We start from the raw sequence: 255,501 nt of genomic DNA, 5'->3' as shown, positions 1-255,501 counted from the left end.
ACAAAACCAGATGCGTAGGTAGAAATAGTAGGTTGCCATGAGAACGCTGTGGTAGGTAGAAGTGGTATTCGAATATGAACGTCGCTGTGGTAGACCTGTAAGTCCAGATGTAACTGTGCTTTCAACATGATCATAGACTTACAAAATGGTGGAAGCAGCACACACACACACCCACTTATCTTTTTAGTCTTCTTTGTCCTCCTAGTGCCGCAACCATACCACCCCAGCGGATCCGGTTCTGGGCCGAGGATCGATCTCCTGGTCTGTCTCCGAACCCTGCGTTTCATCTGTGGGTTTAAGTCCAGAACTTGTCTCGTTAAACTCGGTGTCAAATTGCAATAAAATCAAATTGTCAACCGTACACTGCAGTCTATGCAAAAACTTATTAAATACATTTTTTACTAAACCAAGGATATCGGCCGGCAGCTCTTCCTTGCGATGTAAGTGTAGAAGCAGGACTGAAGTATCGTTGGAAGTCAGAGAAACATTGCAGTGTACTGCTGACGTCAAGCAATGTCTGTAAGACACAATAACAAACACGTTAATGCTTTGTACAAAGCCAGGATCGTGTTTTCACGAGCAAACCGTCGATGTCGCAGTTGAAGATGTGAAATATTTTCACGGGTGAGTCCCGTGCTGTGTCCTGGTGACCGTTAGCACGGACACCTCGTGTCGCGTAGTCACTGGGTCAGTGAAACTTATTCTCTCCCTTGTCTTGCTTGTGTCTTGCCGTCCACACAAAGTCCCCGACATTATGGGATAGCAATTGTCATGAACTGTGGAGGACCGGCCATCTTGTCACTTATTTCTTGTTGGTGTTCTTTGTAGGGTACTGTTGTCCATTTTCGATGTCCTCCATTGACTGGGCAGGCAACTCTGACCACGCGTACAATGATGTCTGGAGGGGAGAGAATCGGGTAGGTTGCCGTCTGTCACTCCGATCTTGTTCACTCCATTGAGTATGACGTGTGTGTTCCTGGCAGTTGGAGGTACCTAGGGGGACAGTAGCAGGGTGTTTGTGGTCCGTCGTGCACTAGTCATCTTCGTTAACAGCAGCCTCGTTGTCGATGACGTCACCGGTTCTGGGGCGTGTGCGTCTCGGTTCAGCGGATATGTTCATTGTTGTCAACGGCGAACTTGACTTTTTCACGAAGTTCAGACACGTTGTTTGCTAACGGCTGTATAGCCTGGTGGTGAAGAAGGAGGTCTGAAGACTGAAAGGTGGTGTGTTCAAATCTGACAGAGACAAATAAAAAGTGAGTGAGTGAGTGAGTGAGTGAGTGATACGGATGCAAAGGATTGCCTGAAAAGGATCATGCGGCGAATCTTGACCGACAAGGTTTTATAACTAAAGGCCAAAGACAAGAAAAGTGTGCATTCAAGGCTTTCAAAGGTGCAGACCATGATATGCAGTAAGTGATGATGCATAAATATTTGTAATTATTATTATAAAGTTACAGATAGAGGATTTGTTTTATATACATATTTTGAACCAAAAAGGAGAGGTGCTGATAGAAGTGCTTTTTTTTGTATAATATAAATTGACATTTTTCATCACTAGCTCCACAGTGTGGTGTGGGACTTCTTTTAGTCTGTTTTTAATCTGTAAACCTATTAACCTTCTTTAATTTACAAATCCCAATTCTCCCATTTTTATTATCTTCAGAAGCAGTACAGAAGAACAGTGGGTGCATGGAGGCTTCAGATAATATCATCGAAGAAAGCAGCAGCAGAAAGAGTCGGGGTAGAAAGCAGAGGAGAGAACGAAACTAAATGCTAGCATATTTCAAGGAAGTGACAACTGTGTTTCTGTGCCCTATGAATTTACTGGAATGTTATGGCAGAATTATGTAGCTACGTTTCCTCGTTGGGATTTGGCAAAAAGAGACTTCCAAGAAATTGAAAGTAAAAACTGTGACATCGTTATTATCCTCATCTTCAATTAAGGCCAGGCACCTGAGTTAAAAACTTTTTAAGTTATTTAAATATGGCAGATAGGCATCAAAATTAACTCTTTGATTATTTATTACTAGAATAGTAATACATGTATCTCAGAAAATAGAGAAGACCGAAGATTCATAAATAATACCTCTTTCCGACCGTACATAAGAAAACCTAACGCATTGATGACGATCACTTATAGGTCCTTACAAATGCATGAAAGGTCCTTACCTGGCACCATCCCTGATTCCTGGGAACCCTGGAGAAGTGCAGCACCAACACGATATCCCTATTCTTAGTTATCATAGGATAAACAGATCATGTTCTAAATAAATTTCTTAAAGCCTCTTTACAAGAAGTACTTGAACCTTGTTCAGCTTTGCTTTACAGAGTTTTGTAACACTAAAAAGCCTGGTTAATTGGAATATGTCTATTGTATAAGGATAGAGATTTGAATGTTGTTATCTACAGAGGGATAATAACCATATTTTGTGTATTTTGTGCATCATTCAAATGTACATTTGCATTTAACTCTTTTTTATAGTAAATCTAAAGTTCTATTTAATTTTAGTTTAATTATTCCTTGCGACTCCCAATGGAGCACGGGCCCCAACACCTCTCCTTTAATCATTTGAAATTGAAATATTTAAAAGTCTGTTCATTTAAGAAAATTCCTTTGCTTTCATTTATCACTGTTTAATTAATTCCTATACTTTTTTCTCTTTTTTTTTTTTTTTGAGTATCATTGATTCATTGTTATCACAAATGGTCCCATTTGTTGTACAAGTAAGATAAATTGTTATTGTATGATGTAAATGTTTCCTGGGTTTATACTCAATGACATTAAATATGTTTTCATGAAAAGGAAATGAAATCTGTGTATGTCATTCTTACCAGGTTTGAAGTGGAACTTCAGAGAGTATGTGTGGTTTAAAATTAAACGTTTTTAAAACCTAACTTTAATGGGCATATTAAACGTTTAAAATAACATTTTCTGCAAACATTATTGAAACATTTTGCTTAAAACATTTGTAAAACATTTTTCAAAAATACGTTTATAAAACTTTTAAAACTCGTTTCCAGAAGCTCTTAATTAAACGTTTTTAAAACGTAATTTTAATGGGCATAATTTACGTTTTATGAACATTTTGTGCAAACATTATTAAAACATAATGCGTAAACTTTTTATAAACATTTATAAAATGTTTCAATGCTATCTGGGGAGTGCGAACGCCGTTCACTGTCAGCAGGGAGTTTGCCCCCCCAACGCCGATTCTATATCACTGATTCACTGATTCTATATCTTATCGATGTATGGTCTAATGCAGCGGTATGACGTACGTTTTATATCTGATAGAAGTCCAGAGAAGTCCAGTTCTTCATCATTTTCAGGAAAGTCGTGGACCCTTAGTGGGGAAGTGAGTGAGTGTTTTTTTTTTATGTAATGTGCGAGTGCGAACGCCGTTCATTGTCAGCAGCAGGGAGTTTGCCCCCCCCCCCCCCCAACGCCGAACATCTTCCTACGCCACTGATTCTATATCTTATCGATGTATGGTCTAATGCAGCGGTATGACGTACGTTTTATATCTGATAGATAAATGCCTCACCTTCACCTGGATCGAGCTGCAAGAGCAGGTGTGAGGTAAAGAAATTCTGCAGGTCAAAGACATTCTAGAAATATACCTAAAATAATGGGCGATTGACTATCAAATAAAGATTAGCGTCGTTAGCAACATGTGATAATTTGCACCTTAATATTTATTTACATAGTTATGCAAAGCAGGGTTTGAATGATAGATGACGAAAAGCGATATTCTTATACTAATAAGGTCTGTATGCAATAAGGATAGTAATGATTTATTTAGTTTCTATTGCTGATATACATGTAAGTCTGCAGACGTCACTGGTTCAGTGAGCGTAATATAGCGGGCGTTAGCCAGCGAATAATAAATTATTTCAAGCATGCAGATCTCGAAGCAAGAAACATTGCGACGGGAGACAACTCCTTTTCGGGCAGACTACTCCAGTTAACCAAAATGTAAACAAGACTGGCGAAGCGGCGCAAAAGTGCAAGCGCTCTGACAAAAATTACTGTTGCTAGAAAGAAGTATAGTGTTTCACTTATACATTATTTATATAGAGGTTATAACCTCGTAATTATGGAAGGGGGGGGGGAGTCAGGATAACGTGACTTAAATCGTGTCACGAAGTGGGTCGAGTTTGGGTCACGCGCCTTATCTTAATGAGGTCGGCGATGTTTACAAAAATTCATGTTTGAAAACCTAATAGATCGTGCAGAATATGCGGTAATATTTTCTAATTTAGAACCCATTTTCAAAGCTTTAATTTGTATTTTTAAAGGATGTTCAGTTGAAACTGTGCAAGAATAATTATATGAAGGGGTATGGTTATTTAATTCAGTAAAATTGTATTGTCTACTTTAGTAATAAATAGAAATAGAACTCTTGACTTTACAGAGAGCTCCATACATGGTTAAAGTATAAAACTGGTAATAATAGCAACAAAACTTAATCAACCCTTAGCAGGAGGTAGTTATCCCTGCTTTTGCTTTTCTATATCAGTTGCAAATGGCATACATGGTCAAAGAAATCTTGCAAATATTTTCCTTTGTTTTTAAATTTTCTTTCAGTCTGGTTGTAAAACAATTACATTTATCTATCTGGGCAATTGTTGCCTTGTCTTGTTGATCATCATATGCAACTTGCTTAACACATTTATATTAAAGCTAAAGCATAATTTATTAGCTTTCTTTTGTTACTATTTCTGTTCAGATCAGAAATGACCATCAGGATAATGCATAGTCCATCTCTTTTACTGCTGATTATAATGCATATCATTTCTGGAGCTGTGACAAGTGCATCATTAAGACCTCACATTATCCTCATTGTTGCTGATGATCTGGTGAGTGAGTGCCAGCTGATGGTATTTTATTACATTTATGGTATTAAAAGCTTTTGTAACATTCTGCAGTACTTTAATTTTTTTGAAAAATTTTGCATGTTATACAATATCACCACATTTCACACTTTTGTTGTTGTTTTTCTGTTTAAAGTATCTCATTTGCCTCTCCATGTAAATTGAAGTAATTATGGAAATTCCTGTCAATCTTTGGAGTATATTATTTTCTCAGGATGTTTTAAATAAGCATGTTGCTGTTTTAATATTCACAAACAGACTGCATGAATTCATGTAAGCACATACATATATGAACAAACACACACCAATAGAATATTTACACAAATATACATGTCTGAGCACACATTCACAAAAAAAGCAAAATACAGTTGTATGCATGTGTATTTATTTGCTTGAGTTTAGACTAAAGGTGAGACAGGAAGTTGGGTGTATATTCTCAGTATGATAAAGCAGTGATTAGAGTACTTTGATCTCTTGTATCTTATAGTGCATTGCTATATTTGCAGTTTTTAAGATCTTATTTAATAATAATAATCATAACAGGGCTACAATGATGTCAGCTTCCATGGCTCAGATCAGATCCCTACACCAAATATTGACAGACTAGCATACACGGGTGTTCTGCTAAATAACTACTATGTATCCCCCATCTGCACTCCAACTCGCAGCGCCCTCATGACTGGCCGACACCCTATTCATACAGGTGAGTGACTGCATGGCTGTTTTTTCATCAAAATTATCATTTGGCCTGTCTTGTGACATGAAAGTGTTCATTTACATTATATAATCCCATGTTTTCTTGTTCTGTTGGTTGGTATTTTTTTTATTATTTAAAAAATACTAATGGTTGTTTAAAATGCATAAAGAACTCAAAGCATTTGAGTGCTGCAAAGAAACTGGCTAGATTTTTAAAATAAATACTGAGTACTACATAATTCTAAAAAGTTTGATGATATACCTTATCCTCAAACAGATTATTTTCATTAATAAAACTCAAGAGTTATACCAGTGAGTTACTGCTACATTTTTGTAAAAAAGTCAGATCTGAATGCAGCAAAATATAATACAGCATGTGCTTGATTACACTGAACTCTTATGTGTTTGATCAGGCATGCAAACAGGTGTGATATTTGGAGACCAGCCATATGGTCTGCCCCTCACAGAGAAGTTGATGCCACAGTTCTTAAACCAACTGGGCTACAGTTCACACATTGTAGGCAAGGTGAAACATCACACAAAAATATGTTTTTTAAAGAGTTAAAGATTCAGGTTTGTAGCATGATTTTGTGGAGACCAGCCCTATGGGCTTCCTTTTAGGAGAATTTCATTCAGTATTTAGCACCACTGGGTTACTATTGAGAGTGATGTCCCCTGGCCAACTGGCTGGAAGGGGAAGAGCTCTGTCGTCTTTTTTTTGTTTTATCTAACATCCTCCTGGTGTTGGACTTGTGCTTATGTATAATTTTTGATGGGCCTGCCATCGTGTGTGTAGAGTGTAGTGCCTCTTTGCTTTGATGACTGCAATTCGTCGTAATTCTTTGTCCACTTCAGCCTTGGCGATCGGCGGCGCGGTTCAGTGAGCTTCATGTCCGTTGGATCGGTGAACTTTTTGTGTGTGCTGGGTCATTCATCGTTCAATAGGACTGATGTCGTCTGTTGGATGTTTCTGTGCAGCTATGTTTGCTATAGAATGCATTCCAGCTTATATGACATGTTTGATTTTGGCCTGCGGACTGTGCTTGTATTGCATGTAGACGCTGACCTTTGCTGGAGGACCGTCATTTAGTTCTGACGTCACTTTATTTTACGTCATTTTGTCATGTGTCATTTTTTCTCTCCTTTATGAGAGTGTCCGGGGGTGTCTATGTAGAGGAAGCACCTTTGACTTTCCGGCAGCAGTGTCCCTTGGGACAGACGGGAGCACTGGTCCTCACATGGCAATCAACTCTCACAGCTGGCTCCAGGTCCTTAACCTGGCTACACCCCGGTAACCGCTTCTGCTGGCGGCCAAACGCTGTGAGGGGCTGACGTGTTATTATGCACGTCAATAAAATACTTGGAGAGGAGATGGGCGCCACCAAGTTCGCCAAAGCCCACTGAAAGGACTTATGTAGCAAACAGAATAGAAGCAACATGCCGGATCGGTCGAGGCCCGGATCACCAACGACCGCGCACCCTCTGGTGGTCTCCAGGGAGGGGCGACAAGTGTGATACTGGAACCAGTCTACACCCAAGTCTACAATTAAGCTGCCTACACAAGGGACACTAACTATCGGAACATGGAATGTTCGCACACTCTTTCAATGCGGCAAAGTGAAGAACTCACACACGAGTTACAGCGTTACCGCTGGACATAGTGGGACTTGCAGAAGTCCGATGGACTGGTTCGGGGAGTCAACTACAGATGAAGGCCACAAGCTCTGGTTCAGCGGAGACGAAATCAAGCATGAACGTGGTGTCGCTTTCATGTCAGGAAGGAGGTGGCTGGAACTGTCATCAGCTGCACTCCAGTCTCTAGCAGAACTTATCTCCATCCGAATCTCTGCTCGACCGCACAACATCACCATTATACAAGTGTACGCCCCAACATCAGAAACGAAGATGAAGAGGTTGAGGAATTCTACGAGGAGCTGGACAACATCATCAAGAAAACTCCGAGAAAGACATCTTGCTTGTCCTTGGCGACTGGAATGCTACGATCGGCCCTGACGCTTACCAACAATGGGCAGGAACAGTCGGCAAGTTTGGCCTAGGCAACACCAACGCAGAGGCCTACGGCTACTAGAATTCGCTCAGAGTCACCGTCTCACCATTGCCAATACCTCCACCCGCACAAGAAGTCAAGAACTGTAACGTGGCATTCGCCGGAGGTCTGGTCCATAACCAGATTGACTTCATCTTGCTGCCTCAGCGTTCAATCAAGCATCAACAAAGCACAAACGAGGTCCTTTCCTGGCGCTGACATAGGCAGCGACCACAACCTCGTCCTCACTAGCCTCAAGTTGAAACTGAAGTGAGACGTAGACAACAATAAGAGCCCTCGCATCCGATTCAACCTTGAGAAGCCTCAAAGATCCGGACACAGAAGAGGATCTTCCAGGCCCAGGTGGGGGGCAAATTGCAGCCCTGGCTACTATAGACTGCGACATAGACGCCCTTGCTGGAAGTATCAAAGAGGTGCTACTCTCTACTGCAGACGAAGTGCTGGGGAAGCAGAGGAAGCGCAACAACCCTGGGTGACAGACGACATCCTTGATCTTTGCGACGAAAGGAGAGCCTTGAAGAGAGGGAGAGGTCGAGACCCGACGTCAGCAGACAAGTACAGACTTGTCAACCAGCAGATCAGAACAAGGATGAAGGAGGCAAAAGAAGATTGGATCGAAGACCAGTGTTGCAGCGTGGAAATAGGCATGGCAAGCGGAGACAGCAAGAAGGCATATGAAACACTGAAGGCCCTCACCAAGACTCAGCAGCGACCAGCCACAGTCATCGAAGACAGCGCCGGACAGCTCCTTACGGAAAACGCTGCTGTACTAAGTCGTTGGACTGAATATTGCCAAGACTTGTACAACTACAAGATCGAGCCAGACACCAGCATTCTCCAGCATCACCAGACTGGACAAGAGAGGCTGAAGACCTGCCAGTCCTCACTGATGAGGTGAGAGAAGCTATGCACAGTCTGAAGGGAGGAAAGTCACCTGGTGTGGACAACGTACCTGCTGAGCTGCTGAAGCATGGAGGAGACGCAACAACCAAGGCCTTCACCACACTGTGTCAAAAGATATGGGAAGAAAAGAAATGGCCAAAAGAATGGGCTCAGTCTATCATCATCCCACTCCCTAAGAAAGGGAACCTGAGGCAGTGCCAGAACTACAGAACCATCAGTCTGATAAGTCACCCAAGCAAAGTAATGCTCAGAATCATCCTCCACCGCTTAAAACCTATTGCAGAGGAACTGCTGACAGAAGAACAGGCTGGCTTCAGGGCTGGAAGAAGCACGGTAGAACAGATCTTTAACTGCCGTGTTATGATAGAAAAACACCTGGAGCATCAACGTCAACTATACCATAACTTCATCGATTTCAAAAAAGCTTTTGATCGTGTCTGGCACGATGGACTCTGGCAGGTCATGAGATCATTCAACATAGAGGAGGGACTGATCCAGATGGTAGCAGCACTCTACCAAGAACGCCTCCAGCGCGGTGCTACTCAACAACCAACTAGGCGAGTTCTTCGCCGATGACGATCGGGGTCCGTCAAGGGTGCCTACTCTCTCCCATCCTTTTTAACATCTTCCTTGAAAAATCATGCAAGACACCCTCCACAACCACCTTACCTCAATCTCCATTGGTGGCAGACCCCTGTGCAACCTCCGCTTTGCAGATGACATTGACCTCATGGCAGGCAGTAACAACGAACTTCAGGATTTGACGGACAGACTCTCCAGGCGAGCGGGGGCCTATGGCATGGAAATAAGCTCAGAAAAAAGCAAAGTAATGATTATTTCCACCACCGACAGCAGCAGCAACATCGTCATGAACGGCCAGAAACTGGAGGAGGTCAACAGCTTCAAGTATTTGGGTGCCACCCTGACTAGAGATGGTTGCTGTACAGCAGAGATCCGTATCAGGATTGGTATGGCAACATCCGCAATGTCCAGGCTGGATAGGATCTGGCGAAGCAACTCAATCAGCTTCAGTACCAAGCACAGGCTGTACAAGTCCCTCGTAGTGTCAATCCTACTCTACGGCTGCGAGACTTGGACGCTGCTTGCCGCAACGGAAAAGAAGCTCCAGGCCTTTGAGAACAAGTGCTTGAGAAAGCTGCTCCGCATCTCGTACCGCGAACACAAGACCAACGCATACGTACGGAGCACCGTAACCTCCCTCGTGGGCCCACATGAGCCCCTTCTGACAACAGTGAAGCGGCGCAAGCTCGCCTGGTTCGGTCACGTCACCCGCCACAACACCCTGTCCAAGACGATCCTACAAGGAACCCTCGAAGGGAGCCGTCGTCGTGGTCGTCCGAGGAAAAGCTGGGTCACCAACATTAAAGAATGGACCGAACGCGAGATGCCAGACCTGCTCTCATCTGCTCAAGACAGGACCGGGTGGAAAATTCTGTCTGTTGCTGCTGCCGGACGGTCCCCCCTACGCCCGGACCGGGCATGGGACTGACCTGACCTGACCTGACCTGGGTTACTGCTTGCATATTGGTAACAAGCTGAGATTTCACTTTTATGTTGTATATTTTTACATGGATCTTTCAGAAAAAATGGTAGTCATTGTGATTGGATAATATTATTCTTAAAGTGCAGCTTCATTTGAATTTTGTTTCAGTGGCACCTGGGTATGTTTGCAAAGGAGTACACTCCACTTTACAGAGGGTTTGCGTCTCACTTTGGTTACTACCAAGGCAGAGAAGATTATTATGATCACACATATGAAGCTAATCTGGTGAGAAGATAAAAACACATTTTATTAGCAATTAGCACAAAGTTGTTTATCATTCTTCTCTTTAACACACATAAGGATCAGAGGCATACGAAGAGTTTGGAACAATAATCATCACTTTCAATCCAAGCTGATGTTTTACTGTTTGTCAGATAATAATTATCAGTTACTCTTGCAATAACATGATCTTACTCAGCAAGGAAGAAAAAGCCATTTTATAAACTTATGATGGTTTAGAGAAATGTAAGGTACTCTGTAATTAGATTTTGTGGTGGTGCAGGATCAGTGGGGCCTAGACTTCCGTCGCGACATGCAAGTTCTGTATAACTACACAGGCCTATACTCAACAGATCTTTTCACACAGGAGGCAGTCAGCATCATCAACAGACACAATAAATCTGAGGTGATTCTGAGAGTATGTGTGCATGTGTAGGTTTGGTATTTCTGTCCATCATTTCCAGCAGCTTATTTTTCTGTTACATATACAAGCTGTTTATCAGGGTAATATCTTTGTGCATTGTCGCTTTTTTTTTTCAGGATTTTAAACATTGATTTGTGCTTTATCAGTATCTTTTAATATGAATACAAAATCTTTCTTGATTTCATGAATACAAGAATCTTTTCTGACTTTGTTGCAGCCCCTTTTCTTATATCTGCCTTACCAATCAGTTCACAGTGGAAATGCTGACAGCCCTAATCCTCTGCAGGCACCACAAGCGTATATCAATCGCTTTCCATATATTGAAAACATGCAGCGCAGAATTTATGCAGGTAGCTATGTCAAAAATATCCTGCAAAGGCAGCTGAATGTGTAAGATTGTACATGTTTGTGAATGTATGCTTGCAAGTGTGTGGGTATCAGTCTATCAGAGATACTCTTAGCCTATACAGTACATACTTTTTTAGGCAATTTTCTTTTTCTTGTGGAACACGCATCTGTGTACAACATATATATTTATCCACACACATTCAGTCCTTTTATAAAGTATCTGTCATCAGAATTTTTACCCATTTACTCTTGAAATCTCTTAGCCATGGTGTCAGCACTTGATGACGCAGTCGGAGAAGTGTATAACACTTTGGAGGCCAACAATATGCTGAATAACTCGATCATTATCTTCACTACTGACAATGGGGGACCTGCTAATGGCTTTGACAACAATGCTGCCAACAACTTTCCCCTCAGGTGTGAAATTTGATTTTTCTGCAGTAAAATTGAAGATTGTTTCCCCATTAAATGTTAATGCTGAGTAGAAGCTGCTATAGCGAAAAATTCAAAGAATCAAAGAAAATTCTGTTTTTTAAACTTACATTTGATGTGTATTTCAGCTAAAAAGTTGTGAGTTATGATTCATTTTTTCAGGGGTGTGAAGACTACCTTGTGGGAAGGCGGTGTTCGGGGTGTGGGATTAATTCACAGCCCCCTTTTGCAAACATCAGGGTATGTTGCTCAGCAGTTGCTGCATGTGTGTGACTGGTTGCCTACATTGTATGAGGCTGCTGGAGGAAATGTCTCCCATATGGCAAATTTGGATGGAATCAGCGCATGGAAGATGTTAAATACAAATGGAGCTGCTGTGCGGTCAGAAATCCTTCACAACATTGATCCAGTAGGAAAATTTGCAGGCATTAGAGTAGGAGATTACAAGCTGGTAACCGGTGACATTGGACATGGTTATAATGACTGGTATCCACCATGGCAAGTAAAAGGTGATGAACATGACCTTCATGTCAAGATATTCCAATCTGATATGCATGCAGGTTCTATAGCTCCAACTGAAAGATCTCTGAAGAGTCTCTCGTACAGTAACCTTGAAGCCATGAATACGATGTCTGTAGTCAGAATGCAGCAGAAACCAGATGAACAGCAGCGAGTCATGGGGTATAATCCTGTGCAAGTGGAATGTGGGCCCAGACCAGTTAACACCAGTTCCAACTGTCAGCCTTCTGTCTCACCTTGTTTGTTTCACATTCCATCTGACCCATGTGAATACAACAACCTTGCCAGCACAGAACCATCTATTGTGGCTCAGCTTTATCAGCGTTTGTTGGAATATTCTTATGGCATGGTGCCCCCAGCTAACCAGCCTGCTGACCCCCAGGGCAATCCCCGGCTCCACAATGGTACCTGGGTTCCCTGGGTCATAATTTGAATTGTGCTTTATTTAATTTGGCACTGACATCAGCATTAGTGGAATGTTACAGGAGTTTTTACACTTGAGAGCAATTTTTTGAGGAAAATCATGACGTTACATGAAAAATTGTTTTACTAAATTATTTTTATGTACTGCAACTGCCCATCTTATTCAGATTACCAGGATTGTAGGGATTTGTTTTTGTTTTTTGTTATTTTACATTTGTGATATTTTCTATTGTGTACATTTGTTAACTATTTGCTGTAGACTTAAGTTAATAACTTTTAAAATCAAGCAATATATATGTTGCTAAAAGTCACAATATGAAGCTTTTTTGATGACTGGACCTTAGAAAATCACATTTTACATGTCTTTGGAGAAATACAGCAACTCATGACATCTTTAGCTTGTCCTGATCATTTGATTGTATTTATGGAGGAGTTCTTGTGGAAGAGGTTTATAGAACTTGTAAGCAAGTTTTTGGAAAAAAATAAACAAGTGAATATTTAAACAGTTTACAATGTATACTTGATTTATTGCATATGATACGGTGCAATGTATGAATGCAAGGTTGCACTTGTGCACATCCAGAAAAATACAGCACATTCTAAAATGTGGAAGTTGAGTAGAAGAAAAAATAAAACTCTAGCAATGAAAGTTATTTTGTTTGTTGTTGGGTTTTTTTGGTTATTGAAGTGACATTTTATCCGTGGGCAAATCTTTCATCATTACATAATGAGCGATATAACATGCTCTAGGTATGTTAGCTTTCATGTGTTTGGTATTCTTCACACTTTTAGCCTCCATTTTAAAGTGCACATTTAGTTAACCCTCCCCCTCAAAAAAAAAAAAAAATCAATTTCTATACCTTTGCAAGACGGGAAAAAAATTGGTGAACCATGAAATATATTGTTGTATAGATGTTATTAACACCTGAGAAGATATATAACATCTTTGTTTACACTGAGGACAAAACGTTGTGGATGCTCAAATTAAAGAAAGAAGAAACTGAAACCAATAAAAGATAAAAGTAAACTGATAACAGAAATTTCTCATCTATTCTGTATATAAGTTTATCCTCGATCTGATTTTCTTGTAACAAGAAATGTACACTCGATACGCAGAATAATTCCAAACAAGCACATCTTCAACAGAGTTATACAGAGACAGGCAGGCGAGGGGGTGATTGGTATTTTACGCAGAGCCAGCAACCAAGGCTATGTCACGGGAAGTATGAAGCGCTATAAACAGATGCCACCTGCGGAGAAAGAACAGCGAGCCCGAGAACACAGGACAGCCATCATTCACTGTATCAAAGACAGGCAGAAGGCAAAAACAAAGACCGACGATATGGTCCTGGGTCACGACAAAAAGGGCAATCGGCAACAACAAACAGCGATTGGTCAACATTGTAAGGGCGGCTACTCCAACAGCTCCAAATGTAAACAACTCTCTTGAAAATATACAAGAGCTTTTACAAAATGTTTGTAGCGAGAATGACCAAAGTGTGTGTCAGTTTTTATCTTATTTAGATATCTGTATTTGATGGTTCACAGTTTTACAGTGATGTGGGGAAGTTGGTAAAAGGCATTACAAACTAAACTTTGGACATAAACTTTAGGTCAAACCACGGACGTATATAGGATATTAGTTCTTTGTCAAAGTGGATCAATGTGCATGTGACTTGAGTGGTATGCCCTCATACATTGCACAGGACGAAAGGTAATATTTTATACTTTGTTACGATTAGTACAATATATGTATCACATACACTTTTCAAACTGTTAAAATGGAAACGTTCAACTAGTTTAATTTTGCCTTATAGGCAACCGAAACACTTTATTATCGTTATGACTTTAACAATCCTCGTTTTCTTTGCTGTAGCAAACGCTAATGGCGCAGAGAAAATCACACACATCTTGCAAAAACTTCGTATTAATGCACTAATTCCCCGGAGTTTAGACGCAATTAAGTCTTATAAAAGAAACACGTACGTCCTTATAGGTATCAATTATCGACAAAAGAAAATCGATATTGATTTTTTGAATGCAGAGTTTCGTTTAAATTCAGTGTAAATCCTGATCAAAATAGCCTGACCATTCTTATCATTATTTTAAAATAGAGCATAATGTATGAGTGTTATTGTATCTCTTTTACTTTTTGTCATTCTGTCAGAAATGAGTCATCAGGGTAGTGCCATGAATAGCCCAAGCCTTTTGCTATTGATTATTGCACATCTGATTATTGGAGTTGTGATAAGTGCATCACCACGACCCCATATTATCCTCATTGTTGCTGATGATCTGGTGAGTACTTGCTTATTGGTGTGTGGGTTTTTCATTCTTTTTTCTGTTGTTAGTTGTTTGTGATTATTATTTGTATATATATATCAATACAAAAATGTTGAGATGAGATATATCTGGCAATCTGCAAAAACTTTATAATGTATTACTCTGCAGAATATTTTAAGTAGTTTGCTGTTTAAATATTTCTAACATTTTAGACATAAATGCTTCACAAACACTCTCTAAAACACATGCACACACAAAACAAACTGTACATTTACGTATTAAAGCACGAAATACATCTTTGCATTGTGCAGTTATATGGATGCATTTGATTTTTAGTGTTGAGGCAGAAGTTGGATTAATTCTTCTGGTGCCATCGAGAATATACATTTAATTTCTTGCATAGTAAAATTCTTCTTTCATTCACTTCCATATTGCTTTTTAAAATCATATTTAATGGGATTAATAACAGGGCTACAATGATGTCAGCTTCCATGGCTCAGATCAGATCCCAACACCAAATATTGACAGACTAGCATACACAGGTGTTCTGCTAAATAACTACTATGTATCTCCATCTGCACTCCAACTCGCAGCGCCCTCATGACTGGCCGACACCCCATACATACAGGTTAGTGGCCAGGTGTTTTATCAAATTAGTGTTTGGTCTACACTCAGCCACAAACAAAGCTTTCTTTATTATAGGAATTATGATTACAGCTCTCTAGTTTTCTGTTTATGATTCAATTTTTTTTGTGGAAAAAGAGAATAGTCCATTTGGTAACTTTGAAATAACACAAGAGCATTCGGCTTTAAATGCTGCCAAAAAAATAAATAAATATAAGCCAAGCATTTCTTTCTAGTTGGGTTTTGTCTCTGTGTATGGATATGTGTTTTCTTATTTTAATAGAACACCAAGAATTCTTTAAGGTTTGCCGCAAGCTCTAGTGTGTTAATTTTTCTAAAGCAGGTTCTGGAATGTTTATCTCATGCCAGTGTTTACTAGTGAGTTTATGCTTCCACACTATCAAACTACTCAGTCTAGGGAAATGTGCATTTTCTGTTTAACACATGCTTTTAGGTTTATGATCAGGCATGCAAACTGGTGTGATAGTTGGAGACCAACCTTATGGTTTGCCCCTCACAGAGAAGTTGATGCCACAACACCTAAATCCCCTGGGCTACCGTTCACACATTGTAGGCAAGGTGAGAAAAAGCAAAAAGAATGACACATCTTTTAGCATTTTGTATAGCACCTTTCTGTGTTTGCAATCCAGGCTTACAGCATGATGTTATTTGTGGAGATCAGCCTTATGGGCTTCCTCTTCAGGAGATGTTGATGCCACAGTATTTAGCACCACTGGGTTACCATTCACATATTGTGGGGAAGGTGAGATTTCATTTAAATATTATATTTTTCTGCAAGGTGGTGTTGTGGCCTGTTTATTCAGTTCAGTTTGATCTTACTCAGAACCTAGCCTACTATTCCTTCATGTGTTTTTGCAAGGTGAGTAAGGAAAAGTAGAAAGAAATAGTTATATTATTCATGGTCTTCAAAGCACTTTTTTGTTAGGCGCCTAAGATTACTGGCAAAGACAAAGTTATTTCTTTTCCTGCAAACATTGGTAATATAAGATGTAATAATGACTATCACTTAGAGCTGTATTTTGACAGCATATATTTACTCGAGCCCTCCAGAAAATGTGGCATCTGTGTGCAAAACAAAGTGAAGTTGCTGTTGGTGTTTGTTATTCTTATACTGTTATACTGCAGCTTTATTTGTATTTGTTTCAGTGGCATCTAGGCATGTTTGCCAAAGAGTACACTCCACTTTACAGAGGGTTTGAGTCCCACTTTGGTTACTACCAAGGCTGTGAAGATTATTATGACCACACTTATGAGGCTAACCCAGTAAGAAATTATTTCCTTCTTGTCTGTCAGTGTACATGTTGTTTATCAGTCTTAACAACATATTTAAGAGGGATTAGTTAAAGGTTTAAGACATGAAGAGCATTCAATACATTAACTCTCATTTTCTGTTTGCCATGACTGTACTATTCATAAGAACTTAATAACCAGTAAATTATGAAATAATATGTAGAGAAAAAGATCATTTTAAAAGTTTGACTGTGTAGAGAAAAGTAGGGTAACTTGTAATGAAGTTTTCGTGATGTGCAGGATCAGTGGGGCTTAGACTTCCGACGTGACATGCAAGTTCTGTATAACTACACAGGCCTATACTCAACAGATCTTTTCACACAGGAGGCAGTCAGCATCATCAACAGACACAATAAATCTGAGGTAAGTGTGTAACTGCGTGAGGGCTTGTGCATGCTTGTATATGTGTAGGTGGGTTGGTAATGGTGTGTGTGCGTGTGCATGCATGCATGCACACTTTGTTTTTCAGCAGCTTGTATATCTTTTACATATCCCCATCTGTTAGTCAGGTAGTATCCTTGTGCACTGTCTGCTGTACTGGATGTCTTTTGTCCCAAGGCTATGTACCTGACAGGAAACAGTACTACAGCATGCCCCTCAAAAACTGCATAATTAAATCTGAATTCTGAGCTTAAACATTAAATTATTAGCTGCCTTGTTTTTGACTTTGTTGCAGCCCCTTTTCTTATACCTGCCTTACAATCAGTTCACAGTGGAAATTCTGACAGCCCAAACCCTTTGCAAGCACCACAAAATATATTGATCGCTTTCCTAACATAGAGAACATACAACGAAGAACATATGCAGGTAAGTATTTAGAAAATTTTCTGCGTAGAATATAGACAATGGGTTGGGCTATGCATGACTCTGTGTGTGTGTGTGTGTGATGTGTATGAAGTGTGGCGACATGTTTGTGAATGTGAGTGCGAGATTGCATGCTTTCATTAATAATGTAGGGGGTTGTTTCCTCCTTTTTCTTCATGTAGGTGTTATCAGAGTCATATTATCCAGCCACAACTCATGTGCATCATTCAAGCAAACATTCATAGATGATAGCATGCCACACAGTAGATTCTTCTGGAATATTTGTCATCAGAGATTCCACAGACTTTACCAGTGTCTTGAAAATCCTTTTATAGCCATGGTATCAGCGCTTGATGATGAATATCCAGTTGGAGAAGTGTATAACACGTTGGAGGCCAACAGTATGTTGAATAACTCGATCATTGTCTTCACTACTGACAATGGGGACCTGCTAATGGTTTTGACTACAATGCTGCCAACAACTTTCCCCTCAGTTTGGATTTCAATAATTTTTTGCTTCGAATTCGTAGACACTTTCCTTTTTAAAATATTGTAAATTCATTGTTAAGGTACATTTCCACAAAATGAGTGATCTGAAAGTTTTCATTTGCAACAGAAAAAAGCAAAACAAGTATCTATGAGTTCTATAATACTAGAAACTTGTCATAAATCATCATATTTAGAACAATCCACGAAAAGTGTTCCTTGTCTTCACTATTTTGCACAGAATAAACACATTTTGTTGATTTGTTTAATTACTGTTGAACTTATTTGCATTTAGATCATTTAAGCCCAACCATTACTTTATAATACATTTCAGAACTTTAAGTAATATTAACAAGTATTTTTCTGCCTGCAACTTAAGTGGTATTTGAGAAACAAATTGCTGCTATTCAGTTACTGTATAAGTCCTCTTTTAACAATCACCATTCTTTGAAGATTTCAAAAGACTTTCATTTCCCACCCTCCCTTTACCCAGATTTCAGAGAAGCTACTAAGATCACAACAGTTTTATGTGATATATGGTTATTTTTCAGAGGTCGTGAAGGCACCTTGTGGGAGGGTGGCGTGCGAGGGGTAGGATTAATTCACAGCCCCTTTTGCAAACATCAGGCTATGTTGCTCAGCAGTTGCTGCATGTGTGTGACTGGTTGCCTACTGTATGAGGCTGCTGGAAAATGTCTCCCATATGGCAAATTTGGATGGAACCAGCGCATGGAAGATGTTAAATACAAATGGAGCTGCTGTGCGTCAGAAATCCTTCACAACATTGATCCAGTGGGAAAATTTGCAGGCATTAGAGTAGGAGATTACAAGCTGGTAACTGGTGACATTGGAAATGGTTATAATGACTGGTATCCACCATGGCAAGTAAAAGGTGATGAACATGACCTGCATGTCAAGATATTCCAATCTGATATGCATTCAGGTTCCATAGCTCCAACTGAAAGATCTCTGAAGAGTCTCTCGTACAGTAACCTTGAAGCCATGAATATGATGTCTGTAGTCAGAATGCAGCAGAAACAAGATAAACAGCAGCGAGGCATGGGGTATAATCCTGTGCAAGTGGAATGTGGGCCCAGACCAGTTAACGCCAGTACCAACTGTCTGCCTGCTGTCTCACCTTGTTTGTTTCACATTCCATCTGACCCATGTGAATACAACAACCTTGCCAGCACAGAACCAGCCATCGTGGCTCAGCTTTATCAGCGGTTGTTGGAATATTCTTATGGCATGGTGCCCCCAGCTAACCAGCCCTTTGACCCTCGTGGCAACCCACAACTACATAATGGCACATGGGTGCCTTGGGTTGTTATTTGATTTCTGCCATATTCATTAATACCATAGTCAGCCAAATCTGTATGCTGTCTATTCTAGATGATCAGCTTAATTACTGCACTAACAGAAACTATTTGCTCAGGTCACCTTTTTTGATAAAAATGTAAAGTGTGTACTTTTTAAGTGATAAAGTCTTAAAAAAATTAAATTTTACATACATCAGATTAAGAAAAATGATATTTTTTGACATATCATTTAGCATGTATGGAAGAATTCTTGTTTCTTATTGACAAACATGGCTCATTCTCAGGGTGGCAAATGAATAAAATTGTAAATATTTTAGTACTATCAAGCCATGACATCATAAATAATACGTTGTTTTATCATGTCTTGTGAGTAATCTTAATATTTACAACTGTGCTGGTGAATGGGAAAATCCATCTATTTGATTTCAACACCATTTTGAGATGGACAATAGATGATACAACCAAAGAATGTTTTAAGATTGTTTGTAATTTGCTAATTATCATGCTAAAATCAGAAGGTGAACCTTTTGCTTGTGCTGAAAATTAAGCAGACAGGCCTTTCATTGTCAGCATAAAAGTGTATTCACAACTGACACATTTTTTTAATATTATGCAAAAGAGATTTTTTTGTTAGATGTTTCAATATCGCCTTTACTTTTCAGTGCAATATTATCTAGTAATGCTTGTGTTTACATTCCATTTAATTTGTTGAATATATATCCTTGAAATAAAAACTTATTTGAATGTTCATTGTTCTTTATTTCCTAAAATACAGGTATCGCCTCTGCAAAATAAATGTGATCTTTGTTAGTGATCTTCAAGTGACGTATATGGCACAATTTTATTCAAAGTTAAAACTTGAATGCATTCTTGATTTTTTTAAACATTTTACATGACAGCTAACCTTGAACAAAACCTATAGCTGAATCTGTATGTTAATCATACTTCAAAATTTATCAGAACAATTTTTCTTTATTTCTAAATTCTTGATTTGCTTTGATAAAAATCTCGCTTTTTCTTTTCTTTCTTACTTACGCCCTTTAGTGATTCGAGTATTGTACAATGCCGCAATTCACTATCTCGGCATTATTACAGCAGTTTGTGCGATTTTTTTTGATTTTTTTTATTTTGGTAAGGTGAAAGGCAAAAATCTCACATTTAACCCTCTGTTTCTGACATGCCCCGACCCTGAGCTGTTTTAGAACTGACTTGATTGCCATCGATATGATAAATCATCTTGGTGGTGTTTTTGTGAAGCTGGAAATTTATATTAAAGCACTTAAAAAAAAGACGTAAATCACTTTAGCCCGATTGATAATCGGCTTGTACAGGATGCGGCAGAGGGTCACTATGCCTGAAGACAAGATTTGCCAGACTAGACCATGCTGCAACACATCAGTTCCGGATGGCTACGTAGGGGTGGACTAGTCGTACAAGAACACAAGATGGAATTGCCGCATAACTAAAGATGAGGAACATTAACGAGATGTGTTTATGCATCTCAGTTGGTCTCATTTGTCGATAGGTAATCATGAAGTAAATTCCAGTCAGGATTTGCCTTTTGTTAATAGGAAGCACAGGCAATGGGCTGTTTCCCTTGGTCTTTGGAAAGGGAGAGAGATGGAGATGGAAACGGACACACAAAGAAACATGCTCTTACAGCCGCACGTACAGACACCCAACACACACACTTTCTAGATTGATTGATTAAATGCATTCCAGAATTTCAAACATTAACGCACCAAACAAGAAATGATAGATGGTGGTGCCATATAAAATTTATTCAAAAAATTAAACTCCATTCTTTCTGTTATTAGTAAAAATAAACATCAGCAAAGCAACATATTGACAAAGGAAAACCATGTTATAGGTACAAATAACGGAATTTTTTTTTCAGTCTCAAAACAGAAAAAAGGAAAAAAAATAGCCAAACATCCTTTTGCATAAACTTGTAAAGAGGTCTCATGTTGAGTATTGTTACTAACTACCAAGGAATTGCTATCGATAAAATTGATAAATCGGAATTTACATGCGATCTGCTGGTGATTCTAGTCGAATCTGGTGATTCTGATGTCAAACGACGATGAGACTAAAACTTGAAACCCAAACTTACTCCCACGTTAGGGGTAGGACCCCCTTGGCCCAGGTGACACCTCCATTAACACCAGCGGAAACCCGTCCGTTCGAGCTTGTCCAGCCGAGGTTGCCATTTACGCTTGCTGAACACCGCCTGGACCCCAAGCGACACCTCCACCAACGCCACCAGAAAACCCTCCGTTTGGATTTGACCAGCCCAGGTTGCCATTTACATTGCCCGATCCTGTGCCTCCCGATCCAGTGAGGCTGCCACTCCACTGAGGCGAGCGCCGCTGCACGTGACTCGGTCTATGCGAGGGGATTGGCGGCCTGAAGGGACCGACGTGAAACGTGTGCCAGCCAGTCGTATCCCGCCACCAGCCCACGTGATTGATGACGTCAAAACCGCGCGCCAATTGCCGGGCCACATCTCGTCTGCTCCTTTTTACATCTTTGACAAGAGTCAGCTTCTCTCGTATTGCTGCATCTGTCCAGAACAAACTTTCCAGTAACTGATTGGGGAAGAAGGTACATTATTTGAAATTTGTAAACAAGTAATTAGGCTTACGCACTCTTTGTTCGGAACAGCTATAAAAATATTTTGACACAAGAACTTCATAAGAACTCATCTTGACGATAGACCACAGGAAAGTGGGGATAGCTGGGGCACAACATTCTGTTCATTGTATTTTCTCTTTGATCTTTATTGTTCTTTACCTCAAATTAAAAAAAATATTGTAACGATCGAAGACTATTTCTGGTAGGAAATCATAAAATAATATTTAATCATGCTGTTTGGTAAAACTGCTAATAAAGTCGGAATGTCAACAAACTAAAGTGTAAAAAGTAAAGGTACAGCGTTTCCCAAAAGTTTCGGATGGTCGACAACTGATCTGCAGCCCAAGACCTACCGGCAGTTTTGATGATGTTGGCTGTGGTGTTGATACCGAAGATCATGGCGTACAGTTCTGGGCCCACGTCAGACGACCGCGACACCTTGTCTGGTGACACATCATAACCTTTCTCTTGTTTGATGTACACACGTCATCAAATATACATTTTTGACATTTTTTTTTCCAAGAAGAAATGAATGCAGCGAGAGTAAAGATAGAAAGAGTTTAGGAAAGTGCTAGTGAGAGAGAGAGAGTAAGTGTGGTGCTTATCCAAGTGAGAGTCTAAACTACGATCTGATTTATGGTATTTGTAAATTCTGTTGCTACCTGTGTATATATGTCCAACAATTAGTATTCTATTATTTCTCCAGATGATGCTGTTTTGCTTCCAATTCTGTTAATTTTTTGTATGTATTATGTCAAATCTCATGATTGTGATAATGATGTCGACGATGATGAAAATTATCGTATTTATAGTAGATTTTACTCACCTTCCAGTAACTGCGCCACTTGGTCATCAAAGGATAATGCCAACCCTATACGTCTGCTTAGTATTTCCATTTCACCTGTCAAGTAAAATATGCAGACTCTCAGCTTGAATAGAAACTGAACATTGACTCAGGCTATTTTAAATCTGATCACCATTGCCCCCACACTTTTATGTTTTAAGTTATATGTATTAAAGAAAATCCCGAGACCTCAAATTATTTTACCCTTTTTAGTGCACTTCAACGAAAAGTTTTTTATTTTTATTTTTTAAAGATTATTTTATTTTGTAACTGTCGGCATCTGAACAGAGCTTTTTCGTTTTGTTTTTTTTTCTCTAGAGTAATAAAGGTCAGGTTAGTTACCCTCAGCCAGCAAGGCACCCATCACCTCATGGATGCCGACTCCCGCCGCCGCCAACTTGATGACAGTCTGTGTCTCACACTCTGAAACTGTAACAGGTTGTGAACTTCAGTCATTTTGCGACTTCATCTTGTAATCTTTTCCCAGTTTTTAAAGTATTATTATGTATGTACCAATTTAACAATAAAGAAGTCGCATAAATTCTTAATTTTCTTATAGTTTTGTAATGATTTTATTATCTACGGATAGTACTCACTTTCACTGGTTGGCAGACGAGAAATAAGATTGAGAGTGACATTCTGCAAGTTATCCAGGTCCTGAAATATGGCTTCTAGAGAAGAACCTGATAAACATGAATAAATTTAATGTATTTACCGGAAAAATCTGAATATAATGTTAACAGGTATTTTACATGTTAGGAATCATGGCAAACATGTGATATATGTGTATAAATGAACATTGCAGATAATCATGGATATTCGTAACCGCTATCCTTTTGAAAACTAGAAGTGTATCTTAAATATTTAGAGACCAGCACCTGAGAAACGAGGTCAGACTGACCTTCTTTTGCGTTTGTGATGACTTCACGGACAGATTTCACGAGTGTCCTGACATCGCTCTTGATCGACTGAGTCTGAGAGAAAAAAGTATACAATATACACAACTAAGCACGCGCGCACACGCACACACGCAAACAAGCAAGCACGCTCAAATGAGATCGATCATAGCACATCCCTTGTACTGCTCCACCTTGCTGCAAGGTAATTTGAAGGGTGGTCGACGCCGGGGAGGCCGGAGGAAGAACTGGCCTACCTACATCAAAATCTAGACTGGTCGTCCTGTACAGGACCTGCTGACTATCGTCCAAAACAAATGAGGGTGGCTGGCCTTGTCAGCTACCGCCTGCTCCCTCCAACGACAGGTACTAGTCAAGGGACGAATGACTGAATGACTGAGTGACAGTCAATATGAATTACAGTTGCATGTTGATAATGATAGTTACATATTAGTAGATGAGAATTACCTACCTACCTGTAGCTAATGGTAACCTGTACTTACACCTGTTAAAAGACTGTTTAGCACGTACCTGTCCATGGAGCGGGGTGATGAAGAAGAGAAGTCCCGTAGCAACGGTCAAGACACCTGTTGCCATCGTTGTGACGTCAGTACCTCTTACTCTATGCAGAGCTCTCCTAGTCGAGCTTCAGCAGCAAACGACAGGTGTGTCTCCTTTGGCTGTCAAACAGGTCACTACAGTTGTAATGACCAGCAAGTGTTGTTCCCAGGTATATCGCCTGCCTGAGGTCTTATATACAACTCAATTTCCTGTTTGGAATGTTCTTGTGTGCATTTACATACTGTTTACGTTTTTAATAATTAGATATCCTTGGCCATACCAAAAACAAAGTTAAAAAATTCAGTGGGTGTTGCCGGGGTGATGTATTGTAGGTAAAAACCCACAAACAATTTTAGGTTCCGGCTTCCTCTTTAGGGCCAAAGCAGCTTTTTTCTTCCCGGAAGAAAGAACGATAGAAACGAGGCAGGTCAAGACTGAGCAAAATACACAAACAAGATGAAGATGAAATGGGTCAGAAAGAAAGCTAAGAGTAGGGCAAAACATCCTGTTTTAACGGGTTAAGATTCCCGTTCCGTAGTGATTGTAGTGACAGTGAATATTCGTGGTTCACCGTGTCTACGTCAGTGTCCTAAGACGAAGTGTCTTTCCATCTCTGTCAATTTACGTCTTATACAAATAACTATGACTGCTGGGTGGCCAGAGGACAGACTTTAATCACAGGCTGGTATAGCGGGTTTGGAACCTTCAACCTTCTACTTCCCAGTCGACCAGCAAGCACAGGGCTATATAAAAACATGACAGCTGACCCGTTGTTTTCTCTTGTGAGCTCTTTCTTTCCATTCTTAAACATAAACAGGACCACATCCTGGTATTCTTGCCACTACTACGTCTTCACGTTTGTTTGTGTCTGTTGGGCTCAACCAATCAAAACCAACCACCTTTTTCACAGCAAGACTACCCTTGTTATTTGTTAGTTATAATACGCCTTAATCAATTTCACTAAAACTCAGATAAAATAGTTTTAATCCTCCATCTTCATATGATTTACAAGTCATTGTATTTTTATAATTTTTCGCGCTTTCCATTCCAAACAAAAAAGCATAGTCTTGTCAGGAAGATTAATCAACTGGCGAACTATCTTGGATAATGCAAGTCTTCAACACTGTTATTTTCCCAAGTGGTGTTAAATGTCTCTTTTTCCAACTTTTCAAATATTTTTACTTATACTTTGTTTTGAAAGTTTAGGTTAACAATTACATCCACATTAAGTGAGAATTTAATATCAAGAATTAAAAAAAATTTTGGATCCCATTGGACATTCCTGTCTCTCAAGTATCAAGTGTGGCTATTTTTCTTCCTATCTTTCCAGACCACCTTAATATCCAAGAATGTTGAGCTTTGCTAGAACTTTCAAACTGGGCTTGTCACAGGAAAAAAAGCCTACAGTTGAAGACACTGTCATCAAGTTTGCTGCGGCTGCGATTGGCAGCCATGAGGTGCTGGGTGTACTGCTGGCTGGGAGTAAGTAAACTAATCACGAACTTAATACACGTCCATGATAGGATCGAGCTTGGCCTTCCTTCGTTCTGTAGCGCAGCTGCTGGACAGTGCGAAATGAAAGCAAATACGACAGACGATGGTCTTTTATCACTTTATCATCTTGCAGACAAAAAGAAGTAATCTAGATGGTTGTTTTTCTGAGTAGTCTCATGACACTGTCCGCAATTTATTGCAATTTTGTTCTCGCTAAGCATTTAAATTGGATCTACTGTCTACACACACTTTGTACTTTCGATATTTTCGATTTGTAGTCACCTGACATGTAAAATTTTGGGTAAAGCCTGCATTTGGCTGAATACTTCTCCGGCCCCAGGAGACAAAAGTATATTTAAACACAGCATATGTGATGTATCGTTGATGTAGTCACATACAGTCTTCAACCAAATGAACAATTATAACACTTCAATGAAATACAATCTTTATTCTCTAAAGAATGAAAAAGCAAGAAAATAAAAGAAATAAAAACTATGACGGTTTCTGGAAAGTTGTTTCGCTTGTTACTAAAGTCCATCGGTACAGTAATTTCATTACCCTACGTTTGTCCTCGCTATATCTTTTCAGATGTACCTGGGGTAAATTCTAGAAGAAGTGTGAATCGGAGTCGTCATACGGACTAAAACTTAAATCCGATAGTAAAGCCCCCGCCGGGCCGAGGACCGCCTGGGCCCCAGCCGATATTCCCATTGAGACCAGCCGTGAACCGTCCGTTGGAACTTGTATAACGCACTTCGCCATTCGCTGTGCCTGATCTGAAGTCTCCCGTTGCACCGACGTTTCCACTCCAATTAGGTGAGCGCCGCTGCAGGTGTTTCAACCCATGCGGTAACACTGGAGGTTCAAAGGGACCGACGTGAAACGTGTGGAAGCCAGTCGTATCGCGCCACCAGACCACGTGATTAGTCATGTCAAATCCGTGGGCCAGATGCGTGGTCGCTTCTCGTCTGTTTCGGTTTCCTTGTCTCAGGAGAATGAGCTTCTCCTTTATTGTCTCAGCTGTTCAATTAAAAAAATTTGGTCAGTTATGGGGTAAAGAAATTTTAGCCTCTCATACGATTAAGTAACCTTGCTTTCAAGTCTGTCCATTAGAAAAATGTTAAAAATTATTACACATATGAACTTCATAGCTAATTCTTTTGACAACAAAACAAAGAGCAAAAATAAATAAATAAAATAAAATAAAAATAAAAAACCTAACAAAAAAAAAAAAAAAACCAACAACAACAAAAAACAAACACAGCGGAAATGTGCGGTATTCTCGGTGCATTGTATTTCAATTTTTGTTGTTATTTTTTTAGGTAGGAGATCAAAAAATAATTATTAATGCTGTTAGGTTGAGTTGCCAATAACCGGAATATGAGAACACTACAGTGCAGAGGAAAGATATGGTTGATTGTAGTACTCTCTCAGAGCCGACAACGGATCTGGACTTCTCTACATACCGGCAGTGTTGATAATGACGGCTGTGCTGTTGATGCCAAAAGCGATGGCGGTCAGCTCGGGGCCAACATCAGACGACCTCGTCAGCTTGTCTGTAAAACACAGGTCATCAGATGTGATCTACATCTTGTCTGAATAAAACAGGTTCTCTGATATATACAGCTTGTCTGCAAAAATCAGACTATCAGCTGTGGTCTAAATGTTGTGGGATTTACTGAGGTCATCAGACATGATCTACACCTCTGCTGGAAATTATTCTGGCGTAGTACTGTAAAGATATGCCTAAAATAGGCGGCGGCACAATAACTAAACCTGGGACTATGCACAAAGTAGCTTGTCACTAATGGAAAACTGTGTTGTTTGAAATGGGTCTTGTCATGTCTTCTTCCTTCTTGGACATCTTCAACAGGAATGGTTTCGTCTGCTTTATGTCTTACAGTTCTCCGTTAGGGTCCTTGTATTATTATTATTATTATTATTATTATTATTATTATTATTATTATTATTATTATTATTATTATTAATTCTTCATAGTCCCGAAGTTGTTCATTGAACCTTGAGTCCAGTTATCCAATGCTTTTAAGAAGTTTATTTTTTTAACTTTTTAAACGTTGAAGAGGGTAAGCCCGTAGCTGTTATCGGAACTCGTTTTATTTCATATCTTTATTCGGAGAAGGCATTTTGTATCTTTAAATAGATAATGACCATTGTTTGGCCTTCGCATTCATGACTGAATAACGTGAGTATATATACATATATCCATTACGCGGTACACTGTCAGCTATCATGCCATTCATGGGTTGTACTATAAGTACCACACTATCAGATATCTATCATGCCATACATGGGATGGACTGTATCACCTACGATCATGCTATTCCATGTAACATCTTTTGTCAGTACTTACCGTCCAGCTGTTGTGCCACCCGGTTCACGAAGGTGAGGGCCATTCCAATACGAGCGCTCACGACACCTAGATCGTCTGATGGTCAACAAAGCAAGTGAATATATAAGGCTACATAGTCCTTTGTGTTCTCAAGATCAATGTCGTGCTAGTCAAAGGGTAGCTCAAAATGTTCCAGAAACCCAGTTTCGTTACGTATACAAAGAAACACAGAAATATTGTAAATTTAGAATTGTCTGTAGTCTCCTACTGATAAGACAATAACAATGATGATGATGATACATTAAAAAAACTTATTCACGCTTTCCATCTGCTTAACCCAAATGGCAGGCAATGCTATCTGTAAAGGGGGGCTATTTGAGGACACACGCCTTATCTCCCATTTGTCAGGACAAGACGAACAGTTTATTTTGATGTCCTCTGTGTGTACGGATCTCAGGCCAACTTCAAGAAGCTAATGTAAGGATCATATGGTCGAGTTGTCCGAATGACAAAGGGACAAGTCATTATCACAACTTTACTATGTGACGATTGTTGTCTTTAAATATTGATCTTTATATTTTATGTTTTTGTTTCGACTTAGCTTGTGAACACGATTCACTTGCTTACCTTCAGCTAGCAGCACATCCAGCACCTCATGGCTGCCAATTCCAGCTGCAGCCAACTTGATGACAGTCTGTGTCTCGCACTCTGAAACTGTCACAGGATGTCAACTTGAGGCAGTTTATGTGCCACGACTACCCGCTTATCGCGTGTCAAAGTTCTCTTTTTATTGTTTGATTGCAATTTTTCTCGAGACCAAAACGACAACAGTTCCATAGTTATGCACACACCCCAAAAACTGTTTAGCCATCGTTAGGTAAAGCTAGTAAAAGAGAGACTGGGATTCATACCACAGAGGGCATCTAAAACCAGTTGTACAATGAAGACATTAAAGATCTACCAAACATATTTGAGAAGGAATTTTTTTCTCTGATTTATTTTGATTTTAGTGCACATCGTATTGACCTGATTTTTCATTGTGCTGAGCTGTTTGTTTGCTCCTGGTCATTTGTTTGAAATATGAAATATAAGGCTTTGAACTTTACCGCCAAATGCCGGCTAACGCCCTAACGGTTTCTTCGCTTGTACAAAAAGTCGTTACTGCGATGGATCTTACATCAGCATCAGTCATGTGCTTCAGCATTTTAAGAAAATGTAGTTATAAATTTTATTAGGTTCCTTAGAACTTCTTACTAAACAGATACATGTATTGGATACTTATGTGACCGAGATTTTTCAGCAAAATTAAGGAACAATTTACATTTACTTATTTGAATGGCTTACGCACATAGGTGTAGGGGAAGTCATCTTCAGTATAAAATATATTTTCGGTAGGGACGAACAATTAGACTATAAATTTAAAAAAGATATCCTTTTAATATATTTCAGACAACCGCAACCAGGCACACTCACTTTGGTTGGATGGCAGGCGAGCAATAATATTGACGACGACTCTCTGCAAGTCAAGTATGTTCTGTAGAATAGTTTTCAGAGGAGAACCTACGAGTAACAGACATCACAGAGTTTTCTGCATGAACTTCACTTTACGAGCCTGGTGATCAAGTGATATACGTATACTGTACAAGAAAAAAAAATTACAAAACATATGAAAATAATGAATGTAAGCAACTATTGACAATAATGATGTTTTTAAAAATAAAAGTATCACATGCTGTTCTTTAGCTAATTAAAATTCTGCTCAATGTGAACTGCTTTGAATCTACAGACATCAATCTCACACATGAAACGCTATAAAAAGGTATTGTATTTTCATCCACTTCATTATCTTTAATTTATAAAGGACCTTTTCTAGTAGCAGAAAGTAAGACTGACCTTCTTTAGTCCTCGCGACCAAGTCACGGACGTTCGTCACGACAGCCTTAGCCTCGTTATGGACATTGAGCGACTCGGTCTGGAAGGAATTACTTTTTTAATACAGTAAGTATCGTACACACATACACATATTGTCTTGTGTTACATTAGCCATAAACCTATAAACAGCTTTAGTATCTATTCCTACGCGCTAAAGGTAATGTAAAAAAAATATATCACCACCACCCAAAATGAAAACCAAAATAAAAAAACCAACTAAGCTAAACAAAATCTAACAACAAAAATATAACTATATAATAACACACATAAATATAAAACTACAGTAAAATAATCATATAAATATTAAAAAGCACAAATCTGTACCATCTTTGTAAATGTATTTCAAGTCTCTGCTCAGGTAGGTAGCAAGTCAAGAACACCACAACGATAGGCAGTTACAATAAAATTTTAACGATAGGCAGTTAAAATAAAATATTAACGATTGGCAGGTAAAATAAAATTTTAACGATAGGCAGTTAAAATAAAAGTTTAAAAGATAAATGTAGGTCTGTAAACGTAGTCCCGTAACCTTGGTGTAGCTACGGTGTCGCCGACGGTCCCTTTTTAAGTACCTACCTGTGCATGAAGCGGGGTGGTGACAAGTAGGAGAGCTGTACCCAATGTCAAGAAACCAGCTGCAGCCATTGCTGTGACGTCAGGGCCTCAGTCCTTGTGACGTTGTCGTGGTCAAACTTGCACTAAGAACTGTTGGCGGTCCTCAGCGGTCTTGTCCAGATGCATCTCGCAATCCCTCTTATATATACATGCTGCAAAATCATTGAGTTCCTGGTTGAAATGTACAGAGCTTGTGTGACTTCCTGGCTAACTGATGAACAGCCGGATCTCTTGATATATTCACAAAAAGCACCTCATTAATTAAAAAAATTAATTACTTCATAGCTGTGAGGTGTGAGGGGAAGACAGGAGCTGGAGAGGGGTTTAAAGTCGGCGACGTCTGTCTTTATGTTGACTCAAATTATTAATTAGCTGGTTATTCGCATTAAGAACAAAAAAATCCTGAACAGAAAAATACTTTTAGAGAAGCCATTCAACTGCAACAATAATTACTCAGGATGTTACAGAATCTGTGAGCTGGCATGTGTTGAAGAAGCCTGGGCGTTTCTGCTCTTGTGGTCAAAACACGACAAATAATTCTGACAGTAATGCTGTTAATGGGTGTGTGTCTCTCTATCTCAAATACAAGCAGGTTTACATACACAAGGTTGATCTCACAAATGCGCGCGCGCACATTTATATATATTTTCTTGACGTCAGTAAATATAACGCTGATAAACAGAAAATGTGTTACTGTCCTTGTAAAGAATAATCAAAATAATTCAATTCTTGGTTTGATAGAATTGCTTAAATACACTTGATATAAGATTGTGAAAGTCGCGCCGTCCAAATATTTTGTGCACTTCTTTTACTCCATAAAATAAACTTCGAGCCCATTTTGCCTATGGCTAAATCACACAACTATTTTTAGTGTGTGATAGCACTAAGGTGTGCAAACACTAAATAAAAATTCCATAAAACAGTGAATATTTAAATATTAAATAGTTTAACCTTCAACCTTTTTTGTATGTCAAAAACAATATGGCTTCAGGTCGCACTTTCAGGTCGACTTTTAGACTTCGCGTTCTTTCTCTCTTTCTCCATCGTCTAAGACAGAGGGAACTAACTTAATAACCTCTTGTCTGTGTTTCATAGTTCTCAAGGGTGAATTTCAAGGATGTTTCTATTACATCCTGATAAAATCTACCCTTTTATTTAAAAAATAAAAGACAAATAAAATTAACACCTAAAACGCTACTCAAAAAAAAAAAAAAAAAAAAAAAAAAATCAGAGCAAACGCCTGCAGCAAGATAATGCTGAGATATTTTACTGTCATCCTGAATGTTTTTATATGCATAAGAATTTCTTCTTCATAATTACAGCAGCAATGCCAGCACCACACCACCCCAACCCCAGCAATAAACTTCCAAAGAATCTGGTTCATTGCTGACAGCAAAATTTGTCGCTCCACGTGACAGAACCTGGCAGGCATGTGCGTCATGGTCTGACCCTATAAGAATAATATATTTGGCATGTAATGAATGTATAAAACTAAAAGTACATGTACTATATAAATGTGTTTATTCATCCCGTGTTAATACTGTTTATAAAGGAAATTTTCCTTAAATTCAGATTAACGTTCGATTTCTGTGATACAGGGTGCTCTTCGTCTGAGGGTATTACTACTAAATACAGTCAAATCTCGCTACTATGCCACCTACCGGGACCGAGCAAAAGTGGCATAGTAGCGAGAGTGGCATAGTAGAGAGGGTTCGTAAAAACGGCTTTATTTGCTCAGGTTACCCGTCAGTCCAAAGCAGGGGTGGGCAATTAATTTTCCCAAGGGGCCGCATGAGAAATTGGGATGGTTTTAGAGGGCCGGACTAATATAGTTAACTCAGTTTTACCTAATACTGTATGTATAGTATATATACTGGTGGGCGGGCCGGTCAGAGACAGGAGGCCTTTGCCCAGGTCTGGTCCAAAGCTCTCAAGAATCGTCGGCTTCGCTAGCTGTCTCCTCTCATTCTCCCCCTCACCTCTTCATCCTCCACCCCTCCCAACCACATCCGCGCACCTGCATCCTGTCGCTAGTCGACCCCCTCACACCTTCCCTCTGTCACGTGGCTGTCACCCGGCCAGCGACCACCACCCCCCACATTGCCAGCCTCCACCCTCCCTGTGTGCGTGCTATGTTACATTCCCACTAACAGCGATGTCCCACACTACCGTACAGTATAGTAATCGAGCACTGCGTGGAATTTCACAACTTGTGCCTTTTAACAGTCACAAAAAAGTGGCATAGTAGGGAGAGTCTGGGGTGGCATAGTATTTTTTTTTTTACATTGAATTTATAGTCGGGACCGAGCAAAAGTGGCATAATACCGAGAGTGGCATAGTATCGGGGTGGCATAGTAGGGAGATTTGACTGTATATATGAATTATTCCGTAGGCAGGGCCGTGCTTAGGGGCAGGCGGACGAGGCATCTGCCTAGGGCCCCGCGCTTCAAGGGGCCCCGCGCTTTTGATTGATATGTGACTTTAGATCCCAACTAAAACCGTGTGATCTTGGCGTGAGGGCCCCGCACATGCCCTTTGCCTCGGGCCCCGCGGGGGCTAAGAACTGGCCTGTCCGTAGGTACAGCTGAACATTCACTTTCTATAATAAATGTGTGTAATTATTATCAGTATTACTACTGTTTATATACAAAATATTCCGTAAGTACAGTTGGATATTCGCTGTTTGTAATAAATGAGTGTATTCTTGCTCAGTGTGTTACTGCTTATAATTAGAACGTTCGCTTCTAGTCTGCACTGACTCTCTCAATGCCCTTTTAATCAGATGGTTAGGGTTAAAGGTACATTTTATTTTTTTTTTTTCAGTTTGGTTTCAATACTGTCAGCGTTGTTCATGGTGACCCGAGGTACGGACCAAATAGTCAAGCAAATATTAAGAGCGTCAAACAGCAACCAAACTATGGAAATATTACAATACAAAGAAAAGGAATACTTTGGGATTATAGTTGCACCAGCAAATGTCGGACATGACCACTGTGAGAAGGCAAGGGGGCTTCTCGTGCAAAGCTGGAGATTGTGATGCCGGTCTTCCGCCCTTCTTAGAAGGTCCCACAGTGAACATCCGGTCCACTCCTTTGCGTTAGTCACTAAATTTTTTTTCTTCTGTTTGCCACAGCGTCGACCGCCTACTAGATAAATTAAGATCTCTCAGTTTTTAAAAGGTAACGAAGAACCTTATAATTTAATTTGTTTATGTCTACAAAGACCCAGAATGCGGAGTAATCATTATTAGTTCATATTCCTAGATTGTTGGATTTGCATTTGGTTGGACTTGTGTTTAAAAATACAGTTCGTGCTGAGCAATGGTGGCTCGTTTGTGCGATTCTAGTCGCTTGTTAGCGTTCGTGCGCCCATAAATTATATCCACTGGCAGACGAACTCCACGCAGAAGATACCGTTTTACAAATAAAACAAAATATGGTGATATGTGTATGCGTGTGGGTGGCGGTGGATGGATGAATTAGTGGACAGTGGTTGATGTGTTTCTGGTTGATAACTATGTACACTGAAATTCCACACGTTTGAGCGATCCCAACCAATTTTTTTTTCAGGAATATCCCTTTTATATCTGTGAATTTAATTATGTATATAAATTAATATGATGTTCTTGTATATCTATATGTAAAGCGCCTCGAGTCTGGCTGATGCTGGACAAAGGTGCTATACAAATGTGCTATTTGTTGTTGTTGTTGTTGTTGTTGTTGTTGTTGTTGTTGTTGCTGTTGTTGCTGTTGTTAAGGTCGAAGTTATGACTATTATAATCTGCCTCATAGCCTCTTAATTTTCGTGTTTTTTCTACCCATTGCAATAAGTTACCGGTGCTCCATAAAAAAGAAGACCAAATGTTGACATTCATATCATGAGACAGAAGCAACTGATACCCAGGTCGTGATCCCTGGCCAGACCTTCACTAGCACAGTTCTGCGTTGTTCCATTACCTTTAAACATTGACTATGGACCTTAAGAGGTAAGTGGATGAAGAATGTAGAGAGTACACACTTTCAGGAGAGAACAAAGGACTAGGGAGGAGGCAGGCCGTTAAAATATGATTTGGGGGGTCAAGATTTTAGTCTCAGTAAAAAAAAAAAAAAAAAAGAGGATGAAGACAGAAATGCTCTGGTTGAAGGTTGAAGTAAACTTTGCCTAAAACAAAGGGAAATAACTTAATTACCTATTGCCAGTGCTTCCTGTTTCTCAAGGGCAATTCAAGGTTAAATTTTACGTTTTTGTTACATCCTGATTAGTTCCCACTTTAATCAGGCTTGCTGATATGCAAAACATGTCAGTGTCATCCAACTTCAGGTCAGTTTTAAGGCACTTTAGAGTCGCTACCAGTTTGCTTCTTCAAACAAATGCCTCTCCATTTTGTTATCATAAAAGTACAAGACAAATAAAAAAAGACATCTAGAACATTATCCAAGACACCAGTTGTTGGGCAATCCCCCCCCCCAAAAAAAAAAAAACCAACTAAACAAACAAAAATTAATAGCAATAGACGCGAACAGGAGAGAAGAGTGAAGATTGTAATACTTTAGTAATACGGTAGTTATGGGTGTAAGCTGCTCATCTACATAATTACAGTAACAAAGCAAGACCAAGGCAAAACTTGACCGACTAACCTGCTTCATAACTCTCATAAAAATGTGTCAGTCTGTGTGACAGAACTTGGTAGACGTGTGGCGGGGTCTGACCTTCCTGCTTGCTTTGCTTACCTTGATGATCTTTATAATGTTGTTGCTATTTTCTTGAGTGCGTTTTTCTGTGACACGCAGAAGCACTCAAGCACGAACACACACACACACACTGCTGCTAGTGCTGCTTCTACTTTCCTGAAATACAAGAACAGGTGCCAGACAGAAATCTCGTTCAGTCAAGGAATTTCATAAATCCTCACAACCCTTATAATTAACACATTGATAGATTATACTGTGCGATAAAAACAGTTTGTCTCATGTAATGAATTATGAAGCTATTGATACGCCACTAGTGTGTTTTACAGTTTATAAACAAACAGTTTGCTTTCTATAACAAATATGTGTAATTATTCTCATTATTACTGTATGTGTGCTATTACTCTCATTGTATTGCTATTGTTTATGTACAAAATATTCAGTAGGTACTGATGAAAATTCACTTTCTATAGTTAATGTATGCAACCATTCTCAGTATTACTGTTGTTTATATGTAAAATATTGTGTATGTTCATTTGAACATTCGCATTTCTATAACAAATGTGTGCTCTCAGTATACTGCCTCTTGGAACAAAGAAGTGAGTTGACATTCTCTGTCAGGGTAGTGAGTTCACGTGCTGTCAACACAAGAAAGTTTCACCTCTTGCTTTTTTGTTTTTATTTTAAATTCTTTCCGCTAAAATTACAAAAGAACAGTTGATATTTCGTACATTTTCGAGGAGTCTCATAGTCCAGACCATTCAGTATCCTTTAATACGAACCAAGAAAGGTAGTTCTTAAAGTTTACCACCATTAAAAAATGATAGGCAAGATGAATGACATCATTTTTTTTAATCCCTAACCCTGACATCCTGGTCCGGATGACGTCACCTACCGGAGATGGTAATGATGGCTGCTGTGGTGTTGGCCCCGAAAGTGATGGCGGTCAGCTCTGGGCCCACGTCAGACGACAGTGACAGCTTGTCTGCACGACACATCACCAGATGTACATCCTTCTTATTTACATGTCACCTGATGGAACCCACACCTTGTCTGTTTTATATAGGTCATCAGATGACATCTACATAAGGTCCTCATAATCAAAAGCGGAAAAATACAGTAAAGAACAGTTGGTGTGGCTAACATTTTAATGTTGTCTAGCAGTTAAATGTTACCCAGGGTCAAATGTATGAAGAGAATGACAATAGCTATAGTCCTGGATTATATCAAACAGAACAGTGTCATTGATAGGCAACCGTGTGGTATGAAGTGGTCATCGTCGTATTTCCTCTTTTCTCGGACCTCGACAATAGGGAGAGCGTTGTGTCACTGGCTTGGTGTCTAACGGTTTTTCGTCAGTCACATTGTCAGTCACAAACTTGACCATTGTTTCTGTTCATGCGTTTGATTTCTGGTCTTTCCTGTGAATCGATCAGCCTATTTCTTTATTGATTTCAAAAAATAATATTTTTTAACGATCTTTCAGTTTTAAATCTTGCCAAAGTAGATTGATAATTAAGAAGAGGAAACCCGTCGTTTTTATTGGAACCCATCTATATTTCATCTTTGTCTATAAAAGCAGCCATTGTTTTTAAGTGACTTAAGTATAATGTGATACACTGACATATAGTAATGCCACACATGTAATGTATTATGTACACTGTCAATACCACCTAAGATCACGCCATCCACTAAACCGTCTTTGACACTACTCACCGTCCAGATGCTGTGCCAGTCGATTCAAAAAGGCGAGGGATAGCCTGATACGAGCGCCTAGCACACCTGTATCATCTGAATGAAAAAAGCAGGTAAACACGTAAAGTTACACAGAAGCGTTTTTCTCAGGTTTCATGCCGTACTAGTCATTATCGTTTTCCATAGGGTGGGTCAGATGTTTTAAAAAACGTCTTCATTGTGTTATTATTGTAACACTTATTGAACAAATAAAACATAAAAATCAGTGCTGTTTTATTTTTTAGCGCAACATTTTTGGAATAATTTTGCATAATTTCAATTAAAATTTACAATTCTAATTAACATGCACTCCGAGCTCCACCTAATTTAAGAAGCTGACGGTCAAGTTGTCTGAATGATGAAGGCACAGCTTTACTCTATCTCGTTCGTGTCTTCAAAGACTGATCTTCAGATTTTACTTCTTTGTTGGATCCTAGCTCGTCAGCATGAGCCACTTGCTTACCTTCAGCCAACAGGACATCCAGAACCTCGTGGCTGCCAATTCCAGCCGCAGCCAACTTAATGACAGTCTGCGTCTCGCACTCTGAAACTATCACAAGCATTTTATATATATATATATATATCCCAACTGTCATCATGACACCTGTCAAGGTTTGGAATCATTTATTTGGTCTTTTATGACATACTTGTGAGACAAAGAAAGCCCAGTATTGCAATTCTACGTTTTCTTCACAAAAATGCTTTGTCGTTATTCCTTCAGAGCAAACGTAGTGAGAGAAGTTAGTAAGCTTATTCATAATTCTCTGGAGAACATTTACAACAAATTGTACAATGGACAACAATGTCACGCCGACTGCCAGTCTGATCTCGCATTGATTACACGATCATCACACTGTTGTCGTCTTCACCTCGCCCCAGTACACCTGTCTGAATCGGTCTCATCGGTCTGCCTGTGTTGCCCTCCTCTCTGCGCCAAGCATCAGACGAGAAAAAATCGCCAGATGCTCTGTTTTTACCAGGTCCCACTGTTTGCAATATTCTTTCCCTTTCTCTTTTACAGTGTCTACGCCTTAAAGCCCGACCTCAAAGCCCATCTCTTTGAGAAATATCTTTCATAGTCAAGAACACTGTTTGCTGACGCTTATGTTTATTGTATGGTTGACTTCGGTTTGTCGGTTTGTTGTCTTTTGTGTGCAGCAAAGAATTACCAAAATACTTCAGTACCAATTACGTGTTATATTTTTATTAGTAACGGAAACAGTAAATGAATAAATAGCAACATTGCATCTCAATTCTTACTTTCCTATTAATTCACTATTCTGATTTTATTAGAATGTCTTTCTAGCTCTCTCAGATATATAGACTTTTGTGAATTCGTATTTTTCCGATAAAATTAGGGAAAAGTTTTTTTTTTAATTCCTCACGTCTGAAGATAGTGATAATTGTACATAAAAATAAATTTTCAGAGGCAAAAAACTTTTTGTTAATTCAATGATTACAAAAATACCCTTATTGTCTATTTCAAAAACCCACAGATGGGTACACTAGTCCATATAGACATGTTATCATTTCTTTATGCCACTTGTAGATTTTCCTGATTGTCAACGAATAACCTAAGTTAATTAAAAGTCTTTACTGACAATCATAGTACTTCAAAGTACACTTACTTCGATTGGCTGGCAGGTGAGCGATCAGATTAACAGTGATGCTCTGTAAGCGAAGAATGTTTTGTAGAATTGTTTCTATGGAAGTCTCTGTCAAAGAGGAAATAGTTTTTTCTATACACTGCTTTGTACAAATTTGACGATTATGTGATATACGTATAATTATACGAACATACTAGTCACATTACGATTTTTCTGTGAGAAGAACATAACCAATAATTAACAATAACGATTTTTTTAAATAAATAAACGTTTAAAAAATCACTATCACACGTTTGTTCTGAAATGTATGAGCGTGGTATCCCCTCACCTAACAGGTTGCAAGGGAAGCTCTCTCTGTGTATATTTCTTTATTGTTGCTGTTAAATTCTAGCTTTTTCATCATCAGCTTGTGGAGCTACATCCTCCTTTAAGTTCCTCTGTGATGGATTGCCTGCGTTTTCCCACAATTTTTAATTTAAATGTATAGATGAGATCGTCTTTTTCGTTTACTAATGATCTCCATGTCCTGTCACTTTCTTTGCGGTCTATGATTTGTAACATTCATTTCAATAACTCTTTTTTAATAATAATAATAATAACATGGAGTGCGAGTGTCGAATGTGCTTGTCTATAGAACTGGGATATGGCGCTCTTCGAGTTTATTTTACGAGTATGATTATTATGATTATGGTTATGATTATGATTATTGTGGTGATGATGATGATGATGATGATGAGGATGATTATTATTATTAAGTAAATACTGCTGAATGTGAAATATTTAGCCATTAATTTATAGAGAAAACCCCCACAGATGTAATTTTCTATAAAGGCATTTTATTATCATCTAATTTATTATCTTTAATTCATAAGGGACCTTGTGCAGAATGTAAGACTGACCTTCTTTTGTTCTCAGAACGAAGTCACGGACATTCGCTACGACAGCCCTGGCCTCAGTCTTGATATCAATCGATTCTGACTGGAAGGAATTAAAACTGTTTTTAATACAGTAAATATAGCCCACACACACACAAACACACACACACATACTCTCGCGATCGTGCTTTCACAGATACCATCAAATCACTGTCTTGCATCACAGCACACTGTGCCTCACAAACGCCAAGAATTAAAGTTTAAACTAAAATACTAAATTCTTTTATGCGTACCACATACAAGTAATTTCAAACTATTATCACCAACATCCAAAGTGAAAGCGAAAACCATTAAAACCCACAAAACTAAACAAAGTAAAACAACAACAACAACAGAACAGAAACGGAAAAAATGTTGAAGCACAAATGTGTAACATCTTAAACTTAAAACTGTGAAGACTATTTCTTATGTCATACGTTAATATGACTGTTAGTCCTAGAGGGAATGTTATTAAATGAACCTGTAGAATTTTACAATACTAAGCAGACTACAAATTATGGTGTGGTTTTTTTTAAAAGAAATGAGTACAGCTGGTGTTTATTGTATACCTGTTCTTACCTGTGTATAGCTGATGACTTTTATTTAGCATCTACCTGTGCATGTTGTTTGTTTCCCCCTTGGCCTAGGCCTTATCAAGTTTGAGTTCGAGATACCTGTGCATATTTGGCTGTGGTTACACACCTGTTGTTACAAACTGATACCATTTTTAATTACCTACCTGTGCTTGGAGAAGCGTGGTGGCGATTAAAAGTGCCGTTCCAAGTGTCAATAGACCGGCTGCAGCCATTGTTGTGACGTCAGAGCCTCAGTTCTTGCAGAGCTCTCGTGGTCAGACTTTGCGACAACCGACAGGGTTAGAGGTCACGTTGATAACTGTTGCTTTGCTAAACAGCTGGCCCTTCTCAAAGTAGCTGGTCTCACACTCCTTCGTGTCTTCTATATATATACGTTGCAAAACCATTGAGTTCCTGGTTCGATTTACAGTTTTTCCAACTTCCTGTTTATCTGATAAATAGCCGGGTCTCGCCGGGTCTCGCCGGGTCTGGATTTTCAAGTTTACAACAACCCGACAAGCACTGAAAAATATTCTAGATAACCCATTCAACTGCAACAATAAGCACTCGCGATGTTACACAATCTGTTAGCTGCGTATGCGTGGCAAACTTGGTCATCACTGATATTGCAGTCTTTTATGTCAAAACACGACTTACAGAGTATATCCTACAGCAAATTAAACTGTTTGTATCTCTCTCACTTCCACACACACACACATTACAGAGCGAAGCCCAAAAAACGTATTTCACTAAACTTTTTAAAGTAAAAGCTAAAACACTGTAAATGTAGTATTGAACTGAGAAAATGTACTCAGATCTTTGTTTGACGCAGTTTCTGCAATAAATAGTCAGAAACACACTTGACGCCTGAAAGTTTTTTCTTCTGGTATAGCTTTCTGTAGTCACGCCGTCAAAACATCTTGTAATATGTCCCTTACTCCATACAAATTTCATGTCTTTTCTTTTTCCTCTGACTGCATACCCAACAAAGTATGAGCCGTCTTTGAATGACACCACTAAGATATGCTAACACTAAATAAAAATCAAGAGCAATTCAAAGTTAAACCTGTTTTTGTTTGTTTGCTTGTTTTTGGTTTTTGTTCGGTTACTTTCTGATTACCTGCGGGATTAATCGTGCAAATAGTAACCTCATTGATGTCTTCTATCTTAACTTTTTTTTCTGGTGTTAAAACAATCTAGAGTTACCACTTCTTTCAAACAAATCTGTTTGTTCTCTTATTCAAAAAAATATACAGGACGAAAAATTGTACACCTACAACTATACTCTCTGACCTTCCTGGCTGATTCTTGTCAAGAAAAACACCATCAATAGTTAGTAATAACAGGAGTGAAGTACGAGAGTGCAGCTTGTTTACCTTGCTGTTGTTTGTGGCGTTGTTGCTGTTGTAGTAAGTGCGTCTTTCTGACACACGCGGAAGCTTTACAGACTACAGCAATACATCTTTCCGTTTACTTTATACACGATGTAAGAATAAGGAGCACTCATATAGGTTGAGGGACGAAGAAGGGTGGCCTTCATCTTAGTCAATCGGGTGGGAGAGTAGGTGGATGGTGAGTAGTGGCAGTCGCGTGATCTTTGCTAGTACTTACATCACAAGCCATCCATGGCATAACAGCTAATGGTACTCGGTATACAGTGTGCCGAGTAATACAGTAACAGACACAATACCAATAATAAATACATGTTAAAAGATTGTAAGGGTCAAACAATGGATGTTTATGTAGACAAAGGTGTGAGATAGAAGAGTTCCAATGACAGCGATAAATTAAAACTTCACATCGAAAGACTTATATAGGCGTGCTTGAACACAATTTAAGGTTTGGTTTGGTGCGATTTATTTTAGGAACTCCCATGTATCCGGTTCTTCTTCTGCTTGAAAAACAAACAAGATGTCTAACGCTGCTTTGCTCATTGCAGTGGAGGGTCGAGAGTGGAAGGCGGGGTTGGACAAAGAAAAAAGATTTATTCATTCGTTGATTTATTTTTTTCAGTAAGGGGTGTGTAAGATAGCAAGCATACATTGTACACATCGTAACTTCATTTTTTTTTAAACAACGATGGTAGGAATATACTATTCTAAAAGATTTACGATTGATAAATTTCATTTTCAAGCTACCAAGGAATGGGCAGGTGAAGTGGATGTCCACTAGCATTTCTACAGAATGGGCAGAAAAGGTTTTCCAGCAAGTAATTCCTGTATTTGTATAAATGTGTTACCAACCAGTAAATGAAAATTTTGTCATCGGAAGCTTTTAAATGCCTAAGTCTAGTAGCAGGATACAGGAACACAATGATAACTCGCCAGACCTCTTCAAGCCTCTCCCATCACTGTTATTCTGGTGGGCTTCTCTGTCTCGGGTGAAGACGTGGGAGATTGTGTGAGATTTATGAATGAGAGAGTGAGTTGACATTCTCTGTCAGAACGAGAGTAGTGATTTAATGTTTTAAAATCTTTTTAATTAAAATGTGATAATATAGTTCAGTTGATGGTTTATACCTTTCAGAAAGGCCTTGTTATCGAGATCATTTAGACTTATCCAGTGTACTTTAATGAATCAAGTCTTCAAAGTTTACTGTCATACAAATCAGGCTGTAAACGTCTGCTGAGAACGCACTAATTAAAAAAAAAACATGATATTCAAGATAAATGACCTATCCTCAGTTCTTCCACTCTTTTTTTGCTGCTCAGTCTAGCTGTCAATCAGACGTACGCTCAATTTTCAACAACAAAATATAAAAAAGACAAATACAAATAGCCATCATTACCCAAATAAAAATTTATTCAGACATTTTGAAAATCGTTTATTGCTTAAAAAAATTGTGTTATCCAGTATGTAATATGGCCTTCATAGCGATAGCATGGTGAAGACCAGAATTTCAAAGCTGAAATAAGAAATGATTTTTTTCTGCCACTCCTAACCCCCAAAGGCCAGAAATTTAAAATAAAAGTTGTTCAGATACTATTACGTAACATTTAAGGTGTAGAAGGTAAACTGACAAGTCTCTCTAGAGCAGTAGCATAGCTACTGTTACATCCACCGTAACATTCCATCGTGATTCTTTTATATTTTCATGTGGTCCTGTTTTGCTGGTCTAAGGAAGTTTGATCTTGACGCCAACGCCCACAGAGGGGTTAAGTCTTCCAGACGGATCCCTCTGGACATCTCCTTGAACTCCGACATTGACTCGGCCATCTCTGCTTGTCCAATCAAATTTAGCTCCCCCGAAGGGTTGAGAACCTACACCTGGGTCCCTCCTGACACCGCCAAAACCCTCAAACGATATCCGCTTGTTGGGGCTTTGGACACCCAGGCTGCCACCGACCTGACGTCCTCCACTGGAATCTAAGGAACCGCTCAGCCTTCCCTTCAACCTCCCATCATCGTAGTTAGCTCCAACCTGAGCATTCCACTGGCCAGGGCGGGGAAACTGAAGTCCGCCGTCAACGCTCCACGGACTTTGTGGCGATCGCACGGACAGGTGATGCGCTCTTGTGTCAAGTTCGAGGTCGTTGCTGACCTTAAACCTGCTGGCCTCTCGTCTGCTCCTCCTTGCCGGACCCTCCGCTACCTTGATGGCGTCGCCTGTCACCATTATCAACACCAACAATACATAGAATGCAAAGACATGTTCAGTAGGTTTAACTTATGGAAACCGTTATTAAACTCTGAGTAGGATACATGATGAGTTTTCATAAAGCAGTCAATGTTTATTCATTGCTCCAGATAGTGCAGATAGGTAGACAGCGGCAATTAATTTTAGGAATATTCCAGAGCTCACTGATTCTGTAAAACAGTTGTAAGCGTTGGGGGAGATAATGAAAGTCGTTTTAAAGAGGCGAGTCATGAGCTGCTGCTTGAAACTGGATAATGAGGCAGCCTGAAGGAAGATGTCACAGATGAAATCACCTACCAGCAATGGTAATGATGTTGACTGTGGTGTTTACTCCGAAGATGATGGCCGTCAGCTCTGGGCCCACGTCAGACGACAACGACAGCTTGTCTGCACGACACATCACCAGGTGATGAACATCCTACTGATTTACATGCCCTATTACACGTACATGTACATCTAGTCCGTTTTACACAGGCCAGCAGATGGCATCTACATCAGGTCATCCGAGATAATCGGATAATATTATAGCAAAGAGCCACCGATGCGGTTTACATTGTCGTGTTGTGTGGTCTAGCAGTTAAATGCCACCCAGGGTCAATGATGTGAAGCGGGGACAACAACTGTAGTCCGGAACTTTATCAAACAGCACAGGGTCATTGACAGGATATGAAGGGAACACCATCGTATTTTCTCTATTCTGTGACAAAAGTGACAACGCTTCTCACCGGTTTTATGTCTTAGGGTTTTTCGTCAGTCGCATTGTGAGTCTGTGTATGGTTCCGGACTTAGCCATTGTCCCGCTTTATACATTTAATTTCTAGTCTTCACTGTGGATTGATCAGCCTGTTTCCTCATTGTTTTTCAGAGCATCACCAACATAATTTTATACATCATACGTATCACTAACGGCCATGCCATTCACCATGCTGTCTATTGTCGCTACTCACCGTCCAGATGCTGTGCCACCCGACTCAAAAAGGCGAGGGCGACCCTGACACGAGCACTCATCAGACCTAGATTGTCTTAAAGCAAACAAGCAGGTGAATCTATAAAACTACACAGAACTAGTCACTGATATTGCCCAAAGGACAGGTCAAAATGTTCAAGAAACTTAACATTTTTTTAAAATAGATATATCTATATATAATTTTTTTAATCGGACTCATTTATATTATTTCATTTTTCAGTAAGAATTTGAGCGTATTTTGCCTAATTTCAATATTTCTCTTTATGTTTACATGCACTCAGATCTCCATCTAACTTAAGAAGCTGAGGGTCGAGTTGTCTTGATGTTTTAATGTGAAAGCTCGGACATCTGTGACAATATATATCTTTAAGTATTGGTCTTAAGATTTGATATAAGCACGATTCACTTGCTTACCTTCAGCCCGCAGCACATCCAGCACCTCATGGTTGCCAATGCCAGCTGCAGACAACTTGATGACAGTCTGTGTCTCGCACTCTGAAACTGTCACAAGATGTCAACTTGAGTCAGTTTATGTACCACGACTACTCACTTAACACCTGTTAAGGTCTGCTTTTTTCATTTGTTTGCTTGGTCTTTTGTGATAAGAACAAATTATACCAAAAAAAACAAACAACAATGCATATTAAAGAAATTCCAAATATTCTTGAACGCTATTTACGTGTTATGTGTTTTAATAGTAACTAAAAAAGAAGTATATAAATAAATGTTCTCGTAAACAATAGCAATATTACATCTCATTTTATACTTTACCGTTAATTTGCTATTTCCTTTTGTTACAGATGTTTTCATGTGTAGTTGTAATACATTTTATGATGTTCCTTAGAAATTCTTTCTAGCTCTCTGACACATATATCTATATTTGTGTGAATGGGAGAACTTCCGAGCAAGTATGGGAACAATTTCTTATGTTTAACTTATATACAAAGACATAGAGGTATTCTTCTACACAATATAAAAGTATTTTTGCAAGTAAATATGCCTTGAACAATCTACTATAACTAAAAAATTCCCCATTATCTATTTTAGACGATCACAAATAGGTGTACTGATCTAAACAGATATCTTCTTATCTTTTCCTGAAATCGGTGGAAAACAAATTAAATTTTATACTGCCAGTCATATAATAAAGTGTGTTTATACATAAAACACAAATAATATACAAAATTAAATATGATATTCGGTTAGTCAAGGAGACTCTAAACATTTTTGAAAATTTGTAGTTTATGAAATAATCACAATGTTCATTATTATTAGTAGCCAGCGGACATCATCTAACATGAATAACTGATTACTTCTATTAACTCCAGGTAAGAACACTCACTCTCTTTGTGTGGAAGGCGAGAAAGAAGATTAACGGCGAAACTCTGCAAGTCATCAAGGTTCTGTAGAACTGTCTTGACAGGAGAACCTGACAAACATGAAACTGCATGTGATGAATTGTACAAACGGAATGGTCATGGGATATACAAGTAAATGAACATGAACATATCTTTTCTACATCTGAAGAAAATGAGCGTATCCCATTACTATCAATAAATAGCTCAGAAATATAAAAATTGTAAAGGGATTATACTTTCATCGACCTCATTGTCTTCAATATATACAGGACCTCTTCTAGTACTTGGACGGGACCTTTACAATGTAAGTTAAGTTTAATTTATTTATTGTTACTCCTCGAGGAGCATAGGGCTGCACGGAATGGTAGACTAACCTTCTTTTGTCCTCAGGACGAAGTCACGAATGTTCGCTACGACAGCCCTGGCCTCAGTCCTGACATCAATCGAGTCCGTCTGAAAAGAATTAAAACTGTTTTAATACAGTTTTTATAGCACAGGTCTTCTGCAACAAACACTAAGATTTTTAAAACTAAAATACTTGCAAGAAAAAACATTTAAACACCCCCACATACACTATCTATTTAGCTAATTTCAAAATATTATCACCACTCAAAGTGAAAACAAAAACCAGACTCATAACTACTAAGCTGTTGCTAACCATATATACTTATACCTACTTCCACATGTAATGGCCTAAGAACTATGCCATTGATGGTAAATTTGCATACCTGAATACATCTGATGGTAATTATAATACATCAGCTTAGAAGATTGGCTCTAACTGAACGTGTACAATTTTGCAGTACTTACCTGTGTAAGCACACTACAAGTAATGGCATATTTTATATTAACATAGCTGGTGCTAATTGTGTACCAAGTTATACCTGTTTTTTCAAGCTGATGGTCAAATTTTAAGTACCTACCTGTGCATGGAGTGGCGTGGTGACAATTAAGAGTGTTGTACTGAGAGTGAGGAGACCAGCGGCAGTCATTGTGACGTCAGAGAGGGTTGGAGGTCACGATGGAAACTGTTGCTTTTCTGAACAGCTGGCCCTTCTCAAAGAAGTTGGTCTTGTCAAGGTGCACGCCGCATCCCCTCGTATCTTATATATATGCTGCAAAACTGTTGACAGAGCTTCTCTAACTTCCTGGTTATTTGCTAAACATCCGGATCACGAGAGAAGTACAAAATCTCAACTTATTTGTGAAGTAGGTGGTGAACAAAAAATAAGGTAAGGATGGGTTAAAGTTGGTGACACCGCCATAGAATTTCGTATTTCTGGTTTTCCCGTGATGCATGCAGTTTTCCTGTTATAAAAACATTCATAAAAGGCTGCTGTTTGACTGAAGGAAAAATTAGGTACCGGAGAGGAGAAAGGGAAGAATGGAAAAGAGAGAGAGAGAGATTTTGTCATTTGTTATGATGTTGACACGACTCCTTGTTAATTAGTTTCTCAAGTTTATAACAACACAACTACCAGATATCCTGTTCAGCTGCAACATTAATCACTCATGTTTACTCGTGGACATACGTAGCAGAGCCGGAACTGTTGTCTTTTGCAGTCTTTTAAGTTAAAAAAACGATTTAACAGAGTAATTCCAGCAGCAAAGTATGCAATTTATGAGTATTTTCTCCTTTCCCAGAAACACCCTCGTATATAAAATACTACACGAAGCACAAAAAAGCTAATATGACTAAATTTTTTAGTCAACCTTAACACAGTATTAATGTAATATTGTAATTGTTTGAAACTTTCAAAATTTTATTTGATACATGTGCAGAAAAGCACTTGATAAAAAACTGTGAAAGTGTGTTTTTCTGGTATTGCATTCTGTAGTCACGCCGTCAAAATATTTCGTACCTAAGTCCATATAAAAAAAGTTTCAAACCTATTATTTTTTCTTTAAACACTCAACAAAGATTTTGTCTTCTTTGAAAGGAGCAGTAAGGTATGTAAACACCAAGTAAAAATCCCCTATAGCAGTTGAATATTTTAATATTAAATATTTTTTAACTTCAACCTTCAAAACACAGGAACAATAAGGTCTCAACTCCGCACTTTCAGTCTAGCTTTTTAACTCTTTTTGTGTTCTATTTCTCTAACCCTATTTCACCCTTCATCGTCTCAGAAAAGAGGAAGTTTATTTGCATCCTGTTTATCGAGGGCAGTTTAAGGTTGAACTGACATTTGTTACTTCCTGATTACCTGCTTTGTTTTATTGGGCTTCCTGAAATACAGAAACCTTTCGCATTATTGTATGTATACCTGTATGTTTAGCTGCATGTCCGGCTCTAAAACACTTTGGGCTGGTGTTAAGACGACTTAGAGACGTCCTTATCCTTCTTTCAAAAAAATAAGAGACGAAAAATGGACACATACAACTCTCTCTGACCTTCCTGTTTGATTCTTGTCAAGCAAAACACGGTATATTAGCATTATGGGAAAGGGAATAGAATCTTGTACTGAGTTTTCTCCAAATATCAGAAAAAATGTGCACTTTACAAGTCCTTTATAGTGTCGTTCTCACAAGGCACTTTAACTTACTATCATTGTCTGCACAAAGCACGTTAACTTTCTACTCATTCTAATAGCAATTAGTCTCAGTATTCTCGCCTCTGTAATCCCACTAATTCCACATCCCACAACTCGTCGTGTGTACGAAGACAATCTCACACGTCTGCACCCTGGGTAGACAAGGGCATGCGCTATCCAAATAGAAGACCCCAAGAACAGCAGTGATGGGAGAGGCTTGAGGAGGGGGACCAGAGAGTGACCTGCCATGCGTAAGGAGGACGTGCCGGCGGGTTGAAATTGCACTTTGTGTTGCAGGCTTTTATGTTATTTATTTCTGTCAGCTTGCGCATTCACTGATACAGGACATCGAACTGAAAAATACTCACACTTAAAGAATATTGAACAGTTACTAATAAATATATTGCCTAAAAATCCTCATTCCACCATTTGCAAACGATCCAGCAGACGTGACAGCTTTCCCCACCACCCTACCCACCCCTTATCCAATCCAACCAGTGCGAAGCCTTTACAATCTGGTTTCCACTCCTTATTAATATGTAGACTGAAACAAAAGCTCTAATACTGCATGAGCCTATATGATTTCTGTATCAGTGTAAAATAAGTCATTCAATATTAATTACATATTAAGAAAATACTAAACGCTACATGTATTAATGCATAAATTGTATTTTCTCAACTTGTAATAATGTATTTTACATCGATACATCAATTATTAAGCTCACAGAAAAAAGGTTCAGCATGTTTATCTTTCGATCTCTTTTTTTTTCTTTTTCTCTACCTCTTTCTTCTTCTTTCACTCTTTAATTTGTCCAACCCTTCCACCTCCCACTGTAATTAGCAAAGCAGCAATCGACCTTCTATCTGTGTTTCAAAGTACAATAAGGGTCAGAACGACATTAATGCTGGTGACCTCAAGCAGGGTGTTGAGTGACCTGCACGCGCATGCGTTCGTTTTTGCGCTGAATTCATTAACGTTGACGTCATGAACTTTGTCTTGGGGTTTGCGGTTGTATGACTAGGGTGGTTTGCATAATTCTCACTAAGCTAAAAGAAGAGTCAAGAATTATCGCATCAGGGAAGGATGGGCTTTACTGATTATTCCCAGCAAACATCCTTCTAGAATGCAGGATGCTAGCAGGTTCTATAAAAGAACGCTCAGAAGGTTGCAGGTCATGCTGGACCTGTTTCTTGATAAAGAACCATTTTCTGACCATCGTCGGACGCTGCCAGAGAGTCTGACAACTAGAACTTTGGAGAAGACAGAAGTACTCACAATGGTCATCAGCATGTCTCCAAGACCCTTAGCAGCTGTTGTGGCCACACTGGTCTTACTGGCCAGTCCTCTGTATGCACAGGTGAGTTACCTGCATACAAAGTTATTTTAGAAAAGTTGTAACAGCTTATTGAAAAGCACAAACAAGTGGTTTTAGCTATCGTAAGGGGTGAGGACAATTTTTATCTTTTTTTTTCTCTCTCGAGAATCATTGTTGTACCTGCAACTTGTTGCCGGTCACTTTTTCTTTCTTGTTTTATTACTCTACTGTTTTCCACCCTACTGGAGAGTTTTGAACAAACTGTTTCTCTATACAGATTCGTACATGATTTTATTTTTTTGTTGTAAAATTAAAACGAAGATTAGTCCATGGCAGCTTTTAACTACACAATCATCGACATTATTTATATACGATTTAAAAAAACATGTGTGTATGTATTCTATGTGCGTGAGTACCTTATAATTATAATTTAAATTTCAGACCACCGAGACAGTTGATATCAAGAAAGAGGCCAAGGATTTAGTGACTTCCATCCGTCAGATCATCATGAAGGCAAAGGAAGGTTAGTTTGACCTTCAGAAGACACTGATTTTTCATTTAGCTTTATAGTATGTACATCCATTTTCTCTTTCTTTGCTTCAGATCAAACCTTATTTCTCTACATGCCGCATGTGAAAGTCGTGTGATGATTATAGGTGTGAGAGTTCATAACTTTCTTAGAGTTGTATGTCTTGCAAAGACCTAAATATTGCTGCATATCATGGGTTATCTCTATTTTTTTAACCCTTTCATATGCTTGGCTATGTCCATGAACCCAATGAAAAGTTTTATATACAGACATAGCTGATCAAATAAAAGGTTTCATACACTGGCAAATCCTATTTAGCAATACGTAGATCAATGCAAGAAGTTTTTTGTACAATTTATCGTTTGTCAAGCTGTTTCGGTAAGTGTGTCTCGTATTTGTCAGGTTCTCCTCTGGAAAAGATTCTCCAGGATGTTCTTGACTTACAGAACGTCACCCTTAATCTCATCTCAAAGTTACCGACCAAAGAAAGTGAGTATACGTCCATGCGAAAATATAATTTATATAAATATAATTTATATTTGATAACAGCTACTGAGACAGTTTACTACAATAGAAATCAGATTTTAGTATTACGAAGGTTAATAAGTATATATATATATTTCTCTGTGTGTGTGTAACGTATAAAGATGAGCTGTAAGAATTTGGTAATGCTTGTAACTAGTAACAAAATATAAATATAACGGACAGCCAGAGTTCCTTATATATATATACGCGTGTCCTCATCTGTCACAAGTTTCGCAATGCGAGACGCAGGCGGTCATCAAGACGGCTGCAGCAGCAGTGAGAAGCCATGAGGTGCTCGGCGTTCTGCTGGCGACAGGTACGTCACGTGACACAAACACTTCCATCCTGCATTGGAGAAAAACTTTTTAAAACTAAAAAATGTTTGAGTGTGTTGTATGAAAAACTTTGACGTCTACAGTCCGCTGTGACTAATAACTCAATGTGCTCAGTTTGTGTAAAGACTCACGAGTCACACCTGTGTTTCTGTGACAGGCACTCTCAACGTCCTCAGCGCTCGCCTCGGTCTGGCACTGGCCATGGTGACTCAGGTGACCCAGCAGTTGGAAGGTGCGTGAGTGCACTTCAGGGTGTGGCTAATGAGATTTTATGAAATTTTATACCACAAAAATATCTACGTCATGATACATGGTATAGCAGTAATAGAAAACCACATACATCTTTGTGTCACGGTATCTATTTGTAAGAAATTACCAGGTTAGTTAAGTTTTAAGAACTGGATGACTGCAGAATGCAATGTGATGACGTGTGTCATACAGACAAGTTGGCGCGGTCGTCTGACGTAGGCCCAGAGCTGTCCGCCATCATCTTCGGCACCAACACCACTGCCACCATCATCAACACTGCTGGTATGTGATGTCCTACACGGAAACATGCATTGGGTTGCATTTTAGAAGTCCAAATACACAGATGTTTTGCGTATGAGCACTTATCGACACTATTTCTGACATGTTTGGTGTTAGTGTTCATTTGGTACACTCTGCCTTCACCCCTAAATTTCACAGAAACAAATGTGTTCCTTGAGTAAAAGTAAAATTCAAAAGTCCTTTGTCTATGGTATATTTTAAATACGTCCCTTGCCTCTTCTTTTTTAGTGTAATTAACATTGAAGATTTCAATATATGTTGTCTCTTTATCAAGTGTAGTACTCAGTGATAATACATGGACTCAGCTTATAGTCCTTCACAACTGTTTTCGTCGTGTCTTGACAGACGAGAAAATCAAGAAGGAGATTATTTCCGTGGAACAAGGAAACAGGACAAAGAGAGGAGCTGTCTTACCATTGGCTCGCGGGTTTGACTTCAGGAACCACGTGGTCATATGGAGGGACACGATTGGCTGGCACACAGTCCACGTACCTCCTTACAGACGGCACCACGTGTATGCGAGATCGCCTCGCTCTGGTTGGACGGGTGGACTCTCTGGCTCGGGTACCTTGAAGGAAGGCGACGTGACTGGCGGCGTGGAATGGAAAAGCAAAAAGGGAAACTGGGACATTGGAGCTGGTGGTGGTTTATCCTGGGGTCCAGATGGCTTGAAGCCGTCTGTAGGTTTTAAAATCAACTTTAAATTTTAGTCCTGACGTCAAATAAAATGAAGTATAGGATTATCTGGAATCGACCCTCAGACATGTCACATAAAGGAAGATTTATCATCAAATCTACGTTGTTGCTGCTAGCAATCGGTGGATATACAAGCACAACTAGTTCTCAAGCATATGGTTCATAATTCGGGTTTTTTCCCCACCCACCTGAAGAGTCAATAGCAGTTGAATTTATCAATGGGATTTTCTGCTTCCGTTTCAAAGAATACACTATTACTGAAAAATGGAAAATAATTATGTCCAATGTGCTTGAATACATTTCTTTGTTGAATTATTGACTTTACCATCACTGTCAGTTCGTAAAAGTGTGTGTGTGTGTGTGTTCACACGTAGTATTGTAATTGTCAATGTGTAAAAGTGCAAGAGAAGAGTAGAGTCGAAAGGAAGCCAAGGGGAGGAGACTAAAAAATAGCAGAGAAGAGAGACGGTGAGCAAAAGAACAAGAAATGTCGGGTTAACACCCGATTGTCAACGAGCATCAGTCAGTGACCTTTGTTCGAAAACAAAAAGTGTTGGCTCTTTTGCGCTGCGTGACACCTGACACACAAGCTATAGGGCAGACAAACATGCTCGGAAAAAAATCAGGGTTTACACTCACACGTCACAGTTAGGTGATTTTCCCACCCATGCTGCCTTTAAAGACAAAGTAAAATACCCCCAACACACACACTCACAAACAAAAATTTTTTTTCAGCATTTTTATTTCAAAGTTTTTCTATCTAGACAGTTCTCTGTACTTTCCTAAAAGTTTTTACTCTCTACCTTCTTCATCTTCCTTCCCTTCAGATTTAGAAAGTAAATGTTTAAAGGAGAGGAAGAGGACAGCACTGCCAATGAGTTAGTAAAAGACCGGCTGGGGATCACGACCTGCGCATCAGTTGTTTCTGTCTCGAATTAATTAACGCTGACATCATGAACCTTGCCTGGGCATTATAGCGGGTGTATAACTAGGGTGGTCTGCATGCACGCGATTGCCACCGAAGTGGGAGGTCAAAGGATTATCGCATTAGCAAGGGAAGATGTTTAAAGCTTATCTTCAGCAAATATCCCTTCAGGATCCAGGATGTTGAAGGATTCCAAAAAAATAATCAGTGGTAAGGCTGCAGGCAATGCAATACTAGCTGATCGACATTTTTGACATATTACTAACACTATCGACAAGGGGCAACATCTTTTGTCAGTTGCCAGATTCAGCCACGACGGTGTAAAGACAGTGAGGTAGTGTATCAAGACAGGTGTAGGTAGCGTGTGGAGACACCTGAAGGTTTTTCTGACGAATACTAAAGGTAGTGTGTAAAGACAGCTGAAGGTAGAATATAAATATATTTAGAGGTACAATGACCACCATACTTTTTTCAGTTGTCTTTACTGCTGTTCTTCCTTCTTACCACACAAGTGTATAAGTGCTGGTAAGTGAATACCAACGGCTCATCAGATATATACCCTAGTAGCATTTGGAGGAGAGGCCATATAGGACCCATGTGTGTCCCATATAGGACCCATATGAGCTATCTTATGACCATATGGGAAGCCTATATCGGCCCAACCGCCGAAAGCGCAAACAGGTCCGACCGTGGGCTGAGATGGGCTTCCTATATGGGAAGCCCATGTGAACCTAGATACCTAGATTTCCAGCTATTATTGGTTATTTTAGGTATTTTGGCATATTCTGATTTACGTTGTTTTTAAATCAGGATATGCCAAAATTCCTAGAAAAACCAATAATATCAAATGCATCAAAATAACCCTATAAATGCCAAACAAAATGTTACAAAAAACAAACATGATTTGTCGTTTTCTGATGTTTATTGAAATTGTTTAATTAAAAAAACTAATTTTAAATATGCAAAAAATTGTACAGCTTACTTGTCCTCCAATTCGTTCCCCACCCCAGAACTATTTACTGACTTTAACAGTCTGTGCTCAGGTGCCCTTTCCCTTCTGCCATTCTCTCAATCCCTAGCACCAGCTAACCAGCTAGAGATCTGCGTCTGCAGTTCTGCTTCAGTAGCTTGAGGGCAAGTTTTTCGTGCAGCATCTAAAAATAGAACAAATATAAGAATATGAAACTCTGCGTAAAAATAATCACTTAATTGTAGGTCACTGACCCTAATATCCAGAACATAAGGTGAAATAAAGAAAGTACAAGCAAATTATATAGATATGTAAAGTGGCACAAAAATTTTAAGTGCTATAAACAGAAAGGAACTACAAGTGGAACTGCATTTGAATTTCAGGTAGAATTTCTATAGGCAGGAGAACTCTGGAAATACTGATTTCAAAAACAATCCAGTACATGGGAACTGTATAGATGTCTATCAACTGTCATCTTAATTCATTTCTACACAAAAAATTAACCAGCTGATTAAAGGACTAGACATTGCATAAACATATTGACTTTTACAGACAAATGAAATATTTTTCTCAATGACTCATGAAAACACAGAGTCAAATATTTAAATCCTTACCCTGAACTGTTTGTAAAAGAAAGGGGTGGTTCGTGAGTCCCTTCTTTCCCTTCAGACCATGGAAGTTGTAAGACCTGGCTAATTTATTTGAAAATAGCAGAGACCGTTTGTCCCTGACGATATGCTTTAAAGTGAATCCCCCATGCATTGCCAAATAGCATTCCTGGAAACAGACAATAATAAACATACATCATTTTTTAAAATAAAACTTGCTGTGGGCAGTATCATGATACGTGTTATGAGAACTAGTATTATAAGACCAAAATATGGATGAAAACCATTAAGGAAGTTTCATATTTATCTTTGTAACCAAGCTAAAGTGCTTACAGAAAATTTATTATCAGCTGTAATTCATGCCAGCATAACTATGCCTTTGTTACTTTTTAGTACTGCAGACATGTCATTTGTTCTATACAATAAAATGCTATGAAAACATTTAAAGGGAATAGCAAAAATACACTTGACTCCTCCTTCTAACAAATCAGAAGGTTCCCAGTCACTTAATCCCCAGACACTTAATCCCCGACGCTTCATCCTTAAAATGAAATTTTAACTATAAAAATTATGAAGCCGGCAAAAAATTTAATTGAAATTCAAATAATTATCTTCATATAAACATCACAATAAGTTTTACAATTAAAATAAATATTGAAATACATTAATAATATTCAAATTATACTATTAACTTCAACATCATTTGAACATCTACAACATTAGTTAAACTATTTTAATTGTAAAAGCGTCGGGGATTAAATGTCTGGGGATTAAGTGACTGGACACCAATCAGAATAAGCAAATTATAAAGATATGTAAAGTGGCATAAAATTTTAAAGCGTTATAAACAGAAACAAGTGGAGCTGCATTTGAATTTCAGTTAGAATTTCTATAGGCAGGAGAACTCTATCCATAAACTGTCATCATAATCCCTTTCTACACAGTATTAACCAGCTGATTAAAAGGACCAGACATTGCATAAACATGTGTACATATTTTAAAATTTGCAATGTAATTCAACCACACTGAAATATTTTTTCTCAATGACTCATGAAAACACAAAGTCAAATATTTAAATCCTTACCCTGAACTGTTCTTAAAATAAAGGGGTGGTTCTTCAGTCCCTTCTTTCACTTCAGGCCATTATAGTTGTAACACCGGGCTAATTCTGTTGAAAATAGCACAGACAGTATACCCCTGACTACGAGCTTTAAGCTAAAGCCTCCCCTCATCGCCAAATAGCATTCCTGGAAACAGACAAAAATAAACAAACATCCTTTTTTATAATAAAACTTGCTGTGGTCAGTATCATGATACATGTTATGAGAACTAGAGTATTATAAGACCAAAATATGGATGAAAACCATTAAGGAAGTTTCATATTTTTCTTCGTATTCTAAGACCAAAATATGGATGAAAACCATTAAGGAAGTTTCATATTTTTCTTCGTATTCTAAGACCAAAATATGGATGAAAACCATTAAGGAAGTTTCATATTTTTCTTCGTAACCAAGCTAAAGTGGTTACAGAAAATTTATTATCAGCTGTAATTCATGCCACCATAAAAATGCTTTTGTTACTTTTTAGTACTGCAGACATTATACAATATAATGCTATGAAAACTTTAAAGGGAATAGCACACAGACACTTGACTCCTAACAAATCAGAATAGAGTACATACCAAGCGTGCACGTTTTCCTGGATCTGTCTTTAAATCCAACTTGAGACATTCTACACCTCTGAAGATTTTAAGGGAAACTGTAACCCTTGTATCAGATGTCAGCTCCTTTTCTTGGGTTTGGCACTCCATCTGCGCAAGCCTATTTTTCACGTCTTTCACGTCAGTTTTCATCTCTTCCAGAAGAGACAGTATATGCTGTACAGCTTTCTGTAGTTTATCTTGTTTACCTGGAACCAACAAATGCAATAGCAGAAAACATGTAAAATAGTGATCCTTATTTATTTCAATTTTTTTTCACTATGGCAAAAGAAGCCTGGGATTTTGCACTTCTAGTTATATTTCACAAAAACACTGTTCAAAAGTCTTGGCCGAGGGTAAGAACAAACAAAATGTTAAAATGATTATGAACAAAATGACTTCAAATTACCTTCCAAGGGGTTGGGGGTCCCTGTGCTGGCAGGATGAACACCAGACAAGGGGCGCTGGAGGCGTGAAGGCAAAGGTGCTAATTAGATGTCACAAATCAAGACCAAAAGCACAGCATAAATTTCCCTTTAATATAATCACGTACTTTAGTCCCTTTCACTCTTATAGGGCAAAATCACAACCAAAGTTACACTGTTTGTGCCGTAATGACATGTTATAGTGTTCAAACAGTTCATAAATTTTCTTCTGCACAAGAATTAATTATGAATATTAGGAATCAAAAAATAAATTGCACTTACTTAATGACTTGTGCAGGAGAACTGGAAGCATAGAACATGAGGAATCTGGCTTTATAGCTCTAATTAATGAAGCTTGCATCTGGTTCAACAGATTGTGATGGCCAGTTGCACATCCTGTGACCACTTTCATCTTTAAATGCCAGCAGCCAGCTATCTAGAATAACAGTAAAATAAATTATTGACCATCATACAGTCATTACCATTTGTTGTAGAGAAAATGCCATTAAAGTTAATTTGTCCGAATCGATACTTTTAACGCTACTATCAGTAAACAGAAGGAACTGTCGAAATTCTGTTGCTTTCGAATGGTAAAGTTCGTGACCTACACTTTCGTAATCGCAATTATTTGAGGAAATTCTGACAGCTCCGAATTCTCTGCATCGCTAACGGCTAAAGAATTATCAAATTGCAAGCTTTCAGAACTGTTGGGCCTGATTTCTACTTCTCTCTGGAAAACTTGTGCATTTATTGCGTAAATGTGTACTCTAATCTTTCTTTTCTTAGCGTAATATTCTGCACTGAACTTGGAACTAAAATCTCAATAACTATGCTAATTTAGAGTATATAAATTATACATACTGTTATTGAAGACTCCAACACATGTATCAGTATTGGAATTGACGGCGGAAGAAGCTTAATTATAATTCCTGTTGCGAAAAGTGTAGAACAAAACTTTGCAAATGGCGCGCAGTTCCGATCACCTAGTACACCATTGGCTAAAAGTCACGTGCCATTATTAGGGGTTATGGCCCTTGGTTGGTAAGAGTACTCTCGCCCGTCAATATAGGTAACCTATATCGGGCCGATATAAGCCGAGATTTCGATGCGCATAGGGTATATATAACACGAAGATAGTACTCCTTTTAACTATATATATATATGAGTGGCGCACAACAAACCGACCCTTGACTGGTAATGGTCTTGACAAGGCCCACCTGTCTTGCGTGAAAGTGAGCAAGTCCTATACAAGACGCACAGTCCATTTCTTCACCATAGTAAGCCAGTCTGGCCATCACGGCGTCGACTGCCCTCCAAGGTACCTTGAGTCTTCGACAGTTTTTCACATGGCCAAACCAGACCAGCTTGACTGTTACAAGTATAGGAGTTACACAGTACTACTACAACTGTGATGACATGCTTCGTACACAGCCATTGGATTTGTGTTTTCTTTACGAGATCCCTCGAGCAGCCTCCTCAGGCATTTGTTCTCGAACTCCTGAATTCTCCTCTCTCTATCGGCAAGTAGGGTACACGTACATTTCACATCCACATGGGCAGGATCGGTACTACTAGTGATTGGTACACGTTGTACTTTGTAGTAAACATGATGTTATGGCTGCGCCCTGTCCAGCCTAGTCATTACCGCTGGTTGCTGTTGGGAGGGGGGATGCGCGCAGTATTTATAAATTAAGATATCGATCATACACTGACAAAGCAATTTAAGACCCTAGCGTCGAGACATGAGAATAGGAAAAGACAAGAGTATATTGTTTTCTTTTTTGTTTTTTGAAACTCTGTCAGGAATAATCTAGAGTACAAGTACTACACACAAGAAAACTTTAATAACTCATAAGTTAACAGCGACAGCGTTACCAATGTCAGTAACGATAACTCTTCTCGCAATACCACAATGTTGATTATGATTGGACAGTCACCTCGGAGCTCCGCTCTATTTTCAAAGGCACACAAACACAAAAGCACACACACATACAAACGAGAGAGAGAGAGAGATCACGGTCAATTTTTTTTTAAATATCGAAGGCAGCGTTCTACGTTAATCACAAAAAAAAAAATATTTGCTGCGTTCCTGCGAATTCCACCGGAAGTTGACAGACGTTGCTACGAAAGTACACTCACACTGATGAAAACTTTCCATTTTCACACTAACCAGGTAGAATGACATCGGAATTTTCCAGCGTAGATGGGTGATAGCTTAGTAAGTTCTTTGTTGGAAAAAAGCAAGCTGATACAAAAACAGCTTTTTCAGTCAAACCTATTCAGATGCATCGTTCTTTTAAGCACAAAAGATGCTTAATTGTTTCTCATTATGTGATTCTTGTCTCAAAAGACGTACGCGAATAATATTCGACCAAGTATGGATAGATGGTACCGTCAGTAACTGGAAAAATTAGTGCTAACACTAATCAGTTTGGACATTTTTGTTTCAGGCTTCCCACTTCAAATAAAGCAAATTTCTAAGATAGTACTATATTTATTGCAAAAAGCACCTGTGCAACACGCTGACCCGTCAGTAATGGAGAGTACTGGGGCGTCAGACACACTGAAGCAGCAGTTTCGGATGTTACAGGAACAACAGCAGAAACGACTTATGTTAAGGCTACAGCGTAAAGAGGAGAAAGAAAAGAACAATAAATCCAACAGCGCACAGAATAGTACACCAAACTACAGTGGCAACGAATTCGGTGTGTCAGACACTTTGAATCTAAAGGTAAAAGAATTTATTTAGCTAACTGAATTGTGACAATGCTACATAATAAAATAGTTTAATTGTAGAATATATAAAGAGTCAATACTGAATGTGTTTTTAGGGGTGTGGGTGGGGCTTAGAGATATGTATTATTTTCTATTTTTCATGCATGTCTGTTTGGAGGTGTGTGATTGTAATTTGTTTGTTTCTTTGGTAGCTTGGAGAAAAGGCAGTACCAATTCCCAGCTACTTATCAGAAGAACTTGTTGACCATCTTAACACACAAATCCGGGTAAGATTAGTAAAGGTTACATTTATTTTTTAGCTTTTCATCATTCTGTTCAATTAGCTGTATATAACAAATATGACACCATGAATTTTGTATGACTTTGCATATTGTAAACATTGTTAGGTAATGCAACTTCAATCATAGGATAATGGCAAACTTTGTTTTGAAAGTAAAATGGAATTTATTTGTTTATTTGTGTTTATTATAAGAGAACTATTTCAGTTCATGGTCACAAACATATACTTAATTCCTTATTGATTTAATGATAGGAAATGAAAGATGAAAATGGACGTTTGTTCAAGCTTCTCAGTGAAAAAGACTTTGAAATCCGTCAACTTAAGAAGAAGAAAGCTGATGAAAAAACTGCAGTTATGGGTCTGTAGCAAGTTATACATGATTATTTGAAGCTTTTTATTTTTATGTTTTAATGCAACACTTACCCTATCAGCAGTAAGTATAGGGCTTATCAGATTTTAGTAAACGAACAAAAAAAAACCAAACATGTGAACATACCTGCAATTCATTTTAATAAATGAACCAAGAACGTGAGCATGACTACAGTTCATTTTAATGGTAGTAACAGGCTTTTGCCTTGGCCTGTGATTTAGTTACCTACAGTGGCTTATCCTGATTCATGAGTTTGTGTCAACACTAAAAACAAAGATACATTCTAGTGTATAAATGGGTTGACATGGGATGAACTAATAAAAATGCTAGGTCACCGATTCCATTATTTACCAGTTCAACATTTAAGTCACCACATGAGTCAACTGAACCACTATCAAGGGTCAGTTTGACCACTGCCAAGAGCTGAATTAACCATAGCCCTGAGTTAATTAGACCACATTTATGATCTGTTTCAGCACAAATATAAAGGAACTTTGCTGCAGTCTCTTTTATTTTCTTATGCTGTAGAGATAAAAAGAGGATATTTGTGTTCATCTATGGTAGCTGCTGCTATTTCTTTTGAGATTGAAATCTTTGTTATTTTTGATTGATCTTTCTCTAAGGGTGTGTAACCTAATTATGCCAATCTCATGGTTGTGATGATTAACTTGCAGACTAACTCATGTCATGTGTATTTAAACTGACCTTTAGGTGTGGTCTAATTGACTTTTGGCTATGGTCAAATTGACCCATACATGGTAATATCAACTTTGTCAAATTGGTAAACTGTCAAATTGACTTTCTTCCATGTACAGTACTGTGTGTGTCAAATATTAATTGTTCCAAAAAGAAAGAGAGAAAGAATAGAAAGATACAGAAATTATGAGATAGCTAATTTACAATCTGGTATGTTGAAACAGTATTCTTAACTATTTGTCTCAGAGACTGAGCTCCCAGCTTGAAATATTTTGAACAGATTCTGGTCATTAAAGTACATGTTGGTACCCCAGCTGTCTAAACAACAAGATGTACATTTTTATTTTCTTAAAGTATGCCTACTAGAAACAGTCATTAGAAATTAAATTTTAAATAGTTGAAGGGACAACCATTTTATAAAATGTAGGCAGTACAAGTACATGTTTTGTACCATCTTGGGTAATGTTTACCCATTGGATTGCAGTAAAGAGAAACAACAGAGATTAAATTATTTTGTATGCAAGGAGTTATTAGAGAAGGACAAACTTAAAAAGCTCAGCAAAAAAATAATAATAGCACATATAAAATTGATTTTACCATAAAATTTTAATAAAACACTCATGTCTTTGTGTAATCATTAATTATATTATCATCATTGTGGCTAGAATCACAGTTGACTAATGAGACTGCTGCTACCAAAATAGTAGAACTTTCCAAGAAGATTCGGGAGCTGAATGCAGAGCTTGAGTCAGAAAGGACAAAGTGCAAACAGTTTCAGAGGAAATGCCAGGAACTGCAGCAAGTAAGCAAAAAGTGACACATTTAAAATCAAAGCAGGTGTCTTTTGTGATTATTTTTAAAACACCTTTGTGCATAATTTATGAGATTCTTTGATAACAAAAATCATAAAGGAATTGCTGTGGAAAAACCGTGTACATAACACAAACCAGAATGAAACACTTGACCTGAAGAAGAATTTATCTGTATAAGAAGGTTAGATTGATAGGTATCTGGATAATAAGACCAGTTGCTATCTGAAACAGTTTTCATGTCCATATTTTCAGAATTTTAGGCTTACAATTTCTGGAGCAAAGATCTTCTAATGGACCTTTATCTGTTGTCTGGTCCTAGAACTTTATTTACCTTTTGCGCTATTCACATGCTGATCTTATGAAGTGATGAAGACAAGTGTTGAGGTAGCCACTTCTGTCACTTAGAGACAAGGAAACATGTTTAAAGGCCATTTTCTTCTTAGAAATTAAATTTGGATGGGATAAAATTTAGTGTTGTCGGGGTTTTCCTCATGATGTTTCCTCATCTTGGGTAGAAAAAAAAATTAAATCTGCAACAACTGCTTCCCTTATGTGCAGCTAGTTTCCCAAGCAAATACACAAGGTCAAGGGGATATACAATCTCTCAAGTCCGGCTTTGGCTCAGTTGTCAGTCTCCAATCCATGGCAGAGCGAAAGGTACAGAGCAGTTTTCACATCCTTTCTTTAAGCTTGGCTGTTTCATGCAGATATAGGAATATATAGATGTATGTGTATATAATCATATTGTCAGCTTCAGTTGTATTTATTATATCAGTTCCACTGTGCCAATGGCTTACACATATGCATATGTACATATAGTAGAATGAGATTGGGCCTGACGTTCACACATACAGGCAAACATACACGTGCACATGCTGGGTTAGCTATAGTAGCAGAATGTAATTGACAGCCCAGTAACCCTGTGGCAATTGAGACAATTAAGTTATACTCTTGCTGATTGTGTAAGGTTTGATGCAGGAGCAAGATGAGGTGGATGTGAAAGCACTGCAAGACAAACTACGACAGACAGAACTCAAAATGGCAGACTATAGAAACCAGTGTCAGATCCTGAAACAGGAAATTAAAGTCGCACACAAGGTGAGATAAACAGGGATCCTAACCCTGAAGTAAATATACAGAATTTTTGAATAAATTATTTTGCATCATTCAAAATAAATATAGTTGTGTATTCATGATACTTGTTTAAAGAAATGATAGATCATCTGACAAGGTCAAAAGCATTCATTTGATTGATCACATCATTCTATATTGCCTTTACATTTTGTATTTAAGTTTTAAGATTTATGACTAAAGTGACTTTTTATTTTTGTAAGTGTTGCCAAACAAGAGTTCATATAATTCAAATAAATACCATGTGTCTGTGGTTAATATAAATAAATCTGTTTATTTATATAGAACCTTTTCCAACCACTTCATGCAGACTTACAACGTAGAAAGACCCACACATGCATAACTCACACACCTTAAGAAGGCATAAAATTCACCTTGCTTTCATGCCTAAACACACACACACACCCTGACACAGATCTCCTGGAATAATCCACACTTCATAATTAACTTTGCTATACCTTCAGGAACCTAAAACTTTTCAAAGTATAATGTGCAAAGTACATGTCATGCTACTTAAGTCTTCACATGATTTGTGCAGATTTGCTATTGAATCTATTTTGCTTTTAAATATAGTAATTGTATGATAGAGTGACAACTTCTGCTGACAGGTTTTGTCCCAGGAATTAGGGGAAACTGCTAATCTCCAGACCCTGCTTAACAATCCTAGCAACTTTCGTGGACGTGCCCAGCAGATTGTTGCATTGCAGAACAAGGTATATGACGTACTTTTATGGCGGTCATTTTTATCTCTGACATGTTTAGCATGCCAGTTTTGAAGTTTCATGTGCATCTTTAATGTTCTGTCAATCTATACTCTTTTGCAAATAAATGTCTCATAAAAGAAAATATTGCAGACCTTGTGACTTTAAATTGGCATTTTTCCTTTGATGCCATTGTATGTTATGGAAAATGTTGAAAACAACAGCTAATGCTCAAGTGTACTTTTATGAGTATTGATTATTTGTAAAGTGCTCATGAGGAAAACTAAAGCATTGCAATGTGCATCTGACACATAATGACTTATTCACTCATACTTAATGCTTTTTTCCTTATCACAATGGTGGCTTCTCAGGTAGAGGAGCTGAAGGTACAGCTGGAGTCACAAAACTCATCATCAATAGAGAATGAGGTATTGGGGAAAGGGTCTACTGCACGCAGACATACACAAGATGAAAAGTATCGTGAAGAGCTGCGCCGCTTAGAGAAGGAACGCAGAGAAGCCCAAGAGGTGAGAAACAGTTTACAGACTTTTTTGTTGTTGTTGTTGTTGTTGTTGTTGTTTTATGTTTTGTTTTATTTATTTATTTATTTATTTTTTTGAGGAAGAGAAATAGAGCATTGGGTGAGGGGAGCATTTGCAACATGCACCACATTCACCAACATGATAAAGAATTCTTTAGTTTGGACATATTTTGCTGCTATATGACAAAATCTGAAAAAGTTAAACACGTATCCTAAACATATATAGATAAAAATATTTCATGGCATGAGACATACTTTGGGTTAATTGATCAGGTATGTTTAGCAGGTGTACATAATGATTTAATAGAAGTAATTATACCATACAGTGTAAGTAGCTATTTGAAATAATTTTTAAAATGTCATGGTCAATTACAAAGGGCAATGGAAATTCGATCATGTACTGTTCACAGGTTGACTTCTTCACACATGTATTTTCTTGTCACTTATATGGCATATTGGATGATTGCAGCGTGAGGCAAATAATAAGAAAGCACTAGAAGAGGAATTTCACAACCAGAAGCAGCGCATGGAGGCAGCTAAGGCTAGGTGAGGCTTTGTTATGTACCATGTGTCACAAAAATGGTGTGAGAAAGATAATGCTTGTTTATTTTTTATCTTTGACTGGCGCCCAGTCGCCCTCTTTTCTAGAATTAGAAGACATAGCAATTCTCATTGCAGAGCCATTTATTAACATACATCATTGGCTTATAGCAGCCACATGCGACAGCACTGTAATACTGAGACAGCCCAGAGAGCTCTTCAAACTCAGGATAAGATACTTCTGAAAGTGTCTGAAATCCATCCTGATAACAGGCATGTCCTGTCTGGAGAATTTTTCAACTTTCATCAGGCCACCGATTCTGTGTACCTAAATGCAGGACTAACAGATTGAGGCTGTCCTTTGCTGTTTTGGATGCAAGATTTCTGAACGTTACTGTGTGCAAATGAATGTAGCTTCTCTTTAAGCCTGAACCATGAATGTGTGAGAGTCTATTGGTTCAGCGGCTATGAATATGTTGTGGTATTGTTTTATTGTTGTGCTTTCATATAAAGCTGCCTCCAAGTATCCTCTGAGATAAATAATCTTATCTTATCATGCCCACACTGGCATTTCACAGTGATATATGGTGACATATAGACATAATCCAGTATCTGGTAAGACACCAACATCTCAGTATACAGTTTATGTGAATTCTGCCAAATGTGGGTGGCTCAGGATTCCCTCTACACACCATTGCTTACCCTTTCCTGCCTTCAAACTTTATAAAGTTTTAATTTTTTTACTTTTCTACATTCAATTGCTCCATAAGGATATTTCGTCTGGAGTTTACTGAATTGTCATATCAAGAGAATAATGCCATCGGCTGATGTTAAGTCTTTTTTTTATTATAGAAACAAGATTCTGGCTAGTGAAATAAAGATGCTGAAGCAGCAGGTGCAAACCTTGCTGAAAAAGGGACAAAATGATGATGAGCTGATCCAGGCTTTGATGGTGAGCTTAAAATAGCACTAAACATGCCTTATAATTCCAGGAAGATAATGGTCTATATATGAAATATTGTGCTGGATTTTAACATTTTTACCAAAAGGAAAATCTTTGTCTAACAGGGGAGATGGTGATGGCAAGCACGACACAAGTTGCCAATCTTATACAAAGTTAAACACTTTAGCCCCAGTGCTAGAGTTTCAAAAAATTTAATATAAAGATTCAATAGAGGAAATAGCAGTGTCTGTAGATTTATTCCTCTGACCAAAGGCAGAAGGCAGAAAGTCATTTATTTTAATCTGAGTCAAAACTATTCCTCTTGTTGTGCTGAAAGCCTTCATGTTGTCTTTGGCATCATCTAAAACTGATTGTGACTGTATTGTAAGCTTGACTCTTTTACAATCAAATGAAAAAAGTCAGTTATTCCAACAATGAAATAAGATAATGAGACAAAATCTGAAACAGACAAAATTTTTTGGAGTGGAAATGAAATTTACCTTTCCAGCAAACATTTTTCTAACATCACCACCCCCCCAAAAAAAAGTTTCTATAAAGAAGCACTTTAACAGCTTGAACCAGATTAAAAAAAGAATAAAGTAAAAGAAGTTCACAGTGTTTGGTTAAAAACTGATGCCTTTAATACATTTCTGGCCTTGGGGAGAAGCTGTGATTTATTGAAGTATCTCTCTTTACAGAAACAGCAAACACAACTCAAGCAGATGCTGGAGGAAAGCAATGTGCGAAAGAGTGATGCAGAGCAAAAGAAGGAGGAGGCTGTCAAGCACCTATCACAGCGAAATCAGCAAGACAACAATGTGGTCGGCCAGCTAAAGGCCATTGTGGCCGAGAAGGAAAGCAAGGTCAAACAGCTGGAGCAGGAGCTACAGCAGCTGCAAAAAGACAAGATTCAGGTGAGGCCTTTTTGTCTGCCAAACATCTTCACATTTTAAAGATATCATTTTACCTCTTACTATGGTATGTAGACCTTGTGTGGGAGGCTGGAGCGAAAAAAAAAGACAATATTTATTCTCACAGATTATGCCACATGGTTTTTAAATAGCTATACTTTTGCATCCTATAATACCTCAGTATCACTAATTAAGTCTTTTTATTTCCATAGAATGCAAATCACAATGAGTGGAGCTCATTCACATTAGAGACCCAGCCCAAATTCGTGAATTCATGGTCAGATCACGATACAGTTGTGTTGGCATCCATTTCGCCACCTCATTCAAGGTGTGTCTTTCACAACAGAATAGAAAAGGAATTAACAATAAACCTATGATATATTTTTTTAATGTGTAGCTTATCAAGTTTGATAGATACAGCATGTAACTTGAAAAAAGTATTTCAAGAGAGTTACTTTAAAGTTTAAAAAGACCATTAAATATGAAAACCCTGTAGAGAGATTATATTTGAGTTTGTTGGCTTAATACAAACGTGGAATTTCTTTCTGCAGTCCATTGGCCTAGTGTTTTTTGCTTATTTTGTTTTCCACTATCTTTACTCAACAGACAGAGTCAGAGACCGTCTTCTGTTCACAATGACACAGAAAGAGCAGTTTCCAGGGGTTCTGCAATGGGGTTAGTAACAGGATTTTGTTTGATCAAAGTAGCTTAACACAAATGCAAAATTGTGGATTGTGACTTTGTTTTTCACTAAAAGAAACTAAACTTTCAACTTTTATTTTCATTTTTGACCTCAAGGCAGAGTCAGAGACCATCTTCTGTTCACACAGACACAGGAAGAAGTTCTGCTTTGGGGTTGGTAGCAGGATTTTTTTTTTTGTGTGTTCACAGAAATGTCCTTTAATTTCACAAATGTTCATCATAACCTCTACCTACAGAGACAATTATTTAGTCACTGCTTCACACCACATGCATATCTCCATTTACAAATTAATAGTTTTACAGTTTAAAACCTTTGCCTTACTCTTATTTACAAATGTTAATACAAATTAATTTGGTTATTTGGGCATACAATGTCCTACTTTTTCATTTTGCCTGCAAGATGATAGTATACAAAATGAAAGCAAGCTAAGATTTTTTTCCCACTTTCAGCAATCAAAGATGTATCAGGGCTTCTGCTAAGGCTAAATTCTTTGGGGTCCCAGGGACCCCTTCTTCAGATTTTTAAGGGGTCCCTATTCTTTGCCCAAATTTGAATGGGACCCCATTGACGAAAATTGAAGGGGTCCTCAGAACTGTTAATGCGTACTGTACGCAATTTTTTGCGTAAGCAGAAGCCCTGATGTATTCATATGTCTGTCAGGGATGAAAAGAAAATACAAGGGGATCTTCAGTATCAGTGTCAGGAGTACCACACACTGTTGCGGGCAGCCAGTGTTGAGCGTGAAAGGCTATCCCAATTGGTGCAGGTTGTGCAGAACAGGTAACACTGCCTTCATTTTGGAAGTTCAACTTACAACTTTCTCTAAAATAATGATTTATTACAATTTAAGTTTATTACTTTTCCAGGGAAGCAGATGTTTTCATTTTCCCAAAAAGTTTTTTCCAATAATGATGTTTTTCAAAACAATTTCAAATTATTTCCTAAATGAAGGGAGATTTATCATCTAACACATTCACGGCTGGAAGAGATAGAGATGAAAAGTCATTTGTAAGGTTGTGTATTTGCAGACTGACACAGGAGAGCTTAGCACTAGCAGAGTTGCAGTCCGAGCTGCAAGCTGTGCGAAGACAGAATGTGGACCTGGAAAAGCAGCTGGGCCGGCAGCAACTCGACTTGACTATGAAAACAGGTGTGTTGTTTCATGATGAAGCAAGTGCAGTGCTAACTTTTTATGTTAATATATATTTAACCTGTCAACACTTTTTAAAAGCCTTTCATTCCGGGACAAAGTACTATGTATAATTAGACAGTAATTTAAAATCTTACTTCTTAGTGTGTTGACATTTCAATGTTCACTTCATGTTCTCCAAGGTGTCATCTGTCTGTTGATGCTTGAAAAACAAACTTTGTTGTAACTGTTGGCTTGTAGTTTTTTTGAACACAAAGCTCGTCACCACATGCGAAAATGCACTTTACAAATTTCCGATATTAAAATTATTGTTAATTAGGTAAAAAGAAAGGAGCAGGACGAACAGTGCTAACTACTGATGGTGAAGATAGTATAGGAGAGAGTGAACCTGCTACAGGGCCTAGAGAACTGCAGGAGATTCTGGCAATGTAAGCATAGCCTGTTCACTACAGCAAAAAACTTTATATATGAGCTTGTTTTGTATTATCTTATTATGGATGATGATGAGCCAAAAACAAGGACATATTAGATTATTACAAACCTATATATTTATGAAAAGAATAAATTCTTTTTTGACTAAATGCTTTTTTTTTTTTAAACTTGCTAAAACTGAGCTTTGTGTTTACTGTGGCACATAATGTCACATGGAAACCAGTTCATGTACTACGAATAACTTGAATGAGGTTTATAAGGATTTTTTTTTTTAATATTTAAGAATTTTAATGTAGAAGCCATATAGAGCTTATTTATGATTATTTCCAGGATGGAAATTCAGAAAGATGAAATCGAAGCCCTGAAAGCTGCACTGCAACGTACACTGCAGGCAAAGGAAGAAGACTTGAAATTATACAGTACAACTATTGAAGAAACCAAAACAGTTTTTCTAGAAGCTCTCCGTCATCTTAAACAGTCAAAGCTGCAGCAGATGGGCTGATCAATGTTTTGTTCTTTTCTTTTCTGATACACCAACAAATTGTTAGTTCTATTGCTAAAGAAGAGCTCTTACTTTGGCAAAGAAATTTGCTTTTATGGAAAAGTGAAAGTTCGGAAGGTTTGGAAAGGTTCCACCTTTCTATATTCATCTCATTAGATGAGATATGTTGCACATGGACGTAATAGTTTGGGTCTAAAAACTGCTTGAATTACTCAGTAGTGTGATCCATGAAGACAAAGATTTGTGATCAATGCGGACAGTTCTGTATCTTACTAGTAAAGGGATCAGATCAAGACATGCTGAAAAGATTGATGTGGACTTGTACTGACTTCAAAACACACCAGTGCAAATTTTTTATCAGTTCAAAAACAGAAGTGTATTATACAGTGTGGGGGTTACAGTAACCAGTGCAACATGCTTTTATTGAGCATTAGAATAGGATGCACTTTGTAGCCCACCTCATCTATGATCATCATTATTCAATGGTATTTAGCATTTTCTAATGCACAATCACATCAAGGTCATTCATTGGATGTTAATCATTAATGCTTCAGCACATTTTTCTATTCAGTCATTTGTAACATAAAGGGTATGATGCAGAGTGGCTAGCATGATAGACTATAATAGTAAAAAGTCTGTGCCTGTTTTTGTTGCAAGGCTACTATGCTTTGATTTATATTATCTATGATGGATGGGAAATGTCTGTCCTGCAAATCCGTGACATCATTGATCCAGCCCACCAAGACAACCACAGATTTCAGTAAATCTATAAGCTTTTTCAGTAGCAACATATATAATAACAATCTTTGAGGGACAGACAAGGAAGAGACAAGAAAAAGACACACGACGAGACAGATATGTATGCTTCTTGTTGGCTGCCCACGGCCTCTATGGACAACTTTGGAGAATTATGCATGCACCGCAAGCTGAGGGTAGACCACTTTTGGTTTGATGTCATTTGTTATGTGTAGTATTCTTTGACCATATTAGGTTTTACAAATTAAAAAGTGATCATCAATATTACTGTGTGCAGTTTGCCTACAAGTGTCCAACATTATCCTTTCATGAATTTTGAAATGAAAAAACTGTGGCTGGTAAAAGTTTGTTTGGATTTTTTTGAGTTTATTTGTGCATGTGTTAGCATATTTGTGTGTGTAGACACTTTGTAAATGCCATGAACTCCTCAATCAGGAGGAGGTATGTGTGTACCAAACAGTCATGATTGTTATTATTGATGTATTTTCACTGCACAACCACAAACAGAAAATTGTGCATTGGGAAAAAAAAAAGGATTTATTACCATATACTGTCTCCTTTAGGAACTTTCTAATTACAAACACATTTAACATACTCCAAACAGTTGTTTTGCTATGCTTTTCATAGTAGTAGAACATATTTTTGTGCATCTCACAAGGAAAAGGCAGATAATGAGGAGTCAGAGCACAGCAGTTACAGGCAGGTTGCAAAAGTGTTAACATACTGTGGTGAAATTACAGCTTGGTCAATTAGAGCAAGCTAATTTTTAAGTAGGTAATTCTGTGTGGCCCACAAATGATGTTATAAATATCCAAATGGCCTTTGGAGGAAAAAAAGGTTCCCACCCTTGATCTATGGTATAAATCAGTTTGATGCTTTCTTTCAACATAAGCAATCACAAAAAAAATGCCTATTAAATTATTTAATTCAGAATTTTAAATGTAACATGGATAACTATGGAGATGGTGGTGCAAGTTATGAAAATGACAGCTGGATGAGCACTGATAAGATGACAAAAGTATGACATCTGACAATATTATGTCTTCATGGGTTCAGCACCATCTTCACTCTTTCCTTGCTTCTCCAGTTCTGCTCTAGAATATCAAAAGAATGAAAAGAAAATTCAAAATTTATCCTTATAATCTTATACATGTATAGAAAAGGGTGGGCACATTTTGTTAGGAATCTGAAGTGAAGTCTTCCTTGTGATCAGTAGGATATGCTATACATACTACAAGTGGTTATGTTCTTGAAATCCATAAATCAAGCATTCACTAGTTGCAAATGGTTCGCAATAATTTACTAAATATTTTTGGATACTTGACTTTCTTAAGGTTGTGACAACCTATCTTTCACACAAGAAAAAGATTCTATCAGAATTATGCAGATGCTTAGTCTGTGATATTATAGTTTGGAAAATAGCAGTTTCTATGAAGATAAATCAAGACTTTATTACTAAAAGCAAATAAAATTAGACCTCTGTCCTTTGATGTAATCTTTCGAACAACGAGCCAATTTTACCTTAGCTGTTTTGAGAAATCATCTTCAATGTTGTCATCATCCCAGTTATCTTCCCAAACATTAACATCAGCAGAGTCTTCATCTTCTTCACCCCAGTCTAGAAAAAATGGCAATGGCATAATTAGCAAATATTTGCGATCTTAATCGATATTAACACACACTATTATCATCACAACTTAATTTTAAGTAATCCTACTGCTTACGTGAAAACTGAAAATGTTATTATGCGCCATGACCACGGGCATGAGTCAGCCTTTTATTTATTGCAAGATCATTTTAAGTAATTTTATCATCAGAAAATAGCAATGCTTAGATGTATGCAAAAAACTGCACCTTCCGCAGGGAATTCCTCAAACTCGTCATCTTCTTCTAAGAGACCTAAGTCTGGCTTCGGTTGTTCCGACATTTTGATTTTCTTCGCCTTACGCACGAAGCATCTAGAAGAGTCCAGAGTGACGTCCCCTGAATTGACTCTTTGCAACCTAATGCACCTCCGTCCACACCACACCAAGCGTTGATGTGGCCACATGGTTAATAAAATATTAATAAACGACGGTTAAAATTAAAGAGACCACGAGGGCAGGGTCAGTGAACTTGTGGTTTTCCATTGTTGCTAGAGTGCAGATAAGTCCAACCCTTTCTTTTAGCCACATCCGGATATCCATTTCAAAGGGCGAGTAGCAGTGAATTAAAAGTAGTTTTAGATAGAAATGAGATGGAAAAGCTTTGTATGTCAGCGGGTAACGAAAGCCAGGGAATATATATTGCTACCCGCATGCTCGCTCGCCATCCTCTATGAGGCCAAAGATAAAGATTTTTGATTTCCTGATCATAATAGGGTCAAGCTGCTGTACCATCGCGTGAAATTTTTAGTAACCCAATAAGCCCAAAACATAAACACATATAAAGGAATAGCAGATTTGCCCCCGTGATTTAAAAAAAAATACTTTGGCAGTGATAATCAGTGTCTAAATCTGACTGATGTCTAAAAAAAATTCTAGTGGGGTACATTATAATTGGAGGAAGAGGTCAAATGACTGAGTACGAAATATTTCCCAAGCCTATAAACATCAGCATGACAGGAATTTTAAAGAGGTCAAACCTGTGATGTCACAAATATTCACTGATCACGGCTGTGACAAAGTAAATCAATGTACCCAGTACCCTTCTGATATTTATTTGGTTTTTTTTTTTTTTATCTCTTTCAGATCATGGCACGTGGGTTTTATAGGCTGAACTCCTTCGAATCTGCAGAAAGCACTGGTGTTACTCAGATTTAGGAAGGTAAACCTTTTTTTATTTGAAAAAAGAAACTTGTATCCACTTTCTACCTTTAAAAAAATCCCATACCTGCACATTAAACACATTGTAAATAAACGAAATCTCCTACAAATGGCACGAAGTTGTAGAAATCTTAAATCCATTACCAATTATTGCGCTCACAGGGGTAGTGTTAAAAAGAGCACCAATACAGGAGGGGAGGGGGACAGCAGTCCCCCTGAAAATAGATACAGAGAGGACAAGAATGTGAATGTCGTTCACTGTCAGCATGAAGTTTGCACACGCACACACACTTTCACCCATCTTCCTACGCTAGTGTAGTAGCTAAGGTGAAACTGGGGAGCTACATAAGGCGGAAAGTAACAGGGGTATGTATCACAGTGCTAGAAATGAAGCAGTAAAAGGGTGTGAGAAGCAGAGGTGACATCTTTCCCAAACTAATAATAATAAACGAGAGATTTATATAGCGCTTACTCACGCTCATAAAAGAGCGTGCTCTTAGCGCTTGAAACATGGACAACATACGAAGAACGGAATGATATACAACAGCACTCATGTCTAATAAAAGACATATATAGAAAACGCAAAGAGGAATCGATTAACAAGAACAGGGAGTTTCTTGATTAGGAAGAGGAAGAGGAGTATGGATGCAACCAAAAGACGGAAAATGAAGTGGGGCAGGGTTTGAAGATGAACTGTTGTTTGGAGTAATGTCAACAAAGAGGTGGAAAGGTGGCGGATATGGAAAGGGAGAGAGTTTCAATGTTTTGCTACAAATCCTGTGACCGTATGTTGCTGTTTTGGTGACAGGAATAGTTAGGATACAGATACCAGACGAAGAGTGTAGTGGTATTGCTGGGATGTAGGGGAAGAGAAGTTCAGAGAAATAGCGCAGGAGCCAGCAAAGAAATTAAAACACAGCACGGACAGTTTGTACTGAATGCGAGAAAGATGGGTAATTAGTGGAGAAAACGAAGGAGAGGAGCGACATGGCCTCGTGTCCTTGCTCAAAGCACCAAACCTGCTGCGCAGTTCTGTACATTCTGGAGTTTCTGAATGAGGTATGAGGGGCAGCCTGCGAGCAATTAAGGAGTTGCAATAATCAAGCCTAGAAAGAACAAACACACAGACACGAGTGTTGGTTGCGCGCGTAGAGAGAATTAATGGCGCTGGTATTACGTAGTTCATAACAGGCAGACTGACAGACAGCTGTGACCTGTTTGTCAAGGGTCATGTCAACAGTGACAATGAATTCCAGATTCTTGACGAATGATGTAAAGGTGATGTTGGTTTCGCCCACTTTGACGTGCTTGGGCGGACTGACGAGCGATGATTGATATCTTTTTCTCGAACAAATGATCGAGGACTTCTGCTTTATGGTCGTTGAGTTTGTTTTTTCACCATCCAGTATTAGCAGTAGAAATGGAAGGAGAATTAAATTGTGGCAGTACAGTATAGATTATTAGTATAAGTAGTGGTGGTAGGAGAAAGAAAGGGAAGGTGTGAGAAACTTTTCGCAGGATGAGTAGTATAATAATACTAACACTATAAACAAGTGCCAGACATATTGGAAGTGTCATCGTAGCAGTAGAAGAGGTGGAGGTATTCTAGCAGTAGCTACAGAAGATGATCATACTACTACTCTAATAACAACATTATTTTTATAGCGCGTTTCTCCCACTTTAAAGAAGGCGCAGTGTGTAAAGGCACAAAGTAAACTATAAAAATATTAAAAAAAATAAAGATTCAAAAAGAAGGCATACATAGACCAAAACACATCAACAAACGTAACAGCATAGCATATAAGTACAGCTGCGAAATCTCGCAGTCCAGACGAGGTGGAGAAAGGAAACTTCAACACTGGGTTGGAAGTTGTATTTTGAATGCGGGCAACACAGTGGAGAGCAGAGCTTAATATATAGTGATCGAGAGAACTTTAGTGAGAACCATATTAGAATATATATGGATCAGGACGCAGGCTGGCGCAAAACACACTTATCAACTTGAGTTCAGTCGATTCACACCGATCCGAAATGTAATCCGCAGTTTAGAGTAGTAGCAGCAACCTGTGTTGGTGGCACAAGGCCAGTGTGTCAAACATTGAATGTGTTATATCTCAGTATTCTCGACAGCGACACGTCACGCATGGCTGATATGACGTCTTGAGGCGCGCGTTCTAAGGGTCAGCAAAGAAAAGCTTAGTGTTAGCTCGTCAACATTTGAGAGCGTGCTGTTCTGATGTACTGCCGAGGCCATTTGAAAAAAGCTCGTTGGTTCGCTTCTATTCAGGGTATTATAAGTCTTCGGTGTACATGAGTGGCTAATAGTCTGGCGGATGCAATAGTGAAGGGGAAAATGGCCGCTAAGAGCGTCAGCACACAATATATATATATGTTTCTGTCCACCTGGAGCGGGTGACATACGCAATTTCTTTGGATTGAAAGAGTATGGAAGACCGTGGCGACTAAAGAGTAAGTTGTGAATACGTGTAAAATGAAGTATTTTCAATCGGCTTCGATCCTTCGTATCGAACAATAGAAACACAACATTTCGAAAATAAAAGGAGCCATTGGTAAGCGGCAATATAAAATTAAAGAAACGCAGGAACGAAAGGTTACTGATCGTACACACCACTAGGGAATACAGCAGTACTCAACGTCTTTTTCTACACGTACACTACACAACGATTCACACAGTACTGTACCACAATAGTACTGCCTATCCAAACACGTATCCTAACAGTAGCCTACATCAATAAACATAAGTACAGTAAAGTATTGTGCAGTACAGTACGCTCACTGTCGCTGTCATAGGAAGCAGATCCTGTCACGTGTTCAAATGCGGAAATCGTAGCGAAGTCGAGCGACTAAGTCCTAATGACCTGCTAATTTCTGTTGCTGTTTCCCTTCTCAGATTGCCTTATGGCCTTCCTTTTCTTTGATGCACTGACCTCAGTCGGAATGAATGAGCTCGTAACCACGAAACGACTAACTCGAACCGCGTAACCGAGGACTACCTGTATTGTAGTTTGTGTGAGTTGTGAGTAGTACTGCGGAAGAGCTAGATGAATGTGTACGACTATGAATAGTACTGTACGGGTAGAAATTACTAAATGGCATTTAAGGAAGTCGAGTTATTGTCATCTTAGCATAAGCGTGCATGTGCCGTCAGTCAAGGATCAGAAGTTGTCTCCCCACATGGCGTCTAAGTATCTATGGCTCTTCAGTCTTTTCAAAACGAGGTCTCATGTGCTCAGAATGCCCAAGAGCTAAATCGCACGGGCACTGCTGTACAAATGTACAAATTCTGTACAAATGGTGATAGATATGATTTGATGGCCAGACTTTCATTTATTTCGTTTGCACGGGATAACAAAACTTTGAATTTTAAAACTTTGGAGAGGAAATGATATTACGCTTTGAGCGTTTGAGTTGAGTGTTTGGTAGGTCTGTTTAGCTTTGAAAACCGATTCAGTTTAGGTCAGTTTAAAAGAACTGAAATGACAATTCACACAAGTATAGTTGACTACAAATATTGTAATTCAAATAAAGTTTAAAATTATTTAATAAATGCATGCGTTAATGGCGTCGTCTGCTAGAAAATCTACCTGTCTGGCTACCTGTGTTTTCTATTAGTTTCTGTGAGCGAGATCCCTAGCAAGGCTTACAAATCTTTTTTCTCCTCTAGAACTGTTCCTGGACATGTTTATATTCTAATTTCTTTGTATTTCTGCTTTTCCATTATTTATTTTCGAATGCTGGATGATTTCCGTTTGGATCTTCAAACTATGACATGATTCGTTTTTTATCCCTAGTCACCGCTCGTTATGACATCCATCAATGTTGTCTTCCTTGCACAAGTTTGCCACGTCCGACGCTGATTGCAGATGTTCTGGATACTGTGGGCGTTTCTGTGCTTCTGGTGCCAGTTTTTATTTTTGAAGTTCTCCGTTATTTGATAGTTTTGGTCTGTATAATGACTATGATGACTGCTATTCATTGATTCATTTGCATCAGAGTGAACACATACAGCTTGCTCTTGCTCACTTCATCGTGCATACGTGATGTGTGTGTGTGTGTGATTATATTGATATTTGCCGAGTATGTAGCGGCTTAGACATGTTCCTCGTGTAATGTCATCATCATCTTCTTCTTCGTTAAGCCCAGCTCACCTTGTTCCCTCCCCCCCCCGCTTTGTCGTTTGCTTCAAGATGCCGTCACAATCATCTTCTTCCTTTTTCTGACGTTTTTTGTTTGCTTGCTTTTTTGTTTGTTTTTTTTTTTTTTGTAACCCACCGGATCTTTTCAGACTATTGCGCTATTGTATGATTGGTTTTTTTTGTGCCCTACATGTATACATGTGTGTGTGTGTGTGTGATTGTATGTGTACACACATATATCTATATGGGTTTGTGTACGTATTTCTTAGCTCTCTATATATACATCTTAGCATTGCAGTCTATTTCTCCTACTAAGAGAAAAATCATTATAATATATTCTGTACTTAACAAATGTCGGTTAACTGGCTTCATTACTTGCATGTCCTCGCTTCAGTTCTTATGGGAATTCATTTATAAGACACTAAGACAACACGAGACAAAAGCCCTCATGTCTGTATCTAGAATTGCGTCGTTGTCAGACATCGTAAAATAAATTTAAAAATCGGTTATGTTAACTCTTGTACCAGATGTAACAGTAGTGAAAAGCCTGTTCGGAAATGACATGCCGGCGACACTGCTTGTTGCAAGTGTCTAGCACAGATCCAGTTATGCCGTCTCAGTAGGCAGTCCCTGTTTTGTTTTTTTTTGTTTTGTTGTGTTGTTTTGGTTGTTGTTGTTATGTTGGTGGTGTGTGTTTGTTTTTAATGATGATGTTTGTTGTTATTTGTTGTTGTTTGTTGTTTGTTTTACTATCAGTGAGAGACAATGGCAAATGCCGTTTTCGCTTTTATTGGTGCCCGCTGGTAGCATCCAATCGGATCTTATCAGCTTTCGTGTCCTTGTGGGAAAAAAACTAGGTATCATGACATTGTTCATCATTACAAATACACTGTAATTGTAAGAACCGGCATACTTTCGAAAGGCAAGTAAATCTTAAAGTCATTCAGATAAATTTGCCTCTCTTCCTTGGAAACCAGCATCAGAAATGTTCAAGAGTGCAAATAGGTGAAAGCTGTAACCTCCATAAAGACCAGTATAAACCAGCATATAATGTTTTAACATGCATCGCTAGCGTATGAGCACTACTTGTAATTGTCCTTATGGACTAATAAGGCTGTATATTGTGTAGACTATGATGTTAATGTGAGGATCCTACTATGTTTGCCGAAAAATATATGTGTTTGTACTTATAAAGAATTTTGAAGTATAAGATCTTACTTTCGTAACAAAATTGTATTATCAGTTGTATTATTGCACATTACATTGTTGTAATTCATAATTTTTACACATACAATTTGAAAAGCTTAGCTGCCAAAGAATAATGAAACCCTAAATTATTCCTTAGAAGACACACAAATGCTACGAAACGGTCCATCATTGCTTTCGATGACCGTCTTGTCAGTAACTTCGTCATGAAATATTTATGTAGTAATTAAATTCGTTTTAACTGCATGTTAACCTTACTTCCTTTCTAATTATTTCCCATAACTTTTTTGGTATTCCAAGTATGTAGAAGTCGCTTTTGTTTGAACTATGTGTAGTTTTTTTTAATAAAAAGCCATCTTGCCCTTCAAAAACGCAAGGAACCAACGCTTCTTTTTGCAACCACTGATCTCCCTCACGCAGACCTCTCCTGTGCTCAGGTATAAATTTGACTCAACGACACCGAAGCATGCAAATGTGGGCTTCTTTTCGACTGTCCGTCAGTTTGTATGTCGGTCTAGTTTGTGAGCGCGAGCAGTTATGCGAACTTCTATGTGTTCGTCATCAGGGTGGGTTATTAGGTTTCTTAGCTACCGTGAAACTAAGAGTCCGCTAGTCTAATGGAAATGTGGGTTTCGATGAGAGGCAGATTAGCCAGGGTTTTTACTCCAATTATTGTTTAGTATCCTACGTGCATATGTAAAGTGTAAAGGGCAAGGTGCCTGTACTTAAGAGTCTACTGTACAGTGCGAGTCATCCAGACCGAACCGAAACGAAACAAGAAGCAGTGAGATAACGATAAAGATAAACACCTGGCCAGTTGATAGACAAACAGGTGACGGATCATCATCATCATCATCATCATCTCATCATCATCATCATCATCATCATCATCATCATCATCATCATCATCATCATCATCATCATCACAATCGTCGTCGTCTTTGTCGCATCTAAGTCGTAACTAACCAAATTTCGTTCTATATCTGTCACGAAGAGCATGAATCTTCATCACTACTTTCAAGCTGGCCAATTGCGCCCAGCCATGTCCTGTAGCCGTAGATTAATTGCCTTCCCTCCTACCTTCCAGTCCCATGCGTGGGAGAAAAGCTGCTAATGTGACAGTTTGGCTGAAACTGGGGCAAGCGGCGTTATGCTCATTAAATTATTTTATGTGACCTGACGACTATGTGCCTCAGTATGTGGCCTGTTTATATACGTATTTTTATATTTTGGCATGAGGTATATTGGAGGCACGTGCGATCTACAAGTTTATTGATGTTGTTGTTGTTGTTGTTGCTGCTGCTGCTTTTGTTTGAGGCATTATCTTCAGCACCGTACCAATATGTGGGTGAGTAGACCAATCCCAGTAAGCACCGCGAAGCTTGTGTATAGATGCTAAGATCACGAACTCCGTGATCCAATCCAATCCTCATAAAAGCCCCCGCATTCTCTCAATATACGAGAAATGAAGAGGAAAAAAAAGAAACTTTTTTTTTAAATCTCCGTATAAAGGCATAAGCAAACATACTCTCAAAGTACGTGTGTTTTCCAACGTGACATCTCAAAATCATTCACTGCTGACGCCGTTTGGCGCTGGGTCTTCACTTCCTTCTAATTTTGATCTCATTACGGCGACCTATCGCGAGTGCCCACACATCGTCGCCGTGGTGACAATAACTTCCTTCCGAAACCTAATCTGCTGCTAAAACTAAAGCGTGTAAGCGTCTGATACTCCAAAGGCTCGAAGTCGAAGACTTAAAAACCTCTCCAGCCTGGTCGTGACCCGGCCTTCCTCAGTCGAGGACGAAGTGGCGATCACATCGCTATCCTTGTGCTAAGTGAAACTTTTGGAGTTTCCTTTCGTCTTTGCAGGCCTGGATTTTATATGTTGTTCGTGTTGACATGGTCTACGCAGGCAGGCACGTTCTTGGATAACAAAAAGTGAGATGTGAGTAGCTTTTGGTTTTTGTTTTGCTGGATGTCGTTTAGTTCATCATCCACGGGCTTGCATTACTGCAAACAAAACAACTAAATCTAAATGTAAGCCCAGTCTACGTTTAATTATATAAGCAAAATATGGGATAGTACTTAATAAAAAAAAAATTGATAAATGTTTCAAAAAAAAATCTAATCCTCAATGCACATCCAGAAAGTTACTCGCTAATTATTCGGCAACTCTAATTATCACCATACCAAAAAAAGTTTCTTTTGATCAGTCTGATAGTTTGAATAATACTTTCCTTCTTCCGGTCTTTAATGTATTCCGACGAGTAACTGCACCCTCTTCTTTCATAGACACCGCCTCTAGGGGAATACATACTGGCGCTGCCTCTTGGGGACGAATGACTACAACCTCCCTATCCCAAATACTCCAAGATAAATACATCAGGGTAACATAGCATCTACCAGTGGCATTGGCTAGGCCCAAATACTCCCGCAACATACTCCATGGCCATCTCCCGGCCCTAGACTGAGACTATTGACAGTTTTAAAAAATACTAATACAAATCTATATAAAAATACTCGAAAAAAATCATCTTGTAGAAAAATCCGAAGTACAAAAGACATGTGAATACCGCACCTTTCTAGGAAGACACCCTTGCATCTACATACGAGTTTGATCAGTTCCACAACATGTAAAAAAACTTCGGATATTAAAACTACTTTCCCCATATAAAATAAAGGAAATAGAATTAATGCGTTCCAACTCTCCCACAACACGATTTATATGTAAATATATTTGTAAATGCGGTATAATATACAATACTGTATAGTAAATGTTAATGGCACAATAGTATAGACAATAAAAGATTGATCTGATCCTTCTGTTTCAAAATTGTACAAATCGTAAATGTACTACAACCGTACTCGCGGCCAATGTCCACTACCCTAACACCACGCTCGTGCTTTTTTTAATTATCTCATGTTTCTGTGCCATGGAGATCATAAGCTTCTTCTTTTCAAACCTGTCCTTGGCACTCCTCGCAAAACTTGAAAAAAAGCTCGTAGCTACACACACACACGTGCAGGCGTGGGAGATGCGTGATCCGAAAAAGACCGAGGGACAACGGTGACGTCGGTAGAGGGACTGGCAACGCTAGCGAGTGAGCAAAAGTTGCCAAGCGCTTTATGCTACGACATTTAACGACACGAGCTCGTATATCGAACATCTGGTCGTAATTAAGAAAAAAATCTCCACGAATTTTTGGCTCGTATCTCGATTGACTCGTATATTGGTTCACTCGTATGTAGAAGTCTGACTGTATTTTAATCAGATTGACCTCGGTGACATCTGTTGGCGTTTGCGTTTTTCTGTGGTGCATAGCTCACTGTTGGTTCTTTTGTATTCCTTACTCCACGTCGCAGTGAGATCGACTACACTCGGGAAAATGTGCTATAAAAATTTCTTTTTGCTATTATTATTGTTATTTTCCTTACCGCTACGCTGCATGCAGTCACTAGCGGCGACATTTTTCGAAGGACCACATCCTGTTAGATCTGTCTACCACACGGTGAGCCATTACAGCTGCTGGCAGTATCAGGCCAATTTCTCTGCCACCGACCCGCAATGATGGTGAATTAAGTCCATTAAAGTGGAAGCAGCGCGGTGATGGGCTGCCTATTTTGCACAGCATTACAGTCCCACGTGTTTCCACAAAACAATCTTTTTCTGTGCCCGAACAAAGTCATGTTTTGCCTGGTTAAGGTAGCATCTAAAGAAATATCCCAACGTATGAAATATCCGGCGCAATAACTAAAGCGTCAGTCACCACAACAGTGAGTATTGGGTGTCGTGAGGTCGGATCTCGGCTCTCGCCACTGATATTCCTCTCAGGGCTTACCCTCGGTGATTTTCTGAACCTTGTGTCTGTGAATATTTGCTTCTTGGTGTCAATCAGTGTATGGTTTGTTCTTAATGTGTACCATCGTGCAGCTTCGTGTAAGCCCTCACTGATTATTATTTTTTTTTATTGCTGATTTGGGGCACACTCTCAAGTTTTAAAGACGTGGTTTTCCTAAGTAACGGTTCTCTAACTGGCTGCAGCCTTGACACAAATGCATCTATATTGTGTATTTGATCTCTTTCTCTGTGCTAGAAGGCTATAATATCTAAAATGGATTTATTATCCTGGATGTAGCTAAGCTCATTCATTCAAAAAACTTTTTTTTAATTCTTTTGGTCACCCAAAACAATTATTTTCGAAAGAGTGAGTTTCGTTCATTAAAAATATATTAAGTCACAAACATTTTGAAGGAACAAATTTTGTTCTGTTCACATGGTGTGAATCTCTAAACATTGCAGTTTTCACCTGGGTTTTGGAAGGGGAAAAGGACCTGCCTCATTTTCTTGACAACACATGCTTCGGCATTGGATCTTTTGTTGGCTGCTAGCCTCAGTGACGTGACAAAGACATTTAGGTTCGTCAGAAATTTTGGTAACATAAAAATAAACAGAATGTACTTTTGTCTAATAAACTGATAACAGCTGAACGTCTGTTAATTAACTGTCAACTTTGAGCTTATTTTCATAGTTGACTCGGGTTGGTCTTTATTGCTAGAGATGAAACTATAAGTAGGGTTTGGTTCCTTAGCAAGATCTGTTCTTTTTGGCCCAATGAATCTAAACTCTAGGGTACTAGCACTAAGCACCTTTGCTAGCTCTCATGTTTTATGTCCAATATTGGCACTTTTATAGGATAAGGTATGCTTTATCCGCCCTTGCAATACCAAAGGATAGTTAATACGCGAATAGGTAAAATTTATTTATAAAGCATGCTGGCACGGGGTTGCAGCTTGGAAGGTAGTCTCGTTAGTAGATGCGACTGGCTGATATTCAAAGGACGAAGAGGGGTGCGGGTTGGTCTACTTCCGGTTTGCGCAGACCAGCTGGCGAAACAAGAAAGCGAAGAGGACTCGCCTTTAATGTGTAAATCCGAACGCACAGATGGACAAAAACAGCGACACTGCGAGGATTGATAAGCCAGAACTTCCTTCCTTGACACGATGTGAGGAAAAAAAAAACCAACATAAAAGCGCATGTCCGTGTGTTTGTGCATGTGTATGTGTGAGAGAGAGAGAGATCAGGTTCGTACAGCTTGAGTTTCAAGATCTTGACATTAGAAAATTAAAACCTTGCGCACGTTCGTGAAATTACCATCATCACTGTCATATGTCGAATGATTTGTTAAACAAGAGAAGACGAACAGATAAAGCGCAGAGAGAGAGAGAGAGCGTATGAGAGAGAGTGCGTGAGTGAGTGAGACATTCACTCGCTCAATCACCCACACTCACACCCTTAAACTAATACCTTCTAAGTTATTTCCAATTCTAAATCATTTATTTTTGCTAGCAAAAGTAAACACGGGTTTCTTCTGAAAATATCGATAAGTAAATAGCAGAGAGGGCAAGAAAGACTTTGCCTTTCGGGAACGTCTTCAAAGACGAACAAGGCCTTCGCAATCTATGGGTCTGTTTGGCTGGTGATGAAAGGCTCAGATCCCTCCGTACGGCTTGTTCATTTAGATGGACAATGCAGTAAAGATAAATCCCACTCGCAGATGAGCACGGCATATTTATCTGCGACAAAATGGCGGGTGGAAATGGACAGTCGCACACAATAGCCTACACACGCATGTTCAGTTCGTTGTTTGTGCCATGTTGGCAACCGATGTCCGTAGCCTTTTTGTTTGGCAGTTGGACCGCGATGAAGGACAAAAAAAGCAATTTTCTCTCCCTTTTAGTCTCTTACTTTCTTTCTTTCACGCACGCGGGCGCGCGTGCGCGCGCGCACACACACATTCAGCTGATGTAGCAAGTCAATATTTTGCTGTATGGCAGCGAGGTATTTCGAGTACGATTGTTATAAAGTTTCGTTATTTCCTTTTCACTCCTGTTTCACCGAAGGTTCTGACGTGTTCTTCAGTTTGTTCAGATTTTTTTTTTTATTTTGTCGATCTCCGAGGTTGTCAAGAGGTTGACAATGAGCAAGTATTTAAAGGAGCATCTTGTTTCTTGCTGGAAGGCGCGCGGTCTTCTAAGGGCGAGAAAACACTGGAAGGCCATTACATCTCGGGGAAACGTTCAGGTCTGAAGGTTGGTGGTCGTTCAGTGTGTCCAATAGCCTTTTGTGACTTTATTTTCTGCACCTACGTCGGTCATCTTAAACAACTTGAGTGAAGGTCAGTTTTGTGAAGCCGATTTATGGATCAGGGACAAGAACAGGGACGGAGAGCAATGGACTTTATGCTAAAGCCGATGGTGAAACATTTATTCTTTTAAAAGTGTTTTAATTTATTTAATCCGCTGCATAGCTTAGGGATAAAATATAGGAAGAGAGCAGGGCACTTTGTGCTAAAGTCGTTGGTTAAAAATTTGTTCTTTTATAAGTATTTTAATTTTGTTTTGTTCTTTTCTTTGTTTCTTTATTCTGGATATCTTAGGGTTAGCTTTATCTCGTTTGCTTGATACGTGTACATCAATAGTCACTCCTAGTATTAAGGTTTAGGTAAGGACAGGGTGAAGGTGAGGTTAGGGTTTTGATTCGGGGTTTTTGTAGAGTGAACAATCAAAATGAACGAAGAAGTCATTAAATTTCATCAAGTCTGATCGCATCATATAAAAATAGAAAAGACGGTCTGCGAAGGCGTTGCCCATGTCGGTACGGGAAAAGTTTTACATCCACTTGACAGTCAGGTCGCCTTTGGCGTCTTCGAATCCTCGGTTCTGATTTTGTCATTCCGGTGTTCCCTATTTTCACTTCCCTCCTGAAAACTTTGACCTCACTTGTCTACACCGTCAACCACCCCAGTTCCGCTTGGTTCTTCTGCCACAAAATAGTGTAAGCCTGTGAAAGCAGAAAGGCGAGTGATTAGAATTGACCTTGGTTGTTCCAGCTGTTGAATATGTGTGTGTGCCTGACCCCTCATAGGGTTGAGGGATGAAAGTCTTCGATGAAGAGAGGTGGAGGAGATGGGCAAAGTCCTCAGAACAAAAGCTGACTCCGAAAAAGTAGGATCTTTAACTCCCTCCTCAACGACCAAAATGTTTGGGGAACTCATTCATCCCATGACTTTATTTTAGATACGTGTTCAAAGAAATATATATATATATACTTGTTATACTTATCTTTTCAAGTTTTCACAAAATGTAACATGTCCTAAATTTGTATTTGGAATATTATTGACTCAGTGAGACTGACATATAAACACCAAAGAGAAGAATTCGTGTCCAGCAGTTCTGAGAAAAGCTAGCTGTTGTTGCACGGTGAAATGTAAAGTTGCTGGCTGTAGTTTGAGCGGGGAATGATACTCTCCTCCAACCATCTTCTGTGCACAGATGCGGCAATGGCTGGCAGTCTCGGCGCTACTGTCGCTGGTGGCGGGGAATGTGGTGGGAGCTGGGCGACATCCCAAGCAAACTTTCAGCTCGGGGGAACGGCGCTTGCTGCGGAATCTGGTGACCCTGCTCAAGAACGATCCTGACCTCGCACACGGTAAGGTCAGACTTTGCTTTTCTGGCACTGTCAATCAACGACCCCCTAGCCACACCTAATCAGTGTTATTTAGGCCCTGTTAATCATCGGTAATTCGGTATATATGCACTGTCAATCAGCTAGAAACTGTCAATCGTTTACCTCTAACTACTGTCATCAGTCAGCGGTAAGCTCTGTCGACAACGGCAGAAAGATTTTGCACGTTGCACAGTTAAAGAGGCGTGATGCATTAGCATCTGTGGAGTATCCCTTTGCGATTCTTAGACATTTAGCCTGTCAGTATTCCAGCTCCGACATCTGAATCTTAGTTTTCTAGACAGTCTCGATCAACCTCTACCCAATCTGTCAATCAACCTTCAACCTCTTTCAATCGACCGTTCTCGAAATCAAATATCTCATTTTCCCTAATTATCCCCACTGTCACACATTGTCAGTCACTGTCAATCACCTGTCACCACCACCGTCATATCATTCATGCCAAACTAGCGAGACATGTTATCACCGGAGGTGTCATGGCCTCCATGGGCTAAGATGTTTCAGCAGACGACGGGGACTCTCAGGAGGAAATGGCCGAAAAGTGGATGATGAAGACGAACAAAGAACTGATAGAGTGGAACAGGGCCGGGAGCCTGGCGAACTGGGAGTTCGTGACAAACTTCACAGACGAGACCAGGCAAAAAGTGAGAAAGGACATGTTCGTCCATCTTTCTTGATTAGAAAGTGTCCTTCTTTTCCTCTCGTTATGAAGTCAAGGATTTAACGGTGGCTATTCTTTCTTTCACGTCATTACGTGGTAATATTTAGTGGTGGTGGTGGAGGGGGATGTTAGTATAACTTGGTTGTTGTTGTTGTTGTTGTTGTTGTTGTTGTTGTTGTTGTTATAATTATAAAAGAGCCTTTCCCCGTGTAGATTCGAGCTCAATTAGCTGCACGCGAAAGACTCCAAACAGAAAGAATGATATAGCAATGTGACACGATGTAAATAATGTAAAAATCTTCACCGTTTATGAGACTGGAGTTGAATATCACTATATTTGATCTGATTTTATTATCAAATAAAAAAAATCAGTTTATTCTCAAATTCGAAAAACGTGCATTCATACATTTATACATCTAGTTAGTAGCTCTAAAATGATGTGTTAACGAACATAATAAAAATTGTAAAAATTATATGTGCAACATCACAGGGAAAAGAAAAATACGAACTAACGCAGCACTGCTATTTTTTTCGTGAAAAATGTATTTACCTATTTGTGTACTTGTACTATTTAGTATATTTAGTACAATGTTTTTAAATCATATTTTTAAATTTCTTTAATAGGCGTTATCGTACATTAACACAATCAGTTTCTGTACCTTGTGGGTTATAAATAAACTTCCTTTGTATTTAACTATATATATATAATCCACATTTAAGAACTTCCCTTGTCTCTCTCTCTCTGTCTCTCACTTTAATAATAATAATAATAATAATAATAATAATAATAATAATAATAATAATAATAATAATAGGAATTCTGTAGCTCATTTCCCCACACAGAGGCAAACTCAATGCGCTTACCAAGATGTAAAGGACATGAGGCACTGATGCCGTATGACAGAGAAGGGCATCACAATCAGCAATCATACAAACACATGTTCACAGTTAACATACATATATCTATATATACATGCATACACAAGCTAAAGGTGAGAGCACACTAGAGAGAGAGAGAGAAAAATGAATAAAGGAAAAATTACTTGACTTCTAACAGATGCTGTCAGTGGAAAGTAACCGGTCCCGTTGGTACCAGTCCGCTTTGAGCGAGGGCAAGCAGTTTGAGACAAACCACTTCCGCCCAGACCTGCGCCGTCAGATCGAGATGTTTGTCTTCAACAGTGAATCTGATGACCCCGCCGTGGAAGAGTGAGTTGTGAAAATGCTCACTCTCTACCTCTTTCTGTGTTCGCCAATCTGTCTTCCTCAATGTCTGGGCCATTGAAACGCTCGTTAGCACAACGGTAAAAGGCTTGTTTGACACCACTGCTGCGAGAACTGGGGCTTAGATCAATCCTACAATGATCCCCAAGCCCAGAGCTTAAAATCGTGAAGGGATTTTAATATATATATACACGACATATTTTCCCAAGATCTTCCTTTGGCCGATGCCTTTACAACGTATCTATTCACTGTGGATATTGTCTATTACCTTTCTGTCAATGGGGATGTTTGTAGGCGTCTGTCTCGAGAAAGGAAGGTGAGAACTAAACCACGATTTGGGGAAACAGTATCTTCCGCCGAGCGTCACCCAAACATTAAAAAAAGAATTGTATCTAGTATTGTGTTTTAACATCCCGCAGAACCATCAGAATCATTCATTCTCTTTATCTGCAATAATTTTAATCAGCCTATGGTCGACGGACTTGGGGAGAGGGTGCTGGACGAAGGCAGTGGCTGACTGAAAACTTTTCATCGTGGTACAGTCAATCCATTTCCTTATGTTTGCCACCCAGTTCTTACTCTATTCGCCTCGGTACCGGCCTCCCTAAAAGAAAAAAAAAAAAAACCTGAAAGACGATCTTAAAGTGTTGTGCCGAGTCAAGTTGGCGTTTCTCGCTGTTGGAAGAAAGGGTTTTTGGTGGCCCCATGGATGTAGTTATGAAATGCACTGGGAACTTTGCCCCAGACCGGAAGCATTATAAAGTCCTTTAAATGCAGACAAGCGCAGACCTCAGAGGTTGGCTATAGGTCCTGTAGGTCCCCAGTCTTGCTTATGACCAACAGCCACGGCTACAAAGGGCTTGATTTTTTTTTTTTTTTTTTTTTTTTTTGGTTTTGGCAGAGGGCCGTTGCGATGTCAGTGCACAAAGTCGTTGTACGCTACCATCATTCATACTAAAACTAGGAGATGGTATAGCACACTTATCCTTAAAACAATTCAAGGAGCTGTTGAGGAATTTCAGTTTATGTAATCTTGCGTTTTCTAAACAGTACGCGCAATGGGTGCCGGTGACAGTTGCTATTCCTTTGCTCAGCTGGGAAAAAAATTTCTTATCTTTGTTACCAACAAAACCCTCCTTTCGTTTTCTTTAAATCAAACAGAAATGGAGGATCTTGATTATTCTGTTACCGGAACATTCTTGTATGAATTTTCTATAGCGATTATGCAGGATCGTTTCAGGTTAAAGGGTAACGTTTTGAAATGCCTTGCTCGTATCATTTGTACAGTGACTACCCCCAGGGCTTTCAAGGCTGGTCTTGAATACCCAGGTGTCACCTACCCCTCCCTCTACCAGTTTCGATGCTATGCATTTATGAAGTGTTATTGTTTTTTCTAATCATTCTACTTTTGTTTTAGCGCAACGAAACATTGACAGAGATAGACTCTTTAAAAGTGATTTTATTGGGGTTTTTTATTACTACCACCAGCGAGATCAGGGCAATCCAGTCTGAAATGGAGACAATATACAGCACAGCCAAGGTATGTTTCCCCGAGGACAAAGGTGGGGCTGCACGTAAGGGCAAGAACAAATGTCTTTCCCTCGAGCCGGATTTGGTCAGCATCATGGCGCAGTCACGTAACCCAATACTCTTGCTGATATACTGGGCGAATTGGCGGGATGTTTCTGGACGACCCATTCGACGGCTTTACGAACGATTTGTCGAACTCCTGAATGTGGGGGCCAAACAGAACGGTACGTAACACTATCCATTTGCGTGAACGTTTAATGAAGATATCCGACAAGATTCATTAGAAGTAAAAGAATCTTTATCATTCTACCATCAAGCAAACTACAGTAAGAAAAATTAAATCAAAATGCATGAACGGTGAAGGATGGTACTCAGCAAGATACATGAGCTGTAAGTAAGACTCCAGATACGCATGGAACGGTAAATAAAAACAAGATACGCGAATAATGACCGAGGAAGGGGGGGGATGGTGTTTGCGCCGAGCCAGTAACTAAGGCTATATCACGACAAAGCAGCTAGCCCTATGTAAACATATAGAGACACTTGTTTGAGAAGACCTCCTGGGCGTGCAGGTTTCGCCGACTTCGGGGCGGCGTGGCGGAAGGAACTCTTCTTCGACAGCGACAACTTGAACGACATGACGAGCCATTTGTGGAGCCAGCTGCGACCGCTTTACCTGCACCTGCACGCTTACGTTCGGCGCCGCTTGAGGGAGCACTACGGTGTGAAATTCGTTGGCGAAGACGGGACCATTCCTGCTCACCTTTTGGGTTAGAGTTCTTTTCCAACAGTAGTCGCTTCTTCCCAGCAAGATTTTTTTTTTTTTTTTTTGTGTGTGCTATGGGAGCTGTTTCTTGGTAGTTTAGTCCACAACAGTCTGTCGTCACAGCACTTAGCTTCCCTCATCAGAAAAGTCAATTCTCTAAACAATTATCCTTGTTGCTATTGTTGCACTAAAAAGCAAAATATAAAATGAACAGGAAACAGAAAATTAAATAAAACTGGAAAAAAACAGACAATGAAAATTTAATACCTGATCAGTTGATAACAGTTTCCAGACACTTCCACAGATTATGTTACTGTTGTTGTCAAAAAGATGCACAGATAGTCGGTTGTACTTAACATTTTTCTCCGTCAAATAAAGAAATGCATGTATTGAAGCCATTTACTGTTTTGTCACTAGGTAACATGTGGGCGCAGAACTGGGAGAACATCTACTCCCTCGTAGTACCTTACCCTGAAGTAGATCGTGATTTCTCCTCCGCCGATCGTATTATCCAGCGTAAATACGACGTGATGGGACTCTTTCGTCTGGCGGAAGACTTCTTCGTGTCAATAGACTTATTTAACATGACCAAGATATTTTGGGAGAAGTCTATGCTTGTAAAGCCACCGAATCGAGATGTGCAGTGCCATGCTTCCGCAGAAGATATGTTTGCACCAGGTGACTTCCGGTAAGAGGCTTCTCCACAAGTCCACCCAGTCTAGATGTCTGATGCATTTTTTTTTCAGTCAATAAATCTTTTTAGTTTTAGTGGGGGGTTTTGAGTACCAGTAATTGCATACGCATTTTACTTCCACGCTCTGCTATTGCTGTTTCTGATTACCTGACTAATTTTTTTTCTTTCCCTACCAGATATGTCCCATGAAGTCAGATGCACTTAATATCCTTAGTGAAAATGATTTTAATTTTTAAAAAAAAAAACCATTAATATGTGTGTGTGCGCGTGCACGCATCATGTGACTGCAGGATCAAGATGTGCACGGAAGTGTCGGAGTCGTACCTGGAGACCATTCACCACGAGATGGGACACGTGGAGTACTTCATGGCTTACAGTCACTTACCTCCCCTGTACCGTGATGGCGCTAACTGCGCTTTCCACGAAGCCATCGGGGACACCATCGCGCTATCCGTCATGTCCAGAACGCACCAGAGGGTGCTTGGCCTGGACACCACGCAGCCTGGCGCTGACGATTACAGTGAGTATTTGCCACCAGCTCGTCAAAGTACATTTTTGCTGTTGTCTGGACATTGTTGTTGTTGTTGCTCAGTGTTTCAAGTGTCTAGTGAGTCTGCGACATCAGCAAAAGCTGTTGGTCTGGTTGCCAAAGTTTTTATATTTTTTCTTAACGTAGAAAAGCGAACGTATGGCTTGCACAAGGTAAAGGTCATACAGCCCCACTGGCCGTAGTGTGTGAACATAAGTTTTTTCCAGTCACTATACTTACTGAGCCTTGAAACAGCGGCCCAAATTTCGCGCACTAAGCACCCGACCTTTCATGCTAACCAACCGGGTTAGGAGAAGGGGTCTGCCTTTCACACGCTCAGTCCACATCACTTTAGAACTCTATGGTGCCTATATACAGTAATTACTTGTTTGCATGTGAATTTTGGGCTATGTTTAATGTGTAGAAAGGAGATGCAAACTCTCGTTCACTGAAACAAAAGGTTTCACCAACTTCAAGCCATGATATTAATGCACTCCATCTCTAGACTGTGTTTTCTCGTTATGCTAAAATGCTCTTTAGTGGGTCTGACGTTACAATCATCTTTGTTCTCACATTTGTCATCGCCGGTTATAGATTTCTCTTCATTATCTCAGATTGTCACATGTCATTCCCAGCAACAGTCAAAGCTCTAAAAATCATGTTAATATGAAATTAAGCAATGATGATATCAGGGGAAGCTGGCTGTCCTCAAAGTGAGGACGACACTGGTGATGACTCTCATTGTACTGTGATGACGAAGTCAGCAGTCCACTAAACTGTCTTGGACTGTTCTGTTCTAGACCTGGCTAAACATTGAATTTTGAGCTAGAAAACGACGTAGTTCATTGTTCATCTCCAAGCCAGGTCTAGAACAGAACAGTCCAAGACAGTGTAGTTTCATTTCCACCGTTATTGGCAGCTCTGTCCTATGAAATGATGCCACAATGCTAAGTAACATAGCTTGCCTCTCTAATGCTGCGTGTGCATTAGATATGTTTTGAAAGTACGTTTTATTTTATTAAAACTGTGATAGATAATATTTATAACCAGAATATGTATAGGTGGTTAGCATTTTATAGAAGCAGATTTCTTTATAGGTCTTCGTTTTGTTTTGTTTTCTCCAAATACAGAGCGGTCTATTAACGACCTCATGAAGATGGCACTTTACAAAATCGGGTTCCTTCCCTTTGGCCTGTTGGTGGACAGGTGGCGCTGGAATGTCTTCAGTAATGTCACAAAACTCGACAACCTTAACCGCGATTGGTGGCAACTACGGTAAAATATTAGAGAACATACAATAACCACAACGTCCTGTCTGTACTTCACTTTGGACGTGTAAACTTTTCCTCAAGCTTTCTCATACAGAAAAATCCCCCAGCGATGTATTCTATGTAACACTGTTTTGTCTGCCCAGCATGTCCTTGTAGGTTCTTCTATTCATCTACATCATTACATAACCTTTATCGAGATTTTTCGCTTTATATCTGCCTTTTTAAGCAGTTTAATGTTTTTCAACAGATTTGAGCAATCATTAGTATTATATCGAACTGTGATAATAATTTAACACAAACATTACAATATAGACTCCATTATACATTATATTATACATTGTATTAAAATAGAGGTTATGTTGGATGAACAATAACATTTTCTTTGGGGATCATGATATAACCAAGTGTAGCCGACGGGAGCACTGGAAACCCTAATTCATCCATCCATCTGGATTATCGTCGTTGTTATCATGTTGGTTTTCTTCGTTTAACCTTCTCTGTGAGATTTCACTTTAAGTAGCTAATAAGTACCTTTAGAAGCTGGAAGATGTATTATGTGAAGTCAAACTTACCATGCTGATTGTCGTGACGTAATCTTTGAAACCGTTTCTTCTTTGCTGCAGGCTGGACCTTCAGGGAGTGCGTTCCCCTATACCCCGCTCGGAGGACGATTTTGATCCGGGTTCCAAATTTCATATACCCAGCAACTCGCCCTATATCTGGTAGGTGCGAGCGTCTGTTGTTACGTACGTGAATTGTGCTCACCCTCCCAATGCTTCTGATTGGCTTTCGTATGTTTGTGTGTTTTGGCCTGAACTATACTGTACGCTGTGATGGATTCATGCAGTTTTCCAGTTGTTACGGTCGTTTCTGCTGTTGACTGATTCTAATAAGGAAAAGACACCCTTAGGTGTAATTGTCTCCCTAATTTCAGTTTTCTATCATAATGAATGGCGTTGTTACATTTCTATAGTATTGTGTCTGAGTAGGAAAACAGTCATCCGCTGTAGAGCAATGGAGCTGGTGTCTACTTTTATGACTAAATCACCTTCAGTTACGTTTCAGCACATCTTTGTAAACTGTAGATAAATAGTACTAGAGACAGGTATTAGCATTGTGAAAATGTTTATATTACTATAGATAGTACTACAGGTCGTTAGTATCACGGATATGTATATATCGATGTAGATAGTACTACAGACAGGTATTTAGTCTTATGGATATATATCTATTGATGTAGATAGGTAGTGGAAGGTGTGGGATCTGCTAAAGAGTAAGCAGAGGGGGCACTTGTTAGTCGAAAAGGAGACAACATATAATGTATGACAACATTTCATGCAGTAATTTAAAGACAGACATGAGATAATGAACTATGCCCAGTCATTTGAAAATAATTTGCTCTGGGGTGAGCCAATGGACTGGCCCATTGTTTCGCGCTTCACAAGAAAGGCAGAGAACAAAGAAAGCTGGCGAGAGTTGATGGATAACCCTATTTGGTGTTCCTACGACCAATCACCAATAGAAAACTGCTGCTGCTGCATTTTAAGTCAGGTGATGGCGAAGGCTAGAGCTGCAACATTATCTGCGGTCTCTCTCTCATGGTCTCCTTATTCTGCTGTTATTGTTATTAGTATTATTGGAAGTAGTAGCAGTAGTAGTATTCGCATGTGGTTTACACATGGCTGAAAACTTGATTTTGTTTTGACGGCCTTGTTTTTTGTCTGTCCACATTATCAGCTACTTCGTGAGCACCGTCGTGCAGTTCCAGTTCTACAAGGCCATGTGTGAAGCCAGCGGCCATGAAGGCTCTCTCCATGAGTGTGATTTTTACCGATCACCGCCAGCTGGTCGCCTCCTCAAGTCAGTTTTGCTTTGGAGAATGCTGCTTAACTGTCATAAGATATAATCATTTCCTGCGAAAAAATGTTAGGGTAGATTGTGTAGATCACGAGGGATGTAGCGTTAGAAATGAGCAGTAAGCAGACAAACAAGTAGAGAGAATAAGTGCAGGCTGAGAGAGGAAAGAAGGGTTTAACAATCCAACCAGATATATGAATACTCAACGTGCAGACACACACACGCACGCACGCACTCCGACACGTACGCGTACATTAACACACCATACAAGTACCACGCAAAAGACATCACTTGGGCAAGCACCACACACACCAGCACCGTCACCACTAACCAGCAGCAACAACAACAGATGGAGGAAAAGGAGGGAAACGAAACAGCCTGACACAAAGACATTTAGCCACAGAGAAGAAATGCAGACAGAGTAAGTGAGAGAAAATGAAAAGGCAGAAAGTCTGCATAGACTGAGAGACAGATTAGCGTAATAAAGCTTAGTTAAGAACAAGGTGGTAGTAATGGACAGATACTTGTTGCTCTGTCTTTGCAGGCGTCTGCTAGAACTAGGCGCCAGTCGACCATGGCAGGAGGCACTGCAGAAGATGACGGGTTCTCGCGAGATCTCTGCCTCTGCCTTGCTGGAGTATTTTCGACCGCTGGAGAAATGGCTCAAATTTAACAACGATCTGTACAACGAAAAACTTGGATGGAAAGGAGCAAAAATCAATTGGAAATCAGAATGACCTTCCTGTTTACTATATCTTAATATATGCACTCTGTCCTTTTTCAGGCAAGCATTCTTGTCCATTAAAGCCATTCGACTGTGTAACATGGTTCGCAACTCCTAAGATGAAAACATTAGTTATAAAAATTTTAAAAAACGCTTAAGCCAAAAGAGTATAGAAAATTAAAAAGTATATTTTAACATAAACGCCGTTTAGACTCGTTTTCTGAATTGCTTATTCAGATTACTCCAAACAGCAAGGTCATAGACCACATCCTTGAACTGGTTCACAAGTGTGTTCTTTTTCTTCTGAGAAAATGTTCCGAGGAGTGAAATAAAAGAAGAAGGTAAAGGATCGGTCATATACCCTAGCTCCCGGGGTGCCAGTGAACAATGAGTGGCTCTCCATGTATAGGACAAGTGCAAGGAGGGTGCCAACTCTCCTTTGAGCTTTCCCCTGATAAATCACCAATACACAAGAAGGGCAGGAGATTTCCCTGTCACAAACCCGGGTGAGCATCGAACCTTTTGATCCAAAATCGAGCACACTAACCATCAGGAAATAATGGGTAAATGTGGGTTAAAAAAAAAAAACGTTTGCATGTAAATGTGGTAAAACCATTTATATGTAAATGTGGTAGACACGTCTCTGCGTTTATGGGCAGATGAGCTCATCGAAAAACGTGTGCATTGTGTCTCTGGGCTGCTGTCTAAGGATCTCATGGATGAACGAAACATTTCCTGAGTTATTCTGACCTCTAAGGAAATGTGCAAGCTTCTGTCTGTCGCCTGCAGCGTTGCAGTAAAACTCCATCCACTTGAGCCCGCAATCATGGACCGTTGGGAAGATAGCGACCAGCCTCGGTGGCAGGTAAAGGCCGGTAGCAAACTGTAAATTTAAAAGACCTGTGATCGATTCTCGAAACAACCGTGGTGGCAGCCAGATAACTTTGCTCGACAGAAGCCTCGCCTACACGCTATGCACCTTCGTGGAAAGAATACGAGTATCAGAGAAAGCATCGACATCTAGTGGTTAATCAGATCCACGAACAGTTTGAGAACTACCTGCCTACTCAGTCTTTCTACAGGGTGGATATCTCATCCAATCAATCAGATGACCAGACTGTGGCGTCTGCCTGGACTGTGACCTTATGCCACTGCAGATTGTAAGGGACTAACCGAAAAATGGAAATATCTTAACACAATGTTCTGCATTGCGCTGTACTTCACTTTACAACATAAACAACTTGAACAGTACTTTTCCATGTAACAGCAGCCTACACTGCATCATACACTAAATAGATTGTATTTATTACATTACTACAATACATTATACACTAAATTAATACGTTGCTCATCACTAACTTGCTAACACCGCAAAACATTCGCATGTGCGCGCGTGCCAACACCCATACACATTCGCGAGCTTCATTATTCTCTCTCTTTTTCCTCTCTTCGCTTTTCACCTTGTTTTTAGTGTTGACTAAGTCTCAAAAGCATGAAAAGCATTTTTTTTTCATTCAGATGTCATGAAAATTTTATGAATTCAACATTTTTTGTCACCCGTGTAACACAATCAGCTTTAAAATTTGTATTCTATGGAATTGTCATTGGCTGTAAAAGTTGTGACATCCTGTTCTCTAACTTACACTCCAGATGTGTGTGAAAATAATCGCATACGTACAAAAGCAGTCGCATATGCATGCACGCACGCACGCGCAAACGAATTCACCTACGACTGCAACAGACATTAAGGACCAGCCATAAACATGAAGTTCAAGATGTGTTTTATCTCAAACACGCATTTTGTTAATCATGTGCGTGAGAAATCTGAAGGTCTTTGCTGATTAATGTCACCTTCGAGCCTTTGTGCTGTTTTTCTGCACAACGAGTTCAAAATTAAAGCCTTTGACGTTCACTGCGGTCCTGTGTTTTTTTTTTATACCTTCTTTCCATTCATTCCTTTGATTAGTTTTTATATTCTCTCATTTAACTGTTTGGATTTTAAAATTGTTTTGTATGGGATGAAAGGTCTTTTGTTGAGATATCATCTAAATAATGTGCAATGGCTTGTATACCAAGGCTGCGCAGGCTTCACTTGACTTCTTTATGCTACTCTACATCTCTTCTTTATTTATCTTTATTTATAATTAATTTTTAGTCAATGATAAACTCCTGGTAATAACAGCTGGTAATAAAATGGTAATAACAGCTTGAAAATGTTCCTTTAAATAATTTGCATTCACAGAGACGGTCTTGCAATAGTAAGTCCAAAAAAAAAAGTGATTTAGGTGACACTTGACATATTTAAAAGATTTAGAATAGTTTTAAAAGCACCTGCAGGTGTTTATCGCTTTCGATCTTTTTTTTTTTTGAAGTGTAGTCGTGAGTACCATAGGTCGTGCAGCTGGTATTGCTCGACCGGAGTGAACATCCGGGGCTCCCTTCATGCGCGCACGAATACAACAATGGCGATGTTGACACGCGCCGTGTGGGAGGACCCGAAACCACACAGTCTTCTGCGCCTGAGTTCAGGCGCACGACGAGAGAAATTTACCTGGAAAAGACACCTGAACACTCGCTCTTCCTTTCGAGTGACCTAAGCGGCAGCAGAGTTCCCGCCAAGAGCAAACCTGTCGGGGCGTTGCAGATCGGTCGCATCACCTATGTCGTTTGGCGCGTGAGAGAAAAGACGCATGCGCATGCTGTCACGTGTGCGTGTGTTTGCTCCGAGAAGGAGACGCGAGGGAGTATTTAAGCCCCCATCACACACACGGCCAGACAAGGATTAAAAGAGGAGTGAAAAAAGGAACAGGAGGAGAGTGGAACTGGCCAAAGAAATCGGGTGGAAACAAAGTCAGGCTCTCTGTCTTGTCTTCGAATAGAAGCGGTGAAATAGTCTCTCGAGCTGTCAGGGTTGAAAGTTTCTTTTCCTCTTCTTTCCTTCCTTGAGGAGAAAACCGAAGAGCACGCGCTTCATTCAGAAAGCAAACAAACAGTCGGTTGCCTTAATGTGTCACCTTTTCCAGCTGACGGTGTTGGTGTAGTGTGCGTGAGAGAGAAGACTGACTGCAAGTTCTGCCTACGAGAAAACAAAATTACTGTGAAAAGTTGTTATTAACCTTCAAACAGCCTCCATGCGGTACAAAATGCCTGGATATAACTACATATTGAGTTTCGTCATCTTCGGATTTCTCATAAAGGTAAGCCAAAGGGTTCGAACGGGGGTCCGGTAACTGTAACGAATCATAAACAAACAAAAGGTAAAGGGCACTTGAATATTTACCTCAGTGGCTAAATGTCTGTTTTGACACGGACACAGCTTAGTGATTTTTATCCTTCAAATAGAAAGGTAACCATAATATGTGCTGATTGCAGTTTGTGATGGTAACCATGTTGAGGACATTTTGAAATTTTTTTAACGAGTGCACGAGAGTTGTTTTATTTCCAGCTTCATTGTACGCACTCTTCCATCCTTCAAGAAAATCTACACAGGTTTCAAATCAGAGAACTCCAGTTTATAAAACAATCCCTCCACACGCGCAAACACACACACACACACACACACACAAAAGATATTCTTTCAGAGCTTTCAAAACAACATCAGATCTGTTACTCAGCTAATGAGCATCTTTAGCAAAGCTACTCCAGTGTCATTGAGATTACACAGTGAATGAGTAGGCTGTCGTCACAGATCACGTGATCAGCTAAACTCTACAGTTTTTGTTCAGTCGACTTGATTGCGAAGGCTGTCGGATGGGTGGGGAGACACCATCGGTACAAAGGTGATAACGATGTCCACCTTTCTGGAAAGTCACATACTACCAACACAAAATAACAAAATACAGACCGACGGAGAGACAGAAACTAGTCTCAGCAAAGCCTTCAGTGAGGCCTGCTCCAGAACATTGAATGTCCGGTGCATGTTTGTCTGAACTAATGGAGGCTTGCCAGCCAGTGAATGCATGAGAAAAATACCAACGACAGAGGTCCGGGTTTTGTCTCGTGTTATTTGTCCCACTGTTTTCTTTTGAATTAGCTTTGAGCTTCCACCTCTTTCATTTGTCTTTCCTCTCCCTCCCCCCAACCCCACTGTGCCATGGAGGATGGTTTCGTGGGTGTGTGGTCTTTCTGATTTATTTTCTGCTTTATCCACCTCGGCAAACTGTACATAGGCGGAAATCTTGAGCTGGTGATGTTTGCGCTGAATAGATAAGTGAAAGTCTCAAAGTGTATGTGTGATTGTAGACTATCGCTCCTTGGACGGAAAAAAAGGATTTCCTGTTCATTTAAGTGTAGATTTTAAGGTCCTTAAATGCACCAAAAATACATAATATATTTATAAAACGTTGTACATAATACTGTTTGTTATATTGTAAGGTATGTGCGTTTGGAAATAATACCTAATGTATATATTTTTCATTTGCTCACATAATCTATTATGTTTGAAACATGTTCACTCAGTCTATTTTGTTGAGACTGTTGAAAGCTGCTTACATGGCTGATTAAAAAAAATATTTTTAATGAAGATTCTCAAAAGTTAATCGTCAAAAATTATATGAAAAGCCGTTGTCATTTGCTCTTAAGCAACTTTCAGATAATGAAACTGGAATGAACCTTCCTTTCGATACACTATCCTACTTAAATGTTACATAACTTACACCTACAAAAAAGCCTTAAGAAAAGAATTTGTTATTTACGTAAATTAAGATTTAGGATTTATTAATATTTCTGAATCCTTCAACTGTCTGGAGAGCTTAATCAAGATCGGAAGAAAAAAAATCATCATGTCGGAGACATTAGAGAAAATTACCTGAAGGAACAGCAGCCATGGAGTTAATATCTTGGGTAATATTTGGGTTAGCCATGGATGTACATCGAGGCGATCTTAGCAGTAGTAAAAGCAGTAGTAGTAATAGTAATAATAAATGTCAGACACGTTGCCATTATTTATTTAAAAAGTAATTTCTGAACATATTTGATAAGATTCATCGATTTGATCACAAAGATGTCAGACGCGTTTTCCTAATCCTGATGAGACAAGTCTACTTAGAGAGAAAAAAAAAAACAGCAAGAAGGGAAATAACTGGAGAAAACCGTCATCGTCCCGGAAGTTTAGGAAAAGAGAGACCGGAAATGCGTGTCGTCAAGGTCATGACATCGACCTCGTGCTGGGAGGCATGCACGTGCGTGGTGTAGCAGGGGACAGCCGGCTTGCTGGAATTTCGTGTATGTCCACTCGGCACTTGCGCTCTGTTTGTCTTTTGATCCCTTGAGTCCCATGGCACTCTGCGGCTCCTCCAATATTGTCGCCTCCTATAAGCAGCAAGGTACAGTACACAGTCATTCATTTTTGCTGTCATCGCTGCAAGGACATCGTCTGTGTGTGCGTGTGTGCGCGCACGTGTGTAAATAGTCCATTTGTAGTAAACTTACTTATACACGTATGTTCTCGTAGTCTTGTGTTGATTGTCTGAGGCAAGCGTGACTATGTTTCTCTATGAATCTATTTTTACTGATTAAGGGGAGAAATATTTTATTCCTGTGTACTAATGCGTGATTCATCAATTTCCTCAGACATATTTACAGCAGATGCTAGAGGTTTAGAGGTTGGATTACTACAATGCAGCTCATATCAGATTGGACAAACGTGAGACCACAAATGGGTCGCGAGACATACAATGATATTCAGGGTAACACCTCATCGCATGGCTGTAGGTAGATACCTGGGTAAATACATGGAAGTGAAAATTAACAGAAAAATAAACGTTTGACATGGCAAGTCAACTCTAAACTCCAGGGATTACCCTCCAAATGCCGAGCTCTAAACTCACGGCGACATTTGACCTTTAGCCCCAACCGACTTTGGCTGGAAAGCACCAATGACGGTATTCTCTCTTTTTTTTTTCGATTTTTTTTTCCCCATTCGCAATGCGAACTCTAGGTCATGCCAAACACGTTTCTTGTAAAGTCCGTGCCCGGATTGAAGCTATAAACAAAGTTGAGTCAGGATTCCTTCCAGCAACGTCAAGGTTGGAGCTTGCTGACCCCACCATCTTCGATTGTCCAAAGAATGTATGAGGGATAAAGCTGGTGGACTTGACGCTCGCCATCCACTTTCTAGACGATTTTCTATGTTTGTCTGGCGTAAACCTCTTGACCCTGTCGTGGAAGTTTCCAAGGCAACAAACATATATAGCAGGGGGTATGTATTGGGAGAGGTGGGAGCTGCAAGCGTCTGGCCACAGATGTTGTAGTGAACAGCATTATTATTATTTTTTTTTTAATCTTTTGTGAGCTATGATTAGTTTATCTGAAGACTGCAATGAAACTTTTATGTTATTAAGCATCAGAGAGAAGCGAACAGAAGACGAAAGATGAGACATATTTTCTTTCCTCTCCTGATTGCTCATAATGAGTTATGTATGGGGTTTTTTTTTCCTAAATTGTGGCCTAGTCAAAGACAGTTTTTTTATTTCTTCGTCTGCGAAGACGAAATTGGAATGTTTCAATGAGTCTTAAAGAGGATCAGTACACCATTGCTTTAGTATTTGACCGGTGTCTCGCCGTCTGGCTACGTCTAATGAAGCCGATATATTCCACAGCTAGAATGTCTAAAGAAAAATCAGTTTGGTCGAATCTTTCCTGCAGACAACACATGATTCCCACAGTGCCCCCCCCCCCCACCCAATAAAGCCCTTCTTCCCTAATGTGATGAAGAAAATTCCTAATGAGAAAGTTTTTCCCTCGAGTCGCTCAGACTAGTTCTTACAGAAATGTTGCAAGACTGTGTGAGGCATGCTTTAGCTACATTTTCAGCGATTTGATAAACGGAAAAAGCTGAAATGTTATTGATTTCTAACAATGTATTTTTCATTTTTAAAAGTAATTTTTGTTGCAGATATCCTTACTCGTCTGTTACTCGCATGTATGCTTTGCTAGCGAGGTGTTTCTAAACATGGTGGTCTTTATTGTGGAGCATCTGAATTAAAAAAAAACTTGCATTGCTTCCGCCTTCATTTAAGTTTTTAATATACGCTGTCTATGTGGTGATGTTACGATGAGAAGTGTTTACTGGAGTGTGTTTGAACCTGAAGACTGAGCTGAACAGTGTGTTCCAGAGAGCGTGCGCTAGTACCCACGTCACAGAAGGCTAAGGTCAAAAGTCACTCGACGTTTGAAGCCCTGAGGCTTAATGTTGAGTCTCCAAACATCGTTTTGCCTGCAGACTTTTGACAAAGTTTCTGTTCTTTTTATCTTTGAAAGAAAGAAAGTCAATAAGTAGCAAAATTCTTTCAGTAGTGTACAAAGGAACAGTGCACTTGCTGAAAGAGCAAAACTCTTTGTCGACTTTGTTGATTTTGGAAGAGGAGGAGTAGTAGGAGGAAGAGTGCGACAACGATGATGATAATGTATAAGACAACTGACAAGAAGATGACAACTAAATTTTGGTTATGACATCGCAGTCATGCTTCTTCTACCTGCAGAAATTGACTCGTAACAGAACTATTACTGGTGACTTTTCACTAGTGAGAAGATAACAAATACATATAGCTCCCTTTTAGATTGTTAATAGATATTTCTATAAGTCTGTTAGACCAGGCTTCTGTAACGAAAACCTCAACAAGATAGATAAAAACCATGTCGAAACTAACAAAAATATAAGAAAAGATGTGTCTGTAATTTTAATTTTGGCTGTTGTAGATTGAGGATGCCTATGTGATTTCTGCATTTGTTTACTATTTATTCCGCAGGACATTACGGGTACGGGCGTGGTGGAAGTCCGAATGGACCGATTCTCCGTGACCCCCAGTGACGTCACAGCCGACTCATGCTGCACAGCCAAAACCTGCGACTGCAGTATGCGCATGCGCGTTTGCGTGTTTAACCGGAACGAGAGTGTATGTAGCGACCGGGAAATGCAAGAAAGTGATTCTCTAGGTCAGTATGGTCGTAATATGTGTTTAAACCAGGTTTTACTATTAGAAGAACAAGGCAGCTGTCTAAGGCACAAGTATGGACTGGGAGTTGGGGGCAGGGGGCCGTGATGGTCTCCCTTTTTAAGCGATAAATTATGTTAGGAGATTGTGTACATGAGTGTTCATGATTCACGTTAATCAGAACTGTCTTAAGTCAGTTGGTAATTTTAAACTCCTAGACATATAGTTATTAATCATGCAGACAGCCTTCCCAATCACAGAAGTATATCGCAACGTTCAATCAATAAACAGTATGTTGTGCTCAAATATTTATATCAATCTGCACGAACAAATTATTAAAATTTCTTTCAGTATGCAAAGTTTATTGCCCTCAGACACCATCGACAAAGTTATTAGATAGGCAGCATAAGTAATGAGATTGACAGATTGGATTTATCATAGAAGCCGCATACTTTGAACTATAAAGACAGCTGGTACCTTCAAAGATGGGAACTTCCGTCTTTGTTTCTTTCCCTTTGAACTACTTTGAACTGGCTTGAACAGATGGTGTCATCAAAGATGGGAACTTCTGTTTTCACCCCTCGTCTTTTCCAGGTCTTTCCTTCCCTTCCCCTGTCCTTGTGTTCAGAAGGAGTGTGCTTAGAGAAAAAACTGCCTTGAGCTGTTAGAGGACAAAAATTCTTGGATAAATGATTGAATGACATTAAATCTGAAAACAATAATGCGTAAATAACAAAAATTCTATATTCACATGCAATTCATTCGTGTGATCCTTTTTTTCCCCGCCAGTGGAGACTAAAAGTGTCTGAAAATTAATCCAAAGTTATCCGATGTCAACAATTCTTCAAAAAAGATTGATTTGGGTGACCGCCATATAAACATTGCATAACTTTTAAGCTTCGTTTGATTGGAAAGAATTAATACACAACAAAAAAAGTGAAATTTTAATCTTCAGTTTGATGACCAAAACATATAAATTAATTCTTGAATGTGCTTAAGTGCTTGATATTCTGGCGGCGGTAGGAGGGTAGCGCGGAAGTTATCTTTTGTTTAGAGATTGTCACTGGTCCTGTATACGTTCATTACAAAAAGTGTATGTAAATGGGTTGTGAATTTTCTGTTCAAACATGGATTCATAAAATATCGGTCAAAAAATAATTTCTTTAAAATCTCACCACCGCTCGGAATTCGTTATTGCATTGCTTTTAATTTTTTTTTTTCTTCTGAGGATAGTCTTTGAAATATGTCTAGTTCTGTTCGTCTTCTCTCTCTCTCTCTCTCGGTCTCTCTCTCTCTCTCTCTCTCACACACACTCTCATTGTATTTATTTTTTTTTAGTTGTTCGCTTGCTTCTTTTTGTTGCATCATTCTCTCTTTCCCCTTTTCTTTTTGATATATATTTCTTCCTTCTTTCTCGTTGGTTGAAATTATATATATATATGCCCTTTTCCTTCTCTCTCCTTTCCTCCATTTTTGCATCTCGTTTTGCCTTGCTGGCTGACTCCTCCGCACTTCCTCCCTCATGGCGCTGGCTTAGCAGCCTGGCAGCTGCGCAAGAGACTGTCTGCGCACAGCTTACAGCGTCCTGTCCTCTCGGCTCATGCAGCATCCAGAACAAACAAGCCTTCTCTTGTTCCTTAAGCAGACTGTCATCCCCAGTGTTATGTCTGTATCTGCATGGCTCATTGGACTCATCCCCAGCCAAAGCCGTTGACTTGGCCATGTTTGCCTTGACTTTGTTGCTGAGTGCACAGGGAGCCGGAATTAATGTCCAAAGTATTTTCGGTAGATAACAAAACGTGGACATTAAACAAAATAGTTTGTATTAGGTTATTGGAACAAAAAAATTTAATAATTGTTGTTTACAACTATTGTTTGAGCAAGGTGTGATTCAAAGATTGTCTTTTTTGTCGAACGACAAACTACTGAGGAGGATATTGTGACTGTTAGTTTATACGTTAACATCCACACCCTATACATCTACATCCTCTTTCTCTCCTCTCTCCTTTCCCGGCCCCCCTCACACGCACACACAAGGTGGTATCTACCTTTTTTTTTATCTTAAAACTGTTTCTTAACTTCCTGAGTAATCTTTTAAAATGTAAACGAGCATTAACATACTCTCACGTTCTTGTGTGTAGTGTGTGCGTGTGCACATACCACATGTGCGTGTGTATGTGTAATCTGCTGACTCACACTTTTGATTTAGCTTTGCTTTGAAATGGACCGTTACATTCTTAGTGCTTGTTCAGAATGTCACACCGTTCAGCCTCTCGAAGTTTGCTTTCTTTTAACTACCTACCGAAGCTTCCATCGTCTTTACATGTGTAATGTCTATTATTTATTTATATCTGTCTTTCTAGACTCGTATGAGATGGTAGAAAGTCTAAGAAATCTGAAACACTTATAACTGATTGCTTCTACTCGAAGCATATGAAAAAAAATTTTCCCATGACATATGGAGGCATTGAGGGAGTGAAGGCGAAATAATGTTTTTGTATCACTTGCTCATTCTTTCCTTCTTCTAGCACTTTAATGTATATCTGAGTTTGTAATCAAATAAATTAAAGTATACAAACACATATAAACAAAGGATATAATTTTGTCATGTGATGTTTCTTACCAAAGTCACAGATGCACATTCTCATATCTTCATATATATGTGTAGAATCTCTATCACACACACTTTTTAAAAATTATTTTAGGTCACTGTTCTCAGTAATAACTTTACAAATCGAGCTAATCTAGTGAGGGTCTTTTTATTTCTCAAAGTTAACAATGATAGTAACATAAGTTTTAGAATTGTGATTACAGTAAGGTGATAAATTATTTTTACGCCAGCAAATGTTTTTACAATTAAATAGATAAATTCATTCCCTACATCCTCAGAATTACAGAGTGACCAAAGCCTTTTTTTCTCATGGATCTGCCTACATTTATTCACTGGACAGAAGATAGAAAGAACAACTAGATACAGAAACAATCTTTAATAATGAATTGTCTTCTAGGCTGTCACATTTGTAACTTGATGCTGCATGAAACACCAGGCTGCAACAGATCCTTTGCTACCTTTTTGTTAAAATGATGTATTATTTGATCCACTGATATAAAAAAAATACCTGGAATTTTAGCTGCTTATCCAATCTTGGTAATGTGTTTGCTGCTGCTCTGTCGATCTCGTAAACTGCGTGACCTCACGAGACTGAGATTCCTTAAGAACAAGACGACGCTTGCTGGCGTCTTTGCTTCTCGTTCTTTACCTTTGGGTCATCCAGCTGCTGGACCGTGCGTGTCCGAAATGCACGTGGTTACCAAGTATTCTGACCCTTCCTAGCCCCCGGCTGATGTCGGCTGCTGCATGAAGCGGGTGTTTGTCCGAGCGGAGAGAAAGAAGCTAAACAGGCTGGAGTGAGCGAGTGTGTGTGTGTGTGAAGGAAGTGAACGGTCTGAAGGACGCACTCAACTGTGAGAGAGTTTGCACGCAGACGACACTCGTAGATGCCTGTTCACATGCTTTACTGACACTCCGGATATCACTACAAAACAATTTCGGAAGAAGGTCTTTTTCTTTGTTTCCAGGCTGATCAAATTGAAGGCAAGGAACATAACTGGTGATTGAGCACCCAGGCCTGCAGTGTCTGGTCACATTTTTGTGGGTGTTGAAACAGGGTGGGTGTTGGGTGGAGTACTCTAAAACGACCCCCCACAAAAAAAAAAAAAACAAAACAACAACAACACTGGTCAGTCCACTTGAAGGTTAAATTCAATTAATCACATAAAGACAACACAATAACGAGAAAGGAGTTGTGATTAAGCGCTTTGGTTAGGAGAGTCAATGGTAGCGGTCATAAGAGTGTGTATAAAGAGTTCATTCACTTCTACCCCACCCCTCTACGCCAGCTCCTCATCTACACTAGGGTTGTAGCCTATCTTTCTGTCTCTATTCTATTTTCACAAACGCCGTTCTCTCTCTCTCTCGTCTCACGAACGCTGCCCGCTTCGCCAACACCGTGCAAGGTGCGGTGGAAGCAACCCTGGGACCACATCCAGGTGCCAAACGATTAGCACCGAGGTGTCTGTTGTTAGATAGGCTTGGTGACCACGCTTTTGTCAACCTCTCCGTTTCTCAAGCTCCTTTCCTGCCCCATCCTTCATCGCCCCCACCCATGCTTTATTCCCTCCACCCCTGCCCCTTCTGTCTCATCTGAACATCATAAGCTCTCTGTCTTCAGTTTACCGTATTGTTCTTTGGCTTTAGAAAGAGCTTCTTTGTTGATGTGTCAGACTTTGGTGGCATTCGCAGCTCCACGGTCTTTCTCTTTAAGATAACAGTGTCTCTGTGTGCCTTAGTAGAGTCCCATAATGCATTTATGAATGATAAGTGAGAAATCAAAGTATGTTCCCAATCAAAGAAATTACTAATTAATTATTCTATCTGTGATAACAATATGGGCAGAAATACAATCATGAATTCGCAGGTGCTCGTGCAAAAAGAAGAAAAAGGAAATAAAGAAAGAAATAATAAACATTTCTGAGAAACGCGAAACGCACTACCTGTATAATATATCTGTAACATGAGCCATTCGCCATTCTAATATAATTTCTTTTAAATCAAGGAGGAGATAAACCCCATGACCATACGCCCATAGGTTTTTTCCCTCGCCAGGATGAGCAAGGATGCTTGCATCTTGCAATGTTTGCATGTTCTGGCAGTCTTCGCACCTGGAATACCTGGGCTGTAGGCGACACACCGGTCTGACATTTAAAGCTCGCGCTACCTGTGGGAGTTTCGGAGTGGCGATCAGCTTCTATGACAGCGCCATGTTTTGTTACACACAAAAACTCTATTGCCATGCATGGGGTTCTTTTTTTCACGTTGATCACCTGCTATTAAGTCTACCCACGCACACCTGCCAGGTCTGATGTGGACAGCGTGGTATAGGTGTGCTTCTGTCATCTTATACCTGGCCCAACCTACTCGCAGTGGAGACAGGAGCGGCGCTTCTGAATGAGGCGTTGTCGGTCTTCGTGACCAGGTCGCTACCTGCATCGTCCTTTTGCAAACTTTGCTCTGAAGGAACTCTTGAAATGATGTTCACATCTCTTTAATCTCGTGTCTACATCTCCTGAGCAAGCAAAATTATATGCAAATTATGGAAGGTTAGCGTGATCAACATAGTTACGTGTAGCAATCCACTCATGAATTGTGAAGCCACTACAAGAAATGAAAGTTGTGTACCACAGTCAAGACACACACTGGAACGAGACGACAGGAATGTAAAGTCTATGCAAAATCCATAACTTGCATCTTTCATTTTCCCTCATATTTGGAAAATCAACATATTATAATGAAGTCAGCCCAGTCCTTTTAAAATATTTTTGCTTTCGGGTTCGCCTTTAAATCTTTATTTCTCGTGAAACCTCTCTTAAGAAAGATTGCGGTGCAATGTATAAAATATACTTTCTGATTAATAGCTTTCTTACTTTTTTAAAAAAAAAAAAGACTATCATATCTTGTATCCTGTATCGATTCTTGCATCCCATTGTTCGTGCATATATACATATAAATCCATTACTTGAAAAACGCCTATGTATTTTGTTCGATGTGTCTGCATATTTGTACAGGTAGATTTAATTGTAGGGTAAGGATGAATAAATGAATATGTAAATGTTTACAATTTTCAGGACAAGTATTTTTCTTATTCCAGGTCAGTTTGTGATCGGTCGGGTCGAACCACCCCTTCAGGTCTTTACAGAGAAGCGCTTAGACGTAAGTGTCCTGCACTCTACGCTTTTGTAAGTCTCAAACATTGTCTACTTTGTGAGTCTAGCCATTGTTTATGTTGTCAGTCTCACTATGAGAGCTGTTGTCTACATTCTGAGTCTTGCCATTGTCTACTTTGGTGGTCCCAACAAGTGCCTACTTTGTGAGTCCCACCATTGTCTACTTTATGCCACCATTGTCTACTTTATGATTTCCACCATTGTCTACTTTGTGAGTCGCACCATTGTCTACTTTATGAGTCCCACCATTGTCTAAGGTTGCCTAACTGTCTTGTATCACAAGATCAACTGCGTTTTCGCAGTTTCCTCAACTTCCATTTCCCATCTTATCTTGGTCCTTGTTTCTCTCCTGCAGATCTTGAACCTTCGGATCCAGGTTCGCTACGGACAAAAAGGTTCTGAGGGGAAACTAGTCTGCGAGTATGTCATCGATATCTCAAGTAAGTTTTGTGAGCAAACTGACTTTTATTTCATATCACTTATGCAAAGCCACAAAATCTTTCAAAGCCATTGTTTTCAAAAACACTAATAATTTAGCCAAACATACCAGAAATGCTACTTTCTTGTACATGTATCTCAAGAATACAAGGGAAAGTTCATCCATTTTGTTGGAAACAGCTCATTTATCCAGTCATTAGAAAAAAAAATATGCATCCCACTAGTGAATAGACTTTTAAAGGATTTGTGACCACAATTACAATCTCACCAAGCTAATGTAGACTTTACTCAGCCTGAACAGGTCACTGTGGGATAATTAAAGCAGAATTTAGTAATCGCACAAAGAATTTGGTAAAACAACAAAACTGTTTTTAATCCATCAGGCGTGTCTGTGGGCCGCAGTGTGTTGGAGTCGGCATGGTTCCCCTTTACTGGCATCACACAGCTTCGTGGAATTCCCTCAGCAAGCCTCCGAATCCAAGTGAAGGTCTGTCTATCCGCACTCGTGTCTCAGTGTTAACTGATGGTAGATACATGGGTAGAAACAGAGCACTTCGTAACAGAACTTGCTGAAGCCACAACACAGCCATCTTACTCCTCGTAAAGTCATACAAAGTAGCATAGCACACGAGCATGAACACTTACCATTTCGGTTTTGAAATCAAAGGTGTAAAGCAGTAAAAGAAAATAAGAAGCACCAACGTTGACATTTTATTGAAAAATACAAAAATACAGTTGCATGGCAATCTGAGACAGTAGTACAACTTTAAAAATTCCAATATGGAGGCTACTCGGCTTCAAACAAAGCCTGACAGCATCTATCCATTACTTACATCTCACTGGTATTCAACATTTGTCCGATTAAGAAGACCTTAACGCAAATGAGCTAAGTACCAGTTACCAGTAACCCTGAGCAGTTCTGACAGAGGAGAATTAATTACTCTACTTACAGATTTATTGTGCGACCAACTACTTCGGCAACCTTTGCCTGACCTTCTGCAGGCCGGTGCCTAGCCGTTACAGGTGTGACGTCAGCACTGGCCGAAGGGTCTGCCTTGGACTGTGGTTAGAACCTGACTGCGAGGAAGGTAATGATGCTGGAGTAACTGGCACATGTTGCCGTGTGTATCAAAAAGTCAGATTACAGATTTTAAAGAGTGAATGTTTGTATGAAATTTTAGTGACTCTAGTTACTAATTAACTGCTCCTTATTAACTATCTCATCATCATCATCATCATCATCATCATCATCATCATCATTGAAAGCAGGCTTTACAGATATATTTTCTCCCTTATCATCTCTTATTTCTGTTATATTTATTATTCACCCGAGTAAACATATTATATATCGTGCTATTGTTATGTTAATCATGTGAACTGTCCATGGTTTGATGTCTCAGCTCACGTGTGCGAGCGGATTTATCCTTGTCTGAACGCTGGCACCTGCAACCCGGGACCAGGCGACACGTACAACTGCACGTGCGATGCACTGTACACGGGGCCCAACTGTTCTCTAGGCAAGTTCTCTGACTACTATGGCAGGCTCTTCTCCTTCCAAGACTCGTCTTCGCTCACCCCCTTCCACAAAAATCTTTGTCCAACCGGAACAAATACTTACAAACGTTTTTTGGCAAAGCTTTCACATAAACGGTTATATAAGTACATTTTACTCTCGTCTTAATATTTCTTCGTGTGTTATCAATAATTTTTTTTGTTGGGGTTGTTGTTTCTTTTGTTTTTTTTTTTTTTTTCTTGCTCGTGGGTGTTCAACGTGGATGTACCACAACTTTGCCCCCTAACTCCGGTTGTCCGTCCTCTTGCGTCGTACACACTGTTTCAAAGATACTATTTTCTTCTGAACTGCATGAAAAGTCTAGATAAAAAGCAATTTTTGTAACAGTTTTATCAAGCAAAAGTCGGAAGTGACTTGGGACATATTTTTTTAACTCGAGTTCGTTACGAACACGCGCAATCACAATGGCCTCTAGCTATAGCAGCGCGATGTAAATGATGTATAGACACGCATTTCACTCTTGTTGTCGATGTTAACACTTTCAAGCACTTTTTTCACAACACTCAAGCACATATGTGGAATGAATGTTCACACAACTCACACAGACAAAGGCAGGTCACTACGACCTCTAAAAACTAATAACATCCCTGATGACATGTGTTTCGTATTCAGCGGTGGACAATTGTGATTCACGCCCTTGCCAGCATGGCGCTACATGCCAGGATCTGATCCAGTCCTACAAATGCTTCTGTGCCCCTGGTTGGACTGGGCGTCTGTGTGATCAAGGTAGCTAACTTTCCTCTTTTCCGTCTGTTCTTACCTTCTCTTTATTTCAGCCAGTCGCACTGTTCACTGTACAATTAATAGCTTTCTGTAATCTGCTACCCATATCCTCACCTCATTGTTCAGATATAATTTATTATCTGATAAAATTCTAAAAGTAATTAGTATTAATTTAATAAAATTCTCATATATGAAACGTTTCAAGAGGTGGAATATTGTCAGTTTTTGATTACACATTTTAAACAGATCTACTAATCATTAAGTGAGAAGTATTTTTTTAATTTCACCTCACCAGTTAGCAACTAACAAACTTCTGAAAATATGGAAACCCTTAAAAAGAAGAAGCTTGTAGCGAATAAAAATTTTTTGCCGAAAATAAACAGATATGCAATTAATATTCATAGGAAATAAAAGATATCTTGCATAATCCCCTTTTCCAGTTCAAAAGATTTTAGGGAAAAAATCCAGAAAGTGAAAGAGAAAAATAGGTTCCGATACCGTCTTTTTTAACAGCTGAATGTAAGATTCTGTCTATGGTAGCCATATTTGTGTGCAGCCCTCAACGATTGCCGATCGATGAACTACGGTTGCCTGAATGGAGGATTGTGTCAGGGTACAGCGTCCTCCGCCTTCGCTTGCAGGTGTCCCACTGGCTACTCGGGTGCGAGATGCGAAAACAACGTGTGTTCCCCTTCTCCGTGCTACAACGGCGGCAAGTGCCGAGCGGTCAACGCCACAGACTGGACATGCGATTGTCTGCCCGGCTTTACCGGCTCGACCTGTGACGTGGCATCACCCTGCGATTCCTCCCCGTGCCAAAATGGCGGCCGCTGCTACCAGACCTCCTCCGGCGGGGAGTACAGGTGGGTGAAACCCGACTATCCCAAGAATCTTTGTGATAACACAAATATCCTTTCCTGAGTAGAATAGGTTTTATGTTAGTCTAAGCTGTGCATATATCTCTGGGGGCGCCAAGGCTAGCTTTCCGTATACAACAGATCTTGGTAGTCAATACTTGTGACCCACATATACTTTATGTGGCAAAAGACTGATCCTTCACTTTTTTATTAAAATAATGAATTTCAAAACTAGACGAAAGATTTGGGAATTGCTGAACATATTTGTCTGGTAATAAATGGCCTTAACTCTTAGAGGGTCAACCTAACTAGAAATTATGTTACATCGAGATGGTAAGTGGAACCGTCCCCCTAGCTGCCAGAAATGGGGTTTGTAAATGCGTTTTAAACAAAAACAGTTCTGTGCAATCCGCAAGGAAAACCGTTTGAATAAAAAAAAAAAAATGCGGTTTACCAAAAGCAAAGTACAGGGTGGTCCACTTAAAAGTAGTTCACCTCTTATAATACGCTCGGACGAGGCACGCTACTTTAAAGGCGCCCACCCTGTTTAAATGTACAAGGCTGCAACAACAAAAACCCAGACATATTGTATGTTATAGCTTAAAACATGAACTAAACACGAAGAAATAAAAAATGTTAGTTTTTGTGGGAGGATTTTATTAATTTGTTGTTGAGACACCGTACCAGGTAGCATAGAGAAATTGAATTTTACATTTTTTGACTAGTTAAAATGGCGTTATGTAAGATTTCTTAATGTGCTTCTGTTCATTGATGTGCTCAATCCACGAGAGATTTTGTGCGTTGACAGGTGCTTCTGTACAGACTCCTACTCGGGGGACAGATGCGAGATCGTGGCACCCTGTGCTTCGTCTCCTTGCAGTAACGGTGGTGTCTGTTACCCTCGGGGTTCCTCCTTTGTCTGTCAGTGCCCAACTGGCTGGAGCGGCACCACGTGTCAAACCCGTGACCTTTGCTCGCCCCCAATCCCTGCTTCAATGGAGGTGTCTGCTCTCCCTCGGCAGGGAGCGTTGGCTACGTCTGCAACTGCGGCGGCAATTACACGGGCCTGACGTGTCGCAACCTTGACCTGTGCAACGCCCTGAAGCCCTGCATGAACCGCGGCACCTGCCAGGTCGACGCGAATGGCTCTTTCCGCTGCCTGTGCCAGCGCGGCTACACCGGCGACCGCTGCGACCTGGTGGACACCTGCGGCAGCTACAACCCTTGCCAGAACGGGGCCACATGCGTCAACACCGCCAGCGGCTATGTGTGCCAGTGCGCAAGCGGCTTCTCCGGCATCAACTGCCAGCTCAGCGGACCGTGTCGCTCGCAGCCTTGCCTGAACGGAGGCTCGTGCTACGAGGCGAGCAGCAACTTCACTTGCCGCTGCCGCAAAGGCTTCGTCGGCGACAGGTGCGAGACACGGGACCCCTGCGCCAGCGATCCTTGCGGCGAAAACGGCAAATGTCGCGAGTGTGCTGGGGTCAGCAGCGTGCAGTGCGTGCTGGCAGGCCGCGATTATGCCTGCACCTGCTTGAAGGGTTTCATGGGCTTGAACTGCCAGGACCCGGACCCCTGCGCCTCGGGACCCTGCCAGCACGGAGGCTCCTGCCTGGCCTTGACCCCCAGCACCTTCACCTGCACCTGCACGCCCAGCTACTCGGGAGCCTACTGTCAGCAACAGTCTCCCTGCTACAGCAGTCCTTGCCTTAACGGCGGCACCTGCCAACCGCAGGCCAACGCCTCATACGGGTACTCATGCCTCTGTCCTACCGGGGTGCAGGGGTCGCGCTGCGAACAAGACGAGCGGTTGTGCCTGCAGAATCCATGCCAAAACGGGGGCACATGCCATACCGTTGAGCAGGGCCGGCAGTTAGTATGCACCTGTCGTGACGGCTGGGGCGGAGACCGGTGTCAAACAAACGTCGGATCCTGCAGCTCGTGTCTTAACGGCGGCACCTGCTACGGGACAGCTTCCTCCTTCGTGTGCAGGTGTCGTGACGGCTGGGGTGGAGATCGGTGTCAAACCGAAGTCGGCTTGTGCAACGTCTGTCTCAACGGCGGCACCTGTTACGGGACAGCTTCCTCCTTTGTGTGCAAATGTCGTGACGGCTGGGGTGGAGACCGTTGTCAGACTGAAATCGGAGCATGCAGCTCATGTCTCAACGGGGGAACCTGTTACGGGACGGCATCGTCTTTCTTGTGCAAGTGTCGTGACGGCTGGGGTGGAGATCGATGTCAAACCAAGTCGGCGTGTGCAACAACTGTCTTAATGGCGGCACCTGTTACGGGACAGCTTCTTCCTTTGTGTGCAAATGTCGTGACGGCTGGGGTGGAGATCGATGTCAAACCGAAGTCGGCTTGTGCAACAACTGTCTCAACGGGGCATTTGCTACGGGACACCTTCCGCCTTCGTGTGTAAATGTCGTGACGGTTGGGGTGGAGATCGGTGTCAAACCGAAGTGGGCTTGTGCAACAACTGTCTCAACGGCGGCATCTGTTACGGGACACCTTCGCTTCGTGTGCAAATGTCGTGACGGCTGGGGTGGAGATCGGATGTCAAACCGAAGTCGGCTTGTGCAACAACTGTCTTAATGGTGGCACCTGCTACGGGACAGCTTCTTCCTTTGTGTGCAAATGTCGTGACGGCTGGGGTGGAGATCGGTGTCAAACCGAAGTCGGGTCCTGCAACTCCTGTCTCAACGGTGGAACCTGTTACGGAACAGCGTCCTCATTCGTTTGCAAGTGTCCGCAGGGTTATCTGGGTGAACGGTCAGCACTCTGGTTATACATTTTTATTGGCAGATTTAGTTTTCTGACAGTTAAAGGCTTTGTGTTAATTAGTTCGAACCAACATTGTTTGTGTGTCTTATAGCGTGGCGAAAATTTTGTTGCTAAGGACTAAGTAACTTTTTTGATGGAGGATTCGTGTCCCTCAGTAAAGAAAATTATATTTTTGAGTTTATGGTGGTGTAGTGTGCCTCTTACCGTGTCTCTCTTTTTCGTGTAACAATATTGCTTGAATTTTTTTTAAAAACCATTATGCAGTGTAATAGCTCCATCGTTGTTAGTTTTAGTCTAATTTCACACGCTATACGGCGAGCCTCGTTTTCAGTAAAATCTGTAAAAGTGCATGCCCTCTGGGATTGCAGATGCGAAACTGCGAAGACTAACTACTGTAAGCTGAGTCCTTGCAACAACGGTGGCACCTGTGTGGAGACAAGCTCCGGTTTTATCTGCAAGTGTGCTCCAGGCTTCGGAGGGGATCTCTGCGGTCAGACCGTTACACCTTGCGGACCCTCCGTCTGCCTCAACGGGGGTCTGTGCCTGTCGGACGGCGCCAACTACTACTGCAGCTGTCCAGCACTGTATGGGGGCGCCACCTGCGGGGTCCCGCGGGATCCGTGCACCACGCAGCAGCTGCCATGCAGCGGACACGGCCAGTGTCGCCACAAGGACTTCACGCCGTACGGGTACGAGTGCATCTGCTACAGCGGCTACAGTGGCGACACCTGCTCGGTAGCTGTTGAGTCCTGACGTGTGTAGCACCAGACCCTGCGGTAATGGGGTGTATGTCAAAAGGTCAGTGACACAATCAGCTAATTAACACTGGGTGCTTAGACACTTGACATTTGCACAGTATCAGGTCAGCTACCAAAATCTGCTAGCAAAATGCAGTAGACACAACATTTGAACTAAAGGGGAACACCAAGTAAGTACTTAAAGCTTCGTGTTAGTGAGGGTCACTTTGTAATTAGATTATCGAGCAATGTTCTTCTGACTTCCCCAACTGAAAGCATGTGACAAACTCTGGAGACACGCCGAACTAAAAAATTTTTTTCTTGTACAGTTTTCTTACCTGGAGACACACTGTCAAATACGTGACTGGTAATTTTTCAATATAACTTTGACATTAAAGCTTGCCAAATATAGTCAAATATTCGTGTGTGTCAGATTTAGAAAATCTTTGAGGAGTTAGAGCACAAAGCAAGTTGCTGTTCCTCTGACTTACGTTTCATAGAATCTGTCTGGAAAGGGAGGCAACTTCGCCTTCCAGTTCGTGATTCTTTTATATTTTTTGTTTTTTGTTTTTGTTTTTGTTTTTGTTTTTTTTTTTTTTTTTTTTTTTTTTGTTTTTTTGTTTTTTTGTTTAAGCGCACATTTCATGGTTGAACTCATAAAACACTAAAGAAAGTAGTTATTATCAATAGCACCAATGTGTATTATTAGCAGCAAACAGCAGACATATTCTCTTCTGGGTAGCAAACCAAAAGAAGATGAATCAGTGCAAAAAAAAAAAAAAAAGTTTCGTTAATGTATGTGTATCTGCGTTGTTTGGTTGTTTGTTTCCTAATGTTTCATCTTCCTGATATTTTCAATGTCTGACTAAAGTTCTTAAATTTTAAATGATAATCGCGAACACACCTCGTGGGTGGAATACAAAATGAATATTAAAAATGGCTGGTTGTTAAATTGTGATGCTGATAATTGAAATAATAATAGTAGTGAATAGAATGTCTAGTTCTGCAAATTGAGCTGAAAAACAACATTTGTTTACTTGTTACAAACATCGTTATTCATTGAAAGAGTCAAAGCTTTTAGGTCACAAATGTCCACAGATAAAATACATTTTTATTGTCTACTTTATAGTTGCAGAGAGAGAGAGAGAGAGAAATGTTCCTTAGTTGGTAGCTCATAAGTCATAAAATGAACAACATGCAGTCACATTCCACACATCCATACAATTACTACACTCCCCACTAAACCCCACTCCTAGCAATGATTATTAGAGGCACGCGCGCGCGAGCGAACACACACAATACACTTGTTAGCTCTGTTCAATTACCGCTCATTAAGATGTGTTCCCAGCTCTTCCATCGGTTGTAGTCTTGACGATTTTAAAGCATGTGCATGTACATCTCTGATACATGTGATATTTAACTCCTTTTCATGCGCTCTGATCTCTTTGGACGTGTATCTAGAGAAACGGAGGGTGTTCTTCATTAGGGTTTGGGGAAAACAATAGTTTCTGCCGAGTTCAAATTTTTCATTTAAAAAATTGAATTGCACCACACAGTCCACACTACACCTTTAAAGGAGTATTAAAAGTCGTCTCCTTAACTTTTGGTAGGTCTTTAATGAATGAAATATTAGAGACTTCATTTTTCTCGGGGCAGGCGGTGCCCATCCCCTCGCCCTTTTATAGGTGTTTTATAGACGTCAACCATGGACTTTTCTCCCCATATATCGTGCATGGGGCTATGACACGTGACATATCAACACATGGGATGAGCTCCTTTTACTGTCCTTTGTCTCCAGGGCTTGACTCCCAACACCTTTACCTGCGTCTGTCCTCGAGGTTATGCGGGCTTGACCTGCGAAGAACAGGATGCGTGCGCTGACCAGCCCTGTCTTCACGGCGGCACCTGCACCAACAACCTCCTGGGCCTGGCCTCCAGCAGCTTCACATGCACGTGCACCCCGGGGTTCTCCGGAGACCGCTGCCAGAACTCTGCCGTCACGCCCAGCAACACCTGCAACGGAGTCGTGGTGTGTCTCAACGGCGGCACCTGCGTCATTTCGCCTGATGGCAACTCCTACTCCTGTCAGTACGTATCGACTATATCTTGGAGGTTTGGGATGACGAAAAGCATCGTCTCCATTCTTTAACGCCTTCTTTTGGTATCCAATTCATCACCGTCGTCGTTGTCGTCTTTCTACATTAAAATCTTGATGACAGCAAAGTTTATTCATTACATAAGAGTCAAATTTTCTTTTAGAAAAAGATCTATTGGCAGAGGGACTTCAGTCAACACGTAATATGATTAACCTGTCGGCTAGTATGAACAGGTGTCGTATTAATGGCCACTACCTTGAATACTGACACTTTATATTAGTCCGTTAAACACTATTTTGTAAAGACTATGAAATGCAGGCAAGCTAAGAGTGACTTTGCAGACATTGACTGTGTGACTTTTTCTTAACTGTTGACAGCTGCCCGAATGATTTCACGGGGAACTACTGCGAGCAGCGGGTGCCACCACCCTCTCCTTGTGGCGATTACATTTGTCACAACTACGGTTCTTGCGTGTGGGTATCTTGTTACAGCCATTAATTAATGATGTGTGTGTTTGTTTGTTTTTTTTTTTGTTTGTTTTTTTTTTGTTTTTTTTTTTGTTTTTTTTTTGTTTTTTTTTTTGTGATGGACTCGTAAATATACAGGCATCCTTGACTTTTGTTAACATCTCTCATCTTGAGCCTTCTATCGGCATGTAATTCCTATCTCATAAACCCCAAGCGCACTTAGATGACCTTGCTAAATATGTAAACAGAGCATGCGGCACAGGCATGCATGTCTAAATAATACAATACTGCCAACGCACTCAACTGCTCCTCTGTGCTCTGTTCCTAGTATACATTATGAAAAAGGTCTGTGAGTGCAGTTCGCGTGAATTTTACTTCTATGTTCAACAGTCGTGTAATAATTGAAGAGAAGACAGCGAGCCTGTTCCTTGCTATAGTGCTGGCTTACCGAAATCAAGAAGTATGTTGTAACCAAGCATCACTTTGGTTGACACTGCCGACTTGAGAAACAAATAAATTGTCTTACATGAATTCTATTGACTTCCATGCCTCCATTTTTAATGACTTTAGGCATCAATGATTTCGCCTGTTTTTTTTTTTTATTATTATTATTATTATTTATATTGAACATTATTATTAAGATTATAAAAATAGCTGATTTATATAGCCCATAATCACCCTAAATGGGGCCCCTCTATTTCTCTGCATCTCTTTATTGTGATGTTTGCTCTGTTTTGATTTTTGCACGAGGGGGAGATAGGGATCGGTTTTCAAGTAAAATTAAATATTTCGTATCTTGACTCCTAGTAAGAACGACCGAGGATTATATGAATGCCGATGCCTGGATGGATGGGGAGGTCCGGACTGCAGTGTCTGGCAGTTCGCCGCCGTGCAGTGCCAGGGTATCTACTGCGGACCCACGGGCGTGTGCTATCGAGGACCGGATGGGAAAGCAGCCTGTTACTGTGGGGAGCCGGGTGTCTCGTGCTGTGAGTAGCTCAACTGCTTTTTTTAAAGTCTAACTGAGGTGTAGGAGGTCTTTTGTCTACTATCTAGGCAAAGCTCGGTGTAAGTTACTGTTTATTAAACTCTGGATGATTGTCCTCCTTTGTTCTCGAGATACACGCCTACAAGATCATCACCTTGCACAGAAGGGGATCAAACTAATGACATCAAGTTTGTTTACAGCTGCCCTTAAATTAACATACGATCCCTGTTCTTCCGTTGGCTGAAGCATTGATAGCATAAACATGTCCAAGTATGATATGTGCCGTTAAATCTTTTTTTCTGTGAACGGTAAGGGTGTGTATCGAGAACGGAAACGGATTCTGGGAAATAATATCTTGCACGTAGTACCCAGTCATAAGAAAACAATTTGCCACTCCACTACACCTTTTAATACTGATTTATCATGTTATTTTGCTTAGGTCTTTCCAGGCGGACCATTTGAAAAAGTGGCTGTCATGAAGACTGAGAATCGGAAGTTTTGAGGTTTATACCTCGGCACACTCCGTGTCACTGGATGTATCAATTATTTACAGGGCTGAACTACAAAGCCTGAGTTCCTGACTCAGCGTTAAACATCCCTGCTGTATTATGCATGCATTAGATACCACAAAGTTACTTCCCCCCTAGAATAAACGGCCGCTCAGTCTCAAGTAACTCTTCAGTATAATTTCGTGTTAGTAATTGTTAAACCAACAATCATTATTCTTTTTTTCGTCGTTATTTTTCAGACTATTCTGAAAATTAAGACTGATCGTCAGCAAACTTCGTTTGCTAAATGTCATCCATTTGTGTCTGTTCCAATCTTCATGTTGATGTGTCTGTGACCAGCTTTCCGCTGCGAGACCAACTTCGGCCGCCAGCCCCATCCCTACAACTGCGAGCTGTACGTTGAGTGCGTCTGGGGTCGACTGTTCGTGCGAGAGTGCCCCTTGGCGGACACCTCGGGTAGACGTCTTCATTTCAATCCCCATGGCGATGGCGTGTGCGACTGGCCTCGAAACGTCGGCTGCAGGCCAACGGCGTACACGTACACCAACATCGTACGCGTCAACGGCCGGAAATGACGTAGGTATATTCGGCTTCCTCGCATCTCGAGGCTGCTATATCAGAACTGCTGCCTCTTCACTCCTTTTTCCCGATTATGCTCTCCGTCCCAGACATGATTTTCTGTCTACATTCATGTTTTGAAAGATTTGGTCTGATTTTATTTTAAAATGGTAAATTAAGCATGGTAAAAGAAATCGATATATTCATTAACACCAAATTTACACATTTTATTCTTTTAGAAACTTTAGTTGTAAAACAACCAGAGAATTTCTGTCGCTAGCACACATCAATGCACACATTATCCTTCCTCGCGTTTTCCCTCCCTCCTACACACACACACACTTCTTTCTCATTCACTCACTCAAGCGCTCACTCGCTCTCACCAACTATTAATTTTTTTTTAATTCTGGAAACCTCACCAGCTAATCCATTATTTTTGTCGTGTTTCTGTTGCAGTTTATAATTACATACATCAATCGACTGAATTGTGTGTGTCCTAACATCGCCAGTCACAGGACATTTGACCAGTCGCTACAGCCCGCTGTTAGGCTCGCATAAGCAGTTATAGAAGGGCCTGGACATCTCGAACACGCTTACAACCATGCTAAAATACGGCGATGTAAGCTGCTCCACAAAAGATACGAAACTAATACGCCCATTTCATGTCCAAAGCTCGAGTGTTTTTTTTTTTTTTTTTTAAGGCTTCATATTTAGAATTTTAGGACACGGTGAAGAGCATTCTCTTTTCAATGAATTATGCTTACGATAGATTGTAAATTTTTTGAATGACTTTGCTAGCATTTAGAAAGAATAGCCCAAGTCAAACATGAACCTCAAGCTGCTGACGGGTTAATAGAACATGCCGCCGTCATAAAAATGTGTTTTGTGGGATTTTTTTTTTTTTTTTGGTGGGGATGGGGAAATGGCGGGGAGGAAGCACGCTTGGATTGACTTAAATTCTTTCTGACATCATTGGAGGGCCACGGCCAATGCGTGAGCTTCATGCATATGATAATGAGATGTCCCCATGACAGCCAGTCTATTCTTTCTTTTATCGTCAAGGGAAAAAGAGGTCTTGATGTCTTTCCAAAAAACACGTAGTTAAGTTCTGCGAGCTTCAAAGGTTTGAATCTCACAAACAGAGCAGGATTACTTGCTCAGATTTTAGAGCTGTCTTCCCGCAAGAAAGTAAATCGTTTGGTTAACCTTTAAACCATGTAGGTGTCTGCAAAATAGCAGATGAAAAGGTGAATCATGCTGCTGCAGGTCTACATACATATTATGTCTTACACGTGATTCACATGCATTTTGTATAGTTTATTGATTTTTTTTTCCTTCACTCCTGAATCCAAAATTTTATAAATTTTCATCTTTCAGAACACTCTGTGGTTTGAACTGCTTTGTAGAAGATTGATAAAGCATAATACTTTTGTTTTAACCCGTTTGTGCGCTAGATACCGGTTAAAAGGTTAAAGGGTTTGCCTTACTTCATGACACTTAAAATAGTTTTTGTCAGATCATGGTTTTAATAGTTTTCGGCATTAAACGTAATGTTAGTATTATTGGAAAATGTGTGACATGTACGGTCACAAAGTTTTTGTATAGTAAACCGTATACGATAGTGTTGCAAACGAAGTAAACCAGATCATGATGTTTGAAAATATGAACACTAACGATGATCAAATCCGAGGCATAAAGCTATCATTTGGACATGACTAACTTTCGAACTTTGGGAATGTGTGGGAGAAGGAACCCTTAGTTAATGTTGCAAAATTCGGGGTTGAAGGGGTGGGGTTTAAAGCCAGACTATATTGCAAAGATTGGTTGTGGACTTTATGCACAAGCGGGAAAACACTTTAATTTGCTGTGAAAATATTAACAACAGGAATACAAAATAGCACCTCCTTAACTGAGCATAAGCAATCATGTGCTTATGTATAAACTAACAGAGGTCTTCTGAAACTTTCTTTATGTACATGTATACAGTACACAATTTTGGAGTGTTCACTTGTGATAATTAATACACAGTTCCTCTAATAGTTCATTTCATTAAAATGACTTTTTTAAGTCCTTAAATTGACTGAGTTTTTTTCTTCGTTTGTTCGTTTTGAGGACGATTAAAGTGTAAGTGCATACCTGGCGCACACCGTAACCTCTCTTTCTCTCTTATGTACACTCACGTGAAGTACAAGCACGCAAAACACCGATCCATTTACTGAGTTTTTTCACGGCTACGTGACCAATTGCATGTATACCGAGATACAAACACTAGTATGTGTATAATTAGGTCTGATAATAACAGGATTAATTCTAGTTACTAATGAAGTGTGATATACGATACATCCAGTAATCAGAAAATAGTCTTAAAGCTTCTTCAAAAATAGAATTATCGAAATATTTGTATCAAGTTCTGAAGAGGCGTCCTTCACCATTAGTAAATCTTCAAAGACGATACCTTTGCTTCAATGAGGACTCACACTTGCAGACGGAGCAAAACTTACTAAAATGTGGGTGCATCAAGATCTCTTGTACCCCTACTTCTTGAAACAATGCATAAAAATAATAATTACTATCATTTATATACTCCTTTTAACATTTTTTCTTTGTGTTTCATGCATTTATCGTTCTATTTAATAGTTATACATTTTAACTGGAGGCTAGATCCGATGTACACACACACATCACACATTTTGAGAAAGAGATTATCTTTGTCTCATATAGCTTCTTGTCCGTCAGGTTATAATCAACGCGTAGTCTCTCATATTTCCTACCTCACTCCCCCCCCCTTCTCTCTCTCACACACACACACAGTTCCCATAAAAGGTCTTCACTCACACGCTTTCGTCCATGTAGCCATATATAGTGCCCTTTTGGGACTATAAATCGAAAATGAACCGCAATTTGTCCAGAACTCTACATCATCTCCGACAAGAGACAGGGGGTCAACTCGAGAGAGTACAGTACAGAACTAGCTGCTCAACACAACTGGTCTCCATGTACGGCCCGTGCAGAAATTAAATACACAGGGCTGTAATTTGTGCTAATTTAGACGGCCAAATTAGCTGCGTGCCATGGAATGGAGTTCACAATTTTACGTCTATGATCGAAAGCCAGCTCGAGTTGCGGGTCGGGATGGAAGACTCGTTATAATTTTAAGGAAACGAGTGGACGGTCACTATACTCAAGGGAAGTGGGGTGAAGAACCGCAATTTTCCTTCAAAGAGGATTTTATCATGTATGATCACATCGATTGTGGAGTAAAAGCAAACCAGTAATCTGCTAAAAACAAATTCCCACGCGACGCAGGGCTTGTGGGCTTCAGTGTTCTTGAGCGTTCAATTATGCACTGTAATTAGAATCCATTCAAGGCAATTAATCAATGCCCTGCCTTGAACAAATAATTACCAAGCCATATATCCCACGAACGAGATGTACCTGGGATCAGAGGTCAGCAGCTGTTGCCAGGATCAGCAGGTTACTGTCCAGAAAAACTATATAGCTTAAACCAACCCATACTGCGGATATATATATATTCCCGAACTATCTGATTACTGTCGACAGCCCCTTCTCTGCTGCATGAGGTTGAGGTCAACAGACTGACGTGTCGCACACCCAAGGCAAACGAACAGCACCATGTTGATCCCATGGATAGGCCATTGAGTTTTCTTCCACCAGCATGAATCATTAAGACGCACAGTCATGGGGAAGTACGCTACAAAATATTGAGCGGGAGAAGACCAAACACCAATCATTAAAATAAAACGACGCCACACCGATAACTTGAAAGAAAATGTATCTAACTGTATATTCATCATCAGAAAGCGCCCTCCGAAGACTGAGATAAGGTATTCGACAAGTGCGTTCCCTGTCCGTGCATGCAGCAAATCCCCGAGTAAGTTCTGGGCGGAGCCATTTATTTGCAAGGCACAGCAGGCTTTCAACCCATCCTGAATATATTCAAACGTGCCAACACACGAAAAAGTAACATCTTTCCCATAACTACAAATACTATTTTGATGTATGTATTTCACATTAGACATATTTCAGTCAGCTTTCTTCGTATATTTTGCGTACTTCGGGGGCTTTTCCAACCTTTTTCCCATGAGCTTGCCGGCCTAGCTAGCTTCTCTGACCGATATATTTCAAGAAATTAATACGCCAGGAGGGACTTATTTTTTAAAACTCTGTGAATCTTGGAATACTGGAAAAATGTACTAATTAAATAAACTTAAATTAAAAAATAAATTGGATATATGTATTTTAATGGTTCTGGATATGTTAGTATTTATAAAATCTTGAAAATATTTAAAGACCTATGTTTTCGTGTCTGCTTTGCGACGTTGTAACGCGTCAGAAAAATGGCGTGGATGTAAGGGGAGTTTATCCGTATTGCATTAGTTTTACGATTGAATCCTAGATAATGAGTTTCTGTATCTGGTTTAAAAATGCAGAACTTTATCAAAAATAGTTTCATTTCATGTATACAAATATTTGATCGAACTAAGGTAAGCTGTCTGATTTTGTTTTAGAGGTAATTCTCGATTTGGTATGGGTCGCTGATACCTGTGCATCGATATTCAACTCATTGCGTTTATCCATTTTCTTCAGCCCTCGGTGCTCTTGTGCAGCTTTATCGTTTTGACATTTTATTAGATATTTTAACTTTATATTTTAATATTACAGTTCATTTTTTCGCCTTGCAGATTACCTAGCGACCCGGCCGGAGGAGTTTGCACAGGGAGCAGTTATTATTTCCGAAGGAGTTCTTTCTTCCTGACTCCATCGTTGGAATTACTGCACAGCAAACTTTAGAAAACTACCCTTTGAACTTGTGTACGTATAAATGGAAGGTGAGAAGACTGATGTTTTGGAATAAGAAACTATAAAGCAGTTTTTTGAATTATTTGCTGTCGTGATTTGCAAATTCAGGAGCATGTGACCACCGATTCCTACCATTTTCTAACATTGAAAAAAAATAATAATGGCAGTAAAATCATTTTAGGCTTAGATATACTATATCTATCACCAAACAACTTCCAGTCATTAATGATAATAATTAATGCTTTAGTTAGGGGATGGGAACATAATCCTACAAATTATTATCTAGTCTTGCCATTATTCAAAAATTTCTTTGCAAGGAACTGCCACTTAGTACATCAACAATTTTCTTTTATGATGACCATTCCTTAAAATTGTTTTAATGAGTTTAATTTTTCCTGTCTTTTATAGCTGCTTAATTAATGCTTTTCAATGCTTAACCCTTAGAGCACCATGAGCCTCGATCATGGCTTTGCATGGAAAGCACTGTGAAGACCATTTTCATTATTTTTATTGCAAAGTTCAAGCTTTCTCCTTTCCAGAAATGTATAGGTTTCTTGGTGTAATGTTTACCTGAGAGCAGCAATAATAAAAAAGAAACTTCACCCACTGTCGTCTTCACAGTCTTCAGTTATTAGGCAGTCTTTGCAATACTTATACTTTTATGCTGTGCTCAGAGGGTTAATAAATGACCACATACCTGAAGTAATGCATATTCATTTAGCACTGCATTTTTGCTCATTTTTTTTTTTCTCAAGTCATGGTCAAAAGTATAAGAAGGAAACTGCCAGTTACATCTTTTATGTGTACTCCGGACTTTTGACTATCCGGCCTTTCAAAATTTGCCTAAATGTTGAAACTTATTGACTCCATAGATAGTCGACTTAGTTTATTACTTAGTAATAGTAGTAGTATTACTTAATATTCCAATAACTGGTTGAGTGGTTTGTACATACGATAGATTGGTTAAGCAATACCTCTAATGAAGGATGAGTGACAACTGTATTGAAACTTGGCTCAATTGCATCATATGTGTGTCTACAGAGGACCAATTTGATAAAGAACGAAGCCAGGAGACAGATTATGCATTGCCAGAAAGCTTGATAGAGGATGCAGATCTTGAGAGTTGTAGCAGCCAGATCAGGAAGTCGGAAAATTTTCATAAGACAGAGGATAATAATGCAGTTTTTGATTCAGAAGGGTTAGATGAGAAAGACTGTGAATCACATGCAGAAGAAAGTTCCCATTTCATTGAGCCCGAAGACCTGCCATACAGTGTTGTTGATGTGGATTTTACTCCCACAACATCGTCTGTACCTGACCTCTCAGAAAAGGTGTTGAAAGGAAGGGACCTTTTTTTGGCAAGATATTACGACGAAGATCAGGATCAATCACAGTTTGACTCTCCATTCTCTCCAGACAGTGAATATCTGGCACCCCAGACAGAAGCCAGCGAGCAGAGTTTGCCTTTGCTGGATAAGTCACCAGCTTCGGACTTATCTTCCTACAAACAAACAGCTGGAATCCAGGATTTAAAGCATAAGCGTGGTCCAGGCCGACCAAGGAAAGATTCCATTAGCAAAAAAGTTAGGTAAGTCAGTATTACCAATGATAACAAACTGCCTATTCTAGTGGAAGTTTACTGGTACTAGCTTATGGTATGCATATCCTAGCAATTTGTTTTTTCGTGAACTGCTTTAAATAAGTGGTTTATTTTTTGAATAATTAGAGTGAGAAGGGAAAGAAAATACATTATTTTACAAACTGGGTACTTTGTCATCTCACCTTTTTTTAATGCTTCAGGCAGAATAATATTAACGATGTTCATTTAAAGATATATCTGAAGATTTAAATTGTAAAGAAATAGAATCAAGGAGGAAAAAACAGTAAAAGAACAACAAAGTTACAATTAAGCTTTAAGACTGAAATGGAAATGCAGTTTGAATGTTTGGCAGCAAAGGCCGTGGGATAGGAAAGAGCAGAAGGTCTCCCTTTGGTGGAGAATCATCTGACAACCAGACGTGGCAGGACAGTAAAGAGGGCCAGAGGGCCATGGATGCATGTGAGCATGTGGAGAGAGAAGATGTTAGCCTGGGATCCAGAGCTGTTGCTACTGGGGGTGACCCACCCTCAGTATCTGTGTCCAGTTCAGAGCTGCTAGCATCAAGTGTTCCATCTACATCTGCAGGGTCAGATAATGCCAGTGCAGTGGAAAATATCAAGTGAGTGCAATGTTCACTCTACTGATGCCATCAGCAGTTTATTATTTTAGTCCAAATCTATTTAAACCATTTCTTGGGGTTTTTTTTTTCTTTTGTCTAAAGGCTTTGGGCACTATGATCAGAATATTTAGTTATTATGTTCTTCTTTTATTTTACAGTCCTTAAAAATCTTGTGAAGTTTTTGCGTGTACGTATGTATTTCAGTTCTGAAAGAAGTTGAATGATCAGTATTTATTTCATTCTATCATTCTAAGTATTAGTACACATTTTCAGTTGTTTAACTTGGACATGTCCAAAGAGCACTTGTATATATGTAAAGTTCATTTCAAATGGGTGATCAGGATTAAAAATGTTTGAATCTGGAAATTGACCGATGCTGAGTACAGTTTCATGTATAATAGAGCAATCATTTTATTCCCTGGAATTACTGGTACTTGTCATTTTAATTTTCTTAATGTATTATCTGTTTATGCGTTAAGTAATGTAAATGATGATGGTATATTACAGCACAGGACGGTTATGTGCTCTGTGCAACTGTGGGGAGAAGAGCCTGCTGGGACAAGGAGAGATCTTTCAGTTTGAGCCTACTTTAGGTTTCAACCCATTCAAACGTGTGCTTAAGTCAAGGCGGGGCTCAGGAGATGGGGAGGAATTGAGCCGAGAGAAAAGTCCCAAGCACCTCACATGGAGACGGCCACGAGAGGCATTCAAGGGGAGTAGGTGGGTTCTATATTTTTAGCTCATGGCTCCGTCATACTTTTCTTCACTTGGTAATGTTGATTACATATTCTAAACTGTACTTTAACAGAGAACGTAGCCGATCACCACGACAACAGTCAGCAGATGAAGAGGGTGCAGTTTTTACACAGACTGATGAACTGAGCTTAGTAGGGTTCTCTGATGATGTTGAAGTCAGCAGTGTTTTTGATCCATCAGGTGAGTTTTGTGGAAAGTAGTGATGTTCATTACCTTAAAACAGGAAGAGACTTATAGCCAGGGAAAAAAAGACAACAGATGACTTGTTTGATCCCAGTGGATAATTATAACTTGGGAAATGTGCTTAGTTATGAAAGTTATAGAAGGGGAAAAATTAGAACGAGTGCTAGTTACCAGATAGGGATATGGCAAATGGTTTATCATAGCAAAACAAAAAACACACAATCTTACATCTAAAACCATTCTTGAGGCACACTTACAGCATCACACATCCAGCATGTACACAAAAGCTGACAATTCATCTGGTTGAACAGCTAGGTGCAAGTGATTTCAAATGTTACTTTTGCTTATGGGCTTAACATAGTGTTTTCCTAAACTCAAAAAAAGAAACACTCTCCTGCTGGTAGGTATGGAAGAATGATAGAACATTTCTAAAAGTTTGCTCATCTCAAAACGAAGTTGGATCCCTCTGCTTGACACCATTGATCTTAGAAAAATATGGACAATACTCTTCAAACTGTCCCTGTCATTGAGAGACAAACCGCACAACCAGCATACAAAGAAAAACGATTAAAGACTTTTCAGTGAATGATGCTGGACACAACAGCACCATCTTTTATTTTCCTATAGTCTATCTGATCTCTTTTGTGTAATCTAAATTTAATTCCAGAAAAGTCTCATCACATCAAGGGATACAATTTGATAAGGCATTGCCATGAGTTTGTTTATGCCTTGCAACACGTACATGGAGATGCTGTACCCTTGTAATCTTCATTTTTCAAAAAACGAAGGCATGGGAATTAAGAAAAGTAAATGAATTAGCAGAATATATGACTGCTTATGAAATACATTATAACAATAGATCACTCTGTGGAAGGGTTGTGTACATAAAAGTACATGTGTTGTAGGTTGCACATGGACCCATTATGGCTGTGCTGTCTGGTCTGAGAATGTGCTACAGGTAGATGGGCGGCTTCAGTGTGTTGACCGAGCTGTCTTTGCTGGGCTTTCACAGGTCTATTTCTTTAATATATTTTTTAAGTTGTTTTTTTTTTAACATTCTGTAAAATTGATCATATGTATTATTCAGCTGTTATTCTGCACTTTGCTTTCTAATAAAAGGTTGAGAAATCATTTGACCATTTTCATTATGCTTAAAAAATCTTTCACAATATTAATATCATATTCAAAGTGGTTTTTAGAGTGACCTGGTCTAGGTTTATTCTTTTGCCTTGTAATATGTGTGAGAGGAAATGGTGATATTTAAGTATTATTTTAAATACTGATGCAGGCTTATAAGCCTAAAATTGACTTGTCCTTATAATTCTGCCATTATAGAAATGCGGGTATTGTCGGCGGTTTGGTGCTTCTCTGGCCTGCCGCTCACCACGCTGCACAAAGAAGTATCATTTTCCATGTGCATCTGCTGGTGGATGCTTTCAGGTAACATCTTAATTCAAACTCTCTCTGTCCACAAATAAGAGTGCTTTGTGTATGCAGAGCCTGATGAGTGTGTTTCATTTAGAGATCCATACATCAGTATTAATTGCAGATTGGACTTTTCAAAATTTTTTTTGCATTAGTTTTCTTTATGTTGCATATAATAAAAGTGAAGACAGGTATGGCAAGTGACCTGAACAGTATTGCAGCATTTTGAGTTAAATGGCAGGTTGGATGATTGTTTTTATGTCTTTACCTCTCAGGACCTGAAGACTCTGTCACTTTTATGTCCAGACCATGTAGGGCAGGCTGAGGTCATAGGTAAGACCATTATGATAATGTGATGCATCATTATTTTATTGAAATTTATCTAAATTGTGCAGTCAATTTTCTTGTAAGGGGTCTGCTATGCTGTGCAATAATATACACATTAAAATTTTAAGTAAGCAGCCTGTATAGTGGGTTTTGTTTGTTTTGTTTTGCTTTTTTTATCTGAAGGAACCACCAAAGTCCCGTTATTCATGTTCTTGCATGTCATGTTGTGATGTTTTTTTACCTCTGTGTTTCAGCTGGTAATGATGCTTTCTGCATCCAGTGTAGTTACTTAGGCAATGTGAGTGAGCAGCTGTTCTGCACCAGCTGTGGCCAGCACTATCATGGAAACTGCTTGTGTCCACCTGTAGAAGTTAAGCCCATAGTACGAGCTGGCTGGCAATGCCCAAACTGCAAGATTTGTCAGACCTGCAGGTGAGAAATTCTCGAAGAGGCTCTAGGAAACTTTATCTTTCTCTCAATATGGAGGCATGTTATGGTCCTTTTCTGGGGCAGGAAGCATGTGCGGGGGTGGAGGAGGCAGATCAACACAGCATTTAGAATTTTCATCTTGCAGTCATCAAGTAATGACATCAAATTTACATAAGCGCTAGTTACATTCACAGCAAGAAGAATCATTGAAGACCAAGACCATATTGAATTTTATGTATATAAATGCAGACATACTTTGTCATCAAGAGTACTAGGGTTATGGGTTAACATTTCTATATCTTCTAGTGCTGACTGAATGATATTAAACACAGACCAAAAGTCTATGAATATAATATGAGCATATGTCCCTTACATTTTAACTCATTCTGGGCATCTCCCTAAGGTTCATTATGGCCACGATTAACCAGTGAAGATGGTAACTGTGCAGAATAGGATAGCACATGTTAGGGAAGTAGTTCACAAAAAAGAAATTCACAAAAAATTAGTTACAAAATATATACAAACATTTTATTAGAATATACATTAGAATTTAAATATTACTTGCCATTTTTGGTTGTTGGAGTACAAATCAGTGTCATATTAAAAAAACCTGCAACAGACTGAAACATTGCGCTTGATTAACTGAATCTTTGCCTACTTTCAAACATAACAAAATACTAGATTATTTGACTTTTTCAGCTTTCTAAGGGAAGTAATCCATAGAACAATTCCTAAATGGACCAAGAGGTTTTTTTTTCCAAATACATTTATTTTCTGGCGAAAAAGTTCACCTGCGGCTAGGCAATGCACCAGGGAAAAGTTAAATTCAAGATGTTAATTAATGCTAAAAATGGATCTTTAAAGCACAGCTTGCTTTTGCATTATGTTTGGTCTTTAAACAGAAGTTTGGATAAGCTTTATAAATTGCTTTGCTGTGATACAGGCAACCGGGAGATGATATAAAGATGCTGGTATGTGATACTTGTGATAAGGGATACCACACATTCTGTCTGCGTCCAGCTATGACAACAATTCCTAAGAATGGCTGGAAGTGTAAGGTCAGTAGTATGAACTGTTTCTCTTGTCATGGCCTCTTTCAATCCCACTGCTTATTTGTATATTGTATAGAAGCAGTTAATATTTGTCTGCGTTAACTAATGTTAATTTATTTCATGGTTTGTTTGGCTGCTGCTTAGAACTGCCGAGTATGCAGTGACTGCGGTGCAAGAACTCCTGGCAATGGCCCTAGTTCTCGCTGGCACCTAAACTACTCGCTATGTGACAGCTGCTACCAACAGCGTAATAAAGGACTATGCTGCCCTCTTTGTGGGAAGGCTTACCGCTACTTCCACAACAAGACAATGATGGTGCAGTGCTCATCTTGCAAGAAGTAAGTCGCTCTTTATCCATCTGTTACAGTGATGTTGGTAGCATGTTACCAATCCTTGAGGCATTGCATACCATTAGCATTCAATAATAAATATCAGTCGTTACTCCTTTGGTGCTGTAGTTAGCACCTGTCACCAATACAGCGAGAATTGCTGTCCAGAGCTCAACTCTCGTCTCAAGTACACTATTCCTTTTCTGTATGTGGCATTTGTTTACAGTGCTGACTGCCTTGCTGTGATATGGCTTAAGTTGCTGGCTCGCTGTCAAACACCAATTTTTACACACACACACATATATTCCTTTATTCAAAAAGCAACAGAAAGTAGTAACAAGCAAGTCACTCCTCAGACCATAAATGATATCATCCTGATGATCATCCACTCAGACAAAAAGTAATATAGCAAATTAAAAAACATAATTTGGAGTAGAGATTAAAATAGGAAAAACATGATGCCTTGTTAACTCTCTAGCTCTAACTACAGTAGCTTGGTATTGATTATACTACCCTTGTGCCCAGTTTGAAAAAGAACAAATAATGTTGGCAAAAATAAAAATCATGATTGAAAATCTTAATATGCAAAAATCAACCTCCCCAACATTAATCCATCTTAATACACCACATTTTTGCAAATCAGAAAGAAATAAGGCGTTTTCTAATCAACTTTTTCAAAAATATTTGTCTACACAAGTTTTCTGTGATCTTGATATTGATTTCTATATTAGTTTGGCCATCTTCCTTTTCATCTTGATTTGCCATTTGCACGTTAAAGGAAGATGTTCAAAAGCTAAAGGTTTGTGGAGTTAATCCTGTGATGGGATTGATGATTTACTTTTTTGTGGGGTATTTTTTATGCATAAAAATGCCGCACAACAAGTGTGTTGCCTTGTGTATTTATGTGTCCATTTATTTGTCTCTTTCGGTTCTTAAAATGTTCTAGGGGGAAAATGTTAATTGATGGTCTTAAACATAACTTTTAACTCTTGAATCAGTGCGTCTAAACTGAAAAGGTTTTGTCTGATTATTACTTGGCCATAATGATTTAAATTAGCATGTAAGTCTTATAAGTAAACTTGAGAAAAATTTTGCATCTAAGTCAGTGTGCTGCAGATACATTGTTACTAAACATGCTGTCATTGAACTGTGTGCAGGCATGTTCATAGTGAGTGTGATCCTGTGATTGAAAGCTCCATGCTTCATCAGGTCCGAGAGGGAGGCAGCATTGATTATACCTGTCAGGTGTGCCGGGAGGCAGAGACAGGAGTAAGTCATTGGCTGGCACTTAAAAATGTTTACTTTTGTTGTTTCAAGTTATAAGATATTTGGTACTGATGTATTTTTAGCACATGGAAGAAAAAAATCAGCAGATTTCCTTAAAATATCCATAAATGAAATGTATGGTGGTGTAAAATTCCTGTAAACTCCTTATATTTACCCACTGTATTGCTGATAGATGATGGAAGATTGCATTTGTAAAACCAGACCATCTGGAAACCTTTAGAGATGTAACAGAAACATTCTTTTTTACCAGATGGACATTGAACCATTTCCAGCCCCTGGACCTGGCACTGAAGAGTCACAGGAAGCATTTCCTGTAATCAAATGTATGTATTTTTCTTTGTCTTGCATTTATTAGATTTGTACACATTGGTTTAAATTGTCTTAAATATTTTCAAAAAGTCAGCTTTTATGACTTGTCTTTCAATAATTATTTCCTTTCTATAAATCAAGGCATTATCATGTTACTTTGCCTAGTGAAAGAGATGGGGTTCACTTCTGGAAACCTTTGCTATTTATAAACCACATAACAGCTTCCTTAGCAATGCAAAAGAAGGTAACAGAAAAGACTGACAATGTGCATGGTTGTTCATCATGTTGAGAACTTGACTCTTGATGCGAGATGCTGAAATGCAGGTGACAGAGATGTGGGGATCAAAGATAGCCCACTTCTGCCAGAGGTATCGCTGCAGCCAGCCAGCTCACAAGAGTCTCTGTTCTTTGAAGACTCCAGCTCCAGTGTTGATTATGACACAGATAAGGTAGGCTGCGTGAATTGTTGTTTCTGTTATTTGCATTGTTTATAAAGACCTTGCTAACTATCATATAATGTTCATCTTCTTAAGTTCAGTAGTGCCACAGCCAGTTTTGAATCATGGGCTAATGAATTTATTATGATTACTTTCAGACTTACATTCCTCATAGGGATGATATATACACAGATGACAAAGCCTTTGTGAGTCGCAAAAAACTGAGCTCCAGACGATCGCGGGTATGGTTTTTAGTATTGATATCATTTTCCTCCTTACTGAAGTTTTAATTTTTAAAAAATGCATTTTACAAAGTTCATCTAAAAGATTAAACTTATTCTAAACAACAGAAAGTTCTTGAATGGCTCTAAAATTCATAGGTGGTTGATTCCTTTTGGCTGTTGGACTTTTGTGGTAGATTTGTTGCAAGCTGCAAGGAAACAGTCGCTTTTTGCTTTTGTAGGAGCTATAACCTCAGCATCTAAAAATCTGCTAGAGAGAACAGAGGAAATATTTTTAATATTGTAATTTTTTTTGTTTTAATTGAACATCAAGTCACGACATTTAGGGTCAGAAAAGCGACGGCATCGGCCTCTTAATCTGAATGAAAAGCGGCACAGACCAAAGATAAAGGTCAAAACTAGTTCCCTAGCTCCTGTGATTACATTGTCTGTACCTCCTTCATCTCTTGCTTCAAGCCAGGTCAGTTCTTTGTTACCATTTTCTGTGTAGCTTATGTCTTGATTATATTGTGTGTTCTTTGATGATTTTTATTTCTGAGATGCCGATGATATTAAGTTACTTCTTTAAATGTTGCACAAAATTCCCTAGAGGCAAATATTAAAAGTATCCATTTGAATTTGATTGTGCTATAGTTTATTTTGAACTATTTTAATTCTTGAGCAAATCTTTGTAAAATATTACATTCACAAGTACAATTTTAAGTTACAATAGGCTCATTCTCAGCATTACGCTTTTTATTTGCACTCATCATGTTTGCTTATAGATTTAATGATTTTTATACATTAGAGAAGAGCTGTTATGGTTAAAATTATGTAGTTATGGGGCTTAAAGCTTCATATCAACTGTACCTGACATGCCAGGTATATTTCAGTGTTGGGGGAAGGCAAATGCAAATGAATGTGCATATTTTTGCTACTGTATTTTTCTGGAAGGCTTGATTTGAGTTATAATGTTGTTGCAAGGAAAGATAATGGTGTTAGTTCCTTTATACTTCAATAAAAATCTACAGCAACAACAGCAGCAGCAGCAGCAGCAGCCCACTCCAACTACTCCCACCACCCCTTCCAGTAGTGCTGGCTCTGCCATCTCCACGCCTGCTGGTACAGCTTTGGACACAAAAGATGATGATGATGGCGATGATCATCCTTCCACTATCATCCTTGCCCAGTCCCATGATCAGTTTGTTATGAATCAGGTAAGAAAGGAGTCTCTGTCTCCTCTTTTCTCTATTTTTCTCTCCTCACTTTTGATATCTCCTACCTGTACCTCTACTCTTATTTCTTAGTTCTGTGTACTGAATAAATGTGTTTTAATAGTGAAAGATGTTTTTGAATGACATGTTTTGTATATTGTATGGTAAATATTTTTTTTAAAAAACTCCAAAAAAGGGAGGGTGTGTGTTAGAGAGAGATGCACCCACGTAGTAGTTTGGATCAATAAAATAGTCATTTCAAATGAGCTTGTCAAGTTTGTTTGTTTTTTGGTTTTTTGTTTTTTTTTTGTTAATTGCATGTCCAAAATACAGTTTTGCTTAGACATCATCTGCAGTGCATGTCAGTGCTAGGAGATTACGCAGTACTTGTGCTGATGTGCTGTGGGGAGGCAGTTTTTTGTTTTGTTAAGATGACGATATCACATCTGTTTTGGGCTTTGCAGGATGTGTGCAAAAGTTGTGGAAGTTTTGGCAAAGGAGATGAAGGCAGGCTGATTGTCTGTACTCAGTGTGGGCAGTGCTATCATCCTTACTGTGTTACTGTAAAGGTAAACTTCATACTTTTTTCCTAATTCTTATGTTCAGCAATTTAACATGCAAATGAAGAAGTTTGTGTAGAATCTTACAAAAAGTAAATAGAGACTAAATATATTTTTCAAATTTGATTTTTATTTCAAAAATGAATCATAATAGACTTAAAATGATTGTAGTTAGCAAAACAAAACAAAAAAACTTACACAACTAGAATAAGTGTATTGGAGTAAGTCATAGATTTTTACACCATATTATCTCTCAACAGGTTACTAAGGTCATTTTGCGTAAGGGTTGGAGATGCTTAGATTGTACAGTATGCGAAGGCTGTGGAGGTCCTGATGATGAAAGTCGCTTGATCCTTTGTGACGACTGTGATATTTCTTATCACACTTACTGCCTTGATCCTCCTCTTGCTACTGTACCAAAAGGGAATTGGAAGTGCAAGTGGTGAGAATTTTTAAACATTTATTTTTGGGTGAATGTAGAGGGGTTTCTTCTCAGTCCATGCTATTGGATATGCAAGTTTATATGTTTTGTGATCTATTTTGATACGATGCCCTTCTGCTGCAGGTTTCACAGACATGTCAGATTCTCAACATTGTGCTTTCTATTTACTGTTTACAGAGAGATGTCTTAAAGGATTATCAAATGGCATAGTTTTAATAAGAGTTTATCTCCACTTGAAATCCAACCTCAAGTTTGAACATATCAGTCTCTCCAGCGTTTACAGATTGTCTTAAGCTCATGTGCTTGCACTTTATTTTGCTAAAACATGCAGCAGACATGTTTCAAGAAACTTTCAAAACAGAAAACAAGATAAAATTCATATTACACTGTAGATAAAAGAAATAGCATTGATCAGAATGACAAAAACCATGATTACCATTACTGTTAGGTAGTAGAAGTAGTCTCTAATAGACCTTTGGATACAAACATGTTTAAGCCCATGATGAATATGGTAAAATAAACACATTCTTGAATTCTCATTTCTCTGATGTTTCATTTTGACAGGTGTGTACATTGTTTGTACTGTGGGGGAACCAGCCCTGGGTTTGGGTGCCAGTGGATGAGCAATTACACAAAGTGTGGGCCCTGCTACAGTAAGCTGATGTGCCCAGTCTGTTGCCGCAGCTACCGTGAAGAAGAACTTATTATCCAGTGTGTGCAGTGTGACAGGTAACAAGTTGGTTTGGTTGACAAATTTTGTGTTTGAGAATGGATGCATGAATAGAATACAAGTAGAGTTGTGGGTGGTCTGGTATATGTGCAGGTACACGTTTTTATATGTACGCATATCAGCAACATGAGAGAATCACTATTTATTATTTCCCCTTGTGTAAAATTGTATTTTATCACCAGATGCTCATAATGTTTTTAAAATTACGTGCCTGGTTAATATATAACTTTTATGATAGGTATATGATGAATAAACAATAGGTCATCCAAGTAACCTCTACTGATTTAATAACCCATTCATGGTTTTATCATACGAGTTTATGAACTTAGATGTGCATGGCTTAATTTTTGAGAAAATTTCCACAGTTATCCAAGTAGAAATAAATTTTAGCACATGGAAAAGATTACCTACGAGCATGGTGCCAACTTAAAGCTCTTTTGCCTCTTAAATTAGACATCTGACTAGCCATTAGTGGTCTGGAACGAAAGTAACTACAGAATCCAGACTTTCCAGGGTAGACTGTCAGTGTTTGTGTATTGAGAGTGGCATATTTGGCATTGTTGACTGTCCTTTTTGGCAGATGGCTGCATTGTGCTTGTGATGGTCTGAAGAATGAAGACGAGGCAGAAATGGCTGCTGATTATGGCTATCATTGTTCATTCTGCCGGCCCAAAACTGGCAAGATTGGTCCACGTAAGTAATTTCCATGTGATGAAGTTATCTTCTCTTTTCTCTCTTCTGAATGCTTTTAAATTTTGAAAATTTCTGTCAGTACCCTTTGCTACTTATTTAAGATACAATCTACAACAAATACTCTTTATTGTCTACCATTCTTGTGGAACATTATTTGGATAATGAAATCACCTCTTATCTGATAACCACATCAAAAGTTATTTATCACATTTCATTATTATTACTTGATGTTAAAAGAGTTGTAATATGTGTGTAAAAGAACTATTATTTGTGGTTTCTAATTTTTTTTTTATTTGTTCTTAAATGAAAGTACTCAACTTTGGTTTAAATAAAAATTATTTCAGTGCCGCCGCCACCTCCTCCTCCTCCACCACCCCCACCCCCTGTTGAAGAAGATATTAAGCCACCATCTCCTTTTATACCTGAACAAGGTAAGCTGATTATCACATTTTTGCTTTTGAGTGTCTCAACTTTTCTTTCTGTGGGCTAATTTTTTTCAGTTTGTGTCTTGATGTGTTATTAGAAACAGTACAGTTGGGTTATCTTATCAGATGTTGGTAGGAAGCTACAGTATCATCTGGCTTCTGTACAGTTTTATATGTAGAATAAATGGGTTCTTAAGGTCACGTGTTTACTCGAAAAATTTAAGGCAATATTTTAAATATCTTTAAGGGTTTTTTAATATAGGGTAACAAAATAACATAAAGATAACATTTTAAAACTGTTTTTCAGACCCTAGAGTGAAAATTGTGTCTTAAATCAACATTTTTTTGTTCAAAACATACAAAGTATTTTAAAATCAAATTTACACAATACAATAAGTCATATACAAATCTTTTGGGTTTTTTTGTAAACAAGAGGCATTGATATAAATAATGATGATCTACCATTTTGATATCTCAAGATTTCTAGGAGATATAAGAAATCAATCATTGTACCCCCTACTCAGTGTGAATGTGGCAATTTTGATTTTGAAAAGTGTTAATTTCATCAACCACAATGTTATACCAAAATCTCTATCCATCATCGTATAGCTTATGCGTTTCTAAAAAGAAAACGCACAATTTTAAAGCTGAGCTAGATCTTTTTGCATGTAAGCCCTTGCATTGAAAAGGTAAATCAGAGATACCCCAGTTCAAAGATTTAAAATAAATATATCTTGTAGTAGATCATTTTTGAAAAATATATTTCAGTGCTTATATGCTACACTTGACATCCTTCTATATAGTTTTAAGTCTATTCTAGTATGCCAGGACAATAAATTTCACCCCAACAGCTTTTGGAAACCATTAGTTTGTTTGTGTTCTTTTCTTTGTTTTTTTAAAGTGTCTCTGTTTAAAAAAAATGCCTTATTATCTGCTTGCCTGCATTAGATTAAGCAGTGTTTTACTTTTATTCCATGCAAACTTATTTGTTTTAATATGCTTTATGTTGTTCTTCGTCACAGTATTTACAAGAGGATGACATTTTTTATCACCACATAACCTAATTTATAGAAAATTCCACCAGGTACCTGATACTGACGCTGCTGTTCAGTTTTCATTTCTATGTATTCGGGAACAAATAGTTACAGGAAACAAATGTCTATCGGAAAACTTTTATAATTTGTTCTGTCACTAAAACATGATGAGGAAAAAGATCCAGAAATTTTTAATATATCTTAAAATAAGTATACTTATTCTGTGAAAAAGGTGAAGTGGGGGGGGGGGAGGCGACAAAAGGAATGAAAGCGTTAATGGACTCAGTATGTCGCTTTGCTGCGTTTCATTATTATGATCAAAAACTTCGCAAATCTTAAACTTTTAAACATATAAAAGATTTTACTATCGGAATTTCGTTAAATCATCAGAAACGGTCGTTGCTTGCACATCATTGCGATGTCATTTAGGCACATGGTATTTCCAAACACTCGTTTTATTTCTCTGTGAAGTCACTGCATTTCGCTTTCACAGCTTCTGAGAGTGATTCTCACACCAAGATTTATTCTTTTCACTCGTAAATTAGATGATATTCAGTGAACTATGCGTCAAGCGCAACAGAGTTGGAATGAATCAACACGACATTTTGGAGACGACGGAAGTGCCTGTTGTTCAGGTTATGAACCAATCGGATCACGTCGTTTTGACAAATTTTACCGGAAACCATGGTATAAGCCAATGGCAGTAAACTATACGAAAAAAAAAAAAAGTGACCTGGTTTAGTTTAAAATAGCTTAAAAACTATTAATAGCATAGTGAGATGCTTGGTGAGCTAGGGGAGAGAATGCCGGTTTAAACGATCGTTGTTGGCGTACCAAGGCTCAAACAAGAGCCTTTTTCGGTATCAGCGCGAGACTTGGAGATAAAATTAGTTAGGGCAAGTGTGAAAAATGATTTTATTTGGCATCAAAACATACATTTTTCAACAAAAACACCCGAAATCTGTTTTATTATATGAGAACGTATGCAAATACGGTGTTACCTTGAATTTGACCACAACACCCCAAAACCGCTATTTTCCTGAGGCGCCCCTGACTGCAGTTTTGAATTTGAATACTGCCCCAAAACAATAATTTTCCATCACAGCTGTCTGGTCTTTTGGTAGACAGGCCTTCTAACTTTGCCTTTCTCCCAGAAATTTCAAAACAAATCTCTGCATAGATGGTACTGAATTTTAGACTTTGCAACATGTATTTTATAATAAACTTTACCTTTGAACTTCCAGAAATCCCAAGACAGTACCTTATAGATGGTGTCTACCTCCTGGCAAGTGGCATGCAGCATATTCAAAGCCAAATCATTCCACTGCCCAAAAAGCCCCGCCAGCCACGGCGATTCAAGGTTCGGGAGGGTGGTCTTCTTGCTCGACATCAGTTAGCACGGCTGCTTTCTTTGTCTTCACAAGAAGGAGAAGATAGCATTGATAAAGGTGATGTTACTGTTAATGTATTTCTTATTTGGCAAAATAATAATATACATTTTTGTGGTTAAAATATTTTGTTTATTTGCACTTATAAAGGTATTCAGTCCATACATTGCAAAATATTTTTGGAATCCAAGTTCATATTATTGGAGGTTTTAGCCACCACACCCCTACCCCTCAGAAAAAATATTGAAGATCTTATCAATCAGTAACAAAAATAAATACACTAATGTCATGTTTTTATTCATATTTTATCATTGACATAAGATTATAGTAACAAAGTGTCATCCATCATTAATTGTAACTTAGATGCAATTTTATTATTATTATTTATTCCCTTGACCATCAGATAGTGTCATGGATCATTCAGTTTTTGATTGACAGGCAGCAATAAGTACTTGTGAGTGGCACTTTTTCCGACCATCACAACATGCACCTGCTCACCCCCCAGGCTGTGTTTTATCGCTGCTTCTCTTTATTCTATATACCAACAGTTGTTCCAGTAACCATGAGGATCATTGTCTTGTCTAATTCTCTGATGACACTGCCCTGTTCTCTCTTCTTAGTGGGCCAGTCGATTCCCATGGAGTAGCTTTGGATGAATTTATTACCTGTTGCAGTGACAATTTCTTAGAACTTAATGTAAGACCATAGAGATTGTCTTTTATTTGTCGGAATTCTCCACCAAGTCCCGTCAGGGTCACCCATGACAAGTAGGTGGATATTGTCCCTACTTCAAATACCTGGGCATTCGAAATGATACTGCTGGGATCCCAAAACTCAAGCTTTCATGAAGAGGGCGCAACAGCGACTTTTCCTTCTCTGGATGCTGGTCTTTTTCTGTCTCCCAGAGATTTCAACTCTTTTATAAATTCCACATAGAGAATGTGCTGTCCTTCTTAGTTATCTTTTGTTACAACAGTTTATTGGTGAAGGACAAGCAGCTTATATCTTGTTGTATCCACCCGCTCCAAAGTCATTGGAACAGACCAGAGTGCTCTTCAGACTCTTTATAACAGGCAGACACTTCTGAAAGTGTTTGAAATCTTTTGTGGTAGCAGGAATCTCCTGTTGGGAGAATTTTTCCACCTCCCATCAGGCTGCAGATTCTGTATCTGCATGCAGGACCAACAGATTGAGGCTGTCCTTTGTTGTTTCGCCTGTGCGACTAATGAATGTTACTGTGTGTGAAACAATGCAGGTGTCTGAACCATGAATATATGGGTCTGTTTGGAGATGCATATGTTGTATTGTTTTGTGCTTTCATATTGAGCTGCCCTGAATTGCCCTCTGGAATAAATAAAATGTTATCTTACAGATGTGGAAGATATGAAGCTCTTTGAAGGCCTTGAGCATGGAGAGATTCCTTCTGCTGCCTCATCTGCCATGGCCATTGCCAGTCTAATTCCTGATGAAGAAGCCAAAAAACAAAGGCAGCAGCGAAGAAAAGTTGGCTTAGGTTAGTTTGTTAACATACTCAAATTTTTGTAATGATCACATAACAAAGTTTTTTTTTTTTAATGGGTGATTTTAGTATATCCTATTGTTGTGTCAAAGATATAAGTGTGAAGGTGATGGCAATGATTGTTGGTATTAAAAATATATCACAGTAATGATGTGAAAAGTACCAAATGCTGATGACTATAGGGATAATGAACATAAATGGTTCACTATGTCTACGGCACAGCATGCAGTTGGCAGAGCACACTGATGATAAATGGGTAGCCATTTCTACCAGAATGCTGCTGAGTGGGTGGATGAGGTTTTCTAGCCATAGGCCCATGCAGATCAAATTTGAGGCTTCTTCAGATTACACAATCAAAGGAGCGATACATGATATGATTTGTGCTTTTACCGTGTGACATTGTCACCCCTACTTGCACTATAACAGTGGGGTTGTGGGGCTGCTACCTTCCTTGACCATTAAGATATATTTTATTTCACTTTCTGGATATCCAACAATTACCAAAGTCTTCCTGTTGTTGAGGCACCACTTTTTGTATGGAATTGGGGAGGGAGATGGGGGATGATTTTACTTGATTTACCTCTTAAAAGTAGTTTGTCGGGTTAAATATAATCTTGTAGAAGTGTAAGGGATGTGAGGTTGAAAAGTTGCAGTGGTAGTATCAAAACCACTTGATCAATTGCTGTGCAGGTGTTGGAGGCTTTATGGTGCGTCCTGTTGTCAGAAAAGCTCTTGTGAAGCGACAGGCCAGCATGGATGAACCATCCAAAGGAGAAGAGGCTGGTGAGTGAACCTTTCTGGTCCCTTATTGCTTGTAAAATTCTTCTTTATTTCTCCGATTTTTAGAATTTTGTATAAGTAGATTGCTCATTCTATGTCAATGTATTATATGTGTATGTGTTTGTCATGGCTCCTGTCTGCTGCTCATGTGGGTCGATGGATGTGCACAGTGGAGGGAGAGGCAGCTGTGCTTGCACCAGGCAAACGCAGATCACGGCGGCGGATCAAAAAGGGCAAATTAGAAGAAAGCTTTCCAAATTATATGCAGGTTAGTGAATTTTTAGTGAATCACCTAGAAGGTTTTTAACATCAGCGAATAAGATTTTTAAACCTGTCAGCTCAGGACAAAAAACTTAAAATTTTTAATTACAAATTCAAATGTGACCCATCACAGAAAGGATAGAACTGCTAGTTTTTGTGATTGTCTTTATCTTTAGAAGTCTTTATTTTAAAAGGTAGTTCAGTTAATAAAAACAAGTAATTATTTTTTTCAGGAAGCATTCTTTGGCAGCAAGTTGATGGATGCCAGTCGTGGCCCACGTGGATCATCAGGTGACTTGCTACATTCTGGTTCTGACTCAGACGCACCAGGTCAGCCCTTGTCACGCTCATCCAGTCCATCTCCAGCCTTACCATCTGTACCTCCTGCTTCAGAAGTATGTCTGAATCCTGAAGTAAAACTCTCAAGTCAAGGTGAGGTGGAAACACTCCTAGCTCCAGGAAGTAGTGGTCAGCATCATCCTACACCTGTCTCCAGCCCACCACATGAAAGTGACATTCCTGATCTAGGTAACAAAATCATCTGTAGTTACAGCTTAGGATCAGTGACTTACTGCACTCATTTGCATTCTGTTTTTGTTTTGTTTTTTTTTTTCCATTGTTTTGTTTGAGATGTTGATCTTTTTTACAGTTTGTATAAATGGGGAAGAACTTGAAAAGTCCATATATTTTGTAAAACATAGAAGAACATAGGGTGGGAAGTAAGGCCACATTAGAGACAACCACTATGTCTCAGAACAAGGCAGGACTTGTCATTTAAAGGACAGAACCATATCACACAGGGAAATGTATGCAGACTGTTGTCATGACTTGTAATGAAGGATGGTAGCATATCAGTAGGTATAACATTGTTTATCTAATTTCATTCAGATCTCCAGTTAAGTTTCCACTGTATTCAGATGCACATCAAATATTTATAAACAAAAAACTGAAAATAACAAAAAATACATTTTTGAAAGTTTTGAAATTCTACAATGTTTTCTAAAGAAGTACCAAAGACTCCTTGTTTCACAGAGATCATGCACAACCATGTGGACTGGAAGAAGATTGTCCAAGAAGAAGGCAGGAATTTTTTTCTCTGATAGCAGTATGGACCCCTTTTTTTTAATCTCTACAGCAAGGGATCTTTTTGATCTCTCTCTCTCTGTTGCAGAAGCAGGAGATCTAGATATTCTGCCATCAGATATAGAGTTCCCTCCTGAAGAGGACATCCTTAATATTCTTCACAAAGAAGGCGAGTTGTCAGAGAAAGAAGTAGAGGCGGGAAATAAACTTCCTGAAAACTTGGCTGGGATCTTGAATGTTGAACAAATGTTGACTGCAGCAGGTATGTCAACTTGCTGGCCAGAGACATGAATTATACACATACAGTTATTTTTTAAACCATTGTGGCTCTTTTGTAACATTCATTCAGCTCCAGGTCCAATAAAAAGAGCATGTAAGCAGGTAATAATGCAGGTAAGACTACCTTTAATCAAAAAAAAAAAACAACCTTTTTTCCAAAGTCATTGGGTCAACTCAGAGTTCTCTTCAGACTCTGTATAATAGGCGGACTCTTCTGAAGGTGTCTGCCATCCTTCGTGATGACAGGCATGCTCTGTCGACAGAAATTGTCCGGCTCCCGTCGGGCCACCGATTTTGTGTGCTTGCATGCAGGACAGACTGCGGCTGTCTTTTGTTGTTTCAGCCGTGCGACTTTTGAATGGGGCTGTGCGAATGAATGAGACATGAATAGTTTTGTGCATGCAATTGTGTATGAATTTTGATTTTAATCGAGCTGCAACAGAATTGCCCTCTGGGACAAATAAAGTCTTATCTTATCTTAAAGTTTGGATCATCTTTGAAGACTTCTGTAAAGTAAGTAAAACTATAAGCTGTCAACATAAGAGGGATTCTGCAGTACAGTGCTGCTGAAAAAAAAGAAGATTGTCCTCAAGGACTTACCCCAGATTTTCAGCTCCAGTGTCCTTGAATAGACTTTTGGTTATTTTGTTACTGAAAAATTCCAATGTTGCTGTGTGTGTTGGGTTTATCTATATCTTTGTGCGATGTGCCCCCTGAAAACTGTTAGTGTTTGCCTTACTATCACTGGGGAAACCAATGAATAGGGGGTGTGTAGACACTGCAGGAAGTATTTTGTTGAGCATAGGAAACACCTTGTGACCTGTTTTCACATTGCGTTTTAGGCCTTGACACAGTGGAAGACATTTTTAATATCAAGGGAGTGCTGACAAATGAGGAGACACAAACATTAACCCAAGGTACGTTTAGTGGCTGCTAAATGCAAATGTATAAACCTTGTAAATGCAGGACACTGAGTAATCTGCTCTCCTAAGATGAGCACTCTAATAGATATGTCTGCATTTAATAGACCTGAAATAGTTAGAAGCAGAGCCAGCTACATTGTTAAGATATGTGGCTGCGGTAGCAACACTTGAGGTGATTTTACGGGATGCAGTTGTAGTTTTACAAGGGTGTAGTTTACAGTTTTTGTAGTTGACTAAGAATGGAATGGTGATGTTGAATTATCACAAAACACTTTCTTTGTACCCAGTTCCGGGGCAGTTCCCATTGCCATTGCCCCCTAACATGCCAGAATCACAACACATTGGCATGCCATCTCACCTTGGTGGCATGCCTCCACGCCAGACTCAAGGTACCATGATGCATGCTGCCACTGGCATAGATATGGAGCCTGATCAGCCTTCAGCATCTTTAGTGTCCCACCACAACATGGCAACATCTTACCCACCTAGCTACAGGTAAGTCAGAACCTGTCTTCTGCTGGATCTGACCTCACTAATTTAAGCTGTCCACAAAATTTCCATAAAATTATTAGGGTATAACTAGAAAATAGCCTAATAATCAGAGTAGAAGTATATTTTAATGGTTTTAGGCGCTAAGTGTTAACTTCTCTTTTTTTTGTTTTGCAAGAAACTATTTTTTTTAACAGTCCTCAGATGAACCCAGATGTGGAAGGACTGCCAAGACCTGCACAGGAAGGGCAGTCGTGGCCATCAGGGATTATGGGAGGTGATGAGGAGGAAACTGGAGGTGGAACTCGGCGCACCATCCTGAAATGGGAGACGGATGAGGCTTTAGGGGCTAATGCTACCATTTCAGCTGTTCTGTATGTCAATCTCAACTTCCCAAATCTCAGGAAGGAGCATCCAGGTCAGCTGAAATTTATATTTTTTAAAAAAAAAAAGGAAGATGCAGATCAGTGGTAGAGGGGCAGTCTTAGTATTCATAACAACCTCCCCAACCCCCTAATTTTTTTAAATAACAGGCTATTCCATGAAACATGCATATGTGCGCACTTGTAGATATATATTCACATATTTCCACAGACATCATATTGTGATGCTTTTCTTTTTTCGCAGAGTGGTCTGAGCGATCAAAGCAAATTGCAAAGCTGTGGCGGAAACTGAAACCTGAAGAGAAGGCACCATTTTTGGTACATGGAATAGTACTATGTTCTGGCTGTCTTGTTGGTTTTTTCCCCCTCCCCTCCCCATCGGGACAGTCTGGTGGTGCAACAGTTAGCGCCTTGTTGCCAATACAATGAGGGTTGGCTGTCCTGGGTTCTGCTTCATCTCATGCATAGTGTTCTTTCTCTGCATGTGGCATCTGTTTACAGGGCTGGCTGCTTTGCCATGATATAGCCTTCGTTGCTGGCTCTGCCTTAAACACCAATGCCCTCACCCTCCCCTTACCTGTGTTATGTGTTTCCATCGGTTATTCTTTCCATATTTTTATGTACAATATTATTTAATTTTTATTTGATGTACAGCGATGTCTGATTGAGCATTTTTATTATGTAGCATCACAATCAAAGCAGGTTGCGCACACTCTTTGCTAACCAACAATAATAACATTAAAAACCACCAGCTGACAATGAAATGCAGTGATACATAAAACACACTAAGCTACAGGCTAAAGACTACACATGATGAAAAAGATGTTAAATATAATAGAATACATTTGACTAATAAAATACAATATAAAAATAAATTGCATTCATACATAATTGTAGTAAATGACTAAAAAAAAAAAATCAAGCGTATTTTCAAAATAAATGTTTTCTGTGAGTGTTTGATTTAGAATAGCAAATGTAGTGTGGAAGAGATTTCCCACTGTCTAGAAGCACAGAAAAAAAACATACATTATTCATACATGACTTAGCAGATGTTTATTACTTACCTTTTTCATTTTAGCAATAAAGGTGATTAAAATCACTGCAGGCCATTCTCTTTTACAATGTTATTAGGCATTTATTTCCCCCCTTGTTCATTGGATTCGTGTTATTTTTAGCAGAAGAAGATAGTTGATGTTTTTTTTTTGAAATTATGATTTCCAGGCAAAGGCAAGGAAAAACCGCACTAGTCATCGTGTGCAGAAAGCCCAAAAGGTGAGTTCGTAATTAGCTAGAAGTCATCAGTTATCGTGTACAGAAAGGTTAGAAATTATCAGCTTCTGTTTTTTCTTAACTTCCTTGCTTTACAGGGTTTCTGTCCCTAGAAATCTGCAGAGGTTATTTGCTTAAAAAATAAGCAAATAATAATTATAATATTATATTTATCACTACAAACTTTTAAAGAATAATAACATTAGGAATGCTGTTCTTAAAGCTTCAAGGTTTTGGTTTTTTATTTTTTTTTTTTTTTTTTTTTTTTTTTTCCATATCCAGTCCAGCCAAAGACATCATCTTGTTGGGATGTATACATAACTGTATTGTAGATCTAATTCTGTAACTGAGAACTTGACCATGAACAGCCTACATGCATGGGTCAGGGTGCATGTGTGTGCAAAGTTCAGCTGGGAGGTCAGGCTCACACTTAATGTGCATGTGTAGCAGGTGAACCAAGAGCTGAAAAGGAGGCAAGAGGCACAGAAGATTCCTGATAGTGAGGCAATGCCACCCCCACCAGCGCCCCCACCCTTGCCCTCACAGTCAGCAGTTGGTGGAGATCCCTTTGCACAACCTCCAGGGCCACATGACCCACCTGAAGGTAAGGATGGCTTTGAAAATCTAATGTTAACTCGCATGCAAACATGCTTATATCTCTCATGTGTACACAGCACCAGAACCATGTGTCTGATACATATTTTATTCTGTTGTTATGATGCTGCTAAATTTGTGTAACATTTATTAAGATGATGAGAAAATATAAAGAGACCATCATTGTGACCACAGAAATGCATTGAGTGAAAGATGAATGTCAGTATTTAACTGATTCATATTTTATGTTTGTTCTCCAGCATTATCCCCATCTGTACGCAGTCCTCTGCAGAGTCCAGGAAGTCAAGGAGGCTCACCTTTCCATCGCCCTACTTGGGAAGATCCCTTTCACAAGTCACCTACTCTGGAATCTTCACCTACAGGACCATTCTCACCTACAGGACCACCACCTCGGCAAGGTGTTGCTGCACAGACCCACGAAACGACTTATGGTTTTCCATCCCCTGGTCCCTCCAAAAATGACAATTACAGTGTAGCACATACAGTTGGTCCAAGGTCACGTGTGCATCAGCCATCTTTTGATCCATTTGTGCATGGTCCTCCACAGGGCCAGCCACCACTAACTATAGACGACCCTTACAGCAAGCCTCATCTCACCCATGGCATATATTCTCATCATCATGCAGGTATGGAGTCTTCACTACTATAAATACAGTAAATACTTATATGCATTTTTTTTTTTTTTTTTTAAAGTAAATACAGAACTTATCTGCACATCTGGTGCTTCAAGCCATAGCCTTTTACTAGTATAGTAAGCTAGGGAGAGAATGCCGTTCAAACGGTACACATGTCGGCTTCCTGATCGAAATATGCGTCTCAAAAAAGAGCATTTTCGGTATCAGTACGAGGTTTATCGGTGAGGGTAGGTGTTAAAAAATATTTTATTAAGCGTCAAAATACACATTTTTGCACCTCGGAATCTGTTTTATTATATGTCAAAGTACACAAATTACAAAATAGACCACGGCACCGAAAAATCAATATTTTACCAGAGCCGCGTTTTATAAAACTCTATATAGCTCTATACACTGAATACAACATGAATAATCTGCTCAAGACATCCTTTCTTGGATAATATGCATGATTAAAAAGCCAATTAGCATGTACTATATGCCTTAATTGACGATACACAACACATTTAAAATTAATGCAGGAATTCGAGAAAATTTTGTCAATCCGAACAAATAAAAAATTCATCAGTGTGAGTACAAAGGAGAAAACAGCAAACAATTGACAAATCTTCCAGAACCCTCAACAGGTACAGTAAATGAAACACAATTTACTGTGCTGTACTGTACAGTACTTTATTATTTTTTTTTGATTTCTTGTTGAGACTCATGTTTTTCTACATATTATATACAAAAGGCCAGTAAATAGGCATTTCTGGGCTTGGAACGAATTAATCCAGGCTCCCGAACTTCGAGAACCGAAATATATTACTTTTCTCTGGGCTTGTAACAGAGAAGCCAGTGGGACTGCCTTTCGAGTCCTTGCTGATGACATTAGGCCTTGGTTGCTAATAAGAGTATCCTGTGATTTGCAGGTCAACACATGAAGCAGGAGGATCATCCCACAGTACCACACCAGCCTCAGCCAGCTGCAGACCCATATGCTTTCACACCAACAACCCCGCGGCCACCCACTCCACAAGATGATATCTTCCATCATACTTTACGGTTGTCCCACTCTGTGGCAGACAGCTACTCAGGCCATCATACTCCCAAAGGGGTAGCTCCTTCTGCAGACCCAGCAGGAGACCTTTATCATAGGTTGCCCCCAGAACCATATGGACCACCAACACCATCATCAGCTCATGCCTCTCCTGCTCATGCCATATCCTCCACACCACCTCGCCCTTCACAGTTTGGTCCATCTCCTGGTGTGTGCACTTTCTGCTGACATAATTGGCCTAAGTTTGCAAGGCTAAGGGTTTTGTCTAGTTTGGGGGTTTTTTTCAGCAACACGAAAAGGGAAAGCAAAAAGATCCCCTCCTTAAGTAACTGGTGAATAATATTCAATAATTGTCATAGTGAGAAAAATCCATTGGCATGAGGTAGTTAATGTTAACAATCTGATGCAATGACAATAGAGGGTAAATAGGAAAAAGGTGTTTAAAAATGCTCTAGCATGCCTTATCTAAGTTATTTCATGGACTCATTTCTATAAAATCTGTTTCATGCCAGCATAAGTGCAAAGCAATGAAAATGGATATGGGTTTTGTTTTTTCAGGTACAAGTGGCATGTCTAGCCCTCTTCGGCATGCAGATACAGGCAGCTATGCAGCAGATTTAAACTTCAAGAGCCCCTCGCAACTTGGTCGGTCAAACAGCTTACCACACCCATATGGTCAACAAGGGCCAAGCACGCGAATGCCTGGGGACCCAGGTCTGACACGGTCTATATCTGATGTGACTTCTGATCATTATCCAATCCGAATGATGCAACCACAGGATGTAAGTCATTGTTGTGTATGGCATAGTGGAATCGTTATCTTGGCATCTGCCTGTGTGATAGTGATGTGCAGTGGCCATAGTGAATTCATCTTGCATGCCAAGTAACACCAACTTCTTGGCTCATAAATATCTTAGAGGAGAAAATGCAGTACTTTTTCATTAAATGATTTAAAAATTAAGAACGGTTCTGCAGATTATAAATTTGAAATGTTTAAAAAAAAAAAAGGTAACAAGGATAAACAGGGTTGAGGGTGTGGGAGGGGAAGCTGTCATGTTGAACAACTCTTGTGATTATTCAGTGTGGAGCACAACAAGTTGGTGTCACATGGCACAGGAAGCATGAACTGGTGGAGTCAAGTGAAAAAGAGTATGAAGTCATGTTCTTGTTGGTCGCTCACTCTTGTTGATGTCTGTCTTGTGAGCTTGATGCTGTCAACAAATGCAGAAGCTAGAGGTAGCACCTGTTTATATTGCACTTTAACAAATTGGCTTTTTTAATGGCTCAATTGTCATTAATGCTGACATGCTCAGCAAAGTATGGCATCTTATGCTTGTTGAAGGTACCACGCAAAAAGAGTAGCAGTTCTTTTTGATATTGTTAATCATGGTTCCTTAAGGTTTGCCTTATTTTTGCAACCTTGTAGTATCAGCTCACTCTCTCACATATTCACCCTTCGTAGGACCAGCTAGTCGCGTGTAACATTTTATAAATAGCTGCGTTTACTAACACTAAAATATAACAACTTAATATTTAAGCAATATGCCTATCCCTTGCAGCATCAGATGTAAGCTACAAATATTACTAGGTTTGCTTAAGAGAAAGAGAATGTTGAATGGGAGGAAAAAGGATTCTTCTTCCAAGTCTATGCTCTCAGCTCCCTTTTGTGTGAGGACAGTGTGCCTAAAATTTGCTGTCAATATACACCTCTACCTGTAATGTAAGGGCTGAGAAATAAATAAACTTTTTACATTAAATGAAGTGTTTATGACAAAATACTGCATGCCATTCATCTGACAAGTAGAGTTGTGCTACTTTGGTGCAGCTTAAATTCTTGAGCAACTACAGTTTAGGCTTTTTTATCTCTTGAATTTTCTCCACCTTGACAGTGGTGTAGGTCTTTCTTTTTCGTGAACATGATGTTTATACAAACATTAAATTTGTGATGAAAAGAAAGTGGATAAATGTTCTGATTAAAAAAAAAACTCTTATTAGTGCTAAGTTACTTTGAGGAATGTCAAGAAAGTAGACCGACTGGACCTTTTCCAACAAAATAATGTTTTTAAATAGTTACAATTCATGCAATATTTTTTAAACAGATGTATTACTAATTTTAAAGATCAGCACTTAACAAAAGTAAAGTTAAGGGCAGCATAATCAATGAAACTGGATCCTGGGAAACAGTCCCTGGTTCTACGATAAATGATGACTTGAGATTTTGAAAAGTAGCTGTGCAACAAATGTGTTTGAATATATAGAGCTGTAACAGTGTATGGTGGAGATGATGACACAACACAGTGGTATATTTTAAAAGGTAATTGTTTTTATAAACTCAGGGTTAGGGTTTTGGTTAGGTTGCTAATGTGTTCCCCCTCAAAATAATGAGTGTGAAACAGAAAAAGTACAAGTGGTAGATTGAAGTAGCTGCTATCTAAAATCTGCACAGCTTGGTTCAAGTCTGTCATCTCAAGGAGAGAATGCAAACATGTTTAGTGAATGTGTGGTGTTTTTTCATCAACCAGGTGTTCATTTATTGTTAGCATCTTGGTAATGTTTGCAGCCACATTCTTTGATGTGACACTGAAACAGCGTAGTGTTTGCATTCTGTTCTTGATGTCCGGGCTGAATAGAACAAGTAGAGATTGATGCCTGTTGGTAGTTGAGTTTCTTATAGCTTGTTTCTGATGGGTGGTTGTGCTTGTGTATTTTTTTTTTTCCCTTTCTCTATCTCTTCTCTTGCTGTGATGTCTGCTGTTTTTGACGTTAGCCTGCACTGGGGCTGGCCGCCCGCCGCCTTAAGCTGCTTCCTCCGCAGGGGCCTGGCCCATGGGCCTACTCTGTAGCACACCCTAGCATGGTAAGTTGCGCTGTTTGTGGTCCCTTTGTCTAACTTGTGTCCTGGTTCCGTGAAACATCCTCCCACCTTTTACTTCAGCAAACTGGGTATTAATTATATTGATTTTGCTTAACTTCAGCACTGATTTTTGGTGGTAGGGTGGAGGGAAAATTAATGCTCTGTATGTCTGTACAATTTTTTTTCTTGCTTGTTCAGTGCTTTAAGTTCACTTTGGTTGATGGCAGAATAACAAACATGCTGGTGGTAATGGGTAGAAACAAGTCTGGACACAAGACTGCCATTTGTGTACAGGCAACATTTTAGTGTTTGTTACTGGTATGCCCGCTAACATCTACATCACCCACATACCCACCCACTGGTAGAGAAAATGGCCATAAAAATACTGGTCTACACACAGATGGTTACAAACGTGTGTACAGCAAATACAGTTATTTGCATTGTTTTGGCTTCTGAATAGCATCCTATAGTGGTTAACTTGATGGGGCATACTTGCTTAGACATAACTAACACTTGCCAATATTTATGTTTCTGTACTGATTTGCTGCTCGTGCCTACCAGCCCATTAGGTTGTACGCATTTTATTGGTGTGTATGACAAAAAGAGAACTTTTTTTCATATTTCCAAAAAATTTTTTCAGCATATGATTTTAATCAGCTTTGGCCTTTGCATTTGGTCCAAGTTCTCTTCCCACTAACTTTCCTGTGATGGAGTTAGGCATTTAAAGGTTTGCTTTTAGACATACTGAAAAGATGAACTGATTAAATACATCAAAGCAGGTTTCGGGTAAATGGGTACAAGCAGCATTTTAGTCCAGCTAACACTGAAAATGGTCAGGGTGCTGTTATTTGCAGCCCATGGTCTAGACTCTAGAGATAATGACGTTCACAGCATGTTCATCAATACCATACTGCTTGAGAGCAGTCTTGGTAAAATCACTTTTAAAGATATGAGCAGCTAGGAGCACTTGGTTATTGTATATCCTTTTGCTGAAAGCATGTATGTTGAGTGTTGTGACAATGTGTAACTCATGTTAACACATGAAATGTGTAGATTATTAAATTCTAGTTGAGCACTTTGAGCATTGAATAAACATGATGACATGCACTACAGTTAGCTCCCTTTGAATTAAGCACTGTCAAAGAAGTTTGCAGTGTATTATTCAAGCTTGTCTAACTGCAGTTGCAAACTTTTAAAACCCCATAAATGGGTTCCAGGCTGCTTCAGTTAAAATTTTGTGAGATCAAGAGAGATGGTACAGTCTATTAAATGCTGTTACAAGTGAAAAGGCCTAAAAATGGTTGAATGAAATTGCTGGTAATTGTAAGTTAACAGGCAAGGAACAAAACACTGTGGACAACATATAACGCACTCTTGTAGGGATTCTTCTGTGTCATGTTTGCCAGAAACATGTTATATACTCTTTTCTGTTTTTAAAAGAATCTGGCCAATGCATGTCATCTTGTTTTGCAAGGTTAAAAATTGACCAGATGTATTAATCAAGCCTGCAACATAGACCTTTTTTTTTATTCAACTAGCCTTTTCTGTCAAATTCCACTTGAAGTTTAATTTGTGTCTGCTTTCAGTGTTTAAAAGAAAGCAACAAAAAATATGCATATGACATTTATTTTCTCTGAAGAATAAGTAGCAGTGCTGTGGGCTATATAAATGGCTAACATCTGGTCAGTTTATATATGTTGCCTGTTATCACCTCTGTCTCTCACCGCTACCCTTTTTAAAAAAAATGTGGTACCAGCATGGATGTGAGAGTGAGGTGAATGCATGTAAGTGGAAGGATGTGTTGTGTTAAAAGAGAGAAAACTGCTTTATCTATGGTAGTTGACAGCACAACAAGAGTCTTTGCCATCTTCATGGTGGTGTGACTTAGTGGATTGCTTTGTGGCATTGCAGTTGATGGAACAGTTTGGTGTGGTATGGTGCATGTGCCTTGTATTACATGCTCACTTCATCCTGATCCTGTTTATAAGCATAGATGCAGCTAACCAGCATGGAACAATGTTGATGTGCCTGTTCCCTTCCACTGTTGTTTGAATTGCTCGTGTGTGTAACATACCAGCATTCCAGTGATCTATGTGGTTCTAAATGTTTTATAGATTTGTAATAAAATTGCACAAAAGAACCAAGAATAATTTTCAGCCCTGAGGCTGTGACTTCTCATCTACAGAAACATAACTTAATTTATTGGTTTTCTTTCCCTTCTCACCAACTGTTCTTCATATAAAATCCACTGATGATTCCATCTTGTCAGCTGTTTTATTAGCATGCAGGATATAAAGCATAACTTCTTGTATATTTTGGTGGGTGATGTCAAATAGCATAAAACACATCTGTTGCTGACATGTTGGTTGTCATCAACATGCAAAATGTGTAGAAATAGTGTTACGTAAGGTTTGCCTGTAACCACTTTTCCACAGTTTTTGAGCAATCAGCTCCAGCACTCCTTTTTCCTCAGTTATGGGAAATTCTCCTTTGCTTTTCTCTTTGAAAGAGTGTTGCAACTAAACTCTTCTTTGGACAGATTTCCATACTCCTGCGTTTTAATAAAGGCATTTGCTTATAAAGGTAACTCTTGGAGGTAGCATATATTTGACAGAGATCGTGATAAAAAAGGCACGTAAGACTAGACAAATAAAAAACGCTGATTTTATTTATATATATCCCTCATTAAGATCAGAACACTAGTGATCATATATGCCCCTCGTTAAGACTAGACAAAGAACACTGATTTTTTTGATATTATATATACACCCCTCATTAAGACTAAACAAAGAACAGTAATCATAGAGCTGATACTTGTTTCAGGAATCTGTCTTGTCAAAGATTACAGAGTTGACTTTTGCTTCCATTTATTCCATGGCTAATCGTTTGAGCTTGGATAGCTTAAGAATGTTTATCTTCCTCTGTCATTTCTTCTCTTTTTTTCACTGATATTTCCACAAATATATTACTTTTGGAAGTCACATACCCCCAGTGGTAGGTTGTTCTAGAGCGCAACAGTTAGCGCCTGTCACCAATACAGTAAGGATTGGCTGCGCTGGGTTCATATTTCATCTAAGGCTTGCTGTTCTTTCTCTGCATGTGGCATCTGTTTAAAGGTCTGGCTGCTTTGCCGTGATACAGCCTTAGTTGCTGACTCAGTCTAAAACACCTGTTCACCTCCCCTTCCTCCATAGCTAGGGCTGTCTTGTTAACAGATTTTTTTTTTTTTAATTTAAAGGGTTGAAAGCTAACATTCAAGACAGGTGAGAATAAATGGAACTTTTCTGCAACTGGGATAACACAAAAGAAGATTTTGAAGAAAATCTGACACGAGTGATGCTTGTCATTTTCTTTTTTGGGGGGTTGCAAAATTCAGCTCAAAAGCAGGGAAGAGAGCTAGCATTGGTGACTAGATGGTAAAGCAGCAAGATGTGATCTTGGTGTGGGTGTGATGTGTGATATGCATGTGGTACCCAGGGTAGCGGGACTGCTGAGGTGGTGGCAGGCCTGGGGCCGGGCCAGGGTACTCCACACCAGCAGCTACGTGAGATTTTGGGTCAGCAGACCAAGCTACGCATGCAGAAGAGAGAGATGTTGAACATGGTTCCCCCACCTGGATCTCCTCATCACCAGTGGATGCAGCAACAACAGTCAGAGGGCATGGGTCCTGCTGGACCTCCAGGTCATCCACCAACACCCATGATGCCGCCAGTACCTGGTGAGTTGCAAGCAACTATTTTCATACAACCTGATGTCCTAAATGTTGACTCAATCATTTATTTGTATTTTAAAATTATTTTCTTTTGTTACTTTATTCTTTGTTTTTTTCACATTCTTTTGTGTTCTGGTTCTCTTCGCTTAAATGTGTACCCATGCATGCATCTCTGTGCCACAATGACAGTGCAGTAAAACCTCCCTCTTAAGACTTATTAGAATCCACCAAAATCAGGTTGTAACTGAGAAGGGTCTTAATTAATAAGAAGGTCATTTCAAGAACCATGACTTCAAACACTTGTACGGGGACAGGGAAGACAAGTTTAGGTTTTGAGCCTCAAGGAATGAGTAAATGACACCAAGGGAAAAAATACAATATAGAATTAAGTTTATTTATCAACAAGAAAAGAAATAAAATGTAGTAGGAGTTACCAGTTTTCATTTTCATGCACTCAAGATGTGTACAATATTTTTGCGTTTATTAACCATTATTTGTCTTATCTAAAAGTATATCTTTTGCTTTTGTGGCCTTGGTAATTTTATCAATTACTTTTAACAAAGACTACTTTATCCATTTGCTGATTAACCCAACAGTACTACTGTAGATCATAATACACCTACACTCTTCTTTTATCCATATATTACAAATTTATGCCAATATGGTTTATTCTTATTCAAGCTTTTTAACTGCCAAAACAAGACATCACCCTTTTTCTCATTCATCATCTATAGTTTCTTTCCTAAATGTGTATGAAAATATCTCTCTTTTTTTTCAGTCATAATGGAGACATAGCAAAATACATCCATGAAAATGTTTTAGGTTGTAATAGGGAAGGTTTTATTAGTAATGAAGTTTTATTAGTAAGATTTCTTCCTTTTCTGAACCGTGTCCTTCTGGCTTTCCTTTCAAAGATTGCTTCCAAAGATTGCTATTTTGAGTGGCTGGAGTTTTTAAGTCCAGCACATTTACCTGTGTAAGCTTAATATTTGTAAAAATAGTTTTAGCAGATTGTAACATCACTTTAAAGAATTATAACTTAGCAATCCTTTATACCTATATCTTCAGTCTTTGATGACCTGATATAATTCATTGAGGACAATGAATTCATTGAGTACAATGGGACTATTTAGATATCAAATGCATTGATCTATCCCTATGGTAAGATGAATTTCCCTGTCATTTCTCCATAGGAGGACTTCAGGGCTTCAGGGAACCAGTGAGCCCTAGTCACCCAGGAATGCCACCAGAGCGGTGGCCTCGCATGGTTCGCCCTCTTCATTCATCCCAGTTTCCTCAAGGTGAGTTCCAGGGCACTTCATTAGTAACATTGAAAAAATGGCCGGCATTACTTGAAGCAATCAGGCATATGTGCTGTCATTTTCCAATGCTTAATCATTGTCTGCACTTTGCTTTCAGTTTATTATGTTGCTAAATGTTACAGAGGCTCAAGAAGCCTTCAGTCCTCGGGGTCAGTATGGAGAACCGGGCCCTGTGCAATTTCCAGGGCCGCATCGAATGCACCGACCACCTGGAGCATCAGTTATTCGTCCTGTGATGCCACGTCAACCCGGTGATTTCCACGCTGGCCCACAACAGGTAAATGTGTTTAGGGAAAGATGTGCTCTTTATGGGTTGGATGTTTTGAGCATTTATATTGAGAGTGAGTGGGTGAGATTTTGTTGGTTTTTTTTGTTGTTGTTTTGTTTTTTTGTTTTGGGGGAATCTATGTAATTCTTTGTATTATAATCATTTGCCCCTTGTTGACTGTGGAAATAATCCAACTACCGGTCCTTGTTATCTGGCTGTTCTTTGTTTTTATACTGAACTTAGTATAGCATTAATAAGAGAAATGTTCTTAAAAATAATTGCATGTAGCTGAGATCTGGAAAACTGAGATGTGTAGCTAAAAGTGAGACTTTTTAAATCTCTTTTAATCTGTTCTATTATTTTCACAAAATGGAACTAATTTTATTGCATTAAATTTATGGCGATTGTGTTATGAGCTAAAATAGAATTTGTTGGCTGAACTGTACTCATTCTATAAGGAAATATGTTGTTTAGCAGGGAGGACACCATGATATCTCTCGCCAACTCTCTGACGTGGGACACACATCCGATGATGAAGTTTTTCGTCATCTGAGCACCGTGCATGACCCTATGACAGGTCATCCCTCAAAGCCAACAGTAGTCTCAACACCAGATGGAGCCACCTCACAGGAGGGAGCCAGTGTAGTGGAAGGAGATCCACTACATTTGCCAGGAGAAATGGCACCCAAAGACCTCAAGCCTTCACTGTCTTCTGAAGATGACAAACCTGAAGATGACGACCTTTTAAGTAAGTGGCATTGTTTAGTGGCCTTAACCCTTGCATCAATGTCTGCCAAGTTCACGTTGTACTTCTAATGTTTAGATTTGTATTTATCAGTTAGTGAAATATGCACGCGATAGGTCATAGCCATGAAATTCCCAGGTTGACATCTAGTTATGTACAGTTTACAAAATGGGCACAAGAAAGGAAATGACAATGGTTCTTTTATGCATTATTACATAATTGGTCTTGTGGCTGCCCCAGGAGACCATCTTATTTTTCAGTCATTTTCAAAATAGTGTTACTAGTGCAAGAATCGTATCTGAAGTGGACTTTTCAGATACCATACCACTTACCACTTCGTGAAAACTAAACATGGGTCTTACCAGCCCAGCAGCAGTCCATCACTCAGGCAAACAAGTTACAGACCATATCAGTCCCAAATTTCATTTACAGCATGTGTGTGTTTTTGGATTTCTGTGGATAAGTAAATGCAAGAATGAAGGTGTTTTTCTGCAGAACTTGCTAAACAATTTGAACTGTGCACCCTTTTTTTCTGTGGTGCACATTTGCCATGGTGAGAATTGTTATTTTCATTAGTGATGTGGCTGTTTTATTCAATTTTACTTACCTTGAATGATAAGAAAGTGGAGGAAGAACAAGATAACAGGTTGGCCTGCTGATTATTGTGGCAGGTGCGGATGGCACTTTTGACATCTTGAAGTACGCTGACCCTGAGCTTGACCTGGATGATCCCATTATAGACACACTTGATCTCATAGACGACCCCAAGAATTCAACAGGAGAAGGAGATGGGGATGGTGAAGACAAGAAGGATGAGGACAAGCATGATAAGGGAGTCAGCAGGTGAGTTGCAACATGTTTACATTAAAACCTGCCATATGCCAGAATATATTTACATTAGGCATGCTGTATGCCAGAGCATATTCACTTTGGGTCTGTCATATGCAAGAGCATGTTTACATTAAGCCTGCCAAATGCCCATAGTATGTTCATTTGGGTCTGTCGTTCTGCATACTATGAGCTCCATTTACCATACTCTGTCCATGTCAGCCCACCAAAATTCTTATCTGCTCATTTGTTCTGTCTAAATGTGCAGTTTTCAACCAGTGGTACGAATACCCCTAGGGGTACGGCAAGGGTTATGCAGGAGTACACAGCTCCATAAATAAGCACATGCTATTATGAAAATAAGTACTTTTATAAACGAACTTACGCGCGAGGGGTACCCAAGGACATACTTTTGTCCTTTGGTAGTACCGTTACGAAAAAGGTTGAGAATCTCTGAACTAGTGTACTTCTATTCTCTTCTTGCTGGCTGTCCATGGTACCTTATTGATAAGCTTCAGAAAGTCCAAAACTCATCTGCTCGTGTCGTTTTCCAAACTTGCAAATCTGAACTGTCACCACTTCTTCACACTCTTCATTGGCTACCAGTTAAAACTAGAATAGACTACAAGCTCTCAACTCTATGCTATGGATTCTTTGAAGGTTCCTGCCCCCAGTACTTTACTGAAATCTTGTCTGTCCACACTCCTGCCCAAAACCTTCATCAGACACATTCTATCCCTCCCTCCCACAAAGACAGTCATGTATGGACAATGAATGTTCTCTCTCTGTGCTCTCTTCCACATCATATTCACCACTGTGACTCCAATTCCAATGCTCTCTGAAAACATATCTGTTCGCTAAGTACTATGCCTGAATTACTATTCTTAACTCCCTTGTAATACTGTCATGCTAATCATCATGTAATGACTCATCTTATACTGTTTATATCCCTTTATGCCTTCAACCATTGCTCCATTGCATTACATTCTAGTCCTGTACCTCATCTTTATGTTGTTTGGTGTGCCTATATGTACCTCACTCTCTACTGTCTGTTATCTTTTATTCATCATTATTGGTCAGTGCAGAGAGTGCAATCTATCTTGGTTGTGATGCTGCGCTTTTATTAGTTACATTATTATTATTTACTTTAGGCCATACTTCAGAGTATAGTTGCATAACACCTGGCATATTCCAGAACTGTAAGTCTTTTTAGGCCAGTAATATACACCAGAGCAAAGTGAAATCTTGTGCAATTGTGAAGGACTTTGATTGTTCTCATAACTTAATGTATCATCATAATCTATCTTTTGATCGTGTATGTAACACATCTCTTTACTTCTAACAAAGTTAAAAAGTAGAAAGTCAGATATTTTATGGTCATAGTGTGTGTCTGGGGACAAAACAGATATCTTCCCAGATGTCATACTTGGTTTTTTTTGGTTTTTTTTAATCAGTGTGATGGGGGATCCTACTAAAGTGGAGCCTGGGTTGGAGCCTGATGTTTGCGGGGATGACACAAGCAGCAAGGCCAAGGACTTTCAGTCTCAGTTCCTTGAGTTCAGTCAGCGACGACAGCAACAACTAGACACAGACAGCATGACTGAAGGCTTGGACAAAACCAAGGGTGGTGACATCAAAGGTGGTGTCAGCCACATTGCAGCCCTCTTGCAGGTTAGCATCAGATTTCATCTTGCAGCTTGCTGTCATGAGCCACATTTAGGTATCTGTTGTTTGGTGCTGGCTTTTATGCACTGGAACTCTGTCAAGTTATACTTTCTTGTAGCAATTTTAATGCTTTCTCTTGTTTTATCTGTCACGCTGAAGAAACAGAAAAGTTTCCCTGGAGATTTTGATACATGAGCTGGTGCATTTGCAGGGCACAGAACCAATATCTACAAGACTGGGTCGTCCTGGATTGGAAGGCACGATGGGAAAAGGAGACCCAAGCAAGATGACAGGACCAGATCCCATAGCAGTGACAGGAGCTATTCAGAGTATGTTGCAGAGGCCACCTTTTGCTCCAGGCTTGCAGTCCCCAAATCTTCAGCAATCATCACCATCCCAGACAGGAGCAATCATGGGTCCTTCTGGTTTACCATCCCCGAAGATCTCTCAATCTCCCAGGAGTGGACAACCTTCACCTCGCACACCTGGTATTCAGTCCCCTTACAGCCAGCATGGCCAGATGATGGGCCCTAGTGGCCGACATTCTGCCTCACCCCACAGCCAGCCTGTGACCCCTGTGGGGCAGATGTCACCCTTCTCTCAGCATGGTTCAGGACAGTCTCCTTTCAGTCCTCCAATCTCATCATCTGCTCAGTCTCCATTTACAATGCCACCTGGCTCTGTATCAACCCCACAGTCGCCATACCCAAATCAGGGTCCGTTGCGTACCATGTCCCCATTTACTATCCCAGTCAATGCTGGCCAGGTTGGAACATCTCAGACAGGTCCTCTTCAACACTTGCCTTCATTTTCTGGTCAGCCGCCACAGCAGCAATCACCACAACAGGTCTGTTGATTACTTTTTGACAAGCTCTTTTACATTATCGTCCTATTACACACCAAGGATGCCTAGTGATAGGCATGTCTTTGTAGTGTGCGCATGTGCAGTAGCAGATCTTTGTAACGTCAATCATATACTGTACATATGCAAGCCTAAAATGGGTGTGCCCGATACCTTGTGCCAACCTTAAGTGTTGTTGGATCCCATGACTAGTTGAAAGTTTCTGCTGGATGTGTGCTTAATAATAATATGTTGAATTTGTATAGTGCTTTTTCCCACCATTACAGGCAGGCTTAAAGCACATGCTAAAAAGAAAAAGAAAGAAAAGAAGAACACACAAACATAATAAGAACAGAAAAAAGTCAGTTGTAGAATCACTATAGATGTGTTTTGTTTAAGGCAGATGAGTGGTGTGAAAATAGGATGTACAAGTTGTGTGAAGAAGAAATATTAAAAGAGAAGCTGTAGATTCTGATTTTCTGATTGCTTTTATTTTAAAAATGTTTTTTACTTTCTTCTCTCCTTGTGTAGATGGCATCGAGAGCAACCATAACTCCCACCAACCAGTACAATCAGGGTAGCTACAGTCAACCTCTTGGGGTGCTGGGACCACCTCCTCGTGGAGCTACTCTGACCCCAACACCCAGCAGCATTGTGTATGGTCAGTCAGCTGCCACGCAGCACACTCTCCGTCCTCAGGGGCCACGACCTTTTCCTCCTTGCTCAGAACTGAGTGGTGACATTACGGAAAATGTTGGGCCAGATGGAAATGCACACCCAAGATTGAATCACCCACCACTGCAGCAAGGGAGATTTCCAGGTAAGAAAATGCAAATTAAACTTCTTTGACAACAGGACCCATGCCTTTAAAACAGGGTAAGAGTTATTTTGTGGAAGGCTGAATTTTATGCAGAGCACAAGTAAAGTCAGAGGAGGGGAAAAGGGTGCTGTTCATTCAATAAATGTGAGGCCGGTTTTTTTGTGGGAGCAAGCATGACCTTGATCCAACCTATCTCTGTTGCTTGGTGAGAGATCTTCATTGTGGATCTTCTCACTTTGCTCAAAGCTGTCTGGTCAGGTTCAGCGTAGTCCTGTATTGCAGATGGGAAATTTTGCTATACTTTGTGCAGCACATGTTGGATTCATACTTTTGCAAAGAGCTTTAATTTCTCTCCCCTTTTTAAGAATTGGTTGATTACAATGAACAAAGTCCTGCTATGCTTCCATACTTGCAGAGTGTATATTTGAGAGTGAGTGAGAGAATGTGAAAAGAGATTGTTGCTTGGGTTTTCTTTTCCTCGTTTTTGTTTTGTTATGTTTTGTTTTAAATTTGCTTTCCAGTTCCCCCACCTTCTGCCACATCTATGACAGGAGGAATGCACGCACAGCTGTCATCTTCATCACCACATCCTCCGATGCCACAGCACCTAGCAGGTCAGATACGGCCTCAGTTCCCTCTGGCACCAGGTCAGCACCGCCTTTTGTCTCCAGATATGCGTGCACCTGTTCCACAAAGTGGTGGGCACCCAGTTCGGTATCCAGGCAGTCACAAGGAGCAGCAGCACACTTTGCTTGATGAGCTCCTTGAACAGGTGAGAAACAACACTGACGCAATTCATTTTGTCTTGTCAAAGAATATTTGCTACCTAAACTACTGCAAATTAGTCCTAAGTGATATCATGACACTGTGTGTGTGATAAATAGTATGGGTGGGTCTGTCATAGGAGAAAGAGGAACAAAAGCGACAGGCCGCCCAACAAATGATGTTACATCGACGAGAAGGTCAGCCAGACATGATGGTCCCAGGTGCCCAGCGACCAGGTTAGATTCTAAACTTTCAGATGCATGTTGCATCCACTTGATTATGTGTGGATACTGATACTTTGCCATGAAACATGCTGGATTGAAAGTCATTAGAACTCTAAGGATAAATACTTCAAGATTATATGTTGTTATATGCTACCATGTACCATCATCCTACCATGCACCATCATCTTAATTGTTTTTGAGAAATTTTGTTTTAATGACAGTCTGTTGGGATTCTAGACAGCTGGATTGAGCTGTTCCTACCAAACAATCTTGTTCTTTACATGGTTCTCAGAGCTATGAAATCTCTTTGCCTTGAAAGTTCCAATGTTTTATGTGGATTATTTGTAGAAGATTATAGAAGTGTTTTGGAATTTTATGCAGCACCAGACCAAAATTATATACACTAGCAAATTGATCTGCAACACATGAAGGATTATGACAAAGTTGAACTTGTGTTAAAAGAATTATATTGGTGGATTTTTACTACTTTCCAAAGAGACATTTGTCACATAGGAATGGGTCTTATAACTCATTCACTCACAAAAATTGCATGTTCTTTTAACTGAGAACACAATGATTGCCTTAGGCTGCTGAGGTCATGTGTGTAATTCCCGCCTGGTCTATAGCCAAGCAACACTTGGCACATACCCTAACAACAGCAATGACAAAAGCCAGTTGGCAAAGTGAACGCAGCCAGGAGGTGACTTACATAAATACAATTAACCCAACTTTTAGTTGAGTTTACCCTCACTTCCTGGTCCCTCTTAAACATTCACACCCCTGTGACATCTTCCTCCCATTCTCAGATCCCCCTGATTGCTACTACCACCTGTGTGACGTACCTTCCTTCTCCCTATCCTTGCCCATTCACCCACCTCACATAACCCTCTCTAGTCAAAACAAAGATTACCTTTCTCATGCTAACCTCCACTTACATGTAGCCATGTTGCTTTGATAGTACTGAAGTCTTTTGAATAAAGTCTTTTGTGTTAACAGGAGTACTGCCTCAGCAGCATCCAAGCATGTCTCCTCATGGACTGCCTCCAAGGTTAGTTCTTGGTTTGCTTTTTCAGTTCATTGGTTATTCCAATATTGTTAAATGTTTTGGGGTTTTGTCAGATACTTTAGTTGATGGTTGACAAGTTGGTGATCTTGCAGGCTAGGGGCTCCTGACAGCGGATGGCCAGGTGCTGGACCAGGGCAACAGGGCACACAAGAACTGCCTCCTGGTCATCAGTTTCCTGGCAGCTACGGACCTCGCATGCACAGTCCACAGATGGCCCCTCACGGCCCTGTCTCCTTTCCACAACCTCTTCCTCAGCAGCAGCAGCAACAACAACAACAGTCGCCCATACTTCAGCCTCCGCCGCAACCACCTCTGCCAGCATGTGAGTACTTTTTTTTTCCCCTCCTTCCCATGTAACTATGGGGAAATCAACTCATTGCCTACTGTGTATGTTAGTACAGAAATAAGCATTCACATTGCACAGTTGGCATGAAAGTATATGTTCAGACACCTATAAACCTACATTGAAGTTCATAAGCATACATAGAATTAAAAATTTTCTTGTTTTTTTTTTTTTATTTAATTTTATGTTTTGGTACTGCATGATGGATTGTGTAGTCCTACCAGTCATTGAAGAAATGCATGCATTGCTAATGATGCAGGCAGAGTCACACACTCCTAAGCATAACATATATGCATAACCTTTATGCAAAATCGACATTTATGCTGAAATGTCTCAATTCTATAGCATACGGTTTTGTTTTTGTGTTTTTATAACTTAAATGTTTATAGTTTTATAAACCATGAAAATGTAAGAAATGTTTACTTATGTAAGGTGTATCTGCTTGTCATTTGTGAAAAATGGAAATTTACTCATGTGAACAGGGGAATTGGCACCAAGTAAAGAATTTGAGCAGCAGATGCGCCAGTATGAGGACTGGTTGAATAAACAAGCGCAGTACCTGGACAGCCAGGTGAAGGTACTGGAGACTCAGATTCAGAAACAGAAACGTGCCAAAAAAACCATCCAGGCCCGGCAGAGACAGGTGCGCTTTTTCTTCCTCTTCTCTTTTCTATCCTGCACGATCTTTGTAACTTTACATAAAGTATACTGAACAAAAATGCTTAGAGTTAGATGGTAAAACTACTATTTCCTGATCAAGAATAAGAAAGATTACTGGTCACATATTTATAATACTTTGTTGGGATTCTCAAGACGTGATGTAAATTTATTACAGGTTAGTGATTCTTTTGATTTTGTTGTTGTTCCATAAGTAAAACAGATGTGAGATAACACCTCAGATTTCATGAGAGTAGTGTTTTTAACAGGCTCGTAAGAACAACCAAGAGCTGAATCCCAAAGACACCATGGAGCTGGAGCGCATCTCTAGTGAGCAGTCAGAGCTACAGAAGCAACTTGAGGCTCAGCGAAAGCAACTACACCAGCACCAGCGTGTTGTTCAGGATTACCACACCACTCAAAAGGTTGTTGTTTGCATCCCTGTCACAGAACACACACACCAGCATGTCATTCAGGCATACCACAACAAATGAGAGATATACACCTCCAACATGGCAAATGCTAAATTTGTTTTTTTTCAAAAAAATCCTGGGAATTGTGCAGGGTCTCTCTTTACTTTTCTTACTATTATCTTGCGCTCTCAAACCTGCAAAGAAATAGATAATATTTGTTCTTCACTGTCGGCAGCCACTGTCACAATCAGTGAGGGAGATGTCGTCAGAATTCTCTCTTATGTTAACCCACAACCTGACAACATGAGAGGCAAGGTTTTAAGGTTAGACACCGGTCGAAAAAAAAAGTTTTTTGTTTCATGGGATAGCGCGGATTTTTTTGTATCAGCTATTTAGCCCTTGAATGAAGTTTCAAATAATGGTTTTACTGCACTCGTCGCGCTATCGGTTGCCATGGAAACAATCCAAAATGGCGCCAAAACAAACAATTTTAAAAGCTAAAAACTTCTTCAATTTTGTGAGTAGACTCAAAATTCTTTTTGAAATAGTTACCTAAAAGGCAGATCTACATTTCTATGATAAAGAATTTGCGAATTCCTCTTAGTTTTTTTTTTTATAATTTTTTTTGTAAAAAAGTGTGTTAAATTTTAAGAAATTTTGATGTAAAACGGTATAACTACCAAACTACTAAGTAATTTTTAAAATCTATCATAGAAATGTTTAAATTTGTATGAAGAAAAGCTCAACCAAATTGCAGATCTATATCTCTTGTCAAAAAGAAGGAGTTAGCTTTTGAAGTAAACACTCTCTAACCAAAACAAGGAACTGAGAAATCGCGGAAAGAAAAACTGAAAGCTTAGTAACTTCTAAACTACTCAATATTTTTTTTAAAGCTCTCATAGAAATGTTTAAATATGAATAAAGAAAACTTCAACCCAATTTTAGGCCTGTATCACATGCCAATATAAAGTTATAAGCTTTTGAACTAAACAGCTTACTAAAACAAGAAACTGAAAGCGAAGGAAAACAAAGTGAAAGCTTAGTAACTACTAAACCACTAAATATTTTTTAAAAAACTCTCACTGAAATGTTTACATATGTATGAAGAAAACTTCATTCAAATTTTAGGCCTGTATCACATGTCAATATAAAGTTATAGGGATTTTAAGTAAACAAACTGTAACAAAAACAATGAACGGAAAAAGCGCGAGCAGAAATATCAAGCTTAGTAACTTTGTTTTATCTAAGCCTTTCATGTAATTTACCTGCTGAATGAAAAATATAACCATCTTTCAATGTGTTACTACATATAACTTTAACATTACTAATAAAATTATTATTTTATTCACTTTTAGAAAAGTCAACATGGTGTGTTGTGTACCCAACTGCTGACCAGGCTTCAGAGAAGTACACAGTAATAAAAACAATGGTGTTTGCAAACATTGAGCAACACAGTTATAGGTTTAGTTAGTTATATAAAGTTCAGTGTCCACTAGCTTCATGGTTTTTGCCATCTTTGGTCTTTTGCTATCTAACATTTAGTGAGATGTCACATATTGCTTCCAATTTTTGCGAGCATCTAATGAAGTAGCAGCATTAGTAGGAAACACTCTCATCTTTCTTAGCCTTCAGTTGCAGGGTGATGGGATGAACATCAATTAAAGAAATTATTTCAAAAGCTATAGGGGAGTATAACCAATTCTTGCAGCCCTATGCTCCACTGGGGGCAAATAGGAATAAGAATAACCTTATTCATGAAATCTAGAGATACATCACTGGTGCACCAGAATTTAAGCAGCTGCTCATGTTCTGTTCCTCTGTATGCTAGGATTATTTTTATGAATTTCCTCTGTAGTCACATGGATTAAAGATGGTTGATTTTTGTGGCTAGGGGGTATCTTATTTTCTGTCAAAGATTTCTGGGAAAAGCACTATAGCTGTCTGGCCTTTTAGGGTGCTGACAATGATGTGCTCTCTAGACACTGAATGGCTTCAAACTTGACTAGATAGCAGTTTTCATTGTTTGTTAGGAATGCTATACATAATTGTCTTCACATTCTGTTTGTTACATTTGGTTGGAGTAAGACCATCCAACCCCCACCCAACCTTTGTTGTCTATGCAAATGATGTAAGCTCTGTTTCCCTACATTCCTGACAAAGTACATAAATAACTTACATTGCAAGTTGACTTAAATGTGTAAATGTTCACATCTAGTCCTGATTACTACCGAGATTTGCAGCAGAAATGAAAACTTCGCTTTATTTTCAGCTCGCTTACCACATGACTGATGGTGTTTTCGACAGCCGAATTCGGTTCACTAAGTTACTTTTTTTAGCTGCTACGACGGTCTAAGAATGTCCACGTGGTTTTTATTTTTTTGCACGTGGTATTGTGAGAAGAAATGAGCGTCTGACAGGCACAATGAACATTTAATATCAACGTTAATGTCTTAGAAAAGAAAATATCACTGAACAAGCTTTGAGTTGCGTCGCATTTGTTTATACATCCGGAGGCCATGACAGTTGCCTTGTGGGATACCCGAGCACAGCCGAAGCGTGTTCGTGTGCCCTATGACCCCGTCTAGGTCGGCATTAGTGAATTCTGATTGGCTATATGCAAAGTATGTTACGCATGCGTCCATATAAGGAAGTTTCCGACCCTTTGTGTCGTCTAGAAAAGAGCTTGTATCATAGCTTGGGGCCTTCTAAGGGTTTTGACTCAGCCTTTGTTTGAAAATTCATGTCATGACCTTTCGACCGATATACGATGTGACACAGTTGCCCACGTGGCGAGGTGTGTTGCTATGTCTCAAACATTCTCTATTCTCGCTAATTCTGCGCTCGGGAAAAGTAAATAGGATAGAAGTAGAAGTTTTCATTGACAAAATAGACATATTTCTAGATTCTTCTATGAAAACCACTTGGCGAGTGAATAGAACAAAATATGAACTTTGACAGTATGAAGTAATCTGAAAATGGCCAAAATGTAAAATTTTTGACAATTTTTCGACCGGTGTCTGGCCTTAAAGGAGTGTGCTAGTCAGCTAGATGGTGTCTTTACCAGGCTTTTCCAGCTTTCCCTTGACTCTCACAGTATCTCCCAACAATTATATCAAGGCCAAAGAAGCCTAATGCTACAGACTTGAAAGATTTTTTACCTGTGGCTCTCACATCTGTCGTGGCCAAGTGTTTGGAGAGGGTTGTGGGAAGTTTGTTAACCTCCAGTGTGGCTGGTCACCTGGATCCTCTGCGATTTGCTTGCAAGTCACATAGGAGGGTATCTGATGCCACTCACTCTTTTAGATGCTATCTTACAACATTTGGACCCCTCTGGTACCTATGTTCGGGTCCTGTTCGTGGACTTTTCCAGCGCCTTCAACACAGTCTAGCCACACCTTCTCATAAAGTGCCTACTAGACTTGAAGTCGACACCAGTCTAGTTTTGTGGACTGACCACAGAGGGTGGGTCTCAGAGTTCCATCAACAGGTACTGTATGGTTTGGCTTGTCTGAAAGGATAAATCTGTCAATGGATGGAATGATTTTGTCAGCCGAGCAGATCCTCAGTACAAGTACCCCTCAGGGATGTATACTTTCCCCCTATCCTGTTCTCTGTATATACAAATGAGATTACCATTGCTATTCTCAAACTTGAAAAGTATGCAGATGACATGGCCCTTATGGCCTGCCTTAAAGACAAGCAGTCCCTGTCACAGTACCTGGCCTGCATGGGGGAACTGGAGGATTGGTTTGAAAGATGATTTCTTGATATAAGAAAAAAATCTGTAATTAATCCTCGGTTTCTTGTGATTAATAAAGTATTTTATTGTATATCAAATATAAGAAAAAGCATTGAAAATGTGTTTGTTTCAAGGGGTCTTTTGTTTCATTTGCTGTTGCAGCCCTATGCTCCTCAGAGGAGAAATAAGGAACAAACTATTGTTTAATTTGCAGGGCCCATTTTTCCCCATTACCCCTGGGCCCCTCTTTGTGAAATCAATAACCTCTGATGTGTGGCATTAAAATGATGCTTCTGCGGGTGTAGAGCTTACACAAGGTCAACAAATGTCACTTAGATATTCAAAAACAAAAAACAAAAATTAAGTAGGTTAGATGTTTTGAACTTGAGTGTAATGTCTCACAGTTTGCTCTATCCATGTCTGTACCCGTCTTTGTCTACATTGTGCCTAGTTTTAACAAATATCTGGTTTCAAACCTGGTGAACAGTCATGATTAGTATCAACTATTCCCATTAGTGTCTTTTATCTTCCACTAATTACCAGAACAATATTTTAATGGTATTAGCCAAATTTTCTCATCCAGGAGCAAATTGGCTCAGTATGGTCAAGTGGCATGGGTATACCGGGTCCTTCCACCTCTCAAGTGCCCCCTGGACATGCTTCTACTGCCACTGGTACCAACACCAATTCTGTTGTTCTTCAGCCCCGTATTCAGGGGTCCCAATCTTCCATCCGGATGTCTCCAACAGCACGGCAGGAATATGATGCATATGTGCAGAACAGGTTGCGAATGGCTGCCCAGTCTCCACGCCCACGGGCCTCATCCACGACTACCATCCAACTTGGGGTGAGTCACTAAGTATACATTTTGTTCGCACTCTGTTGATAAGGATAACATTTGGAACCTGTACTGTTTTGCAGTGTGTGCACTCATGTTTCAGTTTGACTGTGCATTCGCATATGAATATTTTATATGGTCTTTAAAGGGCAACATGCACACTCAGGGAAAATTGCTGGAAATAGAGCAGAAAGTATCACAAAAACATATTCTCATGGTATTTTATGACGAAGAGGCATGAGACATATTGATCTTTTTCTCTTAGTCACACCTCAATTTGCTAAGAAAATAGGAAGTGACAAAACAGTAGTATTTCTAAAAATAGCATGGTCTGCATGAACTGAATTAACAATAATGCACATGGAAAAATTAACCAAATGCACCCACTTTGTAACAGAGAATCAATAATACAATGTAGATTTCAATGCCCGTGATTGTTGCCCATTAAATTTTGATCTGAAGAAGATTTGCTTACCAGTGAGTGAATTCAGTTTGGACCTTTTTTTTTTAACTTCAGTCAAAGCTTCTAAATAAAGTTCAGATCTGTAGGGTTGTATTCCAATATCAGCTGTTTCATTTTCTGGGCAAAAAACTTGGCAACCTGGGCTATGTTTTTTTTATCTGACACGAAGACATGCATAGATTTGCTGAACTGAGCCATGCTCGCTGTTACAAATACTACTTGCGTGCAGGTGAGCTCTCTAGTATAAGAGAATAGTTCTGCTTTCCTTGTAGCAGGGGAGAATGCCGATGTTTGGAGGCTTATATTTTGAAAATTATATACTCATATTTGAGGAATTATTATTTTAAAAACCTGATCATGAAGTTACTCTCGTGTTGCCCTTTAACTTGTTACCATATTTTACTTACTAATTAACAGATGATTTTAATGAAAAAGTGAGGGTTTTTTTTTTTGCTTGTTTTTTAAACCATTTACAAACATTGTCATATGAGGGAGGAAACATTGTGCAGAATGCAAAGTCAAGGCATCTGCCAGCAAAGGGCTAAGTTATACCATTCTCAGGGGTTAATTAAGTATATTTTTTAGGTGAAGACGATGGTTGTTGATGCACAGATGCATCATCCAATGCCTGTGCAGGACAATAATCCTTTCAGCGAGACTTTTCAAGTCCGTGAACAGATCATGAAAATGCAGCAGACTGGAGGAACGCTTCCTCCTATTTCCCCAAGTGATACTCCCACTCCTTCACCTGGGCCAAGTACTCCAAATCCAGTTGGGCATGCAGGTGGCGTACGTCCAGGTAAGTTGTCATTTTTCAATAAACTGTTATTACGGATAATGTCGGGCAGTGTTTTAGTGAACATGGATTTAACGGTATATGCGTATGTACATCAGATATATTACTGAAGTAGTATTTATGTAAAGGTATGAACAAGGCAACAAATACATTGTGATTTTGAATGAGCATTAACTGTGAAAATTTAAAATGTAGCATATTTTTACCATCTGAATTGATGCATTTGTCTTTCAGCTGGAGAGGGAATATTTTTCCGAGAGAGAGCTGTTCCTTTGGAAGGTGGGCAGCGATTTATAAGACGTAAGTGTATTTAAAGATGTAAACAGGAGTTATAAGTCGATTAAATTTTTACATCATAACACACACATATCCTAATATCTTGATGCTTAAAAACTTTCCATTACTGGCAGGTTTTTAGAGTAGCTTCTCTTGCATCATTCTGTATATCCTTCAACATCTGTCACGTCATCAGAGCATTCTTTTGCTTCATGGTCCTTTTTGAATATATGCTGCATGATTGACCACAAAAAAAGAATCACAACATAACATCTGAAGATGCAATCAGCTTGTCTGAAAAATTGTTGGTTGTTCTATTATAAAAGGTTTATGGGGGAAGCTTAAATAACTTTTTTTCTCATTATTCAATATTGCTTGTTATTACAAAAAAGATAATTTGATTTCAAATGACACCAGATAAAAATGAAATACTTAAAACCAGTTTTCAGCATGAATAGTGAGGAATAGTTATTCCTGATTCTTATCATTTTCCTTTTTTTTTTTTTAAAAAAAAAGCCCCTGGGCCTCTTCCAAAAGACAACAACAGTACTTCACGAGAGGGACCACGTCCACCTCCTTACCCAGGTCCAGGTATTCCCCCTGGTCCAGCAGGTGCAGGATTTGTTGAGGGACCTCGCATGCCATTCCCTCAGCCCATGCCGTTGCAGCCAGGCAAGTAATCCTTTCTTTACCTGTTTGACATGTTACCTAGTCACAGGATTTGTTGGTCATGACACACATGCTCACTCATTTTTCAGCAGCCAGTAGTAGAGAGGTATCAGAAGCACAAACAGCGGTGAAAACTATATTACACATGCATCATGTCTTTGCTGCAGTGACACTATGCATGTCAGTGACTGATTTCAATGAGCTTGAGTGGAATTATGTGGCACATTCAACATTTACAATAAAATCACAGAAAGGCTGCCAATTCAACGATCAAAGAAAACAGAAACAGTTTCAAAATGCTGCTTTACAGTCATATAGTAGTGATATGTAGAACAGGCTAGACAAATACACCTTAAAAACAATGTATGATATATGTTCACTCCTGAAGGAGGTCTATTAAGATTCATACCAGCATCCGACAAATACAACATCTCTTGAAATATTTCACTTACATGAAAGCACTCAGCATTTGGTGAGTCCTGAGTCTGTTTGTGTTGATTGCTCATTCAAATGTTTTTATTTCTCAGATGCATTTATTAAATATATTTTATACATTTAGTTAAGTGTTTAAAACATCATTGTCTGTTGTCACTTTAACTATAACAGACTATATTGTGGAGAATGAAAAGTGAAGGTTGACTGGAAGTTGTCTGATTGCCATATTGGGTATAGTGGGATGAGTGCTGCCTCCCTTTGAACAAGTGAGATTCTGTGCCACACATTGATTATAGGTGTAAAAAGCTAATTTTGCAACTGGATACATATGTATATTGCCAACATCTGTTGATATTTGTATAAAAAAAAATTAAATTTGGTATGGTCTTTAACATACTGTTTTAGAAACAGATCTTTTAGTGCATAGTCGCTGTACTTAGTTACAACCATGCTTATTGAGAACAAAATGATGTAGGTTTTGGCCATCCTTCCATGCACCCAGCTCAGACAGGAACAGGAGAGATAGGGGTGGGAACAGCACCACCTGCTCCTGCTCCTGCTCCTGCTCCCAAAGAGAAGCCCAAAAAGCGGCGTAAGAAAAAGAAGGCAGAGGAAAGTGATGCCCAGTCCCAGCCCTTGCCAGCATCCATTCCCAGTCATTCTATCATAAGTGAGTAGCAAAATTCCTTTCATTCTGTGTAAATCATATTTAACATTAATCATCAAACAACTTAATGATCTTGCTTTTTGTGCAGTGCATTGAGTTCTAACATTGTTAATCTGCATTATTCAAATTTGACTTGCCACAAAGAATTCTAAAAGGAATGTGCATTCTAGAAAAAATATGAAAATTCTGAACACAGAACATGCGTTCATTTTATTATTCTCTTTATTATTGTGCCACAGTATTCAATATGACAACATTTTATTACATTTTATGATTTGCATAAAGGTATTCGTGTATGCCTTTGTTATGTAAGTGAAATAAATTGGCTGGGTATGGGGCTTATTTGCATCACATAAAATTGCTTTATGTAGAGTGCTGCAGAATGGTCCACTTACACAAAGCAAGAACTGAACTTAAAAGAGAGAAATGGAGGGTCAAGATTTTACTTTAATTTTTTGGGGGGAGTTGTTTTCATTTCTTAATTTTGTGGCTGTGTCTGTGTGTGCTTGTGTGTGTGCATGTACGTGTGTGTGTGTACGTTGGCATGGGTATACATCTATGCAGGTCATGGTAACCAGCAAGGTGAAAGATCTGCTCTAACAAAACCACCAGAGTTTCCCATCAAGCCACAGTCAGAAACTGATAGGCGAATCCTGGAGATACTCAGAGACTCGGCTGCTAGTGCTAGCAAAGATGGACAGCAGCCTACCACCTTAAAAGGAAACAGCACCAAGGGTGCTCGTTCGAAGAGCCCTGCAGCTGCCACATCCTCTCATGCAAAAGCAGTAATGGACAAACCTCCCGAAGGTGATCAGTCTGGCAGCTCTCATGGGCAGTCCAGAGGTTCTTCACCAGGAGATGAGACAGCACTATCAACAATGGCAGCTTCTGTGTTGCGGCCAGAGGCAGCCATGCCTGGTACAGGAGTGCAGACTGGTGCAGGCAGTGTTGGCATTCAGTCAGTTCCACGTGGGACACAGGCAGCATCAATGCAGAATACTTCAGCTGGTGAATTAGGTCCCCTTCCTTCTGGTGGCAGTCTCCCTCATCCTCATCCTCACCCCCACCTGCTCCAACAGGCACATCTCCACTCTGGAGTTTCCTCGTCACCAGGGGTTTTTATCACAAGGGATTCAGGGTGGAGTGATGTCCCCACAGTCAGGACCTCCTCATAGAATATCCCCCACATCTCTCCCTCTTTCTGGCAGACACCCAAGTCCAACCATGGTGGGAAGTCATCCATTGTCAATGCCTCCTCGGGGTCCTTCTTATCGCCTTCAAATACCTATGGGCCATCCACATTTAGATCTTACCCGAATCCCACAGCAAATGATACACATTCCAACCAGTCCTGCCACAGGTATGCCACCACAGCTAAATCCATTCAGACCATCACACCCAGATACTCTTACTCCAGCTCCTGTGCCATCAGAGACTCTTACACAAACCTCGGTAGAAGCAGCTGCCCCAGAGAGCATTGCAAAGCCTTCAGAAGCTGCAAGTACACAAACTGTATTCCTGTCTACACCATGTGACACAGCCTCTGTGTCTCCTGTACCAGCCCAACTTCAAGGGGAACTATCAAATGCAGAAGGCAGCAGTCCACTTGTGCAGGTGTCAGCATCGTCTACCACATCTCAGAGCCAAAATCAGCAGCCACAGCTTATGGAGTTGGCTAGTTGTGGCGATGCAGGAGTGTCAAAAACACCAGACAACTCTGTACAAACTGACACAAGTGAAAGTAACATGCAAAAGAAACAGTGTGATGATGGAATTCACTGTGGAACAGATGATGAGCAGGAGAGATTGTCGACAGGAAGAAAGGTTTGTGATGATGGCATCCACTGTGGAACAGATGATGAAGAAAAATCTGCAACAGGACAAAAAATCTGCAGTGATGGCATCCACTGTGGGACAGATGATGAGGAAGAGAAATCCAATGCAGAAAGAAAAGTTTGTGATGATGGAATCCACTGTGGTACAGATGATGAAGAGGAGAAACCGGCATCGAGGAAAATGCTCTGCAGTGATGGTATCCACTGTGGTACTGATGATGAAGAGGAGAAACCTGCGGCAGAGCAAAAAACCTGCAGCGACGGTATCCATTGTGGTACAGACAATGAAGAGGAGGAAACTGCACCTAGGAAAAAGCTCTGCAGCGATGGTATCCACTGCAGTACAGATGATGAAGAGGAGAAACCTGCTAAAGGACAAAAAACCTGCAGTGATGGTATTCACTGTGGTACCGATGATGAAGAGGAGGAACCTGCACCAAGGAAAAAGCTCTGCAGTGATGGTATTCACTGTGGGACTGATGATGAGGAAGAGAAATCTGCTAAAGGATCAAAAACCTGCAGTGATGGTATCCATTGTGGTACAGACAATGAAGAGGAGGAAACTGCACCAAGGAAAAAGCTCTGCAGCGATGGTATCCACTGCAGTACAGATGATGAAGAGGAGAAACCTGCTAAAGGACAAAAAACCTGCAGTGATGGTATTCACTGTGGTACGGATGATGAAGAGGAGAAATCTGCTAAAGGATCAAAAACCTGCAGTGATGGTATCCATTGTGGTACAGACAATGAAGAGGAGGAAACTGCACCAAGGAAAAAGCTCTGCAGCGATGGTATCCACTGCAGTACAGATGATGAAGAGGAGAAACCTGCTACAGGACAAAAAACCTGCAGTGATGGTATTCACTGTGGTACCGATGATGAAGAGGAGGAACCTGCACCAAGGAAAAAGCTCTGCAGTGATGGTATTCACTGTGGGACTGATGATGAGGAAGAGAAATCCATTGCAGAAAGAAAAGTTTGTGATGATGGAATCCACTGTGGTACAGATGAGGAAGAGGAGAAACCTGCATCAAGGAAACAGTTCTGTAATGATGGTATCCACTGCAGTACGGATAATGAGGAGAAACCTGCGGCAGAGCAAAAAACCTGCAGTGATGGTATCCACTGCGGTACGGATGATGAAGAGGAGAAACCTGCTACAGGACAAAAAACCTGCAATGATGGTATCCACTGTGGTACAGATGATGAAGAGGAGAAACCTGCAGCAAAGAAAAAGCCCTGCAGTGATGGTATCCATTGTGGTACAGACGATGAGGAAGGAAGTTTCACAATGAGCAGAACTAAAGATGGAAGAGTGAAATATAGTATAAATAATGATAAAGGTAGATTCTCTGAAAGAACAACTTTTTGTGATGATGGCATTCATTGTGGTACAGATGATGAGGAGATAAGCCATCAGTTTCCAGAAAAGTTTGTGATGATGGAATACACTGTGGTACAGATGATGAGGAGGATAAGCCATCAGTTTCCAGAAAAGTTTGTGATGATGGAATACACTGTGGTACAGATGATGAGACTGATAAACCCATAGCAAAAGGAAAAGTTTGTGATGATGGAATTCATTGTGGTACAGATGATGAGGAGAATAAGCCATCAGGTTCCAAAAAAGTTTGTGATGATGGAATACGCTGTGGTACAGATAATGAAACTGATAACCCCATAGCAAAAAGAACAGTTTGTGACGATGATATTCATTTTGGTATAGATGACAAAGGAGATAAACCCCCAACAAGGAAAATGTGTGATGATGGAATACACTGTGGTACAGATGATGAAACAGACATACCCATGAAAGATAAATGTGTCACAGGCACCAATCCACAGACAGTGGTAACAGGGAAAGTTTGTCATGATGGACTGCACTGCGGTACAGATGATGAAGCAGATGGGCAGATACCTGCTGAATCCTACTCATCAGCAGCTAGTGGTGCAGCATTGCCAGTCCCTGACATCAGTGTCTCCCATTCCAGTAATGCCATTACACTATCTATTTTACCACCCACAAACATTCCTGAAGTAAGTCACTCTGAAACCACTGTGCACTCAGATTCCACCTCATCTTCTGGCTTTGTTTCTAGCACAGACCCGACACCTTCCTCTCAGGGTATTAACAACACTCCAGGTAGTCAAACTCCAGAAACAAGCACAGATCAAGCACCTGTGCAGAAGTCTCCAGATAAGCAGCCATCATCAGTGGAAGGAGCTGATCCTTCAGGGTCTGCCAGTGAGCCTCTTTCATCACAAACTCAGCCATTACAACCTGCTTTGCAACCTCAAGACACCGTTCCACATGAGATCTCCAAAGTAATTTCCTCCTCGGTGCCTGGCTTGGGTAACATGGCTTCTGTGTCAACAGGTTCCGTGACTCAACTGGGAACAGCCAGCATGCATACACAAGCAAGTACTGAAACAAAGCAAGTGGTGGATCAGACATCCGGCGCTGGATATGACATGCAGCCCAGTTTTTCAGTTCAGGAACAGGAAGCTGGTCAGGTCATTAGATCATCTGCTCTTGTGCAGACCCCAACTGACGCATCCCTTTCCCCCGCAGATGTTTCCTTCTCATGTGCTGTAAATAATTCTGTCATGTCTGCATCTCACCATCCTTTTGTACATCCACAGCAGACAGAGTCTTCTAGCAGACTAGTCGATTCTACTTTGAGCGAATTGCCCGGAGCAATGGAGTGTGAAGACAACCAGCAAGAGGCTTTGACCAGCCATGGTGATGTCTGTGCTGAGCCACCTCTCTCCCCTTTTAGTAGAGCAGAGCCAGATGCTAAAAACATGCAAAACGAATCTGAGGCATCTAGCATAGGCACAGCTGTTTTGTCTTTAGCATCCAGCTCAGGCTCGGACAATGTTGTTCCAATGCAAGAGGCAGCATTCACATCAACACCACAGACAGCAGTGATTAGTGGATCTCAAGAGCTTTTTCAGTCGACCAGTATTAATACTGCTGCTTCCACTCTTTCCTCTCAGACACCAGTCAGCGCTCACTCAGATCAAACAGTTCACAGAGACACTACTGCAGAAAGTGATATCAAAATGAAAGAGTCAACATGTGTGCCATCTTTGCCAAATGCAAGCACCACTGCTTTAGGACAGCTTCCTTTTCCAAGAGATACTGTACCACTCACTCATTTACCACAGGCAACAGCATCCAGCAAATCAGTGATGGAGACTTCACCACAGCATTTAACCGAAGGGTCAGCAACTGAATCAGCTCAGAGTGCACCAGGAAGATCACCTTTCTCAGAACAAGGCCAGATAGGCATTGAAAGTGCATTGTCTGCCTCACCAACAGGATCTAGTCAACCGGCTAGAATTGACACACTCAATATGTCAAAGGAAGGAAAGCCTACGGTACAACTCTCAGCACCACCAGCTGTATCAACAGAGAGCACACTGTTGGCCTCATCAGGGACTGGTAGTAGCTTAGCTGCACATGTTCGGCATCCCCAGCCACTACCAGTAAGCAGTCCTATGCACTACCCGGCTGGCCACCCTCTGGCAGGTCAGCCACGCCCACCTCTTGACATGCTTGCTCGTGTTTCACAGTCTGCTCTGTCATCAGCAGGCACAGCTCTTCCCACTTCTCAGGCCTCTCCTCCTTCAGCAGGGACTCAGCCAAACCATGAGATGATAAGGAGTAACTTTCCACGGCATCCACCTCCACAGCTTTCCCCACACCTGGTGATGGGCCAAACTCATGTCATACCTGCTACAACATCCCAAGCAGCACAGCATAGTCCCACTTTGCCATTTCCAGGGGATGTGTACTCTCCCAGACACCCATTGTTTGTGGGACAAAACATGCCTCCACGATTCCGTGGCATGGCCCCTGCTGACTACGCCCAAAGTGGCATGATGTCACCCCCTGCCATGTCACCAACGTCCCCCTCTCAGCGTGGTCAGCGTCCACAATTTCAAAATGCATTCCATGGTGCCGAGATGATGCACAACAGCATGCCGCCCAGGCCCATGGGTCCTCACGGGCCACGTCCCATCCACTCCCCCGACATGATGGGAGGGACCTCTCCAACAGCCGACAGCCACCTGAGCATGGTGGGGCCTCACATGCAGGGCATGTCAGGGTACAGGCATCCACCTCCTCATGGCCAGCACCAGGCTATAATGAGTCGCCCACCATTCTCTATGCATCCTCCTCATTCCACAGCCCCCATGGACTTTCCTCCCCGTCCCCACCTCCCTGCCATAAGTATAGCAGGTCCAGGAATGGGTAGTTTCCATGGACACCATCCCTCAGCATCAAGTCACCAGTCAGCACCACAATCGCCATCTAGTACCACTTCTTTACGCTTGCCTGCTGCCGGTCCCAATTTTCCCCAGGATTCCCGCATGATGTCTCCAGCTGAAGTAGACCTTCTTAGGCAAGCTGATCCACGCCTGCGCATGCTTGCAGAGCAGAAGCGCATGGGCATGATGCCCCCACGTCCTTTTCCGTCCCTCCATGATGCAGGTGCCTCCAGGTAGTGGTGCTGCACCATTCCCAATGCACCAGCGTCCACCTCGGCTGCGGCATCCCATGTACCAAGATGAAGGAGGCATGGATCACTTTCACAACATGCACAGCATGAATCGCTCAGTGGGCCCTGCGAGCATATCAGAAGGCCATTCCACAATGATGCCTCAGCCCCCTGTCTCACCCATGGGACAGCCTGGCCCGCTGTCCCCTCTGACACACGGAGCTACCCGACCTCAGTTCACGGCAACCTCTCTTGCTGCTACTCCAAGCATGTCGTCTTTCCATTCTCCTGGCCCTGCTACCCTTGGTGTTTTGAGTAACATGGAGGGTGTGACAAACACAAAGCCTTTGACTATTTCTATCAACCATACTGGCTTACCAGGCAGTTTTCCAGTGAAGTCTGAGCCTGCTGATGACTCCTGTGAAATGGGTGAGTGCTATTCACTTCTTCTATAATTATATAAATAGGTGAGTACCATTCACTTCTGTAATTATATATTTCTGTCAATCCCTGTTGATGCTACTGCAAGTATTACTGTCACTGTCATCCTGTTTGTGTCACCATTTTTCCTTTGTCTTTTTTGTTCAATTTCTTTCTTTTTTCCCACTTCAGTGTGTGTGTTTCTTTACAGTCATCATCAAAGCAGTTTACCTATGAAATTTTTTTGTTTGCATTCTCTGTAGAAAATGAAGCTATTGTTTGATTTTTAATACCATTTTTATGGATGGATATCTCTTTGTCAACTTCTATTTGCTGGTGTTAGTACTTGACAGAGTCAGAGCAGAGAAGCAATATAATTTTTTATCAAGACTTTAAATTTTGGTCAATAAACAAAATATACTGATTTTCAATGCAGACTATTTACTGAAGATTGACTACTTTGACAAGAATGAATAGCTTGACATTTAGGTGCTTTCTGATTTGCCTTCACTGAGCACTACTTAAAATCAACCACCAATAATTTTAGATAATTTTTATTTTCTATATCATATAAGATATGTTACAGACTTTTGAAAGTTTCACTAGCTTATTTTGATGGCAAGTATGTATTTGCAGGAGAATCTATGTGCTGGGATGCTATGGAGCAGGAGCAGCGTGCCAAGCACAATGTTCTCTTGAAAGAACTTTTATCCACCCAGAAGGCACAAGGGGCAGACAGCCATCCCCCTAGTACTCCAGATGTGAGAGGGGTTTTGTCACTTAAAGGCCGAAGTTTTGTGTCCGGAGGAAAGACAGTGGTATCGCCCGTGCGAGGGAAGGTAGGAGTACACGTGGTGGTGTACCAGCCAATAGTAGTCACTTAAGACCTGTTTAAAGGGTTGTGAGAATAAACAAGAAGATGGCTTATAGGTTAGTCATGCTTAATCTTGTCAAACCTCACACTGAAGATTTTAGAAAAGAAATGTGGTAGATTTCTTGGGATTATCTTAGTGCTTTAGTTTGTATGGATATATATTTAATCTTACCCACAGATAGTTGTAGGTACATGCATGAATGTTGAGGGGAAGTATTTAAAGCAAATAAAAGTCCTTTCCTAATGAGAGCACACAAAAATTATTAAGTTATCTGTGAGAGAAGGTGTTTGTAACACGTACCTACAACTATTTGTATCATCTTCTCTCCCAGATGAAGTATACTGCAGGAATCCATTGTCTGTTCTTACAGAGTGAGGACAGCATTCCACAGCTGACACCAGACCAGCAGCGCCAGCTGGAGCGTATTGAGAGCATGCCCCTGTGCCAGGAGACAGAGTCACCCTCAGACATACCCGAGTGGGAGAGCAAGACAGCAGAGGAACGAGAACAGATTTTGGGTTGGTTTTTCTGGTCTGTATGGGTGTGTGTATTGAGGTGTGTGAATTGTGAATTGAGTGTCTAAAGACAGACATTTTTGTGTCTTTGTGCACACATGTAAGAAATGGGATACATAATTTATTCTCATCTTTCTTCTGTTTGTATCCATAAAAGCTTTCCATATTTGTTCAGTAAATGCTTATTGATAGACTATTTGCCATGGATATTATAAAATCAAGGCATCAAAATGGTTCTTTATCTGATGGTAATGCAAATGAAAAATGTAGACAATATTAACTGATAACTGATTTCGTTTTTTGTTTTCTGTCCCATCAGAACTAAAAAAACAAGAATATGAAAAGAAGCGCAAGCAGTATGAAGCAGCACGTAAAAACAAGCGCAAAGGTCAAACAGTAGGTTCAGCCAATGGTGCCAGTCAGCCAAAGGTGAAGAAACGTCGAAACAAAAACACTTCAACAGTCCCATCTTCTGAAACCCTTGTGTCGCTTGATTCTCTCTGGTGAGTGAACAGTCAGAAGTTGAAATATTTGTAATGCAGAGTAGTCTGTGAAAGTCAAGATGTTTAATTTCATGGTATTGATGTGTTCCTCACTGGTGCACTTTATATATGTTAAGTTGGTGTGCAACATACCAAGGTAAAGGGGTAATTGAAAATTTTTTTAACATAAATGTCATTTTTGACATGGACTTGAATATGTCCTTTGTCTTTTGTTAAAAAATTTTAAGAACTGCCAGCCATCTATTTATTTCTTAATTACCATGAAGCATTTATTTCTTTTATTATGTCTTGAAGCTGAATCTGCTGTGACTGTAAAGAAGCGTGGCCGACGCAACAAAAGCAGGGAGCACCGAGAGTCTGAACTTGAGTTCATGGCCGAGACTTTCCTGCAGCAGCTGCACAACTTGCCGTCTGTGGCACTTGTGGAGCCCACCATCACCCTGTCTTACTGCATAGTACCTTTCAAGGGTGCTGCCTCTATGACAGGTGAACCACTCTCACCAGAGAGATCATTTGAATCCTTTTCAGTAACGTTTTTGTTTTGACTGAAGGGGTTGGTTTTGAAAAAAATGACCATAGCTTTTTTTTTTTTTTTGCCCCCCATGAAGATCTGTGCAGTCATGGTGCTAGGTGACCAGCCTGTAATCCACACTTTGTTTCCCTACTTAGTGACAGTGAATTTCATAATACTCCCATAGCTTACAGTTTACTTAGGCAGCAGCAGTCTGGATTTTCAGTTAATTCATCTCAGTTTGGGAAAAGTTTTATTATGTTTTTGTCTAATAAGCAAGGAGTTTTTCCAGGATTCATAGACTTTGACCATTAGCCTTAATCTTTCTCTTGATTATCTGTGAAGTCTCAAAATACATTCCTTGATAATACCTTTTTTTTTTTAACACAAATTATGTGCCATTCCTGGCTGTTTTCACCTTTTCCCATAGATGTTATAAATTATTGTAAAGTACCTTTTTTTGTTTCAGTGGTATAAAAATAAGACTGCAGTCACATTTTAATACAGCTTAGACCATTTTAAACATTTTACACATTTGTAGTATGTAAACAATCTGGTAGAATGCTTATTTAAACTCTACAGTTTAAGTAAAGCATTGAAAAATAAACACAACTTATTCTGTCTTGTCTGTGGTCCATGTTTTTTATGCCCTTTGTGTAATTTCTTGCATTTCTCTTTCTGTCCAACCAGGAGTGGGCTCCCTAAGAGGAGTGTTTGGCCAAGGCTATCTTGACCACGTGCCTGACTGCTATGACAGTCTTTGCTTCCCAAAACCTCCACCATTGCCACAGCAGGACAAAACAGATTCATCTGCTCAGCAAGACGCACGGGCTGATGAGGAAGTCAAACATGTGACAGAGACGGCAAAGTTGAGAAGCACCGGGCCTACAGGATCAGTGCAAGGATCACCATCACCCGCACCGGTCTTGCCACTTGAAACCAGTAGCTACCCATTTGCCTTGCCAGCGCACCCACGCATTGAAGTCAAAACAGAGCCACTAAGGTTACTTTCACCCTTCTTATCTTTTATTTAACTTTGTCTTACTCAAATGCATCGTTGAGAAAAGATGTAGCCCAGAAGTGTAGAGAATTAAACTCAAGTCACCATGTATTCCGTTTTGAATGCTGTTTATGCATGCTTTAATTTTATTTTCCCATGAAAGCTTAGGCTTGTTAAACATGGCAGCTAATGCTTGCTTTTGAGAATACATGTAGAATCCTGTGTTAATGAAAGTATACTCAGTTACAGAGGCATTGCTCTGTACTGATTAGATCATGCTTAGTTACAGAGACATTGCCCTGTCCTAATTAGATCATATGCACAGAGTCATTGCCCTGTCCTAATTAGATCCTGCTCACTTACAGGGACACTCCTGACACCATCATCTCCACCTCATCCCCAGAGATGGGATTTGTTGAGAGTGAAGCAGACTACATGTCTTTGCGCCCCATTGAGCCTGCTATACCTGGGGCAGTAGATGACAAGTTCTCGCCCACCGTGCCATTGCTTCACCCCATTCCTCTCAAGCCTCAGCTCAAGGTGGAGAAGCCAGAGGCTATTACAATCAAGGTGAGTCACTTGGCCCAGAGTGCATGTAGGAAAGAGGTCATTATAAGGTAAATTGTCCGGTTGAGAGTGCATGTAGTAAAGTCTGACAATCATATGGCCGAAACATGTGTTGAGGGAAGATAGTCAAAGGTCTAAGTGAAGATGAGGATTTTATGCATAGTAGGTGATGTGGGGTAACCACTGCTGTGTGAAGTTTTTGCAGTAATGTCTTGTGAGCAAGAAGAACCTATCATCATAAAAAGAGGGTGTAGACTGCAGTGAAATTACTACTCTAGTGTTTGTGACTTCCTGGGCCAGATGTAGTGAAATTTCTGTTCCTGTGTTTCTGACTTGGTGGGCCAATGTGAATTATACTGAAATAACTAGTTCCGTGTTTGATGTTTACTTGGGGGCTTGCTAACTTATAGCAGTGCGCTCAGACCTGGCCCTAGTACTTTTATCCAAGGCACAAGTTGAAAATAAGCATATTCTATTTTTGTTTAAAGCAACATTTATTTTTGTTATCTTTATGCTTAGAAGATTCTATTAGTAACTGAAGAATCTAAGATTATTGGGCTTTTTTTTTTAGAGCTAAATTGGTGTTGCTTGCACTTAGAGAAACAAGCATCTGAACACAAATGATACATCGACCTTAAATAATAACAATAATAATAATTTCTTTTTTGAGACTGACATTTATGAACATGTGTTGATCATTGAGACTAATTATAATGCTGATTTACAGTCAGAGGAATGGAACCGCATTCACTGGAACATCTGATCTGCTGAAAAAAGAGCCCAGGCCGTCCACTCCCTCTTCCCCAAGCCATGGTCTGACGGTCAAGCTGCCAGTAGCCACACCTGGACTAGCGCATCCTTTCATTGACCCTTCCCTGGATCAGAAGGTGTCTGTCACCCTCACTCTGTCAGCCACAGCAGCAGAGGACATAGGGGGTGTAATCTCTGCCATTGCCGACCTCCTCAAAATAGCTGTTCCACCCACTTATGAGGTGACGCGCAGTCCATCGCCAGAGATGTTCAAACTTAACATGACACGTAAGTTAATGAGCGCTGACTGATGACGAGAGACAGAGTTATATTTTGTAATGCAAGACAGGGAAAGTTTGCCCTAATGAGAATGATTTAGTGCTTAGAAAATATTATTCTCTTACAGGAAAAATGATAAAAGATAAATTTCATTTTTGAAATTCCCACCCTTTTGATGTCTATTAAATTGCTCCTAATGTTGATTTTTAATTCTTTGGACACCATAATAACTTCGTGAGTTAAAAGGTTGTGAATTATTACAAAGGGGGGAGCAATGTCTGTTACAGATAAAGAAGAGGCCATCAACATCCAGTCACTGATGCGTGTGAAACCAAGATTCTGTGGCCACTGTCGAGTTGTACTTATTAGTTCTGGTATCCGCAAATTCAAGGCTGATTTGCCTCTCACTCTTCTTACAGAGAACCTGGTAGGTTCTTTTGTCAGATTTGTCTCCCTATTTCAGTGTTGACCTTAGTTACGGTGACCAGACGTCCCGCTTTTGACCTCGTGTCCTGCCTGCTCATCGGGCGGGACGCCCAATGTCCCGCTTTCTGGCTTTCTGGCAAGTCCATCAAATGCCCGGTTGTCTTTAAAAATCACTTTTTTCGGCGTTCTTTGACGGTGACGACACCATCATCGGCACGTGTCCCGCTTTCGCCCCCGAAACGTCTGGTCACCTTACCTTAGTGCAAACTATTTATTGTTTCAAATTACTAGGGTTAGTTCATTACGAGAAACTAATTCTCAAACTCAGTTTATTCACACAAGCTGCTGAACATTGCAGTTCTCACCTGCATTTTGAAAAGAGGTTTAGACTTCATTTTCTGCATCATTTACTAGAATGGGCTCAAAGCTCTTGCATTGGCTGAAACCTTCAGAAATTAGACTTCATGTCCATTCTCATGTGATTTTACCAAACTAACAGAAATATAGTGTGCTGCTAACCTGTCAGTAACTTTAAGAATGTTTGTTTTTAATTTTTCAGGATCCAGGAGAAGAGGAAGTAACATTTTGTAGTATGAACTGTTTAAACCAGTTCCTTCACACACAGCCTGCATTACCTGAACCTGACAATGAATCCAATACTAGTGCTGGTGCCTCTACCATCATTATGGATGATATGGATGACAGTGGCGATGAGAGCATGGATGAAGAGGGTGTGGTGACCAAAAATGAGGCCCTAACAGGGCTATCTGGAACAGACTTGAGCTCACTAAAGCGCATTGTGAATGTGACAGAGGCACTATCCATCAGTACCTCAAGCCCAGTTCCATCCATCTCTGCCTCTGCTACTACTGCCACCACCCAGCCAGGTACTCCCACCACTCCAATTCCTGGTCCAGGGGGCTGGGCTTCACCAGCTGTGTCCCCGGCCAACTCACACTCCATCACTAGTCCAGTGCTGCGGCCTGGAGCATCAGGACCTGCTTCCCCAGTCCGATCTCCACATCATCCCATGCTCAGCCCTCCACTGCGAGGCAAGGGGGAAGACAGAGCAGCCAAGCGTCATCGTCGTAGCAGCAGTACCGCTTCACAGGACAGCTATATTATCAAGGTGGGAACCAGCACCGTTCATTCTTCACTTACTTGTTTTTACTTATGGGTTTTCTATAATATAGATTCATTATAATTGTCTAGTGGTTGAAAGATAAATTGTAAATAGCTTTTTTTTTAAAGGTGGGGCTTAAGTGTGTTAGAAAACAAATGTTACGAATAAATCTTCAGCAATCATGTAGTTTCTGAGCATAAAGGTTTGCTGTAATTTTAACTTCTTAGCCACTAAAGACAACTTTGATAATGCTGCAAGCTTTGTTGTGTAAATGGTAAGTTTCTTGTCACCATTATTTAAAAGATGCTGAGAACATAACTTTATAATGTGCAGTTTTAGCTTCAACCCATGTGCACCTGTCAATGTAAAAGTTTAAAAACATATCAATATATTGTTCACTTTTTGCTTGGATCCTTAATACGATCATAAATGCATTTTATGTCTGCCTCTAAGTTTATGTTCATGTGCAAATGTTAATAATTTTTTTGTTAAATTAACAGCCTCAGTCAAAGAAATGGCGAGACTTGCGGTGGAAGCGTTGGGATGCTTCCATTACCATCACCAGATTGCCTGACACCCCTACAACAGAATTAAATGATGTAAGTGAACTCAGCAGTCTTTTGATTACATACTGCTCTACAACAGTGGTTTTCAAGGTATTTTATTCAGCAAACCACTTTACTAAAGTAAAAAAAAAAATGGTGGACCACCAAGGCCTAAAATCACTCTATACCATGTCAAATTGCAGCATTTGTTGCATTATAATTCAAAAATAAATGTACTTTTGTGACAATAGTATAGTAATAAGTTTACTTATATCAGCAGAAACACATGGATTTTTTATGGTATTATCTTTTTATAATTCTGAGTCCTCTGCCAAGTAAATATTGAGGTCAAGCATCTGAAGTTTTTCAGTGGGATGGCGGGGGTATAGACATGCAACATGTAGCAGGTGAAGAAATAACATGTTTGATAAGAAAGAGCACCATGCTCATGTACGGTTTCTAGAAAAACCACATTCTGCTTCAGTTATGGGAAAGCTTGGCCATGACAGTGTGTCCACCCAGCCTTCCTGAAGACAAACGCATCTGTGCTCTATGTCTGAGAGTCGGTGATGGAGAACCTAATGGACCATCAAGGTAAGGTGTTTGATGAACTTGAGCATATGTAGTATTGTATGGTTTGATTTCCTGTAGCAGTTGTATGGTCTATAGAAGCATTTATACGCTTTCAACAACATATGTACATTTCTGTTTGTTTAATAAATTGGACCATAAGGATGTGTGGTGTCCGGTCACTTAATCCCCAGACACTTCATCCCCAACACTTCATCCCCGACACTTCATCCCCGAGACTTTTAATGACACTTCATCCCCAGACACTTCATCCTGACACTTCATCCCGACACTCAAGAACTATTTCATATCATATTGTTGAAGAACATTAAATTTACTAGCTTATATGAACTTTAACTGTTCAAATGACGTTGAAGTTAATAGCATGATTTGAATTTCAATTAAATTTTTCGCTGACTTCATAATTTTTATAGTTAAGGATTTAGTTTAGGGATTAAGTGTCTGAGGATGAAGTGTCTAGGGATTAAAAGTGTCGGGGATGAAGTGTCGGGGATGAAGTGTCTGGGGATTAAATGACTGGGAACCGGATGTGTAGACGTTTACTCTGATGTCACATGTCAAACTTCATTTATGATTTCTGAATCTTTTGAGAGATTTAATTCAGTATTCCAGCCAGCCAAGCATTTTGTCCTGCCATTTGTGGACTTCTAAATTTTGCAGTATGTCATGGTCAAAATATATAGTAGCTGATTTAATAATCATTAAAGAATTTTGATTGTGCATTCCCAGAAAAACATTCTCTTTGGTTTGATAACAGATTGCTTAACGTGGATGTGGACAAATGGGTGCACCTTAACTGTGCACTTTGGTCAAACGAGGTGTATGAGACATGTAGCGGTGCTCTTATGAATGTAGAGGTGGCTTTGCGCCGAGGTTCTTCTGTTGAATGCATGGCCTGCCGCAAATATGGTGCCACGATCAACTGCTTCAAATCACGCTGCATCAACACATATCATTTGCCCTGTTCCCAAGAAAAGGGATGCATGTTCTTCCAAGACAAGGTTTAGAAGTCTTTCTTTTTTCTTCTCCCTAACCCTACCCAAGCTCTGTGCTTGAACCGCTTCTATACTTGTCAGAGTGCTATCCGTGTGTGTATTGTTATACTAGAAATGAGAGGCTGTAATGCAGCATCTTGATCAAGAATAATGAAGTTGGGTTCAAATAATTATGAGAAACCAGCATTTACTCAGATTGCTTTCTATATTTAGACAACATATATAATAAAATATGCTCACAGAACCATACTATCCTGTACCCATTCTTTTGCAAACTGGCTAAGAGGAGCAAATGCAGTTAAATAAAGGCATAGTGGGCATTAACTAACAAACCTGGAAATTATACAAGTTTACAGAATCCACTAAAACGAGGATCAGAATGGCTTTTTACTCAGTTAAAGAACTGCTCTATAAGGCCATAGACCTATTCCTCTTAATGTATTTAAAGACAAAAATATGTAACAGGTTTTACAATCATCGCGAAAGATCAAAATGCTCATACTTCTGCTGTGTTTGCAGACTGTCCTTTGTCCCAGCCACTTACCCAAGCAGTATGTGGAAAATGTGCTGCTGTCATTGGAAGTATCTCGTCGTGTTTACATTAACCGCGATGAAGACAGACAGGTTGCAAGGTCAGTACCTTGACATTTGTCTTCTGGGAATCAAGCACTTACTGAAGTCCTAACAACTGGCATATAATGAGATAGTATACAGGGCTTCTGCTTACGCAAAAAATTGCGTACAGTACGCATTAAAAGTTTGGAGGACCCCTTCAGTTTTCGTCAATGGGGTCCCCTTCAAATTTGCGCAAAGAACAGGGACCCCTTAAAAATCTGAAGAAGGGGTCCCTGGGACCCCAAAGAATTTAGCCTTAGCAGAAGCCCTGGTATATCTAGCACTCGCTAGTCCAACAGCTAGCATGTAATGTGACTGCAGTCTTGATTTTGTATAAAAGTTAAATATGCCCATGCTTACAGGACTGTCATCTGACATTAGAACAAAGTATAAGAGGTGCTTTAATGTCATACAAAGTTCTTGTTTAAAACACAAGAATCTGGCAGAGACAAAAGCGACCTCAATACATGGGTAGGTCCAAATGTTTCAAGAATTTATTTTTCAAAGTATTTGTGTGGACATGATGATTTGGTCTGGGTGGGTGTGGATGTGTTCAACCTTGCTGTCTAAGAAATTCTCTGCCTGCAGTCACATTGTTAGCACTGAGGTAGAGACATGTAAAGTGTTAATGCCTGGCAGAAATAAAGTGCAGCTGACTTTGTATGTTCAGTGTTATTTCCAGCATGATCCATCAAGAGGAGGGCCACCACTCACTTCGGATTGGCTCCCTTATCCTGCACAGCATTGGTCAGCTGCTGCCCCACCAGATCCAGACTAACCACTTCAACACTGAAGACTACATCTTCCCTGTGAGTCATCTTATTGCCTCCTGTAATCCACAGCCTTCATGTTGACATTCAGGAAATGTCCATTGTTTTATTCAAAAGTCTTCTTTTTTACAAGGTGGCATGAGAGAGATCAAAAGAAAATTTCCCCATAGATTAGGTTGGTATTGAAGAATGTGAGACATTTCTTTGTGTCAGGTTGGATTCCGTACCAGTCGTTTCTATTGGAGCCACCGTGTGCTGTATCACCGCTGTCGCTACATATGCAGCATCAGTGAGATGGAAGGATGGCCTGAATTCAGCATTCGTGTGATAGAAGATGGCTTCGAGGATGTTGTGTATAAGGACAAAAGCCCCAAAGGTAGGAGAACATGTTGATTTCTTGACAAGTTACTTGTACTGTTAGTAAAATTTCTTCATAACTTTATCTTTTTTGGATGGCCAGTATAGAACAGATAAGTAGTAAAGACATAATATTAATGTTCATTGTGAGAAGATAGGTTTTTTTCCAACTGTTTATAACTGGAAAAGGATCATTGGTGAGGATATGGAGAATGATTTCCCAGTGTGGAGTATTTTTTTCCTTAGTTTTATAAAGTTATTGAAAATTGTGCTGCTAAGCAGTAGCATAAAGCAGTGAAGAAGACCATTCATGTTTGCATTATATTCCCTGATAACAAGTCTCCCAAACATAAGGTCTGACTCTAAAGTCTAAAGCATATAAACCATGCAATGCATGCGGTTTGCAACAGGCAGTGCTGGTAAAACTGGTGTTTCTGAACATCCACATACATGATGTTAAGTAAAACTGGACAGCAATCCACAGAGTTCATTTTCATTCTGCTGCAGAAGTATGGCTGCATGTGTGCCAGCCACTGGAGGACATGCGCAATAAAGCTGACATGGTCAAGATGTTCCCCACAGACATGGGTATGGAGGAGCTGTTTGGTTTGAGGGAACCAGCGATCATCAAGGTCCTTGAATCAGTAAGTAGATGTGCCTTTACCTGGCAGTATGGCTTACGGGGGTGAAAGTTCACTTAAAATGTTCATGTTTGCTTAAGCATTGAGATCAATGAACAGCAGTCACACAGTGATCAAGAATATTTAACTCTTGTATGAAAAACTAGTCACAAGCTCTCAGTCACTTTTCATGCTATATGAGCATTTGAAACTATTACCAGCGTTAGGCCTCTTAAAACTATGTCTTAATTGAGTGATCTTTTTCAGTCGGAGCAGGTTCATAGTGATTAGGCTTGATTGTCTATCCCAGATTTGAACATGGGTATCAAAATAGGTTCATTGCTGGAAAAGGTTCTCAGAATGTGCTATAATTGGAGGAGCCTTTTGTCAGCTTTTGATCCTTACAGCTGATTGGCTGAACTCTTATATCAAAAGAAGTGGAGAAAGTATTACTAAATAGTAACAGCAGTACTGGACTTAAATCATGAGTAGTACTTCTTGAGAATACAAAAAGATGACAGTTGCTAAACCTTTAAAAAAAGGGTTGAAAATTTTTGCATCATGGTTTTATATATATATAAAACAGTCTCAAGAGATTACACCACATTTTTAATTTTGATTTGTTTATTCTAATACCTCTTTTGAGATCTTCAGGCATAATGCCAAGACCATACTTTGTTTACATCCTGCAAATCAGATCATAAGGTTTTGAAACTATGTTGACATGTTATATAATATTATGTAGATAATTATGCATGTTAAAAATCATGAGTAACATAAATACTATATGTATATGGAGTAATATATAGATAATTGAAATTTAAAAAAACAGTAAAAAATAAAATTACAGTGCAAGGCACTAAACAAGCGTGTGAAGAAAGCCATGCTTGTGCTGCAGAGGATGTGTGACTGTGCTGCCTTTTTGCTGCAGTAGTCTTTGACCACTAAAGACAAAAGGTTAATAAAATGTCGTCTGCAGTATCATTCATGCACATGGGAGCAGCCATCTTTGCATCAGCTATAGGATTAGGCAGCTTACAAATAGGAGCCAAGATCACCAATCAGCACAAAACCAGTGGGAAAAGCAGGTTTTGGAAGTGTCAACAATTAAAAGAAGGCAGATCAATAGTCAGCCTGCAGAAAATGTCTATCACATTTGCTTATGCTAATTAGAAAATAAACATGTAATTACTGTGTGTAGACAATGTGGCTGGAATCTCTTTTTCATACAGTTTTAGTGTCTTGTGCTTGTGTAATTTGAACTTCTCCATGCTATCAACAGCTTCCTGGAACAGACCTCCTTCATAATTACAACTTTAAGTATGGACGATCTCCTTTGATCGAGATGCCTCCTGCCATTAATCCAACTGGCTGTGCCCGCACTGAACCAAAACTGCGGACGCATTTCAGGCGGTGAGTAGGTTAGGCAGTAACAGCAAGGGCCATTTAGCAGCTAGGATTCAGTTAACCTTCTTGGCATTAACTCCAAGCATTGCTCAAGACAGTGTTCTGTTGCCAACTAGTGGTAATATTTTCCAATGGGGAGAAAAACGCAATGCTAGGAAGGTTAGTGTAAACAGAAGAGCCCAATAGAAATAAGTTTTACTGGTTTAGTATTTTAACTGGCAGTTATTAATTTAAATGACTTCTCGACTGTAGATAATGGGCAAGTTCAGTATAAGATGCAGACATACATTTGTGTTGATTTACTTTGCTGGCATGTTTTCAAAGTCTAGACCACTCCCCTTCCTCTGGCTCTCCATGTTTTCCTGCCATGGTAAAAGCCACATTTTGTCGTTTATAGTATCAAAGTTGCCTTCTTATCTACAGGAGGCCTCACACACTCCACTCCAGCAACTCGCGATCTCTGCCTTCAACTGTGACAAGTGTGACAGGAGACATCAACTCACCATACATGAAACAGTTTGTGCACTCCAAGTCACAGCAGTACCGGCGCCTTAAGACAGAGTGGAAAAATCTGGTCTATCTTGGTCGTTCCCACATTCAGGTATTGCTTGATTCCCAGGCTAGGATAATGAATAAACTCTTTAGAAAGCTCTCTCATGTTTTTCGCCAATTTCTCAAGAACAGAAGAACATTCACTCAACTTAGGATGCTGTATCTTAAACTTTTTTTTTGCCAGTCATTTGGTTGGGTGGGGGGGAGTTGCTAACTCTTTAAAAGAAATCTTGAAAATTTTTCATCATGGTTTTTATATATATATAAAAGAGTCCCAAAGATTACACCCCATTTTTAATGTAGCTTTGTTTTACCTAAAACCTCTTTGGAGATCTTCAGACATAATGCCAAGACCATACTTTGTTTACATTATGCAAATCAGATCATAAGGTTTTGAAATTGTGTTGACAATAGGGCCTCGGACTCTTTGCTGCTCGTGATTTGGAAAAACACACTATGGTGATTGAGTATATTGGAGATCTCATTCGTAATGAAACAGCTAATCGCCGTGAGACGGAGTATGAAAACCAGGTAAATGTGATGTGAGAGAGATTCCATGTTGAGAGTGATTCCATATTGTTATATCTATCAGTTTACAAAATGTCAGAGTCTGATGAATCCACAAGCACTGATTATTTTTTAGAGCTTGCATCATGAAAACTTGCATGCTTTGACTTGGATTTTTTTTTTCTTTCAAGCTTATTTTATTTATTAAAGGATTATATTATTGTTTATGGCATATCTTTCTTTGTGGCATTTCTGTAGCTTTTATGCCTTCAGATACCTCCAATCACACATTGAAAAATAAGAAGCCAAGAAGAAATTGGCATGGTTTTTCTTTGCTTTTGCATCTGGGTCCTGGAACCCTGTATCATTTTCTCTGTATTATAAGAACTACAGCCAGATGTTGTTACTTTGTTTGACATATGCCTTTTACTTGATGCCACAGAATCGTGGTGTGTACATGTTCCGAATTGACAATGACACAGTCATTGATGCCACGATGGCTGGTGGCCCTGCTCGTTACATCAATCACTCTTGCAACCCAAACTGTGCTGCGGAAGTTGTGCATTTTGAAAAGGAAAGTAAAATCATCATCATCACCAGCCGCCGCATCAGCAAGGGCGAGGAGGTGAGTTCAATAGTTAGAGACCGATTGATACTGCTTTCTGATCTGAAACTAATGGATACACTGGCTGCCTCTGCTTGAAGCCAATCAGCCACCATGTTGATACTTGTAAGGTGATACTGTCTCAGGATTTTGAATGCCATCACTGTATTTGGATATTTTTCATAAACTATCGCCATTGTATGCCTTTTATTTGGATATCAGGTTTTTGGGTTTGATTTCAGTTGACTCTTGTAAGTAATCATTTTGATTCTAGCCTTGGTATTTTCAAAGGGGAATACAAGAAAATTTATGATTGGCTGGAGTTAAAAGGACATCCAGTGAGAAATGTTTTCCATTGTCAGCTTTTCAATTTTAGCAGACTTCTTGCTAATTTTTAAAAAAGCCAGACTATTATGAGGCCATCATCATGCTGAAATAAAAAGTCACAATTCTATAATTCTGATGTATAATTGACAGTAAAGTGATAAATAAGTTGATGCCCAAGGCGGAAATCGGGCCTTTTTGTTTGAAGTTTGTACAGAAGTTTAAAGTACCTCATGTCATTGCAGATTGAACTACAGAAAACATAATGATAATTTCACAGAGTGAGAAAGGTTTTTTCCCCTTGGCAAAGAAGTCATAGCGATTTGGGACTTAAGTAATGAGGACAAAAGTACTCATTGTTAGATTATCATGGAAAGTAATCTGTTTCTTTCAACATCAAATACTCTGAATAATATAATAATTCCTAGAATTCAAAGTTACACTGTCCAGTGTGTATGCTGTGATGCATACATTCTGTGATTGTTGCATGTGTGCACACTCTCACTCTCACAATACATGTTCATACAATCACACCTGCTTGCAGTCTTTTAAAGGATCTTCTTGGTGAGGAGATCCAGGACACAAATAGTATTTTGCACCCTGAAAATACTTTTTGCCTTGGTCTAGGGTAACCATGCCTGATATATAATCTTTGCATCTGGGAGGGCTAGACAAATGTGTATATTGTTATTTCAAGAACTTGTTTTTATTTCATGTAGGTTTTTTTTGTTTTTTGTTTTTTTCCAGCTGACATACGACTACAAGTTTGACTTTGAGGATGACCAGCATAAAATTCCTTGTCTGTGTGGTGCCCCCAATTGTCGTAAGTGGATGAACTGATTTGTTACTACCCTGGTGCAGCACCTCCGGTGTTGGATGCAGCACATAGATGAAAGGGGCTCCGCATGTGTTCTAAGTGAATGGGAGATACTGCCACATGACAAACAGGACAGACATGTACTGTGTTTCTCGCATAGTCCCAATCCTCTTACCTATTCTACACGGTTATGTCCTAGAAAACCTACAGACTTATGAACAGCAGCAGCTGCTGTGGCATTACCACGATCAAGAGTTTGCTGTCAGCACCAGTCCTGATGCTGGACCTCTTGAGACAAGTTGTGGCAGGACCGACTTGTGACAGTATCATGAACAGTGTGCCCTGTGTGTCAGCACATGCACACATCTGCAAGTGATGCAAGACTCAAGTTCTTTGATTCAAGCGGCAATCATCTTTCATTATATTGATATGAACTCAAGTCACTATGATGTTGAGATGCTGTTTGTGATGTTCCTGGAACTGTACTGACTCACTGGGTCAGTTTGCGCCACCATGTTCTACAAAGCTGCTTATACGGGTTTCATATTGTGAGTTATTACATGTTTAGGGGATGGCAGCAGATTTTCTCCCCAACATACAACAAAGCCTTATTCTTACTTTTCTGTGGGCATCTGTATATTCTGGCCAGTGGCGGTACACTGCTTTAGCTTGCACATCTCTTATGATAATATTCTGTCATCATACCCATTTGCTGATGTAGTTCACATCAGTGTCCTGTAATTTTCATAAATATTTTCAGTTTTTTTTTCCCTGCCCCAATCCTGTATATCGTGACATAAAATGAATCAGTGTTCTGTGTTTTGTTTTTTAAATTTCTCAATGAGAAGACAAAAGCATAAGTTAACCCACTTCATTTTGTGATTGACATAGTGGTTGATTTAGTTGTTGTTGAGTTTGGGCGGCAGGGTGGAGGTAGCCTAGTTCCAAGGTGGTTCCCACGTGTTTGCTGTTTTTCTGGTTTATAACATACCCTTGCAGATCCAGGGTGCAACTTGTGATTTGAATCTTGCAATTGCTGGTTCAGTGATACCGCTGTGCCACAAGGCACCAAGCCAGCCAGTCGTCCAAAAAGGAGACAAAGCAGGTGTGACCTTATAGTGAGCATGCACACGTATCAGCCAAGGTTTGGCTTCAGCTAAAATAATATGATGTGCATAAAAAGGAAAACTCCCATCTGTTTGTATATATGCACATTTATATGCACTTATGACAGTACAGATTTTCTTTCTTCCTCCCTTTTCCCCATTTAAGTTTGGTCCCCTTTTTTTCTTTCTTTTTATTTGTATTTTAAATGATTGTGAACATTTCTGATTGTTTGTTTTGTGTAAAGTGGCTAAATTGCAGATTTTGAATAGTTGATTGAAGAGATTTGGTAGCAAGTCCAGTGCTCAGTTCGTTACCTTTCCGATGATGTCCTTTGACCTCCACAGATTGTGTATGTTAGTCTAAAACTTCACTCTTTATCACATTCTGAGTTGCTTGCTCAATTTGTTCTTTCCATGTCAGACGAAGAGATAATAGTATGTTCAACTGCAGCAGAGTTAATCATTTTTTTCTCAGCAAACCATCATGCACTTTGTTCTTTGTGTGTGTGCCTGTGCATGCCAGTGTACAGTTAGTATTTCCACTGGGGGTTTTTAAAATGAGACTTTTTGTTGTTTTGTAAATAGATTTAAGATGCATGTAATTTGTAATAGATTTATATGGCATCCTTGTTTTGTGTAAAAGTTATGCATTGGTGTGGGAAAGCGCTTAATGGTGCACACAGCCTTCATAGTGGTGAGAATGCCAGAAACTTTGATGTTTCCAAAAACCTCAGATCTACAAACTGCATATGCAGTGATGTAAATATGTTTGAGTGGATTGCACATGTATATAATCTATTCAGAGAGATTCTCAGAGAATTGCCCTTACATAATTCTTTATATAATCATCATCAGATTTGGAATTTAGCTGCACATAAACAGTGGTTTTATAACAAAAACATTTTACTCACTTCCATGTCCTAACGGAGACTTGACCAAGCCACAACAGCACCAAAAGGACATGGCTCGACCTTTTTCTTTCTTTGTATTGATATTTGTCAAAAAGGATTATAATGTTACACTGCCTCTTTAGTCAAGCAGATACCTTTTTTTTCATTTTTAAATTTTCACACAGCATCTTTTCAGCTAGTAAAGCTTGTGATAAAGTGGGTTCCCCTCTTTTCCTCCCTCCCATCTTGGGAATGGTTGATTTCTCTTTCTCCCCAACATTTTTAAGCGTTCTGGATGATTTTCTTGCTACTGTCAAGTGAGACTTTTGAATTTTTAATAGAGCAATATCGACCTGCTGGATTTGGTCTGTACGCCGACTTCCAGGGCTATTGGTTTGCCCATGGCCTTTTCATTAAATAAACACACCGTATGGCTATGTGCATGTTTTTCTAGATGTGTGGTATGATCATAAAGGTTTGTTTCTTACATCTACCCAGTCACTGACACTTTTAGAATCAGAATCAGAATTTTATTACAGGGTTTTAACATTACTGTACAGGACAGGATAACTTTAAACAAATGCAATCATTTGCATATTTAAGACGCAATACACAAAAAATCACAGTTTTGATCACCTGGGAAAGATTTTCCTTTACTTTTTGTCACGGCTTTCTTCTGCGAACAGTTGTACCTAATGAAAATAGGAAACAATAGGAACAATGAAATGCATCATTATATCTTGCAAAATCATAAAACATTTTTATGCAATACTAAATATTAAGGCAACCATAATTTCAAGATAAATAATCCTGCAAGTTAAATTCTGCATTTGAATTCTGGGGTTTTCCATCTCTGAGGAATTTTATTTGCTCTTCATTTTAAAAAAATGTGCTTAGAGTCCTGTCAAACGGTTGATCTCATATAACATGCTGCCAAATAAACACAACATGAATTGTACTTGGCATTCTTAAAATGTAACACTTAACTGGGTTCAAATATTTAAAAAGCAAAGGTTTTTTTTTTTTTAATTACTTTAAATAGTTGTGATTTTAAAGAGCGAAGAGGCACTATATGTGAATTGTTCATATGCACTTCCCGCTCCTCTGCTTCAACCCAAGGAAAATCCTGCAGAAATAAGCAAAACAGATGCTTACAATTTATTTAGGGGTAGTTAAATTGCACACAAATATAGTTCACAGCTGTAATGGCATAAATAAATAGAAGTAATGTTCATCTGGAAAGCTCCCATACAAGCGTCATGCATTTTTTGTGAAGTTTCAAATGTGAAATGTGAAGATTTATTCTATAAATTTTAAAATATTTGTCTCCATAATATAAAGTTTGGGGATTTTTAAAAAATAAATGTTTGCTTTTTTGTATTTCTGACAACAACAGAAAGGCAACTTGCAAAAGAACTGACACAAAATCAAATATCAACCTTCAACAAGTTTAAAGTACACAGTTCACAAAACTACACAGCCTCATCTGAGCCCTTTGCAACTTCAAGAAAGCAACATCCAGAAAGAAGGTAGCCAACAGTATGTATATACTGTGATACTTCATCATACCCCATGCCTTCTTCAATATTAACACAAGGAATTGGTATTCATTTAAAGAAACACTACATTCTAAGGTCTGTTGCTGAGCGAACCCAAAAAAGTATTCCTGAAGCAGAACTTACTTTATCACTCGGTTTACCTCAAAATATTGGAGCATTTCTCTTGTTATTCTTCTGATGCCATATGATGCAAGATAGACACGAAATCACAGATTTACTGGGTATTTTATTTTGTTGCTGCTGCTTTATGAGGTGACTTTAAGTTGGTGATAGGTTTAGTTTACTTATCTTTAATGCTTTTTGCTTAACATATTTTTAAGTTTCATCTGCTCTGCCCTTTCAATCAAATGACAGCTGCATTCATTTCTGCCAGTTGGCACAACACTGGAAATCAAGGTCTACAGAACAACTACATGGACTTTGAAAATATCAACAGTGCATATTTACAAACTATGAAATAAACTTTGAAATACTGATGAAATAAATATACATCCAATTCCTATTACCAGATTTAACAAGCTATCCGGTATTTCCAATGTAAATGCATGTTTCAAAGAGGAAAAAAATAGGACTAAATATTTACAATATGAAACGTCTCACTTTGCATCACCATTCTCCGAGATAATAGGAAAATTTGTATGTACACTATGTATTACAACATACTATGCACCTTGTTTATATAGTCTCTCTGTGTCAAACTAAAGGCTTATTGCTCACATTAACAAACATAAATGGTAATGACTATGACAGAATGTACATGTTTGAGACAGTAAATAGTAAACTTTAAGGACATTATCAATATACATAAAATGTGTAGAAATCAGCTGCAAATATGGCAACCCTTCTCAAAAAAGGTCTGGTTTGAAATTTATTATATATAATATTTTTCTGCATAACATCTCTTCTTTACTTCCCTTACAATCAAGTTCACACTTAGTTGCACATTGAGACATCTGTTTTAGTAAATATAAATTTTGCCATGATTAAAATAAGGCTGAATATCTCATCTAAGTTCATTTTGAACTCCAAATGTAATTTAACTGTTTATTTCAATATGTCCACAATGAAGACATTTTTCTTTTAACTTAAAACGATCATTCCAAAAGTTTTTTTAACAATAATACTATCATAGAAAAAGTGCTCTATAGATTCCTTTGACTGTGTAAAGTGCAGGGAGCTGAATCTCGTATATGGTATAATAAGGTGCTTTGTAGCTAAGATGGCATTGAAACCACTGAAGTTTTGTACCTGTTGTTACAGTAAAGGGATGGGTCATGGGTAAATATTTGTCCCCACTGAAGGTCTATAAAATATTTTCCCTTTTTTTTTTTAATACACGCAGGAGGTATCTGTGAACACAACAGTTTACTATATATCTCTTTTGTGCCTTTTTTAAGTTTAGTTATGGCTAATAGTGATGCATAGCATTTAGTGTCTATGATAGGTAACCCATTATTATCGATCCCCAAATTTTGCAATATTATAATTTCACCACTTTTCTACTACCTTTAGCATGTTCAACTTTGAACAAAAAATTTATGAAAGAGTAATGGTTCATGCAGAAAATCTTTAAGTGATGAGAGGGTAAATCTATTGCAAAAGTCTGTATAAATGGTAAATACATCTTTCCAAAACACATTTGTTTCAGCAATATTTTCCAGAAAGTATCCTTCAAAAGTCTGAAAAGTTGAAAGCTGCGGATGAATTAAATTTAAAAGGCACTTCTAGTTCATATTTGATGTACCAATCTTTCTTATCCATGTAAGCTAGAGTGCATGAAGATCCATTACCTTTAACCCTCCTGAGTATTTCCTGATTACAGTGGTTTTCCTAATTTTGTGAGTTTTCTTCTTCCAAATAAGCCGAAAGGCTGACTGATTAATTTTATTAAAAATATTCTTAACAGGAAAAAGAAGGGTAAAAGAATTTTGTGTCCTTACCTCTCGGGATTTTCAGTAATACATTGTATAAAAGAGTGAGCAACACTTCAGGGCCCTTAACATTTTATATTTTAAGGTATATCTATTGAAGAAAATCCTGAGATCTAAGGAGAAAAATTATTTTACCCTTTCTAGTGCATTTCAAATAAAAGTGTTTTTAAAAATATTTCTTATCGATTTTATTGCCCAGAAACATGACAAAACTATAGTCCTTAAAAAGTTTAACACAAGAAGACTGCCTTGATTGTTAATAGTAATCTTCAAAGTGGAGACCTACCCCAGCTAAGACAGAAGGTTTCAGATAAACATGTAGACACTAATACATGTAATTTATTTAAAATCTTTCTAAAAACGTGTCCACAGGCAAAATCATACACAAACGCTGATTGCTCACCATGTTGTTCTGAGATTCTTCTAGTTTGCTAGCAGATGACTCTCGTGTGTGAACATGTACTGTCCAGCTGCACTCTGGAAAACAAGTAAATGTCATTATAGTGTAATGGGAACCTCCAAAGATGGATGCAGTTTCTCTAAAAACATTCAGCAATGTGTGCATCTAATCAATATTTTCTTGCACTTGCACATAATATTTATCCTATTCACGTGTATGGTAGAAAAAGGTCTATTCAAAAGTGCTTAACACTGCTTTAGTTAAGAAAGGAGAGACACTATAGCCTGGTGGTAAGTGCATGGATTTATGACAAGGTTGTTGAGCTAGTGTGAAAGGGAAGCTGCCCACACCCATTCATCAGCTTATGTACCTGATTTATTGAGAGAGGTAAAGGAAGCAGAAGAGGGTTGAGTTACACATTCAACACGCTTTTGGAACGTCTCTGTCATAAAAAGTCTAGGGATGAACAACTTTTTTAAAAAATGTCTTGACAGTATGAATAGATGCCTGAAGAATGGATCAATGCAATACACCAAAATGGACTTGAGTATGTGAAGCTACCAAGTATAAACTCACCTGTTGGAAGAGGTTGAAGCAATGCATCAGACACATTCAACTTCAATAATAATGCCCTCAGTGATTGCTCCAGGTGTAGCAGATAATCATCATCTCTGTCAGACCTGGCAGACAGACCAGTGATCTGAACTAATTCATGAGGACTAGCCTGGTGAAAGGCAGCAATGAAGATGGGGAAATAACTTGCTGTTGGATCTAGTCAGTAGAATGCACTAATATAAAACGGTGTGATAAAATCTCAATGTTTTCCACACAATTTTTCATATCTTCATTTTCCAAGAGTGCTGAGGAAAAAGTTCAACACTAATTACCTCATGCGGTCAGTATTATAGGAAATGTCAAAAACAAATCTCTCTAATGGCCGGCCATCTGCTGACACAATAACGATGGACACTTTGTCTGCACCACAGTCTTTTCAGCAGAGATTTGACAGATGTTGTGACATTGGTGATATACTTGCTCACTTCTGGATGAAGACAGATCTGTAAAAGATAAGACATGCTTAAAATACATATTTCTTCTACTTCCTATTCGTCCCCAGTGGAGCATAGGGCTGCAACCATATTATGAACATGAAAATACTTTATTTAATGCAGTTGGGGTATCTATCATCTTCAACTGCAACAAATAAGAAGTCAAATTTAAGGCATAAAAAAAAGGAGGGATGCATGACATGACTCGGAATACTAGGTATGGCCCCGACATTCGGTTTTGGCATGAAGAAAATTACATTTATTTCTTTTCTTTTCTTTCTTGTGAAGCACCATGTTATGGCTACAACTAATGCTATTGCACACCCACAAGTCTTCAAATTCCAATTTGTTTTGTACTTCAAATGACGAGAACAGATATTGATGTTAACGTTTATTCCTTAAAAAGACAAAGAAAATTATTTTAGCAAGTAAATAAACACAAGCAAAACTCAACAAACTGCAAAACAAGAACCAATCAAGAAAGAATACATAAAAGACCCACAAAGGCTATTAAAAAAAATTTTTATGGAGGGGTTACCAGAGAAAAGGCTGATACCTATTTCTATTCCTAATGTTTCATAGAAATTTACCTGAACAGGCACATTGTACTTCTTTCTGCGGCCAAAGACACCCTGTGGGTAAACACCTCGGCAGTGTAGAATACAGTGTATTGCCACCTCCAAAAACTCGCTTAAAATATCAGCACATACTGGAAAAAAATTTAAAGATTTAATTACACTTGCAGTAACCTTTACTTATACTTACAGTAACCTAGTTCTCATTCCTTTTTTCACTTCACATACAGAAACTTCCTCCCATGAATGCAAACACCTTTAAAGATTTCGAAATATTTAACATAAACAGGCCATCTATTTGTCTCATAAAAAATACCTTCTATTCTGTTGTCCATTTCCTTTGGAATATCTCTTGTTAGTAGATTCTTTTAATCGTTTATCTTTCACTTAGTGGTCACGGGTTAGTGGTCATAGTGGCATTCTTCTGTTTGGCAGTCAACCTGGAAAAGTCACATTTCTGTCACAGACAAGTTATCCTACTTTTGATGCATACAGTGAAACTGAATTTATCTCCCTGTACACTAATATCGCGGATTTACTTATAATTATTAGTTACTTATCCTTTTACTGACTGATTAGCGCAGCAAACTTTTCCCCAGTCGACCCAGCTGGCGGGAATGGGTACCTGACTCCATAGAGGGTTGGGGAATGTAAACCATTGAGAGGAACTGGGTACCGCCCTCACGTAAAGCTGACCCCGAGAAAGGTGAAGTCTCTAATACCTCCCCGCTACACCAACACCCTGTAAAGGTTAGGGGACGACCTTTACCTTCTTTACTTTGATTCCCATCCAATTCTATTGAGAGATACGGATCTCCAGGAAATACTAAAACCATGACATCTAAGTGATGTTCTGACAAACTTTTACACAGTAAATTTGAATTTTACTGGTCAACTAACCTAAGCTGATTTTGTTCCATCTTTAAAAGCAAAGTTTCAACAACACGTAACCTCTGCACCAAACGTAAATATATTTTAGGCTCGTCCTTGCGCTTGAATTACATCCGAGTTTTAGAACAAAGCGAACACTGGAAACTACCATTTAAATTAGTTCAATTCGTCTAAAAGAACAATAAGCATGCAACATCTTTATGCACATGTGTTTATATTTGGCTCACGTTGATTAGCAATGTCTGAATTTGTAAAGATTAAAGTTTTCAGGTGCCCTACTATGACGATTGTAGCAACGACGTGAGCCATTTAGAGATTTAGCCGATTCGCATTTCATAACCAGATAAGAACTGAACCAACTGGGAAACAAGAAGTGTTCTTGAATGGGCGTCGTCAAGAGTGCTGTAAACAGAGTTTCTGTGCTTCTTTAGTGTGGCAAGCAGAAGACCGAAGAACAAATATGGTACTGAAACAGATTCTAAGCTTGACTACCTTTGTGTTTATGCTTGTTGTCTTTTCGCTCTAAATTTTGTTGGACAAAGGAATGGTCACGTGAAATTTGCTCGTGACATGACAAGCATGTTCTACATTTTTTTTTTTTTTTTTTTTGGCTGGTTAAGGTTTCTAAAATGTGAAGAAATGTTCCTTGTTACATTTTTTTTCCTGTTCTGTCCCGACTGCCACGCTGTTCTTATGCATGGCCCAGAACAAGCAAACTGACAGTTCAGCATAAAATTATGCATACTGATATTTCTTATCTGCCTACTCATAAGCCACGTACAGTTACTCAGCATAATTTAACTGCCTTGCAGATCGCTACACTATTTTATGAAGAAGTTTGTCATATATTAATGTGTCTTCCAAAGTAATAGCTGCATTGGAGAGTTAGAAACTTGTATTTTTGGCCTTGAAAGAGACTGACCAGTTGACGAAAGTAACTTCATGTTTTCTTTTACAAGATTTCAGATGCAGCAAAATGCATTTTTAAATGAGGGGGAAAAGAATGACATTCATTTTTGTTGCCACTTAAATTTGTTGTTAACACTAACACTACTGCTTTCTGTTATAAATTGTTTCATTTTCTTTCTTGTTGAAGGCCTCAAAGTCAAAAATGCTACTGGCAGCCAATGATTTTGTTTCATTCATCAACAGATCACCATCCCCATTTCATGGTGAATTTCTGCTATCATTTAGAACAATTTCTAAAACAATCTCCTCTCTGTTTTCTTCTATGTTTAATACCAAGGATGATTATTGTTTATTATTTTATGGCTCTAGTGAACAATTATATTTAGTAGTAGCAACAGAAAGTACAAGCTAGGTTATTGATGTGCCACATTTCATAATGAATTAAAAATCACACTATCTGGGGGTGTTGTGTAAATAAAGAAATGTGATTATGGTGAAAATGGAAGTTAAACAAATAAAAATACAATTTTTTTAATAAGACTAACACCTGTCGCATAGCATCTTACCCATTCTTTGGGAAGAGGAAATTGTGTTGAGCTTGTAGTGTGATTATTATTATTTATTAAAGCACATTTCTCTTTGAATAACAGCTGTAGATGAGATCAAACGAAAACTGCTTGCCCATGGGTTTGTGGAGCTGCTGGATCGTGACAGCTGGTCAGTCAAACCTCTGCAAAAGGTTGGGATCCTCTTGTAATTTATTTTCATGATGTTGACACATTCTTATTTCCATCAATGATGTGTTTCTGGTAATGGAATATCACCTATTTGCATATTCACATAAATCTGTACATACAGAATGACTGTGCATCTAATTGTTGGCTATATCTAAGGTCTCATTCCTATAGTGTGAATAGTTTTTATCATTCCTCAATATAATAATGAATTTTAAACATCTTTGGGATGCTTTAGAGACCATTTAAAATATACTTTGAGTCATTTACATGTCTTGACAAGGCCACATCTTTTTTTTTATAAAAGCATACAAAGTAAAAAAGATTAATTTTTTTTTTTTAATAAAATAATTCAGAGGTGATGACGAGGCCAATGTTTGATTAGAAACCATTCATTTGCTTATGTGTTCTATGATCCTATTTAGACAACATTTTTTTCCTATTTAAAGTACAGTACTGAAAGCACTGATCAGTCAGTTCCAGCTCAGCAGATGAGGTCCCTTTTCAGATCTTAAAACACCTTCAGACCTTTATCCTTTTAGCACTGTAATAGTGTCTTATATTCACCGAGATTTACCACACCTTTTATGTCTTTTGCAGTATTTTGTGACAAAGAACCAATCCACTATTATTGCCTTTGCGGTTGGGGGAAAATATCAACCGGGAAATGGATTTAGTATAGTGGGTGCTCACACAGACAGTCCATGTCTTAAGGTTGGTGCCAAGAGGAAACTATAGTCACTCTTGATGAATGTAAATTTGGAATATGGGTGGGCTCTTTATGGGTGGTGTATCGAGGAAACAGTATGGGGGAAAAAACATAAGTTTCATGGAGGTGATATTTTTTTATTCAATTTTCCTAGTTATCATTATTTCAAGTCATGTGAGTTTATGAGACAGTTAGTTCTCAGAAAGAAAGAGTCTGTACAAATGCTTTGCTTGTATGTGTATAATTAGAAATGGTCTTTGATTCTATTTTGCTGGTATAAAACATTTTATATAAACTGAGATTTATCATTTTGCAGAAAAAAGTGTTCAGAAAGAGATTGGTAAAAAACCAAAATGATGATGATCATTGTAAAATCTTAATATTGATTTGTTTAGGTGAAACCTGTCTCTGGCAAAGTTCGCAATGGTTTCTGCCAGGTAGGTGTAGAATGTTATGGTGGTGGCATATGGAGCACCTGGTTTGATCGAGACCTGACTGTTGCAGGTAGAGTTATTGTTAAGGTGAGATATATTTATGTTAGTCTTTTTAAATGTGGACAGTTTAAATCGACATCACAAAGTGCTGATTTTTTTTTTCCTGAACGCTTTGCAGTGTAGTGCATCCCCATCATCAGCATATGAATAGGTTTTCATCAAATATATACATAAAAGACAGTGGTATTTTTTAATCCATCATGCTGATTTTTAAAAAATGACAAAAGAAAGCTCATTCTGTTCATGGACCATTTTGCTTCTTAAGTTCTCTCCCTGTTTGTACATCAACATCTAAAATGTTCTTTCCTTATGAGTAAGTGCTAAAAGGTAAGTGGGTGGCATATTTGTAACAGCTCTTTGCTTGCTTATTTCAATTTACATAATAACCATTGAGGAAGACACCATGAAGGCATGTAAAATTTTAATAATAAACTAATCATAAAATATTTATTATGTATATTTCATTTGTTGATAGTGTAGCAATGATGAAACCTATTTTGCTTCAGACCTCATTTTCACAGCCTGATCAGATCTCAGATCTAAATATTTTTCCTCTTTCACTGCATTGCATAAAAACAATGAAATGTTGCATATATTAATAAACTCATTAATTATTAATGTGAATTTTTTTGCCTCTGCAGGTTTTTAAGTTATGGGTATTTGATAATGATGTGTTATTGAATTTGTCCTGAAAGCTCTTCTAAAACTGTTTGTTGCAAACCTGCAAGAATAATGCACATTTTAAATGAAACTTTATTTTTGCCTTTCGTTTTGTGGGTTTTTAAAAAATTGCAATTGCATCTTTTATTAACAGGAAGGAGATAATCTGGCACATAGACTAGTAAATATTGAGCGGCCGATACTGAGAATTCCACACCTTGCTATCCACCTTCAACGTGAAATCAATGAAAGTTTTGGTCCAAATAAAGAAAATCATCTGTAAGTTGATGGTCTTTCTTTTCCTCCAATAAATGATGACACAGGCAGGCTATTAGCATTTGTGGGTTTTTTTAAACATTTTGTTGTTTGACCACTTCCTGTTAATTATAAATGGACAATATTGATTACACTAGCATTTCTTTAAACTATCTTGGTTTCTGAAGAAGCAAGGCTCTAATTATACAGTAATGTTATTATCTTTGGAGGGGAAAAAACTTCTCAGTCTTTAAGTTTAAGTAATTCAAATAGGTATCATTTCCTTTTTCTTAATTGTCAATGTTATCTATTTACAATTCATCATGCTGCTTTTATTAGAGAAATAGAGTCAGAATTCATTAACAAACATGTTATAATGAAATTTTATATTCTTGCAGTAACCAGTCATTAGTAATAAAGTCAACGATATAGAATTGATAATCTTATTTCACAACTAATTAGACTGGGTAATTGTGATTTATTTTTGCCAGGTGCCCTATACTTAACACGGTTGCTCAGGCTCAGCTAGAAGGGCAGCTACCTTCTGAAGAAGGACAACAAACCGGCATCGTGAGTTTTTTCTGGCATTCTTGTTGTCAGTAGTGATCTTAGAGTTGCTAATCAGTTATAAAATTTTACAATGGTGGTACCCATTATTTAGTTTTATTTTTATACTATGCTTTAGTGGTAATACTGTTTTATTTCAGAAAAAATTAATGTAAACTTTTAAGAGAGCATGATGATAAAGGGAATACTTGAGGGACTTCTGTTTCTAATGAACTTTTGTAGCCAGTACTATTAATGTTGAGGCCACATGGATAGTTTGAATACATTATTGAAAATGCAATTGTCTGGTATGCAGGCTAGTAAACACTCTCCACTCCTCATCAAGCTTCTCTGTGAGACACTGGAAGTTTTGCCAAATCAGCTGCGAGACTTCGAACTTTGCCTTGCAGATACACAGCCAGCCACTATAGGAGGAGCATTGGAGGAGTTCATTTTCTCTCCAAGGCTTGACAATCTCCTGAATGCTTACTGTGCCTGCCAGGTATGAGCAGTACTAAAGACTTTGCTTAGATACGTGTAAGAATAATAATAATTCATTTTAACTTTCAATATCCCTCACAGTGGAAGCTTCAGGCATATAACACTGACACAAAATAAGGCATCAAAAAGCAAAAATAAACTAAAAACACAAAATGGGGAGGGTAAGAATCTCGCATTTACATCAGAACAGTAGATATCATCCTTTGTATTTTATTTCTAGTTTCTAGGAGTTCATTACAGTTCACCTTTTGTAATACTTAATATGATTAAAATGTAGGCTGGACATTAGATGAGGCATTAGCTAACAAGGGACAGGTTGTTTTTTTAAGAAGAAAATTCCATTCTTGCAGGGTCTACTGGATTCATTGTCTGACGGAAGCTTAGAGACAGATCCAAATGTCCGTATGATCAGTCTCTTTGACAATGAAGAAGTAAGTTTACTAACAAGTAACAGCTTTCAAAATCATGTTTTTCAGCACTCGATTCTGTTAATCAGAAAAAAGTGTTTTAGAAATGGACATGCATCTGTGCATATATGTTTGAGTATGAGAGAGAGAGATCAGAACAATTGTATGCTGTCTTGAACAGACAAGCTTGTTTCTGTTTACAGGTGGGGTCTACAAGCGCACAAGGTGCTGACTCAACATTCCAGGAGCTAGTTCTCCGTCGAATCGGTGTTGGCAGTGGTTGTCCTACTGCCTTTGAGGAATCCATCAGCAAATCCTTCATGATCAGCGCCGATCAGGCCCATGCACTTCATCCTAACTACTCGTTAGTTTCATTTAAAGTACACGCACACACACTCAGAGAGTCTCTCACACACTATCTCTTTCTGTTGTGGAAGAAATTATTCGATTATAAAGAAGAAATGCATGAAAGATAATCCCTAGAAAATTGCAATTTCTAAAGTGCACTTGTTGTTAAACTGCTGCCATTCATGTCAGTATGTCAGGTTACTTTGGTTTTTCATCTTTTGCCTGTGGTTAATGTTAGCATCACTAGCAAGATTTGCTCCATCTGACATTCTCTTTCTCAACTTTGTGTTCCAGAGAGAAACATGAGAGCAACCATCAGCCTAGCTTCCATGGGGTTGGTTATTTAAAATCTCTTTTTGAATTCAAATTTGTTGCCTCTGTTTGATTTATTGTCACAATTAGATATCTCTATTTTTTAATTCTTTCACATGGAATGTCTTTTAAGTGTACTCATTACTAATCCTTACCTTAAGTTTTAATTCTGACCATGTTTGCAAGAAGACTTTCAGTCTTATCAGAATTTTAACTGCTCCATGTGTGCCACTTTGGGTAGCATTTCCCATGTTTGGCAAAATACAATGCTGAAGAATGGTTTGTGCTCATTTTGTGGTTTTGATTTAGTTTATTACATCTATCTCTGGCAACAATTTGTGTTGTGGACAACACTCTGTTGTTAATTTCTTGTGTTCAAGGGCATTTTGACATATGTCTCATAGCATTTAAATGCTTTTTTCCCTTTCATTTGATGTTGATGAGGGCTTACCATAAAATGTATATAAGTTCAAAGAGAGAGAGAGAGGTTGTGGACACCCATATTGTCAGAGAGGAGTAAGATTCATTGAAATATTTCCTCAGGATAATAGAAGAAATTATGTGGTGCATTTTTTTTCTTGCTTTCATTCTCAGGGTATTGTAATAAAATTCAATGCCAACCAGAGGTATGCCACCACAGCCATAACATCAGCTATTGTCCGAGAAGTGGCTGAACGTGTTGGTGTCCCACTGCAGGTGATTGTGTTATTTAGCTGTTTTTTCATGTATGTGTAGAAGATTATACAGGACAGGTCATTTTTATTTTTGAGAGCTGCTGCAGATATCAAAATCATGGTTGATGAGACACTCTAAAATTGTCAGTATACTTGAGGTTACTGTTGCATGTAATGTGCAGCTTTTTCATCGTTTAGATCAGAGGTCTCAAACACGCGGCCCACGGGCCGCATGCGGCCGCGAAACATTTTGTTACGTCCGCGATGTATATGTATTTTGTGCTTGGTGATTAACTCCCGCGGTGAAAATTACTCCCGTTCACAAGCAATTAATTAATGTAATTAATAATTGTAAAAACTTTATTTTAGCATTTAACTGCAGTGACAGTAGTGTTCGTAAAATTTAATGAAAAAACATTTTCTTTTCGTGGTGCGGCCCGCTGACTGGCTGCTACTTTCCACTGCGGCCCGCATGCTAATATGAGTTTGAGACCCCTGGTTTAGATGTATATGTACATCATATTAAAAAAAACTTTAAATCACATCATTTCTTGATGATGACAGTTTTAGATGCACAAAAAATATAATTAAGGCAGCTTCTTGACATCAGGGAATCAAGATCACAATGAAATTAACACATTGTATATATTGTTGATATGTATACTTTTTTCCTGCTACTGGTAGCTGAAACTCAAATATGTTTATGTGGGGAGCAGGGGAAGAGATAAAAATAATCCAGCATTTCACAGAGGTCTGAGCATCACTTGTATTATATGGATTACAAATGCATGTAGAAATGGTAAAAAGGACTCTGTATGGTGAATTGGTAAAAACTGTGTTATGGCAGGATTTTGTGGTGCGAAATGATTCCACGTGTGGCTCCACTATCGGACCTATTATGTCTGCAAAGCTGGGTATGGCAACAGTTGATGTTGGTGCTCCTCAGCTGGCAATGCATTCAATCCGTGAGATGGGAGACACCACAAGTGTTGTACATGCCACCAACTTATTTAGGGTAGGCACAACAACTTGTTTTGCTCTTCATTTTTTCATAAACTGAATGTCTCATTGACAACCAGATATTTTATATTTTCCTTCTTATCCATAAAGTAATCACATAGGGCTCTTCTAATTGGATCAAAGCAAAGAGTGTCAGTGTGTTTAAAAATGTTTTGTGTTGTTCAGAACAGGATAAACAAAATGCTGGGAGTTTTGTTAAAGCATTTAAATATTCTGAAGATGCCTGCTTTGTATTAATCTTCTTCCACAGCTAACCCTGTAAAAACACATGCAGAAGAATGGTGCTCTCCATTATCATTTTATTTCTGTTCCAGAAAATCTTATCATTGTTGTCTCGCCATACCCAGAAATATTATTCTTATCACACCAAGATCGCATCATCTGATTTCTTAAATATTATGCTTTCAGGGATTTTTCCAGTTCTTTCCTACCATCCAAGCTTCTCTCAAATTCTAACCAGGGCCTAAATGTGGAATTTAACAATAACCAATTGGAAAAGTATGATGACAACCTTCTGCCACAATCAGATGCCTTGCTGCTAACACTCCTGTAACATGTATGCAGCAAATGCTGACAGAAATGGCCATCTAACTGACTTGAATGATGAGCCTTCCTGCCATCTTTTGTCACTCTAAATATAGTAACAAGATTTCAAGACATTTTTTAAAATGCTCAGTCTTTTTCATTCTTCTTGAAGAGATCTTTATTTTGTAAATCCAGTGGTACTTTATCACTGTAAGTTTCTAAGTGTTAAACTATATTATAATCTATAATGTGTCCATGCCAGATATTTACATTACAATAGTTTGCAATTGTTTATTAAATCTTTTACTGTTTTTCACATCTAAATAATCCTTTATAGAAGTGTTTTTGAATTGTCACACATTTCACATGCTATGTATTTTTTTTATTTATTAAAGATTTATAGCTATATACAAGTACATTCTCTTTCTTGGTCACTTGACAAATTTTTATCCATTTACCATAGTACCATTTTTCAAATGCTGCATCTCCATTATCCACATAAGCTAATTTAGTTTAATTTATTGACATTACATTAAGTCAGCTTATCTTTACATAATATTTTCTTAAACATTCATTTATACTTTTCATTTTTTTAACTTTTTTATGTTTCCTTCAACCTGTGGCTCAGTGGCTGAACGTGTCTTGTATCATAGCATATTATTGTTAGTGTTTTCTAAATTCTATTTCCTTATTATCATTGGTCAGCGCAGAGAGCATAGCCTGTTGTGGTTGTGCTGAGTGATAAAAGTGCTTTATTATTATTATTATCCAGGTAGAAAAAAATTTTCAGACCTCCAGCTGCAAAAAAGAGGAAGACAAAAAAAAATTCAAACAAGTGAATCAGCCATTAAACAGAAAAAGAGAGGGCCCATACCAACTTAATGTACACAGTGAAAGAAATTGTACAGGAGCTGGAGGAGGGGAACAAATTTGTGTTTTATGTCTAGCCAGCAGCTAAGCATACACTATAGTTACATATGCCTTGCGCAGAGAAAGAACAGTAGGTTCTAAGCAACACAGGACAGATGGTACTCTCTGCTAATGGTTACAAATATAACTTGTGCCACTGGTCTCCTAGAAATGTTACTTTGCAATCATGATGCCAAGGAACTGCAAAGCCAAGTAAAATGATGTCTGCATGACAAGCTTGTTTCAGTCAACAGAGATCGAGGCATATATAGTACGTGTTTCGAGTGAAAAGGTGGTGTCGCGACCACACAAAACTCACAAGGGTAACAGAAAATCAGCTTTACCCAGACTAAATACCTTGTGTCACCAAGAGCCTAAAAATTTAAGAGCTGAATAAACGTAGATTTATCGACTTCTGTCGGGCCGCCGATTCTGTATACATGCATGTGGATCAAAATTAAAGTTGTCGTTTCGACCACGCCTCTTCTAAATGCTTTAATTATGCTCTGTGCGAATGAACTTGGATCATGTGGAAGTCTGAAACATGATTGTACGAGTGTCTATTTGGTGGGGCGGACATAAATGTGTTGTGGTATTGCTCTGTTCTAAGTAAAGCTGCATTTCTGGGAAAATAGTAAATAATAAACTTGTTTGGGTAACGTACAACAGCGATCGTCAATGATCAAACCATAGGCGACAACGAATATTCCTGCTAGCATTGGTGTGGATTTATACTGGTGCAATCTCACCGACTGCTTTACCATGAACTAATATCCCTATATAGGTCCTTGGTTTTACGTATATTATGAGGTGACCAGACGTCCCGCTTTTGACATCGTGTCCCGCCTGCTCATCGGGCGGGACGCCCAATGTCCCGCTTTCTGGCAAGTCTATCAAAATGTCCCGCTTGTCTTTAAAAATCACTATTTTCGGCGTTCTTTGACGGTGACGACACCATCATCGGCACGTGTCCCGCTTTCGCCCCCAAAACGTCTGGTCACCTTATATATTATGAACATATACTGGGATATTTGTGGTATAGCTTGCCTAGAAAATAGCTTTTCGCCCTACGAGTGCGCCGCTTTTTAGACGGGATGAAAAAGCCAAAAATTATGAAGCGAAAGAAACATCGTTCATCTTTGCAAAATCCTGTTAACTTTTTTTTCTCGCATTATAAGACTTTCAATCAAGACAATTGATTTCGAACGAGCAGGCCGTAGCGGATCGAGAACAGCGTGACCATCCGCACAGCGGGACGCAATAAGGGAAGCTACTCGCTGTCCATAAGGACGGTAACTCGTTGGCAACGTGCAGAAGCCTGTTCGGCGAGGTGTTTATACTGTGTGCGGGAGTTTGTGTGGTCATACTGCATCATCACCGACCACATCGGTAAACAGCGATAGCCAGATATGAAACATGGAAGATTCTGGACAAAGCAAAAGAGACGACAGCGTCCTGAATTTGGCGAGAGAAATTGCGCACACTCGTGAACGTCGGATGCCGGCCGTTTTGTTAAAACTCCGAGGTAATTGTCTTCATTAGAATAAAAGAAAAACAAATGATTAAGACGAGGAGCAAGAGGCAAATAGTTTCTTATGACAATAAAATCTATTGACACATTTTCTTATCAAAACCGTTTCAGTATGTAGGAATTCAAAATGTCTAGAAATGTTATAATGCCGATCTACGAGATGATGTGACCCCATATTATTCTCTCTAGCGCGCAAACACACACGGCGGTAAGTTTAATACTCAGCATTGTGAATGAATAGCCATCATTTATAGTCACACTCCATTCTTTTCTTATAGTTGACAACTGATTGTAACTTTTTGGTAAATAATAACACTGACTTATAGAAGCATTGCAAATCGTTCATTTTAGTGACATCTGATGACATTTGTCCTTTGCACTAGATGTTTTGGAAAAAGCGCCACCAGGAACACCAGAAGGCAAACTTCTGCGGAATGAGGCATGGGAATATAATCTTGTTCATATGCTAATCATCATCATTCATCAAGATTTCAGCATCTTGCCTGGAGAGTGGCGCACTGCTGCTGCTCTTGCCAGAACCCTAAGGTGTGTCACCGAAATTGCTGTTTTATGCATGAAAATGCTGCTATGTACACTAGACGTTTTGATTTGTTGCTCTTAAAGGCATCTGAACATTCCACTCATCTTCTAAGGGCACTCCACTGGTTATTATTATGGATATGTATTGTCTTTTAAGATTCTGTACCATGATTACAACAGCTCCAGAATTCTTGCAGAAGGCTTTGCCCATGCATAGGCCAGTGTATTGTTTCTGCTCAGCCTTGTAGCCCTGATATTGTGTCTCAACTCCAGGACATGCAAACAAAAAGCATTTGAGGACCAGGACATTCCAGAATACAGTACATTCCAGAATACAGTGCATGTGCTATGGAATCTTCCACCTTTTGAGCAGAAGCATGTTGTGTCCATTTTTCAGCTGAACTGTCACTTTACACACTCTCTTTCCCATTTCTGCCCCCTTTTCTATTGTAATTTTGGTTGTTCATCCATTCTCTTCTTTCTGCAATGAGCATATTCATGAACGAAATCTGACTATATCATCATTTACAAGTTCTTTTATTTTGGGGGTGCTTGGTAGGTTTTTTCCTGTATCTTCTTTAATTTCTTTATCATGCATGCTGTAGACAACTATAAGGACATTTTCATTTATGCAGATACAATAAGCAAAGATTTAAAAAGTACATTTAACAAATGACTATTCGATGAGTCATATGCTTACAAATCAGTCAGTCGTACTTTGCCACTAGACGAAAAAAAAGTTGTATAATTATTTTCGATCATATATATGATCATGGTAATATATGGACAGGCATGCTGTCTGTGGACTGGACCTTGTGGGAAAAGATCGACAAGAACTACAGGCTGAACAGTTACCAAAGGCTATGGTACACATGTTGCTGTTGGCCAAACATATTCAGCAGCAGCTAGTTGACATCTGTAACCAACAGGTGTGACCATGTCTTCTTTTAACTTGCCTTAAACTTTACATTATTAGCAGAATTACAGAATTAATAATACTTATAAGAAATAATTAATACCTTTATAGATATCAGACAGCTACTTTTCTCCAGCCCCCAGTACATTTGGAAAAATTCATTTCCCCCATTTTGATGGTCTTTGTGGAGTTAAAAATAGTTATATATGTGTACATTTGCTGAAAGATAATTGATTGTGCTTGTAGGTATGCATTGCCATTACCTCTTGGCTGAATTTGTGAAATATAAAGAGTTCAAAATTTAATTGGGGTGGAATGGAAATACAGGCAAATGTAAAGAAGCAGGATGTAACATGTAAATGTGCACTGACCACGTGACTTCAGATATACTGTACAGATGACTGCATACATGAGTGCTTTTAAAAGCATAACTCCCTGATTGTCTGTGAATTGTTTATCAACCAGGACACAGCAAAGCAGCAAGGAGACCTAATTTTACACATGAAGGACACTTTAGAAGCCCTGGTGGACATTGTCAGAACCTACTTTTTCCTCTGCCCTGAAGGTTTGTTGTATTCTTCATCTTCATTTTAGCACACAAAAAAATTTTCAAATTCATAATCCAATAGATCTTCAGATCTTGCTTTACATTATACCTGACCACTTTTATTCACACCATTTTTACCTGTTAATGGTATTATGCACATGTTGCTAAATACATCATCTTCTAATTATTTTAGTGCTGTTAGTGCCTGTCACCAATACAGTGAAGGTTTGCTGCCCAGAGTTCATTTCTCGTCTCGGGCACGCTGTTCTTTCTCTGCACGTGGCATCTGTTTACAGGGCTGGCTGCTTGCCGTAATATAGCCTCAGTTGCTGGCACAGCGTAAAACAACAACCCCCCCCCCTCTCTAATTATTTTAGATGGTTTATCACTGTTTAAAAGCCAGTTTTCCAGCACAGGTACTGCATATGTCCCCAAAGCCACTATGGTTTTATACAATGTTTATCTTATTTGTTTTGTACTTGTTATATTAATAATTTAGTGCAATAATCTGTAAAGAGGATCCTAAAAGTCTCATCAGTCTCTGTGATGTAAGTACTTTCATATGTCAGCAGTTCCCATCTCATAAATACTGCAGTACTTTCTCCCTTTGAAATTGTACTGTTTGTGGTATACATAGGTGCTAAAGTTAGTCCTTATATCTGAGAACAGAGTTTACTTGTCTAGTGACCTGATACTTTTTTTTAATCATATGCAATATAGTGATGCAGTCGCCATGGTTGCTACAGCTGCTGGTTTGTGATGAGCCTCGTAGTGTCAACTTAGTGATGAATGCCATGGAGAAGGTGCTGAAGATTGATAGGTGGGTAGGAGCATCTGTGTTTTTAAGTTATGATTGATTAAAATATATTTATAATATTTAGAGAAGTTTTTATTCATTTTTGATCTGGCATTTGAAGTTAGAAGAAGAAGGGAAACAACATCAGCATCATGATTGGTGGTGGTGGTGGTGGTGGTTCCAGCAGAAGAGGGTGAGGATGATGGTGATGACACAGCAGGAGCAGCAACAGTAATTACTATGATAATTGTGTAAACTCTTTTCCTTTAATTATCTTCTATTTTGTCTCAATAGGTCACTAGTTTTTGCGTCTGTAGTTTTTAGTATGTGTTGGCAGTGTTTGTTTTATACTGCTATGATGTGACAGACTAGTTGCAATCTGTCATTCTACCTTTGTTTTGTTTTTGTTTTTACTCAATTACAGTGCAGAAAAACAGTTTTGCTTTATGAAAGTGAACCTTTTCTGAGTTTTCCCTCATTAATTTGCAATTTTTTATAGATAAAAATCTTGCTTTTCTGGTGCTGATTTACAGGCAGGTGTTATCAAAAATCAAAGAGGCATGTTTGCAAGATTTGGTGGATGAGCTTATCTACAAGTTGTCTGTCAATAAGGACATTTCAATTGCTGCGTTAGTATTATCTTTTTCTTCAACTCTTTTCCCGATTCTTTGATATTCTCCTTGCTATTGTTCTTGATGAGGAGAAAAGTAGAAGTATTTGGACAGGGATGTGTAAAGGAATTGTGATTAGATAAAAGAACATTATTGCTAAAAAATGGCTGAATAGATTTCAAAGAAACAAAGTAAAATGGTGTCTTAAGGGTTAATCCAGATTTTAAAGGTGTATATCTTGTGGCATTTTATAGATGTGTATCTTGTGATATTTTCAGTGGTGCTACTAGATGTCTCTTGCAATTCTGTGATCATCATAAACCTTTGGTGGAGACTCTGTTTTCGAGATACAAGTAAGAACTCACGTTTCAATGCATTTTTCTGTCAAATTTTCTTGGCATTTATTTTTTTATTTGCTCTGTGTGTGTGGAAGCATACAGCCATAGGGCTACTTTAGATTCTTACAATCATTTTCTCAGGGTTTTGTTCCATTTGCAACTGCAGGGGTCTGCGGCCTTTGTTACGGAGGTGGGAAGGGTGGGGCTTTGAACGTGACCTCAAGCAACTTTTCACTCTTTTAGACACCGGATCAGCTCTGAAGGCCCAGACACAAGTAAGGAAATAGATTTGAGATGTTCAGGTCCTTAAAATATTAATACTTTAACTTTTATTTATTGTTTATTTTTTATGATAAATTAGTGTTTGTCCCCATTTCATATATTTTCAAATTGCCAGTCTGCTGCTAAGATCTTGCAGTTCTTTGTCGGTGCCTGCTAGCAGACCTATGTTGTCTGCAAAGCATAGGCTATAAATCAGCCTTTCATCGATGGAAGTGTACTTGGTGGTCATGAAAGGTTTTACGCATGATGTTATCCAAGAAGAATTTGAACAGCACATGTAATAGAGAGCACCCTTGACCTAAACTACTGTTGTGTAAAAGCAAGCTCCTATTTAGTACTGTGCTTATTGAGCTTTGATGATTACGATCAACATCAGCAGAGTGGACACTGCACAGCATCCAGCACAGCTCATTAGTACATTTACTTCTGAAAAGCAGATTAGTAATCTTTTGAGTACTGATGTTGAGCTTTACCAGAACACAAGCATAATTGTATTAACAGGTTTAATTTTTTTTTTTTTTTTTTTTAAATCAGGTAATACTTGTTCATCAATGTTAATATGTTATTTATATATATATATTAACCACACATAATATTTCACTTAATGTTAAGATTGACATTATGTAATCCATTTTGATTTTTGTTTCCAGTTTTCCAAAGATCTTTGGTAAGTTTGACAGAGAATCAAGTTTGTAGATTTTTTTCTTAAATTCTTTTAAATGTCTTTAGAATCAATTTGATTTTTGTATCTTTACAGATGAAGAATGATGCAGCAACGTATATACAAGCCAAGTGGAAAGGTTATATTACAAGGCAAAAACTTAAGAAAGCCAATCAAGCTTTTGCCAAGTTTCAGAGATCTTATCGGTAATAATGGATGATTGATCAGAGAGAATAAGTAGCATTTTTGCTTTGTAATCTTTTTTTTTTCTTTCAATGAAGCAATTTTCCCCATGCAGGAATTCTGATGCTGCAGTACACACATAAAACAATAGCATCTAATAACTAACATATAGGTTAATATTTATGTTTTTGAAAAAAAATTTGTTTTCTGTCTGATACCCAATAGGAACTTGCCATTTGGTTTGACAATGACATATGCATCATATTTATGGCTGTGTGACAAAACAGAATAAGGAAAGCAGTAGAAGAACATGAGATGATCACTACTAAGGTGCAGACAGAGTTACAACGCCGCATGCTGAGTCAGCGCCAGAACCTGATGAGGCAGTTCAAGGAGAAGCAGCTTCATGCTCTTGAAATTCTTCCTGCAGGTTTTTTACTTTTTTTTCTGGGCAGTTTTTTTCTTCTGACTTACATTTTAGGCATTTGCTTAGTATTATCCATTTGAATTAAGTTTTTTTCAACTAATGAGGGAAGTGAGTCAAATCTTGTTCATGTATAATTCTGTTGTTCATTTTCCAAGTTGACATTTCTCTATGTTTCACTAATTCACAAATTATTGTCACTTTCATATTTGCTGAAGTGTAAACATTTAAATAAACTTCAGCAAATAAGTGCATTCATTTTACATGTATAGTCTTTGAATTATACAGATCAGATAGAGAAATATCTGATGAAGGAGAAGTCAAAGGCAGCTTTGAAAATCCAGACTCTGTGGCGAGGCCACCGTGAACGCAGCCAGCTGCTCATCAGGCAACAGGTGGCACAACAAGTGCATGCTGCTATCAAAATCCAAAGAGCTGTGAGTTATGGTTCAGCTGTGTACATATTTCCAGTGTTGTGATAGGCAGATACTGCAACTGTAATTTACAGTTCAAATTGTTTACAAGAAATATCTACAGTACTATGCCCAACGAAAATTTTAGTCCCAGTGTGTAGTTCCCTAATAAGACATAGACTTCAAATGAATGGAAGCAACATGTGTGCACACAAACACATGCATTATTTCATATGTATGTGTGGATCATTTTACTTTTGACATTATCCCTATTTTTAATTCTTTGATCTCGCCCAGTGCACAGAGGCACATAAATATTAATGTAGATACCTTTTTGTTAACTGTTAAAGTAATTTTTTTTAATGATTTGTGGGCTACAGGTGAGGCGATGGTTGGAAAAACTGGAACAGCAGCAGAAGAGGCAAGGAGTGCCAGTTCATTTCAAGCCAGCAGGACTCACAGAGGAGCGGAGAGTGTATCTGCAGGAACTGATTACCAGGCGTCAGCAGGAGATGCCAGTAAGAGACAAGTTGTTTTTTTAAAAGGCCAAGGAACAGGTGCAGCACTTTGTTCTTTGATTGCTAGATGTTAGTGAAAAGTTCTTTTCTAAAGCAACCCCTCAAACTCCTTTAAGTGCTAATGCTATGTGGTGAGCTCTAATTGGCTCTTATTTCTAAAAAAAAATGACATTATTTAAGGCATACAAGATACTACCCCAAAAATGTTTGCAGTAAACAATGTTCCCACCCCTCCCTTTGAGTGCCCAGGGAGGTCAGAAATACAGAAGTGTACATCATTGTCAGCCAAACTCCTTTTGGAGTGATTAATTTTCATGTCTTTGAAGACTGCTCGTAAGACCAGGGAGGAGCTAGAGGAAATGCACAAGAGATCAAGTGAAATGCTGGGCCAGCATTACTCTCGTGTTGGTTATTTCCGAAAAAAGCAGTACAACTGGGAGAATCTTCTTGCTAGACTTGACACTGATTCAGAACTTTTGCTTTGTAAGTAATTGCAACTTCTCTTTTGGGATGATCCCCATTTTTCTTTTTGTCTGTAATGGATTAATGTTTTTCAAAGCACTTTCTATACACATGACGCCTGCTTTCTACACCATATTGCTGACGTGAGGTCCTTTGTAGTACAACAGCCTTTCATTTCCATTGGGATGGTACATAACCTTATGTAGCTACTTCATTTGATGTAAATGGTGTTTAAAGTTTCTCATAGTATTCTGCTGCAAATTTTCATTCCACTTTCCCAGATTACCAACCAAGCTTTTAAAATATAACGGCTGGAATATTTCATAAATCTTACTAAAGCCAGAATAAGCTTTACAAATTAACGAACTGGTTAACTTTATTCATAACTTTCCGCGTTTTCCAGTGGCACCTCCACTCAAGGATGTTACACAAAAAGATGTAGAGATGTTCTCCAGTAGGTCGTTGCCAGTAGCAACCAAAGCCAAGGCACAACATAATGTCAGTCTTCAGCGACTTCAGCGTCCATGGTGGCGTCAACTTTGGGATGAGGAAGAAGAGATGGATGATGCTCTGCAGGAACAACTAGAAGCCGAAATGAACTTTTTCTTTTGATTTATTCCCCTTCTGTTCTTCTTTTTTTTAACTGCCTTTCAACTCAATTAGGAAATCAGGTTGTAAATGTGGTGGTGGTGACCCCTCTTGATTGAGTTAATGATTATTTTGTTCTCCGTCCATTATTATTAGATGGTTCTCCTATATGTTTAACATGCTTACAGTACTATATTATATGTAGTATTTTGAAAAAAAACCAGCTGTTAGTACGAGTGACATTTTTAATGTCCTAGGTTTAGGATGAGGAGTTCTTGTCATAAGTTTTTTTTTATTCAGGACCAGCAACTACCAATGCCTAAGGCAATAAGTCTGTGTAGAAGTTACTACCTCTACAAATTTGTAGTAGGCATGCATACTTTGATCATGTGTACGTTGACATGGATATAGAAGCATGTTGCATATAAAAATTGTCAGCAAACTGAATTCAGTTTGATTATATCTGTTGTATTAAGTAACATTAGTGATAAAAATACAAGCTCCAAAAGATTTAAGGGGCATTCCTTTTCATTCATTGCATTTGATGCAGACAATTCAAAGATACTTTACATCTTAAAACTATGCACACATTAACAAAACACCTGTGGTGGTAACAGCACAGAACAGGGCAGCCACAAAGTCCTGTAACCCTATCTGAAAGCAGCAGTCAAATATTAAAATAACATTTTTAGCTTTGCTGCATCTCCAATGACATTAAAATTAAAGTTCTTGATCACCAACACAAAAATAAAACATCTGTTTTGATTGTGTGGTTATTACAATAATACAAGGGTAATACAAAGACATTTTGGCTACCCTGAGCTGCATACAACCCAAATAACAGTAACATTGTGGTATCAGCTATTTCTGTCATGACAAGCACATTTCGTTGCCCAAAACAGCAGTTCCAAAATGGATGTGCAATTAACAAACAAGTGTGTACACCCACTTTGACAAGTTTCAGACTGTGAGGAGTTTTAAAAAAACATAGAACCAACATTTGATGAAGAAGTAAAAAGTTGTGCACTATATCATGGTATACTTTCTGAGGAAGCAATCAGTGGTGTACTAAAGTGAACCGGTATTGCCGTTAAATTTTCAGGTTGACCTACGGGTCTATATGCAAAACGTTTAGGAGGAAATGTACGCTTTTGCCAGACGCCACTGTGGACTTCTTGAAGAGGGATTTCAGAATGCTGAATTCTTTGCAATCCTGCAGGCTCCATAACACAGCAGTTGGCATAATCATTATCTTCAGAGTCTTCTCCACCACTGCTGGTGTTGCAGTCATCCCCGTCATTTATGTCATCGTCGTCATCATAAATGTCACTGCTGCCTTCTCTGTGGGACAGGCAGTGGCATTGTTTCAAACAGCAAGTGCAGCAGAACTGCTTTAGAGGAGAGAAAAGCCACTGGAAGAATTTATCCATAGGCTCAAGAGAGCGTAGCCACAGCGGCAGCCAGTTCCACGAGCGCAGTGTAACAGGAAGGGAATAACGGAATCGACTCTTTTGCAGTATGCTAATCACTGCCACTGTCAACACAACAACACTCAGCAGAACCAGCACAGATATAAAGACCACATCGCCAGCAAATGACAGAGCTAGGAGGCAGCTAGGAAAGACAAGGAACATAATTATGAGGTAGAAAACTGCAAACCATCTGTAGCAAGCTGTTGTGCGCCCCAAGAAGCGAGCAGCTTGTAAAGGAATGTGCCGCATGCAAGGAACAGGATAAAACAAGATGATTCCAGTTATGTTAAAGAAAAGATGGCACAAGGCTAGCTGCAAGGACAGATGCATGGTAGAAGCTGAGGAAGCCAAAGCAGCCAAGATCCCTGTGGCCGTGGTTCCTATGTTCGAACCTAAAGTCAGTGGGTACATTCGGTCAAGCTTCAGATAGCCAACACCCACCAGAGGAGTTAATGCAGATGTAAATACTGAAGAGCTTTGTACCAGAACAGTCATACCTGCTCCCACCAAAAGTGCAACATAACCTGTCAGACACGAAAACGGGGAAGGAAAGTCTGCATTGATGACATGTTTGGTCATACGTGCCACATGGCCGCCTAACAAAGAATGCAACAGTTTCACCATAATATACAAACAGACAGACAGTAGACATACTGAGCCCAGGAACAGGGTAATGCCTGATGCTGTGTCACTCCAACCTAGCCAGTTGAAGAGGGAATGACCTGAAAGGGTAAAAACTGCTTTTGAAATTTGATATTGGTACACTCATGTATAAGTACTTAAAAATAAAATGATCAACAAATAATTTTTCAGCAGGAAACTTGAAGATAAGCTCATCCATTTTGCACAAGGACAAGGACATTCAATTATTCTTTTAAAGCCTGTATCTTGAGTCGGAACCAGAAACAATAATCCTACAACTATTTATGGATTCTTACAAGATTAAAGAAAAGTTCCCACTTACAACTCTCTAATGGGACCTTGGTGACAAGTGACTGGTTGAGTTGTGTGACATTTCCATCTTTTCCTGTTAGGTTCACCTCGTTCACTGTCTCTCTGATGGCATATTTGCAAATCATCTGCAACATTGTTTTAGACACATTTCACTTATCTTTTACATAAAAATTGTGAAATATAAATTAAAATAAGACAGCATATGTCAACAGACTGTTTTCTGATTACATTGTACAAGACCTGTTTCCAAATACATTTAAGAATCCTGCAGCTTATGTATTCATAAAATAGTCAAACAGACCTTGAGAAGTGGAGCATCTGAATTGTTCTTTCCTTCTGCTATATCCATGATGACTTTCTCATCTACCTACAACAGATACAAGAAAACAACTAATAATAATGTTGATTTATATAGTGTTTACTCCACCATCAAAGGCAGGCTCGAAGTGCTTTCAAAAAAATTTAAATGGACGTAAAAATGAAGGGAGTTAGCTTTAAAGCAAAGAGCTCATTGGTGTATCATTACTGTAATTATCTTTACATATTTTCACTTCATCAGGTTTTTTTCCCCTTGAAGTAAAGAAGAAAATTACATGTCAACTTCAAAGACAAATTTAAAATATTCAAATTAAAATCATCAGCATTACTTTCACTCTGTCTTCACATTTACAGCTGTATATTATCGTCATCCCATGTTCTTAATTCATTGAGATATTATGGGAGTATAATTTTTAATGTATATCAGATACAGCAATGCATGTGTTCTATCATGAAACAATAATTTTACTCCAACATCTTCTCTCCATTTCTGACAACAGTCATTTGTTTCTAAAAATATTCGTAATTTTTTTTTCTAACCAGCTAATGTTTATGCATGATTATTAATGGGGGAAAAAAGATATATATGCTTCTGCAACCCACTCCTAATGCTGTAGCAAGACTTTAAATCCATATGTAAATTAACTTTGAGAAAGCTTACCATGATAATACGCTGTGTCAGAGGTTTGGTGAGTTCTTTAAGCAGGTCATGGTTCTCTGTGTGCATGTTCTCTACATCTAGGGATTTCACCAGCCATGATGTTAAGTGGAACAGGTAGCCTGAAAGTCAAAACCATACGTAATAAATACATAAAATCTGTGCTTTTACTAAATAATCTTGAAGCATTTAACCTCTAAAAGAATGAGAAGAGCATGCAAGAGAAACTGTGTGCATGCACATGTGTCTCATGCATGGAGGCTGGCATAAGCAAGAGTGCTTGTATGTGTCTATATAATGATTGAGTTAATGCACTACAATTTTATTCTGCACTAAAAATGGCCTATCCTTGAAAAAAAAAATCCATTTTGAAAGAAAACAGCCTCTTGACCCCTAAAATGAAAACAGTTTATTTTTAATTTTCAAATAGCTACCCAAAGGTTACAGAAAGAATCAAATGAAAAGCATACCCACAAAGTATTCTAGTGGTAGCAGAACAAGCACAGTCAGCCAGTTAAAGACATCATGGACAGTAGCACCACTGAAAGCTCGGCGGAACTCTCTGGGATCCATGGCATGAGCAAGGGACACAAGCGTGTTGGTGACAGTGGTCCCAATGTTGGCCCCCATGACAATAGGTATTGCTGGTCTCACATCAATAACTGGACATAAAAACATCAGGTAATTCTACCAGTCTAAAAATAAAGGAATAAAAGACAAAAATAAGAAGAGCGGGGATTTATTTTTTTAAAAAAGGAAAATGAAGTAGTGATTTACATCCAACAAGCTTTCTTTTGATCTGGATGAACACAACTATTTGAAAGACTTAAACTTGATCACGACATGCTGAAACGCCAGTTCAATAGAGCCTGGGCATTTGCTGTGGAACAACAGCTATTTTGATATTGTTCTACTCGAGATCTATTGGGAACTGCTGTAGTCAAAAGTTACATCCCTTAAAATGATGTTATGATAAATGCGTGCATTTCTGCAAATCTACTAAGGCAGAAATAAATAAAAACATACAATTATATACATATTTTTTTTTAATTTAATTTTGTGTGTCTGTGTAAGAGAGATAGGGAGAGAATGTGTGTGTAAATGTATGTTAGCAAGTAAATGTGTGCAAATGTGCAGATATGTGCATGCACATGCTGATAAATATATATTCGGGACATTTTCAGCTCCATCCAAGCCAAATAACATTTACTGAACAACCCATGCGGAAGGAGAATATCATACATACTGCCTGAGGATGTCATAGTGATGACGATGGAAGTGGATGTTGAAGAACTCTGCAAGATGACTGTAGCCAAAACCCCAATCATGAGGCCTGTGATGGGATTCTGCAGAAGCTCATTCTCCTGGAACACATTCCCTGTACAGAGATGGAACTCTTAACAATTCCTTCACTTTACAAAAATACACTTTCTCTACAAAAAACTGTGATTCTGTACATGTTATTTATCTCAGAATTGAAGATGTGGCATTCATGTAATGGGACAGACTTAAGCTTTGGTACCACTGGTAAGATGGTTAAGACTATGGGGAACAATAAATCTATAATGGTTATAAATAAAAACTAGCTATTACAGTACTCTGGTAGTGATTATGACAGATGCGGATGGTTTCTACTACCATTTATAATAAAAGATACACTAACATCTTTAAAGAAAGCAGCACTTGGACATGCATGCCTAGTTCATATATGTGTGTGTGCATGTACATGTCCGGACACATGCAGATTATATGCCTTTAACAGCATTAGTAAATTATCTTTATTTTACAGTAATATTGATGCACATAAACTATGAATTCAGAAAAAGAGAAACATTCTGCAGCATTTTTACAACCTAAAGAGTAGAAATCAAACTGGTCTAGAAACTGTAAAAGAATAATCACCTGCTGTCTTTCCACCCAGCAGACGGAAAGCACTACTGAGTAAATCCAAGCTGCAAATGAACATGTACAGCAGACTTAAGACGCCAGTCACCTTCAGCACACCAAGGGCAGCTCCCTGTAGACTGCACCTCTTATGTTGCCCTGTGAATATATATTAACCTTAGCTTGTAAAAGAAATACAGTGGAAATACTTTAAGTGGGGATGACAACTATTCAGTCTAGAAGTCGTAAAGAGAGTACATTTGAGATGTCTGGCTTTTTGTTCCTCAAAAGCAGCAAGAATTTTGTAAGAATCTATGTGCGCAGTAACATTCACTTGGTGTTTAATTCTTTAATTGTTTATTTGACTTATTGTGCATTGTTCCCCAACTGATCAAGCGAAATTTTTTTAGAGGAAGGTGAAGGCAGCAGAATTTAAAACTTTCTGTTCATTTTTAAATTAGCAGTTATCATGAACTGCAATTTTCATTCCCTTCCCACCTACCCACCCACCTCCCACCCCCCAGCATTCCTTATCATTGACTGGCTGATGCCTTAATTGTTTAAAATAAAGCAAAAGAGTGAAATTAAATTTCTGTTAATCTTCCACATTCAGAAACAGAGTGTGAAAAGCTATTCAGATTTTTAAAAAAAATAATTATGCCCATTACACTTACCTATGTAAAAATTGTGTATTTACTGGTCATTTTAAAAAAACATTTCAAAAATCTTAATATACTAGTTGACAATTTAAACTGTTAACAGGTTATACATTTTCTGGTATACAGTGTGACTGGACAAGGCTCAAGACAATATAGAAGACACTGATTAAAAGAAATACTTTAAAAAACTTTAGAAAGATACAATACATAAAGTGTTACAATTAAATGACTGACATTAAAACACTGTTGTCCTTCCTTCTGCACCAATCCGTTACTGGCCCCATTTTTTCTTTGTCTCGAAAAGTAAATGATCACAAAGTGAATAATCGCGAAAGGTAACTAAATTTTGATAAAGATTTATAATTACTTTTACTTTTGACTATATTTGGTACTTTATCGCCTTCCTCCTCATTTATAGGTTTTAATCTTATGATGTGATCATGTGATGAAAAACATAATGGTGTCAAAGTAGTGTTTACTAGCATAACCGTTCCCTTTCTTCTCCTTCCTGGCCCACATCCATAACTGGCAAGTTTTACACGAATGCAAGCAAGCGGTGCAAAGGTCAGCCGGTACGCACCCTTATCACCGCCGCCGCTATTGCTGGAACGGGTTGCACGTGCCTCGGGTACCTCTGGCTGGATGTTCACAGTCTGAGGTAAGCCTGCAGAAAATGATTCATCTGATATTCTGGAGGTAAACGTTACCTCATGAGGCAGCAACCTGCCGTTGCTAGATTCGGCCATTGCGGTGTTGCTGAGGCTTGCAGTTGCCAAGGAAAGGTCGGACCGTGATCCTGACATGGGAAAAAATGGATAACAACCTATGGAATAAAAGAAAAGAAAGATGGAGAGAAGAAGAGAAAGAAATTTAGCACTAAATAGTTATGGCCTGTGATAGATGAACTGCGTGATCGTATCACCAAAATATAAAAACTTTAAAAAAAAAAACACACTCACATTCTCTGTTACAATGAATACATTCTTTCCCCTGCCATAGTCCGTGCTGCTGTCAGCCGCAATGCTGTCCTGGAAGTAAAGTTAAAATATTGACGGCAAGCCACTCCAGTTCACTAATGGCTTAACTGTGTACTTGAAATCCCTTGCCACATAAGCGATTGTTGCTGCTGTTGCCGCTGGTATTTCTTGTTGATTCGATGGTCAATACCGAATAATTAATCATTGGCATACTTTATCTGCAATGTTTCTGTTCAACTATGCCGCGAGTAAGATCTGGTAGAATCTTGGGGCAGTCTGACCTCATCTTCACCAGAAGTACTTCACACTCCAATAATCCGTGGTCAGATGATTGCTTCAATTTAAAATCTCGTGTATTTCATGCTTTTATATATACACACAGGTATATAGTCCACCATGCCATGAAGATAGCGCGCTTTACCACTACAGCTGGGCTGCCGTCATCGCTCGTCAACATAATCGGCGTCATTAATTTTGGACGAAAGCACTTTGACAATATTATGAACAATTGCACCTATAGATGCCTTGAATTCAGCCTTCGTCGTGCGGCAGTCCCCGGTCTTCAAGTCAAAGCCTGTAGAAGGACGGCGAAGGGGCACAAGCTTTGTCGTTTGACGACAGTTTGGATGGTTACCTGCACGATTCCAGCTCATGATCACTTATGAGCTGGCGTCAGCAATCGAGGACAAATCAAGACCACCCGCCTCTTCACTCGTGGTATCCATGTGAACAAAGGTAACCTCATCGCCGTCTGCTTTCTGTAGTCGTTCACCGAATCTTTAAAATCTCGTTTTTTCTCATTCTTGTAAGAACGACTTTTACCTTGAGAGGATCGTAAATTTAATCTCACAAATCTAAGATTTTAATTTTTTTTAAATGTAGCAAATAAAATGTAAGCGCAACAAAGTCTCTCCGCTAGGACAGTCGGGGAAAATAGCATCTTTGCGCTTCAAGCGCTCCGTGTGTTTGCGTACTTCATCAATAATGTGCGGTGGCCAGGGTGCCAGTCATGGCTGTAACATTGGATCTATAGTTTGTCTTCCCATGAATAAGGAAATTTCAATCTCGCTAAAAGACAATATCAGAAACCTTCTTAAAATGTTTTTTAAAGATAATTTCGGAACGGACTAGGTTAAAATGTCGATGCACAAATTTATATATCATTATTTTTCACAGTTCCATTCCCGGGGTCCATTCCTTGTTTCAACATAATCCGCGGTGCCTAAGTGATGTTGGGACTGTAGCGATGTAGTTTCCAGCCTATTGTTCGAGTACAGCTGTGCAGCATTAGTATACTGTCTTCAAGTGGAAATATAAGAGTATTCAGAAATTATTCTGCTTACTTAATCAATCTTCAGTTACCAGAAACCTGTCCGTTATGCTGCCATATCTCCCTGTCTCGAATTCCACTTTATTGTTTCCACTCCCTCACCCCGTATAAACGCGCTCGTTTGAGAGGATTAATGGGGGAACATTTGGAATATTTCTCGTTTGAGATTATCTTCGGTACATTGATCTAGTAGTAGTTTGAACTTTCTTTCTTTTTTTTTTTTTTTTTTTCTTTTTTGTACTTTTTCCAAGGGGAAGCTTGTGTAAAAAGCACCTTGCTGAACTCAATTGTAAGGACGAGGGTGCGCCGGCCGTCAATGAACTGAAGGACATTAATATTGCAAAGATCTTTACAGCTACACGCTTCAGCCAGCATCAGCATTATTCGGTTGATTTTTCCATCCCTAGAAAGGCTAGAAGACCTGACGACAACTACAGCACATCAAGTGACATACATCAGGTGGAGATGGAAGGCTTGCCTAGAGTACAGGCATCCCATGAGTTTTTGTATGGCACTGGGAAATAGAAACTAAAATTGGTTAGGATTTACTAGACATACTTTGATAATTTTCCAGAAATTTTTTTTTTTATGTTATGCAGGTGAAACCGAAGGGAACAGTCAACAACCCTCCTTATGCAGTCGAATCTTTTAACATTTTACGTAATCCTAGATGTCCGCTTACAAATGGGCTTCACCCTGAAACGTTTTGCCCCTGTTCCTTCCCCGCCCCAAGCCAGATAAATAGAGGATCGCCTACATGTACAGCAGTACTAGCATGGAAGATCTAAGTAAAAATCACAAATTAAGAACTACTTAATATACCTTTCTAATGTATATTCCTACTGATGTCGCTATGGATGAAAGCGATGTAAGAATAAGTACTTTGGATTTCAAGCCAGTGAAATAGTAGAGAGATAGGAAGAAAGGACGGGAAGGCGGTGACATGACTATCTCCTAGCATGGAAACCACTTAAAACAAACTCGGTTTCTGCTGTGGGAACAATAATAGGCACAGACCTTGTACTGTGATCGTGCCATCGCGACAACTGCCATGCTTCGAGGTAGACAGAACTCTACGAGTCAGTAAGCCAGCCTCACACAGCCCCTTCTCATTGGTGTTGAAAGGACGAGTCTTTCATTCTGTAGTGAAGATGTGATCCAATTTCTATTGAAGCGAACTTTTTCTAATATGTTTGATGTTTCAGTCTACTTTTTCGAAATATATGGATTAGTTTTGCAGACAGCAGAACCATTAAAGGTCTTTGTTAAAGATCTACGTTACTGCAAGTTCTAACCCAGGACAATCATTTTCCCAAATCTGAGAATTTACCCAAAAAAAAAATAATAATAATAATAACTGCCATCAGGAAAGTATGCTTAGACTCTCAAAACGCTAAGTGGGAGGAGGGATGCCGCTGATACCATGTTACAAAAATTATCTGCGGAGATTCGTGACGTCACGCTGTCCAAGTTAACTTCTCTTCAGGACAGACATCTCACTCGGATGTGGTGAAATTTCTTGTAAACTTCTACTCTTGGAAAATATTTGTGAAGATAAAAATCAGACCAGTCGTCCATGTTGCCTCTACTTTTGAGGAATGTTTTAATTGTTAAAATGTGTAATTTGTAAAAAAAAAAAAAAAAAAAGGGCTGTGGATTCCACCTTTGTTTCTTTTGATCAGAAATAAACTTTTTTATTAATACCTCAAAATTATCTAAATTAAAAACCTGTTGAAAGATAAAAATCTGTTTCCAAGGTTCTTACCACCTTTGCCGAAGTCTTAAAATACAATTAAGCTCATCATTATGATTGAATAGGGTGTTATGTAACTTCCAGTACATCATGGACACTACTTTCATATTACAGCAGATCACCAGGCCACAGTCAGTAACATTCTTCCACAAATAATAAACACACACACACAATGGTATAGAAACTATTTTGAACATTTTATTTTGTGCATGCATTCGGACACACAATTATCTGGAGCAGGCATAGAATAACAGTTCACATTCTGCACAATATATCTTGAAAGAAAGCAACCACACAAATATTCAGTTCATGTACACTGAAGATATTGTTAAGCTTTTCAGTGTCATACATGACTATCATTCATCAACTAATAAACCATTTGTGGTGTGTCATGTAAAAGTTAAGAGCACCACCACTGTCAGTCAATACAAAGGATGGAATATGATCTTGAGATTCTACCCAAAATACTATCAGACTAAGTGCTGATAGATGATGTTCACTATCAGTTCATCTCGATGCAATTATTTTTTCTAACCACTTGACTGTTTTCACTCTCAATAAATAAAATGGGTCAATAATTATGTAACAACAATTTTTAAATTGATAGAAATGACATGCAGATCATTTCATAGAAACAAAATACACACCCTGTCAACTTGATGAAAAAAATGCTTTTGCCACAAAGTTATATGTACCCAACAGACCAAACTAATAAACTTTATTTTTAAAAAAAACCCAATGGATGATGGAAAGGTAAATAAGTTTTTAAAGTTACAGAATATGTTGCTACTCTACACTGCCAGTAACTTTTATAAGAGTCTGGATGAAGGATACACATAATGCACTCTAGCCATCACCCAAGGTAACATTTCCTTCACTGTTTGTGCAGTTTCTTTTTCGGGGTCAACATTTCAATTTTATTATCCAAACAATGGATACTAAAAAATAAGGCTTTTCAGATCTAGTACTTTGCATACTTCGTGCATCAAAGCTTAGGATGTGAAAAGACAGTAAAAACTCAGCTGTTGAAGATAGGGGTTAATAAATTATACATACAAAAATAGTTGCAAAGTAAACAAAATATACTTAGTAATCTGTCAATAACCTGATTTCCACCCCCCTCCTTTCTGTTCACATTCATGACAGAGCTTAATAAATGTATACATCAAAAGACTCTTGCACAAGAAATGCAGATGATATGGAAGAATTTTTTTAAAAAAACTGGTTCTGCTTGAATAACCAGCAGCAGATAATGCTGCATACTATTGCAGAGTCTTTGGAATGTTACAGCGAATCTGATACTGTTACAGCGGTAAATGTGATAGATGCACATCAAATGAATTGTGTACACACAAAAAAAAAGTAATCCAGATCTTCTGATCTTTACATTTGTTCAGCCAAACCAGCAAACAACTGCACTAATACACTAGGTACTTCATGAAGACAAAATGAGATTCTGAAGCAGAAAACTTCTCAACACAAAACACATTGAGCTTAACATATTACTTAACTGTCGTTGCTTAAGAACTACCTGTTACACAGAGTCATAGGTTACTGATTAAATTAATAATACCACTATTTGTTGATGAACCTTGCTATCTCTCACTGATGATACTGTGGACACAATGACACATTTTTTTCCCATTGATACCATCTGCCAAACAGAGCCAGGACTAAAATCGTGTCTATGCTTCTTCTGGAGACAGCAACACTAGAGTGAACTTAGGTGATCTAACACCATCATGATTACTTATGATAGGTCATTTTAATTTTGGCCTTAAGGACAGGAAAGAATTAAAAAATTTACTGCCACAACCCTGTTGTCTTTTTTGACTACATTTTTGTCATGGGAAAAACAGCATATATGTACGCCATATGATCTTTGCATTTTGTTAGAGAATGGAAGTGAAATGTACGAGCGACAAAATGTCTTTCAAAAGCAAAAAAAAAAGTCAACAAGACCTACCCACTGCTTTTATTAGTTTGTCACAAGTTCCTGTAACAGAGCAGTCCTTGGTATTCGGACAGAATGTTTTGCGCTGGCAATACTTCAATACTTTTTTCTATCTTTCTTTCCAACCATCCTAATATCTTCCATCTTGGGTGTTGAAAGTGATGGGGAAATTGATTCAGCAGTGATTTTCCACCTAAACATGTTTAAATACTAGATTGCTCCAGTGTCATACAATACTTTCTGGCGATGTTATGAGAGGTGTGCGCGAGTGGACTGGATTACCCATACCCTTATCAGGTTTCCCCACAGGCCTATAAATAGGTTCTTTTGGGGATAAAGTCCTCTTATTCCAGACACTACTGCTCTGTATTTCTCGAAGAGAAGAATCTGACTGTTGTCCCGTTTTTCTGAGGCAGCAGCACCCATATGATTCATCATCCTCTCCTTCATCACTGCTTGTGGTACTAGCATCATTGTCTTCATCATCACTGTCAATTTCTGATCTGGTTGCTCTGTGCGATAGACAGTGACATTTTCTCATGCAGCATGCACAGCAGATCCGCTCCAGAGGTGAGAAAAGCCAACGCAGCAACCTGTCCAGGGGTTCTAAGGAGCGCAGCCACAGGGGAAGCCATGACCACGTCTGGAGTTGGCGGGGGAGCTTTGATCGAAATCGGCTCTTCTGCAGCAGGTTCAGCACCACCACCACCAGTGACAATAATGCCAGCAGGACCAGCACAGTGATGAAGGTTATGTTCCCGGAAAAGGACAAGGCAAGGAAGCAGCCAGGCAGGACCAGGAACATCATTATCAAGTAGAAGGCAGCAAACCATCTGTACCGAGCTGTGGTGTGGCCCAGGAAACGTGCTGCTCTTAAAGGAATGCGCCTCATACAAGGAACAGGGTAAAACAGCAAAATTCCAGAGACGTTGAAGAAGAGGTGACATAAGGCTATCTGCAAAGCAAAGCGCATAGTGGAACCTGAGGATGCCAAAGCAGCCAGTATGCCAGTAGCTGTGGTGCCGATGTTTGAGCCGAGAGTTAGAGGGTACATTCGTTCTAGCTTCAGGCAGCCCACTCCCACGAGTGGGGTAAGGGCAGATGTGAAGACGGAGGAGCTCTGGACCAGTATTGTCATCCCTGCTCCCACCAAGAGAGCAACATAGCCTGTAAGACAAGAGAATGGGTAGGGGAAGTCAGCGTTGATGATGTGCTTTGCGGCGCGTGCGAGGTGTCCGCCCAGCATGGAGTGCAGCATCTTGACCATCAGATACAAGCAGATGGACAGCAGGAAGATGGAGATCAAGAAAAGGACGCTCCCTGAGACGCTATCACTCCAGTCCAGCAGAGCAAATAAAGACTGGCCTGCTCAAAGAAAAACAAAAAACCCAAAAAATCTAAAATTTAAAAAAAAAAAAAAAAGTGGGCTGTCATAGACATAAAATGTCTCAATAAGACTGACACATTTTACTTTAGTATGGTAACAATGTTGTGACAAAATAACACTTATCCCCACTGCTCCAAAAAATAAATAAATAAATAAATAAATTTATCCATTTTAATTGTTAGAAGCCTATCTTGATTCTTGATGCAAATTATGAAATCCACCATACAGCAAAGAAACATTTATAACTGTAAAATTCACTTGTAAAAACTGCCTGAAATTCATGAAGCACAGCTAATGGTGCACTCACAGTTTTCTAGCGGAAATTTTCTTGTGTGGTTACTGAATGTGACATTTCCACCATCCCCAGTCTCATTTTTTAATGTCTGTACCACTTCTGTACCATACTTGCAGACCACCTGAAACAGTATTACCATACTAACTATTCACCTTCTTTAGAGTAACAAACACTTAAATCCACTGAGCACTGTGGTACAACTTAGGCACTGCGCTTGGTGAACAACTATACTTATTTTTGAGGCCTTTGACCTGACTATTGTACTTATGTCTTTCTTAAGACTAGTAGCTGGTAAAGTTTATAGAGTCAAGAGTGACAAAAGGCTAAAGAGAGATAAAAGTCATGTCAAGCAGAAAACAAGATGACAGTCACTCTTAACATCAGCGAGTCACATCATCAGAAGTGGTCATCGTGCAGTTTGATAGTGTGGCCAGTGTTTATCAGGTATAGACTGTGATAGGCGATGGTCACAAATATACATTGATTCTACAACTGTTTTTGAGACCAGCATCTATTTTTATTGTTTGTGTTTTTCTTTTAAGTAAACTGCTTTGAGCCCTCCTTAAATGGTGGGGAAAAGCTTACATATAAATAAATACATTACTATTATACTACAGATAAAAATACAAACACTATCAAAATAGTTTAAAACAAAACTGGAATACACAAATTTTTATGTACAAAAACTCAAGCACACAACTCTAATAGGCAAAAGCTTTCTGTCTATTCTATGATTTAAAAAAAAAAAACTCTTTCCTAATCTGACAGCTGTACTGCACAGAAAATACAAATACTCAGTTTTTACCTTCAGAAGTCGAGCCTTTGCAGGGTCCATCTTTCCTTCTGCTATTTCTGTGATAATGTTTTCATCAACCTGTCATTTTACAAACAGTCTTAATTCACACTTTTCAACTCTTTTGCATTTAACTGAATCTTTAGTTTTTAAAACATAACCAGAACTAAATCTATGCAGCATGCAAAATGTTCTGCAACACTTAACTACAACACTAACTACAACATAATAACAATGGCAAGTGGACAACTATCATTTCTGCAATTAATATAAAAAAAGTCAATTAACACATAAATCAGGAAATAAGAGACTTATAACCCCCTACTAGTGATACCAATTCCCCACCCACCCTTCCCAAAACGTACTTTGTCTATATATTAAATCTAACAATAATGACACTTACAAATCTCTTGAAGTTACTTATTTTAAACTTCAACATGACTGTATTTTTGTTGCTTAATATTGCAATCACAACATAGTCTTAAAGGCAAAAAATAATCAAACCTAGAAACAAAGAAGCAAAATTAAACTTCATACCGTAACAATACGTTGTGTTAAAGGCTTCGTTAGTTTCTTTAGAAGATCCTGATTTTGTGTATGCAGGTTTTCTAAGTTCAAACTCTGCACTATCTGTGTAGTTAGATGGTAGAGGTAGCCTACAAATGAGAAACTCTATGAGGCATAAAGAAACCTTGCAATGTTGTACTGCCCAAAATACATGATACCATGTATTTGTTTTTTAACAGTAATGATTAAAACAATAAATTTGTATTTTGTGCAATTTAAATATCATATTGCTATTTGTGTGGGTTTTTAATTTTTCAGTTCAAAGCAGCATACTTTAATATAGATCAAACAGACATCATACTTATAAATTATAATTAAACTTTCATGCTTCAAATTTACAATGCCTGCATGTGTAATATATAATATCTTATTCCTATAACTATTATGCTCTTTAAATATCTGCACAAGGAAAAATAAAAAACAAACAAAAAACCTAAATGGTGGCTATGTACCAGCAAAATATTCCAGTGGAAGCAGAATCAACACAGTCAGCCAGTTAAAAACATCGTGCACGGTGGCACCACTGAAAGCACGACGGAACTCCTTTGGGTCCATAGAATGTGCTAGTGAAACCAAGGTGTTTGTGACAGTTGTGCCAATGTTTGCACCCATTATAATGGGTATAGCTGGCCTGACTTCGATGACTGAGAACAGAAAAAAGAAAATTATATAATAGATCATTTTTACAAACAGATGCACATGTAAAACAACAAATGGACAAATTGATCCATCATTGTTAATTTTTTTAATTGCACACAGGTTTGTCATTTATACAGAACACACTGAAAACAGCTTTACACATGCAAATTCTTCTTATACACTTACTGCCAGAAGAGACCATGGTAATGGCAATAGAAGTGGAGGTGGAAGAACTCTGCAAGATGACAGTAGCCAGGACTCCAATCATAAGCCCGGTGATGGGGTTATGGAACAACTCACTGTCATGAAACACGCTCCCTGTGTAAGACAGTAAACAATTTTTGTCATGACCTAATATCAGATACAGTCCAAATATAACTGCTGAGCTTAAAGTGCACTGCAGTCAGAACACTGCAGTCACCTGCATTTGTGGCCTACAAATGAAAATAAAAATGTCATAGCTGATCATTTAACTTGGGCTAAATAAACAGTATATGATTTAATATATATGTAGTAAATGAGTCAAAGCATTTTACCTTGTTGTAAGAGTCCATTCCCTGCGTTCTCTAGTACTCACACAATTACAATGACACAATACAATTTCATGGAGGATTATGCTAACTATATATCATTCTGATACTCTAAGGTAAATCAGGTTTTTTTCTCACCTGCAGTTTTTCCACCGAGCAAGCGGAAAGCACTGCTCAGGAGGTCCAGAGTGCAGATAAAGATGTAAAGGAGGCATATTACGCCAATCACTTTCATTACACTCAGGAAAGCACCCCGCAAACTGCAACACTCGTTGTTTTGTCCTGCTGACATATTTATAGTACAAGAAAAAAGTCAATAAATTTTGATCAGACCGGCCAGTGTAGCACAAGTTTACTGTAAGAATTATTAATTTGTTTAAGGTCAAAATACAAAACATACAGCATGTCTTAAATACTTCCAAGAAAAAAAGTACAATCAGTTTATACTTAACAATATTATGTTTGGCTATTACTGTGCCACTATGATTTAAAATAAAATACTAAGGACCTTTGCCTGATCCTAATATCTAATAAGCAGCACAAAATGTTTTAACATCAAGTTGAATAAAAAATGCACAAGTAATTTTATGACATTCATTCTGACTGTTTCAGCCAGATATGTTCAATGCAATATTCGTTCAGGTACCTTGTCGTATAGGTGGTAAGCAATTGTAAATAATTAAATGTTGGTAAAGACCCCTTCTAAAGAACTTAATATCTGGTGGAAATGGCAACAAAGTATAAACAATAACATTGCATGGCATGTTTGTGATGCCAGCTTGTTTAAATCTTAAAATAATAAGTTAAAAAATGTACATTATGTTAATATTTTCTTCATAAAACTGCGGTAGTTCATATAATGAAATTTTAATGTTCTGAGTCATATCAAGGGTTGCTATCAAAATCGTACTTGGTTCCATTTCATAATTACACCCCACCCCTACTACCAACGTACACAAAAGAAATCCCGCCCCTTGTGTTGCCAGGCTTTTGTATGTAATAAATGTCGCAGGGGGTCCCGCATTATGCCGTGCGAGCCTTGATCAACGGCGGCACGGTTCCAAAAGTTTTCCAGTTCTTGCTTAGCGACATTGCGCGCACGCCAGTTAAAACCGGTGCAAACCGACCCGCCGTGGTCACCACGTGCTAGTTTCATCATTGCTAACCACGTTGGTGTTGTTATCGATGTTGCTTCTCACCAAATGTTAGAACTGATCTGTTTTTATCGATTTTTACACAAATAGTTAACAGTTAACCCATTTCTAACCACACAGCAAAACAGTTACAATGGTAGGTAGTTTGCGTGTATGCCTGCGTGCAGCATTATGCTAATCACTGAACCATGTCTAGCGAGGTCTACGGAGGGCCTGGTAACGGCTGTTAGCATGTGGCTACACAAACTGAAGGTGGCGGCAGGCGGGTTATTAAAGGACGACAATCAAAGGCCTACACAGCTACGCACCATTATTACCGTCATCGTTGTCTGGATCGTCGCCACGTGCCACAATCGCCACTGCCTTATTCAACTCCTCAATTTGCACTTCTCGCTGAGTGAAAGCAGCGGGGTCCTCCCATATTCGGGAAGAAAAGCCTGAGTCATTAGGCTGGTGTCCGTTGCAAAAAGCCGTCGATGAGGTGTTGGGCGCTGGCAGTCTGTCAGCGGGCAAGAGAAAGCCGTAGCCATAGCCGTGACCCTGACAGGGAGAAATGGACGTCAAGCTAACATATACCCTTACCACAAGGTCACCCCAGATCAATGACCTGTGACCGATTTAACCAAAATGAAAAAAAAAAAGTCGAAAACATTAAAACTTACATTTTCGGACAGGCACTCTATTACACATCCTTCGTCATCCTGATCTTCCAACATCGCAACAGCGGTTGGGTCCGTCCTTCCATGAATGTCACGGTTTCGGGTTTGATCCAACCCGTTGTGGCCACGAGTTTCAGGGTGGTTATTATGGTCGGCTCCGTGGTCGTACATTCTTTGTCTCACTGCTCATGTCGGTCTGGCTGTTGGACGTCATTTTGAACAGTGAGAGGCGACGACAACACGCCAGCCCCGTTCTCCCGGCAAAATGCTAATCACCTGCGCAGAGACGTGCGCGAAAGCACGATCACTCATGACTCCCACACGCTGATTGGCTGGCTCGCTGGTCTCGGCGCGAGGGATCGAGATTCGCACGAGTGAAGCGTATTATTTATGTTCTCAATGGTCAGACACTAACGGAGAATACAAAATACGCTGCGGCAGTTTGTTTTAGATAGACCGTAGACGTGTAATGTCTTGTTTTGTTTCAGTCTGAAGCGAAGGAACAACTATGAAGAAATCTGACAAAAATATTGTGAGAGCTGGCGAGAGAAATGTCCGTGTATGGATGCATACATCATATATATATATAAGTGACGTATGCACGCATATTGTACGTATATTTGTGTGTTCGTGCGCTCGCGTACGTGTGTGGTGTGTGTCCTAATCTTGGAATAGATTCGGGATTGCATCCGAGTGGTTCAAATTGTAATATTAAACTATTTATTGTTATTTTTAACGGAACTGGTATCTGTAAGAAACCAGTAAGTAAATGACAATGGCAAATTTTTCTTGCACGTTTCTAAATTTTTTTAAAAATCATACAATCTTGATATTTACTATAATTTATGACTGGTGATGTTTTCGTAATTCAACATTCCAGTCTAAATAATATAAGTAGTCTATTATATTTCCTACGTGTACGACGTTTTGAAAACTATTGATCTTCCTGAAGCTACTGGTAAGAACCATGAAGTTGCTAGAACTATATATCCTTCCATCAGGAAATAATGACTAAAGATATGCGTGCGCTATAGTAATGGACTAATGGTACCCACATTTTTTCTTAGTCGTGAAACGTGTTTATTTGTTTGAGATTTTACATGCTCATCTAAATTTATTCAGTTTCTCCAGTACTAATTAACCCCTATTTCAGTCCAACCAACCACCGCCACCACAAAACCCCAAAGAAACACAAAAATGACAGCTGATGAAGGTCGTCAAAATATCCAATTACTGGATAAATCCGGTAAAATCCAGCTGCTGTAAAATGTGGGGTGTCAGCTTGAAGAGTGATGACAGCAGACAGGAATGCCTAAATAAGTTCAGTCAGCAGCTGCTGGTCGTTTAATTGTCTACCCAATCACACTGTTTATGCGGAGATGGCAGCGAGCCATCACCCCGTGGGATTAAATACAACAAATAAAACAGGAAGAGACACATATGCAAGGAATTTCATTATGTCACCGAAACACAATTTTGTCACAGATGAGTCACAAGTCTGTCGGACAGAAGTCGGTAAAAGGTGCTCGTGCGTGTGACATGTTCGTCTCGAGACAATATGGTGCGCGACGAGAATCAACGAGACACGAGCTACAGTGTGTAGTTTCTGTATTTTATCAGTGCTAACATTTGCGTTCTACTCTTCTGCTACTCTTTTCCCACTGATTTAGATTATATATATATACGTGAGCTGATCTCTTGTCTGCAATCCTGCCTACTGCTCATTCATTTTCTTCCCACTGTTGAGTTGATGCAACATTCATGACAGTCATCTATGTGCCAAAAATAGACAACTATGTTACTCCTTGTCAACTTTGTCGTCCTTGTCATTAGAACTTGCATTAATGCTCTGTCTTCTGTCGGGTCTGATGCGAAATGCACCCTTCGAATCGTTCAACACACACTGACAAACGTTTATGGTTAATCAAAGCGCGTGTGTGTGCAAAGATTCTGCTGCAACAGTACAGGTAAAGCACACAAGACCAGTAAGGGGAGCAGAGGCAAGCAGGCAGTGGTAGACCTCTTTGTCATGATGCCAGATAGGTTGCTGATGACGTGGTCTGTTTTCTGCGATTGCTAGGGAATAAGTGATCAAAGCGAAGCACCAGAAAGCGTAGGTGGCAAGCACCATGCTTCAGATTCCAAAGGTCTACGAGGAGTTCCAAATCTTACGCACGCTGCCAAAAGAAACTTCTGGAAATGATATCATTTGCTAGTGAGATTGAACGTTACACGGTTCTGTGTCTATCGCCTCCACAAGCATCACCAAAGTGTACAGTAATATTTAGATTCTCATCTCTATCGCCAATTTCGATTTCTGATTTAGAAAAATATTTTAAAATGTTGGAGGTCAACACAAAGTGTGGTGATATTCTTGCTCCTGGCCACTGTCCAATTCAGTTTATACCCTGTCATATGCATGTACTGTAACCGAACGGTCAAACCATGGACATGTATAGGTGGATTGCTGTCTGTCTGTCAAGACCAACGCTTAGCCTCTTGCGAAGTTCTCCGCTGATAGTCTGAGCGAGCCTATACAAAGAATGTGAATAAACCGGAAGCTTTGTAGTCTCCTGCCTCGTTTTAGTAAACAGGGAAAAATCGTCTGCCAGCAGTCCAGTAATACAAGTTCGTGGTCAAACTTTGAGATCAGGCACACAGCGCAGTGTTAAAAAAAAAAATCAGCTAAAACGGTTTTATTTTAGAAGTAGTTTAGCGACTGCCACACCTTAGTCGTGCAACTTGCACCTAGCACTTCTCTGTGCATCTGGGCCCTCAGCCACTCTGTTCGTTGTCTCCGCCCAGAACTGGCTCGATTCGGTTTGCGACCTTTCTGGCCTTAGGGATTATCATCCAAGGAGTGGAGGGGCGTTTAGTCTGCATTTGCTTACTCGCCACCTCAACCCTGCCACTGGGTGCTGCCAGCTCTGCTGCTTCTCTCTAGTGTTGGCATCGCAGACGTCACATCTATAGTTGGCAAACTCGCCGATCGAATTTTTTTTATTTTTTTTTTACCTGCGTTTAGACTTGTGGGCGCAGGTGGCGTGCATGTTATTTCCGGCTTGCAGCTGTGCTGCGCATGTGCATGGATGTCAGAAAAAAATTCAGATGACGTAACACTACAGCTGCGTCCTGTATAGGGTGACGAGCTCTGGCAAGAGATGCTACGAGACGGGGGAGGGATGAAGGATACAGGGGAACAGGAGAAGGGAAACCAGTGCGCTACGGCCAATCAAGCTCTCCTTCGAAAAACACATGTGGAGTGTGTGCTACGTACATGCCCCCAAAATTGTACGAGTATTTTCTAGAATTTCTTAGTCCCCTACGTCAGCAAACACCCACGTACCCGGTTTTACTGTTTGGAAATGCAATTTCTGCTATTTGTGATTGAACTCCACGGTTTATTTATAAAAGCTACCGAAAAAATGTGCAACACTACCCCTTGTTTTTAACAGGTTTTACTTTTGGTTTTCAAATACTCTCAATAATAAATATGGAAAAGAGGCAATCACCTTCGATTCCTACAGCAGATTAAAAAAGGCAAGATACTTAGTATAATGGTATACAACTTCATGATAACTCCACTAAATGAAGAAACAATCTTCCATTCGTATTTTGTCACAAAGAACAAATAAATTTTTAGTTGTGCATTTTCTTTTATTTCACATGCACCATCACACTGAAATGTGACTGTAATTCAGCTGATGAAACAAAATTTAATCATAAAAAACAACCATCGCATGATTTTACACGAATCTTCTCTGATGACTGATGACAAAAAAGATGTTGGTCCCCTGTAAAAGCTAAATGCCTTAATAACGAACCCCTTGATAAAAATGTGAGATTCTGCGATATCAAACGTGTGCTGACGCTATGTCCTAAGAGAGATTAACATCATCACAATACCACTCATTAACATCATCACAAAACAGGTTTGTTTTTTATTTAAATAAATGTTTTGCACCCACTCATACTTAAGAGATTCTCTCGCATACAAACATCTTTCAAGAAAATAAATACATTTCTCATATATATACATGTATAAACAATGACGTGTAGCGGCTTATCAATTATCTTGGCAGTATGAAAATTTAATTGAATACTGTACTCTAGTCCCCGGACAAATGAAACATGTTTAAAAAATAAAAAAAACAAGTGGGGGATCTTTGTCCTTGGTATTAGAATAACCAGAATCGAAGTACACATTTTTTTAATACTTTTATTTTAAAGCAATCCACTTGTATCTTTGGCGCTTGGCTTAGATTGAAGGGAAGACAAAAGACTAGAGGTGCCTATCTTGACAGTTGGGATTTCTAGGCAAAGCATTTATTTAGAAATTACATATCTGCGCAAGATACTACGATTAATCAACCGCTGGTCATCCTCGATGTATTGACAACAACAATTACCTTTCTGAACAAATTTTAGAGATCATTGTACATGAATAGAAGAAACTTTGATAGATGTCCAGGAAGCACTTATTTTAAGAAAACCACAGTAAATTCCCTCCCATCATCTATGGAATGTACTTACATGCTATAAGATCAGATTCACAATTCCTTAAATGACCAGCCCAATCATCATCGTATTGTTATTATTGATTTTTTTTGTTTTGTTATTGCTCTGCTGCTGTCTTGGTCATGTGTTTTTCACTGTATCCTACATGATATGACACTGAATCACAAAAAAATTGATAGGTCTTGAGTGACTTTTACAAGTACTGTCACAGATTCATGGGAATGGAAAAACGCATGGTTCTACTTTTGTTAAAAATGTACAAATTTAAAAACTTGGCACATTACGGGAGTGGGTACTTATAGTCTAAGCATAAAATACAAAGACTAATGAAAGACTGTCTTCACTTAAAAGTCTCAAGCCCGTGCTACTGTCTCTGACCAGAGGTCAGACTGGCTGCATGCAGTCAAGCGCATCAAACCGTCTCTTGAGGCTAGCCACGGTGCGTAGCCCTCAGTAACACTCAATTCAATCAGCTAAAAGCAGGCCTTAAGGATCGAAAGCTTGTTTCGAACTGGAGCTCATCGTCGACCTACTTCTCGGGCAAATCATCGGACAAACGATCTGTCTTTTTTTGTCACGTGCACGAAGGTCATACCAGACTTTCCGGAGAATAAGAGCAGTCCTTGAGTGAAAAGGGGTGGCTATGCTGTCTGATTTCCCCACAGGTATATATATTGGGCTATTGCGTGCAAATGTCCTCTCGAGGGACCTTCCCGACGGCCTCACCTTCTGTGCTTGGTTGGTTTTGCGGGAACAACAACAACCGCCGGTTCTTTCATCGTTGTTATCTCCGTCCGCATTGGTGCCAACGCTGGTGTCCTCATCGTCGCTGTCGATCTCCTCTTTGGTGGCCTTGTGGGACAGGCAGTCGCACTTCTTCAGGCAGCACAAGCGCTTCAGGGGAGAGAAAAGACAGCGGAAGAATCTGTCCAAGGGTTCCAGAGAGCGCAGCCATAGCGGCAGCCAGTCCCAGGTTTGCAGACGACGGGGCAGCTTGGACCGAAGCGGCTCTTCTGCAGCAGGTTCAGCACCAGGACCACCAGCGACACCAGTCCCACTAGGACCAAGACGGCTATGAAGGCCACGTTGTTGGCGAAGGACAGGGCCAGGAAGCAGCCGGGCAGGACCAAAAACATCATGATCAGGTAGAATGCTGCGAACCATCGGTACCGCGCGGTCGTGTAGCCCAGGAAGCGGGCCGTGCGCAGAGGAATGCGGCGCAGGAAAGGGATGGGGTAGAAGAGGAGGATGCCGGTGATGTTGAAGAAAGGTGGCAGAGGGCGATCTGCAGAGCGAAGCGCATGGTGGAGGTCGAGGAAGCCAAGGCAGCCAGGATGCCGGTAGCTGTGGTGCCGATATTTGAGCCCAGGGTCAGTGGGTACATGCGTTCCAGCTTCAGGCACCCGATGCCGACCAGCGGGGTGAGGGCAGAAGTAAAGACGGAGGAGCTCTGGACCAACACCGTCAAGCCTGCACCCACCAAGAGGGCGACGTACCCGGTGAGACAGGAGAAGGGATAGGGAAAGTCGGCGTTGATGACGCGTTTGGCCATGCGTGCCACCAGACCACCCAGCATGGAGTGAAGTAGCTTAACCATCAAGTACAGGCAGACGGACAGCAGGAGGATGGAGCTGAGGGCCAACACGATGCCAGACACGGTGTCGCTCCAATCCAGCATGGCGAAGAGGTTATTACCTGCAATCAGAGGTAATGGTCTCGACATATTAGCTTACAGGTAGGCACGTGTGCAGAAGAGGCGAAGTTTTTTTTTATATATATATCTTTAGTTTGCAGAGAGGCAATATCCCAGACTGATGATTTATCATTTCGTATCCCACCCCACGTCTTCCCAATCTCAAGACAAGATTCTCTCTCGGTATCTCCAAACTTTAAGGATAAAGAATCAATACACAAGGTCAAACATCATCAAAGAAATCGTCAACAAATAAGAATTTATATCCAGCACTAATCACCAATTGTCCAATACTCACATCTCTCCTCCGAGCTCGAAGTCTCGTTAAAGCATCGTTCCGTTCTCCGTTTGACTGGCGTTGTATATCACAGTCGTGGTGTTCTTGCATATTACCTATCAAGCAACATTCATGATCAGCAATGAATTAAATAATAAAAATTTAATGTTATATCTTAGACCTTAAGATAATATCTTAAGAGAGATGAATTCGTTTGAGTTTACGAGCTATGATACCAACTTTTAACTGATGAATCAGTTACGCGTACGTTTTCATCATGTATTATTATTATTGAAGTCCGACAATTCAGACAGGGTTAAAGTCTAATATCAAGCGACACTCATTTTCAAACACGTGTGTCCATCACATTTGTATATCAGAAAGCAAAGTTACCTTGAGAAGCCGAGCGTTTTCCGAGTCCATCTTGCCCTCAGCGATCGCTGTAATAACTTTTTCATTCACCTGCAACATTGACGTCACGGCCTTATTTAAATATTTAATTAAAATGTAACAAAAGGAAGGTTTAAAGTTACCTAATATACCCCCACAATAATTTTGAGATCAGATTTCATTCCGACATGGTAGGAGCTTCCTCTATTACCTCATTAATAAAATTAATTCTAACAGAAAACAGGGGAGCCTACCATTACGATGCGCTGTGTAAGAGGTTTAGTCAGCTGCTTGAGCAGGTCCTGGTCCTTCGTGTGTAGGTTCTCCAAGTTCAGATTCTCCACCAACACGGAAGTCAAATGGAAGAGGTAACCTGCACACCAACACGCACAAAGCTTATTGCAAAGTGCAAACTTGTCTGGTGAGGAAACTACCAACTACTCCCGTCCCTACAGCAGGCTGACAGTAGCTATGCAAAATTTAGAAAATGCTGTAAAGTTATAGAAAGGCGAATTATTCTTCTAGACAGAACTACTTATTCAAATATTTCTGCAAGTTAAATCGCTAAGGTTTATTTCAGACATGCCAAGGAAGGGTGAAATTTCCAAGAAACATGGGCCAAGGTGAAGTAACGAACCTGCACAGTATTCCAGAGGAAGGAGAATCAACACCGTCAGCCAGTTGAAGACGTCATGGACAGTGGCGCCACTGAAGGCTCGACGGAATTCCCGAGGGTTCATGGCATGGGCAAGCGACACCAAGGTGTTGGTGACAGTGGTGCCGATGTTAGCTCCCATGATGATCGGGATGGATGGCCTGACTTCCATAACTGCACAGAAACAGCGTCAAATGAAAATTAGTTGCTTGGTTTAGTAGAACACATATGTAGTCATACAACTTTATTTATATCTACTCATCGAGCGTACAAAAAACAAACTGAAAAGCGTTAACAGCCCCTGTTTTTGTTTACTTCTATTGAATGCAACATCAAAAAAACAAACAAAAAAAAGCAAACAAAAAAGAGAAAGAAAGACAAGTACCCACAGTAAACAACAACAAAAAACTCACTAAGGACACAGATTGAGGAATGGGGTTGGGGTACAACCTTGGTAAATAACGTGTCAACAAACGCAGCAATGCTGACATCCCTCAAACTTCCTAGTAAAATATAAATAAAGCAAAAAATAAAGTAAAATATAAATAAATGCCGTGCTTACTTCCAGAGGACACCATGGCTATGACGATGGAACTGGATGTAGAGGAACTCTGCAGGATGACGGTAGCCAAGACTCCGAGCATGAGGCCGGCGATTGGGTTCTTCAGGAGATCGCTGTCATGGAACACGCTCCCTACACAAACAACACACGGTCTGAGCCACACGGGTTTTTTTCCCAATGGTCAATCTATATCTAAAGTCTTAGTTGACCTACGTTTAAACAAGTGGACACATTCTGCTTCCTTGAGATTTAAGAGAAGGAAAAAAAAAAAAAAATATTGAAGTGTTTGCTTCAGTTCTGCTATTTGCAGCACATCTAGACTACCGTCTTTCCCCGAAAATAATTATATATTTTTTCTGCTCAAAAAAAAAGCTTATTTTCAGGGAATGTCTTATTTTTTTCATGTGCAAAAATGTACATTTATTCTAATACAACCATGCCATCTTCATCTGAAACATCGTCATAACTCAAAAACAAAATTCTTCTATGCTTATTTTAGGGTTAGGTCTTATTTTCGGGCAAATACGGTAATAGCCACATTATCCTTATTTCGTAGAAAAAAATAAGGAAACAGAAAATACTCCTTGACACCTTTAACGTGATTTGTCACGTGCATTTCTTCCTTTGCCTGACAATCTTTTTTGTCTAGTTCGTTACAGGTGTGAGAAAGGTGACTCACCTGCGGTCTTGCCACCCAGAAGTCGGAATGCGCTGCTGAGTACGTCGAGTACACAGATGAAGAGATACAGCAGACAGAAAACACCAGTCACCTTCAAGATACCAACGGCAGCTCCTCGCAGAGTGCAGCAAGTTCTGTTGACAAATTTCAAGTTAGAATCAGTCATCTTCCTCACTAGTTAAGAGTCCAAGGAACGATTTGTCCACTTCAAACGTATAAGGACGGTTTGCTGCTCTCGCATCCCCCGGTTATAGATATTTCCATAATTAAAATACCTGATCAAGGATTAGATTTGTTACAATGAATATGCCAAGATGTCGGCATAATTAATGTGTTGCTTTCTAAAAGAGAAATTTTATTTACCTGTTCATAAAATTTTCAGTTAACAACTGTTAAAACATTTTACACGTCTTCACATTAAGGTAAAGACTTCCAAAAATATTTATATGGTGAAAGTTTATATCCTGATAAAAAGTTGGGATTTTAAAAAAAAATTGTGTTCCGAGGTGAGCTAGTGGAGCCCCCCATTTTCTGTGTTGACTACGCGGCAACGCGAGCCTAGCCGCGCGCGCGCACAGACATGCACCGTTACCGACAGCGCTCGCGCCACGATCGAATGGAGGAAGCGCGCGAGGCGATTCAAACCGGTTTCAACCGCTCAAACCGGCATGAGACCCCACGTGTCCTTAGTTGACTTCCTTGCCGGCTTTCAACTGTTTCTACATACATGGAGTCTATTTGCTCGTTGCTTATTATTAATCAGCCATGATTGTTCTACAATCTACACCTACTCTCTGCCCCATCGCATGCTTGTGTATTTATAAAATATTTTCTCTGAATCCACACAGCAACAAGATGTGTATAAACCATGTAAACGTGGCGGAATGTCGTCCGGTTAAATACAGTACAGCCACAAAGTTCAAAACCAGACAGCAGGCACTCAAAATACACATCTCTTAAACTACACAGGTGCCACAGGTACAGATACAGCAAATAATAAACGTGGCATTAGGCAGACAGACTCAAAAGGATGACAACCAAAGCCAAGACTGGCTACGCACCATGGTTACCATGCTGGTCGAAGGAGTCAATAGCCTTAGTCAAGTCTTCAGGCTTAAACACTGTGCTTCGGAGTGACGCCGAGTCCTCCGATACTCGGGAGGAAAAGCCCGAGTCACCAGGCATGGATGGCTTGCCACAAGTCCTCGTGGCTCCGAGGGCTGGTAGACCGTCTGGGCGCAAAAGGCCATAATGGGGAGCCTGGCAGTGGAGAAGACCCAAGTCAAGCATAAGAGCCTTAATCCCGGGTCACTCTCCAGCGATGGACAGTGACCGGCTGGGTTTTAGTTCTACCGATAACACGAACAAAAGAAAAAATCCGGTACTTACGTTCTCTGGGCAGTCATCTGCCTCGTAGCCCTCGTCCTCTTCGATGGTAAAATTCACGGCAGTCTTCGACTTAGTCCAGGGGTTACCGAGATCGCCGCTCTCGTCGACGAGGTAAGCGGCGTTATCGGCGATGTCTTCCATCTGGTCAGCGTTCGTTGGGTTTGCAGGCTGAGAGAAGTAACTCATCTTCAAGCTTGCGTGAGTGTGCGTGTCTGCACCTTCTTGGTTCGGCTGGCAACACGATACTGGCGGTTGTGGAGGGGGTTCCGGGACTAAATTAAGTCGCGACGATTCACTCATGCTCAGACGCGTGATGCACTCGCGGCGCACGCAGTTTCGTCACAGCTACGCGCGAGCTGATTGGCTAACGCCACGTGGTGAAGTGTAGAGAGTCTCGCGAGCCGTTGGACGAGGTGCTACTTCTTTCTCACACATGAGTGTGGCATGAATGTCTGCCCCACTCCCACACCCAGTAGACAAATTTTCATAGTAACTACGCAGGTGGCCAGAATTTTCTGTATGTACATCCGCGAGAAAAAGAATGAGTTCGGAGGTACATTTCCTTCGATGTCTACCAATAACAAATTGCTTTTGCTGCACAACAGGCACTTAGTAAACAATAAATTTACAAATATAAAGAATATTTCAACGATGGTCGCTTCGTACCAAGATATTAGCTACAGGCATTTACAGCATTACATTAAACTGCGGAATGCAGGTAAGGGACAAGTTTCATTACCGTCTGTCAAAAAGAAAGTGTGTTTGAAAAAGAAAATCTTCAGAAGCCACAAAGATATAGACTATGAAGATTTAAACCATCCTCCAGAATGTTTTAATGGTGATATAAATCCGTGCTTTTTTTCATCTGAGACTGTTTTGATAAACAGAGTTTCATCAGCGGTGGACACGTGCTGCAGTAAATGCAAGTGTCGCAGTTTGTTGATACGGAATGTTTGTGTTAATGGCTTTAGATTAGTCCTTTATATTATTTGTGCGCGGTTTACTTTACATTTCTTTTCTTGAACCTTCTAGAACAAATTCCTTTTACTCAAAAGGCATGAGTTTTAAAAAACCTGAAAGCATAAAAGGTCTTTCTGTAAATTTTGAGACTTTTTCTTTTCGATTTCGATTTGGATCCCACCCATCCCCGCCAGCGACCTGTCCTTCGAAACGTATGGAATACACACACACAAGGGGGGCAGTGCAGTGTTTTTGTTTTGTTGTTTATTTTGATGACAGACTGCTTTTGGTCGTGAAACGCAGCCATAGGGTAATGTAGAGTAGAATGCGCATGGCTTTACCGCTGATAATATTATTAGAAGTATCAGTGTCCTTCCTTTTTCTTATCTAATCCTCTTCAAACCGTCAAGACATTTTAAGTAATACAAGTGCATGAATACAAACACTCATTTCCTCCCTCACTTTCTGTTTCTGGAGGAGGAGGTGATTTAATCGATTTATAGCACCAAGAAGACAATGCGTAAACAACGGACTTTACCGTCTACCTAATATCGTCTGTTTGGTGGTTAGGCGCCCCCTCCCCAAAGAAAAACAACTCCATATCCAACAATGTCTCATGCAGTCTTTTTTAGAAGTCACAAAGAAGAAATGTGAAAAAATCAAGAGAATAATATAAGTCTTATTAAACAACTGAAAAGAAATTCTCACACCTGGACCACACCTAACCACTGCCGCTCCTCACCTATAATCTATTTCATACCCCGCAATACCATGCGCAGTAGTTTGATAACAAGGTTGTTCACTCATGTTCAGACAACCCTTTACCTTTTGAATCGGAACGCAATAGAACTTTTTAAAATGCTGAACAGCAGAAGTTAAACACTCTGCCATGTAGACTGCAGGTTGGGTGTTTCCGGTCGTCTTCATAAATACATTATTTTAATAAGCCCTATACAGACGTTCTAGAATTTTCCTGGCTTCTGATACTTCAAAAAGTTGACATTGGTGAGGCCTAGAAATATCAACGCATCTTTACCATTCCGGACTGCGCACAAAAGTTATCTTCCAAAAGTATATTTACATAAACAGGAAAACACTCACGTGGGGTCAAGATGCTTCATGATTAGAACAAAGTGTTTGTGTGTATGGGTGAGTGGGAGTAGTCCTTGCAAAATTAAATCACATGATAATGAAGTAGATGCCAAAATCAGGTGACAGTTTTAAAACTTAAAAGCTTACTTCCGAAATTTTAACATTTAACTCCTTGAATCTGCTATCCCCTGGATGGCTCGCAGACGATTTTTTTTTTTCAATTAACTCCTAGAACGAGGCTATTTACAGAACAGCTTCAAGTTTTGCCTTGTTTCAGCTTAATTACTAGAACGAGGCTGGCGTGTACAAAGCTTCCGGTTTAGTCACATTCATGCTTTAGGCTCGCAGAGACTAGCAGCAGAGAACTTCGCAAGAGGCCGAGCGTTGGTCTCGGCAAACAGACAGCAGTCCACCTACACACGTCCTCCAAACGCTGTTACTGAAAGCCCAACTGTTGTCGCAATTCAAGCTGTGTTTTCCATAAACATGACACCGGATAAACTGGAGCTGTTGTGCAGCTAAGCCAGTCAATACTTGAGTTGGCTACTGTAAGAGTTTGACGTACAAAAAAAAAAAAAGAAAAAAATTCCCTCTCAGGAAATAACTGAAAATGTCTCAGAAAAAAAAAACAAGGGAAGGAACAGTAAAGAAAATGAATAAAAAAAAAAATGAAAACCTAATGATTTAAAAACGTCGCCCATTTCAAAGCAAAATTAGTTACATTTAAGTAGACGGGCAAGTACGCTTACCACTGACATCGAAGATGACACTAAAAAAAAAAAAAATATGGTGACGAATGTAAGTGCTGTTTATAGCGGATCACAATTACAAATAAAAGCAATGGCGATCATATGACAGATGACTGGTTATTTTCCGTCCACGTGTCTATTATTATGCTGTCGAAACAAAAGAGATGGAAGAGACAGTCATCAACAGTAGGAAAACACTTGGGAAGTTTGCTGTTCGTATAAACATCTCTCTTAGCAGCAAAGTGAAACTGTGACATGCCATGGCTGCTTGGTCTGATGATACGTCACAGCTGTATTTAGCGCACGTCACTATTGTTGTTGTTGCTGGGTTGGGAGTGCTGTGAACTGACGCCATGTTTTTGAGAGCGATTCGAGCAAAATAATAAACAGAAAATGGGAGAAAAACCAGAAAGTTCAAACTCCCTGCTGGAGTGTGTTCTGATATGACAGTACAGTATGCAAACCAGAACCACTCGAGAAAAACATGGGAAAGAGCGAGCTGCAGTGTTTTTAGGGGGAAGTTTTTGTTTGTTTGTTTTGTTTGGTTTTGTTTTGGTTTGATTTGTTTTTTTGAGAGTGTGTGAGAGAGAGGGAAATAAAAACAATTTTTAGTTGGTTTCGGGTTTTTTTGGGGGGAAGTACTTTATTTTATTTTATTTTTTTCTGGTTTGTTTTTTTATCTTAATGTTTCGATTGCTGTAAGCAAAGTAGTGGAGAATGTTTACGGTCACAGTCTGGGAGAACGTTAAGGTTAAGAACTCGATGCTAATCAGTATCTAATAATAAAAATAAAATTCATCGACACGAGTACGGGTGTCTGGTAACAGATGTTCTGTAACATCGGGCCACATAGGTATTACCTGGCCATAGCTACGACTACACGATTAGCTAGCATCGTGGATTATGTCTACTGTCGTAGTTGTTAGTATCCTCTCCCATCATCCCTGTGGGTCTTATCTATCTTAAATCTTCGTCTGCGATCTGCTTTAGCTACCTACGAAGTATTTACAACATTCCAACGCTTAGAGGCATAAGCTTTACGACTTGTTTGGTCAGGACTGGACCAAGTTGTCAAGTTGTCGACATAACTAAGTGTACATCCTTTTCACACTTTTATTTGTACAGACTTCTTGACACTTGTTCTGTGGATTAACAGCTGAGATATGCAAGCGTACACAGGAACAGTGAGAGGGTAGACAAAGAAATCCAGCAGGGATCAATATACGAGATGTTGCATCTTTGAAAGTAGTTTTTGGATGACATCTTTCTCCACAAAAGAGTGTTTGTGTGTGTGTGTCAGGTTATTGTTGACACATTGTGCCCTTGCATCAAGGGGGTCCATCTCGCATGCAATCAGTCTATTTTGTGTTTCCCAGGCATCGTGAAATGGTGCGTGTCGACTTCGTAATGTAGGGTTTGAAAACCTTGGTTGCAGATGATGAACTGCCGCTATTATTATTAAGTGGGTAAAGGGGGTGGGTACTGGCGCTACCTCCTGAAGTGCAGCTCACTTCCCCTCGTCGACCCAGCTGGCGGGGACGGGT

The 255,501-nt window shown here is 39.3% G+C and overlaps 20 protein-coding genes, 1 long non-coding RNA gene and 1 pseudogene across 51 annotated transcripts; 12 read left to right on the top strand and 10 right to left on the bottom strand.

The window, feature by feature from the left end:
- Nucleotides 1–3,556: 3,556 nt before the first annotated feature.
- Nucleotides 3,557–12,981, top strand: LOC112557037 (arylsulfatase B-like). Of its 6 annotated transcripts, XM_025226611.1 has the most exons (10): nucleotides 4,011–4,048; nucleotides 4,419–4,490; nucleotides 4,734–4,863; nucleotides 5,422–5,581; nucleotides 5,988–6,100; nucleotides 10,218–10,334; nucleotides 10,612–10,734; nucleotides 10,970–11,102; nucleotides 11,364–11,517; nucleotides 11,695–12,981. In XM_025226611.1, the coding sequence occupies exons 3-10, from the start codon at nucleotides 4,741–4,743 to the stop codon at nucleotides 12,482–12,484; spliced, it is 1,713 nt and encodes a 570-aa protein (XP_025082396.1). In that variant the 5' UTR covers nucleotides 4,011–4,048; nucleotides 4,419–4,490; nucleotides 4,734–4,740; the 3' UTR covers nucleotides 12,485–12,981. The 6 variants fall into 6 exon arrangements, with proteins under 6 accessions (XP_025082397.1, XP_025082395.1, XP_025082396.1 ...); XM_025226612.1 differs by lacking the exons at nucleotides 4,011–4,048; nucleotides 4,419–4,490 and adding an exon at nucleotides 3,557–3,583; XM_025226610.1 differs by lacking the exon at nucleotides 4,419–4,490 and having other exon boundaries at nucleotides 3,935–4,048.
- Nucleotides 12,982–13,875: 894 nt separating this feature from the next.
- On the top strand, nucleotides 13,876–20,234 carry LOC112557820 (annotated as a pseudogene).
- An 820-nt stretch (nucleotides 20,235–21,054) lies between these two features.
- On the bottom strand, nucleotides 21,055–24,408 carry LOC112558084. Its single transcript, XM_025228278.1, has 7 exons — nucleotides 24,207–24,408; nucleotides 23,681–23,753; nucleotides 23,376–23,462; nucleotides 23,122–23,208; nucleotides 22,762–22,836; nucleotides 22,289–22,378; nucleotides 21,055–21,864 (listed from the first exon to the last, which is right to left on the bottom strand). The coding sequence occupies exons 1-7, from the start codon at nucleotides 24,270–24,272 to the stop codon at nucleotides 21,512–21,514; spliced, it is 831 nt and encodes a 276-aa protein (XP_025084063.1). The 5' UTR covers nucleotides 24,273–24,408; the 3' UTR covers nucleotides 21,055–21,511.
- Nucleotides 24,409–26,158: 1,750 nt separating this feature from the next.
- LOC112557400 lies at nucleotides 26,159–30,764 on the bottom strand. The gene is made up of 7 exons (XM_025227222.1): nucleotides 30,589–30,764; nucleotides 29,974–30,052; nucleotides 29,554–29,640; nucleotides 28,708–28,794; nucleotides 28,102–28,176; nucleotides 27,197–27,286; nucleotides 26,159–26,750 (listed from the first exon to the last, which is right to left on the bottom strand). The coding sequence occupies exons 1-7, from the start codon at nucleotides 30,655–30,657 to the stop codon at nucleotides 26,371–26,373; spliced, it is 867 nt and encodes a 288-aa protein (XP_025083007.1). The 5' UTR covers nucleotides 30,658–30,764; the 3' UTR covers nucleotides 26,159–26,370.
- A 1,179-nt stretch (nucleotides 30,765–31,943) lies between these two features.
- LOC112557819 lies at nucleotides 31,944–41,165 on the bottom strand. Its single transcript, XM_025227878.1, has 7 exons — nucleotides 40,310–41,165; nucleotides 39,556–39,634; nucleotides 38,678–38,764; nucleotides 37,513–37,599; nucleotides 37,032–37,106; nucleotides 36,211–36,300; nucleotides 31,944–32,077 (listed from the first exon to the last, which is right to left on the bottom strand). The coding sequence occupies exons 1-7, from the start codon at nucleotides 40,376–40,378 to the stop codon at nucleotides 31,944–31,946; spliced, it is 621 nt and encodes a 206-aa protein (XP_025083663.1). The 5' UTR covers nucleotides 40,379–41,165.
- A 1,764-nt stretch (nucleotides 41,166–42,929) lies between these two features.
- On the bottom strand, nucleotides 42,930–47,170 carry LOC112557398. Its single transcript, XM_025227221.1, has 7 exons — nucleotides 47,031–47,170; nucleotides 46,482–46,560; nucleotides 46,092–46,178; nucleotides 45,164–45,250; nucleotides 44,730–44,804; nucleotides 44,080–44,169; nucleotides 42,930–43,751 (listed from the first exon to the last, which is right to left on the bottom strand). The coding sequence occupies exons 1-7, from the start codon at nucleotides 47,097–47,099 to the stop codon at nucleotides 43,261–43,263; spliced, it is 978 nt and encodes a 325-aa protein (XP_025083006.1). The 5' UTR covers nucleotides 47,100–47,170; the 3' UTR covers nucleotides 42,930–43,260.
- Nucleotides 47,171–47,271: 101 nt separating this feature from the next.
- Nucleotides 47,272–52,903, top strand: LOC112557397. Of its 4 annotated transcripts, none has more exons than XM_025227220.1 (8): nucleotides 47,272–47,339; nucleotides 49,807–49,999; nucleotides 50,399–50,480; nucleotides 50,889–50,975; nucleotides 51,241–51,327; nucleotides 51,504–51,578; nucleotides 51,788–51,877; nucleotides 52,241–52,903. In XM_025227220.1, the coding sequence occupies exons 2-8, from the start codon at nucleotides 49,817–49,819 to the stop codon at nucleotides 52,603–52,605; spliced, it is 969 nt and encodes a 322-aa protein (XP_025083005.1). In that variant the 5' UTR covers nucleotides 47,272–47,339; nucleotides 49,807–49,816; the 3' UTR covers nucleotides 52,606–52,903. The 4 variants fall into 4 exon arrangements, with proteins under 4 accessions (XP_025083005.1, XP_025083002.1, XP_025083003.1 ...); XM_025227217.1 differs by having other exon boundaries at nucleotides 47,277–47,339; nucleotides 49,814–49,999; XM_025227218.1 differs by having other exon boundaries at nucleotides 47,289–47,339; nucleotides 49,804–49,999.
- A 125-nt stretch (nucleotides 52,904–53,028) lies between these two features.
- On the bottom strand, nucleotides 53,029–57,493 carry LOC112557399. The gene is made up of 5 exons (XR_003097950.1): nucleotides 57,203–57,493; nucleotides 56,776–57,002; nucleotides 56,179–56,341; nucleotides 55,101–55,263; nucleotides 53,029–54,670 (listed from the first exon to the last, which is right to left on the bottom strand). It is a non-coding gene; the product is annotated as an uncharacterized LOC112557399 (long non-coding RNA).
- Nucleotides 57,494–59,275: 1,782 nt separating this feature from the next.
- On the top strand, nucleotides 59,276–70,769 carry LOC112557804 (coiled-coil domain-containing protein 13-like). Of its 3 annotated transcripts, none has more exons than XM_025227855.1 (19): nucleotides 59,276–59,391; nucleotides 59,669–59,949; nucleotides 60,146–60,220; nucleotides 60,487–60,592; nucleotides 61,966–62,102; nucleotides 62,671–62,769; nucleotides 63,091–63,210; nucleotides 63,852–63,956; nucleotides 64,316–64,471; nucleotides 64,955–65,031; nucleotides 65,878–65,977; nucleotides 66,667–66,882; nucleotides 67,092–67,207; nucleotides 67,486–67,554; nucleotides 67,678–67,734; nucleotides 68,243–68,362; nucleotides 68,611–68,732; nucleotides 69,052–69,160; nucleotides 69,495–70,769. In XM_025227855.1, exons 2-19 carry the CDS (start codon nucleotides 59,755–59,757, stop codon nucleotides 69,664–69,666), a joined length of 2,151 nt encoding a protein of 716 aa, XP_025083640.1. In that variant the 5' UTR covers nucleotides 59,276–59,391; nucleotides 59,669–59,754; the 3' UTR covers nucleotides 69,667–70,769. The 3 variants fall into 3 exon arrangements, with proteins under 3 accessions (XP_025083640.1, XP_025083642.1, XP_025083641.1); XM_025227856.1 differs by having other exon boundaries at nucleotides 59,326–59,436; XM_025227857.1 differs by lacking the exon at nucleotides 67,678–67,734.
- A 174-nt stretch (nucleotides 70,770–70,943) lies between these two features.
- On the bottom strand, nucleotides 70,944–72,435 carry LOC112558068 (26S proteasome complex subunit SEM1-like). Its single transcript, XM_025228256.1, has 3 exons — nucleotides 72,277–72,435; nucleotides 71,944–72,040; nucleotides 70,944–71,516 (listed from the first exon to the last, which is right to left on the bottom strand). Exons 1-3 carry the CDS (start codon nucleotides 72,347–72,349, stop codon nucleotides 71,459–71,461), a joined length of 228 nt encoding a protein of 75 aa, XP_025084041.1. The 5' UTR covers nucleotides 72,350–72,435; the 3' UTR covers nucleotides 70,944–71,458.
- A 2,941-nt stretch (nucleotides 72,436–75,376) lies between these two features.
- Nucleotides 75,377–97,285, top strand: LOC112557226 (angiotensin-converting enzyme-like). Of its 3 annotated transcripts, XM_025226959.1 has the most exons (13): nucleotides 83,520–83,595; nucleotides 84,552–84,682; nucleotides 85,925–86,081; nucleotides 86,613–86,761; nucleotides 87,836–87,987; nucleotides 89,491–89,756; nucleotides 90,105–90,302; nucleotides 90,716–90,986; nucleotides 91,283–91,512; nucleotides 92,652–92,796; nucleotides 93,416–93,514; nucleotides 94,530–94,652; nucleotides 95,194–97,285. In XM_025226959.1, the coding sequence occupies exons 1-13, from the start codon at nucleotides 83,535–83,537 to the stop codon at nucleotides 95,384–95,386; spliced, it is 2,175 nt and encodes a 724-aa protein (XP_025082744.1). In that variant the 5' UTR covers nucleotides 83,520–83,534; the 3' UTR covers nucleotides 95,387–97,285. The 3 variants fall into 3 exon arrangements, with proteins under 3 accessions (XP_025082746.1, XP_025082745.1, XP_025082744.1); XM_025226961.1 differs by lacking the exons at nucleotides 83,520–83,595; nucleotides 84,552–84,682 and adding an exon at nucleotides 75,377–75,695; XM_025226960.1 differs by lacking the exons at nucleotides 83,520–83,595; nucleotides 84,552–84,682 and adding an exon at nucleotides 80,210–80,537.
- A 476-nt stretch (nucleotides 97,286–97,761) lies between these two features.
- LOC112557816 lies at nucleotides 97,762–111,455 on the top strand. The gene is made up of 8 exons (XM_025227874.1): nucleotides 97,762–98,570; nucleotides 103,122–103,308; nucleotides 109,016–109,077; nucleotides 109,447–109,531; nucleotides 109,913–110,016; nucleotides 110,482–110,617; nucleotides 110,930–111,046; nucleotides 111,430–111,455. Exons 1-8 carry the CDS (start codon nucleotides 98,505–98,507, stop codon nucleotides 111,453–111,455), a joined length of 783 nt encoding a protein of 260 aa, XP_025083659.1. The 5' UTR covers nucleotides 97,762–98,504.
- Nucleotides 111,456–111,668: 213 nt separating this feature from the next.
- Nucleotides 111,669–120,838, top strand: LOC112557808 (neurogenic locus notch homolog protein 1-like). Its single transcript, XM_025227860.1, is given in 10 exon segments — nucleotides 111,669–111,828; nucleotides 112,382–112,688; nucleotides 113,491–113,656; nucleotides 113,659–115,454; nucleotides 115,835–116,201; nucleotides 116,323–116,359; nucleotides 117,976–118,291; nucleotides 118,677–118,772; nucleotides 119,574–119,755; nucleotides 120,603–120,838. Coding segments are annotated over 10 exon segments (3,639 nt in total). The 5' UTR covers nucleotides 111,669–111,692.
- Nucleotides 120,839–125,163: 4,325 nt separating this feature from the next.
- Nucleotides 125,164–175,994, top strand: LOC112558293 (histone-lysine N-methyltransferase 2C-like). Of its 11 annotated transcripts, none has more exons than XM_025228672.1 (59): nucleotides 125,164–125,326; nucleotides 125,525–125,671; nucleotides 126,684–127,230; nucleotides 127,595–127,861; nucleotides 128,369–128,581; nucleotides 128,670–128,797; nucleotides 129,706–129,812; nucleotides 130,136–130,240; nucleotides 130,501–130,558; nucleotides 130,807–130,984; nucleotides 131,925–132,039; nucleotides 132,178–132,371; nucleotides 133,520–133,631; nucleotides 133,900–133,972; nucleotides 134,283–134,407; nucleotides 134,554–134,637; nucleotides 134,951–135,097; nucleotides 135,648–135,833; nucleotides 136,295–136,399; nucleotides 136,651–136,832; nucleotides 137,397–137,561; nucleotides 138,143–138,255; nucleotides 138,600–138,686; nucleotides 140,959–141,162; nucleotides 142,475–142,615; nucleotides 143,312–143,404; nucleotides 143,572–143,669; nucleotides 143,896–144,190; nucleotides 144,834–145,007; nucleotides 145,867–145,941; nucleotides 146,235–146,442; nucleotides 146,634–146,854; nucleotides 147,064–147,137; nucleotides 148,041–148,091; nucleotides 148,536–148,692; nucleotides 148,943–149,329; nucleotides 150,247–150,582; nucleotides 150,933–151,156; nucleotides 153,142–153,231; nucleotides 156,706–156,946; nucleotides 158,134–158,241; nucleotides 158,385–158,539; nucleotides 159,005–159,278; nucleotides 159,947–160,118; nucleotides 161,558–161,774; nucleotides 161,980–162,615; nucleotides 163,141–163,429; nucleotides 163,951–164,201; nucleotides 164,334–164,430; nucleotides 165,415–165,466; nucleotides 165,577–165,806; nucleotides 166,310–166,470; nucleotides 166,754–166,909; nucleotides 171,340–171,483; nucleotides 172,523–172,736; nucleotides 172,968–173,033; nucleotides 173,526–173,681; nucleotides 174,589–174,783; nucleotides 175,345–175,994. In XM_025228672.1, the coding sequence occupies exons 2-59, from the start codon at nucleotides 125,665–125,667 to the stop codon at nucleotides 175,953–175,955; spliced, it is 10,551 nt and encodes a 3,516-aa protein (XP_025084457.1). In that variant the 5' UTR covers nucleotides 125,164–125,326; nucleotides 125,525–125,664; the 3' UTR covers nucleotides 175,956–175,994. The 11 variants fall into 11 exon arrangements, with proteins under 11 accessions (XP_025084457.1, XP_025084451.1, XP_025084456.1 ...); XM_025228666.1 differs by having other exon boundaries at nucleotides 171,220–171,483; nucleotides 174,616–174,783; XM_025228671.1 differs by having other exon boundaries at nucleotides 125,165–125,326; nucleotides 144,834–144,914; nucleotides 171,220–171,483.
- Nucleotides 175,976–181,282, top strand: LOC112558296. The gene is made up of 2 exons (XM_025228677.1): nucleotides 175,976–178,006; nucleotides 178,072–181,282. Exons 1-2 carry the CDS (start codon nucleotides 176,005–176,007, stop codon nucleotides 181,128–181,130), a joined length of 5,061 nt encoding a protein of 1,686 aa, XP_025084462.1. The 5' UTR covers nucleotides 175,976–176,004; the 3' UTR covers nucleotides 181,131–181,282.
- A 3,526-nt stretch (nucleotides 181,283–184,808) lies between these two features.
- Nucleotides 184,809–199,064, top strand: LOC112558303 (histone-lysine N-methyltransferase 2C-like). 2 transcript variants are annotated; one of them, XM_025228691.1, is made up of 17 exons: nucleotides 184,809–184,950; nucleotides 185,313–185,517; nucleotides 186,242–186,552; nucleotides 186,831–186,970; nucleotides 187,529–188,098; nucleotides 188,593–188,691; nucleotides 189,122–189,231; nucleotides 189,986–190,229; nucleotides 190,743–190,855; nucleotides 191,521–191,647; nucleotides 191,822–191,984; nucleotides 192,473–192,609; nucleotides 193,868–193,998; nucleotides 194,416–194,593; nucleotides 194,959–195,075; nucleotides 195,494–195,676; nucleotides 196,727–199,064. In XM_025228691.1, the coding sequence occupies exons 2-17, from the start codon at nucleotides 185,426–185,428 to the stop codon at nucleotides 196,817–196,819; spliced, it is 2,808 nt and encodes a 935-aa protein (XP_025084476.1). In that variant the 5' UTR covers nucleotides 184,809–184,950; nucleotides 185,313–185,425; the 3' UTR covers nucleotides 196,820–199,064. The 2 variants fall into 2 exon arrangements, with proteins under 2 accessions (XP_025084476.1, XP_025084475.1); XM_025228690.1 differs by having other exon boundaries at nucleotides 191,509–191,647.
- LOC112558322 (mitotic spindle assembly checkpoint protein MAD2B-like) lies at nucleotides 197,566–205,483 on the bottom strand. The gene is given in 9 exon segments (XM_025228741.1): nucleotides 197,566–199,484; nucleotides 199,826–199,918; nucleotides 202,686–202,759; nucleotides 203,259–203,362; nucleotides 203,570–203,673; nucleotides 203,675–203,740; nucleotides 204,322–204,440; nucleotides 204,623–204,746; nucleotides 205,207–205,483. Coding segments are annotated over 8 exon segments (618 nt in total). The 5' UTR covers nucleotides 204,642–204,746; nucleotides 205,207–205,483; the 3' UTR covers nucleotides 197,566–199,445.
- A 35-nt stretch (nucleotides 205,484–205,518) lies between these two features.
- LOC112558314 (aspartyl aminopeptidase-like) lies at nucleotides 205,519–214,676 on the top strand. Of its 2 annotated transcripts, none has more exons than XM_025228718.1 (14): nucleotides 205,519–205,660; nucleotides 206,294–206,369; nucleotides 206,757–206,845; nucleotides 207,441–207,554; nucleotides 207,945–208,070; nucleotides 208,858–208,982; nucleotides 209,450–209,528; nucleotides 209,821–210,006; nucleotides 210,356–210,436; nucleotides 210,616–210,776; nucleotides 211,055–211,094; nucleotides 211,667–211,768; nucleotides 212,594–212,761; nucleotides 213,175–214,676. In XM_025228718.1, the coding sequence occupies exons 1-14, from the start codon at nucleotides 205,658–205,660 to the stop codon at nucleotides 213,220–213,222; spliced, it is 1,398 nt and encodes a 465-aa protein (XP_025084503.1). In that variant the 5' UTR covers nucleotides 205,519–205,657; the 3' UTR covers nucleotides 213,223–214,676. The 2 variants fall into 2 exon arrangements, with proteins under 2 accessions (XP_025084503.1, XP_025084502.1); XM_025228717.1 differs by lacking the exon at nucleotides 205,519–205,660 and adding an exon at nucleotides 205,910–206,131.
- Nucleotides 214,677–215,474: 798 nt separating this feature from the next.
- Nucleotides 215,475–223,457, top strand: LOC112558311 (IQ calmodulin-binding motif-containing protein 1-like). Its single transcript, XM_025228713.1, has 14 exons — nucleotides 215,475–215,725; nucleotides 216,115–216,277; nucleotides 217,062–217,200; nucleotides 217,653–217,752; nucleotides 218,455–218,554; nucleotides 219,064–219,159; nucleotides 219,420–219,494; nucleotides 219,646–219,754; nucleotides 220,519–220,628; nucleotides 220,893–221,035; nucleotides 221,318–221,466; nucleotides 221,823–221,960; nucleotides 222,287–222,443; nucleotides 222,826–223,457. The coding sequence occupies exons 1-14, from the start codon at nucleotides 215,617–215,619 to the stop codon at nucleotides 223,032–223,034; spliced, it is 1,797 nt and encodes a 598-aa protein (XP_025084498.1). The 5' UTR covers nucleotides 215,475–215,616; the 3' UTR covers nucleotides 223,035–223,457.
- On the bottom strand, nucleotides 223,242–230,760 carry LOC112558309 (sodium-dependent phosphate transport protein 2B-like). Of its 2 annotated transcripts, XM_025228710.1 has the most exons (9): nucleotides 229,915–230,760; nucleotides 229,536–229,751; nucleotides 228,315–228,455; nucleotides 227,659–227,790; nucleotides 226,883–227,074; nucleotides 226,416–226,534; nucleotides 225,738–225,803; nucleotides 225,447–225,561; nucleotides 223,242–225,204 (listed from the first exon to the last, which is right to left on the bottom strand). In XM_025228710.1, exons 2-9 carry the CDS (start codon nucleotides 229,699–229,701, stop codon nucleotides 224,042–224,044), a joined length of 2,094 nt encoding a protein of 697 aa, XP_025084495.1. In that variant the 5' UTR covers nucleotides 229,702–229,751; nucleotides 229,915–230,760; the 3' UTR covers nucleotides 223,242–224,041. The 2 variants fall into 2 exon arrangements, with proteins under 2 accessions (XP_025084495.1, XP_025084496.1); XM_025228711.1 differs by lacking the exon at nucleotides 229,536–229,751 and having other exon boundaries at nucleotides 229,915–230,758.
- Nucleotides 230,761–233,191: 2,431 nt separating this feature from the next.
- Nucleotides 233,192–241,275, bottom strand: LOC112558308 (sodium-dependent phosphate transport protein 2B-like). 6 transcript variants are annotated; one of them, XM_025228703.1, is made up of 9 exons: nucleotides 240,997–241,275; nucleotides 240,643–240,874; nucleotides 239,319–239,465; nucleotides 238,837–238,968; nucleotides 238,464–238,655; nucleotides 237,982–238,100; nucleotides 237,457–237,525; nucleotides 236,664–236,772; nucleotides 233,192–236,334 (listed from the first exon to the last, which is right to left on the bottom strand). In XM_025228703.1, the coding sequence occupies exons 1-9, from the start codon at nucleotides 241,162–241,164 to the stop codon at nucleotides 235,196–235,198; spliced, it is 2,307 nt and encodes a 768-aa protein (XP_025084488.1). In that variant the 5' UTR covers nucleotides 241,165–241,275; the 3' UTR covers nucleotides 233,192–235,195. The 6 variants fall into 6 exon arrangements, with proteins under 6 accessions (XP_025084488.1, XP_025084489.1, XP_025084490.1 ...); XM_025228704.1 differs by having other exon boundaries at nucleotides 239,319–239,462; XM_025228705.1 differs by having other exon boundaries at nucleotides 240,652–240,874.
- A 3,354-nt stretch (nucleotides 241,276–244,629) lies between these two features.
- On the bottom strand, nucleotides 244,630–251,563 carry LOC112557803 (sodium-dependent phosphate transport protein 2A-like). The gene is given in 10 exon segments (XM_025227854.1): nucleotides 244,630–246,515; nucleotides 246,518–246,781; nucleotides 246,784–247,206; nucleotides 247,531–247,597; nucleotides 247,875–247,943; nucleotides 248,126–248,244; nucleotides 248,509–248,700; nucleotides 249,089–249,220; nucleotides 249,768–249,901; nucleotides 251,157–251,563. Coding segments are annotated over 10 exon segments (1,935 nt in total). The 5' UTR covers nucleotides 251,174–251,563; the 3' UTR covers nucleotides 244,630–245,997.
- Nucleotides 251,564–255,501: the final 3,938 nt, after the last annotated feature.

This window comes from Pomacea canaliculata, linkage group LG2 (genome assembly GCF_003073045.1).
Source record: "Pomacea canaliculata isolate SZHN2017 linkage group LG2, ASM307304v1, whole genome shotgun sequence".
Taxonomy (NCBI): Eukaryota; Metazoa; Mollusca; class Gastropoda; order Architaenioglossa; family Ampullariidae; genus Pomacea; species Pomacea canaliculata.
This window is presented reverse-complemented; position numbering and strand designations above follow the sequence as displayed.

What these genes read in the sequence shown, in the direction of transcription:
- LOC112557400 (XM_025227222.1), bottom strand. Translation starts at nt 30,657, where the DNA reads ATGGCTGCAGCTGGTTTCTTGACATTGGGTACAGCTCTCCTACTTGTC. An exon ending in TCGCCTGCCATCCAACCAAA is followed by an intron (nt 28,795 to 29,553) that starts GTGAGTGTGCCT and finishes ATCCTGTGACAG; the next exon opens with TTTCAGAGTGCGAGACACAG. An exon ending in CGTCATTATCAACACTGCCG is followed by an intron (nt 26,751 to 27,196) that starts GTATGTAGAGAA and finishes TTAATTGAACAG; the next exon opens with CTGAGACAATAAAGGAGAAG.
- LOC112557816 (XM_025227874.1), top strand. Translation starts at nt 98,505, where the DNA reads ATGCGGTACAAAATGCCTGGATATAACTACATATTGAGTTTCGTCATC. An exon ending in GCAAGAAAGTGATTCTCTAG is followed by an intron (nt 103,309 to 109,015) that starts GTCAGTATGGTC and finishes TTCTTATTCCAG; the next exon opens with GTCAGTTTGTGATCGGTCGG. An exon ending in TTACAGAGAAGCGCTTAGAC is followed by an intron (nt 109,078 to 109,446) that starts GTAAGTGTCCTG and finishes TCTCTCCTGCAG; the next exon opens with ATCTTGAACCTTCGGATCCA.
- LOC112558303 (XM_025228690.1), top strand. Translation starts at nt 185,426, where the DNA reads ATGACAAGTTCTCGCCCACCGTGCCATTGCTTCACCCCATTCCTCTCA. An exon ending in CTCTTCTTACAGAGAACCTG is followed by an intron (nt 186,971 to 187,528) that starts GTAGGTTCTTTT and finishes TTAATTTTTCAG; the next exon opens with GATCCAGGAGAAGAGGAAGT. An exon ending in GCATGTTCTTCCAAGACAAG is followed by an intron (nt 190,230 to 190,742) that starts GTTTAGAAGTCT and finishes CTGTGTTTGCAG; the next exon opens with ACTGTCCTTTGTCCCAGCCA.
- LOC112558068 (XM_025228256.1), bottom strand. Translation starts at nt 72,349, where the DNA reads ATGTCGGAACAACCGAAGCCAGACTTAGGTCTCTTAGAAGAAGATGAC. An exon ending in TGAGGAATTCCCTGCGGAAG is followed by an intron (nt 72,041 to 72,276) that starts GTGCAGTTTTTT and finishes CATTTTTTCTAG; the next exon opens with ACTGGGGTGAAGAAGATGAA. An exon ending in GATTTCTCAAAACAGCTAAG is followed by an intron (nt 71,517 to 71,943) that starts GTAAAATTGGCT and finishes TTGATATTCTAG; the next exon opens with AGCAGAACTGGAGAAGCAAG.
- LOC112558308 (XM_025228703.1), bottom strand. Translation starts at nt 241,164, where the DNA reads ATGTACGACCACGGAGCCGACCATAATAACCACCCTGAAACTCGTGGC. An exon ending in TACCATGGTCTCTTCTGGCA is followed by an intron (nt 238,656 to 238,836) that starts GTAAGTGTATAA and finishes TTCTGTTCTCAG; the next exon opens with TCATCGAAGTCAGGCCAGCT. An exon ending in TAACACAACGTATTGTTACG is followed by an intron (nt 237,526 to 237,981) that starts GTATGAAGTTTA and finishes GTAAAATGACAG; the next exon opens with GTTGATGAAAACATTATCAC.
- LOC112557226 (XM_025226959.1), top strand. Translation starts at nt 83,535, where the DNA reads ATGGACAAAAACAGCGACACTGCGAGGATTGATAAGCCAGAACTTCCT. An exon ending in TGTGGGGGCCAAACAGAACG is followed by an intron (nt 89,757 to 90,104) that starts GTACGTAACACT and finishes CTGGGCGTGCAG; the next exon opens with GTTTCGCCGACTTCGGGGCG. An exon ending in CATTCCTGCTCACCTTTTGG is followed by an intron (nt 90,303 to 90,715) that starts GTTAGAGTTCTT and finishes TTTTGTCACTAG; the next exon opens with GTAACATGTGGGCGCAGAAC.
- LOC112558084 (XM_025228278.1), bottom strand. Translation starts at nt 24,272, where the DNA reads ATGGCAACAGGTGTCTTGACCGTTGCTACGGGACTTCTCTTCTTCATC. An exon ending in TCACCCCGCTCCATGGACAG is followed by an intron (nt 23,754 to 24,206) that starts GTACGTGCTAAA and finishes TTTTTCTCTCAG; the next exon opens with ACTCAGTCGATCAAGAGCGA. An exon ending in CATCACAAACGCAAAAGAAG is followed by an intron (nt 23,463 to 23,680) that starts GTCAGTCTGACC and finishes CATGTTTATCAG; the next exon opens with GTTCTTCTCTAGAAGCCATA.
- LOC112558309 (XM_025228710.1), bottom strand. Translation starts at nt 229,701, where the DNA reads ATGGCCGAATCTAGCAACGGCAGGTTGCTGCCTCATGAGGTAACGTTT. An exon ending in ACCACTAGAATACTTTGTGG is followed by an intron (nt 226,535 to 226,882) that starts GTATGCTTTTCA and finishes TTTGACTTTCAG; the next exon opens with GCTACCTGTTCCACTTAACA. An exon ending in CAAGGTCCCATTAGAGAGTT is followed by an intron (nt 225,205 to 225,446) that starts GTAAGTGGGAAC and finishes TTACCCTTTCAG; the next exon opens with GTCATTCCCTCTTCAACTGG.
- LOC112557397 (XM_025227216.1), top strand. Translation starts at nt 49,766, where the DNA reads ATGCAGGATGCTAGCAGGTTCTATAAAAGAACGCTCAGAAGGTTGCAG. An exon ending in CATCATGAAGGCAAAGGAAG is followed by an intron (nt 50,481 to 50,888) that starts GTTAGTTTGACC and finishes CGTATTTGTCAG; the next exon opens with GTTCTCCTCTGGAAAAGATT. An exon ending in CACCATCATCAACACTGCTG is followed by an intron (nt 51,878 to 52,240) that starts GTATGTGATGTC and finishes GTGTCTTGACAG; the next exon opens with ACGAGAAAATCAAGAAGGAG.
- LOC112558314 (XM_025228718.1), top strand. An exon ending in ATCACCATCCCCATTTCATG is followed by an intron (nt 206,370 to 206,756) that starts GTGAATTTCTGC and finishes TTTGAATAACAG; the next exon opens with CTGTAGATGAGATCAAACGA. An exon ending in GCACTTCATCCTAACTACTC is followed by an intron (nt 210,777 to 211,054) that starts GTTAGTTTCATT and finishes TTTGTGTTCCAG; the next exon opens with AGAGAAACATGAGAGCAACC.
- LOC112558293 (XM_025228662.1), top strand. An exon ending in GCAACCACCTCTGCCAGCAT is followed by an intron (nt 165,807 to 166,309) that starts GTGAGTACTTTT and finishes TCATGTGAACAG; the next exon opens with GGGAATTGGCACCAAGTAAA. An exon ending in TGGGCAGCGATTTATAAGAC is followed by an intron (nt 173,034 to 173,525) that starts GTAAGTGTATTT and finishes TTAAAAAAAAAG; the next exon opens with CCCCTGGGCCTCTTCCAAAA.
- LOC112557804 (XM_025227855.1), top strand. Translation starts at nt 59,755, where the DNA reads ATGGAGAGTACTGGGGCGTCAGACACACTGAAGCAGCAGTTTCGGATG. An exon ending in AATGCCAGGAACTGCAGCAA is followed by an intron (nt 62,103 to 62,670) that starts GTAAGCAAAAAG and finishes CCTTATGTGCAG; the next exon opens with CTAGTTTCCCAAGCAAATAC. An exon ending in TCCAGGGGTTCTGCAATGGG is followed by an intron (nt 67,555 to 67,677) that starts GTTAGTAACAGG and finishes TTTGACCTCAAG; the next exon opens with GCAGAGTCAGAGACCATCTT.
- LOC112557037 (XM_025226607.1), top strand. An exon ending in CCGACACCCTATTCATACAG is followed by an intron (nt 5,582 to 5,987) that starts GTGAGTGACTGC and finishes GTGTTTGATCAG; the next exon opens with GCATGCAAACAGGTGTGATA. An exon ending in GCAGCGCAGAATTTATGCAG is followed by an intron (nt 11,103 to 11,363) that starts GTAGCTATGTCA and finishes GAAATCTCTTAG; the next exon opens with CCATGGTGTCAGCACTTGAT.
- LOC112557819 (XM_025227878.1), bottom strand. Translation starts at nt 40,378, where the DNA reads ATGGCTGCAGCCGGTCTATTGACACTTGGAACGGCACTTTTAATCGCC. An exon ending in TCACCTGCCAGCCAATCGAA is followed by an intron (nt 37,600 to 38,677) that starts GTAAGTGTACTT and finishes TGCTTGTGATAG; the next exon opens with TTTCAGAGTGCGAGACGCAG. An exon ending in ACTGGCACAGCATCTGGACG is followed by an intron (nt 36,301 to 37,031) that starts GTGAGTAGTGTC and finishes TGTGTCGTGCAG; the next exon opens with ACAAGCTGTCACTGTCGTCT.
- LOC112557398 (XM_025227221.1), bottom strand. Translation starts at nt 47,099, where the DNA reads ATGACTGCCGCTGGTCTCCTCACTCTCAGTACAACACTCTTAATTGTC. An exon ending in TCGCCTTCCACACAAAGAGA is followed by an intron (nt 45,251 to 46,091) that starts GTGAGTGTTCTT and finishes ATCTTGTGACAG; the next exon opens with TTTCAGAGTGCGAGACACAG. An exon ending in GGTGGCACAGCATCTGGACG is followed by an intron (nt 44,170 to 44,729) that starts GTGAGTAGCGAC and finishes TGTGTCGTGCAG; the next exon opens with ACAAGCTGTCGTTGTCGTCT.
- LOC112558311 (XM_025228713.1), top strand. Translation starts at nt 215,617, where the DNA reads ATGGAAGATTCTGGACAAAGCAAAAGAGACGACAGCGTCCTGAATTTG. An exon ending in TCTTGAAATTCTTCCTGCAG is followed by an intron (nt 221,036 to 221,317) that starts GTTTTTTACTTT and finishes TGAATTATACAG; the next exon opens with ATCAGATAGAGAAATATCTG. An exon ending in GGCGTCAGCAGGAGATGCCA is followed by an intron (nt 221,961 to 222,286) that starts GTAAGAGACAAG and finishes ATGTCTTTGAAG; the next exon opens with ACTGCTCGTAAGACCAGGGA.
- LOC112558296 (XM_025228677.1), top strand. Translation starts at nt 176,005, where the DNA reads ATGGTGGGAAGTCATCCATTGTCAATGCCTCCTCGGGGTCCTTCTTAT. An exon ending in TGATGATGGCATTCATTGTG is followed by an intron (nt 178,007 to 178,071) that starts GTACAGATGATG and finishes GAATACACTGTG; the next exon opens with GTACAGATGATGAGGAGGAT.